This window comes from Macrotis lagotis, chromosome 8 (assembly GCF_037893015.1).
Source record: "Macrotis lagotis isolate mMagLag1 chromosome 8, bilby.v1.9.chrom.fasta, whole genome shotgun sequence".
Taxonomy (NCBI): Eukaryota; Metazoa; Chordata; class Mammalia; order Peramelemorphia; family Peramelidae; genus Macrotis; species Macrotis lagotis.
The window spans coordinates 25672606-25960963 of NC_133665.1; the positions used below are offsets into that span (position 1 = coordinate 25672606).

Consider the following 288358-nt stretch of genomic DNA (forward strand, 5'->3'; position numbering starts at 1 on the left):
TAAAACATTGAGGAAGACTCATACAATTGCTAAAGGAAGAAACAAAACTATGAAAAGTTTATTTATGAAATTCAGTTGAGGTTTCAGAAAGGCAATAATGCATCAGAGGCTAGGATACTGGACATGGATTCAGAAAGATCTGAATTCAAATCCTCCTTGAAATATTTCCTATTTCTGTGGTCCTGGGTAAGTCAATCAACTTCTTTGTGCCTTGCTTTTCTCATCTGTAAAGTGGGGGTAAAGATATAACTGACTTGATGACCTGTAAGATCTCTTCTAGATCTAAATTATTCTATTGAATTCATAAATATTTACAAATGAAATTGACTGAAGATACATTACAAAATTGAACTTATTTTTCAATATTTATATATCAATATATATTTTATAATTATTTGATCAAGTCACCATAACTGCATTTTAACACCTTAGATCCCAAGAAGAATATGTAGAAATGACACTGAAGATGATTTCTGAAACCAGATCAAATATGAAGTAATCTACTTGTGATATAATTGAGAAAGCACTGAGGAGTCATTTCATAAGTTTTAGAATAAAGGAGAAGATAACAAAAGATTAGATAAGAATCTCAGACAACATTGTTGCATTCAAAAATGTCCACTGGAAGGACAATGTTTACTATTGGTACATATGCATACATTTTAAACTTGAGAAAATATTTATAAGAATAAAATACAAATATAACTGTGGAGCTACTACATCAATGAAATCATAGCTCTATGTCTATCTCATCAAATCTTTAATGCTTCTAAAGAGTTCAACTAGTGTTGAAATTTTCTCTTTTTTAATGTCATATATGAAATTTATCACTAATTTAAGGTCTTTTGTATTCAGTCAAAATCTCTTCTCATTATTTGTTTTTTTGGGTTTTTTTTTTTTTTGTTTTTCGTTGGTTTTTTTTTTTTTTTGGCAAGGCAAATGGGGTTAAGTGGCTTGCCCAAGGCCACAAAGGTAGGTAATTATCAAGTGTCTGAGACTGGATCTGAACCCAGGTACTCCTAACTCCAGGGCCCGTGCTTTATCCACTGCACCACCTAGCCGCCCCTACACATTATTGTTTTTTGTTGTTTCTTTCTGCTGCTGAGGTCTTTTAGGAGCCTGGCCTGTTCGTGAAGGCTTTTTTCCCATTCCTAGGATTCCAAGGCTTGTTCCATAGCATAAATTCCTGTGTGCGATGCTTTCCTACATTTGCTGCATTAAGGAAATGAACTTTCAGAAAGAATATGCCACAGTCAATAGACAAATTTACAAAAACAAATGAATAAAAAAATTTGGATAATACAAAAATCCCATGAGTTGGTGATTCAAAATACCATTTCATTCAGTAGACCAAAGCCGGACTTAAGGGGCATCTTCTTTCAATAAGGAATCAGTCTGACAATAGATATTTATTAAGTGCATACTCTGTGCTAAACTCTGGGAACACAGAGAAAGACAGAAAACTCTGTGCCCTCAAATAGTTCACATTCTAATGGTCTTTAATGCAAATGCTAAGATCAAGTTACATTTCTTGACAAATACTAAAAAAAAACAAAAACAAAAACAAAAGAAGTTGTGATGATGTGATTTAAATAATTATCAGCCTTCCAGCCCATCTTTCAACTCATCTTTCTAGTGGTACTGATTATTTATGGATCTTAGAAGAAATCATATAAAATTCAAGTTATGGGTGACTGAAAAGATAATAGTGGATATCAGTAGGCATATCATATTTCCAATAAGGAATGATGAATATAAACTTTATAAAAATATATATATGTGTATATATATATATATATATATATATATATATATCTGAGGAGATATATGCTCAGAATAGGTCATTGAACAAGAAAAAAGGAGAATTAATGACATATCTAAAGGTGTCACTTAGTCCTCATAAAATGGAAAAAAGACCTCAAAAAGACCTCCAGAATATGACATTACTCCTCATTAGAGGATCTAAGGTAGAACATGAGTAAGAGAGATACAGAACACCAAGTGGAAATAAATTCAAATAGATGAGTTTACAGATTTACTGAAATATCCTTTTTAATATGTTAATTCAATTTAAAAACCACTTTAATAGTATTTTTCTAAAATATATTATGTTTTTAATCAATATCTTTTTATTCTTAATTCTACTTTGCAATCCTGTGGAGACTCAGAAAAATCAAATAATGCCAGAGGGTAATAGTTATCCACAGAATTTCAAAATGACAGAATATTAGAATTGAACAGCATCTTGGCAGCCTTTTAGTTCAATCTATTCCTAATGCAATGTGGGGGCAGCTTGATGACTCAGTGATTACAGTGCAGGCCCTGGAGTCAGGAAGGTCCATCTTCCTTAATTTAAATCTGATATTTATTAGCTATTTGATACTGGGCAAGTCACTTAACCCTGTTCACCTCATTTTCCTTGGTGGTAGAGAAGGAAGTGAATCACTTCAATATCTTTGCTAATAAAGTTCCAAATGTGATTATGAAGAGTCAGATATGGAGCAGCTAGATGGTTCAGTGGATAAAGCACTGGCCCGGGAGTCAGGAGTACCTGGGTTCAAATCTAGTCTCAGACACTTAATAATTACCTAGCTGTGTGGCCTTGGGCAAGCCACTTAACCCCATTGCCTTGCAAAAACCTAAACCCCCCCACAAAATGAAGAGTCAAATATGACTGAAAAAATGATTAAACAATAAAAGTAAAATATATCCAATAAACAGTTATCAAACTTTTGATTGAAAGAAGGGGAAATACCTCATTTCCTAAAGTACCCACTCCATTCATAAATGACTCTAATTGATACAAAGTTTTCCTGACATCAAACATATGTCTATTTGCTTAAAATTTCCATTGTTCTAGATTTTAGACTAACAAGTAGGTTCCCTTTCCTGCATAATAGTCTTTTACATGTTTGATGACAACTTTGAGGTGTCATGTGAGTCTTCTATTCTTTAAGCTAAGAATACCTTACTCTCATTTGCCTTACAAAAAAAAAAAAACAACTAAAAAAACCTAAAAACTAAAAATACCTTCCTTAAAATCATATTTATATGACTGACCTCCAGACTCAACTGATGTTGAAGTTGCTCTTCAAGTTACTATTCTGTCCTCATAGTTAACATCTCCAACATGACATACTGATTTCCAAAAACTTTTACATGGATATTACTTTCGTGATCTTTTACTTAGAAATTTTCAGTAATTCTTTCATTCATATTAACTCAGCAACAACCTGACATAGCAGATAATGAGCTTTGGAATCAGGAAACCCTGGATCCAGAAACAAGCTGTGTCTGATACTTGCTTCCTCTCTAATTTCCAGGCAAGACATTTAACTTTGCAGCACATCAAACAACTAAGATTGGAGAAGATAGAAGAATGGATTTTCTCATTAAGAGCTATGACACTAGTGAAATTACATATCTAGATCCATTTCATCAAATTTCTGATGGTTTTCAGGAGTACAAGTATTGCTGAAGATCTTACTCTTTTTATGTTACTTATGGGATTCGTACCAAAATATATTCTCTGACATTCATTAAGATGTCTTCTCCACCCAAAGACTTTTCCACATTATTGGAGCTTATCTCCACCAAGGTCTCTCAGGAGAGGAATAAAGCATGACTCATGCCTGAAGGTTTTCTCTTATTTCTACTATTTTGAGATTTACTGTCCAGGATAAATTCCTGTGTGTGGATGTTTTCCTACCTTATACTGACTTTCACTTCACTGTACCTAAGATCTCTAGTATGAATTCTTTAATTCTTTGGTGATTTCAAACTAAAGCTTTCCCCACAACCACATGATATTGGCTCATTCCATTATGAATTCTTTCATGTGCAAAAAGTTATGAGACTGCTTTTTTCCAGATTTTAGCTTTGAGAATTTCTCTCTAGAATGAATTCTTTGGTACAAGGTATTCCATTTATGTGGAGGATTCCCTCACAATGTTGTTATAAAGAAGGCATACAAAGGTAGACTGTTATTAGTCATATCCTCCAATAAGAATAGGTATTACAAAGCTAGAATTTTCATAGATAATCTTTACAAATTATTATTAAAATTCACACTTTTGACAACAGGGACACAAGATTGGGACAATGCTGGTATCTATGAAAATCAGGAAGGGGTGGGAAAGAAGTCAAGCTAATGGTGCCAGAACAAAGGATTTTCTCTCAGCAAATTATCAACAAACTTTTCAGACTGGCAGCTGGATGGAAGAGAAGAAAATACTTAGTGGTTTATTAATCATTATATTTGGTTTCCTTCAGGTATTCTTTTTAAAACATTGTCTTTTACTTATAAACTTGTAGATCCTATATTTAATCTACAACTGTGTCTTGAAAAATGACTATTGTGAACCTTAAGATTGTTTGCTTTTGAAAATTCAACATCCAGGATATTAATAGGTAGCAGCTAATAAATAAAAAGATATGAATTTAAAAATAATATTTAAAAATTGAATTTACAAGCAAAGGCCAGTTGGGGTATTTATTTTTAGATTTGTTTTTTCTAAAATTGAGACAATTTAGAGATAAAATGCAATATGCTTTAAAGGATAGAGAAGGCCTCAGAATTGGGAAGGGTTTAGTGCCATCTCTGACACACACACACACACACACACACACACACACACACACACACACACATGCTGAGTATCTCTAGATAAATCATACAAAAACACCCTTTTCCATGTTCAGTTCCCTAAGAGTAGATTACAAAGCAGTTATTGTATTGGTAGAGGAAGTTCCTATCAAAGAGCTCTCTATCTGAGTAAAATCACAGGTCAGATTACAAATAAAATAAATGCCAAGATGTATATTAAAACTTGAATAGACACAATGTAGCACTATTGAGTACTTGAATATAACAATATTTCCATCCATTCAGGTATGTAATTCAATTATAAAATTCCAACCAGACATCCAGTAGGGAAAAAATATTATATATCACATCCCAAGAAATGCAAAGAAATAATCCTTAAATCCAAGGAGTTCAAACATAGCTTTAAGGGAACTGATTACTGAAATTCTGTGCTTAGAGGCAACAATGAATAAAAAAGCTTTTAAGATTCTATGCTGAAAATAATATTGAGTGGGAGCCAATATTTCTTCAGATCACATTAGGTACAGCATGGGAGAGAAAGGAACAACAAAAACTATCCCTGGATCAGTAGGACCCAACTTCAAATCTGGTCTCAGATATTGACTAGCTTTGTGACCCTGAGCAAGTCACTTAACCCTATTATGAGCAACTAGGTGGTGCAGTGGATAGAGCACCAGTCCTGGGGTCCCTTGAGAAGCTTAGGCTCTCCTGGGGGTGGGGTGGGGTAGGATACACAGACAATAAAGTGGGACCTTGATAAAGGAGAATTTTAAAAGGTATTTGAGAATTTGAAGAAGGGAGGAAAGACTTGCAGTGAGGGAGAAGTACAGGCTTCTAGGGCGGGGTGGCACGAGAGGTAAGCTTTGAAAAGTTACCTCTGTCAGAGATTAAGGGAGGAAGGCACAAGAGCATGGGCAAAAAAAAATCTAAAAAAGTGAGTGATCTAGTCTGAGTGGGGTGTGAAGTTTGGGTGAAATTAGGGAACTGGGGCGCAATTATTGTGTTTTATCCTCAAGGCAATGGGGAGCATCAAGTTGTGTGGTCAGATCTGATTAGGAGGAAGCTGATGGTGACCATGAATAGTTGAGAGCTTGGAGGCTTCTGGCCATCTAGTGTCTTCACTTCCATGGAAAGAGGCCTGGGTTCAGACTCAGCTTCTCACTGCCCCTCTCTCTGTCCTCCCTCCCCACCTGACCAAGAACATCCGCTCTGAAAAAGCAATTGGTCTGAAGGGTTTCCTATCTCAGTTTTGTTGCTAATTATAGCTGTGGCTTGGGGCAAATTCCAATTTTCTCTTCTGTAAGAGGAAAAGAGGGTTTTGGACTTGGGCATTAGGAAAAACTAGATTGGAATATTGTTTCAGTGTGATGCTAGGCATGCCATTTAATTATTTTTGGCCTCAGTTTCCTCATCTGTAAAATGGCAGGGGACACTATTCCTTCTAGCTCTCCAGCTGTGATCCAATGGATTGTCTGGCTGTCCTCCACCACTCTTTCCAGAGATGGTAGCCCAGGGCTTGCCCTGCTGGGTGGGGGAAACCTAGCCAGTTGTGGGACCCGTGGGACCCAAGTCACCCCCAGAAAACATCTTCCTGCTTGGCCTGTTATTAACATCAACAGTAACAAGGCTAATGACCCCCTTCCAAGCCATCCAAACATAGGTGCCAGCCATGCTCATCTTGGTGGTCTTGTGCCATTCCTGAGCCAGGCCAAAGTCTGTGATCTTGAGGACAGTGTCTGATAGATCCCCATTCTCAAATGCATCCAAGATGAGGACTATTGGGGGAGGGAGAAAGAGAGGAGAGAGCTGGGGATGAGACAGTTCTCTCTCCTTGCTTCCTCCCTCCAGTAAAGCAGGACCAGTTACCATCTCCTCACTCACAGACTGAAGCCTAGCCTTCAAAGTTCAACAATCTGGGCACAGACACCACCTATCTTCCAGCCCTCACCCATTGTTCTTGCCAGACTGGAGGGCTTTCTGTCTCTACCCATACTAGGCAAGTTCCCACCTTGGGCACCTTTCCCTCAGGACAGTATCCTCTCCCCTTTCCCATTCTGCAGATACTTGTTCCCATTCCTAATTTTAAGACTGCTAACTCTTCTGCAAAATGCTTGATGGCATATATGTAGGACATTTATCGAACTGGATTGCAAAGACATCTGTCCCAGTTGCTGGGAAAAGCACTTCCACCCTCTCTCTCCCTTTGCCCTCTGAGGTGTTCAGCACACTGGGTGGCAAGCTAGGAGTTGGGTGGATTCTGTAGCCTATAGCCCCTTGGGACCTTCTGACCTTAGAACCCCAGAACTTATTCAAAACTTTCCTTTTACAGGCAGGGATGGACTGGAAGATCATGGAGCCAGTGAAATGAGGTTTTCAATTCACTCAATGTAGACATTAGGACAATAGACCAATGAACCACAGGTATTACCTCCATTTTACAGAGGGGGAATCTGAGGGCTCTAAGGGGTCAAGTCATTTGTCTGCATTGATACACTAAGTATCAGAGGTTTTCCTGACTCCATTCAAAACCTCTAGCTAGCTCCTCTACCATTGTGGCTCTTTAGTGCTTGACCTTTCTCCTTAAATTAGGATCATTCATCCCATCACTCATCTATCTATTTAACAAGCAACTAGCATGTATTAAGGGGCAGATAGGTGGCCCAGTGGATGGAGCACTGGCCTTAGAGTCAAGAGGAGTTCGAATCCAACCTCAGGCACGTGACTCTTGCTAGCTGGGTAAACTTGGGCAAGTCACTTAGCCCTGATTGCCTCATATCCAGGGTCATCTGCAGTCATCCTGATTCCTATCTGGCCACTGGACCCAGATGGCTCTGAAAGAGGAAGTGAGGCTGGTGACCTAACACAGTACCCCCACCCCTGCTCAAATTCAATTCATATGTTTGTCATGGCATCACCTCCTGATGTCATGATCATCTTCAAAAATGAAGGGCAACAAAAGCTCAGGAAGCACCCCTAAAAACAGGCTTAGGCTGGGAAAATGAGCAAGCAAGAAAAAAGAGGAACACCATTCAGAAATACATTATCTATGATCCCAAGAAGGATCAATATACTCAGTCTGAAGATGAGGAAACACAAACTCCTGCATCCAAAGACTCTAAGAAAAACAGAAATCGGGATCAGGCTATGACAGAGCTCAAAGAAGACTTTGAAAATTAAATGAGGGAGTTAGAAGAAAAACTGGGAAAAGAAATGAGAGAGATGCAGGGAAAACACGAAAATGAAGTCAGCAGCCTAGTCAAGGAAATCCAAAAAAAAAAAATGCTGAAGAAAAATAGCATGCTAAAAACCAGCTTTGGTCAAATGGATAAAACAGTTCAAAAGGTTACTGAGGAGAAGAATGCTTTAAAAAGCAAAATTGGCCAGATGGAAAAAGAGATAAAAAAAACTCTCTGAGGAAAACAAATCCTTCAGACAAAGAATAGAACTCAGAGAGATTTATGAATTTATGAGAAATCAGGACTCATTACTTCAAAACCAAAAAAATGAAAAATTAGAAGAAAATGTGAAACATCTCATTGAAAAATGAAGGGCAAGGGGCAATTAGGTGGCACAGTGGATAGAGCACCGGCCCTGGAATCAGGAGTACCTGAGTTCAAATTCAACCTCAGACACTTATTAATGACCTAGCTGTGTGGCCTTGGGCAAGCCACTGAACCCCATTTGCCTTGCAAAAACAAAAACAAAAAAAATGAAGGACAAACATTACATTAGCATATATTAAGCACCTACTATGTGTCAGACTAGCATGCACTAGTCACTAGAGATGGAGACAAAAATAAAAACAATCCCTATCAGCCTTACTCTCAGCCCTAAGGTAGGAAATGGCATTTGAGTCTTGGAGAAAGCAAGAGATCCAAGGAAGAAGAAGGATGTCAGAGGTAAAGGGGGAGAGGAGATCTGTCTATGGGGAGAGAGATGGACGTGGTGATCCATGCCATTCAGGGTGTATCACCACCATTCAAAGATAAGACTAGTTAGAGACAATAGAGCATGGAAGAAAGATCTTTGAATCCAAGACCTGGGTCCAAGTCTGGGTTCTGCCATAAAACACATAGGGGGAGGGGTGTTGGACTAGATGACATCTCCCCCTCCCTGGAAGACAGAGATTGTTTCCCTTTTGATTTTGTACTCTTTGGCACTTTTTTTTAGGTTCGATGGTACTTTAAAAAAACAGATCTATGATTTAACCTACCAAAAATTAAAAAATAGAAACTCATCCACATGCTCTGCAGGTTAAAGACTTGTGTGGGGTACCCAGAAGTGAAAAGATTCTACCCTGGACCAACCAGCCAGCAGGTGCCAAATAGAGGAGGATCTTCCTGACTCTCAGAATGATGACTCTCTACCTCCCACAAAAATAGGCTCTCCATGCCTGCGTGTTGACTGACTATAAACTGAGTGACCTTGTATAGGTCAGCTTACTTATTGGGATCTGAATTCCCTCAGCTGAGTGGGACTGGCTCCCCTCTCAGGTCCTGTCCTGCTCTGGTATGTATATATGTCAGAAAAGTGAATTTTTGGGGAAGGGGATTGGAATCCAAGACGAGGCTTTCTGGGCTCCTCCAAGCCATAACATTCCCCAGACTGAGCTGATCTTTGCCTTCCCATCAGCCCAGGGAATTTCCAGGGAAATGGATAAAGGATGAAGCTTCCATTTTCTATTGCAAAAAAAAAACAAAACTAAATACCCTTCCATTCCCAAGAGGTGACAAGGCCCTGCTAAATCTGAACAGTCCTTGGTATCTTAAAAGGGAACTTGGTGCAGGGGACAGAAGACTGTATTTGGGACCAGGATTCATATTTATTAGGAACTTTTTGACCCTTAGCCTTATCTGTAAAAGAAGGGAGCAGGATTTGAGGACCCCAAGGTCCTCCTGGCCCGAAATCCATAATTCCAGGGAGTGACCACAGCACTAATTTCAGAGCTCCAGACCTTGAGTTCAAATCCAGGTGAAGTTACTGATATCTCTGTGATTTTGGACAGATCCTTTCTTCAGTTTCTTTCTACAGAACAATACTAGTTTCTCTTCCAGCTCTAAATACTGAAAATCTGATCCCTTCCACTGACAATGGAAGATGCTGGGACCCAGGGAGGAGAGGGGACTGAGGGATGAAATGGCCTCATGGAGAGGGTAGAGGGTTGGAGGAAGGAAGTATCCTTCTATGGAAATAGAGGATCAGATTCTCATTCTCTCCCCTCTCTCTCTCTCTTTGATCCCTTCTCAATCCCAGGCCAGGGAAGAACACTGAATATAGCACCAGTTCAAGTCCCTGAGCTACTAGTCACTCCCTGTGGAGCCTTAGGCCAGTGACTTAAACTCTCTGGGTCTCAGCTGAACAGGCTGGTCTTCCAGGTGGAGATACAGAGTTCTCCCTCCCCCTTGGGAATGGCCTCCCTCCCCAGTCCACTTCTCCCCACAACCCTACCATCTCCCCACTCCCTGCTGCTCAGTCTCAATCTTCCCCAGTGGGGCTGGGCCTGTCCTGGAAGAGCAAGTGTCCTGAGCCCCAGGCCTTGGGACATGAGCCCCAGAGTTAGAAATAGAGGTTGTAGCAGGTTCAGATTCTGATCCTATTGCTCACTCCCTGACAAGTCCCCCACCCCCTTTAGTTTACTTCTCTGCAAAAGATTCCATTGCAAGAAGCCTTGGCACCCTGTGAGTCTAAACTCTAGAAGGCTGAAGGAGAAAGGGAGGGGACAGGGGGCCACTCATTGTTGATGGACTTGAGAACCCGATGGATGATGGGCACCGGTGCCCCACTGTGTAGGGACTCCATGCCCCGAGCCACCTGGACAGCCCAAGTGACCAGCACGTGAGGGGGCACCCAGTTGCCAGCCAGGGCGTGGCTCAGCTGCCCTCCTCTGGCATAGTCCATGAACAAGCAGAGATGGGGTGACCGCAAGCAGGCACCTCGCAGGGCCATGATGTTAGGATAGCACAGGGTGCCAAAGAGCCGGGCCTCCCTGGCCACCTGCTCCGCCTGGCCCCCGGTCCCACTCGGGGTCTAGCCTGGCGGCTGTCGCGGTCACCTCCTCACCGTGCCACCTGGCCCTGTAGACTTTGCCAAAGCCCCCAACGCCAAGATTTTTCCGAGCTGCAGTTTCCCGAAGGGAATGTCCCGGGGCAGAGACAGGCCAGTGAGGGCAGGGGCCGGCACCCGGGAGCCACCGCGTACCTGCTGGGGAAGACCCCCACGTGCCCACTGGGCAGCTGCCCCGTCCACCAGCCCTCATCAGCGGACCTGGCCCAGTCCTGGCACAGTGCCCGCACCCGGGCTCCCCTGCGGAGGGTGAGCTCCCCCTCTCCAGCGGCTTCGTAGTCACCCACAGCAGTCCGCAGGGGCCCCGCAGCCGCAGGGGGGCTGGCCCCAGGCCCCACTCCTCAGTGCCCCGCGGAGCTGGGCCCTCCCCACCGTCCTCCCCCTCCTCCATGGGACCCAGGGGAGGGGGGGATCAGGCGGCCCCCCAGCTGGCTGAGCCCCACGTGCTGGGGTGGGGGGCAGCCCCGGCTGCTCCTGGGGAGCTCCCGGGCCCGTGGCCGAGGGCAGGGAGCAGCAGGAGGAGGCGGGCCTAGAAGATGGCATGAGCAGCCCCCCGCTCCGCCGCACCTCGGGGTCCCGCTTTGGAGAAGGGCTGGCCAGCGTGGGGAGGGGGGCAGGACAAGGGGCACCTCCTCCCGGGAGCCCTCGGCCGCGTCTCCAAGCATCGGGGAGGGGAGGCCCGCGGCTCGGGGCCGGGGCCCTGCCCAGCTACCCTTACCCAGCCGCCGCGGCCCCCGCTCCCCGCGGCTTCCCGGCACCCCGGCTCCCCTGGCCGCCTGGGGCCGGGCCCGGCCTCCGTCCCAGGGGGGCCACCTACGCTGGCTGGAGGACCAGGCGGCTCGCAGAGACGCTCCCTCAGCCCGCGCACCTGCCCCGGCTCCGCCCCGCCCAGCTGGGCAGCCGCCCCGGGGCTGGTCAGCGGTGCCCGCCCGGGTGGCCCGAGCTGCCCCCGCTGCCGCTGCTGCCGCGGGCACCACAGCCACGGCGCTGGGGGCTGGACTTGTAGTCTACGCGGCTCCGGCTCCATCTCCCCCACCTAGGGGAGGGCCAGGGGCTTTCCGGAGCTGACCTTATCCTTGGATGGGCAGACCGGGGAGACTGAGGCGGCCCTGGCAGAGGAGAGGGCTCTACATGTCCTCGCTCTCGGCATCCCGAGGGTCCAGCCTCCTCCAAGAGTGGGTGAGGACGCATCGCCTGGCTGCCTGACTTGGGTCAGCCACTTAAACCCAATCATTACCTTGCCAAAAACAAAAAAACTAAAAAAAAAAAAACAGTGACCAAACACAGCACCAAAGAACTGACAATGAAACATGCTATCCATATAAAACCATTAAATTAAATTTAAAAAAAGAGTGGGCGCAGAAACTGAGGCCAAAAGACTGATGAGGTGGGGGAAGGGGCAGTGCTTCTCCTCCTTGGGAAACCTGAGAAGGATCCGCCTTCCTTCAACTAGGGCAGATGCGGGAACTGAAGTCAGGGAGATTAGAAAGAAGGGATGATTGGATGCCAGGTTTAGAGCAGAGCTGAAGGGCAACCAGAGAGTCCAGTCCTCTCATCTTACAAATAAAGAAATCGAGAAAGAGAGAGAGAGAGAGAGAGAGAGAGAGAGAGAGAGAGAGAGAGAGAGACAGAGAGAGGTTGAGAGACTGGCCCAGGGATACACAAATAGAAGTGTCTCAGGCAGGATTTGAATTCAAATCTCTCTGGCTCCTAGTGCAATTCCCCATCCCTTTCAGCGGGCTGACATGCAGCACTTGGGAATCAACTTGACCCAGTTTTCTTCTCTTTCACGTAAGGAAACTGAGGCTGAGGAAGAGAAGGTGGGGAAGAGTGACCAGTTCAACATCACTCATCATCCCCAAAGCATCTCAGGAAAGGAAACTCTGGGGGTGCCCTGAGGCCCCGGGGCTCCTCCTGCCCTTCAGGGCATTCTCTTGTCTTTTCCTGTGAAGGCAGCTTTTGGGGAGCTGGGGGGTTGGGGCAACCTAGGAGGAGGTTATAGGGGAGAGACTCACTGACAGCCCAGTCACTTGTCCCAGTGCTCACTCCACCTCTTATGCAGATGCCTTCTGGGAAATGTAGTCCTGTGTGTGGGGAGGTTGGGGGTGGGAAGGAGACTCCTGACTTGCCACAGAGGGCAGTTTGATCCTGGAGAAGAAGGAGAGCTTTGAGACCTGGATTACTCCCAGGTGGGCTGAGGGCTCAGGTCCTAGCTCCAGGGGTAGGTGGGGGAGATGGTGGTCAAGCAACTGCATGCAGCATCAAGTACAGGCAGGAGAGATGGGAAGGAATAGGAGAGGGAGACCCTTCCTCTGACAGAAGAACTGGGAAAGTCCTCTTATAGCAGAAAAGCTAAAGGCAGAAGTGGGGAGGAGATGGCCAGCCAGGTCAGAGGCTATCTTTTCTCCCTCCCCCATCTATGGAATGCCCAGGCCCCAGCTGGAAGTGAAGAACTCTCAACAATCACCCCCCTTTTAACATATTTTTCTCCTTCACCCATGCAGGCAAGCAATGGAATAGTGGGTCTGAAGTCAGGATGACCTATGAGCTGGGTGGCTGGGCAGGCCACAAAACTCAGTTTTCCCCATTGTAAAATGGGAATAAAATTACAAACCCTGCTTGTCTGGAGGTGGATGGGAAAAAAAGGGAAAAAATATACCATTTAATCAGGACCTACTATGTGCTTTATAGATGTGACTTTGATGGATCCTCACAACCCTGGGGGGAGTAGGTGGTATTATCATTTTATAGATGAAGAAACTGAGGTGGGCAGAGGTAAAATACCTTGCCAACTACCAAATGTCTAAGTCTGGATTTGAACTTATGTCTCCCTGACTCACCACACTGGATCACCTTGTTCCCTCATAGTGGGGATTCAAGAGAAATAATGTATGATTGTCAAATCTGCTGCTCTGGAGGAGAGAGTGAGACAGAGCTCTGCCTCATGCCATTCCAATTCTATCACAAATCACAGCACCCATTGGCTCCCTTGAAGAAGAAAGGGACAATAAACTATTACAACAGTCACATAGGGCACACTAAACAAGCAAGTTCCTATTAGGTGTCTGCTCTGTGTGAAGCCTGGAGATGGAAAGATGAGACCCAAACTGTCCCTGTCCTCAGAGACCCTGCATTCTAATAGGAGAGAATACTGAATGTGCAGATGTTGCCATTCTTTGCAACTGTTCCTCCCACCATTTTAGGAGGCATGCATATTCTCTGAGGACAAGGTCTAAGTCATTTGTCTTTGTTGTTTGACCTTCATTCTGGAGGATGAGCATGACACCAGGATAGTGATACCACTACAATTGAATTTGAATGAGGAAGTGCTGTGCTGTGGTAGTTTGCACCTAAAAGCATCGCCCCCATCTTTTATGGCTAGAAGTATCCCATCCCTTTTGCAGCTCATCCCCCTTGCCCCCTCAGTAGCTAGAAACACATCACCTCCAAGTATGTTGTGTGGTTAGTTAATCTCTGTTCCTTTCTTGTCCAGAGATGGCAGTCTAATCAATCACCCATAGTTTTTGTGGCCAAGGGATTGTGGCCAGCTCTCTATTCATTATATTCCATTACCTCCCACATATTCTAAGCAATCCGTAGGTGGCTTATACAAAGAAGAAAAGAGTATATGTACTTGTTTTGTTTTGTTTTTTTAAAGAGGCTATTACAATAGTCCATGTGTGCAGTATGTGTGTGGTATTAAAGGGAATAGAGAAAGGAGGCAGAAACGACCCTAGGCAGAAGTCAGATACCCAAGACTCCCTAAAGGGTTTACTTAATGTGGTGGAGAGAAAGGGACAGATCACTGTTTCTACTGAAAGTAAGAAATTATGTTTTATTTGGGGTGAGAAAGGTAAGCAGGGTGAAGGACACAACATGGACCATACCTCTCCTCAGGCAACACCGAGAAGCTTGGAGGCAGGTGTCTTATGGAGTACTTGGTATTTGGAGCTGTGGTGGGGATGGAGATGTGGGGCAACCTGTCAGCATGACCATTCTCAGGGTGGGTGAAGCTCTTCCACGTCAGCTCCATGATTCCATACTATGAACTGCCAATTGATAGAAAAGTATGTACTTGATTCTGCCCAGGCAGGGGCAGGACCATTTGGAATTTGGGTTGGTCTTCTGGTGTCTAGGGAGGCCTGCAGTGTATATTGTAGAGGAGGCGCTCCCAAAGCACCACATCTTCAACTTCCAGGGCCTGCTTACAGAGTATGTCCAGTGGCAGTTGTTGCTTTTTCCCCAAGAGTTCATTTAACAGTGTGTGGATCCTGGTGTGCCTGAAATGGTACAGGACCAGGAGCTGGATGAACTGTTCCTCCCAGGAGGAATGGTCTTGTTCACAGCGCTTCTGCAGGCTGACTAAGACATGGTACAGAGCCACAAATGTGTCCCATGAAAGCATATCCTGTGGAAGGATGGCAGAGGATTCCGTGGCCCTCTTCCCCAAATCCCTCTGTGGGGAACTGATCATCTTATTCCAAGCCTGGATGTTCCTTTTCAGTTGCCAGATCAAAGGTAACTTTTTCACATAGGCAGAAGCACTCTGGGGCATATCTTTCATGGATGACAGAGCTGCCACCCCCTTGCCCTTGAACTCCATTGAAAACCTCTTTGTCGAATTTCCAGGGGCCATAGGATCTGAGCCTTTTATAGTGGTGGAAGAGCTAGTGGAGACCCTGGTAGCCAAAGGGGTGGCCAGCACAATAGCAAGGATGGACACCACTGACTCTGACTCAGTTATAGTTTTGAGCTGAGGATTAGCCTCTTCTCTCTTGATGGAAGGGAAGATCTTTAAGTGCCCTGAGTCTATAGAGATTTTCCTCCTCTCAGCCTGGGAGAGTTGAGGCCCAATGTCAGCAAGCCCTCTCTGGGGTGAGGTGATGGCTTTCAGGGCTCCCAAGTGCAGCCATTATTTTTATGACTCTGAAAGGGCCTCAGCCAGCAGCTGGCACAGGCATTGGTAAGTATTTTGGGAAAGTTGCTTTTGGTCCTGGAGCTTCTGCAGAGTGACTTTCAGCCACTCCTGATCTTTCTCACTAAGTTCCAGGCTGTCATCAGTGAGGTTGACATCAGCCACCCTGATGGGTTGTCCTAGCATGATCTGCTGCAGTAGCTGAAACCACTTCTCATTGGCCTTGCTCTTTAGCTTCTCTTTTTTTTGGGCACATAAGAGGGAACTTTGAGCTTTTTGAGCTGGTGAAACTTCAGGGGGGACTCATTTTCTCTCTTTTTTTTTACCTTTGGCTTTATCTTCCAGAGCCCCTGCCTCCACAGGCTTCAGAAGCTTATCTTTAAATTGGGATAGAATGAGTTTCTTCTTGATAGCTGCCCATGAACTGGTGACCTCCCATGAACTGTTTACCCATGGCATTACATCTTCAAGTTTCTTAACAGTTTCTTGGTACATTTCCTTTTCCCCCACCAGAGGGAAAGAAACAGGCTTCATAACTTCTGGCCCTATGTCTTTCTTCTTAACTGCTATGCCTTTAAGTTTCCTCAAAATGCCTTTCTTTGAAATGAATGGACTCCTTTCCATAGCCATTTCAGTGATTCGAGATATGTCTTTCTCTTTTTCCTCTTCCTCCTCCTCCATCTCCTCTTCCTTTTCTACCTCCTCCTCTTTCTCCTCCTACTCCTCCTCCTCCTGTTCTTCCTCTTCCTCCTCCTCCTCTTCCTCCAAGAACATCTCCAAACCACGTTCCTTGAATCTCCTGACCGTCTCTTCTGTTCTCCATTTCCTTTCCTTCTTATATTTTTGAACCTTCATGTTAAGGCTCTTCAACCCTTCTTCAGCTCCCGAGTCTCCTTTATATCCTCTTTGGTCAACTTAGCCTCTTCAAAGAGCTTGTCTCTTTATTTCATGGCCAACTTCCATTCCTTCATGACGATTTTGAACTCCTTACTGAAAGACTGACTTTTCCAAATTGACCAGGTTGGTCTCCTTCTTTGCCAGCTTTCTTTCCACATCAACCATACTTTCTCTGTGGTGATCCAGATATTCCTCTCTCAGGGCTACTTCCCTCTCCTTCTGGAAAGGGTCTCTCTAGACCTTCAGAAACTCTAACCTTCCCCTCCTCTGTCAGAAGAGCTTCTTTTTCTATTTTATTACTCTCCTCCTTGACCAGCTGTTTCTCATCCTCCAGAAATCTCCTTTCTTTCTGCAGCTGCCTCCTCCATTTCAAGAGCTCCTGCATCATTGTTGCCTTTTTGTCATAGTCCTTATCTTCTATTATAGCTTTTGTTGTCCTGGAAAAATCCCTCTTCTTCTGAAGCTTCCATCTCTCCTGCTCTTCTGTTTTCTGCTTTCTCTTCTGTTCACTGTTCAACTGGTGCTCCCTTAGCTGTGCCCATTCCTCATCTTAGTTGGACTCCTCACTCAATTCTTCATTCTCAACAAGTTCACTTTCTTTCAAGATAGACAACTTCTCTCTCTCCTTAGAGGATTCACTCACTTCCCCAAATGAAGAAGGTTCTACTCTTCCAGTCTTTTGTAGCTGCCTCTTTTCTCTGTCTATTCTCTTTTCTTCTTGAAGCTTTTTCCTTTAATCCTTCAACAAAATCGCCTCAACAAAGAGCTCCTTTTTCTCCATGACCACTTCTTTCTCTTGCTCATCCAGTCTTCTCCTCTTGGCCCTAAGAATCCTTTGTTGTAAAACAAAGCTCTCTTCCCCCATGAACTCTTCAGGATGGCTCACCTCCATCTCCTTCTGCAACAACACTTGCTTCTGTTGGAGTAGCTCCTTTTCCTCCTTGATCACCTCTGCCATTTCTGCAGCAAGATGATTTTCTTCTAGCAACAGATTTATTTCTTTCCTGGGGATCTTAAATTCCTCCACCATGAATTTAACCATTTTCTGCCTGGTTGGTAATATCTGGTCAAGTGACAGCTTTCCTTGCTTTTGATGCAAATCCTACATTTTCTCTAACAGCTCCAGCTCTTTTGCCAGGAGCATCTGCTTATCAAGTGTCTCCTTCTCAGATGATCCCTCTTCAGAAGGCACTTCCTCAGATGGTCTCTCTTCTAACACTCTTTCCTCAGATATTTCCTCCTTAGGTGGTTTCTCCTTTGATGGCCTCTCTTCAGACAGTCCTTCCTCAGATGGTCCCTTTTCTGACATTTTCTCCTCAAATGTCTGCTCCTCAGATGGCCTCTTCTAAGGCAGCCACTCCTTATATGGCCTCTCCTCAGATGGCCTCTTTAGATACCTCCTTCTCAAATGTCACCTCCTTAAGTTGTCTCTTCTTGGGTCTTTTCTTCTTAGGCAGCCTCTCCTTAGATGGCTTCTCCATAGGCAGCTTCTCCTTAGATGGATTCTCTGTAGGTAGCCTCTCCTTAGATGGCCTCTCCTTAAATGACTTCTCCATAGGCAGCATCTCCTTAGGCAACTTCTCCTCTGGTGGTCTCTCCTTAAATGGTCTCTCCTTAAGCAGCCTCTCCTTAAATTGTCTCCCCTTAGATGGTTTCTCTTTAGGTGTCTTCTCCTCTGGCAGCTCCTCCTTAGATGGCTTCTTTTCAGACAATTGTTCTTTAGATGGCCTCTTCTTGGGCAGTCTCTCCTTGGATGGTCTCTGCTTAGGCAACTTCTCCTTAAATGGCTTCTCTTCAGGTACCCTCTCCTTAGAAGGTTTCTCCTTAGGTAACTTTTCCTCAGGCGGGCCCTCCTTGGATGTCATCTCTTCAAGCAGCCTCTCCTTATGCAACCTCTCCTTAGATGGCTTCTCCTCAAGTGCTTTCTCCTCAGGCAGTCCCTCTCTAGATGTCTTCTCTTTAGGCAGCTTCTCCTTAGATGGCCTCTCCATAGGCAGCCCCTCTTCAGAGGGCTTCTCCTCAGGCAGCCCCTCTTCAGAGGGCTTCTCCTCAGGTAGCCTTTCCTCAGACAGCTTCTCCTCAGGCAGTGCCTCTTCTCCTTAGGAGGCTTTTTCTTCAGCAGCTTCTCCTCAGAGGGCTTCTCCCCAGGCAGCCCCTCCTCAGGGGACTTCTCCACAGGTAGTCCCTCTTCAAAGGGCTTCTCCCAGGGGCGGCTAGGTGGTGTAGTGGATAAAGCACCAGCCTTGGAGTCAGGAGTACCTGGGTTCAAATCCGGTCTCAGACACTTAATAATTACCTAGCTGTGTGGCCTTGGGCAAGTCACTTAACCCCGTTTGCCTTAAACCTAAAAAACAAAAAACAAAACAAAACAAAGGGCTTCTCCCCAGGCAGCCTCTCCTTAGGAGGCCTCTCTGCAAGCAACCCCTCCTCAGGGGGCTTCTCTTCAGGTAGCCCCTCCTCAGAGGACTTCTCCTTTGGTGTGCCTTCCTCCACAATCCCTTTTGCCATAAGTATTTCTAGCGCTTCTTCCAAGGGCCTCTTCTCCCAAAGATGTTGTTTCTTCTTGTGTCTTTTCTTTCTCCCTTTCTAATCCCTTCTCTGGGATGCTTTCCATCTTGTCCTTTGCAGCTGCCTTCTTCAACCCAGTCAGTTCCTCCTGAGAGACAGAGATCTGGTCCTCTTCAGGGATGAGATCTTCATCCTTAGCTAACCTTCTCTCTTCCTTTTCCCTAATTCTGCCCTCCAAGTTCAGCATAAATTTAGCCTCTGACTCTTCCTGTCTATCCTTGAACAAGGCTGTGTCCTCTAAGACCCCAGATTCATCCCCTTTTCCCTTCCTTTTCATTTCCTCTCCCAGTTCTGCCTTTAACAGTGTCAATTCTCTTTCTTTTCTGGTCAGTTCTTCCTCTCTCCTGGCCAGGTCATCTTCTTCCTTGGCCAGGCTTTCCTCCTCCTCTAGTTGCTTCTGTCCCTCGAACACCTTCCTGAGTTTTTCCTCTTGTGAGTTTTTCCTCTTGTGAGGTTAAGCCTTTAATTTTGAAGGAAAACATTTTCCTTTTTTCTCAGCTTCTGAATTTCCAACTCCTCTGACTCAATCTCTGCCTCTCCCTCCATTTCCTCTAAGATCACATCTTCCTCTTTCTTCTCCTCTTCCTCCTCTTCTTCTTTCTGCTCTTCTTCCTCTTCCTCCTCTTCTTCTTCTTGCTCCACTTCCTTCTCCTTCTCTTCCTCCACTTCCTCCTCCATTTCCTCCTTCTCCTCCACTTCCTCCTCCTCCATTTCCTCCTCTACTTCCTCCACCACCTCTTCCTACTGGGAATATGATAGAAAAGGACAGATGGTCTGGAAGAGCTCCCAGCTTGGAGACTGCTTATCTAGCTTCTCCTCAGCCATGGTCACTATCTCTTGGCCCAGATTCTCAGCCAAGTCTTTGGGAGTCTGTCATTCTCATGTTCACTAGTTGGAAGATGTCATCCCTCAAAGTTTCCTCTTCTCCTTGTCCAATGGAGTGAGCTTTCCCCTTGGGAAACACCTTATCCTCCTTCTCCTTGTCCTCCAAAATTTCATCCCCTTCTTCAGATTCTCCCTTCTCTTCTCCCTTCACCTTCTCAGCTTTGTGCTTCTTAGTCCCCTTGACCCACTTCCTCTGGGGTATTTCCTTGGCCTCCTTTAAGCTTTTCTTTTGCCAAGCATTCCTTAGGACCTTCAGGCTCACATCATCATATTTAATTCAAGGCTTCTTGAGTCTGATAATCCAGTGATGTCTGCTTCTGGACACCCTGACTCCTCACTCTGGATTCTCTATGTGGAATTTGAGTGACTGACAACATTGATCGGAGGCTTACCTCTGCCTTGTTCTCAGCACTTTCCAACAATGTCTCAATAGAGGTAGCGGATGAGAAGCATTTTCCAACATCTTGGCTACTGCGATGTGAAGTATGAGAAAACCTGTCCCTGAATCTAGGGTAAACTGGGTAGAACCCCTAAAAGGACAAAGAAAGGGTCAAAGATGCAGCCCATCTCTGGCCTCTATTTCAAGTCCAAAGACAGGAAAACTGATGCCTGGTACTCTTCCTTTAGTTTTTTCTTCATTGAACAAATACTTATCAATAAGCTCCTACTGGACTGGAAATTTAATAGAATCAACCTGGATTCTTCCTTTATTCCCCAGCTTAATCAATTCTGTAAGAGTTTTAGCCCAATACATGTTCATAATGTAGACATAACAAAAGTGGCTAAGGGAGAAGATGTCTTTTGATGGATCATCATTTTGAGAAAGTCTTCATTCAGAAACTGTTGTACTTTATATATAGAAAATATATATTTAAAATTTTCCCATACATATTTTATATGTATGTAAATATTACATTATATAATCCCAATTTTCTTATATATATATATATATATATAAATACAGTGGCAGAGTGCTTTGTCTTGTTAAAATGTATATTGTTTATTCAAAATGGACAAAACTAAATAATTTTAAAATTTAAATAACTAAACTTCCAAATTATGTTTTTCAAAAATTTATAGCATTCATACTTCAAGTAATTAAAGCCTAAAATGTATCATGACTTTTGGAACACTCTATATTTTTGTATATATTCAGTGAGAAAATTTGTTTTCCTTGCCTATGCATATTTGTCATGAAGGATTACTCTTTTATTTTTCCAATGAGGTGAATAGGGATAAGGGGAGGAATAAAGGAAGGAGCTACAGATATAGAAATTTTGCATACACTATTATATATATATGTATATATATATATATATATATAATTTCAAGACAAAAATGTATTTGATTAAGTTTTAAAACAAAAATGTTTAAGTGCATTGTAGCCTAAAATAACTTAAATTTCAATTTAAAAAACAAATCTATAAATTTTACAGCACTGTTACAGATAAATTCAAATTCTGAGAGTAGAAAATAGCATCAATATATCAAAATAATTTTACCTAAATTTGCTAAATGCTTAGGCCAACATAAAATGATATTATATAGAAAACACAGTACAACTTTTAAAGATAGATAGATAGCTAAAGTATTATAAACAATGTAACAGATTCTAGACCACCTACAACTAATAATTTGGGACCAGTTTTACAGAAATAATGAAACAAAGCTTTTAATAAAGAATTATACAAATCTTTTTCAAATACATATTAAAACTTATGACAAAACACATTTCACAGTTATATATTTAATGGAAAGTCTAGTATTCATTTTCTTTAGATGTACATTATTTCTTCCTTTAAATCAAGTACTTTTTCTTTAAAATGTCTATGTATTCCTGAGTTGCTCTGGAAACTGGACCCTGCTTCAGATTTGGTAAGCTTGAGGATTCTTCAGTTGATCCTATTGGAGAAGCCCTACAAGATGTAGATTCAGTTCCAACATTAACTGGGGAAAAAGATGGAAAAAACAATTTATATTTTGTGTGTGTGTGTGTGTGTGATGTTTTTCCCCCTAGGTATTCAAAATTAATCATGTTAAATTATGGGTGTGAGAATCATAACAATGGTTATAGGTCCACCTTAGTCTTAAAGTTTCTTGGTCACTGAAGTTAAATGATTTGTCCATGGTTCCATATGCAATTTGTATCAAAAGGAGGACTCAAATTCAAGCTTTCCTGAAAGTCACATACCATGCAAGTTTGTTTTGAAGCTCAAATCAAAACCAATTCCACATTTCCCAAACCATCTACAAATATCAATTTAACTAGCGGTCTTAAATTACAATTTTGTCTAGTAATAAATAGTACCAAAAGAACAATATTTATATCAACAATTTAGTTATAAATTTAACAAAAAAATAAAAGAAGTAATGAACTAAAAGAAAGTGTTATTTACATTTTCTACAAATAGACAAATAAAATAATGAACATAAGAAAAAATAGAAATCAACTTGAGTGTAAAGAAACTGACCAGTATGAACAAAATTATAATTGTAGTTTATATACTTACTTCTACTCCAGAGGGCAAATAGAAATATTATAAAAATAATTTGATGAGCTGCTCTAAAATCAACCAATATCTTAAGGATAATAATAATGGCTGACATCTGTGGGAGTTTTTCCTGCATATAAAAAGTAATTGTAACATCAAACTAAGCATTTTATTTGTAAATAGTTTGGACATACCTGCCTTGGCTATACTCTCTTCTAATTCCTGCTGCAACTGAAATAACATTGAAATAAAATTCAGAACAATAAAGTGAATGAGGAATAATGAACTTAAGATAATACACAGAACTCAAAAAGGGTTTTAAACTGTTGCAAACAAGAAATTATTAATAAATTTAGATACTAGCTTAGATCATTAGTCATTAAATAGAAAATGTATTGGTCTAACAAAATAAGATTATTATCAGAATCATCAGCTTATCACAATTGATTATATGCAAAGAAACTTGAATTTTGTTAACATGGTATTCATGTCTCAGATTGTGAATATATTTTTCTACAAACAAATTTAGTATAGGATCATCACTACATAGGGTCTTCTAAAGATCATTTCAAAATATAAAATATCCTTAGCACTTAAAGAGACTACTATAATGATTACAAAGTAATTATAAAAATAGATATGAAATGATGATTTCTTATGAATGCATTATTATACCTACAACCCAAAAGAATGCAGTAACAAATTTAGCCAGCACCAGTATATTGTAATAGAGCTATAAGGTAACTTTACAGGTAAGCTAGTTCTAATCTTGTTTAACAGATGAGAACACTGAGGTCATGATAAAACAATCAATCCATAATTTATGAATGTCTACTGTGAATCTAGAGGAACAATGTTAGGAACTAGAGAATGTTAAAATAAAAGCCAAACAACTTAAATGATTCCTATTTGCACAGTATCTAGTACATTGTGAGCTAAGCATTTAATAAATGCTTGTGTCTGACAAATTCATATTGTAATAGGAAAACAATAAATGCATCTATATTTATCTATCTATAGACAGGTCTCTAACTATCTATGTAATATGCATAATTTAAAGAGACTAAATATAGTAAAGTACAGTTATCTCTGCCCTAGTGCAGGGGTTAGGAGGGCAACACCTCCCATGATCTGAAAATTTCTTGTAAAATATTTTGCCTTCATACCAGAAGAAAAGTCTGAATTTTTTTTCTTCCTTTCTTTTATGGGTACATGCAGTATATCTTATTTCACAATTTAGGTTAAGAAATCATAGGTTCTGTGTCATTGGCTGGCATCCATATATCTTCAATAACTTTTGAAAAATTCCTCCCCCCCCACATGCACATTCCCATTTAATTTCTAATACTGACCTGCAAAATATCAAAACTGTGTTGGGAAGTGTTTGGAGGATAATTGTATTTAAAATCAAGATACTAATCCAAGGTTACACAGTAATCAGTGACAGAGACCTAATTTTGATGTGTTTTCAACATCAGGGAATGCCCTTAACTGGTTTGGTTAATTTTTCATATACTTTAGGAATATGCTTCCAGATACTTTCAAACCTGGAAGATTAATATTTTGTTATCTCCCAGACACATCGGTTTATCTTGACTGACCTACATCTTCAATGGCCATTTGAGCTGCCATGTTTCAGTTTTTAGGAAAGAAGGAACCAATATGTATTGTCCTATATTGAACCATTTCCTGGAATAGTTAAGTAGATGAATCTCACCAGGTCTTACATCAAAAAAATATAAATAGAAGGTGGGGAGACTGTTCCACATTTTTTTTAAAAAAATTACAGTTTATGTGATCCTGTTTCCAATCTTCAATATGCAATATGTGATCAATTTAGGACAGATCGCACTGAAGAGATGAAGGTATCAAGGTCAAAGTTGGTGTAGTTTGTCACATGCTCCTTGGGTTCTGCTTAGCCTTGTGAGTATCCCTACTTCTGAACTCAAAGTCCTATACAGAGAGCTTCATAATGAGAGTTGGTATAAGAACTGGCTGAAGAAATTTTTTTTTAGGATTTTGTAAGGCAATGGGGTAAAGTGACTTGCCTAAGACTACAGAGCTAGGTAATTATTAAATGTCTGAGACCACATTTGAACTCAGGTCCTCCTGAATCCAGGGCTGGTGCACTATCTACTGAGCCACCTAGCTGCCTCATAGAGTCATCTCATTTTAAAGAAGAAACCAGGGGCAGCTAGGAGGCATATTGGATAAAGCACTGGCCCTGGAGTCAGGAGTACCTGAGTTCAAATCCGGTCTCAAACACTTAATAATTACCTAGCTGTGTGGCCTTGGGAAAGCCACTTAACCCCATTTGCCTTGCAAAAACCTAAAAAAAATAAAGAAGAAACCGAGTCAGATAGAGGGTGAGTGACTTCACCAGAGTCCCAGAGTCAGGGTGCCTATCCAAGGTGAGATTGAACTAGCCCCAAGACCAGTATTGTTAGCCTCTCTGCTCTGAGACAGTTAGACACCCTTCCCGCTACATCATACTTTTACCAGGTAAAAGTCATCTGGATTTTTTAGATGGACCAGATTAAATGCTACCTTTTTCAAGCAACTACCCCTGATCTTTCAGACAAACTTGGCCCTCCATTTCAACTTTCCTTTCCTAATACTCTATCCTAATTTGTGTCATATTTTTACCCATTTCATCTTTTCTTGAAGACATTGAAACTCTCCCCAACATAGACTTTGTACGGTTTCACCATCTTTCTATCTTCCTCAGTTAATAAACAGTCCAAGGAAGATGTTGTAATGGATACTCCATTTGGTGAACTGAGATTTTTTAAGAGATTCTAATCTATCCAAAGGGATGTTGAAAAAGTCAATTAACTATATATATAAATATATATATATATATATATATATATATATTATATAAAGAGAGAGAGAGAGAGAGAGAGAGAGAGAGAGAGAGAGAGAGAGAGAGAGTGAGAGAGAGTTAAGGTTTTTGCAAGACAAATGGAGTTATGTGGCTTACCCAAGGCCACACAGCTAGGTTATTAGTAAGTGTCTGAGGCCAGATTTGAATTCAGGTACTCCTGACCCCAGAGCCAGTGCTCTATCCATTGCACCACCTAGCCATCCCTGAAGACATTTTTGATGTTCCCCACATGCAGTGTGTGAAAATTGTTGCAATATTGTGCTGTGGAAAATGGGTCTGCTAGAAATGCCCCAAGTACCTATTGAATTTGTTGAATCTGGTCACATTACACAAAACTTCACAAAATGGAAGAATTAAATATCCATTTGCTAAGCATTTTCAGCTACAAGCTCTAGGATAGTGACCTTGGCCCTTCTATGGACATGGAAATGGGAATGGCTTTATTTTGGGGTCAGAGAATGGTATAAGTCTGAGTTATAGTTAGTAGTGGTTGTAGTGGGTAGTAGAAGTGGTTGAGAGGGCCTTCATAACACCACAGGTAAGAGGAGGATATAGATCTGTCTAACATTGTGGGAAGTCAGGAAGACTTTCAAAGACAAGAACTGAGGGCTACAAGGGGTCAAAGGTAATTAAGAGCTATAAGGAGTCATTTGCTGCATGACAGTTCATGACAGTGACTGTGTTTCCAACCTGTTAACAAAGAAATATTTTTCTGAGCTCTCACTGTGACAAGGAGCTGACTCTGTGGTATTGAAAGCTTATGCCCATGGAATACACAATCTAGTAGTTTCTACCAGAAGTAAAAAGTTTCATGTATTCTGGGGCAAAAAACTGCTCTTTTGCATCTCGTTTCAGCATACCTTTTCTGGCTTACTGTATATTATTTCTTTAAGTTCCAAACAAATTAGACTGTTGTTCCTTATAAAGACTTTCCATCTCCCATCTCCAGGAACTTACAATGGCATTCTCCCACGCTGGAGAGATAATGCTGACTTCCCTGGGTCTTTCAGAATCCCCAATTTCCTTTGACGTTTCAATTCAAGTATATACAAGTTGTATATACAACCAAATTACTTTGTATGCATTTGTAATCATTTTGCTTTTTCCTTAGATTTATATAGGTTGCTGTGTTTGCTTTGTTTTTAACCCAAAATGGAATGTAAGCTCTTTCAGAGTAGGGACTGTTTTATCCTTTTTTTCTCTCCCCAGAGCAAGTACAATGCCTACTAAAGTGTAAGTGCTTAAGAAAATCTTGTTCAATTAATGAATGACAAACTGAGTTAAATACATAGGGATCCCTTGTTAAATACCTTGACCACTGACAGTGGTCTAACCCATGAAAGGTAACCCATGAAATAAAGAAAATATAGCATCCCTCCTCTAGAAAATGAACATGGTGACAAGAGTCAAACATTGTTTTAGTTATTTTAGAAATATTAACTATTGACAATTTTAATATTAAATGAATGATAAAATGTCATGCGATTCTACGAAATCAATAACATCCATATTGATGCTACTGAAATAAGCAAATAGATAAAACAAGGTAGTAGTTAGACTGAAGGATGACTTAGAAGGACAGATTACAATTGCTTTCACTGTGTACCAAAGTAATAAGAAGCAGTGCTCTTCATGGTATTTGATCGTATCATTTTGCAATGTTTATTAGGTTTATTGAGACCACAACCATGAAGGTAATTGTAATCTCCATGCCTCTATCTATTGAAGAGAATGAAGTCATGAAAAGTCAAAACTTATTTTGATGTTTAGTGCTTAAAAACAAGATGGGAACAGGTGAGGATTCCAGAAAGTATTCTGGAAAATATAGACCACGTTTTCAAAAAAAATATTAGTTTATTGAGAATCTATGTTTGTCTGCTGTATGTCTCCCCTGAATATGTACTTCCTGGAGAGTTAGATGTTAAGTACCAAAGAAAAAAATGACAATAATTGAAATTGGTTATTTAAAGACAGAAATGGAAATAAGTATCAGAAAAAAAAATAAGAAATGGAAAACGGCAAAGACATTAACATTTTTGTGGGAAATGGTGATAATCAAGATCAAATGATAAAAACAAGCAGCTCAATGGGGTCAAAAGAGCCAAGAAACTACTTTAGCCACCATACACTTTTAAGTTCCCTACTAAAGCTAGGAGTCAAGGAAGACAACCTGATGCAGAACATAAGTTCAATTGTAAAATGCTGAGGAAGACTCATACAACTGTGAGAAGAAGAAAAAAACTATGAAAACTTTATTTATGAAATTCAGTTAAGGTTTCTGGAAAGGCAATAAGGCATCAGGGGGCTACGATATTGGACACTGATTCTGAACGAACTGAATTCAAATCCTGCTTGAAATACTTCCTATTTCTGTGGTCCTGAGTAAGTCAATCAATTTCTTTGTGCCTTGCTTTTCTCATCTGTAAAGTGGGGGTAAAGATATAACTGACTTGATGAACTGTAAGATCGCTTTTACATCTAAATGATTCCATTGAATTCATAAGTATTTACAAATGAAATTGACTGAAGATACATTATAAAATGGAACTTATTTTCAATATTTATACATCAATGTATATTTTATTATTATTTGATCAAGTCACCATAAGTGAAATTTAACACCTTAGATCCCAAGAAGAATATGTAGAAATGGCATTGAAGATGATTTCTGAAACCAGATCAAATATGAAGTAATCTGGTTGTGATACAATTAAGAAAGCACTGAGGAGTCATTTCATAAGTTTTGGAATAAAGGAGAAGATAATAAAAGATTAGATAAAAATCTCAGACAATATTGTTACATTCAAAAATATCCACTGGAAGGACAATGTTTACTGTTGATACATATGCATACATTTCAAACTTGAGAAAATCTTTATAAGAATAAAATATAAATATAACTGGGCAGCTACTACATCAATGAAATCATAGCTTTATGTCTCTCTCATCAAATCTCTAATGCTTCTAAAGAGTTCAACTACTTCAACTACTGTTGAAGATTTCCCTTTTTTAATGTCATCTATGAAATTTATCACTAATTTAAGGTCGCTTGTATTCAATCAAATTCTCTTCACATTATTGTTTTTTGTTGTTTCTTTCTGCTGCTGAGGTCTTTTAGGACAGAAGAAAGGCATGACCTGTTCCTGAAGGCTTTCTCCCATTCCTAGGATTCCAAGGCTTGCTCCGTAGCATAAATTCCTGTATGTGATGCTTTCCTGCCTTTGCTGCATTAAGGAAATGAACTTTCACAAAGAATATGCTACAGCCAATTGACAAATTTACAAAAGCAAATGAATAAAAAATTTGGATTATACAAAAATCCCATGAGTTGGTGATTCAAAATAGCATTTCATTCAGTAGACCAAAGCTGGTCTTAAGGGGCATCTTCTTTCAATAAAGAGTCAGTCTGACAATACATATTTATTAAGTGCATAGTCTGGGAACACAAAGAAAGAGAGACAGACAATGCTGTGTCCTGAAATAGTTCACATTCTAATGGTCTTTAATGCAAATGCAAAGATCAAGTTCCTTTTTTTGATAAATCCTAAAAAACAAAAGAAGTTGTGATGATGTGCTTTAAATAATTATCTGCCTTCCAGCCCATCTATCAACTCATCTTTCTAGTGATACTGATTATTTATGAATCTTAGAAGAAATCATATAAAATTCAAGTTATGGGTGACTGAAAAGATAATAGTGGGTATCAGTAGGTACATCACATTTCCAATAAGGAACGATGAGTATAAACTTTATAAAATATATATATACCTGAGGAGATACATATTCTCAGAATAGGTCATTGAACAATAAAAAAGGAGAATTAATGGCATATTTGAAGGTGTCACTTAGTCCTCATAAAATAGAAAAAGACAAAAAGACCTCCAGAATATAACATTACTCCTCATTAGAGGATCTAAGGCAGAACATGAATAAGAAATATACAGAAAACCAGATGGAAATAAATCCAAATAGATGAGGAGTTTACAGATATACTGAAATTTCCTTTTTTAAATATGTTAATTCAACTTAAAATAATTTAATAGTATTTTTTTCTAAAATGTATTATGTTTTTAATCAATATCTTTTTATTCTTAATTCTACTTTGTAGTTCTCTGGATACTCAGAAAAATCAAGTAACACCAGAGGGTAGTAGTTAACCATAGAATTTCAAAATTACAGAATATTAGAATTGAACAGCATCTTGGCAGCCTTTTAGTTTAACTTATTCCTAATGCAATGTGGGGCAGATAGATGACTCAGTGATTAGAGTGCAGGTCCTGGAGTCAGAAGGTCCATCTTCCTTAATTTAAATCTGATCTTTATTAGCTATTCGATACTGGGCAAGTCACTTAACCCTGCTCACCTCAGTTTCCTCGGCAGTAGAGAAGGAAATGAATCACTTCAATATCTTTGCTAATAAAACTCCAAATGCAATTATGAAGTCAGATATGACTGAAAAAATGATTCAACAGTAAAATTACAATATATCCAATAAATAGTTATCAAATCTTTGATTGAAACAAGGGGAAACACATCATTTCCTAAAGCACCCATTCCATTTATAAATGACTCTAATTGTTACAAAGATTTCATGACATCAAACCTATGTCTATTTGCTTAAAATTTCCATTGTTCCAGATTTTAGACTAACAAATAGGATCACTTTCGTGCATAATAGTCCTTCACATGTCTGGTAACAACTTTCAGGTGCCATGTGAGTCTTCTATTCATTAAGTGAAAAATACCTTACCCCCATTTCCCCCCCAAAAACTAAAAAAACCTAAAAATATTAAAAACTGAAAATACCTTCCTTAAAATTATAGTTATATGAATGACCTCCAGACTCAACTGATCTTCAAGTTGCTCTTCAAGTTACTATTCTGGCCTCACAGTTAACATCTCCAATATGACATACTGATTTCCAAAAAATTTTACATGGATATTACTTCATGATCTTTTTCTTAGAAATTTTCAGTAATTCTTTTATTTTTTTTTTAGGATTTTTATAAGGCAAATGGGGTTAAGTGGCTTGCCCAAGGCCACACAGCTAGGTAATTATTTAGTGTCTGAGGTTGGATTTGAACTCAGGTCCTCCTGACTCCAGGGCCTGTGCTCTATCCACTGTACCACCTAGCTGCCCCACTTAATGCCAATGCCTTGTCAAAAAAAGACTACATTTGAAGTGTTACGATGCTATTAGCAAGGGAAAATAAACCAGATGAGAGAAAGTTTATCTTTAAGTATTGGTTGGAGAAAAATATAGTATTCAATTTAAAGAATCCATATATGAATGCCACTTGTCAAGGATACATAAATTGTGGAAAATCAGATATGACTATATCTGAGAAGTTAACAGACTGGTACATATATGAGACATGGAGTTAAAAATGTTTTATTTTATTTATTTATTTTTTTGGAGAGAAAGTAGAGATTTATCAGAGGAAGTTACAGCATATTAAGAAAGTAATGGAAAAGTTAAAAAAGAGTTTAAAGAGACCATATGGATTGCTGATTGAATTGGCCAGGCCAGTTGGCCAGGGACAAGAGATTGGAAAGTAAAAGAGAACAAAACCCCTTCATGGATCTCCTTAAATTCTCTCCCAGAGTCCATGGGAATGACCAAGTCCCTCATTGTTTATTTTACCTTTTGAGGGTTCTCTTTTAGGTAGTCTTCTAGGGTCTGTGCTTCCTGGTTGCCCCCCCAGAAAACAATGCAATCCAAGTCAGGCTGAAGGTCAGGCCCTCAGGTGTGAAAGGACAAGGAAGATACTCTTTACACTGCAAACAAAGTTTGCCTCCAACTGATCTCACCACTCCTATGCCCAGGTTTCTCTGCAACAAAAGTATTTAGTAAGACATCATACAGGGCAGGAAAGAACTCAGAATTTTCACCTACTATGTACTACACAGTGGTAAGGACACAGATAGTATTTACTGATATTGTTTCATTCCATCCTGTCAATAGTCCTGTGAGTGGCTGTTGTTATTATTCCTGTTTCAAAAATGGATGAAACTAAGGCAAACAGATATTATATTTTTCATGATTTCCACCTTTCTCTTTAACTCAACTGTTTCTAGATAATTAATCACCCAGATATGTGACTAATTTTATTTGTTCAACAATGGCCAAGTTCCCACTAATTCCACCAGAGAAAAACAAGTCATATTAATGCAGGGGAAAGATGAAGAGAATTGTGAATGTAGAATTTGGGTGGAGATGTACATTGACTACCACCTACTCTTGAGATGTAAATTGGTTAGAAGTAGAGAATTATGATTGTAACAGGAACAATCTATAATCTTAAAGGCGGCCTTGGGTGGATACCCCCCATTCTTGATGTATCACTGATTGTTTAATGTAAAATTTGGCTTCACCCTCTCCCTAATTCCTGGTCCAGTATGTGAAAAGGGAGTTCACCTTTTGGGCTCTGGATGAGAGGCGAGACATAAAAACCTGCATTGGACTCCAGCTCTGGGTGGCCAGTCTTCTCTGACCTGTGGCCCAGCCACTGCTGCTTGGCTGTTCTTTATCTCTATCTCTATCTCCCCCTCTTTCCCTCTCCCTTCCTATGTCTTGTAACTTATTTAATAAATTTTTGTTTTATTTGTACCCTTGCTTTCCTGAATCTGAATGATTCCTCATAGGCAGAACTCAACTCAAGTAGCAGTGACTACAATGTTAAATGCCATGTTCTCCTGGTTCTGCTCACTTCACTTTATATCAGTTCATTTAAGTCCTTCTAGGTTTAATCTGAAAGCATTATGATCATTATAATTTGTTCAACTATTTCCCAATTGATGGGCTTTCCCTCAATTTCCAATTCTTTTTCCTTAGGCACTTTTTTTTGCAAGGCAATGGGGCCAAGTGGCTTGTCCAAGCCCACACAGCCTGGCAATTATCAAGTGTCTGAGGTCAGATCCGAACTCAGGTACTCCTGACTCCATGGCCCGTGCTCCATCCAGTTTACAATTTCGAATTCTTTTAAAAAAAACTTTTTTTTGTGGTGGCTAGGTGGTGCAGTGGATAAAGCACTGGCCCTGGAGTCAGGAGGTTCCCGGGTTCAAATCTGGCCTCAGACACTCAATAACTACCCCGCTGTGTGGCCCTGGGCAAGCCACCCAACCCCATTTGCCTTGCAAAAACCTAAAAAGAATTTTTTTTATGCATTTAGGGCAATGGGGTCAAGTGACTCGTCCAAGGCCACACAGGCAGGCAATTACAGTGTTTGGAGGTCACATTTGAACTCAGGTTCTCCTGACTCCAGGGTCAGTGCTCCATCCACTGTGCCCGTAGCTGCTCCAATCTCCAATTCTTTAAACAAACATGAGCTGCTTTCATGAGTACCACCAGGACGGTATCTTCTTTGAAGAGGTTTCCTGGGTGAGGTGGGATGAGGGCAAGGATCATAGTGGCCTTGTGGAATAAAGAGGGTCCTGGGGCTCAAGGAGCAAGGTTTGAACCCTGAGATACTTATTTTCCTTGTGAATCGGGCAGCATCTCTGTAGCTGTTTTCTCATTTTTACACTTTTCTTTTTGCAAGGCAATGGGTTTAAGTGGCTTGTCCAAGGCAACACAGTTAGGTAATTAGGAAGCGTCTGAGGTCACATTTGAACTCAAGTCCTCCTGAGTCCAGCTGCCCCTTTTCTCATCTTTTAAATGGCTTCTGCAGTGCAACAACCAGTCTCCACTCAAAATGTACCCATTGTACACTTTTAAGTTGAATCTTTAATCACTGACCTCTTCTCATTATTTTTTCGAGCCTGCTGGGCAGCTTTCGTCCACTCCCAAGCTGTGAGGAACTCCCCTTAAAAGCAGGAGGGGCGGGTAGTGAAAAAGGTCCAGGACAGCGGGTCAAAGTTCACCCGAAAGGGCTCTTGAATCTCGGACAGGAAGTTGCCTAGGACTACATTTCCCAGCATGCTTGGCGCGCAGGCCGGCAGCGCCGCGCACTGAAGCAGCCCTCCAGCGGGGCAGCAGGAGCCGTCTCCATTCCAACTTCTCGGGCGCCGCCCGGCTTCGAGGTCCAGCTCCCAGGAGTTCCAGTCGGCTAGGCGAGGGCAAATAAAACCATCCTTGTTATTTGTTATGTGTGGCTTGTTCTTTCGCGGCCGCCGCGTCTCCCTCACCCGCGCCCAGACTGGGCTCAGCCTGTGGTGCCGCGTCGTGCATGCCCAGTTGCGCCGTGGCTGGCGGGCCACGCCGAGGGCAGCCGGGCAATAGGAGCTGGCGAGCGCAGCCGAGCCGAGCCGAGCCGAGCCGAGCCGAGCCGAGCCGAGCCGAGCCGGCGTCGGGCGCGCGGTCCCCGGCTTGTGCTCAGCGCCGGGCGGCCAGCGGTGTGCCGGCGCGCGGCGCTCCTCGCTCCCGCCATGGCTGCCTTACGCTACGCGGGTCTGGACGACACGGGCAGTGAGGAATATTTTAACAGAATATTCTAGTATTTTTAATTATTAAGTAAAGAGATCACTTTCATCTTGACAGATTTCAAAAATCAGTAAGACATTCAAAAATTAAGCAGGAAATGTTACTAGAATGACTATTTTAAATTATATCTTTAAAAGAGAAAAAAAATTCTGAATAGCTAACCTTTGTCAAGAATTCCTCCATTCTATTTTTTAAAGACCCTGGGTTTCCAGTAGAATAGATGACATTTCATCTTGGAAAAAAAAAAAAAACTCCTATTTAGGACTATGTCATAATTTAGATTGATAGCATGAGGTGAGTCTGGAAATGGACTTGCAGAACTACTGATTAAAGTTTGTATTTTTTCATTTTTTTTGTTTTTCATATTAGGGTCTGATGCTCACCTGATCTAGCTTCTCATTAGTTCTGTGAATATTTTAAAGCAGATAAATGGTTAGAATTTTTCATAAATTGTTAAGTGTTTTTTTTATCAAAGCTCTCATAATCGTGACTTTTCCCTGAGTAGGTTCTTAACTTTGAAAACAATTAAAATTGTTGAAATTGTTAAAGTTTTTGTCTAAGTGAGTTATCCCACAAATGGTATAAAATTTGCCTAAAGTAAAAGGTTTTTCAGAATGTCCTGGGAAAACAGAACAAACCACAAAAGACACATGCAAATGTGGGGTTCCTTACTCATCAGAACTTTAGGGAATTCATGAGAAGGACTTGTATTCTATAAATATCATTACATCAGAAATTTATAGAGTTGTTTTTAAGGTTATCAGATTGGGTGATCATCCTAAGAAGGGCTTTTATTGCCTTTCTCTCAGTTCCCAGGTAGAAGTCAAATGACTCAGAGATGCAGTCTCTAATGGGGAAAATGAAGTCATTTAGTTGAGGTTTAAAATATCTTGAGACTCTCAAATGTAGAGCCAGTCCATAATATCTACTAACCAATGTCACCAAGCTATAGCAAGAAAGATTTCCCCATTTGTTTTGGCTAACTAAGACTCGTCTAAACCCTTATGTAATATTTCCTTTCCTTCTTTTGCCCTCCTTTACTTCAAGGAGCTTCCATCTGTATAGAAAATGAAAGGGATGGGACAGGAGGGCACTAAAGGGGCATGCTTTGACTTGCTTTAGGTCATTAGAGTGGTCTGGAGTCCTGCAGTCATGGATGGCAACTTTGGGAGATTATTTGCAATGTGTCATATATGACTATAATCCTGTTATACAGTATAAGAAGTACTTCAAACTTTTAGTGCTGTAATTTGGAGAAATGATAATAATGCTATTAGAATTTTCTCAATATCTAACTTCTTCCTGGAAGGAATAATCTGTAGCAGATACCAAAAAGAAATAATATAGCATATAAATAAGACACACTGAGAAACACATAATTTTCAAAGGGTCATAGATTGAGGCATAAGGAAGATAAGAAGCTTGCTTGAGTTTATACAGTAGTAAGCATCAGAGGTAAGATGTGAGCCAGATTCTCCACAGTCAAGACTATTGTCTTTCCAGTTTCCAAATGAATTCTTCTTTCCTTAGTTAATATTTTAAAAATATCTCTTTTACCAATATTTATAAAAGTACAATCTCTATAGTTAACTACCATTTCTCAATGAAATCATAGACATGTCCTTTAAGGATTTAAATTCAAAATGCAAAACTTAAAAGGTAAACTGTTGAGATTAAGTGTTCTTGTCCTAATGTCTGTATTTGGGCTTACCTCTCCAATTTGTTTAACAAATATTTTCTAATTTTTAATTCTTCAGAATAAAGTTGTTTGTGTCTTTCTAGTTCTGCTTTAGTAGAGTCTTCATGGGAATTTTTTTATTTTAGAACCTTCAGATTCCAGATCTCTAATTCGATGCTCCATCTGATTTCTTATTGAAGCGTTTCTATTCTCCCCTAGCTGTTCCAAGATCCCTTGGGATGCTGCTTGTGTCTAAAGCAAGGAAAGACAAAAAATGGTGTTAAAAACTTCCCAATTCAGTCCTGAAAAGTATGTTTCTTAACATATTCTGTTAGGTTTCATTTTAATTTTAATCACTGATTCAGAGAACAAGTCTGAATTTCTAAAAATAGATTCTACATGGAAAATACTATCAAAGTCAGATGATTTAAATTTCAACTTAAAAAAACACACTTTCCATTGGATACTAGTCACTGCTTCTTATCTCCGCGCTAATATAATTACATTGTTACAAAAGCAAAAGGTATAATTCTAAAAAAAAACTTTTAACTCAATCTTCCAAAATACCTTGTTACAATTAAAATATTATTTCTTGTATTAAAAAAACCCTTCAATTTTATTTTAATTATGCCAATTACTCTGAGAAACTGAAATTATGGTATATATAGTTATTTTTACTCAAGACCATAATTTTCTTTTTTTTTAAACCACAGAAAGGGTTGCAAAGGGAGAAATTAAAAAAGATATTCTGATTTATAAAAAGAAAAAATTCTAAACTTTCATTTAGATAGAAATATTTCAAGAAACATAGTAGTGATAAAAAAAAACAACCTGTAGAACTAGGTTGACTTGCTTTAGTTTTTCTACAATCTTGCTTGTTCTTCAGTCTCATGTTTATAACGTTCTGTTTGACTATGTTCCAATTTGGTAGTTTGTAAATGATGCTTAAGATTAACTATTTCTTCTCCTAGCTTTCTTTTATTTTTTTCCATCTTGTCAGATTTCTTTTGCAACATTTTCATAGAAATTAACTCTCCTTGAAGACTTTGATTTGCTGATTCCAACTGTGAACATTTTGAAGTTGCTGCTTCTAAATGTTGTGTAAGGTCTTCAACTTGTTTGTATAAAATATCAGGTTAGTAAATTACACAAGTAAAAGAAAAGTCTTTCAATTTAAATAATTTAAAAGTATTAAGATTAAATTAGTTTTAATTTAACTATAATAAAATATATCATTAACCTTACAATATAGCTACACAATGCATTTCCTAAAATGGTAATTTAGGTAAATTTAGAAATCAAAAACAAAGTTAAACCTGAAAGAAGAGATTATGAAATTTTATTACTAATTCTCAGTCTGCATCATCCACATATACTACTGGATTTTTTATCATTTTTTGTGTTCTCTAATTTTTTCAAGTGTCTTTTCCACCCAGAAATTTTAGCTTCCACCTCACTTGTAGACAGTGAGCAGATAAATCAATAAAACTGATACTAGATTTCATCAAATTTTTCTTAAGTCATGTTAGGCCTATAGCAAAACTAAAAGATTTCTTAAGAGGAATTTGGAAAAAAATGAGATTAGTTTTTATCATTCTAATGAGCACACTGATTCTATGGTGATAGACTTTACTGAAAAAAAAACAAATGAATTTATACTAATTTGAATGGTGAGGTGTTCGATTACAAAGCCAGAGAAAATAGTCTTTCTGATCTATAAAACTCTGGTGATAGTCCCCAAGGAATATATACAATATTTACCAAAGGTTCTATTGTGTAATGGCCCTCTTCCTGCTCCCCAACTGCTTCCTACCTGTTTTCTTTCAGCCCCAGGTGATAGATGACTGACTAAAAAAAAGAGTTGAGTTAAAAAGTGTGACAATCCTGAGTTCCAAAGGGTGAATAACTCGATAAATGTTAAGTAGTAAATTCTTTCGAATACATATTGATGAGAAATGCAGACACAGACCTCAACTAGCAAACTTAATGACAGTAAGATAGATGATTTTAAGCCACTTAGCATTATAGGAAAAGAAAATAATACTACTAGTGGCTAACACTTAACACTTTTAGGTTTAAAAAGTGCTTCATTTGTTTTTCACCTTCTTTACACATGTTTTTTGAAACCTCTTTAACATTTTCCATTGATGCATCATGGTATAAAATATTAAGAGTTGGGAAAATGCTTCAATATCATCAAATACTATTATCTTAAAAAAATAGTAACTTCAGATATGTATTAGTCAATCTAGTACTTACAATTCTACCAGCAAGGTGAAAAAAACTTTCTTTCCCTAAAATAGAAAAGCAAGGTATAGTAACCTACTGCATTGGAATGGTGGAATGAAAAAACACTAGTGACCTCAGTCAAACCAATTCAAATTCTGTTTTTAGAGAGAATGTACTAACCATTTAACTCTGGCTATATTATAAAATTTTGAAATATTAACAGTGATTACCTTGCACTAAACCTGTCACTGTATTTGTTTTTCATCATTTTCAACTCTCATAAAGAGTACTGCTCTTCAAATTATTTCCTGCTAATTAAGTCATTCATTTGGGAAGATTTTTTTTTTCATTTTTAGGATTACAGAAGTAGTCAGAGCTCAGAACTTCTAAGAGGCCTTGCGAATTATTGATGTTAAAAGACTTTCCAGAATTTAGTTTTTTGAATCAGCCTATTTTTGTTTGGAATCATTATAATTGTCAGAAAGTTTTTCTTTATATCAAATCTAAATTTGTGTCTTTGCAATTTTTTGTTCATGAGCAAAACAAGTCTAATATTTCTCCCACTTGACAATGGTTTCAAGTATTTGAAAAGCACTTTTAATACAATTTATTTAGAGATTTTCTGTGATATGAATTGTGTAATGTTAATAGAGAAAAAAAATTTAATATAAGAATCTGGACCCCAAAACATCAACTTCTCATGGATAGGCTGAGCTAATACAATAAAAATGACAGTTCCACTAAAAGTAAATTGCCCATTTAGTGTCCTACCAATCAAAATTCCCCAAAATGAATGAGTTAGAAAAAGTAAAGTAAGTAAATTCATATGGAGAAACTAAAAAGTCAAGAATTTCCAGGGATTCAATGGGGGGAAAAAGTGCAAAGGAAGGTGGCTTAACCTTGACAGATCTAGAGTTATATTATAAAAGCATGTCATCAAAACTGTCTGGTACTGGCTAAGAAATAGAGTGGTGGATCAGTGGAATAGACTAGGTACAATAGCAGGAAATGATTTTAATATTCTGCTGTTTGATATCCACAAAGGGTCCAGGTACTGGGATAAAAACTGTTAGGAAAATTGGAAGTTAGTATGGAAGAAACTTAGATCAGACCAACACCTCATGCCCTATATCAAGATAATATCAAAATGGATACAGAATTTAGACATTAAAAACAATATTACAAGCAAACTAGAAGATCAAGGAGTAGTTTACATGTGTGATCTATGGAAAAGGAAGCAGTTTATGACCAAGGGAGAGATGGAGAACATCATTAAAAAACAATCTAGATAATTTTGATTACATTAAATTAAAAAGCTTTTACACAGATAAAACCACTGTAACCAAGATGAAAAGAAATGTAGTAAATTGGGAAGCAATTTTTACAAATAGTATTTCTGACAAAGGACTCGTTTCTAAAATATACAAATAATTGAGCCAAATTTTCAAAAAACACCCCATTCCCCAATTGACAAATGGTATAAGCATATGAAAAGGCAATTTACAGATGAGGAAATCAAAGCAATCCTTGGTCATATGAAAAATTGCTCTAAATCATTACTTATTAGAGAAATGCGAATTAAAGCATCTCTGAGATATCACCTCATACTTCTCAGACTGGTCAATATGACTAGAAAGGACAATGATCAATGTTGGAAGGGATTTGGTAGAACTGTGAACTCATCCAACCTTTCTGGAGAGAAATTTGGAATTATGTTCAAAGGGCAATAAAAATGTACATACCCTTTGGTCCAGCAATACCACTACTGGGTCTGTACAAAGAAGAGATGATGAAAAAGGCTAAAAGCATCACTTGTACAAAAATTTTCGTAGCAGCCCTGTTTGTGGTGACAAAGAATTGGAAATTAAGTAAATGTCCTCCAATTGGGGGATGGCTTAACAAACTGTGGTAAATGTATGTTATGGAACACTATTGTTATATTATTAACCAGGAGGGATGGGAATTCAGGGAAGCCTGGAAGGATTTACATGAATTGCTGCTGAGTAAGATGAACAAAACCAACAAATCATTGTACACCGTAACAGCAACATGGGGGTGGATGACCCAGCTTGATGGACTGGCTCATTCCATCAGTGAAACTATCAGAGATAAATTTGGGTTATCTATGATGGAGAATACCATCTGTATCCAGAGAAAGAGTTGTGGAGTTTGAACAAAGACCAAAGACTATTACCTTTACTTTAGGAGGAAAAAATCCTGTCATCTTACTATGTAATTCTGCTATCCCTTACACTTTATTTTTCTTCCTTAAGGATATGATTTCACTCCCATCACATTCGACTTAGATCAATGTATACCATGGAAACATTGTAAAGACTAACAGACTGCCTTCTGGCAGGGAGGAAGATTGGGGGAAAATTGTAAAACTCAAAATATATAAAATCTTAAAGAAAAAAAAAAAGACAAAAAATCTGGAGCCCAGAATTTTGAGGGAGATATTAAGTCCTCAAGCTTGTCTACTGAGTTGTTGAGAACTGAAAGAACTGTGTGAATTTTCCCTACAAAGTCTTGCCTTCCAAACACGAGGACATTTTATCTTCCTCATGGGCACTGGTGTTCAATGACCTGCCATATATGCCACATCTATGTGAGAAGATGCTGATGGTTTGGTTTCCACAGGTTGTATTAGAACAATATAGAGTACAGAAACACATACCTCTGGGTGTTTGAAGAGATCTGTATGGAACACAATACAGGTAGGAAATTGAAAAACAGGTTGGAGGGGAAGAGGAGCAGAATTACCCTGCCCATTCAAATGACTACTTGAAATCTACATTCCTCTTGGAGGTCCAGGTCTAAAGGCCTTGTTCAAGGACTGGCCACTGAGTTTTTTTTTTTAATTAACACACATGCTTAATTAGCCTCAAACATATTAACTTCTCCACCCAATGAGTAGTATAAGGTTCATTATAATAAATTGCTATGTATATGAAAGCATGATCAGGGTAGGGGATCATAGCAAGGGCATATATATGAAAGAGTTTTATTCTAAAGGAACCTGGCTCTGATGGGAAAGGTAGGGTTGAACTAAGAGTATATAAGCTTATTCTTGCTTCTGTAAAGTGGTGGATGCTCTGAGGAAATCTCTACCCACTTCTTGGAAGAATAATACTAAAGATTTCCTTCTCTCTCTTTGGTTTCAGTTTTGTTTCTTAGGGGGAGTTGACTGATCCTCATTTCTCACAGCCTATAAACTCAAAAGGAATATAAAGATAAGCCATTTTACATTGTCCAATATTAAGAATTACCTTATTGTATAAACAATTAAGTGGTCTATCGACTTCAGAATGTGTTTGGTTTAGTACTCCCTGGTAAATATCATTTTTTCTTATTGTTTTAATTTCTTTTTTGCTGTTTTCAACAGCTTTCTAAATCTGTGAAAAGGAACAGAATAATTAAGTCAAACTCCATAATTTAAATATTATGCAATTGAAAAGCATTGTTTGTGACCCATTTCTTCAAATTATATTCAGTTATTGAGAATCAATAAAACTAAAAAGAGTATGTGAGTTCAACAAACTTAAATCTAACAATATTCTGTGAAAATAAAAACAAGAGAAACAGTAGCCTCACTAATAATTTCATCTCTTATTTTAAAATATGTACAATCTCTGTCAGTTCTTCATTTATACCACTGCATTGTAGAGTATTCCCCCAAATGATTATGGTCATTCTTCAATACCTAAGATACTTTCCAGTAATAAAACCAGAAATAAATTTTTTTAAAAAAATTTTATGCCATTTTCTGCTTTTATTATTTTAAATGTAGATATGTGTAAATTAGCTGAAGTAATTAAATGCTCTAGCCCACTAAACATAAATGATATCATTTAATGTGATTAAAATACATAGTTTCATGAAAATTTTTTTATGAATTTAGATCTAGGCAGTACTTAACTTGAAAAGTAAATTGGATTTCAAAAGATACTTTTTAAAATGACTCATTGGAACAGGGAATGCATTTTCCCCTTCTCTTTCCCCCCCACATTAGAACTAAATTTTTTAACAAGAATTACAGTATGAGCCCACAATAACCTACTTAAATAATAATAAAGCTGAATTAATGTCCTGGAAAATATATATGATAATTTGAGATTCTCTTCTGCCACTGAGGTAGTGAACTCTAACCTGTTAGAGGATCAGATATATTGAGGATGGTGGTCTCTTGCTATATTCAATTCATTTCATCAAGTTGAATTTGATTACAATTCAATTAAAAAGGATTAAGTGCTTACCCCTAATGGCTGTGACAGAATGCAAAATTTAGATAAGCCATGGTCAGTGTTCTTATACAACTGGAATATAAGAGCATTAGGAGACAGACAGAAAGTGCTTTGTGAAGTTTGATGGTCAAGGTCATTCATTATCAACAATAGTGTTCATAGTAGACTCCAGAGAAGATGAATACAGATGGCATAGGTGGACATTGCAGGCACAAGATGGAGGTGGCAAAGTACAGGAAATGTTTTGATGGACAGAGAATAGTTCAGCTGAACTAGAACCAAGGTCATAAAAGAGGGAATAATAAAATTGAAGGGTGGAAAGGCAGGATGCTGCCCCATTATGAACAATGTTAAATTTCAGGCCAAGAAACTAGGTAGCCCCAGAGTTCTGTCTTTAATGGAAGGAATCTTGCAGCTCCCCAGGAGATGTCTGGATTTTCATTATTAGAAGGCAGGCTCCCTAATACATGTGATTGGACTGCTTCTACCCTAGTTCTTGAGGGGGGAAATAGATGAATTAGCACAGGTTCAATTTTGTATGGAATTCAATTTAATTTCTATAGCCTTGTTCACCATCCCTGAAACTTTGAGGACCCAAGTATCCCAAGCCCTGGCCACCATTAGAATGTAAGTACTCCTTAAGAGCAGACACTTGCCTTTTGGCAATTTTATCCCCATTAATTTCCACAATACTTGGCTCCAAAATGCTTAGGAAATGGTTTTTCATTTATTCATTCAGTCATTCATTCATTCAGTCAGTCAGTCATTTATTCATCTCAAAACAAGCCAGAGCTAAGTAAATTATTCCTCTCTCCCACTGAACAAAAGAAACAACTTTTAGCTTTCTATCTTATATATGAATCCATTACAGCAATTTATAGATTTTTCTTTTGTGCTTGCTCTATAATTAGTAGGAACACTAAACTATTAACTCTTACTTTTGTATATGGTCTTCTAACTCATTAGTAGACTGTTGTGACTGTATGTTGTGTTCTTCAGATTTTTTCACCTATAAAAAATCCAAACCAAAATAAAATTACAATCTTGTACTTAAATCTGAAATAAGGATGCCTGTATTAAAATAAGTGCAAAAAGTCACCAAAGCTTTCACTGGTCCATCAAATAGTCAGACCCATAAGCAAAGCAATATTTTTTGTATTCTAAAGACCACTGTATTCAATCCATTTTCATTTCCTATGGCTACATGCACAATACATTAAATATGTGAAAGATTTATGATTTCAGTAGCATAAGAAAATTCATCAATGTAGATCATTGCTATGCATAACTATAAATCCTAGAGTATTACCCTGAGCCAAAGAGCTTTAAGAAACTCTCCTAGGGTCTTGTAGCTAGTCACAGTGGGTGAATTGGACTAAATTTTCCATACTCCAAGCCAATACACTATACCAAAGATGATAATATTAAAATGATTAATGTGGAACTTGGCCATTATGTAAAATGAAACTTCTTGCTTTAGCTTTTTAAAGAAATGCAGACTTTCAAAAAGCTACTATTCCGATGTGTTTTTAATCATTTATATTTATTCAATTATCTAAAATACAATTTTTAATGTAGTTGTATAAAACTTTGGGAAATTTGCACTAAGTATTGTTTTATGTTGGGAAGAGGACTTAAGTACTATCTCCAAACACAGTCATCTCTCCCTTTTTATAAATGCTTATCTTACAGAAGCTTAGACTTTGTCATCTTCTGAGTGTTTATTTTGATCCTCCATGGGACCAGAGTAATCTTTTATGGTAAGATTCTTCTTTTTCTTCTGTTTTTCTCACTTCCTCAGCTTATGACTGATTTACCACACTTCCAAGACTTTGGGGGTGTTAGGGACCCCCAACTCACAGGGACCTTAATTCCTCCAAGGTCTTATGAGAGGCTCTGTTTTCCTGGTCTGTGCTTTGGTCTGTGGATGACTACAAGCACATACCCTTCTGCCCTGTACCTGTGAGGAGGATCCCTGCTCCTCTATGATAGTAGGGACCCTAGAATGCCACCTGGATCTGAGTGTGGGCAAACAGCAGGGAGAGCAGCAAGACTACTGCAATTTCTCCCCACCCCCTTATGGTCTGTGGGTTGAGTGCTCTGGAAGTGTTGGATGACTTCACAGGTTTCTGCCACAGGTTCCCACTGCAGGTTGTCTCCAGGTGGCACTGTAAGACCCTGAGTGTCGAAAGCTATGAACTTTTGCCTAAATTCCTGTAAGACCCTGAATGTCGAAACCTGTGAACTTTTGCTTAAATTCCACTCCTAAGTTTCTGCCTGGTCAGCTCTCAGACCATGCAATGGGGGAACTTCCCCGAGGTGATGCATCCAATAAGGACACGCCTCACCATCTCAAGACAACCAGCAGATGCTTGGAACTCCCCGACTGAACCATACAAAGGGCTCTCCTCACTTTACTCGGGGTTCCAGAATCCTAGCCCTGTCCTAGGATGGAACCCTAGCTTGAGCTAGTGTAATAAAGCCTTGCTATTGCATCTCCATCATGTGGAGTGTCTCTGTTTGGAGATTAAGGATTTTCTCTGACCCTAATAGCACCAGCCAGGGCTTTACACTCACTCTGGTGAGGCAAAGTTCCCTCACTGCCCCTTCAAGCTGTACTCCTGGGCCAAGAGGTCTGGAAACTGTCCCCTCTGCTATGGACCCAGGTGCCCTGTGGGCTGTTCCTGGAAGGCTAGAATTGGTTTACTCTCGCTCCATTGGGCTACCACTTTTTCTAACACCCCACCCCCACCCAGTCATTAGTAAAGCAGACTTTATCTGTGGATTTTCTAAGTTTTCTTGGACTGGGAATTTGTATTGCTCAGTCTTTCTGGGGGTTCTGTCCCTCTAAATTTTGGCTAGTCATAATTTGATGACTTTTGGAGTTTTTTTGGAGTCAAGTTTTCAGAAATTCTTGCTCTCATGCCATCTTGGCTCCACCCCACTCTTCTCTGTTTATTTTGTTTCGACTTTAGTAAAGCATTTAACATGGTTGAGCAAAATGTAGCCTTGAACATTCTCCACAGACAAGGTATCTCTTATTCAGCTTTATAAGAGACTGCATGAGAAATGTGACTAGAGAACTGACTTTCTTCAACAGTCTGGTAAATAGTGATAGTTAGTTAGGTATCAAATATTAAGAAATATATTTTCTGGGGTCATTAACAGTGTCATGGAAAATGTCTTGTTTAAGCTTAAAATAAAGATAAGATTCCCATTGATAGTAAATGCTCCTATTGATAAATAACCATGTACTTTATTTTTTCATCCAATACTAGAATATGTTTTTAGCAAAATTATTTACTACTACCACCACCACCACCACCACCACCACTGTCACCACTTCTCCTACTACTACTATCTACTACTATTTTACTTACTACTTCTACTACTACTACTACCATTACTGCTACTGCTGCCACTGTTACTACTACAATTGGAATTTTACATTCTACTGGCAACATGGTGTAAGAAGGAAGTTTTATGGAAATGAAATATAAATAATCCTTGTATTCAAGTAATTACAATCTAGTTAGGGAACAAAGACACAGATACAGGAAACAATAGTTTGATAATAAATGTGAACACTATAAGACAATATACAGCTAAATACTAAATCATATGATATCAGATGAAACATGTAATTCAGAAGATTTGAAATTAATACAGATAAAAATCAAAAAGGTTTATGGCAAAAAATAATACTTTGGGGAAATGAAAAGGTTCTTTGAGGTGAAAGTGGAATTAGAGAAGCAAGGCAAGGAAGAATGGATAGATCTTGAATCCAAAGCACAGATAGGGAAATACAAGGAACTAAACAAGAAGAATAGCATGACCGTGTATGATGACATCAGGATGAATAAATTACAGGGTAATAATGAGATAATCCATCCTATTTCATTTTGCATGTACAATTTATTGTTATTATAATTTTCCTTTTATTTAAGGAGTAATTTGGATAGATAATTTCTACTTCACAAAATTGTTTTAGAAATTGTGAGGAATATGTGGGTGTTGGGGTTCCACAAGAATGTGAAGGGAGGAGTGGGAGGAGAGTATTTTATAAAAACTAGGGGTCTGCCTATATTGTTGCCTTATGGGCAGTTGACCTCAATCTGATCTAAAACAGATAAGATTGCCCCACTTGTTTTTAAGTTGAGCTATTCTTGACCTTCTTCTTTGGGCATGCTCAAGGAAATAGTTGTTCTTACTCATTAGTATAATAAGCAGGGCAGGGGAAATGTTAGGACCCAATGTATGAAAATCAGATTGTGACCCCAAGCTATGATTGGCATGAGGTAGCAGGAACATAGCCTTTCATAGATCATAAAAGACCTTGCAGTTTGGGATTTGGAGGTGTGCCATTTTATTAAGATATCTTTATAAAAACCATTTTAGTCACCCTGGACTAAGTATTCATGAGTCATTTATAACAGAGATCAAGTGAGGTAATGCATGTAAAGGGTTTTTTGACAATAAAGCTGATAGAAACGATTTAATCATTATTGTTACTTAGAAAACTACCTCATTCCTTCTTTTAGAACAAATAAACAAAATTATCTGAGTCCCATGATCATTCCAATTAGAAAGTACAAATGGTGGAAATTATTTTTCTTGTCCTAAGTCAGTTCAGATGACAGGCACAGTGTTCAGAAAATATATGATGATATTGGTTAAAAAAAAAGAAATGTTAAAAGTGAAAACATTTAATTATTGACAATTAATAACAAATTAATGATTTTTACATACATACTTTACTTTTGAATTGATCAGCTTCCTCCTGTAGCTGTTTTTTCTTTTCTTCTAAATCATTTTGATAATGTGATATAACCTCTAGAGAAGCATCTGTCATGGATTGCTTTTTTATGGAATCAGTAATTTCTTGCCGAAGTTTACTCATTATACCCTAAGAGAATATGTCCATATTGCTTTTAGTGATTTCATAAATCATTGTTAAAGTATACATTCAAAATTAATTGATATAAATATTTTCATATGCAACTTAAATTCATGAATTTATAGTTTCTATAGTCTATAGTTTCATAGATTTTTGAACTAGATGCCTCTGGCACATATGTAATCCAACCATCTCATTTTCCAGGTTAGAAAACTAAGCTTAAAAGAGTCTAAATGAGTTGCTCAAGGTAATAATAATAATAATAATAATAATAATAATAATAATAAAATAATAATTAATAATAGAGAAAAGAATTTAACTTAGTTTCTGAGACTACAGAGCTCTTTTAACTTTAGCACTTACCCTCCATTCAGCACAGATCAAATTCTATCTTTCTTCTTGCTCAGTGTTCTCCTTATAAAGCAATGCATTCAATTTGATTTCATACCATCTTTTTGAGAATTATAAAAAAATCCAGAACTATATAAGGGATGAAACATCCAATTTACAAAAGAGGCAAGAATATACAGCTTCCTACACTTGACAGAAAATGTTAGGGATTTTTCCCTTCCATTTTATTAGAAAAGTTAAACACCTTATTTCCTGGTACTGGGCCTTATAATGAAGACATCTATACAAAAATGTTGTGTTTTCCTTCCTCTCATAGAGACCCCTAGAAATGATCATTTACACTGATATACTTGTGAGGTGTGGTAAAAACTCTTGAAGAGATTGATGTGATGGTGGTGGGGGGAAGGGTTTACTAGCTACTAGTCACATCTACTATATTTGGCAAACCTTCAAAGCCATTCCTTTTTCTTTTAGGATAAAAATTATACTCTTGGTATAAGTCAATGGACGCAAAAAGGGGAACCTATAGAAAAATATGGTAGTTTTCTCATTTATGTATATAGACTATGGTGCAAAGTCACTGCTAAAGAGAAGTCATTTCATTCTCTTAACCTATCTAGAATATCTACACACACACACAACACACACACACACACACACACACACACAAATACATATTGCCATGTGTAAATATTCATACTTATAAAGACATCCTATAAAAATTCTCTTCATTTTCAGTATATAGCAAAGAAAATTATAGCACATGTTCCTAATAACAAATGAAGCTAAAAAGGCAAAAAAAACTTTTAAGACACAAATTAAGAGAAGGCAATGTATAATAGTTATAGGGGAAAAAATTGGTATAATTAATTGAATTACTATCCACAACTAAATCTCAGTATGAAATGACTAGATGCAAACACATGATCATATGCACTAAAAATAAATCTATTTTTTAATATACAGTTGCTTCATAGGAAATAGTTGGTAGTCTTGTCACCACCCACAGAATATATAAGAAATCACAGATAATGACAACTGTTATTAAGTTCACAAAAATTTATATATCTTCAATAAAGGAAATAGTTTTTCCAGAAACTGCAATTTTACTTGATATTAAGTAAAAAGTGCTAGGTAAAACAATGGAAAAAATAGTCAGATGAATAATAATTATGTAATGGGATGGCAAAAACCTTTTTATAAAATGTTACTATTACCACACACACACACACACAAACAAAAAAAATCAATGTTTAATGTAGAACAACATTCTATTGTCCTAAATTTTAAAGGAAAGCAGTTGCTAGTTTTTGGAATTTCATTGAAAATATAATGTAGTGTTTAAGATGTCTACATTAGTGCAAAATTGTTTGGCTCAAAACTAGTCACATTGATAAGCATGTTTAAATAGGTATGAAAAAGGTAACTATGTTTGATAGTATCTCAATTCAGATGTCTAATGTGAATTATATTATTTCTAACGTAACTTTTAGTTTATGTATTTCAAATAATTTATTCTATTGTAGTATTAAATTTAGTTTTAGTATAATTAAAATTCATCAGTATTTATTTACAAGTGATTGACTATCCACAATTATTAAGTTAAAATGCTACCCTCAAGGACTACACAACATTTTTAAGCAAAGTAAGTCATCTTATCTAAATGATGGGTATCAGGCTGATTTTTATCATGCTATTTTTCCAAGTCCTAGCAAATCAGAATTTATATAACAAAAGTTGACAACATCATTTGCCTGTTGAAAATTTAAATTTCTAATTATCTTTGTAAATTTACAAATGCTTATCAAATGATATTAAAGTCCTACCTCTCTTCTTTTTCATTTTCATATTTACACATTAGCTCTCTTAAGTGATTACATTCATGGATTAACTCTTTTTTTAGGTTTTTTTTTTGCAAGGCAAATGGGGTTAAGTGGCTTGCCCAAGGCCACACAGCTAGGTAATTATTAAGTGTCTGAGAGTGGATTTGAACCCAGGTACTCCTGACTCCAGGGCCGGTGCTTTATCCACTATGCCACCTAGCCACCCCGATTAACTCGGTATTTATCTTTTCTAGTATAAGAATTTTTTTTTTAATTATCAGCACGAACTTTTTTCAAAAGATGATTGAACTGTTCTTGTACATCACTTATTATCTTTCCTTTATTGATGCCGTGGTGTTGGACATCTTCAAGTTCTTGTTGAAGCAATATATTTTCACAGTGGATTTGGGCAGAACTTTCTTGGATGGATTCTTGTTTAACAAGATAGTGATACAATTTTTCTTTTTCCATTTGAACTGCATTTTGAAATTCCTTTACTCTATTTTGGGTCTGCTTTAATTCACTCTGGGGGCTTTCTAAAACTAGTGCCTTTTCTCTGAGAGAATTTTGTACAAAGGATAGTTAGTTGATTTTCTCAACTGTTCATCTTAATTTTAGCTTTACAAAGTTCTTGAGAAATGACACCATTATTATCTCTTAGACTAGATAACTCACAATTTAATCTGTCCAGTAAATGATGTGACTGTGCTCCTTCTTCTTGGAAGAATTTTTCGAGATCTAGTTTCGATGTTTCACTCTGTTCATGATCACGAATAGCAGAAGTCAGACGGGAATGGTATGATTTGACTTTTGTCTCTAGTTTATCTCTATTTTTGTTTTTCAGTCTCCAGTTTAGACGTCAACATTGCTTTTTCAGATGTTAGAACATTTATTTTTTCACTGTACTGGAATATTGTTTTTTTTAATGCTTCTTCATTCAGTTTTAAATCCTTTGTAAGCTCATCATTCGTTGCTTTTAAAAATTCGTTTTCGTTTGTACATAGATCCTCTTTTGCCTGATTCTTAAATTTTACTCCTTCTAGTTCCAGTTTGAGGGAGGTAACTTCTTCCTGTAGGGTATGAATTTTATCCAGCATAGCTAGTTCTTTTCCATGGCTATCAGAAATCTAAACACAATAAACAGAAAAAAAAATGCTACTCAAAATAAAATTGTGCATTCTAGTTTTTCCTTAGTAATTAAAAATAAACCAAGGTGTTGAGAAGCAAAGTATATTCAAAGAAAATGTAAATTGAAGGACTCTTGTTTAGTTCATCTTTCTGTCAGACTTAATTTTCCCAAAGAAGAGACTTTAAAAATGCTCCATCAATCAGAAGACTATGTAAGATACACAGTCTACAAAAGAGATGGGCATTTCACTATATGATACAAACTACAGTATATTTTGCAAATTGTGTTTGCCTTTCAGCATATTTTATTGCCTTTGCTGTATCCATTCTATGCCAAACTGGTTTTTTATACTTACCATAAAAATAACAATATCAACTATTTATAGAGGTCTTTTTAAAGTTTGCAAAATTCTTTTCCTATATTATTTCATTTAGGTCTTGCAACACCCTTATGAGAAAAATATTTATATTATCCTCATTTTACAGAAGAGGACATTGGTCAGGAGAAGGAAATAACCTGCTCATTGTCACACACCTAGTAAGTGTTGGAAACAGTATCTGAATTCAGGCTTCCTCAGATTCCAGATCTATATTCTTTTACAATAGATCATTTCCTCTTAGGTGTTGAAGAATTGCAGTTGTTCAACAATTAGAGTCACTGTCCTGGTACAATTATGTTAGCTACAGACTAATAAAGTTATAATAGTCTCTCAATCTGTTTTCTGATAACTCTGTAACATTGCTATAGAACCCCTTTTAGTTGTTATCAAGTCCATAACTCTCATTTTGGGGATGAGAAAAGTGAGACCCAGAGTGACATCTATAGATGGTAACCTAACTCAATCCATCAAATTGTAAAATAATAATAAAAGAATTATTGAAGACAAAGTATAAAAAGTTGTTGCTGCACTTCCATCATAGCAAAGCTGTTCCAGGAACATTTGGTCCCATTCAGGGCTGGTAGAGAAAAACTATATCACAAAGCTTAAAAGCCCAATTCTATGAGATCCCTTCAATAAAATCATGCGTTCTGATATTTCCTTAGTAATTAAAAATAAACTCCAAGGTGTCAAGAAGCAAAGTATATTAAAAGAAACAGTAGCTGAGATAAATGAAGCACTTTGATCCCCAGGCACCAAAGTTTTACTGAGGGCCAACAATCCTAATGATTTTCTTAAAATCACTGTTGGAAAAAAAAAGAAAGAAAATGAAAAATCCTGTATTTGGCAGTTGATGACCTTGTGTTTTTATCATGTTGACCAATGATGAATGTGAATGAATGAATCTTTGTATTGTGTATAATCTTATTTTAAAAATCTAAGTGAAATTTATTCTTTTTGCAATTATTTTATTTCTTCTCTTTCATAAAATAGAAATAAGACAACAAGGTGATACAGAACAATCTATTACCAAGTTTTGAAATCCTTAGTTTCTGTCCTGGAAAGGCAAAAAAGATGAAATCCCTTAAAAAAATGTTTTGTGCCTGAGGTGTCACCTTCTAGCTGGCTGCATTGCTTTCATTCCTTAAGGGTTAGTGAAACTGATAAGGCAGAGACTCTACTGAGAACCCGGGGCTCTTTTCACTAGTTCACTTGGGTCTCTGGAATCATTCAATCCAAAGAAAAGAATTGACAAAATCAAAACAACCAACTTGTATTGATTTTGTTAACAGGCATGTCATTGTTTGTCTGTTACAGTCAGATCAAATGAGGATGACAAATATATCCAAAAATGAAGAACACAAATTCCAACTTTTAGATTTGAAAACCACCAAAGTGAATACCTCCAAACTGAGTCATTTTGGAAGCAACTGTTTTTCTTTCCTTTTGCTTCCAAACATGATTATTAAGAATTCTGTCTTGCAAAGTTCTGGTACTCAGTTCCTTAGAAAGTTGTCTTTGAATGTCATTTCGCTCTTCTTCTACCTGGAGACAACAATTTCATAAAATTTTTAAACGTTTTTTCTTCAAAAGTCAGTAAAAACATTTAATTTTTTTTAGGTTTTTGCAAGGCAAATTGGGTTAAGTGGCTTGCACAAGGCCACGCAGCTAGGTAATTATTAAGTGTCTGAGACCGGATTTGAACCCAGGTACTCCTGACTCCAGGGCCGGTGCTTTATCTACTGAGCCATCTAGCTGCCCCCAAAACATTTCATTTTAAAGTAGAATGTAGAATCTAAAAAATTGCAAAGAAAATTGCTGAGCAAAAAAAAAAAATCTAAGAAAAATAGGTTATTGGAAACAAAAGATGGGGCGGCTAGGTGGCGCAGTGGATAAAGCACCGGCCCTGAAATCAGTAGTACCTGAGTTCAAATGCAGCCTCAGACACGTAATAATTACCTAGCTGCTTGGACTTGGGCAAGCCACTTAACCACTTTTGCCTGGCAAAAATCAAGACAAGAAAGGAAAGGAAAGGAAAGGAAAGGAAAGGAAAGGAAAGGAAAGGAAAGGAAAGGAAAGGAAAGGAAAGGAAAGGAAAGGAAAGGAAAGGAAAGGAAAGGAAAGGAAAGGAAAGGAAAGGCAACAGGGATAGAATTCTGAGTTCTAAAGAAACCTTAAATATTCAATTAAATCCATATCCACTGTTATCTACCTGACTCTTACTAAACTTTATCCAGCCTTAGCTTGAAGTTTTCACAAATCAAGGAAGCCACTGTCTTTCTAGGAAACTCCTTCTATTTATGGATGGTTCTATTAGTAAATTCTTCCTAATATAAACCCCCAAAATATATATTTTTGCATCTTCTATCCTTTTCTTTTAGTTCTAACCTAAAGGATGAAGAAGAGGCAAGCTTAATCTTTCTTCCATATGACTGTCTCCATCAAAACCTTGAAGACAAAAATTAGTGGGGCCCTCTTTTTGATCTCAAAGATAAATGTTTCCCATTCTTTTCACTGTTCCTCCTATTTCATGAGTTCGATTCCATTCTTCATCCTGTTTGGCATCCTGTCTATCTGTGGTAGCCACAAATGAACAAAATAGTAAAGATGAGATCTGATATGGTCAGAGTACAGAGGCATATTTTACCTCCGCATTGGAAGCAATGCTTATCTTAATGCAATCCAAAATTAAATTAGCTTTTTGGTTGCCAAATAACTGACTCAAATTAAGCTTAGAATTCATGAAAACTCCCACATCTTTTCAGATAAAGTGTTATATTTCCCCCAACTTATTTTTGTGAAACTAGGTTTTTGTACCTAAGCATAAGTCTTTATATTCATTCTTACTGATTATCATTCAATAGTAGATTCAGAACAGTTATCTGGCCTAGCAAGACATTACCTTTCTTCCATTTAGAATGGTTTAGATGATTTTAATTGTATACACATGGACTAAAGATGCTGGAGAACAATAAACTTTTCTGAAAGACTGATGTGAGGTATGGTGGAATAAAAGGCACAGGAAAGGGGTTTGAATCTCAACTTCATTGGCCAAGAGAAATTGCAAGGAAGGAAATTCCCTCTACTAATGAAGGTTGTCACCTTGTGTGGAACCTAAAGTCATGGAGAATTGCAAATATCCACCCACACACCCAAGTGCTGAGTTTTGTTGGACACCTTTTGGGAGTTTGACTCCTCTGGTCTAGGGTCAGGTGAAATGACTTGCCTAAGATCTCACAGTCAAGATGTCTCAGAGGAAACACTTAAACCAAAATCTTCCTGGATCTAAGTTTTATATATTACACTATAATGATTTCTCTTCTGTGAAACATATTTTGAAAAGTATTAGGCTCCATCATGGCTTTTTCATGGCTATTTACATTCCAATTTTACATTCCAATGCTAAGAAAAGAATTTTTTTTCTTTTTTATTTATGAATGTTTATGATTGATTGAACCTAACTTTCTTACACTATACTTAAATATTATAATACTTTTTTAAGATTAAAGGGCTTAACAGTATTTGTCTCTCCACACTTAGGGAAATATTGACTTTTAAATCCCACTTTACCTGTTTCAGATAACTTTTTATTGTTCTCAGTTCTAGATTAAGAGTTCTAACAGAGAGTTCAAGTTGCTGTTTTAGCTCCATTTCTTTATTATATTGTTCTTCTTTGCTTTTTGATTGTTTCCTTATTTTTTCAAACAGCATTTCTGCACTGAGTCGTTTTTCTTCCTCTTGTTTCACTGTAAACCTAGAAAAAATTTCTTGTTTTAAAATCATAGTTCAGTAGAAATAAGGATTATAATGCCATTTAAGTATATTGATCTGAATTCTAAAGGAAAAGGACATTAATTTGGGGGACTGAGCAATGTAAGGAATTCACTGTCAGTAAATTACCTCTGGTAATGCAGACTGGTCCTTGTTCTACAATTTTGAACCTTAGATGGTTACCTGAGGTCCCCACTCTCCAATTTTGAGGCTTAGATGTTACTTGAGGTCCTGAGGAATTGAGTAACTTAGGTTTGCACAGTAAGCATGCACCTAAAATGAGACATGAACCAACTTCTCCAAACAGGACATTCAAGGACTTTGAAATTCTAGCCAAAATGTTTCATATTTAGACATAAAGGGCCATGCTCTAACCCAATTAGGAGATAAGGAATAGTTTATCTGTCACATCTATAGAGAGGGGATGAGTTTATGACCAAGTAAGAGAGAACAGTATGAAATGAATAATGGATAAAGTTGAGTACGTTAAATTAGAAAGTTTTTTCATAAATAAAACAACTGCAATCATGATTAGGATGAACAAAAACAGCTGGGAAGCAAATTTCACAGCTAGTTTTCTGATAAAGATCTCCTTTCTAAAATATATAAAAACTGAGTCAAGTTTGTAAGAATACAAGCCATTTTGCAATTGATAAATGGTCAAATGATATGAATATAGGCAATTTTTTAAAATTAAAGTTATCCCAGGACATATAAAAAGGGCTCTAATTCATCATTGAGTAGAGAATTGCAAATTAAAACAACTTTGATGTATGTCTTCACAATTATCTGATGAGCTAAAATGATCTATGTTGGAGGGGACACAAATGTGCTGTGGGAGGAGTTATTCACTGCTCCAACCAAACTGGAGAGCAACTTGGATATATGGCTAAAAAGAATATAAAACTGTGCATACCCTTTTGAACCAGCAACACCATTAGGAGTTTTGTTTCCCAAAGAGATCATAAAAAAAGAAAAAGACTCACATGTAAAACATAGTTATAACAGCTCTTTATTGTAGTAGCAAAGAATTGGAAACTGAGGGGATGCACAACAACTTGGGAATGACTGAACAAATTGTGGTATATGAATATGATGGAGTCTTATGGTTCTGTAAGAAATCTTAAGAGGGTGAACTTCAAAAATCCTGAAAAGATTAACAGGAATTGATGCTGAGTGAATTGAGAACTATGAGAGCTCTTGTACACATTGAAAGTAATATGAACTTTACTCCTCTCAGCAATTCAATGAGAAAGGATAATCCTAAAAAACTTGTAAGCAAATATGCCATCCATCTCCAGAGGAAAAAAGTTATGGAGGTTGAATACAGATAATAGTATACAATATTCACTTTCTAAAACTTGTTTTTTTTTATTTCTTTCTCATATTTTTTGCTTCCCTTTAGTTCTTTCACAACATAACTAATATGAAAACATGTTAAGCATGATTGAGCATGTATAACTTATACAAGATTACTTGCTATTGTAGGGAGGGATGAGGGGAAGGAGAATGGAAGAAAAATGTGGAAGTCAAAAGGTCACAAAAAGACAAATGTTAAAAAACTAAGTTTGCATCCAATTGAAAAAAAAACAACACTAAAAAGTTTATACATAGAGTTCTTTCAGTGCCTTTGAAGTTTGTATTCAGTGGATAGAAATTCCACAAATTGAATACATATATCCATTTAATTACCCCCTCTAAAGCTAAAGCTTTAAATTGTTTACTGAACTGTACTACAGAAGATCAAGAGGAAATGATTTTCAAAATTCCTGATTTTTGTTATGTATGAATGACCCTAGTAAAAAGTTTAGAGAGGATGTTTATAAAATTCCTTTATCAAATTATAAAATATCTATATTTTCCTCATCCTTTTCCCCATTACAACTTATTATTCAGATTTGCCATGCTTCATTTTGAAAAAAAGTATTAAAATATTACAAAATAATTGTTATACTTTTGGAAATTCACTAAAAATGAATAAAACTTCAACATATTCAAGAGGAAATGTTGCAGTAAACTCTATGAGAAACTGAAAATTTAATTTTCAAGATTCTTTTTTACATTTTTCCGGTACTCATCAGTATTTTGAAGACCTACAATAGTCTATCCTACAAGTATGCTTTCACCATCTTCCTTAGTATTTGAAGAAAACATTTCTGATGCAGCCTGTCTTATTTGTAGGTGTCTGAACCACTGAGGAGTCAGCAGTCCTGTCCATACTAGTCATGCTCAAGGTGACAATTTTCTGAATTGATAATTACAACTTAAAGAGATTTACAGGAAAAAAATTATTTAGACCAAGGTTCATTAGACTTTGTCTCATTATTTTCAGTACTTTACAATCCTTCAAGATTAAAGTAATGAGGCAATGTTATCATAAACATCAATTAAGAATAAGAAAATGAAATAATTAAAGCTAAAGAATTAAGAGTATTAACTTTTAAATAATGTTGCATTTGAATCATACAAAAAGATTTTACTTTTGTAAATATAAAGGATAGGTTCCATAGGTTTAGACAGTGGTAGAGGACTCATACTCAAATGCTCGCATAGGAAAATCAAGAGATAATCTAAATGCCTTTTAAAACTATTTTTGTATATAGTATACCTCCCAATAAGCCAAACACTATTAATAAACAATCATTTATTAAGTGATTCTGATGTACCATATACTGGATCAAGTACTGAGGATATAAAAGCAAAAACACCAGTCTGTGATCTTAAGGTGTTTACTTTCTAAAAGAGGAAAAATGCAAATAAAGATGTATGCACAAGTTATATACAGATTAGATGGAAGCAATGTCAGAAAAAAAGGTCGTTGTTGCTAGGGGGACTGAGAAAAGACAAACAGATAAATTTTAGAAAATCTTAGAAAGATTTACATGAGGCAAAGTGAAGTGAGCAGAACCAGGAGAACATTGTCCGCAGTAACAGCTAAACTATGAAGTGGTCAACTATCAATAACTTTCCTCTTCTCTGCAATACAGTGATTCAAAACAATTCTAAAAGAGTTATGATGGAAATGCTATCCATCTCCAAAGAAAGAACAAACTACATAGAGTTTGAATGCAGATCAAAATAAACTATTTTCACTTTATTTTTTTCATGAACTTTTCCTTTAGATTTATTTTTTTCTCTCACAACAGAAGTAATATAGAAATATGTTTTATAGGATTGCACATGCATTACCTATATCAAATTGCTTACTGATTTTTAGGGAGAGGGGAAGTATAGGGGGAGGGTGAAAATTTGTTACTCAGTTTTTTAAAGATGAATGTTGAAAATTCTTTTTATGTAAGTAGAAAAAATAATGTTTAAAAAAAGAAAGATTAGCAAGGAGGCTAGTACAACTGAATTGTATATGAGGGGAGATGTGTAAAGTGTGAGAAACCTGAAAAGGCAGGAGGAACAGGTTATAAGGACTTATGAATGCCAAAGAGAAGTATTTATGTTTGATCTTGGAGGTGATAGAGAACATTACAGATTAATGAGCAGAAGGAATGACCAAGTAGGATTTATGCTTTAGGAAAATCACTTTGATAGCTATTGAAGTGAAGAATAAATTGGTGTGTGGAAGGTCTTGAGTCAGAGAAAGCAATTGAAAGGCCAGTGCCATAATATAAGCAAAAGGGGATGAATTATACTGGTGGTTTTGAGACAGAAATAGACATCTCTGAAAGATGCTATGAAGGTTAGAAAATTTATTATCAGATTGATTATGAGGAGTGAAAAGGAGTTAATTATGTTATCATGGTTGTATATCTGGGTGAATGTGAGGAAGGTGGTGTCCTTGACACTAATAGGGATATTCAGAAGGGAGAACTTGCTGATAAATGCTTATTGAATGAAAGATAACTATCTAGTCTTCAAAAAGTCCATCATGTAATAGCAGCTACTCTTTGGAAATTGTTCTATACAAGAGGAAAAAAAGGATTATTTTGATCTCTTATATTATTTTAAAGATACATCATTTTTCCCCTGCATAACCTCAAATCCTTTGTCACAATGCTTTAATGTAAGAGAAATGCTTTCATGTCTTTATTCAAATTCATCAGTTCCATACCTGAGATTACAGAGTTCTATATACCATTAATCTTTTTGATTCTCTAGCTGTAATTTCATTTCTCTTGTTTCTGATAATTCTTCTTGTAGTTTTGTAATTTTCATTTCTAAATTCTTAATTGTTCCTCTGAGTAGTGTACAACAGTCTTTCTTAAGTTCTGCTGTTTGTTCACATTTGACAACTATATCCTCAAGTTTCAAAAGGCTAATGGGACCTGTATAAAGAAAAACACAAGTAAATAAAAATATTAGTATTTTAAAATCTGTAGGATAGTAGCAATATTCTTAGAATTCAGAAACACTGGCAATGATAAAATAGTATCCCTATATAAAGCCAAAGTTATACACAAAAATATTATTTTTTCAATAAATTTGTGTTGAATTTGAAAATAATTTATCACTTTTTTCAATGCGGACATTTAAAATAATCTCAGTTACATATTTTTAAAATACTTTTATTATTTCTTCCAATTTCCATATAAAAAGTTTTCAGCATTCTTCCTTTTACAAGCTTCTGTGTTCCACATTTTTACCACCCTCCCTTCTTTCCCCCCTTCCCAAGGCACAAAATGAACTGATATAGGGTGTACATGAACAATCATGTTTAATTTATGTTATCCTGTGAAAGAAGAATTAGAACTAAGGGGTGAAATCATAAGGAAAAATAAAACATACATAAATGAAAATTTAAAAAGTAGACTAGTATGCTTTGTTCTGTTCAGAATTCAAAGTGTTTCTTTCTGGTTATGGATGGCATTTTCCATAAATAGTCTCCCATAATTGTCTTTGAAGTGCTGAGAGGAGTTTAATCCCTCATAGTGGATTATTTCACAATGATGTTGTTAGTGTTTACAATGCACTTTTGATTCTGTCCACTTCACTCAGTATCAGTTCAGGGAAGTTTTTTCAGGCCTTTCTGAAGACCAGTCACACATGATTTTACAGAACAATAATATTTCACAGTATTCATATACCATAGCTTGTTCAGTCATTCCCAAATGATGGACATCCTTTCAATTTTCAGTTCTTTGCCACTACAAAAAGAGTTGCTATAAATATTTTTGTACATGTTAGTCTTTTTTCCCTTTTGTATGATTTGTTTGGGATAAAGACCTAGTTTGAATTTTGCTGGATCAAAAAGTATGTAAAGTTTCATATTGCCCTTTGGTAAATGCTCTCCACAATACCTGGGACCAGTTCACAGCTACATCAACAATACATTAGTGTTCCAGTTTTCCTACAACCCCTCCAATGCTGATCATTTCTCTTTTTTCCCTTCTTAACCAATCTGATACTTGTTATATGGTACCTCATAATTGTTTTATCTAATCAATAAAGATTTAGAGCATTTTTTTCATAAGAGTATATTAGTTTTAATTTCTTCAACTGAAAATTACCTATTTATATCTTTTGTTCATTTATCAATTAGGGAAGGACTTGCATTCTCATAAATTTGACTCTGTTCATCTATATATTTTAGGAAGGAGTCCTTTAATTAGAAACCCTCACTGCAAAAATTTTTTCCCCATATTTGTGCATGCTTTCTAATCTTGGCTTTCTAATCTTTCTAATCTTGCATTTATTTGTGCAAAAATTTTAATTCAATGTAGTGGAAACTAGTCATTTTTTAATTTATTATGCTCTCTATCACTTCTCCCCATTCTCCTGAATGGCTTATGGTATTACCTTTTGTATTTAAATTCTCTACCCATTTCAAATTTATCTTGGTACAGGATGTACTTAGGTTTTAGCACATTACTTTCCAGTTTTCCCAGCAGTTTTTGTCAAATAGTAAGTTCTTATTCAGAAGTTAGAATCTTTGGGTTTATTAAATAATCTATTACTGTAATCATTTTCTATTGCTTTATTTTTACCAAATATGTTCCACTTATACATGCCTCTATTTCTTAACCAGTAACAGTCTATTTTTATGACTGCCACTTTATAACACAGTTTTAGATCTGGTATGAATAGGCCACCTTCCTTTACAATTTTTTTCTAATTTCATAGATATTATTGACCTTTTGCTCTTACAGATGAATTTTCTTACTATTTTTTTCTAGCTCTATAAAAGAATGTTTTGGTAGTTTGATCATATGGCACTGAATAACTAGTTTAATTAAGGCAGAATCATCATTTTTATTACTTTAGCTCAGTCAACTCATGAGTAATTTACTTTTCTTGTAACTGTTTAGGTCTGACTTTGTGTGAAAAGTGTTTTAAAACTGTGTTCATATAATTGCTGGATTGTCTTGCATGCTAGATATCCAAGCATTATATGTTATCTGCAATTACTTTAAATGGAATTTTTCTTTGTAGCTCTTGTTGTTGGGCTTTTTTGATAATATATGGAAATACTGATGATTTATGTGATTTTATTTTAGCAACTTTGCTAAAATTGCTAATTGTTTCAATAAGTTGTTTTTATTTGATTTTCTAGGGTTCTCTAAGTATAACATTGCAGTTTTTTGCAAATGGGAATTTTGTTTCCTCATTGCCTATTAAAATTCCTTAAATTTCTTTTTCTTGCTTTATTGTTAGTTATCATTTCTAATACAATATTGAATAATACAGTGATAATGGGCATATTTGTTTCATGGGAATACTTCTAATTTTTCCCCATTACATATAATGTTTGCTGATGTAAAAACACTGATACTGCTTATCATTTTAAGGAAAACTCCATTTATTCCTAGAATCACTAGTCTTTTTAATTGGAATGAGTGCTATATTGTGTCAAAGTCTTTTTCACCATCTATTGAGATAATTATATGATTTCTGTTATTTTTGTTATTAACATGATCAATTTTGCAGCTTGATTTTCTAATATTAAACCATTCCTGCACACCTGGTATAAATCCATCCTGATCATAGGGCATTATTTTAGTAATAACTTTTTCTAATCCCTTTGCTAAAATTATATTTAAAATTTTTACATTAATGACTTAAGGGTTGAACCAAGATGGCAGTGTGAAGCTAGCATCATCTCAGAGCTTTTCCCAGAAGGTCTAGGATATGTTATTCAGAAGGGCAAAAGGCCTTGAATTATGCAAGTATTAAGTACTCTGAAAAATTCAGCATATTTTTTCAGGTGCAAAAGATGGATTGTCAATGAAATACAGGACTTCCAACATTTTCTGATAAAAGACCAAAAACTAAACAGAAAATTCAGTCTCCAAATAGAAGACTCAAGAGATGTGTAAAAAAGGTAAACAAAAAAGAGGGGAAAATGCTTATTACACTGTATACATCTCATTTAAAAATTGTATTTCTCTTAGGACAGTTAGAGGGCATTAAAGGGCATAGCCACTATTACATGATGCACTTTTTGTAGACTAGATAGTTATCTTTCAATCAACAAGCATTTATTAGCAAGCTCTCCCTTCTGAATATCCCTATTAATGTCAAGAACATCACCTTCCTCACATTCAACCAGATATACAACCATGATAACATCATTAACTCCTTTTTACTCCTCATCATCAATCTGATAATAAATTTTCTAACCTTCATACCATCTCTCAGAGATGTCCATTTCTGTCTCAAAACCACCAGTGTAATTCATCTTTTGCTTATATTATTTTTTTAGGGGTTTTTTTTGCAAGGCAAACGGGGTTAAGTGGCTTGCCTGAGGCCACACAGCTAGGTAATTATTAAGTGTCTGAGATCAGATTTGAACCCAGGTACTCCTGACTCCAAGGCTGGTGCTTTATCCACTATGCCACCTAGCTGCTCCTTTTGCTTATATTATTGCACTGGCCTTTCAATTGCTTTCTCTGACTCAAGACCTTCTACACACCAATCTATTCTTCACTTCAATAGCTACCAAAGTGATTTTCCTAAAGCATAAATCCTACCTGGTCATTCTTTCTGCTCATTAATCTGTAGTGTGCTATATCATCTCCAAGATCAAATATAAACACTTCTCCTTGGCATCCAAAAGCCCTTATTACCTGGTTCCTCCTGCCTTTTCAGTTTTCTCACACTGTACTCCTCTCCCCTCATTTACCATCCAGTTGTACTGGCCTCCTTGCTAATCTTTCTTTTTAAATATTGTTTTTCTAATTATAGAAAAAGACAATTTTCAACATTCATGTTTAAAAGATTGAGGATTAAATTTTTGCCCTTTAACAGTTGAAGGGATTGTTCTTAAAGGATATATGATATAAATGAGACATGAAGCAATTGGATTACCTGGGTGAGATATTTCCTATTGAGAGAGAAGGGAGAAGACATAGAGGGTCTAAACATAAAGAAATCATGAAGTGACCTTATTCTATTAAACACTTTAGTTAAGGAGGTTTGTGGTACAATAGGGATAGAGGATGGGAATGTACTTTGAAAGGTTGAATTTAAAAAGATCATGAAATGATCTTACTTTATTTCATACTTTGGTAAGAAGGGTTATACTGTTAAAGTTAGAGTACTAGAGGAACAGAGGGAGAGAGTGAGCCCAATATTTTAGTTAAGGAGGAGTGCAGTACTATGGTTAGAGTACTAAAGGGACAGAGGAAGAGATATACCAAATACTTTGGTCTGACGGGGTAGAAGTATTAAGGCTGGAAAGTTTGAGGACAGGAGCAGAGATTGAATCATAAATTTTGGTTACAGTGGTTGTAGGGATATGGTTGGTGTACTATATATAGACACAGGGAGAGAGTGTACTTAGAGGGACTGGAAATGAAAAGATCATAAAGCAATTTTGCTTTACTTGATATTTTGACTACAACTGAAAGAAATGTGGGGAGTGGGGTACAAACGGTTCATGAAATTATTTATCTTTGTATGATGCTTTGGCTCATGAGGACTGTGTATCCATGAAGGGTACTTGAAAAGTGAGGGTGGAATAAGTTGATTATAATCTGGTGTGATTTCTGACTCTTGAGAAGTGTATCCCTAATGGGACAGAAGAGGTGATTTTAATTAATGACTAAGGTGATGCTGCTTATTAGTCAACCAATCAAGCAAGCAAACAAGCAATCAAACTTTGGGAAAAAACAAGACATACAAAAAGTAGTGTATTTTGCCAGAAGGGTGAGTAAGTAAAAGATGGGGTTAAAACAATAAAGACATAAGAAGAAGGACTCTAGTAGGAGAAAGCTAGGCATCAAAGGAAAAACAGCAATTAAAGATATGGAGACACATATTATACTAAAGGGAAAGAAGAGAGGGTATGAATACTGCATAAATTTTTCTCTCCAAGATTTGGCCCAATAAGGGAATAACATACATTCTCAATTGGATTTAAAAGTCTATCCTACCCTTCAGGGAAGTAGAGGGGGGGGAATGAAAGAAAGGGTGAGAAAGGATGACAAAAGGGTAGACAAAAGTAAAAATAAAAGCAAAGTTAAAGTTAAAATTTAAAAGAAAAGTTTAAGGGGAAAGGGAGTAAAACATTGGTGAGGAGGAGTAAGAGGAAAGGAAAGAGAAAGATAGCAAGGAAGGAAATACAGAATTAGTAATCCTAATTGTAAATGTGAGTGGGATGAACTCTTCCCAAAATAGAAGGAGAGAACAGAATTAAAAACCAGAATCTTACAATATGTTGTTTACAAGAAACACATTCAAAGCAGAGACATACACATAGAGTAAAGTAGAAGTCTGGAGCAAAATACATTATGCTTTAGCTGAAGTCAAACAAATAGAGAGTAGTGATTCTGATCACAGACAAAGCAAAAACAAAATTAGATATCATTAAAAGAAGGAAACAACATCTTCTTAAAAGGCACTATAGGCAATGAATTTATCTCATTATTAAACATATATGAACCAAGTGGAAGAGTCTTCAGATCCTTAGAGGAGAAGCTAAATGAATGACAGAGAGACGTGGACAACAAAACTAAAATAATGGAAGACCCTCAACCTTCCTCTTTCAGAATTAGATAAATATGACCAACAAAATAAACAAGAAAGAAGTTAAAAAGTTGAATAAAATCTTAGAAAACTTAGATTTAATAGACCTATGGAGAAAACTAAACAAGTACAGAAAAGAATGTAGCATTTTCTCTGCAATACAGAAACCTTACAATCAAATGCAGAAAGGCAGAAAAAAATGCATGTTTTTCAGAACATGAGGCTATAGAAAATACCTAACAACCATGGAAAGATAAACCAAATTTAATTGGAAAATAAATAACTGAGGACAGCTAGGTGGTGCAGTAGATAGAGCACTAGCCCTGGAGTCAGGAGGACCTTAGTTCAAATCTTGTTTCAGATACTTAATAATTGCCTAGCTGTGTGACCTTGGGCAAGTCACTTAACCCCATTGCCTTGACTAAATAAAATTAAAAAAATAAATAACCTGATTTTAAGGAATGAATGGATCAAACAAGAAATGATAGAAATAATCTACTATTCCATCCAAGAAAATAACAACAATGAGACATCAATACCAAAATTTATGGATTCAGTCAAGAAGTTTTTAGGAAATTATTTTGCTCTAAATGGTTATATGAATAAAATAGAAAAAGTAGAGATTAATGAATTGGAAATGTGACTAAAAGCTAGGAAAAAACATATTAAAAATCCCCAATTACATAACAAAGTCAAATATTCTGAAAATCAAAGGAGAGATAAAGAAAATGCCAATAAATTTGACTATCTGAATGAAACTTTTTTTGAAGTTTTTGCAAGACAATGGGGTTAAGTGGCTTGCCCAAGGCCATACAGCTAAGTAATTATTAAGTGTCTGAGGCCAGATTTGAACTTATGGACTCCTGACTCCAGGGCAGGTGCTCTATCCACTGTGCCACCTAGTTGCCCTGACTACCTGAATGAAATGGGTATAAGAACTACCCAGATTAACACAGGAGGAAATAAAATACTTAAATAATCCAATTTCTGAAAAAGAAGTTGAAGAAATAATCAATAAACTACCTAAGAAGAGAATTTCTAGAATTAGATGAATTTGCAGTTGAATTCTACCAAGCATTTAAGGATTGATTCCAAGTTCAAATGAATTATACTTAAAAATATAAGGAGATCTGCCCAATTCCTTTTATGACACTAATATGAAACTGATATCTAATTCAGGAAGAGTCAAATCAGACAAAGAACATTATAGACCAATCCCCCAATGGACATTGATGCAAAACTCTTAGAATTTTAGCAAAACAATTGCAATGAGTTATATTTAGAATAATAGACTATGATCTAGTAGCATTTATACAAGGTAGACAAGGATGGTTCAATATTAGGCAAATATTCATCATAATTGAATATATCAATAACAAAACCAACAGAAATCATAGAATTATCTCGAGATGTTAATAAACATCTTTCAAATAATGCAATACCTATTAAAACCCTAGGGAATATAGGAATAAATTCAGTTTTCCTCTAAATAATAACAGAATTGATCTAAAATCATCCACAAACATTACATGTAATGGAAATAAACTATGAGCACTTCCAGTAAGATCAAGGATGAAACTAGGATGCCCATTATCACCACCGCTATTCAATATAGGATTGGAAATGCTAGCTTTAGTAATAAGAGAAGAAAAAGAAACTGAAGGAATTAGAATTGGTAATGAGGAAGCAAAACTTTTACTGTTTATAGACAATAGGATGGTATCTTTGGAGAACCCTAGAAAATCAACTAAATCACTACTTGAAACAATTTACAACTTCAGCATGATAGCAGGATATAAAATAAACCCACATCAATCATCATGAACAAATGGACAAAAAAGCCCAAGGGTAAGAGATAGAGAAATTCCATTTAAAGTAATTGTAGACAACATAAAATACTTGAGAATCTGCATCCCAAGACAGAACCTCAGAAACTGTATGAACACAATTACAAAATACTTCTCATACAAATAATGTCAGATTGAAAAAATTAGAAATACACCAATTGTTCCCAGACAGGCTGAACCAAAATAATAAAATGACAATTCTATCCAAATTAAATTACTTATTCAGTGCCTTTTTAATCAACTACCAAAAAAAATTTTATAGAGCTAGGAAAAAAGCAACAAAAGTTCAAGAATATCAAGGAAATTGATTAAAAATATTGCAAAGGGACATGGGCCTAGCTGTACAGATTTAAAACTATATTATAAATAGTCATAAAAACTGCTTGCTAAGAAATAGCATAATAAATCAGTGGAATCAAAAAGAGACAAAAGAAACAGCAGCAAATGACTATAGTAATCTATTGTTTGACAAAGCTAAAGACATTAGTTTCTGTAACTAATCACTATTTGATTAAAAACTGATGGGAAAACTGGAAAATAGTATAACAAAAACTAGGTATAGAACCACATCTTGTTTAAGATTTAGTTATAAGGGCAATACCATAGACCAATTAAGAGCTCAAGCAATACTCTATCTGTCAGATCTTTGGAAAGGGGAAAAATTTATGTGCATTACAAAGTGAAAAATGAATGATTTCTACCATATTAAATTTAAAAATTTTTGTATTAATAAAACCAAAGTAACCAAGATTAGAAGGAAAACAGAAAGCTGGGAAACAATTTTCATGGCTAGTAGTTTTGATAACAGTCTCATTTCTAAAATATAAAGAGAATAGAATCTAATTTATAAGGTTACAAGTTATTCCTGAATTGAAAAATAGTTAAAGGAAATGATCAGGAAGTTTTCAAATGAATAAATAAAAAGTTATATATAGTCATATGAAAAAATGTTCCAAATCATTATTGATTAAAGAAATGCAAATTCAAACAACTATCACACCTAGAAGATTGACTAAGATGACAAAAAATGAAAATGATTAATGTCAGAGAGTCAATGTGAAGATTGGGACATGAATGCACTGTTGGTGGAGTTGTGAACTAATCCCATCTTCTGAAGATCAATCTGGAACTATGCTCAAAGAGAAATAAAATTCATCATATCCTTTGATTCAGCAATGCAAAACTAATTCAAAAACATTTATAAAAGATGGGACAAGTCCCACATGTTCAAAAAATATTCGTAGCAGCTCTTTTTGTAGTGGCAAACAATTTGAAATTGGAGAGATGCCCATCATTTGGGAAATGGCTAAATATGTTATGATATATAAATATCATTGGGTTTTATTTTTCTATAAGGATCAATGAATGATTTAACTTTAGAAAAGCATGGAAAAATTTACAGGAACTAATGCTAAATTAAGGGAAAAGAGCCGAGGAAACATTGGCCACCTTAATAACAACATTGTGATGTGATCAGTTATGATGGTTGCAGCTCCTCTTAGCAGTTCAGGGCTCTAACACAACCCTGGACAATGCCATCCACATCCAGAGGAAAAACAAAAAACAAAAGGAAACCCCCGACCAAACACCACATAATCTGAATGGGCAATATGTTCACTTCAAAATTTCTCTTCCTTTCACATATCACATGGATTTCTTTCTTTTTCCTTCATTCCTCAATCACAAAATGACTAATATGTAAATATGTTAAATACAAAACTACATGTACAACCTTTACCCAGACTGTCCATGACCAAGGGGAATGGGAAGTCAGGGTGGTAAAAAAAGGTGTAACTTTTAAATATGGAGAATGGATGAAAGTTGAAAACCATAAAGAGCAAAGATGGTGGAGTGGAAGCAGGAATTCCCAGAAGCTTTTCCCTGGACCACTCCAATTGCCTCAAAATTAAGAGACTAATCAAATACTAGAGTGGTAGAAGACACAGTAAGTTTGAGTACACTTTTGCAGCTCAAGATAACCTGGAAGATTTGCGGGAAGGGTCCATTCCAATTGGGTTGGAAAGGGCCAGAGTGCAGTCTGGGTCCCAGTGCTGAAACAGATCCTGGGGGGCACCTGGGTCCATGGCATCAGGGATGGTTTCCAGATCTCTCAACCCAGGGATCACCAAGGACAACATGGAAGATCAGCAGGAAAACTGCCACACTAGGAAACTGCAGAGGTACCCAGCAGCTACTTCCATAGCACTCACTCTACAGATCATAAGGGGATCCACAGAGACATCAAGAACTCTCTCTGTTATCCTTGAGACAGGACTCTGTTGCTTTGCCCATCCTCAGATCCAGTTTGCAGTCTGGGCCTAATTATGAGGGATTGAATGATGTTGAACTGCTTTTATTCCTACATAGGAAGATGATACAATAAACTCATATGAACCCTCTCATTTATTACAGCAATTTGTATGAGCATATTTAGACAAGATACAGGAGGGAGCTGTATATGAAATTATAATATATTATAAAGATGGAGTTAATGAACAAGAATGAAATGTACTGGAAGAAAGGGAAAAGAGAGGTAGAATGGGCTGTTATTTCATGTAAAAGAGGTAAGAAAAAGCTTTGCAATTGAGTGAAATGGAGGGAGGTGAGGGTGAATGAGTGAGCCTTCATTCTCATTAGAAATGTCTTAGAGAAGAAAAATGATACATAATAGGAAATAAAAATCTATCTTACACTGGAGGAAAATGGAGGGGACAGGGGAGGGAGGGGGAGAGTAGGAGATAGAGGAGAGGGAAGATCATTGGAGAGGGTAGTAGATCCAACCCACTTTTGAGGATAGACAGGAAGAAAGGACATAGAGAATACAACAAATGGGGAGCAATAGGAAGGAGGTAAATACAACTAGCAATAGCAACTGTGGGATAAATACTGAAGCAACTCCTCTGAAGGACTTATTATGAAGAATTCAATCCATTCCAGAGACAGATCTGAACATCGACTGAAATACCTTTTTTTTTTTCTCTCACTCTGTTTTTCTTGAGATTTCTCTGTTTTGTGGGGAGAGGATTGATTATGTCTACTTTTACATCAAGTTACAGATCTAACATACTTGTTGTCCAGTTTCCCTTGGCAATTTTCAATTCCTCATATAATTCAGTGCTGGCAGAACTGAAGCAGCAAGTATCTGAGCAAGAAAACAATTGCTAGAGTTAAATATACTGATTGCAGTAGATGGAGTAATTGACAGTAAGAAATGATAAGATCAAAAATTCAAAGCAAAAGGAGAATTGTGTTTCACACAGTAAATGCCTAGGGCAGAATTTGAAACTAGGAATCATGTCAAGTACACTCTCCTATATATCATACTGACAGAAGAATTACATAAAGCAGGCAGAAAATTTGCAGAATTATTGACATTTTTTATCAATTAGGGAAAGATTTTAATCTTGGGAGTTATTTTTTTCTATGAAAGACATCACAGCCAGATAACTTTACGCATCTACACAAATCATTTTCTTCACTGTTTTTTCTATTGTTGACAATGTAAAATTCATCTCTTTCAACTTAATATTCAATATTAATAACTCACATTTATTAATTTAGCAATACACTTTGGTTTCTGTTCAACTGATTTTTATTAGGAAATTTTAAAATATTCTTACCTTTCTAATCAACACTAAGTTTTTTTGATCAATAACATAATGTTATTATGATTTGAAGAAGTTAAATCATGATCTTCTATAGAAATGTCGAGTGACTGAGTGAAATCATCAGTATAATCTGTCTCTATCTGAACTTTGTCCTACAAAATGCTTAATAGTTTTATAAAATTTTGGTAGAACACTATATAATTGGTATGAGCTGAGTCATAAAGAAATATAAAATTATATCCATTATGTTTGACTACATTTTAAATTTTCAAAGATATTATATATATGGCAACTAATATAATCATACATGTGTGCTAATTAATATATTGTAAGCTTTAAGAGGTCAAGGACTTTCCTATTCATTTTACTATCTTTCTTAGGACTTGGCATAAGGCACTTCATATTACTTGGTATTGCTTTTTAAACTGGTTTACCAGTATATTATATGAATATATTATGGAAGAAATATGGTATGACATGGACATTATTCTGACAGGATGAGGAGTCACTTTCCCCTCTAGTGAAAGTACTTATGTTAATGAGACCATACACAGATCCTCTGCAGTACTAGATTCCAAACTTAAATGTGATTTAACAGTATAACAAAATTCAGAAACAGAAATTCTATTAAAAAAAGTTTGACTCTTTCCAGGTATATTTGAAAAATAGAACCACTTACATCAGTGACTTAATCAGGGAATAACCTCTAAATTAGAGGTAGAAAATGTAGTTAAAAGTAATAAATTCTGAGAGTAGGTGAAGAAAATAGGTTCTACTGCTTTCAGGGGCTTAATCAACTATTACATTCAAACAATTGTAAGTTAAACAGAGACTACTGTATGCATAGTCATATCCTCACATTTGTCTCTATAGTTTTTGCCTAGTAGTTCCTTAAGTATAATCTGTCTCAGAAAACACTATTGTAAGAATAAAAATTGTTTATTACTCTATACAGAATAGAGATACTATTTATTGAATGAAAAAGTATAGTTCACATTTCTATAGCATTTCAGAAAGAACTTTCCTTATAACAATTCTGTTAATAATGCAAGTATTCTTCAAACCCTGCTTCTGCTTCTTTTTGCTTGTGTGACTTCAGGCAAACCACTAATCTTGCCTGAGTACATTTTCCTCAACTCTAAAATAAGGATACTAGACTAAATGACAGTTAAAGTGTCTTCTAGAATTAAATCTATTCTACGAAAGCTGTAGAATGTAAATTTGAACCGTATTTTTCTGATTTCAAGTTTGATTTTCTTTCCACCAGTGCTTAGATATAGTGAAAACCACATTCCTATTAACTACTGTCTATGCAGCTGTGTTCTGATACCATAATAATCAAAGTGGAGTGCAGTATCACTGAGACTATTCCTCTTGCAGGAGAAAACAAGTTTCAAAGGTCAAAGAGAGGAAAGTTGTGTAATAATGTATACAAATGGAAGGCTGGACCTCCCACCTCTACCATCATAGAAGGTTTTTCTTGCATATGAAATACAGTGACCTGAAGTGAAAGTACTATTGTGCCTATGTCTATTCAGAAAGAATAGTCAACTCTTAGAAAAAAGAGTAACAGGACATTAGTCTTCCAGAACTACAGAAAAAATACACACTGCTAATATTTTTCCAAGAGAAAATACAGTAATATTTTAGTGTTCTTCATCATGATCTGCTTCGTTTACACTGCTCTATCAGGACTATGGAATAAGATACCAATTAAGGCATGCATGTTTTCAAAAGATGATGTGATACTAGGATCCTATTTATTTATTAATTTGAAGGGGTTCTTTTTGCAGCTTTCATATGCATGGCCGAATCATTGTAGGAAAAAACAACCATGGAAGGAAGTGTTCTTAAATTGTTATTTATTAAAAACTAAGAAAACAATGGGGAAATTAAGTGAAAAGAAAAAATAGGGAAATTATTTTTCCATCCCTAACTAAGATTTTGATCATTTAATTCCCCAGATCAGAACTTTTAATGGATACCCTCTTTTGCAATGCATCAACTATGAACTGCCTCTCTGTGAAGCCCCTTAATATTAATCCAATAATGCAATGTCTATTCTAATCATATTTATGTCTTCTCTAATCTTATCTCCAAATCTTCCTATTAACATGTTTTCTTTAGCTAAAATATTCCCCCTTTCCCTGCCTCTACTTAGGGTAAAAGACAATAACTTGACAAAACCTTAGAGTTGTGACTAGTCAAATTTTGTGTAAATATTTGGGAATCAGAGAGAAGCCAACCTTGTTATAAGCCAACAGTGCCAGGAACAAATAATGATATGCTGATTCTAAGATGCAAAGATTCCAGAAGTAGGGAGGTGATAGTTTTCTGATATCCCTTGAGCATAGCATATTTGAAGAGCTGTGTTTATTTTTGAGAGACATATTTTATGAAAGACATTTAGAACTCAGAATGTGTCCAGAGTAGAGAAATCAGGATAGCTTAAGGATGAAGACCATGTCAAATAAAAAGCAATTGGAAAAAAATTTTTTTAAATTAAAAAAAGCAATTGAAGCCATTACAGATGATTATTCTAGAGAGGAGAGGAAGAGTTGGGGGAATAAGGAGTGGTATATACACTCACACATATATATGAGTGTGTGTGTATGTGTGTGTATTAAAATATATGAAATACTATAATGTTTAATTGACTCTCAAAGGTAGGACTAGGAACAGAAGGTCATTTAGCATCAATCCAAGAAAAACAGCAAAACATCTCAACAATTAGACTTATTTGGAATTAGCATATTTTGTTGGGGAGAGGGTGGATTGTGTGTGTATGAGTTTGCACATAAACAAGTGAGAAATTAACAATAACAAAGGTGTGAAAGTTATTCTTTGATTCAAGTTATAATGGATCTCACAAGCTGCCTATTGCTCTGTTCACATAGGCTTTAGGTACCTTTACCTTCCCACTCAGTTAAACATCTGGAATATTTTTAACAGATATTTTATTTTTCCAAATACATGTTATGAAAGATTTTCAAAATATATTCATATGCTTTTGTATGTTTTTGAGTTTCAAAATTTCCTTCCACCCTCCCTTCCCACCTCCCTCCCCTCAGCATCATATTGTTCATACACATTTGTGTTAAACATGTTTACAGATTATTCATTTTTGTTATGAGGAATTAGGATTAAAGGAAAGAAATACATAAGATATTATTTAAACAGTGAATGTGGTGTTCATCAGATTTGAAGGATTTTCTTTTATTTTGTTTTGTTTTGGTTTGGTTTTCTTCCTCTGGATGGGGATATCATTGTCTATAGCCGGTCTGATAAACTTGTCCTAGTTCTCTGCTGCATACATCAGGGTTGTTCATCTCAGAGTGTTGGTATTATTGTGTGCATTGATCTCTTGGTTCTGCTCCCTTTGCTCAGCATCAGATCCTATAACTCATCGCATGTTTCTCTGGAGTATGACCATTTATGGTTTCTTACAGAACAATAGTATTCAATAATATTCATATACCATAACTTGTTTAATGATTCTTCAGTTGATGGGCATCCACATCTGGCATATTTTGTGATACTTGTTGATATCAATTTATTTCAACTATCCTTATTCACAGATTTCACAGAATTTCATTAGAATGTACCCTTGCTTCTATTAGCTTTTAGTCAAAACTTTTCAAAAGAATAGGCATTTCTCTGGTGCATTAGAATTATTTCTCTTTCCCAGTGCTAAACACAGACCACAATGAGATATTTTTACTTACTGACAAGAAATATCCTGTGGAGACAACAAAATATTCTTAGCAATATTTTTGTACTAGCAAATAACTTAAGAATATAATAGGTGCCCATTGACTGGAAAATGATTGAACAAACTGTGCTCTGTTTATAGAATGGAACATTAATCTCTCTCTCTCTCTCTCTCTCTCTCTCTCTCTCTCTCTCTCTCTGTGTGTGTGTGTGTGTAGAAATCATGACTATAGAGAAGCATGAAAATATTTATATAAATTAATGCAAAATGAGGCAGCTGGGTGGTGTAGTGGACAGAGCACTGGCCCTGAAGTCAGAAGGACCTGGGTTCAAATTCGGGCTCAGATATTTATTACCTAGCTGTGTGACCTTGGGCAAATCACTGAACCCCATTGCTTTGCCAAAAACTAACTAAATAAATGCAAAATGAAGGAAAAGCAAGACAACAATATGAATCCTAATTGTATTATGTAAATATTAAGGAAAATAAAACAACTGAAACTGAATACTGTGAAATTATAATGACCAAGTTTGGTCAAGATGAGATAGTACCCTCTTCTTCCTTTTATGCATGGTGGAAGACTATCAGTGTGAGCACCATATGCAATATTATTGTAATGTTTAGTTGTGCTGCAGTCTATTTTTTATTTTTTATTTAGTTTTTATAGGGTTTTTTTTGCAAGGCAAATGGGGTTAAGTGACTTGCCCAAGGCCACACAGCTAGGTAATTATTAAGTGTCTGAGGTTGGATTTGTACCCAGGTACTCCTGACTCCAGGGCTGGTGCTTTATCCACTGCACCACCTAGCCGCCCTTATTTTTTGTTTTAAAGGATGTTTGATTGGGAAATGAATCTGATGCAAAAACAAATAGATGGTAACAAAAACGATAGCTTCCTTTTCCTTTGTTCATGACAAAAGCATTCTTTCTCTCAAGTGCTCATGATTTTACTGTCCACTATAAATGATTCTTTTTTTTTTATTTTTAGGTTTTTGCAAGGCAAATGGGGTTAAGTGGCTTGCCCAAGACCACAAAGCTAAGTAATTGTTAAGTGTCTAAGACCATATTTGAACACAGGTACTCCTGACTCCAAGGTCGGTGCTTTATCCACTACGCCACCTAGCTGCCCCAACAAATGATTCTTAATATGACTAATCAGGGAAAAGTGGACAACTTTCTATGAGCCACTGAGGTCACAGTGAAGGAGTACCAGCATTGAGTCAGGGGAAAATGCTCTTTTCAGTGCCTACCAAATGTTATGCTTATATAAATACTGTTTTCTTGAACATAATTTTTATCCTTGAAATTAATCATTTGACAATATGATAAATTAAGGCTAATTTTAATTTATGTGTTAACACGTTAAGGGAAGTAAATTTGGGGTTGATTTTCCACATTTGCTATGGTTCAGATGTAGATGCTTACGATTTCAAACTTTAGAGGTCTATATTGCTATTAGGTTATCCTCTATCATCTTATGGTCCCATGATTTTTTGCAGGGGGGGTGAAGCTGCAAGTAGCAGTTATCTGCTTGTGCTCTTCCTCAGCCCATCCATAGGACTCCTAGAGGAACTGATAGAGCAAATGCTATCTAGGGCTTTCTTCTCTACCTTTATGCCAATTCCTGTTTTCTCCCCCCCCCATCCTGTAAGGACACTAAACCTTTCTTTTGATAGCCCCATTCCTGTAGGGCAGAACCAGAATTCTCTTCCACTTTTACCCTCACGCTGCCCCTGCCCCCCCCACCACATGGTTGTTAGTGAGTAGGTGGTTCTTTTTTATGTTTTGCATATCCTCAATTTAAAATGTGACCTTCTGGAAAGCTTAGGTTGTCTTTTTTATTTGTATCCTTAGTGATACATACAAATGTTAAGCACTTAAATTCATCCATTCTTATATCAGTGCTAATGGTGGAGGACTTTTTGTAGCAGTATATTTTAAGGTCTTAGGACTTATTTATACATGGCAAACTATCTTGCTTTGCTCCTTGTCACTAATAAATGATATTCTTTTGGACTAACAAAAGACTGCCTACCTTCCTTTTTCAGTAGATGCTGATGTGATAGTCCTAGAATAAAAGAACATATTGAAACCAAAAAAGAAATATATATTCATGGGGTTTTAATTTCTTTCTTGGCAAAAAAATAAAATGGAGTTTGATACAGGGTTAATCTGCATTCAGTTTTTTAGAGTAAAGTGAACTTACCATTAACTTGAATACTGGCTAATATTCCAGTTAAATATTTTCACAGTCTTACCCTTTTAAAAGATGGTGCACAGGTACTGAACTTTCCTTGGAACAAATAACGTTCATTATTGGAATTTCTTCCCCAGAGATTTTATTTTCCTTATCTTTACCATGCTCTTTGCTTTCCACAGAAATCAGCTCATGAACTTTACCAACTAATTGCAGCTATTGAACCGCCATCTTTTTCCTCCATTGTTAATATTTCTTTGTGTTGATGCTTTTCATTTTCTTCTTCAATCTAAAAAGATTACTTAATATATTATAATTATCACCTTATTAAACATATATATATATGCATATATATATATGTATTATTTGGGTTTTTCTGTTTATTTAGGGTCAAGTACTAGATCTGTGATTTAATGAGGAGTTCTTAGAGGAAACTCCCTCTACCAATGCTGATCTGCACTTTTTCAGAAACTTCTAACTCAGACTCTAGAAGTCTGAGATATCAGATGACTTGCCTATACATGTCAGAGGCAGGACCTTCAACTAGGTATTCTTGGCTCACTAACTATTATGCTATGCTGCCTTTCATGATCCTACATTTATTATCAAATATATAACTTTTTTGAAAACAAAAATTTTTTCAATAAATTTTTCATAGTTTGAAAGAAAAATTGGCTCAACTTTCAATATGATAGCTCCATTCCCATCTCATGTTTTTTCTACCTTTTTTTCCATGTTCCTCTCTCATTCCTCCTCTTTAACAAGAAGATAGAGGAAAAGAGATAGAAGGACACTCACACTGAGACTCCTTTTTTGCATTTGATCCTATAACAAACAGAAAGATGAAGCTGAGGTCAGAAATAATGACTTTTTCTTCTTTTCTACCATACATCAGGTGTTTCCCACCTCAATTTTCATTCCTTATTATAAAGTTTAGGGAATAAAAAAAATGAAGGAAATTATTGAAATATCAGATCAACACGCATAACAATATAGGAAATTGAGCACAGAGGGATTCAGGTGACTGTTACTTGCTAGAAAATTGATGTTGTACACTGTGTAGATTCACAGAAACATAATAATTTTTGATTTGGAAAAAAGACTTAGTCTAATGCTTTCACTTTATAAATGAGGATTCCGAAGTACAGAAACATGATGCAACTTGGCCAAAATCATACTGTTAAACCAGCAGCAGAATCCATTACATTGGGTGGAGATCCTCACATTCTATTCAGAAGACACTTTCAGAGAAGTTGGATTATTTTGTATTTTAAAAATATTTGAGTGGCAGCTAGGTGGCACAATGGATAGAGCACAGACCCTGGAGTCAGGAGTACTTGAGTTCAAATCTGGCATCAGATGCTTAATAATGACCTAGCTGTGTGGCCTTGGGCAAGCCACTTAACCCCATTGCCTTACAAAAACTAAAAAGAAAAAAATATTTGAGAGCTATCATTGATCTTGGAGTCAAAACCTAAATCCAACTTGACCCTTGCCTGAAATCATTTAAATTTTATGAGCTTCAGTTTCCTTGTCAGTAAATATGAGTCACACCTACTTTATAGGAATAGTAATGTTTATAAAGTATTTTTTTAATCTGATAGCTCTGTCAGAAGCAAATTAGTATTACTGGTTTTGTGTTTTTGGACAGAATTTGTGATTTCCTTGTGATAGGTAACTCCAAATGAGGAAACTCCCTCTACAAATACAGATCTTTCCCTGTTTCTAGTCTTTGTTGACCTTGTCCAGTTAATATATATTAGAAGAAACCAAGTCAAACTGAATGAGTTTGACTCTTTAGTCACTATCCTCTGCTTTTGTGAAAGCATAACTATAATGCAGACACATGAATGTACAGATAAGCCAAGTGTCCCTGGACATGTGATTTAAAATCCTTGATCCTAAACTTTCCTTATCCATAAGATAATGGGACTTGCTTGGATAATTGACAATGACTCTGCCAAAAAATAAGATTCAAAGACTAAAATTACCTATGCTAGTTTGATAGTAATGAAAGTTAACTTATTGTTCAACTATATCAAAGTCAGAGATTTGACATTTTTCCATCCTTTGTTGATATTTTATAATTCTCCCTATGTACTAAAATGTCAAATATCCGCAGCAAATAAAATATTTTAAAGTGAATAACTTCAAGAAGAAGAGTATTAAACTTGTAGGTTTAAATGCTATGTTTGAAAGTCTAACTTAAGTACCAATACTCTATTGATACCTTTTAAAAAATTGAATTAGCAAAAATGTGTTCCATTTGAAATGAAAAAATAAAGTCTAATGATTTTATTGTCAGTATAATTAGACAGATTATAGAAAGTTATATATTTCCTAATGTTACCTTATATTTTCACTATTTTAAGGCAGAACATTACAACTTGGCTAAGAAGATAAAAAAATGTCCATAGAAAGCAAAGTTAATTCAAATGTAAAATACTACAAGGTTCATTCCATTTCTTTTAGGCTTGTGCACTAAGTATAATTAGACTTATCCTTGTTCTAATCTATTATTCTAATTTGTCTGTCTGCTTTAGAAAATTTCTTGTTACATGCCAAATATTTTGGAATCTGATGGAGTAATTTGGATGACCAATAAGGCTTATAAAATGGCTTTCTGGATATTTTCTTTAATTTTATTTTAAATAAACTATTTAAAATAGCAAGTATTTAAATGCAGAATTTTCATGTGGAGAAAAGTCAATCACACAAGATGATTGATGAAGAGGAAAAATAGATTGTAGAGTGTAAGGAAATGAATCTCTTTATTGAGATTTTACTTTTTCTTTCTCCAAAGCCAGGAACTATACTTGCAATACTCAACTTATTGTTAACCTTTGCTCAAATCTTTAATTTTTTATGATTAATATCTTATTTTTTATTTTCACATACTTTGTTGAAGGGTCAATAAGTTCACACTAAATTTTAGTCATAACTGAGATGATCTTTTTTTAATTATGTATACAAATTAGCATAGCAGGCACAACAGAATCGATCTTCAGGTGGGTAGATCAAATAGTTGTACAGACTGAAATCCAATGGTGGCCACTGATAGAGTAATTAATGAAGCAGAGGTCTGGAAATATGACTTAGTCCAACTTGATGAAGTAAAAAATGAAAGTAATTAGAATAGACAATGAGGAAACAAAAACATCATTCTTTACAGATAATATGATGCTATACTTAGAGGATTCTAGAGAATCAACTAAAAATCACTTGAAACAATTAACAACTTTACAAGATGGCAGGATATGAGGTAAAAACCACATAAATCATCACCATTTCTATATATTGCCAACAAAGTCCAGCAGCAAGAGATCAAAAAAGAAATTCTATTCAAAATAAGTTATGTGACCCCCACCCCCACCCCCCAGGTGACCAAGCCCCAATTCTTATGATCAGACCATCAAGAGTCTGGTTTCGCTATACCTTGGTGTTACAATCTGCATTGTTGGAGCACCATAGTGCCTCACTGATGTGGGAGAGAAAGCCACATTCAAAAGGCCAAGGATACCCACAACATCCAGACCATCACCAAAAATTCTGTTTCATATCAAATTAGGCCATAGGGTGAAATGGTTCTGGCAAAAGAAGTGAAAAGGATGTCTTTACATAAGAATCTGCTCACTATAATAAATGTCATATGCAAGTCATCCTATCATATATATGATGTAATAGTCCTCTTCAATTATGAAGGACTACTACTACTCACACTACAACTATTTAAAATAACTATAGGGGAAGCTAGTTAGCATGGTGGACAGAGCACCAGCCCTAAAGTCAGGAGGACCTGAGTTCAAATTTGACCTCAGACAATAATTACCTAGCTATGTGACCTTCAGTAAGTCACTTAACACAATTGCCTTGACAAAATAAAAAATAAATAAATATAAAACAATATAAAATATTTGTTTTTGTCTGGCAAAAGACATTGTGTATAGATCAACTATGATCAACTAAATTCTCAAGTAATACAGTGATAAAAGATAATCCTAAAAGGCTTGCTATGGAAAGCCTTGCTATGGAGCCTGCATGCAGATTAAAGCAAATTATTTTTCACATTTTAAAATTTGTTATTTTTTTCTTTTTCTTGGTTTTTCCCTTTTGCTCTGATTCTTTTTTTAAGTTTTTGCAAGGCAATGGGGTTAAGCGGCTTGCCCAAGGTCTCACATCTAGGTAATTATTAAATGTCTGAGGTCATATTTGAACTCAGGTACTCCTGACTACAGGGCCGATGCTCTATCCACTGAGCCACTTAGAGGCCCCCTGCTCTGATTCTTCTTTTACAACATAACTAATATGGAAATATGTGTAATATAATTCGGCATAAGGGGTGGCTAGGGTTCAAATCCGGTCTCAGACACTTAATAATTAGCTAGCTGTGTGGCCTTGGGCAAGCCACTTAACCCCATTTGCCTTGCAAAAACCTAAATTATGTGTATATATATATATATATATATGTATATATATATATATATACATATATATATATATATATACACAGATTACTTACTATATTAGGGAGGGAGATGAAATGGTGAAAGGGAGAAAATTTTATAAAACTGAATGTTGAAAACTATCTTTACAGCTAATCAGAAAAATAAATAAATAAATAATTGGGGGAGGTGGGTGGCAATATCTTCTTTTCCCTTTTCCCTACCAAATTTATCTCCTCTTCCTAATCTTTCTATTTCTATTAACAAGACCAGATTCTTCCAGTTACATGAATTCTAAACCTCTACTTTCTCCTAATATCCATTTCTTCATGAAGTCATAAGTGACTCCATCTCAAAAAATGGGATATGTCTTTTTTTCTATTTCCATAAAGTTACAACTTTAATTCAGTCTGTGTTTTCCTTTGACCAAAGCTATTGCAATGGTCTCATAGATAGCTTCCTCTCTCTCCCTAGAATCCTCAAATTCAACCAGTATAATCTTCTTAAAGAACAGCTTAGATCAAGTTATTCTCTTGCTCAAAAACCCTCAATTCCTTTCCATTTACTTATTTGATAAATTCAATTTGAAATTCAGGCCCTTTTTGCTCAATTCGCAACTGATCCCTTTGATTTATGTTCCCCTCCTACTTGACAAATATCAGTCAAACTAAATAATCCACCATTTGTTAAACATAATATCTGCTTTTACTCTTTTTCCCCTGTCTTGAATGAATTCTGAATGCTTTACACTTAGCAGCAGTTTAATAAAATTTATTAAATTGAATTTTCTGATTGCTGGAATTATATCTATTCTCAAATGCCCAGATCAAATATTTTAACTTAAAGTCTCAGAGCTGGAAAGAATTTCAAAAGCAACTGTGTCTAAAGCATACCTAAACAGAATCTTTTTTATAAAATATTCCCAACAGTGATATGAAATTTCCACTTGTAAACCTGCAGTGTTAGGAAACTGAGCATTTTCATTATTAAGCAGTTCTAATAAGTTTTCTTTTTATCAAGTTGAAACATCTTACTTTGTATCCTATCCGTCTTGTTCCTAGTTTGGCCCTGCAGTTCTAAGTAAAACAAATCTAGTCCCTATTTCATGTGATATATCCTTATTCAACTTCAAATCATTGAAATCAGTATTCGTTCAACACTCTGTACATCTAACCCCACGCATTTTTATCAGTTCCATGCTAAATTTTTCCAGTTCTTTCAACCAGTCCTTATATGGAATGGTTAGTAGACTTCCAGTGTCCTAGCATTCTGGAAATGTTCGAACATCATTTTCTGACTAAATGTAATGTTCGGGACTGACAAAATTCTTCAGATGTGGTCTGACCAGCCAGAATGTTGTGGTACCATCACGTTCCTCACTCTGGACACTATGCTTCTAATTAATAATAATAATGATGATGATAAGAGTTAAACACTAAAATATAGTGTTTAAAGGTTTGCATAAGGTTTGCAAAGATCACCTCATTTTAACCTCACCAAATAGGTAAGAACTATTATTATTCTCCTCTTACAAATGAAGAAATTGAGATAGGTTAAGTGACTTGTCCACAGTCACATAGCTATTAAATCCCTGAGGCTGGATTTGGACTGAGATCTCCCCATCCAAAGGTCTATTTACTGTGACATCTAACTAACATTTAATGTAAGCTAAGCTAGAATAAAGTTTGTTGTCTGCCACTTCACATATTGAAGTATATTAAATATATGTACTGTCTACTATCTACTAAAAATATTCCGATAATTTTCATATGAATTGGTGCAGAATCCTTTCCCTCCGTCACCTTCCCTGTACTTTTACATTTGATTTTTTAAATCCAAGTTTTAGATTTAAATTTATTACCATTAAACCTTTTTCTTTTTAGAATCAATATATTTTCCTAGACTTTCAAGATTGTTTTGGATCCTGATTCTCTTGTCCTATATGTTTTCTATCTCTCTTGGTTTGGAACAGTTTTGGAATCCTGTATTAAAGGTTGAACAGTGGACAGTGTTGTAGAGTTAGTACAAATATGAACTCAGTCACTTAATAGCTGCGTAACCCTGGGCAAGTCACTATTGCCTCAGTTTCTTCAGCTATAAAATGAGCTGGACAAAAAGATGGCAAACCACTGCAGCATCTCTGCCAAGAAAACATCAAATGAGATCACAAAGAGTTGGACAAGACTGAAAAATGACTGAATGACAACAAACTACATCAGTGTCACTCTCATGTCCAGGTATCTCCTGACATGAAAACAAAGTGACAGTTCTGGGGATACTACTTAGAAAATCTCTCTGACTCTCTCCAACTCCAAAAAATCTAGAGAACTTTGATGTCTCATTTGTCTTTAAATCTCTGGTTTGTGCTGCAAGGAAACACTGAAGATGTCAGAAACTGGATCATTTTTCTTACCAAAGTAAGTCTTCAACATTTTGGCATGTACTTTGCCTTAAAAAATTTTAAATGCATAAAATGTTTTATTTACTCCACAAAAGAACTTTCGTAGACATAGAAAACAAACAAGAAAACCCTCAGGAAAAAAGAAAACAGATTTCTATCCAAGCCCATAAAAAAATCACAACAATTCTCACTTCTCAGAGAGACCTCTACAGCCCTTCAGACTTATACTCTATATGCCTTTGGTAAATTTTTTGGGGAAACTGAATATCCCAAAGACTCAACTAAAAATTTAATTGATACAATAATTTTATCAAGTAGCAGTAAATAAAATAAACCCACATAAAATCATCAGCTTTCCTTTTTATACAAAACCCTGTAAGAACAGACAGTAAAAGATAGCCTATGTAAAATAACATGAGACAATATACCTTGAAGTTAAGAGTCAACCTTTCTCCTTAAACCTGAAAAGTCCACCTGAGTCACCGTAGTAGTCCAGGTTTATCCCTGCAAATTGTGATTCTGGGCTTCATTGTCCCTTGTTTGTGGCCCCTCCTCTGCTTCTCTGTTCCATGGTTTCATGCTTGGTTGATCTTTCTCCCCACTGAGGCTCTCCATCCTTCCATTGCTGGTTCATCAGCCCTGTCTAACATTAGCTGCTTTTCTCCAGGACTCTGTGCAGATAATAGTTTCCTTCAGTACAGACTCTTGCTATCTAGGATCCATGATTGGCTGGTCTTACTTCCATCTTTTTTAACATGTCAATTCCTCTATGTCTGCATATGCTGTCCATGATCTACATGGTCTCTCTTATGTAGAAGCAGTCATTTTTCTTGTACAGGTATCCCTGAAATCTTCTGCACCTGGGGAGAAAGTCAGTTTCCAGAAGTTTCCAATACTTCTGCCTAGTCCTGTGTTTGTTTCTAACTTCTCTGACCTACCCCAAAGCACAAAATATTCACATATTTCTCCTGAGGAACCACCTTTTCCCACAACATTTCCCAAAAGGGAAATATACTACTTCCCTGTAAAAAAAAAAGTTCCCCACAAATATATTTCAATACAAAAGAAGAGCAAGACAATTAAGAAGCATAGGAGGGGGGAGAGGCTTTGTGAGTCTTAAACTGGACATTTTAGAATGTTAATGAACATTAGGAGAGAATGGGAAAGAAGGTCCCCAGGAAATGGCAATATCCCACCCAATCCAATTCAATTTAATTTGATAAACATTTATTAAGTGTCTACAAGGGTAGCTAGGTGATGCAGTGGATAGAGTGCTGACTAGGTCTGGAATTAGGAAGACTTACCTTCATGAGTTCAAATTGAGTCTCTGACACTTACTAGCTGTGTGAACCTAGGCAAGTCACTCAACTTTGTTGGCCTGTAAAATGAGCTGGAGAAGGAAATGAAAAATCACTCCAGTATTTTTGCCAAGAAAATTCCAAATGAGGTCATGAAAAGTCAAACACAATCAAAACAATTGAACAATAACAAAAAAGTGTCTGCTATGTGTTAAAAGCTGGGGATAAAATGTGTGAATAAAACTGATAAAAAGATAGTCCTTGCTCTCAAGGAGCCTACAATCTATGGGGGGGGGGCACACACAAAAAGCAGGCAGGAAAGTGGAGTTGGAGGGACACCAATGGATGGCTGGCATGAGGGCATCTTGTTCTGTAGAGTTGGAACTAGGTAGGAACGACAGATGCAGATAGATTGAGCTGGAAGTACAGTTTTGTCCCCCTGGAAAGGAGGTAAGTCCATCTTCTTGTCCTCCTGTCCGAAACCAGTGCAGAGAGGAGGCTGATTGAGTTAGCAATGTGGTGAGGATATTAGAAGTGATCAGCTTATCCTGGGAGGAATGCAATGTTCCTTCAATAGTGGCCTGACCTTGGGCAAGGTCCTAACTTCCAAGCAATGCTGGTATCTCCTGAGCTCCTGAATAGACCAAAAAGTCATACTGGCTTTTCTCTGTATACAAATAATTTTCAAGTTCATAATGGAATCTTGAAATAACTTTAGGGAGCTGATTATGGCCATCCTCTCCCCAAATAAATCTCACTTCAGACACAACTGACATTAAAATATAAGGCTCTAGAACAGAAGAGTGGGGCATGGTTGGGGGGTACGTTATACACTGAAGGTCTGGCATAAACTTGATCCAGAAGTTCAGAAGTGATGTGATATTTAAAAATCTCCATTTAAATGTCTTATTTATGAAGACAGGGGAAAAATGAGAAATTGGCTTGCCCACTGAGAACTTAATACTTGAAAGATAGATTGACACAGGCCTTTGTGAGGTTCCTAATTTAATGAACACTACTAGGCTTAGTTATCAAACAGAACTCAGAACTCAGTCAATTTGAAGTCCTCAAAACTGGGAGGAACCCTTTTGTGGGAATTGATTTTCTTATTTGATAATAGACATTCAAATGATACTGGCTTCCACTTAATATGAAATAGTAAGGACTCTCTCTTCTATTAGAAAAGGGTCATCATTATGATTTTAATAGCTGTATCCCAAGCAAAAAGTCATTTTCTTCTCTCCCTTACATCTTCATTAATTAAGACTTTCGTTGTTTAAAAAAAGTAGAGGAAATGACAAGCTCAACTACTAATTCTGGACCAGATTATATAAAGGAAGAATTGATTGCTGAAGTAGAAATGATAGAAATCACCTTTAAAGGGGAAATCTAAATGTAGTTTTTGTTTAGTTAAGACAGATGATTAACAAGATCTATTGCCCTAAAAGTCTTCACATGACATTAGGCTCAATTGGAAAAGCATACTCTCAAAAATGAAATTTTTATAATATAATGTGAGGAAGAAAATGAGAAGTTGTCTAAAGAGATTAATGTGGCTGCACAGGAAACTCATTAACAAACTTGGATTAAAAAAATACACCAAAGATGAATGCAAGAGAAAGTAAAGAAAAATGAACAAAGAAGTAGATAGATGCCATTTAAGAGGAGGGTTGAATAATGAATATGAATAATAATAATGAATTTTAAAGAAAACAAAAGATTTTTCAAAACTCTTTTGAGGGGTAGCTAGGTGATGCAGTAGACAGAGTACTGGGCCTGGAGTCAGGAGGACCTGAGTTCAAATATGGCCTCAAACATTTAATTATTATCTAGCTGTGTGACCTTGGGCAAGTCACTTAACACCATTGCCTTACCAAAAAAAACTAAACAAACAAACCATAAAACCTCTTTTGGGTAAAGCCAGATATGTTAGCCCTTGCTTGTAATCCCTAGAATGGTGGGGGTTGATGCTTGACTATCACAGGGCAGAAGAGTTCTGAGGGACAGTAAGGATAAAGCCAATGGATGTTCACTCCAAATAAACAAAAATATAGTGAGCTCCTGGAATTGTGGAGTTAGTAGGCTGCCTAAGATGGAGTAATCAGGTCTAGGGTGGAAACAGATCAAAAGAGTGGGATTGAGTCCATGGGTGACTGCTGTACTTCCAACCAGGGCAAGACTTTGAGATCCAGGCTCAAAAATGAAACAAAACAAAGCAAACCTATATTAGGAACATAAGGAATATCAAAGAAAATATCCGCACAGTAAGTGAGATAAGTGATAATTGATGAAGAAAATTAAGACTACTCAATTTTTATTTTAGTTCAGTTTTCTCTTCAAGAGAGAACAACCTTTTAATTGGGAAAGATGAAACAAAAGTGATGCATATTATATTGAAACCCAAGAGAGCGCCTAGATACTCTCAATAAGTGCATATCAAAAAATCAGAATGAATTACAAACTAGGATATCCAAAGATTTGCAATGTGATTACTTAGCTATTGCCACTCATATATGAAAAATTGTAGTAAATGGAAGACATATAAAGACTGGAAAAGGCAACTGTGATTTATGTTTTCAAAGGGAAGAGAAACTGAATTCTTTAAATTTTAGGTCAGTGTCTCCAAAACAGGTTAGGATAGAATAATTTTGTTTTCTTTTATGACAGAATTACTATCGTCTGGTAGAGAGAAAAATCAAATTAAAAACCATTCTAAGCATTTACTAGGCAGCAGGTGGCACAATAGATAGAGCTAGACTTTGAGACAGGAAGACTCCTCATTGTGAGTTCAAATCCACACTCAGACACTTACTAACCGTGTGATGGTGAGTAAGCAGGGCTTGATACCAAGGAAGTCAGTTCAGCCTGTTTGCCTCAGTTTTCTCATCTATAAAATGAGCATAGAGGAAATGGCAAACCATTGCAGTAACTTTGTGAAGAAAACCCCAAATGGGATCACAAAGACCTGACCAGGACTTAACTCATCAACAACAAAGTATTTACCTCTAGAGTTTTGTTTCAGCTTTGGACAACATATTTTAGGAAGGATATTAACAAACTGAAGCACTTCCAGAAGAAAATGATCATGATGTTGAAGGGGTCAGAAACCATGCTGTATGTTCATCAGTTGAAATTGGGGATAGCTAGTTTTAAGAGGAAAAACATGTCGGGAGGACATAAAAGTTGGGATATCATGGGAGAGGAGTAATCAAATTTGTTTAGCTTGACTTTAGTGTAAAAAGGAATGATAAGTAGAAATGTATAATGTAGGTTTTGGCTCAAAACATACACACACACAAACACACACACACACACACACAATCCAATTAATACTATTTCAGAAGGTAGGTGAGTTCTTATACCTGAACTCTTAAAGTGGAATCTGGACAAGCATTTGTTGGGGATGGGAATCTGGCTAAGAAATGAATTGGACTATGCTTCTCTGAGATTCCTTTTGATTCTGAGAGCTCTGCTTTCCCATGTTTCTAAATACATCATTTCTTTTTCTACTCCCCAGTTTACTGAAAAATGTTGAATAATCACTGAGTACTGATAGACATTCTCAACTTTGGTGTTACAAGCACAAATTTAATTAATCAGTTCTCTCTTACCATGTATGTTCTTAATTAGCAAAAAATGAAAACTCATAGATGCTGTAGACTCATTGAATGGATCAGAAGAACCTTAGGGATCCTGTTAAGACTGAAAAGACATGTTATCCTGAGACATCTTTATTTGCTTATTAAAAAGGAATTTGTACTCCCTGGGAGATTGATTCCATATGTTCCTGATGATCTTTTGAGCAAACCATACACAGAGTGCTTAAGTAGCTTTGACATCTTTTTCCTTGAAATTCAAGCATTTTAATCTCATTAGTTTTGAGTGAATGAAACAGAACATGAGTTTCATGTTCTGATTACAAGTCAGAGTAGAAAGAGTACTGAGTTTGGAATAGATAAGAACACAATTCCTGATTGTAGGGGATTTGTGAGCACTAAATAAATAGATTATAATATATGAATAAATGTGTATACATATATATTATATATATATATATATATATATATATATATATATATATATATATGTTATATTTTCATGAAGTGGATGCTAGAAATAGAGGCTTTGGGTCCAGCCCAACCCTTTGGAATTTACAAAAGTGCTTCAAGTTGGGTTTTTGTTTTTTAGGTTTTTTGTAATGCAAACAGGGTTAAGTGGCTTGCCCAAGGCCACACAGCTAGGTGTCTGAGACTGGATTTGAACCCAGGTATGCCTGATTCCAGGGCCAGTGCTTGATCCACTACGCCACCAAGCTGCCCCTTCAAGTTGTTTTCTAAGTATTCTGAATTTATTTAAGTCAAAAATTGACTTGCAATTTGGGTATATTTATACTTTATCAAAATGATTCTTAACCTCTCTTTGCTTCAGTTTCATTAACTATAAAATGAAGATAGATAATAACAGAATCTACCTCTCAGATTTATTGTGATGGTTAAATAGACTGATATTGGTTAAGCATTTTACAAATCTTAAAGTTCTATCAGTCAGTATAATTGGCCACAACAATAATAAAATTAACAGAAATCATATTGTATGTGATAAAATCACACTGAACAAAATCTTCAGGGACTGGTATGAGCAAAATAAAGTTTTTATTTGCTTTTCTTGAGAGAAGTCTCCAAGTCTCATAAAGGTAGTGAAGATCAAGGAGCTGTCCCAAATTGACAGTCAAGCAAGATTATATGGCCTAACGGGATCCCCTCCTCTTCCCTATTTTCTCTCTCTGTCAACTTATTGGTGAGTCTTCAGAGTTACATTCTACTTGTGAAAACCTACCTCAACAACAATGAAAAGATGAAAGGTTTTCATAAAATATTACCTCACCATCCAGATGGTGAGAATAACCTTTGGGATTATAACTATCTTATTGAAGTAATGTAACTTGTCTTGGAACACAAGGTCTAGGAACAGTGTATTATCCTCTCAGTTAGTAGAAATATCCTTATGAGAAAAGAAGCAGCATTATAAGTCTTATTTGGAATGCAGGGTCTTTATTCTAAGAATAATTTTTTAAATATTTTTTTTGTTTTTTAGATTTTGCATTTTGCATTTCGCAATTGGATTAAGTGACTTGCCCAAGGTCACACAGCTAGGTAATTATTAAGTATCTGAGGCCAGATTTGAATTCAGGTCCTCCTGACTCTAGGGCTGAGTGCTCTATCCACTGCACCACTTAGTTGCCTCCCCCGTTTAATATTTCTTAATCTTGAGAGGACTTCAATAGGAATGTTAATCCTAAGAAGGTTTAATTGGGAATATTCTACTCAATATGATTATCTCAATAGATGCTGAAAAAGCCTTTGACAAAATGCAGCACCCATTCCTATTAAAATTTCTAGATAGCATAGCAAATATTAAAGATTCACATAAATGCTGTTTGTTGTTATTGTAATGATTATTTTAATAATAATTTAATAATATTTTTGTTGTATTTTCTATCATTATTATAAGTAATCATTATTATCTCCTCCTAGGGTCATTTCTTGGAAAAGCCAACTCCATTTTCTTTCTCAGTCCTTTGGTTGAGGCAACTCTAAAGGAGAAGAGAAGAAAAGCTGACTTCAGCACTTGGGTATTTGTGAACAGGATAGAAGAATAAAAGCTTTGTGGGAAGAATTTATTGTTAAGAGAAGTATTTTATCTCCAGGAAATCTGGGAAAAGCTTGATTTTTCCAGATTCCTTCCAGCCTTCGCAACCTTCTTACAAATGATTATTTTTATAATTTTATGCGTCACATTAAAGAAGTCCTATTTTTAACAGGAAAATAAAAATTAATTCATGTCAACCCACTGAAGAAATATTTCCAATAAGAACACATTTTAAGCATTTTGCTACTCTTAAAATGGTGTGTGTGTTTACTGTCTTTGATGCCATCCATGAGCTAAGGGAGAGACCATTTTGAGTCTCCTTTTTCATTGGAGAAAACTAAAATTCAGACATATGAAATGACTTGTTAGAGGTAATATGGCTACTGGTAGCTTGTTAGGAGGTATAGTAAAGTGTACTTTGAGTACAGAAGATCTGTGTTTGAATCCTTTCTTTTTTGTGTTGTGTGATCCTGGAGTAGTCACTTCAACCTCTTTCAACTTCAATTTCCTCTTCTGTAAGGTTATGGTACAGATCAAATAAAATTATATATTTATACACACATGTGTATATTATATATATATATATATATATATATATATATATATATACATATACATATACATATACATATATATATAGTATGCATATATATGTCCTACCCAGGCACTGTGCTAAGTACTTTATGAATATTATCTCATTTGATCCTCATGATAATTTTGAGAGGTAGAGGTATATATCATCTGTATTCTCATTTTTACAGTTAGGAAAACTGAGTCAGATAGTGGTTAAGTAACTTTCCCAGGGTCATACAGCTAGTATCTAAGATCACATTTGAACTTAGCATCTCCTGACTCTATACCAAGAGCTCTATTCACTATGCCATCTAGCAGCATACAACTACATCTATCTATAGTTGATGATATTATCTATAGGTCTATGTCTCTTATCTATCTATACAACATTATACACGTGTGTGAGACAAATGGACAAAGATAAACAAAGAGATAATTTCAATACAATAGCATCACAGCTAAGAAATTGAGTCAGAGAGAAGTTAAGTGACCTACCCAGGATGACATAACTAATAAGCTCTGAAATTCGTGTCATAGGTAGAAGTCTATTTCAGAACCCCAAGCTAGTACTATTGCAATTGTCTCCTAATTGCTTTGTCTTCAACTAGGCTCTTCCTTTTTCAACTCATGCCCCCAATTCATATTCCTAAAGCATACAAAGACTTTTGGGACATCATGTGTCTTGTGTGTCTGTGCATGAACATGTGTATGTGGATACAGATATCTTCTATATGTAAAGCACATATAATCTGTGAAGACATTATAATCACCTGTAAAAATGTAAGCTTGTTTAGAGAAGGAATCTTACTTTGTAGCTGTATTCCTAGATCTTGAGCACAGTGCTTGGCTTATAGCAGGTGCTGAATAAAATCCTCATTGACTGATCAATTATTTGGTAGCTGTGGAGGATGCTTTCCCATAGTAATCAAAAATTCTTGTCTGAGCCTAAGGGATAATGCTAAGGAAGTTAGAAGCCAGGGGCTAGAGTTCTGTTCCATGAAGAAGATGGTGATAGTGTTTCGTGGTGATAGTTGTGACCACAGTAATGATGATAGAAGAGGAGACTTGGGGAAAATATGAGACTGTCCTTGCATTTCTAGGAGCCACAATGTAAAAATTGATCTAGATAGACTGGAACTCCACTGGTGATTTTTTTTTTTTGTATGATAGACTGGAACTCCACTGGTGATTTTTTTTGTATGATAGACTGGAACTGCACTGGTGATTTTTTTTTGTATTTCATATTAACCCCCTACACTCCAGGTTTTCCTAAAAATCCTAAAAATCATCCTAACCTGACTCTTCATAGGGCTCTGATTGAGCCTTTTCCCTGTCACATACAAGAACAAAAAGCATATCAATGCTACCGCCTGGTGGCTATCCTAAAGTATAGCTTTTGAATATTGTATTCTATTAAAAATAAGAGTACTCTGCATTCAGAGAAAGTTCAAGAGGTTGTATAAAGAGACCCTTTCCTAAGCGTGTTAAGTAAGGCCAGCCTCTGTGGGTGGGCAGTGTCATTCTGTGGAAATAGGACTCTTCTTATGGCACCTGTATTAGGCAATGCCCCACACTACAGACATTTTTTTGCCATTCACACAAAATAGCCATCTGTACTCCATTCCCTCAAGACCTTGCTAAGTGAAGAGAGGGCTAGTTGGATACATTAGTGTCAAAGTACAAATGTAGTCTAAGATTGGTTCTGGTGAGCAAGTTCAGGTAGGCTCTCCTCCTGCAATCACCATATATAGGATGCTGCAGAACCTGCTTCCAAAAAGGCATACTATGATGGCTGTGTCCTGCCAATTTGGACCATTTGCAGACATTCTGGAGTTGATTATGATCTGCTTTGCATGTGATGACAAGGTAAATTGGTGATTGACTGCTGAGAGGAATGTGGGTACATTTAAAAGACATGAACTGTTCAAATAGTGGAAGGCCTTAATTTCTGCCAGACTGTTTTAAGTGCGTCCTTACTAGAGCTAAGATTTCTTTGGAATTAAGAAAACCCTAGACTTTTGTCTTCCCATTGGGAGACGGCAGTTAACAATGGAGAGAGAGCATAACAGAATGGGGCCTAAATATTAGAGAAAGCCATCTCACATCTCTTCTGGAAGAGGAAATATTCATTTGGAAGATTCCATATTTGAGAACTGTCTGGAAACACAGTACATTCTTCTCCTACTTGTATCTGGAAACTTTTTATTGAGCTATGTGGTAAATCAGTTTTAAGATGTGAAGAACTCACTTCCAAAGCAGTTTTCAGGTTCTTTCTACATGATATGTGATATTTATAGATTTATTTCTGAAAGACATAGCAGGCATGCTTGTCTTAGTTCCCCCTCCCCCACCCTATCTGTGAAAAGATCTGTTTTAGCACTTTGGCTAAAAACTGGATTCAAAGTAACCTCAGCAGGCTGTTTCCTTCAGAGGTCCATACTCAAATTCTTTGAACAAATCATTACCCTTTTCCTTCAGTGACATTTGGTGAACTGAAAGCCACCTGTGAGATATCGTTTTCTTGAACCTTTATGATCTTAACTAAAATGAGTAGGTAACCTCAGGGAAAACAGTTTTGACCTATTTGCTTTTGATAAAGTGATCAACTAGAGGCACTACACAAGCCAACAGTTATAGGTTATTTTAATGATTTAGTACAAAATCACAAATTTATTTTCTGAAAAACTGTTATTGGATGTGAGCACTTCTTTCATTCTTTCGGCATTATTTTTATATTTTTGCTAATTAAGTCTACCTCTTCAACATTTCTTGAATGTACTTCTTTCTCCTACCTTACCAAACAACCAACGTAGTCCAAGCCCCCTTGCTTATATTATATTCTAATAGCCATTTTCTTCCCTCTCTGGTTTTCTTTTGTCATGCCCCACTCTCTGTGACCCTATCTTGGGTTTTTTTTAGGTAAAATGGTTTACCATTTCCTTCTCTGGTTCATTTTATACATGAGAAAACTGAAGTAAATATGGTCACACACATATATTAAGTGTTTGAAGTCAGATTCGAACTCAAAGATGAGTTTTAATTCCAAGCCTGGTGCTCTATTCATTGTGCCCCAGGTGCCCCTCTCCACATTCATCCAGTTATCTGCCTATCAGTCTGTTGTTCAAGAAGCTTCATGTTTCCTCTAGGATAAAAAGCCCTAAATTTGGCTCTTAGAGCCTCTCACAATCTGGTTCTAGCCAGTATTTTCAAGCTAATTATCTAATAGTGTTCCTCAGGCAAATTAGACGTATACCAACTAACTTGGTTTCTTGATATTCTTAGTATGATATTCTGTCTCCCACCTCTCAACTCTGCCTTTCCATTGTGTTCCACTTGCCCTTGCGTATATAGTTCAGTTGAATAAACCTACCAGGAAGCATGTGCCCCCAGCTTTTCTGGAAATTTCCATAGATTCCAAGGACATGATGACAATATTTAGGCCTTTGGGGGATGGTGAACGTCCCAGATGTTTCCAACCATGTGATTGCCCAGTGCTAAAAAGAAATGGAGTTTTAGGATGAATGGTCCCTTTGACCAAATAGCAGCAGGAGGGAGAGATACTGCATCTGTTAAAAGAAGAAACTTCTAACTCTAGTCCTCTCAGCTGAATTTCTATAGCTGACATCAGATGACTCCAGTGAAGGATAGAAACGGGCAGGTACTTTTCTACCCCAGGATTATGATGTCAATGACAGCTGGGACAGCATCCCACAATAGCAAGCAAGCTTGTACCCAGGTCACTGATAGCCCTTGCCTCTTTTGTGTTTTCTTCCTAAATAGGTAACATTATGAATTCAAATGACACAGCATTCTTCCCAGGTTATGGTGATATCTGGTGGTAACAGGATTGTGTGACTGTAGTTGAGACAGTTGCAGGGGATGATGGCAAGGAAAGCTTCTGCTTAAGAGATAAATGCAGACTGTTTAATTGGTCATCACTCAGATAAGAAGAAATTCTAAGTGCCTAATTAGAAGCCCTAAAAACTGTTTTTACATACTAGGGAGAGTTAAATATTAGCTTCTAGGTAATTGGAACCATAGTTGCAAGTTGTTATTGAATCTTGTTCATTTTGTTATTCCTGTTAATTCAAACTGTGATTCTTCTATGTCTAATATGCATTTCTGTGCAGGAATAGACTACCTGTCCCATGTGTAATACATAATGTAAACTGAGTAAAAGTGTTTCTCTTTATTTTGAGAGAGAAACCCTAGACTTGCATGTCTTAACATTTATTATAATTAAGAAGAGTAATCAGAATTCACAGGGCTATAGATAATTGCAAGAACGAATGTTTATCTAAACTACTTTTTTTAAAAACCAAAAAGAAAACCAAGATCCAAAAAGGTTAAGTGACTTGTCTTAGTTTACACAAAGAGTAAGTGGCAGAGGCTAGGATTCAAATCAATATCTTGTAACTCTGAGTTCAGCAGTATTTAGCCTTGGACAACAGAACTAGGAATTAGGTAAAGTGAAGCAAAGGCTTTGCTGTAAGGAAAAGCTTCCTAATGATGAGAGCTCTTCCGAAGCAAGGCAGACTGTCCTTTGAGCGTGTAATTTCTGTCTCCTTGGGGCTCTATAAGCAGAAAGGGTGGATGGCCATTTGTCAGTGTTGGATATTTGGGGTTGGAGAGGACCAGGATTGGACTAGATGGTTTTTGGAAAAATATAAACGGTTTTTCAAAAATGATCATATTTTGAATCATCCCTATTCCTCTCAGTACTGTAATAGAGACTGAGTGCTGACATTATTAGCTCCTTATAGAGCTATGTAAGTTACTTAGTACTTAATATTTTCTTTATAACAACAGCAAAAGATATTCATATCATACTTTAAAGATGGAAAATAACTTTGCATATATTTGATGCTCACAATTTTGTGAGATTAGTGCTATAGGGATTATCCTATTGATAGAGCAGCTAGGTGGCTCCATAGATAGAACTTCAGACCTGAAGTCAGGAAGACCCGAGTTCAAATTTGGTCTCAGATACTTAATATTTGTGTGACCTTGGGAAAGCCACTTAACCCATTTGTCTGTTTCCTCATCTGTAAATGATCTGGAAAAGGAAATGGCAAACCACTCCAGTATTTTTGCCAAGTAAACCCAAAAAAGGGTCATAAAGGGTCAGACACAAATGAAAAATGACTCAAAAACAATGAGGTATACAGGATCAATTGAACTACCCAGGGTTATTCTGCTACTAAATAATTTGAAACCAGGTCTTCCTGATAGTACTTTATATACCCTATGCCATTTTCTTTCTTGTGTTTGTCCTATATGTCTTCAGTGACAAAGAATCTCTTGATTTTTCCCCCTTACTATTCTAAGTATTTTATTTGTGTTTAGGAGATCAAATCTCTAAGAACATAGAATAAATTTTCTATTCAGAAGCTAGCTTATTTTGACTCATTTATAGTCAGGATTAGAATAGGGTTGGATTAGGTCAAGACTATTCTCTTACTATCTAATCATCATGAAGAAGAGGGGAAAACATCATCATGCTTTTTTTCCTTACTGAGGAAATATTTTCCCCAGGTTTGGCACCCATATATTTAACAAATTGCTCTCTGTTGATGATGTAGATGATAGAGCATGACTTATAGTCCCCTCTCAAGATCAGACTAAGCTCACAATTAAGTTAAATAAGTAAATTTAAGAAAGGAGCACAACTAGTGTTCCACTGCCTCACCAGTAATGTAGCTTCTGGGCTTTCCTGATTGAAGGCATATTTGGGGGTTCTAAATAAAAACCTATTACTTTCACAAATTGCCAACTTCACTCAAAAAAGGAGCATTAAAAATTTAATGCTAAAAAGAAAGCCTTTTTGTCAGTTTTCATCAAAGAAAGGATGCTATAGATGGATTAAAATCAAAATCAATGTCTCTCCCACACATGTCCACACACACACACACACACACACACACACACACACACTTTTACATTAAATTCACAATGCACCCCACAATCCTGCTAAAACACAAAATTCCTCTGCTGAGTTCAGCTTGAACAGTTTGAGAAAGGGGTAAAAGTGGGGAAATGCCTCCAGGAAACAACTTTTACTGGGGGTGAATGGATCTCACAGAATGTTCATAGAAATTGTATTGTTTCCCTTAATTGCATGATGATCCAATAGGAGTGATTGAAATGACCAAAGTGCAACTTTAAGGGATAAACCAGGTAATAGTTGGTAGTGACAATGAAGGTCACAGGTTGCATTTGGAGAAATGTTTCCACACACACAAGGCAACAAAGCATTGCACACTTTCTCAGCAGTGAATTCTATAACTTGGTTCAGGTTTTGCCAGAAATGAGCCTAATAAAAAAAAAAGACTTTCAAGACTCCTGAATGTTGTCCAAAACCTCCAATAGAAAACCTTCAAAATTGTAAATGTCTTAACTAAAGGAAGTCTCACGTTCATTTTTTCAATAAGATTAATCCATCAAATACACTCAATTCCTATACAAGGTTAGGGGAAATGCCTAGACATTCCAGGACAGTTCATGGAAGACTGGGGATATTCTGCTTCCTAGTAAGTATGATGAAATGACCCTCACTTCCTTTCCCTTCCCTCCTCCCCTTCAGATAATGCCAGGCCACCCCTTGACTTCTTGTCCTCCATGCTGACTCAATATGGTATGAAAAGTCGCTGTGAGAAGAGGGTACTTGCGTTTTCTATTTGAAGGTCAGATTCTCTGAATTGAACCTAAGCAAATGATAACAGAAGGTAAAAGAACTAGGATGAGAAAAAGTCATCAGCCTCTGTTATAGCAGAGCACTGCCTTAGGAAAAAAAGATCATAGATTTAGAGCTAGAAGAACCTCAGAGATCCTTTAGTCCAGCCTCATCAGTTTACTGATGAGGAAATAACCTTAGAGAGCTTGCAACTTGCCCAAGTGTCACATAGGAGTAAATGTAGCCAAGTGATACCGTCAAAAGTGACTATAAAGAAATATAGAGAACTTGGAGGGAAAACCAAAGAACTTGGGTCCATTGGTCTGTGTCACTATTGCACTTTGAGAATAGGGGCTTTAAAGGAAAGGGTTGGTTTGAGAAGTAGATAGTTAAAGATATATATCTGAGTAGAATTTAGTCCTCTAGACCATGATATAAACATTTGACTCTTCCTTGGCAAGGGATAGATTGCACCTAATGAGGACTGGCAAAGATATACATTAATAATCTGAGAGATATTTCAAATTGAAAAGTGAGATAAAGTGAGATGGGAGGGGAATGCCAGAAACCACAGAGAGGAGTAGTTACAATACAAGGAGAAGAAAAGATGTAGAAAAACCCAGTAAGTCACAGAAAAGAAGAAAAGAATCAGGAATAAATGTCTCCATACAAATACACAAGTATCTGAATTTCTTGACATTTCCCCCCCAAAGAATAGCTCTCAAAGGGTTCCAAGAGAAGTAATTAAGATAATGAACTAAAATTCAACTAAAGAGTTTAGAAGCTATAAAGGATGAAATTTAGAAAATAGATACAATTTTGATAAAGAAATAGTAATAGCTAGCATTTGTATAACACATTAATGTTGGCAAAAAGTTTAACTCATTTGATCCTTACAACAGCCTGTGGGGTTGATGCCATTATTATATATATTTTACAGATGAAAAAACTGAGGTTGAGAAGTTAGATGACTTACCCAGGTTCACGGAATTAAGAAAAGCAAGGCACAATTCAAACTAGGGCACTCCTGCCCCTCAAGTTCAAATTCCAAATCTGGGTGACTAACAGGGTATATTCTAAGTAAGAGATGTGTCAAACACCTTAGCAGGTGTTTGGGCCCACAACACTCCCAAGTGGGGCTGGACCAGATTAAATGTAATGGGAAATATTTAATAAAATAAAATACAACAAAACAAAACTACATTTCAAAACTAAGTAGGGATCCTTAGTTTAGTGGCACTATTTCTATTTGAGTTTGGCAATACTGGTCTAAAGAGACTAATTTGGATGCTCCAGGAACTCATCAACCAAGTTAGATTTTAGGAAGATAAGAAAATAGAAGGGCAAGTAGTGGAGGATGAATACAAATGATTCTTATTGATATGATTTTTTTTTCATTGGAAAATACATTAAAGAGAAATTGCTATCTCTGTCTTATCTCTCTTGGCTAGACTTCTTTCCTTCCTCACCTCTGCCTTGTGGTTTCCTTGGTTTTTTTCATGGCCTAGCTAAAAATTCATCTTCTGTGAAAAGTCTTTCCCAGGCTTCATCATGCTTTATCTTGTTTCCTGCATAGTTGCTTTAATGTTTTCTACACCCCCCCCCATTAGATTGTTAGTTTTTTTGTAAGCAGGGATTGCTTTTGCCTTTCTTTGAATCCCTAGCACCACTTACTACCTTGCTCCGTATAGATGCAAATTAGCAGTATAACTTCAATACTGAAATCAGTGAGTCAGAGAGATGGAAAAAAGCTTCACATTTGGATTGGTTCAAAGAAAATGGGGAGGGGCTAGACTCATAGGCTCAAAATTCATAGATTTAAAACTGGAACTTAGATGACTTTGTAGGTCATCAAGTTCAATTTACTTTAAACAGAGAAAATGAAGGTGAAAGGTGAAGTGACTTGCAAAAGGCTACAGAAATAGATGAATGAATATTAAACCATATCTACCAACTTCAAATACATTGTTCTTTCCTTTCTGCATCATGTTGCCTCTTTGGAATTGAGTTTGACCAAACAATGAATAAACATTTCATAAATATTTGCTATGTGTCAAGTCCTGTACTGGGTAGAACTTGCATGTTTTACCATCGCAGACTCTGTGTATCACATACATACACATACAAATCTACACAAATACACATATCTATAAATACATAATACAAATTCCAAATTGCTGCCATCCTTTGATCATTTTCTGAAATAAGAGAAATTGTAATTTCTTCTCTTTACAGTGCTTAAAGGAAAATTAATTTTGAAAAGTTTCCATGCACTTTTTGATTTCTGCTCAGAGTAAAGGCCAGTATTCTTTTTTTTTTGAGCATGGTTAAGTTTATATCAAGTATCTCTTCCCACTCTGTTAGACCTCTCATGACAATGCTTTCCATGATTTTTTTTTGTCTTGTCATTTTCCTAAGATTTTATCTTAATTATAAAAGGGAATCCTTAATTGCTTCAAGACATTTTTTTATCAAAGGAACTTAAATATCTGATATTTAGTTTTATACTCAGAGTATCTCAATCCACGAGAAATAGGGTTGTAACTAAGGTGCATTGCAGGGCAGCTAGGTGGTGCAGTACAGAGAGCACTGGTCTTGGAGTCAGGACAGGAGTCGAATCCAACCTCAGATACATTATACTAACTAGCTGTGTGACCTTGGGCAAGTCACTAAACCCCCACTGTTTCACATCTTGGACCCTCTTCAGTCATCCTGATTCATATCTGGCTCCTGGACCCAGATGGCCTGGAGGAGAAAGTGAGATTGGTGACTTAGCACAGCATCCCCTAAAACTCAAATTCAATTCACATGTTTACAATGGCATCACCTCCCTGGTGTCATTCTAGAAAGAAGGTCAAACATCACCTGTTTATCATATTTGCTGGTGACTAGAAGTTGAAAGATTATGGAATAGATCATGATGCTAATGAGGCCACAGGTTTTCATATTCTACAGAACTGCCCAACTTCTATTCCTCATTTTCTCTTAAGATCTCTTAGAATTCCAATTTTCCTCCAGAGCCCAGCTCAGAGATAAGGTCTTTTGTGATCCACCACCACCCTGGCCCCCACCTTCATTGCATGCTTCCCTTGAAAATGATTTTATATACCTTCTTAGCTATTTTGTATTTGTCTCTACAATTTATCTAGATAAATATATTGTATATTCTTGATAGCATATGCTCTCAAGGGCACATAATAAGACTTGGCACAGTGCCTTTTACATGATCAATATTTAATACATGTGCACTCAATTGAAGGAAAAATACTCTTCACACCAGAAAGGATAGAATAATTGATTAACAGGGGTTATGTAAACCCAGTCATTCTCACAGTACCCGGCTACCTCCTCCAAGAAAACATTCTTAATTCCACACCAGCTGGTGTTTTCCCATTAGCAAAAATTGCCTTGAAATTATTTTGTATACATTTTTGTGTAGATATGCAAGCTATTTCCTCAGCAGGATGTAAATATCTTGAAGGTAGGTACTTTATGTCTAGCAGTCTTGGCATTTAGCAGCATGCCTTACACTAATCAGTGCTTACAAAATACTTCTGGCTTGGTGAATTAATTGGAGTCAAGTGAGAGGTTGGTTAAACCCTATGAATTTAGGTCACCTGGTAAAGATGGATATGTTGAGCCACTGGCAGTGAAATTTGAAGAATTATGGAGAAATATAAGCAAAATTCAGCAAGAGCAACAAGGCAGATTTTTCAAATTGCAATCCTATGAGCTTGACATCAATTCTTGCCAAATTTTAGAATGCATTAGTAAAGGAATAGTTTGTGATCCCTTAAGATTCTAGTGTTCTGGACTAATTTCATTAAGAGAGAATCAAGCGGGGTGGCTAGGTGGTAGGGGTGGCTAGGTGGTAGGGGCGGCTAGGTGGTGCAGTGAATAGAGCACCAGCCTTGGAGTCAGGAGTACCTGGGTACAAATCCAACCTCAGACACTTAATAATTACCTAGCTATGTGGCCTTGGACAAGCCACTTAACCCCACTGCCTTGAAAAATCTAAAAAACAAAAGTGAATTAAGCCAGTCCAATACGATTTTTTTTTCCCCACTCTTGATTTTGACTAGTATATATCAGGCAAATCTACAGGTATAATAAATCTGGGTCTCAGAAAGGTAGTGACTAAAGATGTAAAAATATTGCATGAGAAACTTGAAGAGATGTATAGTATGAGTAAAATTAAATGAGGTTGAAATCAAATTGGCTCCAGCTAAAATGTTTTTGTTGTCAGAGCACTGGCCCTGGAGTCAGGAGGGCCTCAGTTCAAATCCAGCCTCAGTTAAATGCTTGAGCAAGTCACTTGACACCATTGCCTTGCAACCCCCCCCCCCCAAAAAAAATAGCTATACTTTAATGAATTCGTGATCCTGGTGTGAACTGCCTTCATTGGTACAGATCTCAATTGATTGACACCTTTTTTCAAATCTTGTTTCTGTCCTTCCATGAATATTCCATTGATGATTAACCCAGTGCCTAGGCAGGCTTTTTTCCTGATCTTTAATATTTCATGTATCAAATGAGAGATTGTGTTTTTCAAACAAACACTATCTGGGTCTTGGTAAATACTTCAGAAATGCTCCCATGAGAAAAATCTTTCATCTGTGAAAACAGGTTTTCCCTGATCTCCATGACTTTTTTGAGGCATCTATGATTTCATCTGTGGCAGCAACTCCTGGCAAGGAATTTCCAGTAACACTGGAGATCTGCCACTCTTAATTGCCAAGGGACACTAAGAAGTGACAGGACTTGTCCAGAGTCCACAATAACAATCAGAGGTATAATTTGAATCTGTCTTTACACAGAGTAGATAATAATTATTGAACTGAATGAATTTGTTTGGACAATTTATTGACTTTAACTCTCAAAAGTGAACAGTCTTCAGTTCCATGAGGCTTAATCTACTTGGTTCACCATGGATTCAGAATTCTGAGAATAGTCTTTTCACTATGAGGAACAGATACAAAAGAGATGACTGTAATATTATGGTTAGAGATCAGTAGCTTCAGCATCAGGAAGACAGATTCAAATTATATGTTATGAAAAGAAGCTCTTATTTATAACTTAATAGTATACTAATCCACAAATTGGAATACAAATTAGAATATAGATTGTGAGAAAAAAATAGAAGTTATGCAAGTTCTAAGGAGCAATGGATTACCTTTGATTAGGGATATCAAGACCTGGGAGCTCATGTTGTCCAATGTTGTATAAAACATGAATCCTATCTCCACAGTACCTAAAATAGTGCATTTGCCTTCAGATTTCCAGTAATGTGTAATCATAGCCATATTCTTAGGAAGCAGTCCTCTTCTAGAGCTCTCCAATGGCTGGGTGATTTTCTTTATCTGAAACCCAAATTTGCCACCTTGCAATGTCTACTCATTGTTTCTAGATTTACCTCTAGGTCCTCAGCAGAATGTGTCAGTGTAGTTGGGAAAATGCCAACTCTCAGGTCAGTGAACTTGGGTTCACATCCTGCTTTAAATCTTCTACTTGTTGGGACTACTTGGACAAGTACAAGACTTTCCTGGGTGTGTTGCTTCATCATTTAAAATGGAACAGACAGCTGGATGACAGTGATTAAAACACTGGGCCTCTGAGTCAGAGAGACTGGAGTTCAAATCTGGGCTCAAATCTAGCTTTGTTACCCTGGGCTTAACTTGTTTGTCTCAGTTTCCCCATCTGTAAAATGGAGGCAATAGCACTTCCCTCCCAGGGTTATCCTGAGGCTCAGATTAGACACTTGTAAAGCACTGAATGAAGGTCAGGGGCATAATAAAAAACTTTCTCAGCTGTTGTTCTTAAAAATGACAATGACTTTGGAGAGCTCATCTAACACTTGATTCAATGATCTCTTAAATTTAATCCCTTTTGATATGATGATCCTGAAAACAGTTGAAGATATATGGAGGTCTTATCACTTATAACTAGATTGTTTATCTGATTTTTTAAAAAGATTATAGAATAGAAATAGTAAACAAGGGAAATAGAGACCTTTATAGAGCACTGTGGATTAAATTGAGAGAGACCATTTAGTGCAGCAGCATACCTCTCAACCTCTATGACATAAGAGGCACTTTGAACAGGCCATTGTGGTGCTATGTTAATGCTCTAAGAAAATAGTTACAAGGATGGCCATTGAATAACAAGACAATATTTGTGGCTTTAGCATAGGAAAACACGATCATATATATTATATTTTAGAAAGATAATCAGTCCAAAAAACTAAAATAAAATTTTGTACAAAGCATTTTGCCACAAGGGCATAGATTAAGAACATTTACCAACTAGGTTTTGGGAAGTTTGAGTTGGGACCCTAAATAACTCATTACAAGACCATATCCCTCATAAGGTTACGAGTTCTTCTGGGGAATACTCCAGAGACTTAGACTGACACAATTTCTAAAAAAGTCCTCCTTGGAGCAGCTGGAAGAGAGCATTCCAAAACATTTAATCAACTAGAAAATTCCAAGACTGGTAGCCATACCATGCTAGAAGACTCTTTGGGAGAGTTATTGAATTCTTAAGTCCACCTTAAAATTCCAGTAGGGCTCAAGAAGTCTCAGAAGTTGTGAAGTCACTCTAGTGTTTCAGCTTAAAGATAAAGCCAGGTAGCCAAAGTCGCCGTCGTCATCATCATCAGCGTCAGAATGCTCAACTAGGTCATTTTATTACTGGGTTATTCATTCTTTCTAGCCCCAAAGTCCTTTGCTAACTTCAATTCCTTCCATTATTATCTTTTAGCTTTTAGAGAAATAAACACACATAGACACAAAGATGTCTGTTTTAACCTGAATTATTTCTTTGACTTGTATATTTGAATTGACCTTGGTGGGACATTTAATTTAAACCACAAGACATCTCAATCTGGATTTTCCCATTACAATACAAAAACCCCTCCTCCAAACCAAAACCAGAACCCCACATCAGCCTTATACAAGGTTGGAAGAAAGTGGAATCTAAATATTTACATATGTGGCAAAGAATAAGCTACAAAATTATTTACAAAAAATACATGAGCTTCTCAGCATATATATTTTACACCAGTTCACAAAAATATTAAAACAAAAATAAGAGATTATATAAATTAAAGTTAAAAGTACTCAGAAGTGTGATTCAAAACTTTCTAGGACACTTTTTTATCATGCTGGTCATGGTTGAAAAATCAAGTTTTCTACTACATAACATAAACTGCAAAACAACCTTATGTCATTCTTTGACCATAAAAATACCAACCAGCTATTGGAGGAGAGGGGAGTTCCCCCCCACACTCACTTTATGCACTGACATCTTCATGCACACAGTTAATATTTATCATACCTGACACTCCTGTAGCATTCAGGACTGAAAAAAATCAAATGCCTCTATCCTTTCTAAAATAACTTTCAAACTTTCTTTTACTTTCGTTATCATTTCCTTACATGTTTCTGAGAGAAAGCTTTGCCAACATATTTATGAGATGAGCAACAGATGGGGTGGAGATACAGAGGGAAGCAGAGGGTGGATCTACTTGTTCCTCCTATAACCAAAGAACAACAAATTTTAAGCAGAATGAACTATACCAAATTTCCACCCAAAAGATGAAAAGTCTTGCTCTTTCTTCCCCACTCTTTCAAGTCATACAAGTATTTCCTCTTCAAAGAAGCACATTTTCTATTTTCTGTGTATTTTCAACCTGACCCAGACTTTTTTTTCACAAAATACTTTGCTTTATCAGAAATATGGAGGGATATGGGGAGAGATGCATGGAGCATTCTCGGGACAATTTCAGGGAACTTGCATGCTTTAAAAGGAAACCAAACACAAGATGAAATTAGGCTCAGATGAGAGGAACTAAAAACAAATTGGCACCTTTGAGACTGAAAAATTTTGCAGTCTATTAGACCACAAATCTAGCCAAAAGGATAAAATGCTAGAGATTTTATTAAAATAATAAATGATGGCTTTAATCATAAGGCAGCTCCACTTTTTGTCGATGATGATGCTCCATGTCAAAATTAAAAATATTAACTACAATGCCATTTCTAGGTTTGTGAAGTCACTCCTACAGTGACTTATGCTGAGGTAACTTGGCTCACAGTGATTTGCCATCCAATTTCTACCCCATAGTATTAGCAAGAAAGAGACCAATGCAAAATTCTTCTTCAAATAACTGAATATATAATTAAGGCTGTGTCTGCATTAGAGAAAACAACTGGAGATTCTGTCCAGAGTTCATAGTTTTCACAAATTAATGATCCTTTGAGTCATTATCTTTATCACGTTCTTTAGCTGTGGGCTTCTAGTTAGGAATTTCTCCAGGGAAAAACTTTAGCAGTTTGTCTTTCCCAGCTTTATGATTCAAAGATGGAAAATATGCACATATAAAAAAATTGACTGAACAGGCTTTTCTTCAATCATCTTCTCCAGGGCAAACAATTACTATTAATCATGCAGACCTTCTTGGTGATAGTCCCCACACCCCACCCTTTCCCTTCCCTCCAATCTTCTAGCTATTGATGAAATATCAATTTGGTATTGCCAATGGTCAACTGAATTGCTCTATTGATCTGATGATGGTCAAGGGATAGCCAAGGTTAAGAAATGCTTGTGATGTAAACTAAAATCTAGCTGACTTGTAAATGTGTCAAAAGCTTCAAATCATGTGGGAGTATACCACTGGTTACTTGTTATTAGAATATACTTTGAGAGTAGGGATTGTTTCATTCTTTGAATGATTACCCTTTGGTGCCTGGGACATTGCTGGTACTTAATAAATGTTTATTGATAAATATGAAGGTAAAGATTTTTTCTATACTAGTTGGATCTGGACATTTTTTAAAACTACATGAACTTTCACAGGCCAATTACAAGCAAAAAAGTGTCAGCTGTTTCCCAATTTCTACTGTAGACACATCCCTAAATGAGTATTTGGAGTACTGCTGTTGAAGTAATTATGACCAAAGCTGGGAGATCAAAAAAGAAAACTTGGAATGGTTACCAAAAAAGAAAAAAATATATATTCTTTTCTGACATGATAGTTAAATCTCGTTTCTCTTTTTATTTAATCATTGAAAGGAGCAATAATGTGACATTCTGGTTCAAAGATGAAATGATGTGAGCTCTAGAATTTGTGGTTTCACAGCAATGATAGCAGCATGATTTTAGCCTCGTGAACACTTGTGTTTTTTCTTTTTTTCACTGAATGAAGCTCACTCTGAGTTTAAAAAAAAGCCAGAGAAATTCTCATCCACTAAATTGAGAGATGCTCCAACTGTCTTCACCAAATTGAGCATTTTTAAGATATCAATGCCTAAAACTCAGGCATTAGTAAGTCTTGAATAATGAAATGTCAAACTATATTCTCTTAGAAATAGACAACTACACCACTAATATTGGTATAGCTGTGAAGAACACAGAAAAAGAAAAGAAAACTGTCTGGCTGTAAAGAACTGTCATTCCTATTGTGGTAAGAAATTCATGTGAGTTATAATTAAAAACAAAGACTTGGGTATTAAATATATATAAGAGAGTTACAAAGTGATGTACCTGAAATGCTGGTGAGGGTATGACAATTACAATAAAACAGTGATCACACTAAATACACAGTGAATGAAGAACATGTCTTTACTCAGTACTCACATGGTAAATACACAGAGTTCCACTGGAAGATGATATGGTACAGTGTACTAAGTAGCTATCAGAGTAGCTTACATGTTCCCATAAATAACTGGTACCTACAATAAGAATTTCCAGGTAACCTGCACTCTGGTTTAGAAATAAAAAAATTAACACAAAGTAAATTTGTAAATTAGGGCATGTTCTCTGTTTAGCCAGCCAAACCATGCTGCTGTATTTTCTATGACAGTGGAATGAAATGTTTAAACTAGAAACTATAATTTACCGAGATCTTTTATAAAAACTTAATGGTAGTAAGCACATTTAAAAAAAACTAATAGCTTCTGATGCTAAGTCACAATAACAAAGATTTTTTTTCTTCTTTCATTTAGAAGCTTCTTTGTTACTCTAATGAAAAATCCTTTTGTATTTACACAAGTTTGAGAACTGAGAAAAAAGACAGACAGCTTTCATGGGATTCTGAGAATAATAATAATAATAATAATAATAATAATAATAATAATAATTTTTAAAATTTTCCCAGGCTGAAGGAACAAATAATTTTTCTTAAATGCTTAAATTAAATTCTTAATAATGACTGTTTCCTAATTAAAGTATTAATAATTTTCTGACTTTAATTTAGTATGCCTGACTCTTAGAAGAGAGGGGTGATTAGATGAGACTAAGCTGATATTCTTGGAATTTCACTCCATATTTATTGGGGGTAAGTTAAATAGGAACCCAAAATAGAAATAAAATTCTACCATACTATGTATACCAAGTACCAAGAAAAAAAAATGAGACAAGGTTAATTTTACTTAGATGAGAATGAGCTGATATTCTTGGAATGTCAACTCCATATTTATTGGGGGTAAGTTTAAGTAGGAACACAAAGTAGAAGTAAAATTCTACCATACTATATATAACAAGTACCAAGAAAAAAAAAGAGACAAGGTTAATTTTACTTAAAAGCAGCAGCAGCCACCAATCTCATTCCAAATTTCCTTTCTCTGGTGAATTTGGTCTATGACAAATTGAAGCTTTCCACAATCACTTGGATCTCCTTTAAATGAAACACACAACAGAGTTTGTGGATGGAGGATGTGGTGATAGGGAGGAGAAAAGATGATAATTTGTTTCCCTTTCTTATTGGGATATTTTGGTGGGTTTTTTTTAAAATTTTTTGTATATTTTTTAATCTTTTTGCTCATTGAAAAAATAAAACAATCCACTGTCCAGCAGAGGCTGCTTTAACTCTATTCTTCCCAGGGCTCATTCTGCATGGATCTGTGTTTCAGGATTCTGCAAGGACAGCTGTGGCATATGACCTATTTTGTGGATGGGGAAAACCAGGAGGTATGAATGTACCTATTCCTCCTCCTCCTCCTCCTCCTCCAAAACCTCCCCACTGGTGCTGTGGCATGGGGTGATAATCATCCAGATTCTCATACTGAGATAATACAGTCATATTGCTTTGGCGTTTGCCATGCGTTTGGTACTGGTACAGGAGATTGGGGTCCCTCTCCATACTTTGTGTATGATGGGAGTTTCAGACTGTGACTCTGTTCTGGCTTAGGTGGGGGAACCGACTGTGTGGGATGCTCATCTTCCTTATAGCAGTCTCTTGAGAGTTTCTCAGGGGCGGGGGGTTGCCACAAACACGACCGCTCCAGCTCTTCCGAGGGCCTCACTTCTTTGTGGTTCACTCTCAAAAGTGTCTTGGCCTACGGTACTATATTTTCCTCCAGCAGGATGATAGCTAATTGGTTCAGAAGTGTCTGGGATGCCTTTGTCCCCATATTCTAACTGACCAATTCCTGGGGGATAAGGAGGCCCATTTTTTGATTCGCATAACTGCCTATGGCTTACTTCCTGGTGCCCCCTATGCTCACAGGGCTTGGAGCTCATGTCATGAATTTTCCTGTTCCTGAGGCTGCTTTGCTTCAGAGGGAAAGAAGGCTTCTCTGACTGCCCACTGCCATAGCCACCATGGTAATGAGCTCTGTCTATCTCTGGCTCAGGATGCTTTTTACAGAAGCAGTCATCTCCCTCTGGGGTAACTGCCATGGTGGGATATCTTCCTTCCCTTCTGCCACTGAAAGTAGTCCTGTTTTCCCAGGATCTGATTTGCTCTGTAGATGGATGACATAAATCCCACCCATATCCCACACAGCTGGGGTCATGTTGTCATACTGGGACATCACCGGCCCTTTAACCTTTTGCCGTGCTCGGCTTTCCCTTCGAATGGACTGCATACGGTATTTTTCCATGTCTTCCAGGTCCCATGAAGTATACATATGCTTCACATCAGCTGCTGATGTCACATTGGTAAGATTATGTTCATTCCCTGAAAGGTAGCCCACTATGTTGCCCTGGGGATGAGGGGGCAAACCAGGGTACTGGTACAAATTCTTTCCCTGAAGCCTGGGATTGTAAAAATTGAAAGCACGGTTGGGTGGGCGATGTAGCGTCCTCAACTGCACTGTGCTATAAGCATCCACATCATAGAAGGCCCCGTCTGAGCTGTAATAGGGACCAGAAGAACTGGAGTAAGTACTGTACCGGTAGTGAACTTGGCCATTCTCAAAATAAGGCTGTAGCTGAGTTACATGGTAATCTGAACAGGCCTGGGAGGACTGATATGACTTATAATGGTAAAGGGGTCTTGGGCAATAGGATGGCTCATCATCTGGGGGTACTTCTGTCCGGGAAATGGGGACAGAGCGGATCATAGAAGATGGAGGGGCATGGAGGGACTATACTCTACGGATGGTGGGTTATAGAGGAATATCTTCAGGATAACAAGCACTCCGAAGAGATGGGCTGACAGAGGCCACATATTCAACCCAGCTGCATGGCTTGGTATGGTACCCAGATGAATTCTTGCCAGGGGGTATATATGTATTATAGCGGGGACCCATGTAACTTGGTGTCTCTGATCTGGAACCATAGACTTGGTGCTGCTCAGGTTTAAGGAGGTGTGGAGGAATACTCTGTGGACGGTACTGACAGGCAGAAGCCAAGCCAAGATGCAAGCAGTTTTCTGCCCCAAAAGAATCAGGTGTGATATCAGGCCTCATATAAGAAGGATAAGTTATTTTCTGAGAGGTATGCTTGGGCTGAGGGGCAGGTGGAGGTGGAAGCAAAGCCACGTCCATGGAAGCTGATGAAACAATGATGAAGGAATGATAATTTGAAGTACTGGCTGCATCTGTATTACTGGAGTATGTGGCTGTAGCAATCTTACTATCCATCGTCCTTGGTGGGACTGGCAGGGTGAAGCCTTGGGAGGTGTGCACAGGAAGAGACTCAGAACACAGATGCAGAGGGGGAGCCCTTGTACCCTCCCAGAGCTTTTCAGGAACAACTGGGGGTACAGCAGAAGCATAGGGGGCACATCAAGTGGCTGTACTATTATCACAGGGAAAGATGGAAGATGATTCTGCTCCTCTGGGCTCAGGTGGCTTCTCTGGAGCTGAAGCTACTCCACGAACCTAATGAGAGAGAACAGATATGATGTTATCTACTTTTGTTTTCTTTACTCCTTTTTGGGGGACAAAGCTATAGAGTCAATCACAATTACATGTTTACCTTAACTCCCTAGGTAGTAGCCCTAGATAACAGAAGTAGACTTTTCTGCAGTTGAGAAAAAGGAAGGTCTCCTGCTGCTATTTTAAGAGTGCTGTTCTTTTCCTACTTATAGAATGACTTTAACTTTGTTGATTTCCCACTAAATGTATGTGTGTTTATTTACATATATACATTTTCCCACACTATTACTAATCAATGTATAGTATACTTACCTATCTTAGTTGTCTTGAACACCAAGAACTTTCTGTCAGATATAATATAGTCAAACTATCAAGAAAAAATTGCAAATGGTGACTGACAGCTCTATATGCTGGACCAGTTCACAGGAAGGAAAAGCAAGTAGTTTCTAGGGTGAAATCTAAATCAAAGGCAGAGCTCTCCTCTACTCTAAGAGTTACTTTTGGCATCAGAAGGGATAACCATGGGGACACTATAGTAAGCCAGTGATGGAAATTCTGGAAATGGCACTTCCTCTGTGAACGAGAAATCTAGGTCCTTCTTGATCAATTCAAAGGACCACAGGATAATTAGCCTCAGAAGGAAGAAAATGTAAAGAGTATCTGATCCAATCTTCTCATTTTGTTGAAAAGGAAACTGAAGCCCAGAGAAGTAAAGGGACTTATCCAAGGACATACAAGTAGCAGGCAGCTAAAGGAGAACCTGATCCCATCACTTTTCCAACTGTCCCAGCTGATTGTAAGAAACCTATTACACTTACAATAAAAAATCTAGATTTTAACTTTATTATCCCTATACAGTATTCATTCTTTCAAGATCATACTTGACTGTGATCAAAGTTGCTAGTTAAAGTTTTAAAAATGTATCTAGTAGTGTTAATTCCATGAGATTTTTTTTTACATTTCTCTAGAGGTTGATAGCTAGATTACAAAATGTCATATTTACATACAAGAAATCTGTTATACTATTTTTTTGGTAGTTGTAATTGAGCCACAGAGGTTAAATGACTTGCCCAAAGTCACAGTCAATCAGTGGTGGACATGAAGAAAGAACTTGTAAACCCTGATACCTAAAGTCCAGTTTGACTCAATAGACCATGCTTCCTTTGAATTACTATTCAGTGAAGGACCTGAACAGCCTAGGAAGAAAAAGGAGAAGACAACAATCAACCCACAGTGATTTGGTATTAATGCTGTCTTTCTCCATTCCCAAAGAAAAACCACTCAATGCAGGAATTACCAAACAGATTCTAATCTGAAATATAAAATACTTTCAGGAGCATTCCATATACAGCCATATCTGAGTGGGATGACTCATCACATCTGTTAACAATAAACATACCTTCGGAAAAGGTACATTCCATATCATTTTCAGTCCCCCTCTTACCTTGTGGGAATTATTTAGTCCTATACTGGCTGCTGCTGGTACCTGTCCCACCACTAGTTGCTGCTCTGCTGGTCTCTGAGAAGAATGGGATAGAGGAGGACGGTTAGGTCTGTGGGTGCACTGAAGGGTGGTGACAAGGTCAGCAGAAGGTACAGGTTGGCCAAGCATATCTGAACTAATTTCCCTGGTATTTACTTCACTTGACACTGAAGTAATCGGCATGTAAGCTGTTGGAGCAGGAGTGGTTTTGTCTACAGGGGACCCAGGAGGAGGGTGGACTTTGTCCATAGGCAAAACGAAAGGTGGAGTTATCTTTTCTTCAGGTTCTGAAGGAAGCTGTGATTTATCTACAGATTTATCCAGAGGGGAAAGAAATTGGTCTTGATAGGAACAATGAATATGAGGTTCCTCTTGGTTCCCAAAGGAAACAGTTCAAATATTAGTCTTCCCTGTATTCTCATGCAAAACAAAATGACTATCAGTCTTGTCTGAATCTACAAATGTTGGCATGGGAATTTCGGCCTTTTCTGGTCATGTGATCCTGATTTACCTGTGAATCAATTGCGTGGTATGGCTTCTCACCAGATTCAACTGGAATTGCCTCCTAGTGGTCCTCAGCCACTGGTACACCCAGTTTAAGCTGGTCATAATTTCCAGAAGGTGTGTTTTGGAGGTGAAGTTGTTCTGATGACATACTAGAATGGAAACATGTTTTATCTAAAGGAAAACTAATTAAAAATTGGACTGTATTTGGACAACCACCATGAGAATTCCCTGGTCTCTTCAATGACTGAGTTAAAGCTTGCTGTGCAGATTCTGCCAATGCTAAGGCCAACATACGGGCAGCATTTTTCGGAGCTGGTGGTGGTGGGATAAGAGAGACTGAACTGACAGGGATGAGATCCTGAGAGGAGTCATGGGCAATTGCTCCTAGTAGGAAATTGGGAAGAAAAAAATGAGAGTGTAAAGGTAGTCTCTGTTATCCTGAATAGATAGCAAAATATTACCCCTCTGACCAATTAAAAAAAAGGTGCTTTCCACATCTCACAATGGCCATCCTTGATCTTCTGTCCCACATGCAAAAGCTGTAGAAAGTACAGCTGGTTCAGAAAGAAAACTAAAACAACTTGTCCAGAGGTTTCAATTTCCTCATGGGTGTCTACAGAGAAGGCAGGTACTCTCCCCTGATTTGAAAAAGAATAATCAGAAAACAAAGTCCCTTGAAGGTCAAGTCCCTTCAAGTACTGACAAATATTACTAAAAAGTCTTATACATAAATCAAAAGAGATAAAGTTGTGCAAAAATCATCCAGTTTCCCAATCACAGATCTTTAGGGATATACTGAATTTTTAAAAACCTTATCATGGAAAGGATAAATAACATTAATTTCAGGGTCTATTTTCCTCATCTATAACAAAAAATACCCTTAGGGTTTCGGACCATACAACCTCTGAAATCTTCAACTTCTAGATCTGTGATTAGAAACTGATTTGTTTTATGTAGAATCTTAATCATTTAATAGACAGCACCATCTCCATACAGTGAAACTTAATACACATACAGCTTTATAGCAAGTTTTAATCAGATATTGTTAATCAAGTGTAAAATACTTGAGTTGCATAAGTACAAACCCAAGAGCAAAGATTAAAGACTGGCAAAACACTGAACCATGAAACAACTTCATCAGGACAGGCAACAATAGATCAGAGACAAAGACTAATTAGACAAAGGCTAAATGTTTATCAATAGACTGTCTCAAAGGATATGAATGATATTTGAAAGTACAGAAATATTACTGTATTTTAAAAATTAAATACATTATAGATTATCTAGTGCTTTCATTCTTACCATCAACTGCATGAAGAGAAATGAGAGATTCTTCACTTTTAGCTGAGCGAAGGGTTCCTTCTGCCCGGCTCCCTAAAGAATCAAAACCAAAACATATATGTATTATTCACAATCTACATATTTGCTGGAACAGGAACACCATTTTTATATACATAATTTTAAGTTAATGAATATCAATATGTCCATCTAGTACTTTATCACATATTCAATTCAGTACCTTGTCTAATCCTGTCTTACAATGTGTTTTACACTTATACACTTTATCTATATGAAATCTTAAGGAGAGGGTTGAGGAAGGGAGTGTTGAATGACAGATGATGAATACAATGAAGAATACAGTGCTGCTGTGTTAGACCCAAGGTCATGATTTGCTGACATCAATATAAGGAAGGGAACTCATCTTGTAACATTTGAATTGGTTGATAAAAATACATCCTCTGGGAGATGCCATGTGTCCTTGTAATCAGGCCACAGTCTTGGCTCTGAAGAGTACTGAGCTTGAGTTTAAAAAAATTTTTTTCACGTGAACTCAAATGGAGGATACTCACCTTTCAGAGCCATTGCTTTGATCTCTGAAGGCTCACTCTCATTACGCTGAAATTTCTGCTTAGAAACATATGATGATTTCCCTAAATTGAAAAAGGAATGCCAACTGCCCACAGGAGATTTCTTTATTTTGTTTGGGGGTCTTTTCCTAAGAAAATGAAGAGAAGAAATCAATGCTAAGATACTCAAAGATGAAGTTATTACAAGAAAATGAGAAACATGGGAAAAGCCAAGAAATTTGGAAAATGTTAAACTGAAATAGTTTTAAATATTCCTTAGTCTACTTTGAAGTTAACATTCACCAAGCAAATCAGATATCTGAATAGTAATGAAGAACTCCAGGACAACACTAAAACTTTATAAAATTTAAAAATTATAAAATAAAAAATTTAAATCTACAAGGACTAATTTACCTGGCAGATCTATGGAAAGAGGAGCAGTGATTAAGGAAAAGATGGAGAACATCACCAAAAACAAACTAAATGATTTCGATTACATCAAATTAAAAGCTTTTGCACAGATAAAATCGCTGTAACCAAGATCAAAAGAAATGTAGTAAATTGGGGAACACAATCTTTACAGCTAATGATTCTGACAAAGGACTCATTTCTAAAATATACAGGGAACTGAGTCATATTTTTAAAACAAAAAGCCATTCCCCAATTGACAAATGGTTATGCAAAGGATATGCAAAGGCAATTTACAGATGAGGAGATCAAAGCAATCCATAGCCATATAAAAAATTGCTCTAAATCATTAATTATTAGAGAAATGCAAATTAAAGCTTCACCGAGGTACCACCTCACACCTCTCAAACTGGCCAACATGACCAGAAAGGATAATGATCATTGTTGGAAGGGATGTGGGAAATCTGGGACACTATTATACTGCTGGTAGAGCTGTGAACTCATCCAACCATTCTGGAGAGAAATTTGGAACTACACCCAAAGGGCAACAAAAATGAGCATACCCTTTGACCCAGGAATACCACTACTGGATCTATACCCTGAAGAGATGAGGAAAAAGGGTAAAAACATCACTTGTACAAAAATATTCATAGCAGCCCTCTCTGTGGTGGCAAAGAATTAGAAATCAAATAAATGTCCTTCAATTGGGGAATGGCTTAGCAAACTGTGGTATATGTATGTCATGGAACACTACTGTTCTATTAGAAACCAGGAGGGATGGAATTCAGGGAAGCCTGGAGGGATTTGCATGAACTAATGCTGAGTGAGATGAACAGAACCAAAAAACACTGTACATCCTAACAGCAACATGGGAGTGATGATAGATAGACTTGCTCATTCCATCAGTGCAACAATCAGGGACAATTTTGGGCTGTCTGCAATGAAGAATACCATTTGAATCCAGATAAAGAGCCATGGAGTTTGAACAAAGTTCAAGGACTATTCCCTTTAATTTAGAAGAGAAAACGAGATATCTTATTGTCTGATCTTGTTATCTCTAAGACTTTTTGTTTCTTCCTTAAGGAGATGATTTCTCTGTCATCACACTCAATTTGGATCAATGTACAACATGGAAACAAAGTAAAGACTGACAGATTGCTTTCCGTGGGGGAGGTGGGGAGGAGGGAAGAAAGATTGGGGGAAAAATTGTAAAACTCAAATAAAATTTAAAAAAAATAGATCGAGATGGGATCTTAGCATTATAATTTCAATCCATTCATTTTATAGATGAGGAAATTGGTTGAGAGAAGTAAAGAGACTTCATCATGATCTATTTCCTTCTCAATGTTGAAATCTGACAAAATCTAAAAAATGGAATAGTAAATTACATGGGTAAGAGAAAAATTTTAAGTTCCTAACACTATGATTTTTTAAAGAACCCACTAAGGTTTTTATGTGAGGGAAATTTTAGTGTATACAGGAAGAGAGATAAATATATACATAGGACAAGACAAACAACAAGTGATAAAGAACAATGTGGTTATCAAACAAAATTACCAATCAAAGGTACTTATGTATACATACAACTACATGAATATACACTTAAACATATATGTATATATGTGTATGTATAATAAAATAAACATATGTAGCTGAAAAATCGAAAGTGATGAGTTAACCAAACCTTTAATGTCTTTTTTTTTCTTATGGGTGAGGCAAAGCGATTAAGTGATTTGCCCAAGATCTCACAGCTAGTAAATATCAAGTGTCTGAGGCTGGATTTGAATTCACGTCCTCCTGACAGGTCTAGTGCTCTACCCACTGCATCACACCTAGTTGCCCTTGAAATGGCTTCTAAAATGGAAGGGTATTCAAAGAATGACGTGCTATTTTTCTTAAAGATAAAAAAAAATGAACCTCAATCCAGGCTGAAGATCACTAGTTTTCTTGGATGCCATACCACACTGAGGATTCATTATGAGTTGCTGGACCCTTCCCTGATTACAGGATTAAAAGCTGAACCTAAATAATATCAGTTACTTCATCTTTCAAGAGGGAACTCAATTATAGTGTGGAATTTTCCTTGAAGTGCAGCAGACCCTTCTCCCACTTCGATATATTTGTTGTCGGACACAGTTGGAGAACTGACCTGAGCTTGTGTGCTTGCCTGGGCTTCCTCTAAAGTCATTAGTTTGGTGGATGAAGAGGATACCGTCAAGGACTTGGGCCTTGAAAGAGAACCTGCAAGTAGAAAGGGAAAATGAAACTTGTTAAAATAGAAAAGGAGGATGTGTCATGCTTTAAAAAATGTTCAGAATACCAACTTCAGTCAATAAACATTTAAGCCCCAACAGTAGACCAAACTGTGTTAGGTCCTGGATGATCCAAAGCAGAAAACACCTAAGTCCTTGGTCTCAAGGAGAGTATATTCTGGTTGAAGAGTAGAATGACTCATATACACAAATAATTAAAATTCTTGTTTGAAAAAAACAATTAGTGCTAATCAAGGGAAAGATAATCATTTCTAGTTGAAAGGGGGAAAAGGGGAAGGTGTGAATGAATAAAAGTAAAAGCATTTATTTTACTATATGTAGAACACTAAGCACTGGAGTAAGACCACACTGAAGTAGTTATCAGAAGAGCTTCTTAAAAGAGACTAAGGAAATCTATTTGGAGGGACTTGGGGGTGGAGTCAAAATGGCAGCAAAAAGATAGGAAGCTCCAAGAGCTTTTCCTTAAACAATCTTGAATGAAGACTCTAAACAGATCCTAAAGCAACAGAACCCACCAAAAAACCCCAGTGAACCAAACAGCTTTTCAGCGAGATATCTTGGAGGAACTTCAGGAAAAGGTTTATTTCATGGGTCAAAGGGAAGTGAGTGTAGCTCAATGGATGTGGGAGAACTGGGAAGGCAGCAAGAGGCTTTTAGCCAGAGCACTACTAAGGTCTTGGCACAGTTCCTCCCACAATAAAGGTCCCAACTCCAGCTCAGAGAGCAAAGTTTCAAGTCCTGGGAAACTGATCCTTTATTGGGCTGCCCTCCTGAGGATCTCAGAAAAGGAAAGAAGTGACAAAATGCCTACATCTGAAGCCTCTAAAAGGCTAATGAATTGGTCTAGACTGCAAAAGACCTCATGAAAAAGGAGCTCAAAAAGCATTTTAAAAATCAAAAAAGAGGGGCAGCTAGGTGGCACAATGGATAAAGCCCTGGCCTTGGAGTCAGGAGTACCTGGCTTCAAATCCGGTCTCAGACACTTAATAATTACTTAGCTGTATGGCCTTGGGCAAGCCACTTAACCCCGTTTGCCTTGGGAAAAAAACCTAAAAAAAAGAAAAAAGGAAGTTTAATACAGCTGAGTTTAAAATGTAATCACAGGAAGCAGGCTTATATGTAAGACTGTGGGAAACTAAGGCTATATATCCTCCAGGAATTGTCTGTTGCAAGTGTCTACAGATTTCCTTTCTGATGTCATCTTTCCTAGAGAGAAAGCTAAATGAGTAGCATTAGTTGAAGGTCAGAAAGTGTGGAAGCTTTGTGTCTATCAGAGGTAGGGTCATTGGGTTAATACACACACAGACACACAGACACACACACACACACACACACACACACACACGACTTTCTTGCCTATCTTTCTGTTTTATCATTTGTCTCAGGGATGGTGTGATGTGTTGCTAAATAGAGCTTCTTTTCTGCTGAGAAACTTAGTGTTGATTCTTTCTAAACCTATATAAATAAAGAGCCAAATCTTTCAACTACTTCCTTTTGTGTGGTCTGTTTCTTGTGTCAGAGAATGCAGAAAACTTGGTGGCAGGAAGAATCAGGAGACCTGGGAAGGAATCAGACTAAACACTGCCACATTTTAATTACATAACATAAAAAGTCACTTAAACACTCTCTGTAAAATGAGGGGACAGTCTTGATGACCCACAAAGTCTTTCCAGTTCTAAATCTGTTCCCATGAAGCTGCTTCAGAAGGAAAGATTATCAGCATCTGGGAAGACTGGGAAAAGCCAACTAAAAAAGGTTGAATTCAATTAAGGATTTGTGAAGGAAACAGTAGTTGGAAAAAGAACATTCAAGGAATAGGACTTAAACTTCTAAAAAGGGCATGTAGGTGAGAATATATATATGAGCGATAGCAAGCTGCTTCCTACAGTTGGACTACTAAACCCATGGCAAGAAGAACTGTCTAAGAAGACTAGAAGACAGATTATACAGAGGAGTTTGCTTAACCCTAGAAGGAAGGAAATAAACATTTATATAGTCTCCCATAATGCTAGATATTGTGTTATGAATAGATCCTAGAGGTAATGAGAATCATTGGAATTTAATGAATAAGTAATGCAATGATCAGAAATATGTATTGGGAAAATACTATGGCAACTATGTGGAAGAGAGAGTAAAGAAAGACCCAAGACATGAAGATTAATTAAAAGACTATCAGTGAGACCCTGATGGAAACTATGTAGAGGTGGACAAAAAGAGACCTGTGTGACATATTACATGGCAAAAGAAACTAAAAGATTTGGCAACTGATTTGATATATGAGTGAGTGAGAGTGAAGAACTGAAGATGATAGTGATGTGAACCTGGCTGACTGGAAGGATGATGGGTGCCCTCGATAGTAATAATGAAGTCTGGGCAGTGAGGTGCCACAGTGAATAGACCACTAGCCTTGGAGTCAGAGCAGGAGTTCAAATTCAGTCTCAGATACTTGCCACTTACTAGCTGTGTGACCCTGGGCAAGTCATTTAATTCTGCTTGCCTCACATCCAGGGCCATCTCCAGTTGTCCTGATCCATATCTGGCCACTGGCCCCAGATGACTATGGAGGAAAATATGAAGCTGATGACCTAGCACAGTACCTCCTCACTCAAAACAATTCCTGGCATCACTTCCCTGTGTCATGGTCTTCAAAAATGAAGCATAAGCATTATTAATGAAGGCTGGAGGGAAAAGAAATAATTTTATTTTGGACATAAGAAGTTGGTGATATTCGACTGGAAGCTGGAGGAAAAAAGATTGATTATAGAGTTCTGGGAATCAGTTATATAGAGATCGAAATTAAATCCATAAGAGCTAATAAGGTCACTAAGAGAGTACAGAGAAAAAAGAGGAGGGGTCACTCACAGTCAATGGACATGGTATGGTTGAAGATTCAGTAAAGAAGACTAAGAAAGAATGGTCAGATATGGGGGGAAGAGGATGATGTCAGAAGGATGTGAGATAAGAAAATGGGAGAAGTTCCTGATGAATAACCCTGACTTTTTTGCTGAAATATGAGATACAGCACCTGAGAGAATAAGGAGACACATAGGAGATTTGAGGACAAAAGAGAAAGTCTAGAACAGCTGCTGGAGTAAATGGAAGAGAAAATCACTTTATATCCAAGGAAGTAAATTGAATAATTACATAAATATTTTCTAGAAAATGAACAATATTTATGTAAAATTAAAGTGATAAAACATTTAAAAGGAGACATTTCAAAAAAATCTGTGTTTTCTTCAAAATGCTGAGGTCAAACAACAAAAAAATCAATTTAACCATAAAAAAGCTTATTTATAATCAAGTCCAGAAAAAATTACTTTTGGACAATTTTTTTAAAAGTGAGCTAGTCAAAAAAGTTAATGTTAGATATCACTAGGCCTATTATTTGGTATTTTAAACTATTACTTGGTATTTTAAACACAAGGCAAGACCTGTAATGTGGAGGGGGTAGTTGTTGGATGACATCATGAATTTTTATTAGCCGTTTTTCATCTGTTGCTGCAGAAACTGCATCCTGTAACACAAAGACAGAGATATAAATACATCACTGAATTTTGCTGAAAGGAATTATTAATTGAAGCTCTTCAGACCCAGTTCAATTTTCAGATTGGGTTTCTTTACCCTCATAATACTGAATTGGAAACATACAACATGTTAATAAAAAAAGATTTATACTTATATGATCACTGAAACTGATAAAAATACAATCATAAAGGCTAGATGAAAAATTTTGTGGGACATTAGGTTAGATACCGAAAAACAGAGACTAAAAAAACAAACAAAAAAATAAAACCTGCTGAAACATCAAGGATTGTGAATGGCAATGAACATTAGTGGAAAAATAAGGAAAACCTTCAGCTAAGCCTCAAGTTTGGCTCTAAAATCATTACTTGCATTTGACCAAACCAATTAGTTTGTCTTCTGTCTTTTAAACAACCTATAATAAAGTTTCCAACTTAAAAAGACTTACTTCCAAATCAGCAAGGACTTACTGAGAATTTCTCATACAGCTGGTAAGTGAGAAGAGGGTTTGGGAGTTCTCAAAAATACAGCTTACAAAGGGAACCAACAGAATGTATATCTTGAACATAAGGTTCTTTCATCAGGTTGGGAATATGTTCACATGAAACAAACCTCTTAAAAGAAATCCAACTCAAAAAAACCCAGAAAGAAAAGCCAAGAGAAAGAACATCTACCTCAGGATTTGTCTCCAGCAGGAGCTGTGGCTGAATTTGGGTGGGTGAGTCTGGGCCCAGAGGGAGGATCAGCCCCGATCAACCAGACTAGCAGCTGAATTGGAACTGGGACTCTGAGGGCCTGAGAGCAGGACCTGCTGGATCAGAGGTGGGGCTGGACCTCGGGGGCATGAGTCTGTGGGGGAGCAGAGGCGCTGGTGCTGGAGCTGTCCCCCTGGAGATCCCGAACAGGGCTGGGGGGAGAATTCTGGAGCAGGGGAGCAGCAGACACCATCCCTGGGCTCCTCTGGCCTGAGTCCCATTACAACTCAGACTTCTCCCCTAACAAACAAATGCAAACAAATGCAAACAAAAGAGAAATCCTGAAATTGAAAGAGTTTAATAAAAACTGAAAAAAATAAAATAATAAATAAGAATAAGCTCTGTTTGAAAAAGCAATAAATTTGGGCAGCTAGGTGGCGCAGTGGATAAAGCATCAGCCCTGGAGTCAGGAGTACCTGGGTTCAAATCCAGTCTCAGACACTTAATAATTACCTAGCTGTGTGGCCTTGGGCAAGCCACTTAACCCCATTTGCCTTGCAAAAAAAGCCCTTAAAAAAAGCAATAAATTATATAAGCCATTACTAAACTGATTTAAACAGAAAATTACTAGTAACAAAAATGAAAAGTGTAAATTCAGAACCAATGATGATGAAGCAAAAGAAATTATTGGCCAAATTATATGTCATTAAAACTGAAAATCTAAATGCAATGATTTTTTTTATAAAAATATGAAATGTTCAGATTAATAGAATGAGAATAGAGGATTAAAAAATACTAAATCTTAGAAAAAGAAACTACTAGTCATAAAAGAACTCACAAAGCAGGGACAGCAAATAAAAGCCAGGACTAGATGGTATTTACAATCAAATTCTACCAAATATTTAAAAAACAATTTGAATATTATAAAAGCTGTTAAAAATAAGGAAAAGAAAGTATCCTACTAAATTACTTCCACTATACATATATAAACTCGATACCTAAACAAGAAAGAGTTCAAAAAGGGAAAAACATCAAAGTAAAAACCATAGGTCAAACCATAGGTCACCATCCCCAACAAATCTTAATGTAAAAATGTTAAATAAAATATTAGCAAATAGAATACAGTAACATGTCATAAAGATTATATACTATAATCAGTCTAGATTTATGGCAAGATTGTATAGTTATATCAACAGGCGTAAAACTATGAGCATAATTGACCATACTATTAACAAGCAACAAAATCTATATGATTGCTTTACTAGATGCAGAAAAAGTTTGATAAGTTATAATGCATATTACCATTTAAAACACTAGAAAGACAAGAATAAATAAATTTCTTTAATTTAAACATTATGCATGGGTTTTACTTTTCTTTCTTTCTCAATAGGAATCAAGGGAATATGGGGTGAGGGGTGAGGGTGCAAGAAGATGGGAGAGAACAAAGTCAGACCTCCAAGAAAATAAAATTTAATTTAAAAAATGAAGTTCTTCGCAAAACTGTCTGACATTTTAAAAGAACAGAGTCTCTTTCATATTATCACAAAACATAAATATTTTTTAAAAAGGCACTTATGGGGTAGCTAGGTGGCACAGTAGATAGAGCACTAGCCCTGGAGTCCGACCTCAGACACTTAGTAATTACCTAGCTGTGTGGCCTTGGGCAAGCTATTTAACCCTATTACCTTGCAAAAACTTTAAAAAAAAGCCACTTCCAAGGAAAAACTTTAATGGAGAACTTTTCTTTTGTTTTGCAAAGTATAAAAGACTGTAACCTGTGAATTGATATTATTATTAATTAAAATAGCACCATCCACTAATACAATGATTTGATATCAACACTGTTTTTCTTTCCATGACAGCAAACCACTGAACATTTTGGTAATGCCATGAAAAAGAGAATTTTCCATAGTTGGACAGCTACATAATATTATGGGGACCCTAAAATTTTCCATCAGTTCCAAACTTTAGGTGCTTCTTTTAGTTTTAGAATCTCACAGCAATATATACACACAAAGATGAAATGTCACTATGACCAGATAAGATTCCCACCAAGAATGTAGGACTGGTTAAATATTAAGAAAACTATCAGTATAAATGACTACATTAATAACAAGAACAAGATAAACCATATGATTACATCAATTGATGCAGAAGAGGCTTTTGACAAAATACAATGAGCATTCTTATTAAAATGCTAGAAAACAAAGGAATCAATGGATTTATTCTTAAAAGGATAATTATTGGATTTATTATTAAATTATTAGATTTATTATTAAAATGATAAGCAGTATATAATTAAACCAAGAACAAGCATTATCTGAACTGGCATAGACTGGAAGCCTCCCTGATCACAGAGGTGAAGAAATGTTGTCTATTATTACCATTACTATTCTGTACAGTACTAGAAATGCTAGCAAAAAGAACAAGAAATTAAAAGAATAAAAATAAGTCAAAAGGGAAATAAAACTATCACTATTTGAAAATGATATGATGGTATATGAAGAGAACCATAGAGAATCAACTAAAATACTAATCAAAATAATTAACAACTTTAGCAAAAAAAATGTAGGATATAAGATAAACCAACATAAAGTATCAGTACTTCTACTACCAACAAAACACAGCAGGAAGAGATAGAAACAGAAATTCCATTTAAAATAACTGAAAATAGTACAAAATATTTGTGAGTCTACCTGCCAAAAAACACACAGGATATATGCAAACATAATTACAAGAAAGTCCCCCAAAATAAAGCCAAATCTAAACAAGTGGAAATATATTCGTTGCTTCAGGATAGAACCATCTAATATTAATAAAAATGATAATGTTACCTAAGTTAATTTATTATCAGTAGGAGTATTAGCATTAGTATTATCTGTAAAACTACCAAAAAACTATTTTATAGAGTTAGGTAAAAAAAGACAATCTATCTCGAAGAACAAAAGGTCAAGAATATCAAGGGAATCAAAGGAAAAAAGTGAAGGATGGTGGTCCAATAGTACCAGATTTCAAATTATGTCAAAAGCGTTAATCATCAAAATAATCTGGCACTGTATAAGAAATACAGTGGTAGATCTCTGGAATAGCATGGCTATAATATACAGAAGTAAATGACCCAAATAATCTAATATTTGATAAACCCAAAGATCTTGGTTTGGTGGCAAGAATTCATTATTCACTAAATATTACTGGGAAAACTGGAACACAGTCTGGCAGAAATTAGACCAACATCCTCTACCATATCCCAACAGAAGATTAAAATCAGTATGTGATCTAGCTATAAAAGGTATCACCATAAGCAAATTAGCAGGACATAGGAATAAGTGCCTGTCAGACATATTAATAAGGGAAGAATTAAATTAATTAAATTAATTAATTAAATTAATTTCACAAAAGATGAAAGTATCATGAGGTAAAAGGGATTTTAATCACCTTAAAATGGATTTAATTTTATAACAATTTTACATAAACAAAACAAATGCAGATAAAATTAGAAGGAAAACAGGTAATTGAAAAAAAATCACTCTTTTTTGTATATAAATCTCAATTTAAAAAAGCAAGTTTCTCCTACAAGGACCTCATTTTTCAAATAAATAGGGAAATGAGCCAAATTTATGAAAATAGGAACCATTCCCCAATTGATAGTCGGAGTATATGAACAGGCAGTTTTCAAGATAGGAAATCAAATATCTACAATCAAATTTTAAAAAATGCTTTGAATCACTATTGATTAGACAAATGCAAATCAAAACTTTTAAGATAACATTTTATGCCTATGAGATTGGCTAATGTGACAGAAAAAGAAAATGACAAGTGACAAACAGTTTTGGAAAAATAGGGAAAATAATGTACTGTTGCTAAAGTCGAAAACTGATCCAATCATTCTGGAGAGCAATTTGGATTTATACTGAATGGGTGATAAAATCGGGTATACCCTTTGGCACAGGAATACCACTACTAGGTCTGTATGTTGTAGAGATCAAAGAAAATAAACCCACATTATAAAAATATTTGTAACAGCTCTGTAAAGAATTAGAAGTTGAAGGATACTGAACAAATTGTGATATATGACTGTGATAGAATGTTACTGAGCTATAAGAAATGATGACATAGATGGTTTCAGGAAACCTTCAGAAAATGCCTTTGTGAATTAAGCAGAACCAGGAGAACAAGATTTAATTATTCTGAATAATACAATGATCTGCAATAACTTCTGAGGATTCATGATGAAAACTACTATACATTCAGAGGACTGAAGAACTCACAAATAGACTGAATCACATTTTTTAGCTTCTATATTCTTAGGGGAATTTTGGCAACATATACATATTAGTCTTTGTAAAGTTTGTTTTTCACCTACTTTACATGTTTAATGGGTATCACATAATTCTTGGTTTCCCAATGGATGAAAAAGGAGCTGGAGTAAGAAAATTTGTAATTAAAAGTTTAAACTTTTTAAAGCAATTTTTGAAGAGTTCCTTTTAACAAATCATTTTACTATTAACACTATCATATAGACCTGTGAATAATAGTTTTTGATAGCAAAAAATCAACACAACTTTCAAAATTAATACTACCCCTTATCAACTATCTTCTCATCTTTTAAATCAACCTCTGGAGTAAAGAGTATTAGAACTCATACATTACAATCACTCTTTTTAATGCAAGCTCAATTTAGAAGAACCTTATTGATAAAGCCTATATAAACAATAGGTTTAGATTTTTTAAACACATGAATTTCTAATACTTGACTTTGGTAAAGCCAAAATACTTCTTTCAATAGAGAGGCTTCATTATAAAGGAACTGTTATTAGTGACAGACAATATGAAAGGAAGAGAAACTAAAATATGTTTTTAAAAGGAAGTTATAATAGTGAGGTTGGGGGGTTTCTCTAACAATTACCGTCCTAGAGAAAAAGACAATGTTTACTACTCTTGTGATACAAAAAAATAAAAAGTAATGTGATATAAACAATATGTTAACTAAACTTTGATTCAAACTCTGAAATCAGTGTAGTATGGGAAAAATATAGCTGGACAATTATCTAGATAGTAGCATATTTGTTTCAGGTTTTATTTTTCCATTCTTTCTCTTGGAAATGTCATCATTTTTCATGAACTTAAATATAACTTCTATGAATTGACTTGTATTCATGTATATGTACATGTACATATAAAATGTGTGTGTATATAAGTATATATCTAGTCTGGGTCTCACCCTTGAATTTTGGTCCCACAAAACCATTCTCCTAATGGACATTTTAAATGAAATGTCCCAAAGGTATAATAAGTTCAGCAACTTCAAAACAGAATTGATCTCTCTCTCCCTTCCAAATCTTCCTCTTTATAAAACTTCACTATTTCTGTTGAAGGCACCATCAATAACACTAGCCACCTAGATTTCTAACTTAGGCATTATCTCTGACTCTTCACTCTCCTTCACCCCATACATTAAGTTAGTTGCTAAATCTTGCCATTTCTACTGTCACATGTATGATACATGACCCTTTTCCTTCACTGATGCAGATACTACCAAGATCACTTCATGACTAGGTTGTTGCACCAGGTTCTTAATTGGTTCATATGTCCTATGTCTCTTATACCTCCAGATCCTATACATTGCTAATAAAGTAATTTTTCATTAGTTCATAAGATCTGACAACATGATTTACTTATCACTCCAATGAAATGGTTTTCTCAAGACTCTAGGAAAAGAATAGTAATAATATTAATGATAGTAGTAGTAGTAGTTTCTTAAGGATACTAGCAGCAGGAATAATATAGTAGAATGAGCTCTATACAAGGTTACCAATGATCTCTAATTTGACAAATCCAATGGCCTTTGGTCTCTCAGTCCTCATTTGTTTGGAACTTTCTTCAATCCTTAACATCTCTCAATCATCTTCTTCTGCATGCTAGTTTCTTCTATCTAGGTTTTCTGGACACTAGTGTCTTCTGATTTCCCTCCTATCTGTCAATTCCTTCTTTGCCTCCTTTGCTGTATCTTCATCCAGGTCACACCTGCTAACCCCCACAGCACTGCTGGATCCTGTTCTCTTCTCCATCTATATGATTTCACTTTGGTGATCTCCACAACTGACACAAAATTAATTACCATCTCTATGCTGATGGTTCTCAAATCCATTTATCTAGACCTAACTACTCCATTGAACTCCTGTCTCCAACTGCCTACTAGGTGCCACAAATTTGCTATCTTGTAGATATTTTAAATTCAACATGCCCCAAACTTAACTGATCTATTTCCATCTAAACTTTCCCTCCTTCCAAATTTCTTTATTATTCAATGGTGATTGAGGGCACCTACCATTCCTCCCAGTTTTCCAAAGCTCACAATGTGTCATTCTCAGTTCTTCACTATCTTGCACCACAATCCCTTACCCCCAAGACTGTTGGTTTTATCTCTATACTATTTCTCTCTTCCATCTCCTCTTCTTCTCTGGCACTACTCTGGCACAGATTACCATCTCACTACCAATGGATCTTGAGACCATGAATCTGTACCCAATCCAGTTCACCCTCTGTTCACAGCTGTCAGTGATGTTAGTACTATGCTCATCTGACCATGTCCCTCCCTTACTATATTGTGTCTAGAATCAAACAGAGAATTCTCTGTTGACATTCAAAGACAATCATGACCTAACCCGCCTCCTGCCCATAGTCTTTGCTTCTGGGGCCTGGTCTCAATGCTATTACTTGAACAAGGCTCTCCATCTGTCTGCTCTAGGCATTTTCCCCTGGATGGCCTCTAAGACTAGAATGCATTCTCTTCTCTCACTTTACCATGGCTTTGCTTTTTTCTTTCAAGTTCCAGATAAAATCCCACCTTCTAAAAGAAATTCAGGTACTTCAAAGAATTCTCAGTTTTGCAGCTAATTATTATCTATCAATATAGATGAAAATGGATAATATATATAAGCTTCATAAGATCTTGGTAGATAAAGTGAATAATACTGCTGTGATTATAAAGCAAGTATAGAATTTTGGGAAAGCCCACATTACTCTTTGATTGTAAGGGATTACATATGCCTGTCTTCTGAATGTTTTACCTCCTTCACTGGAACTGCAGATTAAACAACCAATCAGAAAACATTTATTAAGTATCTAACTATTTTTCAGTCATAAGTTGAGAGACTGAGGATATAAAGACAAAAATGTAAAAATTCCTGCCCTCAAGGCAAGGAACTGAAGGAAACAACATATATACACACATGTAAGTAAATATAAAATATTCCAATGGTATTCTCTGGCTTACTGAGGAAGCTTTCAAATGCGTTGAGTTTTGAAGAAAACTATGGGCAGAGGGTTGGCATAATGGGCAGACTTCCTGGCCTGGAATCAAGAAGACTCAGCTTCCCAAATTCAAATCTGGTCTAAGTGAATTAATAGTTTTGTGACAGTGAGTTACTTAACCCTTTAAACTCAGTTTCCTCATCTATAAAATGAACTGAGGAAGAATATGGAAAATGGTGCCATTATAATTTGCCAAGAAAACCCCAATTGAGATTACAAAGACTGAAACAAATGAAAAATGCAACAAAACATTCCTTCTACATGAAATACTAATTTCTTTCAGATACTAGTGCCCCCATCCCCAAAACACTTTCTGCGTGTATCTGTATCTATTCTATATAGATTTATATGTATACATTAACATATATAAATATATGAAAAAAATCTAAGCTCCTACCTACTAGGCATTCTTTGTACTTATACTCCCAGTGCCTAGACACAGTAGAGTGTAAACAGTAGGTTTTTAATAAAAACTTGTTGATTTACTAATAAAGGAAGGAGAGGGGAAAGGAGATGAGGAGAGTGATGAAAGAAGATCTGAGGACTAAAGAAGGGAAGAATAGAGGTAAGGAAGGAGAGAGAATAAAGGTGTTGGGAAAGAGAAAGGGTACAGGAGTACAGAGATTGAAGGGGGAGAGGAAGAAAAGAGAAAGGAGAGGAAGGAAGATGATTAAAGGAAGAGAGGGAGGGAATAATGAAGAAAAGCAAGAATGAAGGGAGGGAGGGATTATAATACTTGCTTTTGCATCTACTTTCCATTAAAATACTTAATTCAGTCAAATATATTTCCAAAAAAAGTTAAACAAGCAGTCCTATGTTTGCAAATTCCTTCACAGCAAGCTGCTTACACTTAGAGTACACAATGTTCTTAATGCTTTAAACACTGCTCTTCCACTACCACCCACAAAAGAACAAACAACAAGCAGCAAGGCATGTCAATCAATATACTGGTTAAGGCCACAACCAAAAAAGTACAGTCAACTCCAAATACACTGCTTTGCCTATTCAAAGATAAGAGATTACTTCTATGAGGTGCAGATGTCTTATTTTGAGCAACAGAAAAGAATTCACTTATTTGAGTATTTGAATAACAACAACAAAAAAAACAAACAGGTGGATCTAATGCTTATTAAAAACATTTTCAATAATCTGATCTGAAAAAATTACAAAAGAAATTCTTCTGGGGGCAGCTAGGTGGCACAGTGAATAAAGCACCAGCCCTGGAGTCAGGAGGACCTGAGTTCAAATGTGACCTCAGACACTTAATAATTACCTAGCTGTGTGGCCTTGGGCAAGTCACTTCACCACACTGCCTTGCAAAAAAAAGTTATTCTTCTGTGTTCCTGTTCGTGGACTACTGAAGCAGTTGTGAAACAGCAACAGGAGATTCAGAGATGGCCTTGGAATCAGGAAAATTTAGATTCTGGTCCCTACTGCTATATAGAGAGACTGTGTGACATTGGGCTAGTTGTTTAACCTCTCAATCCTCTAGGCTGCTCTAAAATAAGAAAGTACAAACTCTCATTGGAAGAGAAAGTCTGGAAATTCAATATATACAATGAAATCACAGGTGCAATAACTAAAATTATCCTCACTGAGGAAATAGGCATCACTGAGAAAATTATATAACATTTCTTAGAGTAGCACTATAGGCAGCAGCCCTCCCAGCACTTTCTGCCTTTTCACAATGAAAATATTATAAGTTGCTGCTTGATAAAGATTTCTGTCCCTTGAAAAATAGCTGGAGAAATTATAAAGAAACAATTCTCCTGGGTCAGGAATTCCCAAGGTTTCACTGTCACATACTTGAAAGTATATTTAGGGGGGTGGCTAGGTGGTGTAGTGGATAAAGCACTGGCCCTGGAGTCAGCAGTACCTGGGTTCAAATCCAGTGTTAGACACTTAATAATTACCTAGTTGTGTGGCCTTGGGCAAGCCACTTAACCCGATTTTCCTTGCAAAAAAAAGTATAGTTAGGCTTTTACTAATTGAGGCTTCTATTTAAGTCCTTTTGACTTTCAAACTAAGATAAATGAATTGCCTTAAAATACAAAGAACAAGATTTGTCATAAATGCCATATTAAGGGGTCATTCCTATTTAATATGTAGTTAAAATATGAATAAATGGCTACCTAACAGCTAACATTTATGAAGCAGTAAGCTTGTGCCGTCAAAAGCAAAATTAGAACATATTCTTGAAGATCTGAGACCAAAAGAGGAGGCAACATACAAGTTATTAAGTACAAACAAGATATGAAGAGAATATAATATACTAGGGGTAACTTCAGAAAGAAGAGAGAAATTGAAGTGAAATGCTTACAGAATATGGGGCTTTGGATATTTCCTTCACATATGAAGGAAAAAAAAGAAAAACAGAGAATCTAGAAGTCAGAGGAGGAAGAACATAGACTATTCCAGATATTGCAAATGATCAATGAAAAAAGACTTTCAAAATACAAATAATAACATGAAAACATACTTCAATAGTAGGAGAAATGAAAATATAAATAACTAAGCTCCTTCTCATACCCAGGAAATAAGAATACATGACAAATATATTCAATGATGGAAAGGGCTATAGGAAGATGGATATACTGATGAGAAAGCTGTTAAGTAGACCAAAAGTTCTAGACTGGGCAAGAAAAAGGAGGATACTGCCCATGCCCACTAGCCCTGGAATCTTACTATTAAATATATGTGCCAAAGAAGTCAAAGACAGAAACAAAGTTTATATACATACCTATACTCAAAATAGACATAATTGCAAAGCAACTGTGCATCAATTGGAGGATGGTTGAAAAATTTAAATAGAATATTACTGTGAAATAAGGCATTATAAACATGAGAAATTCAAAGAAACATGAAACTTTTTAAAATAGTATTCATACTTTTTGTTCTAAAATATATCCCTCCTTACCCCTTCCAAGAAAAACCAACATAAGAGAAGATTTTTAAAGAACTAGAGCAGAACAAAATTATATGAAACCAATAATGTACACAATAGCCACAATAATGTAAATGAAAAGATCATTAAAAGCAAGTTGATTTCAAAACAAATGAAAAAAACATTACAGAGAAGAGTTATCTAAATCCACCTAGTTCTTTAAGAGTAGGCAGCTAGGAAGAGATAGAGAACATCACTAAAATCAAACTAGATGAGTTCGATTACATTAAATTAAAAAGCTTTCACACAGACAAAACCATTGTAACCAAGATCAAAAGACAGTCATTGGGCTCACTGTTAGATAAAGGCTTAGTCCTAGCTCCTATTGCTATTAAACACCTAATTATTTCTGTCTACACAGATTGAACTCCATGAAAAAAAAATCCAATTGTTCAGATGCAACACATTCTTAGGAGAAATTAATAATAGAGTAACACCTACAAATGTGTTTGAGTTTATTGACCAGATAATGTGATAGAGGACTGATAATGTAACTATTTTCTAATTAATTTCCTAATTTTATAACAACGTTTTAAAATATATGTATTTTGTGATACCAATATGGTAAAACACCACACATTTTATACTGTTATTAGTCAAAGGGAACTTCCAACCAGAATGGTTAATTTGCTCTATTTCAAGAATTCACTATAACAATGAAAACTGTTCACTTTTTTCTTTATGGCCATTATCACCCCTGATGAATATTTATTAAATTAATAATAGTTAGCATTATCCCAGTGCTTTACAAATGTTACCTCATTATATCACAATCCCAGGAATTGGTGCTATTATTGTTCCCATCTGATAGGTGAGGAAACTGAGAGAGGCAGAGGTTAAGGAGTTAGCCCAGTATAAGCGTGTTATTAGTGTTTGCAGATAAATTTGAAATCAGTTCTTCCTGCATTAAGGTCAGGGGCTCAAAATTGAGCATACAAAAAAATATTTCAGAATTCTTTTCTAGGGAACATTTTTTTGAAAAGTGTTTGAAATGCTAACTTTGAAAAGTATAGAGCCATGAAGGTTCATAGAGGTTTATTTAGTCCTCATTCCTTATTTTAAAGATAAGGAAAACTGAACTGAAAGGGTTTCACTTGGGACATGTCTAATTGGAAAGCTGGTTAGTGATGCTGCTGATACTTCTATACTACACATACTGCCTACAAGATACATTCCCATTAGTTAATATCCCTAATGTTGGACATTTTTTAGTCATGTCTAACTCTCCATCCTATTTGGAGTTTTCTTGGTTTTGCCATTTCTTTTTCTAGTTCCTCCTTATAGATGAGGATCTGAGGCAAACAGAGTGAAGTGATTTGCCCAGGGTCACATACCAAAAGCTCAGTATTCTATCCACTGCATCATTTAGCTGCCCAACAACCTTAAAGGGTGTGGCTTGTTTCCTTTCAACCAATGTTGAAGCCTGGGGATTTACAATTTTCTGTATCAAAAGTACAAGTGGAGAAGGGACATGGGAAATCTGGGACACTGTTGCACTGTTGGTAGAGCTGTGAACTCATCCAACCCTTCTGGAGAGCTATTTGGAAATATGCCCAAAGGGCAACAAAAATGTGCATACCCTTTGACCCAGCAATACCACTCCTGGGTCTATACCCTGAAGAGATGAGGAAAAAGGGTAAAAACATTACTTGTACAAAAATATTTATAGCAGCCCTGTTTGTGGTGGCAAAGAATTGGAAATCCAGTAAATGTCCTTCAATTGGGGAATGGCTTAGCAAACTGTGGTATATGTATGTCATGGAACACTACTGTTCTATTAGAAATTAGGAGGGCCAGGATTTCAGGGAAACCTGGAGGGATTTGCATGAACTGATGCTTAGTGAGATGAGCAGAACCAGAAAAACACTGTACACCCTAACGGCAACATGGGAGGGATGTTCAACCTTGAAGGACTTGCTCATTCCATCAGTGCAACAATTGGGAACAATTTTGGGCTGTCTGCAAAGGACAGTACCATCTGTATCCAGATAAGGAGCTGTGGAGTTTGAACGAAGTACAAGGACTATTCCCTTTAATTTGGGGAAAAAAAAAAATAGATATCTTATTGTCTGATCTTGTTACCCCTGAGAATTCTGTTCTCTTTAAGGATATGATTTCTCTCTCATCACACCCAAATTGGATCAAGGTAAAACATGGAAACAAAGTAAAGACTGATGGAGTGCTATCTGTGGGGTGGGGGTGGGGGAGGGAAGCAAGATTGGGGGAAAATTGTAAAACTCAAATAATATCTTTAATAAAAAAATTAAAATAGCATCATGACCATCATTATTATTACTAGGTCCTAGAAATTCTTGGTGCTATATTAACATCATCTTCACCCATAAATATTGCAGTATGTTAGTATTGCTAATAGAACAAATATATTAATATACACCATAAAAACAAAAGAAAGGATTAAAAGGAAAAAACTATTCCCAGGCAATATTTACAGATGTTTCCTCAGATGTGCTCATAATTGGGCTGCTATGTAGCAGATGTTACTGCTGAAAGATTGGAAACCACATCCATTCGTGATTCCCTCTCTTGACAGACTCTGGGGAAGAATAGAAAAGGCTTCCAAGAATCTGATTCATCATGAAATTCTGAATTGCACATATTCTTTCAGTGTGGAATTACTTTCATATGTTTATTTATGGCATTCTTGCTTCAATTTGGAGATGTATACTTGAGGATCTATTGCAAACTTATGAGCACTGAAAAGTTTACTTTACATAATTAAATATTTGCCTGCTTTGTAAAAGAGCCTCCATGAATAACATTCTTAAATAATGTATCTTGAAAAATGTAGGTTCTCATTAAGCATTTACTAAATGCTTATACTTCTAAGCAGAAACAGAAGAAACAGATTTGTTTTCAATTTTTCTCTGTATCTCTGACAGCTAATGTATGGCTTAATAAATACTAGTTTTAAATGAAAGAAAATGAAGTTAGTCTGATCTGACCTGTTTTTGAGGAGCCCATGTTGATCCTTTGTAAATACTGCTTTCTCTCCTAAATATTTATTAATCATCTTTAGTAAAATAGTTCTTAGAATTTTTTCAGGATTCAAACACATAAACTACAGCTTAAGAATTCACCTTCCATTTTGTGCATATTTCCTTTTTCTAGTTCTGTGACATGTGCCTTATTCTCTATTTTTCAAAGATAATTGATAGTGACTCAGTGTACACTTTTACCAGACCTTTCATTACCATGCATGGGATAGAGCTCATGTGGGACTGTGACTTGGGACTTAGTTTTCACTATCTCCCCATTTTGGGAGGTGTCAATTTTCCATTACCTTTTTTTAAGTTGCTGATCTATTCCAAAACTTGTTTTAATTAGTAAAATAGCAGAAAAGAATGAATTGAAAAAACTCTATTGTTCATCTTCATCCATCCACCCAGCACTAATCCATTCCCTTCTTTGATCTTCATCCTTTCCTTAATTAAAAAAACAAAATAAAATCAAGTTGTTGTCCTTAGCATTCCTCCAGAGGAATAGCTCATTTTAAACTTTAGCACTTTTTACACAATTTGAATAGGATGATGCTACTTTAAGGAAGGTGGTCATCTTTTGTTCTAACTTGTTTCTGCTAGCTCAGTCAAAAGTTTGTATACCAAACAGAAGCCTTATTGTATCTATGAACAAGAAACTGTGTTAGCAGTATGAACAACAGATCATATGAAATAGACCTGAGGTTTTTACTGGAAAATAAGCCATGAACAAGAAACTGTGTTAGCACTATGAACAACAGATCATATGAAATAGACCTGAGGTTTTTACTGGAAAATAAGCCACTCCACTCCAATATGTACAAAACACAGTGCTCAACACTGTAAATATAAAAATAAAAATTTATACACAGATGAAGAATGAAAAACAAGAATAGATAGGGATGAAGGTAAAGGAGAGGTTGCGTAAAGTATATTAAGAAAAGAAGGAAAAATGGTACAAAATGAATACTTTTTCAGTGTAGTCCAAGCCATGTCAGTAAAAGCCTTGCCTGGCAAGGCAACAGCAGGCCTATGGCGTGACTAAGTGGATGGCAGAAGCTCCCAGGGCTCTCAGCCCACAGACTAAATAAGGAGGATAGAAGGAAATTAAAGGAGACCCTTTCCTGGCACTGGAAAAATGGTATGTTGCTCATAGGCAGTTCCAGATTGAAATCCTAGGGTAAACAATAAAGAAAAATCATAAGAATTCAATAAGGTTAAACTGTTACATTCATAAATGGTAAGAAGGTAGTTTTAGCTTCTAAGAAATATATCTTTATCAGGACAGTTAGAAATGTAAATGGAGGGCACAGGTGTGAGTAGACTATGATAGGATGCTATCCAGAAAAAATATAGGGGTGAGAAAAGGGATTCATTGAGCAAAAGATGGGTGAAATATTGGGGTAAATTATATCTCATGGAATGGAAGAGTAACAGACAACACTAGAACCTTATCAGAAGTGGCTCAAAGAGGAAATAACATACACTCTCAACAGGGTATACAAATCTGTCTTATGTACAGAAAAGTTGGAGGAATAGTGTATGGGGGGATGTTGGAAGGAGAATGAAGCTAATAAGGAAATGCAGATTGCAGCAGGTAGAAGTCAGAAACCAAATTCTTTTGAGGAGGAACAGAATGAAAGGAGAGAAAAATAAAGATGAAGAGGAAAAAGCAGTATAAAGGGAAATATAGTATTAGTAATCATGGCTATGACTGTGAGCAGGATGAATTCATCCACAAAACAGAAGCAGATAGTGAATCAAAAACCAGAATCCTACAATCTGTTGTTTACAAGAAAATCACTTGAAGTAGAGAGACAACACACAGAGTAAAGGTGAGGGGCTGGAGCAGGAGCTATTATGTTTTTGCACAAGTTAAAAAAAAACAAAAAGCAGGATTATCCCTCATGATTTCAGAACAAAGTAAAAGCAAAAAATTGATCTAAATAATAGAGATAAGCAGAGAAACTACATTTTGCTAAAAGGATCAAAAACAAATAAATAATCAATACTAAACAAATATGAACCAGATCATTTGACATCCAAATTCTTTTCTTAAGGAAAAGTTAAATGAGTTACAGGAGGATATATAGAGTAAAAATACACTAATGGGGGATTATCAACTTTCTCCTCTAGGGAACTAAGTAGATTTAACCAAAAAAAAAAAACCCAAGAAGTTAGAGGTGAAGAGAATTTTAGAAAAGTTAAAATATGAAAGACCTCTGAAGAATGAATGGGAAAATGTATTGTTCTAAGTGATACAATTTACCTACACAAAAATTGACCATGCATTAGAGCATAAAATCTGAGTTAAATGCATAAAAGTAAAATATTGAGCCCATCTTTTTAATATCATAATGGAACAAAAATTATATTCAATAAAGAGACAGGAAAACAGGCTAAAAATTAATTGAAACAGTCTAATTCTTACAATTAAGTCAGTCAAGAGAGAAATAGACACAATCAATAATTTCATCAAAGAAAATGACAACAATGTGAGATGCCATACAAAAATGTATGTGATACAACCAAAGTAGTTAAATTAGAGGAAAATTTATATTGCTAAATGCTTATATCAATAAATTAGAGAAAGAGCAAATCAATGAATTGAGATGGCAATAAAAACGATAGAAAGAGAGCAAATTAAAAATCCCTAATTTAGAAATCCTGAAAATCAAAGGGGAGATAACAAAAATTGAAATTAAGGAAATCTTTGAACTAATAAATAGAACTAGGAGCTGGTTTTATTTTTAAAAAATCAAGTAGGTAAACCATTGATTACTTTGATTTTTTTTAAAGAAGAAAACCAAATTATTAGTATCAGAAATGAAAAGGGTGAATGCACCACCAAATGAAGATGAAATTAAAGCAAACATTAGAAGCTACTTTGCCAAATTATATGCCAATAAATTGAAAAACCTAAGTGAAATGTATAAATAATTAGAAAAATTAAAATTGCAACAATTAATAGAAGAAATAAAATGTTTAAATATACCTATCTTAGAAAAAGAAACTGAACAAGCCATCATTGCGCTCCCTGAGAAAAAAATTCCCAGGACCAGGTGGAATCACAAATGAATTCTATCAAATAAAGAACAATTAATTTCAATGCTATATAAAGTATTTGGGAAAATAGTCAAAGAAGTCTGACAAATTCTACCACAAATATGGTTGAGATACCAGGACAAGCAAGAACAGAAAGAAAACTACAGATTAATTTCTCTAATGAATATTGATGCAAGAATTTTAAATACAATACAAGGAAAGTGTGTCAATATATCACAAAGATCATGCACTATGCAATTTACACCAAAAATGAAAACTTGGTTCAATATTAGAAATAACTATCAGTATAATTGAGCATATCAATAACAAAAACAACAAAAATCCTATGATTATGTCAGCAGATTCATAAAGACTGATAAAATATAATATTGATTCCTTATAAAAATATTAAAATATAAGTACTATCTATCTAAAACCATCAGTAAGCATTATCTATAATTGAGATAAGCTTCCTAGTAAATCAGGATTGTGAAGCAAGGATGTCCATTATCACCACTATTATTAAATATTGTATTAGAGATGCTAGTTATAGCAATAAGAGAAGAAAAAGAAATGGAAGGATTTAGAATGGGCAAAGAAACACTCACTCTTTGCAGGTGGCATGATGATGAATTTGGAGAACCCTGGAGAATAACCTAAAATTAACTAAAAACTATTAATAATATTAGCGAAGCTTCGCGATATTTTTACACAAAGTCCAACAGCAAAAGATAGAAAAATAATTTCCAAGTAAAAACTGAAGACAACATAAAACACTTAGGAGTTTGAACTAGAAAGACAAATCTAGGAACTACACTAACTGTGCTGACTGATATACTACAAATTCATTATCTTTTCCCAATTGCATCCACAGTAAGACAAGGTAATTCTTTCACACCTCTCTCTCTCAATATCCAATTCACCACAATAGCTTTTACAAATCTTTTAATCCTTCCTCAAACTTCCTAAAGCTCTCTCTCTATTCCCTACTATTAGTTTAACAACACTGATATTGCTTCATTTTCCACTGAGGGGGGACTTTCCACTAAAAGCTCCCTCTTTTCTCCTCTTTATTTCACATCATTCAGATACCTTCTGCCTCTATATCCTTTTTCATGCCTTTCCCATTAAAAGTTGACCTTCCTCGGTAAGGGCGGCACTAGAGATAGAGCACCAACCCAGAGTCAGGAGGACCTGAGTTCAAATCCAAGCTCAGACTTACTTAGCTGTGTGACCTTGGACAAGTCATTTAACCCCACTGCCTAGCAAAAATTTAAAAAAAAGAATTATCTTCCTCCTGGCCAAGGCAATTGCTATATGTCCAAGTACTTCCATTCTATCCCATCTCTCCCAGCAAACTGCATCCTTTCTTATCTTCAGTTTCTCTGCTTCCCTACTTCTCACAACCCCTCACTCCTCTTCGAAAAACACTCACACCTGGGAGTCTTGGAGCCAAGATGTTGGAGTAAGCAGTGTTGTCCTACAACCCTCCTTATTTCCCTTCAAACAGCCATAAAAGTGTTTCTGAACAAGTCCTGGAACACTAGACTTAGCAAAGGGATGGGAAGAAACAATCTTCTAGCCCAGAAAACTTAGAAGAACCATAAGGGGACAAAGAGAGTGCAGTACAGGATAGGAAACATCCTAGAGAGCCACATCAGCAAACCAGTGAGAGATCCCAAGCTGCAGCCCAGCGGGCTCTGAATGATGTGAAATTGTCCCCTCAGGACAAGCAGGGAGCCAGGCGACTTCAGATCTAAGGACTACCACTTGCTTCAGCACAGCTCTAGGCAAATAGGGATCCTCCAGTGGCCAGACCACCATATGCTTCAGTATAACCCCAGGGAAACACTAAATCACCCCCCCCACCCGGGCCTCAGCTCACACCAGACACCACCATGAAGATCTCAATTAAGCATCAATCAGGTAAGCTGAGAGACCCCTAAAGACACCAGAGGCAACCCACCCCAACATCTCAGTGCAGCACCAGCCAAAAGGGTCCTGAATGGACCTCAGGGACATATCAGCACAATATAAGGTAAACGGCAGGACCTGTAGTCACTGGTACAAGAAATGTGTGACAGTGCCCATTCCATCCTGAGAGCAGAGTTCAAATTTAAAAGAAAGGAAAAAGACACCGACCTCCAACCCCAGAAAAAAAAAAAGGATAAACATCCTCCAAATAAAACAAAAAAAAGAAAATGAGAAAAGAAAGTTACTTGTTGGCTGGCTGGTTCTTGTCCTTTGTTATCAAAGAAGACCAAAACGACATCACTATGTTTGAGACAAATTACAGCATGTTTGACTGTGACTGATCAGATCAAAATGAGCTCAGAATGCTCTACTACAGGTCGGACACAAATAGTCCACATCAACACTGGGAGGTCCTGTGCCAGTGTCTCCCATATTGTACAATCGATTCTAAGGTTCTTAAGAGAGATCTTCAGGGTGTCCTCTCCAAAGAATAGACTTTTTGACAAATGAATGTCTGGCATTCTAATATTATGCCTAGTCTCTGCAGTTGCCCTTTCTATAGTAATGCTGTAATACTAGGTAGTTTGGCTTGAGAACAGACCTCAGTGTCTGTATCTTCTCCTGTTAGGTGATCTTCAGAATCTTCCTGAGACAATTTAAATGAAAGTGATTCAGTTTCCTCACATGGTGCTGGTAGACTGTCCAGTTTCACAGGCATATAACAATGAGATCAGCACAACAGCTCTGTAGACCTTCAGTTTGGTAGTCACTCTAACACCTCTTCTCTCCCACACTTTTTTGGAGCCTCCTAAATATTAAGCCAATCCTGGCAGTGTGTCTGTGTCAGCCTCATGGTCAATGTGTACCTAACTCTGGAAAGAACACTGCCAAGGTAAGTGAACTTGTCCACAGTACTCAAAACTGCTCCATATGCTGTAATCCATTGGTTCCACATATGGTCTAAGTATTGGCTAATGGAGCACCTGGGTTTTCTTGGTGTTAATTGTTAGACCAGAGAATCCATCCATACTTTGTTCTGGTGACAGGGAAAACCAAGATACAAACAATGTCAAAACACCCATGGGAAAAACCCCAAAAGAAAAACAGGAAGCGGTCTCAAGACCAGAAAGAACTCATAAAGAGCTCAAAAAGAAGTTAAAATCATATAAAAGTGGTAAAAGAGAAATTATTTTAAAAAATAACTGTTTAAAAAATAGAGTTGGCCGAATGGCAAAGGAGATACATAAATCTGAGAAAAACAACTCTTTAAAATTTGAGAGTAAAATTAGCCTAATGAAAACAGAAAGTCATCAAACAAATTCAGAAGAATGAAAAACTGGAAGAAAATGTGTTAAATACCTCCTGGGGGAAAAACCCTCACTTAATTCATCTATTCTTCCTAGCTATCCTTACTTATCTCTCCCCCCTTTAGTGGTAAAATCCCATGAGGTCATCTATGTAAAACCTTCCACTTCCTTTCTTCTCACTCTTATTAACTCTCAGGAATAGGGTGCCTGACATTGTTCAAGTGAAACTGCTTTATCAAAAATTAGTCATCTCAACTGTTAAATTTAATGGCCTTTTCTCCATCATCTTTCTTGATCAATCTGGAGGCTTAGACACTATTAATCAATATCTTTTCTCTCTAAAATTTCATGACCCTATTTTTGTCTCTCCTATTATCTGACTGGTCCTTCTCAATCTTCTTTGCTATATCTTCAATCAAGTCAAACCTACTAATAGTAGACACTCAACATGGTTCTGTCTTGGTTCTCAACTTCTTTTATGATTTCATTGGAAGATGCCATCTGCTCCATGGATTTAATTATGAGCTCTTTGTTGATCATTTCTAAACCTAATTATGCAGCCCAAACCTCTCTCCTAAACTGCAGATATGCATCTCTAATTGCCTATCCAGTGGGCATCTTAAAATCAACATGTCCCAAACTGAAATCATTCTTTCTTTCCCCTCCAAACTATCCTCGTTTCCGAATTTCCCTTACTGCTGTTGAGGATACCACCATCCTCACAGTCACTTAGGCTCACAACCTAGGTATCATTCTCAATTCTTCAATTTGATATTCAAGTTGTTTCCCAAATCTATTGATTTTACCTTTACAGTTTATGGTGTTCCTTTCTATCCCCTGAAATTGCCATAACCCTGGTACTAGTCCTTATTTCTTCATGCTTAAAACTGTTGCAATAGCTTTCTGGTTGGCTTCCTGACCTCAAGTCTCTACACACTCTAGTCCATCCTCCAGCCAAATAGATGTTCCAAAAGCAAGGATCTGACCCCATCATACACCTATTCCATAAACTCCAGTGACTCCTTCTTAGCTCCAAGACTTGATATAAAATCCTAAGTTTGGCATTCAATGCCTTCAAGGCATTGGTGGTTCCTATCTTTTTCCTGATATTCTTTGATCCTAAGACACTAATGTTATTTGCTGTACCTCGCATAAAGCATTCCCTCTTCATCTCTACTTCCTGAGTTATATAACTTCAAATCTCAACAAAATCCTACCTTCTTTTGGTAGTCTTTCCTGATTCCCCTTAATGTTAGCACCATCCCTCTGCTGATAATGTCTTTTCTATATGTCATCATCTGCACATTGTCTTCCCCATTAGACTGTGAACTTGAGAGCAGAAACTACCTTCTGCCTTTTTCTGGATGCCCAACACTTAACACAGCATCTAGCAAATAGTAGGTTCTTACTAACTGTTTGTCTAGATAGGATGATTTCTCTCTGTCCTTTGCCTTCATCAAGTCTTATGAACGGTTATATTTAATTGTATATTATCACATATTTATATGTATATTAAAATTTCTTAATAGCATTCCTGTCTTATGCCAAGTTTCTTAGAACCTATCCAACTATTAGTGAGGGACCTCTCTTCCTCAATCTCTTGTATTAATAATTTTTTATTTATTCTATATGGGCTTATATGTATGCTCAACTCTCCTCTTAGAAAGTAAACTATAATAGAGAGTATTTTCTTCTGTATTTGCATCACCAGTTACTAGACACAAAGGAAATGCTAATCGAATAAGATGAATTTCATTAAACTCTTGTATTTATATTAAAAAAATCAATTCCATAATTGTAAAATGGCAGAGGCATAGATACCTTAAAGATGTTCTGATAAGAATCTGGGGATTTTAGAGTTTTAGAGGCTTGTAGACTCAGTGAACCAATGGTGAGTTGTATCATCCAAAAAACTTATGTAGTCTTGGGCCCGACTAAGTGAGCAACAGCTTCCAGAAATGGAAAAATAAGCAGCTGGATGGCTCAGAAGACAGAACCAGGGATTGTCAGAAAGACTCTTACGCCTGAGTTCAAATGACCTCGTACCCTTACTTAGCTAAATTACCCTGAGTCAATCACTTAACCCTGTTTACTTAAGTTTTCTCATCTGTAAAATGAGCTAGAGAAGGAAATGGCAAATCACTTCAATCTCATTGCCAAGAAAAACCCAAATAAGGCCATAAAAAATCAGAAATTCCTGGACAGCTAAGTGGCACAGTGGATAGAGCACTGACCCTGGAGTCAGGAGTATCTGGGTTCAAATCCGGCCTTGGACACTTAATAATTACCTAGCTGGGTGGCCTTTGGGCAAGCCACTTAACCCCATTGCCTTGCAAAAACCTGAAAAAAACCCCTCAGATGAAGAATCAGAAATTTCAGAAATGCCTGAAATCACCATCAACAAAAAAGCTTCCAGAAATACGGACATGACATTTCCATCACAATCTACCTTATCATATCTCATCTGGAGTACCGTATTCAATTCTGGACATCATGTTTTAAGAAGGATATTAATAAGTGGAGAGTATAAAGGAGGGGTAACCAAGATGAATGAAGGCCTAGGATTAATGATATATGACAACCAAGTGAAAAATTTGGGTAAGTCTTGCCTGAAAAAAGCAGATTCACAGGGAAGATGATAGTAGACAGGGAAACAATGATTGAAAATTCCAAAGTAGCAAAAAGGAAAAAAAAGTTTGCTAGTAAGGGGGAAAAAAACTAGCAATCATAACCTGTCCATAAGTGAGTAGCTGTTGTTGGTTTCCCTCTTTTAGAGATCTTCGTGTAAGGGGCTGGATTACTATAAGTCAAATAAGTTATAGTGAATATTGCTTTTTATATTATATAGTTTGAACTAGATAGAAGATGGGAAAACTTCCAACTTTCAAATTCTGTGAGATTTTTGTGGGAGCGTGTCTACCTGTGATCATTGTGAATACTGCAAAATTATATAAATAGCCAATTAAATTTTCTTTTGATCTTTAGTCACATAATAAAATCAACAGTATTATTTCACGTATGTGTCAATTTAAAGGAATTCTTCAACTCATTTTATTTAGCAGTAATGTCTTTATGTCTTCTAATTTAGAGCAAGAATGTCAATATAGATATGACTCAATTACTTCAGTAATGTTCCAATTGTCAAGTTCATTTTTATTGATGGTCTAATAGTTGTGTGGGATTCATAAGATCCACTGCTCTCTTTCTAGCTAATCTCTCACCATTACTGCCAAAACCAAAAAGGTCCAAAAAGAAATTAAGTATATCTTGAATTTTTGCCAATTTCATGGACTGCCTTAAGGCAAAAAACTCATGACCACGTGTCTAAATCTCTGATGATGAACCTCTCTATACTTCAGTGGAATGGTTCTCTTTTTGCCTAGCTTTCCAAATTAGTAGAAACCAGGAGCCTGTGATCAATTAACCATAGCTTTTGAGAATCTACACCAGAAGGAAGGAGGGGTTAAGTATTTTGCTGGAGAACTGTACAGAAATGCCTATATTTTCCTTTTTATAAAACCTGGGACTTATATGAAATTGAGTTTAGAAATCATTCATTGCAAGACATAGTTTTATAATAGTATATTCTAAATGGTAAATTTCATGCAACAGTTAGGAATGCTAAATAACATTAAATGAAACAGAACAAAAATGTTTTCATTACATAGAGTAGAGGTGTGGAAATCACTCTATAGATCACAAAATTACTATCCAAATATGATTTTGTGATGTATTACATAGGCTCCCTTTTCTTGCATATGCTCTAACTTTATAAATATATATATTATTACAATCTACATTTCCCATTTCCATGAATCATTTAATTGCAATTTATTTTGAATATCTGGAATATCAATTTTAGCATTCTAGATTCAACTATATATGCAGAACAATTAAAAATAAAGTTCAAAGACTTTTCTTTTTATTTATTTAAGGCAATGGGGTTAAATGATTTGCCCAAAGTCACAAAGCTAGGTACTTATTAAGTGGCTGAGACCACATTTGAACTCAGACCCTCCTGACACATTAAAATTTCAAAAGGGATAGGCTTCTTAGAATGAAAGCAAGATGGGACAATCTAATCCAGTTGTCTTATTTTTTAGATAAAGAGGACTGCAGAGAGATTAAATAATTTGCCCAAGGATACAGTGCTAGTTTGTAGCAGAACAATTTCTGTGTTCTTTCCATTCTACTATATTATGGCTCCTGGATGAAGTAGCTCTCTGAAAGTAGAGCCTTTGCGGAACTATGTTAAACACATGAAAAAAAGCAGAATTTTACTGCCCAAAGACCCTAACCCACAAAGGACTTTATGTTCATGTTATAAATAATTTAATTGCTGATTATTATAATTAAGAGAGTAAAAGAAGTCTTATAATAGACAATCTATGCGATATCTTCCTCCTTTCCCCAATATTCACCTAGTCAGAGACCCTAATAAAATGCCCCACCTTGCTAATTTCTCCTGCTTTATTCATGTAGCAGAAAGGAGGTTAAAGGAAGAATAGCAATAAGCAGATATTCCAGTTATAAGAATTTAAATAACAGAGGTGAGTATATAAAAAAATTATTTACATTTTCATTTACCTCCTATCTATAAACATAAAGAATTCAGAATTGTGACCTCAGAAGCATTTCTAGTGGATTAAGAATGTGCATATATATATATATATATATATATATATATATATATATATATATATATAATGATGTTTGTTCAATAATTCTAGAACTTTTTGGAAAAAATATTTTGAAACAATTAAAAAATGATAAAAGCCCAAAAATAAAGTTAATCTTTATATAGTCCCTAGGAACACAAGGAAGAGACTGGATTTCAGAGTAAAATGTTTATTTCTGTAGCTGAGTTCATGCTGCGCTTCACACTGACAAAACTTTTGGAAAAAGAAAAACATTCACGGAATTATTTTAAGTTGTATAGAGTCAACCAGGCCCTCTGCCTTCATGGATAAACCTCCTATTCATGGCAGAGCCTAAAGAAGTGTTGATGATCTATTTTAGACATTTGCTAATGCCAGAGTTGGATAGGAACAGTGATAAAAGTCAGAAAATACAGCTGATGGCAAGAAAAGAAATGAGGTAACTACTTAAATTCATGACATAAGTAAATTCAGGAAATATACCTATTCTTAGAGTGAATTTATCTCAGTTTATTAATTATGTTAATTTGGAATTCTTTTAACAGATTTTAAGATTTATTAAAGATAAAAGATATTGCTGTTAGCCATTTAAATCATCTATATTCCAAAAAAGGATTTTTTTCTTCTTAAAATTAAAGTTGCTAACAAGAACAAAATTTTAAAAGGCCCATTTAATTTTCATCTATTCCTTTTGAGGCCCAAATCTCTCACAAATTCATGAACTTCTAATACTAAAAATTTTTGTATAAATTGTGAAGTGAGATATTTCATGCATTTGAGAATTATATCTGAAAATATAATTCATAGAGAGAAGAGATAATAACCTTGTTTAGGAAAAAAATCTTTTCAACTCCTTCATTTTACAAAAGTGTAAATTAGGGTCTAACGAAATTAAATAACTTTCCTAAGATCAAAGAAACCAAGTTACATGATTAGAACTATCCAAATTCCTGTTTCCAATACCAACATTTTAAAAAGCAAAATAAATTTCCTTCATAAAAGGATTCACCATAGAATTTCCTGAAAGTTCTATATAATAATAATAATAATAATAATAACAACAATAAATTTAGATTTATAAGAACACTAATAATGTAGGTTTGGAATTTGTTAAATTAATTTCTAAATTTCTTCAAACCCATTTCAGTTATTTGAGTCGATTATAAACAAAAACACAATTCTTTTGTAAATCACTCATAATAAAATATCAAGATTCCAATATAGATTTCCAAATACTCTAGACAAATTGATCAATACACTGTTCTAGACCTGTAATCACCATCACACATAGAACTATTATCCTAAATTACTGAATATTAAAACTGATTCACAAAAACGTACTAACATTTTAAACAGATGCCTCTCCATCAAAAAGTCATAATTGCTATGATAAATGGATAAGAAGACTTCCAAAACAGAGACATTACAAAGGGAGTTCAAAATCAAGTGTCAACAACGTAAAACAAATAAAATTCCTTTTATCCTGTTTGCTCCTGGAATTGTACTGAAAATGTTTGTGGTAAGTCTATGCAGAGGGTATCTGAAGAACACAAACATTAAAAAAATAGCAAGGGAGCAGCTACGTCACACGGTGGATAGAGCACTAGCCCTGGCATCAGAAGGACCTGAGTTCAAATTCAGCCTCAGACACTTAATGGTCACCTGTGTGACCTTGGGAAAGTCACTTAACTCCATTGCCTTGCAAAACCTACCCCCTCCCAAAACAAAGATTACAGCAGGAAAGTGAATTGGCATTCAAAGATAATTTTTAACTAACACTAGTGAGGATGAAAATGAGATAATTATAACCATTGCAACAATGACAATGGAACATTTTGAATGTGATAAGTCAGTTTTATAAAATGGATAAAATGTTAGACTTGGAGTCAGAAAGACTAGAGTATAAATTCTATCTCATAAACTTGCTAACTATATGATTCTAGACAAGTCACTAAATCACCTTATAGTCCAGTTTCCTTATGTATAAAATGAGGGTAAACAAGAGTTATCACCCCACAAAGTTCTGATATGCTAATTAGATAAATGCATATCAAATAATGTGTAAAACTTAAGTGTTATGTAAATATGAGCTCTAACATCAACTATGCAAATATAACTACTTTCAGCAATTAAATTTATCTCTGTAACTTTTCAGAAATACCTACACTACCAAAAAAGAAGTAGATCTAAATGATGAAGACTGGATTTTATTGACATAGCATCCTTCATTCTAGCTTGCTTTAGACAAAAAAATGATGGTATAAAACAGTCTTTTAGATACATGGATAAATTATACTAGTATACATGACTGGTTGAAGGAGACCAAAATGACCTCACTGTGTTTAAGACAAATTACAGTGTGTTTGACTGTGACTGATCAGACCAATATGAGCTCGGAGTGCTCAATCACAAGTTGTCCATGTGACACATATTCCATGTGAACACCTCAGGTGGGTACTTTAAACTTATGAATGTTACATTTCCTTTGAGCTGCTTCCATTTGGCCTTCCACATAGCACCCTCACTGATGAGGGCACACCATGTTGGACAGTCCTGTGCCAGTGTCTCCCATGCTGCACAATCAATTCTGAAGTTCTTCAAAGAGACCTTGAGGGTATCATAGTATTACTTCTTCGGACCCCCTTGTGAGCACTTGCCCGGTGTGAGTTCTCCATAAAATAGCTTTTTGGCAAGTGTTCATCTAGCATTCTAACACTGTTTCCAGCCCATTGCAGCTGCACATGTATATTCACAAGTTTATATATGTATATATACATATATATATATGTATATATACAAACTTTCACAATATATGCATGCATGTTTACAAGTAACCAGTAATTTTGCTCTGCTGAGTACTCTTTTTTTTACTTTTTAGTAATTTGTGATTATGGTTATAATTTAATACAGTTGATATGACTAAACTAGAGTTCCTTCATAACATATACTCCATGATAAAAACATAAATAATAGTGCTTTCAGCAATGAATGTCAATATAATTTAGAACTCAAACCTTATTCATTTTCATAGCATTTCCAGGAAATACCAAAATATTGCAATTCTCTTTCTTAAAGTGTGAAAACAGCACTAAACGGAACTTAAATAGCTTGACTGAAACTGCATAAAAATAGATTTTATGCTTTATGAGCAGCATGGACATCATTTGTACAGAATGATTTAGCAGCACTGCATAGAATCAGAATGGTTAGATAACATATATTCCAAAGTTCTAACTCTAACTTTAGCATCCCCAAGATGTTATGGACTTCTGAGGTACTACTACCACCTTAACATCTATGTTTCTGTACCTTAAATGACTGGTTTATCTTTTTGGCACTGGTATGTCTCAATTCAAAGACAGGTACAAAACTAAATACATACCTAAAATATATAACTAAATCCAACTTACCTTCATGTGATTAATCTTTAGAAAATATAGGCATAGGGGCAGCTAGCTGGCGCAGTGGATAGAGCACCAGCCCTGGAGTCAGGAGTACCTGAGTTAAAATCTGGCCTCAGACACTTAATAATTAATTTCCTAGCTGTGTGGCCTTGGGCAAGCCACTTAACCCCATTGCCTTACAAAAAAAATTCTTAAAAAAAGAAAGAAGATATAGGTATAAAAATATTATTCATCCTAGTTTGGCATTTCCTTTGTCATCATCATAAAGTATTAACTGCCTCTTATCACCATTAGGAACTAATGCTTAAGTACATCAATAAGTGGGAAGATGTGTGATTGTTTCAGTGTAGAATCTCTGGGCATGGCAGATCCCAATCTTTGAGATTGACTTGTGGCTAAGGAATGTTCAATATCTTGGTCCTGGCCTCAGAGCTAATTAATTTAGATGGCCAGTCAATATACATCCATCACCAACTATGTGGCTGACACTGCTGGAGATACAAAGAAAGGTAATAGGCTGTCCATGCTCTCCAGGAGCTCACAATCTAATTAAGAAGATATCATGTAAATCAATAAGTACAAACAAGTTATTTACAAAATAAGGTGGAAAAAACCATCAAGAGAAGGAAGTCATCAGAATGTAGAAGGATCATGAAAAGTATGGTTTAGAAGGTGCAAGGTTAGTAAGAGAGGTAAAGGAAGTCAGTGAATTTAGGAAACTGACATGCAGAGACAGAAGATTTCAGAAATGGGGACAGCAAAAATATCCAAGAGGCTGGAGATGAAGTATCTTGTTCAAGGAACAAAAAAGAGGCCAATGTCACTAGGTATAAGAAAACTACTAGGCAACTGAGCTAAGTTATAAAGAGCTCTGAAGGCTAAAGAGAATTTCATAATTGATTCTGTAAACAGGGTGTCTTAGATTAGGGCTGCAGTTGACATGGTCATGCCTGTGCTTTAGGAAAATCACTTTGGCAGCTTAGGACAAGACAGACAGACTGAAAAGGGAAGAGATCTGTGGGAAGCAAAACATTCTGTTGGAAAAGTTCAAGCATTAAGTGATAAGGTACTGCAGCAGGATGAGGGCAGCATCAGAGGAGAGAAGGGGATCTATATGAGATATAATGCAGAGGTGCAATCAACTGACCTTGGCAGAATACTCAATTTGGAGGGTGAGAGATAATGAGAACTCAAGGAGGACACCTAGGATGGAAGTCTGAGGGACAGGGAAAATGGGAATGCTCTCCAGAGAAATAGTAAAATTTGGTAGAAAGGAAAGTTTGAAGAAGAAATATGAGATCAGTTTCAAACATGATGAGTGCAATAATTCCATGGGACATCCAGTTTGGAATGTCAAATAGAAGTAAGAGATATAAGGGTAGAAGTCAGCAGAGAGGCAACTTATGACTGGATAAGAAGATTTGAGAATCATTGGCATGGGAATGATAATTAAGTCCATGAGAGTTGGTGAGATTATCAAGTGAAATAGCATAAAAGAAGAGAACCCAAGAGAAGTCCTGTGGAACATCTGTGATTAGTAAGCATGAAACGGATGAAGATCTAGCAAAGGACACCAAGAGGGAGCAGTCATATGATAACAAAGAAAATTAGGAGAGAGCAATGTCATGGAAGCCTTAAAAGATGAGAGTTCAAAAGAGAATGAGTGACAGGGTAAAAGGCTGAAAGAGAAGTAAAAAAGAATAAGAACTGGAAGAGTTACATTAGATCTGGCAATTCATAATACATAAGTAACTTTGGAGAGAACAGTTTTGTTTGAATGATGAAGTTGGAAGACAGACTAGAGAGCTATGAAAAGAGTAAAGGAAGTTGAGGCACATCTATGAAGAAAGGCTTTTCAAGGATAAACATGGATATGTTTATAAGCAGTAAGGAAGTAGCCATTACAGATACGCAGACCATCAAGATCAGTAAAAATGAATATAATAGGGGGGGTTAATCTGCTGGAGAAGGTGATGGAATGAAATAGGATTACTCCTTTATGCAGAGAGTTTTTGTCTTGGCAAGGAGAAGAATCATCTCTTCATGTGAAACAGGTGAAAAAAGAAGAGAATGTCAGAGAATATGTACACACACACACACACACGTATATATGGGTATTATGAGATGACAAGGATGGAAAAGCAGTGCTTTTTGGCAAATGACTTCAATATTTTTAATAAAATATGAGGTAAAGTTCTCAGGTGAAAGGGAAAGAAAAAGGGGAGTCATAAGAGATTTGAGGAGGAAGAAAAAAATTCAGAAAAGCTACTTTGGAAAGTGAGTTGGTAAATGATATACAGAAGGACTGACAAACAGCAATGAAGGCCAAGTTAAAATGATGCAACATAAATCTGTAGTCGACCTATACGGAACAGTTTAATGATGTTCTGCACCGTCTATCAACAATTCATGTATAAGTGTAAAAGCAGCAGATGATTAAGAATATATATTTTATATAAGGTTTGGCAGCAACATATGGGACAGGGATGCAAGAGAAGAGGACAATGTCAAGTTAAACTAGTTTAAGGAGTGTTCAAGGCAGAGAAGGAGAGTGACTAGTTCAAGGGTATTAGATGGGGAGAGAAACAAGGGTTTGAAGGATTAGAGGTCATGCTGAAGAAGAGTATAATTTTGTATCAGAAAACAGTGGGAGAAGTGAAAAGTCAATAGACCACGATCAGATATAGGAGTTTCATAAATCTTAACCATGAAGGTGGTATGTTTGTGGGTGATGAAAAAATCAATAGTATAATCATCTTTGTGTGATACTCAGGTAATATGGAGGAATAAATCATAGGAAATTAGTAAAATTAGTGAATGGTGTGATGGAGAATCAACATATATATATATTTATATGTATATTACACTATATATATTATATATTATATATTACATATAATATATATTATATATGTATATGTATACAGGAGAATAAAATGAGGACAGAAGTTGGAAAGTTAAGACTGTGAGCTTTGAACTCACTGACAATGAACTCACTGAGAAAAAGGGGAAGCACCTGACTATTAGTAGATAAATTTTTACTGAGTGATATATAAAGTGAATGAAACTCAAAGAAGTAAAGGTCATTGAGTGATATTAGGAGAAGGAGTAACTTTCCCTTATCTCTCCTAGTGAATCCAAGGGGAGGAGTGAAAAAGCAGTCAATGCTGGGATGCTAGTGGTTAGCACAGAGGCATGTCTCAGTGACTGGCAGAAGATGAAAGGTGTGGGAAAGAAAAGGATTTAAGATGAAAGCAAACTTGTCATTGATGGAAAATTCCTGAAAGTATTGTGGAGTAAATGAGTATCTTTGGAGTAGAACATGGTGGAGACAGGGGATGTTGAGATGAGAGGAATAAGATGGGAAGGGGACTTGAAGAGGAAGGGGAATGGCTAATAAGGGTTCAAAATTACTGGATGGGTAGAGTATAACTGGAGGATGGGTTTGTTCATAATTAAGGTTAGATTTTTAATGTCCATAGAGCTTTGGTGTCAAAGTTTGGTGGGGAGAGATCCAGGAAGTTCAGATTAGAGAGAGCAAGTATTTGGAGTTGAAGGAAGGGTGGTGAAGTTAGGTCTTCCTGAATGCCAAGTTTAATATTCTACCCATTATGCCATGGAGCCTCTCTAGGATGCACATATTCTCATATTAAGCTAATAACAGACAATTAGTAAAGTAAATCTATTTGAAAACAAAAATCACAGCAAAAGACTACGTTATAGTCAAGCCACAAATTGTATATTATGATGAAGAAGTCTCCATACTGGGAATTCTGTACATATATGAAAACACAAGTTGGAATCCCCACCAAAGTTCAAATTCAACAGTATAATCAGAATAGTTATAACTACCAGTTATAAATTTTTTTAAAAATCAGTAAATTTATATCACTTTCTTAGAAAAATTTTATAATTAAATCAAAAAGCTGATTTTATAATTAAGTCACAAAGGCTCAAAAGTTCAAAATAATGGGGTTTCACAGGGTTTTTAGAGAATCCTCTATAGGTATTTAAATAATGATATCATTAAGCCATTATGTCATATAATACTACGGGCTCAAGTGGTAGGTTCTGATGCTTAAAAGCAGTTTTTTAGATACTCCTAAAAACCCAGTTTTTAAATATTTTCTTTATCTCTCTGAAATGATAATGTGCTTATTCATACTGTCAGTAAATGGTGATAGGAGATAACAAAACCTAATTAGTCTATTATTCTGAAAACTGCAAACATTGATATTTAGGCTATATAAAATAACAAAAATTCCCTTTTGTGTTTCCAAGCAAAAGTAAACAAACAAATTAAACCAGCCTTCCAGAAATGGATTCCAAAAGGGGAAATGTACTCCCATCATGTATTAATGAGAACTATTAACATAAAGAAGGGAAGGAAAACAATTTATTGTTAAATAAGTAATCTCAAGTGCATTCACAAGATGTAAAGGACTGAGTAAAATTCACTTCAAGAAATGCTTGCACAGTATTAGTCTAACACTGTATCCCAGGTTAATTCAAAATCTATGATACAGAAATATAGAATACATGATAAGACAGTTATGAAATGGATGAATAAGCAGACCCAAAGAAAATTTCAATGAATTATCAACATGGAGATAGAACTCTAATGGCTGTCACAGGAATCTGTTCTCTGTCCATTACTATTCATTATTTTTTATCAATGATTTGGATGGAGACATGCTCCTAAATAGGCACATGACACAAAACTGGGAATGACAGTGAACACTTTAGGTGGCAATCAGAATCATTTGAAACCTAGGAAGAATAACTGAATCTAATTAAGTAATGGGAACAAATGTAAAGTTGTTTTACTATCCCTCTTAAAAGACTAATAATATGTGTAAATGAAGCATACCAACTGACAGGACAATAATATATACCTGATTGTGCAAGATACTAAGTTAGTGTATCTATCTATCTTTCTCTAGATGTATCTACTTCTCAGAGAAATAGATAGATATGTCTAGATAGATAGATAGATAGATAGATAGATAGATAGATAGATATAGATATATATCTTGGACAGGAACTGCAGAAATACTGAGTTGAGTCTAGAACTGAATGGGATAAAGAGATTGAACAAAAGGCATCGAGCAGATGCATACTACTTTAGATGATCTCAAGTTGCTTTTGGAAAGAAAAATATGTTAACAAAAAAGGCAGCTCATATCACTGCAAATTATAAACTCTAAGATATAAAAATTATGAGTAATCCAAAGAGCAAAGGAGACATGCATAGGGGAGAAATGTAGGTTATAGGAAACTGCCAAAGTGTACTACCTCTACACATGAAGAAATATAAAGAATTGGGGGAAATTTCATTTGAAAAGGAAATAGGCTACTCATAGAATAAGAACAAAAGAAAACAGATAGACAACCAAATATTTCACAGATACTCAAAAAAGATCTTGAAGAAAATCTCCAATGCTAAATATCAGTCTTTTATGCAGGATTTAAAAGAGCATGGAAAAGAATTTCAAAGGGCAAGGCTAGCATGGATTATGGTCTGAACCTCTGGAGTTGGTGCCCAAATTGATAGGGTCATGAATTCACTGAAGGATATAAAAAGACTGAGGAGGACATGATAGTTAACATTAAATACCTGATAATTATCACACACACAAAAAGAGTATAAACTTTTCCTCTTGCCCTCTGAATGTAGGACAAAGGCCATATTTGAATTTTAAAAAGACTAGGTTTGTACTCAGGAAAATCTGGGTTTGAATCTTACCTTAGAAAACTAGTAATAACCTGACAACTGGGCAAGTCACTTGCTCTCTCTGAGTCTCAGTTTTCTCATTGTCAAATTAAGAATTGAGCTTTATGATCTTAATATCTTTTCCTTAATTTCCTTAAAATTTAGGTTCTTATATTACCATCTAAGAAAGATAAGTGTGGTTTCAATGCAAAGTGAATTAAAAAAGTTTTCCAGAAATTTCCAGAAGTTAAGTGGCTGCTGTGGGAGATGTCAAATTCATGCTCCCATCTGAGGTTTTTCAAATAGCAGGTGGATGCCTATTTTTAAAGAATATTGAACCAGATGACCAAATATGAAGTTTCTTCCAATGCAAAGTCTGTGATAGTTTTCAATCATACCACAATTCTAGCCAAATAGTCACTTATGGACCCTTCACAACTAGGCAGGGCAGAAAAAAACCAAGATGGACCAAAAGGAACAAGATGTCATAGCTTGTCTCCCTTAGAAAAACTTAGAAGGCAAGAGTACCATAGAAAGCTTTTCAAGTCCTGGATCATATCTCTGTAGCTTCTAAATTATTTCTACTGATTGTTAAGAAAATTTCAGATACACAAAGCATGGTGTTCAAGGATATTTGATTTGCTAATAGAAGCACACTATACAATCAATAATGTTATGATTGTGAACCCCCTCCTTCTCAAGTACTTCAAAGAAGAAACTTTTCTTGAACTTTTCCACACCTACCTGAAATCCATGTTTTCCTCTCCACCATGTGCTCAATACTTTTGGTGGCATGTCAATAACTGATACAATGTCTCCCACCTATGAAATAAAAATTGGAGGAAATCAAATGCATAACTACTGCTGTGGTTAGAATTTGAAGCTAAGCACTGGAATGGAGATAAGTATCATTCCCTACTCTGACAACTATGCTTTTTAAAGGATCCCAACATTTACTGAAGTTCTGTTTCATACAAAATGCATGTTTGTACTGGCTGCTTAAAAAGATGGGAACAATTAGCTAAATGGACTGAATAAATTTTACTCAATTTGTGCTATAATCAAATGATCAAAGAAGGTCACATTCAAGAGTTATTCTGAATATCAGATACTGTGTCCAGCCTATAGTCATCTTTTGTTTTCAAAAGATGGTTCAAGAAAAGGTGACAAATGAGGTACCAAGATCATATTAATTTTCTCTAATAGCAGGTTAACAGTTTGCATTCAGATGATGTTTGGGGTTAGTCAATATTTAAAGATCTATCTTATTTAATCATTTTCACCATCCCCATTTTAGTGATAAGCAAAATGACCTGTTCAAGGCTGCACAGCTAGTAAGGTGGAGTGAGGACTTTGGACTCAAAATCAGAGCTCTTTTCAAGTCAATAAGTAGTAAATACAATATTTATTGTTTAATCTTTTAATATGATGAGATTCCAATTGGTCAATCAATTGACAAACCAAGCATAATTTACTATGACTTAGTTCTTCTCTAAATGGATGGTTCAAAACACACTGAAACATCTGACATCTCCCAATGATGAATAACAGAATTCACTTCAATTTTTATAGTGATAGAAAAACTAAGAATTCCACATACTACTGTATACCATTTATTTTAATAGCATCACATTTACCATTTAAATTAAAAGATGAACTTATTCCATGATATAAACAACACAACTGAATAAAATATAATCTAAAATACTAGATTCCTAGATTTAAAACTAAAGGACACACTGAAGGTCTAGTTTTATCATTTCATTTTACAAATCAACATCATCTTTTAGAAATGAAGAAACTGAGGACCAAAGAGATTAAGTGTCTTTCCCAAGATCATACAGACCCTAAGTAACAGAGTCAGACTTTAAATTGATATATTGTGTTTCTACATAGACATAATTACACAAAAATACACCCCTGTGTGTATGTGTATATGTATGTATGTATTAGTACATCTCTCTCTCTCTCTCTCTTTCTCTGTGCATGTGTGTGTCTGTATATATATATATATATATATATATACACACATATATATACAGAAACACATACATATACATATATGCTGATAAGAATCATGTTTTATTTATGCAAAACTGCATAGAAAAGAAACACACCAGCTAACACTTGGAATTTTTATAATATTAGTATTTATATCCACCTAGTTCTAAAACTTTTACTGACAGGTACATATTTCAAAGAGAGCTTAAATTGCACAAAGTGAAAGTTCTGATTATGTTATATCACTCAAAACTAAGTTACAAACAAAAAATCAAAATAATTATCATTAACAATATTGTGGGGCAGCTAGGTGGCGCAATGAAATGAGCACCAGCCCTGAAGTCAGGAGGACCTGAGTTCAAATTCCACCTCAGATACTTAATAATTACATGACTGTGTGACTTTGGGCAAGTCACTTAATCTCATTGTCTTGCAAAAAGCAAAAAAAAATTTTGGAGAAAAATAAAATTTTTCCTACTTCAGTATGTGAGCATTTTGCTTGTACATCTATATTCAAATATTACCTCTAAGGACAAATCATCAGGAGCACAACCAGTGTATCTCTTGATAACATGGGCAGCACCAACAACAGGTGTGTTAATTGATGATTCTTCATGAACTAACAGGTGATTTCCCTTGTTATCAATCTGTTTAAGAAAAGAAACCAAAGTAATTGAGGGCATGTGAAATATTATTTATAGCTGATGGAAATCTTCAAGTTGATTCAAAGAGAACACAACTCAGAAGACTTGAAGGACAAAAAGGGATTAAATTAATAATAAATATTAAATTCATCAAAGAAAGCAACAAGAAGCAGTGAATAAATAAAAAATTAAGGTCAAATATATCATTAATTTATGAGAAGATTTAATTTTTAAATAACTATAATTTATTATATATGTGCTAGGCACACTGAAATGAATATTGATTAGATTCTTTTTCTTTCATATTATTAAAATTTATTGAGTTCCTAAGTTAGACAAGGCTATAAACTATAACTATTTTCCAATCAATTGCCTTTTCAAGGCAATCAACATTCCTTATGAACAGTAACCTATATTAAAATGTTTATGTTTACAACATTGTCAGATGATTAATTATGGCAAGTGCAGCTCATCTCAGCAGTTCAGAGGCAAGGACAACCATGAACTTTTTTGAGATAGAAAAAATATCCCTAAGATATTTCACATAAAAGTCAAGAAAATGTTTTTACAATGGAGTGGAATGGGGGAAGGTAAGGGGAATGAGTGAGCCTTCATTCTCATCAGAGGCTCAGAGAGGAAATACCATACACATTTAATATGGTATAGAAATCTATCTTACCCTAGAGAAAAATGAGAGGAAAGGGATGGGATAAGGGGAAATGGGGAGGGAAGTAGGGAATAGGCAATAGAAGAAAGGGAAGATCATGGGAGAAGTACTCCAATACAATACACTTCTAAATAGGGACAGGATGAAAGGAGAGAGAGAGAGAACAGAATAGATGAGAATGGAGATAATAGAGTGGGAAAAATATTGAAGCAATCTCTGGTGGCTATGATAGGAAGGCAACTCATCTCAGAGACAGAGGCAGTGGCATCTGAACACAGACTGTAGCACACATTTTTTCTCTCACTATTCTTTAGGTTTCTCATCTTTTTTTGGGGGGGGTTACAATTACTCTCACAACAAGATTATTGCATTAATATAAATTAAATAAATAAACAAAAAAGGATAGTAAAGACAAGTTTTTTGTTCTCTTCCCCAACATAAAAAATGAAGACAAGGAAGTATTATAAGAGAACTGAAGATGAGGAATTGAAGAATTTTCCTATTTCAGCAAATGCACCAACTTTGGAATGAAACATTGCTCTGACTTAAATGATTTTAAATGGAATTTCTCTTTCTATCCCTTGCTGTTGGGTTTTGTTGGTCATATATAGAAATGTTGATGTTTTAAATGGATTTATTTTATATCCTGCTATATTACTAAAATTGCTAATTGTTTCAAGTACTTTTTTAGTTGATTTTCTAGGGTTAAGTATACATCTAGAAAGAATGAGAGTTATGTTTCTTCATTACCTGGGATCCTTCGATTTCTTTCTTATTGCTAAAGCGAACATTTCTAATATAATATTGAATAACAATCATAATAATGGACATTCGTGTTTCAACCCTAATCTTACTGAGAATCTTGCTTATGCCGATTACATATAATGTTTTAGATAGATACTGTGTATCATTTTAAGGAAAATTCTGTTTATTCCTATGTCAGTGTTTTTAATAGGAACAGGTGTTGTATTTTGTCAAAAGTTTTTTCAGCATCTATTGAGGTAATCATATGTTTACTGTTAATTTTACTACTGATATGATCAATTATGCTGAATGTTTTTCTAATACTGAACTATTCCAAGCATAACTTGTATAAATCCGACCTGATCATAGTTTATTACCCTAGTGATAAACTGCTGCAATGACTCTGCTAAAATTTTATTTAAAATTTTTGCATCAATATTCATTAGGGACATTGGTCTGTAATTTCCTTTATCTGTTTTGGCTCTTCCTGATTTTGGTATCAGCACCCCATTGTTGTCATAAAAGTAATTTGGCAGAATTCTTAACCTATTTTCTCAAATAATTTATATAGAATTGGAATTAATTATTCTTTAAATGTTTGATAGATTTCATTTATACATCCACCTCTTCCTGGAGATTTTTTTCTTAGAGAACTTTACTGATGGCTTGTTCAATTTCTTTTTCTGAAAAGAAGTTATTTAAGTATTTTATTTCCTCTTCTGTTAATCTGGGCAGTTTATACTTATGTTATCAGATTTGTTAGTAAAATTTCTATAATTTCCTCCTCATTTAACCCTTTTCATTTTTGATACTGAGAATTTGGTTTTCTTATTTCTTTCTTTCAATCCCATTACCAAAGGTTATTTTTCCATAAAAACCAACTCTTAATTCTATTTATTAAATAGTTTTCCTATGTTACTAAGTTCTTCTTTGATTTTCAAAATTTCTAATATGGTATTTAATTTGAAATGCTTAATGTCCCCTTTTTTTTAGTTTGTTTAGTCACATGCCCAATTCACTGATCTCTTCTTTCTCGAATTTAAGCATTTAGAGATTTAAAAATTTACCCTAATAATTGCTTTGGCTACTTCCTGCAAAGGTTTCTATGATGTCTCATTACTGTCATTGCATTGGTTGAGACTGTTGATTATTTCTATGATATGCTGTTTGATCCACTCATAAAAACTTAAAATTAGATTATTCAGTTTCAAATCAATTTTCAGTTATCCTTCCTTGGTCCTTTATTGCATGTAATTTTTTGCTGCTTCATGATCTAAAAAGGATACATTTAAAATTTCTGCTTTTTTGCAACTGATTGAGATTTTTTTATGCCCTAATACAAGGTCAATTGTTTTGTAGGTGCCATGTACCACTATATTCCATTTTATCCCATTCAATTTTTTCCATAAGTCCAATAACTTTCCTAAAATCCAATTTGCCTTCTTAACTTTCTTCCTGTTTATTTTTGTTAGATTTATTTAATTCCGGCTATGTATACTGGGCAACTCACTTAATTTCTCAGGCCCTACACCTTTCAGGAAACTTGTCTCATCTGCTCTGGTAGAAGTTATTTCTTTCCTAGGAATTCCCTGTCTCAATAAAATCACAGGACTAGATCAAAAAGAAAAAAATCAAGTAGCTGTTCTAATTGGAAATAATCATGTAAGACAGTTACAGCTTTAGTGTGAAATTTAGGAAACTGAAAAAATAAATTAAATATACATGGAAAGACAAACTGAATCCTGCAAGTTGAAATATGTATCAAAATATGATCAAAATGTGTATAAGACTTAAACAGAAAGCATGGCATCATAAGTAAATTAAGGGAGCATGGAAAAATGTATCCATCAGATCTATGAATGAGGGAAGAATTTATGATCGAACAAGAGCTAGAAAGATTCACAAAGTAAAGTGGATATTAATTATATAAAATTCAAAAGATTTGGCTGAAACTAAACGGGGATACAGATACACTACTGATGGAGTTATATGAACTGGTTCAATCATTCTGAAGAAAAAGTCGGAACTACGTCCAAAAAATTATATAATTTTTCATATCATTTACCAACAATACCACTGCTAAGTCTGTATTACAAAGAAATAAAAAAGAAAAAAGGAATGGTGAGAAAACAAAGATTTTTTTTTCCAGGAAAACTTAAAGGAACCAGGCATATTTACCTTGCCTGAAGCAGATAATTAAGAGGGCAATGTGATACTACTATCTGTAAATATCTGAAGGTCTGGGATCAGAAAGGGTTATATTTCATTTGCCTGGCTTCAGGGAACAAAACTAGGTAGCAATAGAAAAGAAGCAGATCGAAGCTCTCTATAAAGAAACATTTTTAAAAGCCTGGGCTGTCCAAGAAATGAAATGTGGTACCTGAGAACTAAATATCCTAATCCTGGAAATCTTTATAAAGAAGCTTAAAGGTCTAAGAGATTGTAATACATAAGAGATTTGGAACTGGAAGGTTTGTAGGTTACAGGTCACTATCCAGCCTACTCAGTTACACACGAGGATGATGAGAGGCTGGAATATGTTCCCATGGTCATACAAGACAAGACTAAGTTCAAATCCAGTTTCTCTGACTCTAAATCCAGAACTCTTTCTACTAAGGATGGACTGGGGATATAAAAAGGAATCCAACTAAGCCTTAGAATGGATTAAACCAATCTCTACGAGTATCTTTAGTACATTATCTAAATCAACCTTCAGATTGTATTTAATCAATCTAAGACGTGGTAATTCTGTGTGCAGTAAAGATAGGAGTCTATGAACCATAGCATATTAGAAATTGTTGAAGAAATTAGGAAGTGAGGTGATAAAATAGGGATTTATTCTGTGGTTTTTTTTTTACATTAGGTAAAATAAAACCCAAAGGTAGCAGTTTAACATGAGGAATGTTTGGAAACAGAACAGATTGCAAATCAGTGATTTTTCTAGGTCACCAGAGGACAGACAGCTAGGTAGCTGAGTGAACAGAGCATCTGGTCTGGAGTAAGAAAGACTCATCTTCTTGAGTTCAACTCTGGTCTTAGATACTTACTAGTTGAGTGATTCTGAGCAAGTCACTTAACTCTGCTTGCCTCAGTTTCCTCATCTATAAAATGAGCTGGAGAAGAAAATGGCAAACTACTCCAGTATCTCTGCCAGGAAAATTACTGAACAACAATAAAAGGTCACCAGAAATTTTCTCAAACTAGGTGATGTCAGGGATACTGTGGAAGAAATTTCTGAATTGTATAGGAAGTTCTCTTCTGATTCTTGAGATTTTGTGCTTCTCCGATTCAACAAAAGTCCCAATTTAGTTAATTTATTACTTGTTCTTTCCTGCAGAATGTTTAATTCTATAAGCTTTACTTACCTGAGGCAGTCATCTGTGCTAGAAACAACAAAAATAAGGAAGTAGCATCAACTTGTAAATGTCCCCATTGGTCATCACCAAGCACCGTGCCACAGGTGGCAGGACTGTACTTGGCATGCAAACTGTCCTTGGAGCTCTGAGAGTTTTTAAACTTCTCAACTTTATCCACCTAAGAAAAGATAAAGTATAGTTCAAAGTGAATCGCTCTCCGAAACCCAGTTAGAAGCACTGAATTGACACTTTATTTAATAACCTCTATTTAATGTGTTCTGGGGACCAAAAGGTAGGGCATTTGACATTTAAGAGCAAACTGTTCTGAATGAATTACTTCATGGAAGGAAGAACTATTGTTATTTCAGTTGTGTCCCACTCTTTGTGATCCCATTTGTCATTTTCTTGGTTTGTCATTTTTTTTTCCTTCGGCTCATTTTACAGATGAAGAACTGAGGAGAACAGGATTAAGTAACTTGCCCAGAATCACCCATCTAATAAGTTAGTTCTAAGGTCAGATTTTAACTCAGGAAGATGAGTCTTTCTTACTGCCAACTAATTGTCCCAGAAGGAGAAACATACCACAGCTATTATTCTTGGTCACTGTTAAGAATTTTTCAAGTATATCACCAAATCCAGATATTGACTAAACAAACACTAATTGAGTACTTATAAGAAAACGGGAAAGATTTCATTAGCGTGGATAGAGAACATTGGCTATTTTTAATAATTAAAAATTCAAGTGGGTTCTTTAAAGGTATATATCAAGGTGAAAAATTACATGCCCAATTTCCCACAACAACAAAAACAACAGAGGAGGAACTGAAGCTAGCGGTTCTTCACTATACACTCAGTTTTCTATCTATTAGAACATAGTTGCCTCTGACTGAATATTCTATTTTTCTAGGAATAATGTCCAAAATATTTTGGCTTCTTGTGCTAAACCCATACGTGAAAGGAGTCTAATCAATAATATTTTTTTACACCTAAATGTTAAGTTTTGGTGGGGGGCAGGAATGGAGTCAGATGTTCTTTTCAGTGCTTATCCTAGTATCTTTTGCGGAGGTCATGGGGAATGGGAGGTGGGGGAGGGCAGGTCCAGACTTGTGATTTCAGAGAATTTTTTGACATGAAAACTGATTCAAACTAGGGACTTTTGAGGACATTGAAAAATTAATTTGTTCATGGTCACATAGATAGAATGTGTAAAAAAGTAGGACTTGACCCAGTTCTTTCTAACTTTCTACCCAATATGCCAGATTATCTTATACTTAAAAAATATTTGCTGAATGAATGAAAATTACATTTGCTGGTACACTGAAAACTGTTTATTAGTTGAAGCACCTCCTCTAAGTGAAGCAGTTACTCATAAATATTATCTATCAAATATTCAAGTTTATTGTTGAGACTATACCATACACAGGGTAGAAGTAATATACCAACCAAAGGCTTGAGTTAAATCAACAACAATAAAAATGTTATTTCAAGCTAAAAGAAATTATTTCAATAAAGAGTCACAAGTGACTATGTTTTACTTGTTTTAGAAATAGCATGTTTATAAGGTGTCAGAGTAAAACATACTTTCTCTTTTTCAAAGCTAAAACAACTTATTAATGAAATGTTTCACCCTAGATATGATTTGACCTTTGGAAAAGGTTTTTAAACAAAAACCTCTTTTTACTTTTGTATAACAAATTATTAAGAAAAGCATCATGAAGGTCCCAAGAAAAATTCAAAGTGTCTCAAGAAGTTTCAGCTTCCAGTGATAACAATATGAAATTTCAGATAAAAAAGCTTATAAAAACAAATGTTTTCCAATTACCTGTCTCATCATACGCTGAAGAAGATCCCGCATCAGTTTCACTACATTCTGAAAAAAATGAGAAATAGGATCATATCAATCAATCAACATTTATTAAATATGTCAAATCATATCATCTACTTGTTTTATTCATTATAAAATATCATCCTTTCAAACATTTCTTCAGGTACTATCAAATTTATGTGGCTAGTCATTCCCATACATTTTCCCCTATATGGTCACAGGTCAATTCCAATCCACAAACATTCATTAAGTGCTCATTCTGTGGAAGGTGTTAGAGATACAAAGTCAAATCACCCTACCCTCAAGGAGCATTCTGTGGGGGAAACAACACCCACACATAAACCTATACAAAGGAAAATAAAATAAATATAAGGTACCATTAGAGAGGGAGTATGGAGGAGAAGGTTAACCATCATGAAAAGTTAAATGTTCTGGTGCTCATTTTTTTAAATTCTACATTGCTTCATAAAAATATTTTCAGATTCCTTCATACTTCTTCTTTAGGATTTTGTAAGGCAAATGGGGTTCAGTGGCTTGCCCAAGGACTCACAGTTAGGTAATTATTAAAGTGTCTGCGACCCCATTGGAACCCAGGTACTCCTGACTCCAAGGGCCAGTGCTTTATCCACTGTGCCACCTAGCCACCCCTTCTTCATACTTTTTTTTATCTTAATAGTATCATAGTATTACATTGCATTAGTGTGCTAGAATTTATTTAGCAATTTGCATTACTCAACAACTGGATTACTTCCAATGTTTTACAATTAAAAATAACATGGAAAATTGTAAAATAATATTCCCCTCTCCCCCCAAAAAGGCCAATATTTTCAAAGTATAGGCAGTTGGTGTTTTATACAAACTCAATTTTACATAAAGAATTCTGAAAGAAATCTACATTCCAAAAAAAAGTCCCAAAACAAGCAAACCAACTATGTTCACTTTACTGTATAGTACTGTGCTTTTATCTCTCTTCTCATGCCCCTCTGGCTCAAGGCTTCCAACCTTCCCCACAAAAACCTCTTTAAAAATGCTCCAAGTGAAGACAGAAGAATGAATACTATTATCAGTGTAGGATACTTGGCTTAAGACATCTGGCCCTAAGAAAAAAGATCTCTGTCCCACTCTACTCACCTGCCCATGAATATGAATATGGTTCCACTGTGTCTTTTTTTTTTTTTCCATCTGCACTCAGATGTCCAGCGTTTGTCTCAGAACCCTGCGTGTCAATCACACATTCTCTATCTGTAGCATCACCTTCTGATATCATGGTCCTCGTTGAGAATGAAGGACAAAAAAATACCAACTTCTTTCCGCAACTCTACAACACTTAGATAGCTGGTAGTAAAGAAAGATCTCATGATTGTCTCATGTTCAGACTCTCTGAGATCTCTGTCATTCAATTTTAAGACAAAATTATGAAATTATAATAAACTATATAAGAAAGGTGAAAAGAATATTAAGGAATTTTCTCTTTACTGAGATTTTCCATAGCCAAGAGAACCTGCCTTGAGGCCTGCTTCATGGGGAAGAACAGAAGAGCCTTTGTTTCAAGGAATTACAACTTTCTCTTGATACAGTAATTCCTAGCAAGAAATAAATGTCATTTTCTAGAAGAACATCTGTAGTATTTTAAAAGTCTTAAAAAACAGACATGCCCTTATGCACATTATGACCCAGGTTACAGGAAAATCAAAACCAGGGATTATGGCATACACAGAACCAATCAGGGTTTTCTTGGGTCTTCAGTGAGTAATAATATTTATAAAGCAGCAAGATGCAACCTTAAGTTCAGCTTTCCTAATTTTTAACAGCTAGCTTTACTTAAAAAAATGATAATATTTTATGAAAAGGGACAAGTATAAAGATACTATCAAGACAGATCTGACAGGACATGAGAGTAAATCAAAGATAAACTAAGTTTATAAACCAAGTAGAGAGGCTGATTTATCATCAACAAAAATGAAAAGCTTTCAAAAAGACGTGGGATGAAGTGGGAATATAGGCTTATTTATTTTGGATATGCAACATGCAAATCGAGATAACCAATTAGTAATTTGAAACTACAGCCGAGAAAAGAAAATGGGACTTGGGAAGGACAACTGAAATTTACCTTCATATAGATAATAACAACACCTATGTGAGATGAAGAGAACATCAAGGGAGACTATTTCACAAGAAGAGACTGACCTGGACAGTCTTAGAAGAATAAAATTTCAGGCAATTGATGATAATCCCATTAAATAGATAGTAAGGGGGAAAATCAGAAGAATGTCAAAGAAGTGAGTGTTCAGGAGGAAGAGGTGCTCAACAGGGTTTGAGTGAATGATGGGGCAAGCTACAGGAAAAAACAAACAGGGGTAGAAACAAGGATAGAAGTAGAGGAACTGATCTTGACAAGATTTACCTCTTTTTAAGTGGTCATAGCAGAGAAGTGGTGGTCAAATGAAGATGAAAACTGTTTCTGAGTTGTGAAATACGGAAAGAATTAGAACTTCCTCTGTGAAATGGAAGGTGATGGGGACATGGGAGGTGGTATAAAGAACTGAGAAAAAAGTTGAGCACTATAAATAAAAGGAATATGATCGGTATTTGATCAGAGAAATATAAATGCAGTGAGGGCCCATCTGAAATTAGATAACATGAATTTGTTTGTGGACCTTGTTGTTATGATGGTGTGATTTACTCCAGTAGTATTCAGAGGTTTGGAGATATGAGAGATGGAAAATATGGAGCTAGTAGCAAGTACAAAGGCAAGTAGATAATGGAATAAGATATTTTGATTCCCTAAGAGAATTTGAACTTTCCATAAGAACACAGAATTCTCCCAGGAGGCCATGGGCTCTCTCCCTATCAATGGAAGCCTTCAAATGGAATGGAAGACCACTGGATATTAGGGAGGGGATCCCAGGTCAGATACAAATTGTAGCAGATCACTTCTGGGATCTGTTCAAGTTTACTTAAAATTACTCTTACATTTTCTCTAATTCTCAGGAGTTTATGTTTACCATAATTCTTTGCAAATCTTGTCTAAAAGTAAGTTCTGGCATTTTAAAAAAGTCTTTATTAGGAAGATATCTAGAAGATTTGTTTGCACCTTCTATTTGAAGTTTTATATACACTGGGAAAAAGAATCTCCAAAAGAATAAAACAAGAACAATTGAACTCCCTAAGCACTGGTCAAAGGAGAAGTACAGTAGAGAACAGAGAAAAAATGGTCAGAGTAAAATGATGAATTCGTTGGAGATTTTCAGAGTAAAAATCAATTATGGAGCTAACATAAATTTTTATCCCAAATCTAAATTCTAGACTCACAGTAATCTAACTACTGCCAATCATTACCTGTTGTAATTCATATGCCTTTGCCTTATCTTCATCTCAATCTGCATTTTTCAGATATGCCATTCCCAGGCCCCACACTGCCAGGATACTGTAGATGTGTAGTCTCTAACCCAAGCATATTTTTGATCATGGCTGGCCGAAAGTAGTCCTCTTACTGGACTCTAGAAAAAGAGAGGAAGAGAATAATACTTTATTAAACTGCAACTCAGTTTATTCTCAAATATGGGACATCAGGGCATCTTATATACAGACAAAGTACAATGGTTGCCTGTAAGACAAATAAAGTCTATAAACAAGATGCTACTAGAAGCCAGTGGCTTTTGTATAAAACAAGAAGACTACAATATACCAATTATCTTGTAAATGATTGAGAAATTTTCCTTTAGTTAAGCCAAAGTATCAACTTTATACTTTAACTTACTGCTCCCAGTTCTGATGTAGAGCCAAGAAAAGGGTTTCATCCCAATTTTACAAGACAGTTCTCAAACATTTGAACACCAAATTCATGCTCTTCCTTTCTCCAAGCTAAACAGTCTTATCCTTATCCTTATCAACTGACACTTTTCAGATAAGATGAGATTCCCACATCATTTTAATGATTGTTCTCTAGATGTTTGATTATCTAATGTACTTTATATATATATATGTATGTGTGTGTGTGTATATATCCCTAACATGCACTATATGCTTAGAAGAGAATTCAGTATGTCATCTGCTGGTACAGTGGGGACCATCACATCCCTAATCCTGGAAAATCTGATGAATGTGGGCTAAAAGTTGCCTTAGAAGTTTTGGCTTGTAGTTCATACTAGTGACTCATCCTGTTGAGTCCTTTCCTTTCCTTGGGGACTCCCACAATAACAACTATGATGATAAGAGGCACACGGTTCTAGAGTATTGTGTTTTCCCTTGGGAAAATAACATTTAAATGGAAATAGTATAGAACTACTTATATACTCAAGTGATTTTCATACTGTCTCCTATATTATTCCTTTTAGAAATGTTGGCTGGCAACTAGTTTGCTCTTTCAGTGTACCCTTACTGCTTAGCATAGTTGCCTGGCAAGTAGTAATGAACTAATCAGCGTGTGTGTTTTAGTAACTCTGGGGTGACTCCTATGATCACAAACTTATTGATCAATCAACAAGTACCCACCAGTCCAAAAGAATCGTTGACTCCCTACTTATTGTGTAGGAGCTGGGAATACAAGTCCAAAGAATGAAACGATATTTGCTTCCAAGGAGGTGATGGGGCAATGGGGGATGTGTGTATGTGTGTCTATATAGACATATAGAGTATAAAGTTAATAAATATATGTGTGTGTGTATAATGTAGACACAAAGGAGAGGGAAGGGAGGTTTTGGGGAAAGAGAGAAGAGGGGAGAGAAAGAAGGGGAGAAGAAAGGAATAGCGAAACCCAGAAGAAGGCAGGCAAAGTGAGAAGAAAGGGCATTAGACAGCTGTGTGGCTTTGGGCAAGCCATTTAACCCCGTTTGCCTTGCAAAAAAACCTTTAAAAAAGGGCATGAGAAAGGGGGAGGGAGAGGTTGGGGAGGAGGAAGGGAAAGAAAGAGTGAGGGCGAGAGGGAGGGAGAGGAGGAAGAAGAGGAAGAAGAGCAGGGAAGGGGAGGGGCAGGCAGAACCCTTACCTATGGGGCTGCCCCGGCTCACCCCCACGGCGGCCCCCCAGGAGCCGCTCAGGCCAAGCTGCCCGTCTCCAAACAGGCCCCCGGCCCCGGGGCCGCGCACCCACTCCCGGGAGGGCTGGGGCCCGCCCAAGCTTCCCGCCCAGGCCCTGAGGGGCTCTCCCGGGCGCCGGGTCCCTGCCCGCGCCCCGGCCCCTTCTCCGAGCCCGAGCGGAGCCGGCTGAGCCCCCCCGGGCGTGGGCACCCGCCTGATGACACAGAATGGTCCGTTGGACCAGCCGGGCGTAGCCGTCCAGACGGAGTCCCGAGTTGCTCCTGCTCCTCATTTCTGGGGTCTCCCCCACCCCGACCCCCAGGCCTCCGGCTGCAAGCCCCGGCCGGAGAGAGGCCGGAAGGGCCCCGGCGCCGCGGCCGAGAAGGAGCCCGCGCGCGCGCCCACGGCTCCAGCGGCCCTCGGGGGGCGTGGCCTCTCGCGGCCGGCGAGCGCGCGCGCTGTGTCCTTAGCCCTGGTTGGTTCGGGAATAAAGAGCCGCCGTCAGCCGGCGCACCATTGGTGAGTTGCTGCCTCCGCAGGCGAGGGCCGCTAGGAAGTAGCTTTTCTCGGAGCCCCGGAAGGCCCGACTTGCGCTCAGCCTCTGCCGCCGCGCCAGCCCGGAGACGGCCGTCCTCGTTCCCACCTTAGGGACGGAGAACAACCGAGGCCGGGAGAAGCCTCCCTTCGTCCGCACCTGAACCGGAGTGCCTTCCGACCCCCAAGTGCAGCCCTCCAGCCACTGCGCCTCAGCAGGATCCTTTTATTATCATCATGGCAAATGTCCTTGGACGTGGCCCTGGCGCAGACGTTTGTTTCCTTTTTCTTCCTCGGTGGCAGAGGAAGACACAATAAATGCTGGTTAACTAAAAATAAGGTGGTGAGTTTTTTTTAAGTGGGAAAAAAATATTGTGAATGGCAGAACTTGACCTTCACCCCCAGGTAAAATGCAGCACTCTGGGGTGGGCGCGAGGCAGGCAGGCGCTGGCTGGGAACCCCGCCGCGGGGGGCAGCCCCCCCCGAAGCCCCCCAGCCCCCGTCCCTCCACCTGCTTCGGAACCGAGTGATTATAAACAAGCCCCAAAGCTCTCCCACAAAAGCTCTTCTTCCCCTTCGCTCCCTCCCCACTTCCCGCCCCCAAGGCGGAAAAGCAGCCTTTGAAAGCTTGGGCAGGGAGGCCCACCGAAGGCGGAGAAAGGGGCAACACAGAATTCTTGACCACTCATTACCCAGAATCTGACCCCCCACCCAAAAGGTGGCCGATGGCAGCCCGAGGCTCCACACCTTAGTTGGGGTAGAGGAGGAAAAGTGGCTGAGCCCGGGGAGCCAAGCGTAGCACCCGCGGTCTTCCTCCACTGCGGCTCCCAGCCGTCCCCAGCGTGGCAAGCTTGGTGGCAGACCAGGTCTCCCCTTAAGGGTGAAAGGGAGAAGCGAGGGGGGACAGTTCTCACTGCCCAGCCTAGGCAATCTGCTGGGGAACGGAGAGGGTGCTGCATCCTGGGAGGGCTCTGGGATTTCTTACAAGAGAGCAAGATCGGTTTAACAACACTGGAAGCCCTGTAAAACCTGACAAACAAGAGGAGGATATGCTAGAGTCCAAGAAATCACTAAATGTTGCACTTGCATGGCCTGCTCTCATCTAAAAATCAGGATTCCTCCACGTGCACCCCCCTCCACCACTAACCTGACGAAGAATTCCACTCCTGAGTTTCTATTTTCCGGTAATTAGCTGACCAATATCCTAGCTATTCAAAGTCTAAACATGGAAGACACTTTACACCCCTCCTCCACCCTTCACAAACTTTTTCACTCATTTATGTATGTCTTTGTCTGTGTGTCTTTGTGTGTCTGTGTGTGTGTGTGTGTGTGTGTGTGTGTGTGTGTGTGTGTGTTTGTGTGTGTGTTTTCATTGTGGGAAAAGAAGGATGGATCTGTGTCTCAGAAGTAAAGAAAAATCAAAATTAAATTGGGAAATGTTTAAACAGCCTTAAAAGCATACTTAATATTGACTGAACAATTCATTACAAAAAACAATATAAGGGTAGGTAGGTGGCCCAGTGCTTAGAGCATCAGCCCTGGAGTCAGGGCAACTTGAGTTCAAATTTTACCTCAGACACTTGATAATTAACTAGCTGTGTGACCTTGGTCTAGTCACTGAACCCCGTTGCCTTGTCAAAAAAAAACAAAAGAAAAAAACAATATAATTGCAAAAAACCCACCCAAAAGCACATAATTTTATATGTAATTGAAAAAAAAACCTTGGAAAAATACATAACATTTATGCTAAAACCTGGAGGCCTAGTGCCTGTTAGATTTCAGGGGGGTGTCCATAAACTTAGATAAGAATATAGGACTCAATATTCTGGTTTTCTTTACTATCTTATTTTAGTAGATGCATTTAAGACCGTTCTGAAGAAAATATAAACTTCGTCAGATTACCAAAAGGATACATAGCACCAAAAAAGAACTGTCCCCGTCCCCTGCCTCATAGAAGGAAATTTATAAAAATTATAAAATAAATATGTAGGGTGAAATAGAGAACAGGGACCATGCTTTTGCCTTTCTTAGCACTGTTTTTGCCAGTTAATAAACACTACATGATCAATAAAACTAAAAACAAACACATGCAGTGGAAAAACCCTGAATTTCTCAATAAACACTATACTCTGCTCTAAATCTATGATGCATGAGTTCAAAAGGAAATTAAAAAAACCCAACAACTTTCAAAATAATATATTGAATTTTTGTTTTTCTATTTTTCTTTTGGCAAGGCAATGGGGTGAAGTGACTTGCCTAAGATCACACATCTAAGTCTTCAGTGTTTGAGGCTAGATTTGAGTTCAGGTCCTCCTAACTGCAGGGCATCTAGCTGCCCCCCAGGTTGAATTGTCTTTAAAAAAACAGCTGTCCATAATAAAGTTTTGTTATTTCACATATACTCCTGTATTTCTGTTCTATTTTGTTCATCAAAATGCTATCCTTTTTGTTGTTTCTTCACTTCTAAATTTAAAAACCTTGAAATTAAATAAATTCATGAATAAATTAGGATACCTATTTTTTTCTGCAATTATCTGACACATTTTAGAAATACCAGATTTAGTTTTAAGATGGAAGGAAATAAACATCAAAAACATCAACCTTCCAGAACCAATAAAGAATGAGTAAAGTAGAACTTACAAAGAAAAACATAAAAATCAGTAACATTTCTTTTCTAACATTTCCTAACAAAGCAAAATTTAGAAGGAAATAGAAGAGGAAGTCATCAAAGCGAAAGTTAACTGGTAAAATCTTTGCAACGAATTTCCCTGATAAAGATCTGATTTCCAAAAAGTATAAGTAATATATAGAGAATTCCTTCCTTAATTATCTCCTATTCCATATTGTTTGTTGTTACATACTGTTTGTCTACTCCATAAGACTACTGCATTAGATCGGGAACTGTTTGAGGGCAGGAACAGTCTTTCGACTCTTTTTTTATCCCTACAGTTTAGCCAAGGACCTGGCTCAATACCTAGTGCTTATTGAATATTTATTAACAAATTTATAAACAAGGATTTTAATAAATGGTCAAAGGTTCAAAGTAGGAAATTCTCAAAAGTAAAAATGGCAGATTGTCAAAACGACATATGAATAAATGCTCCAAATCTCCAATTAAAACAATTCAACCTGACTACCTCACATTCTTCAGATTGAGAAAGTTGATAAAACTGGGAAATGATTATTTTTGGAAGAGAGAAGTATGGAAAGAAGTAATAATGGTGGAGCCATAAAATAGTGCAATCATTCTGAAAAGCAATTGGGTTGGGCGGCTAGGTGGCGCAGTGGATAGAGCACCGCCTCCGGAGGCAGGAGTACCTGGGTTCAAAGCCGACCTCAGACACTTAATAATTTCCCAGCCATGTGGCCTTGGGCAAACCACTTAACCCTGTTGCCTTGAAAAATCTAAACAAACAAACAAACAAACAAACAAAGGAATTTGGTACTATACTCTGGGGAAAAAAAAATGATTATGCTGTATATACCTCAAAGAAACCAAAGAAAGAGGGAAAAGATCCCTATGCACAAACATATTTATATGTGCTTAGATTGTCACAAAGAACTTAAACAAGCCTATCAATCGAGAAATGGCTGTACAAAGTATAATGTATGCACGCATTAGAATATTTTAAAAAGTATTTTATTTATTTTGAGTTTTACAATTTTTCCCCTAATCTTACTTCCCTCCCCCAAACCCCCACAGAAGACAATCTGCCAGTCTTTTACATCGTTTCCATGGCATACATTGATCCAAATTGGGTGTGATGAGAAGGAAATCATATCCTTAAGGAAGAATCATAAAGTATAAGAGATAGCAAGATCAGACCATACGATATCAGGGGTTTAGTTTTTCTAAATTTAAGGTACTACTCCTTGTTCTTTGTTCAAACTCCACAGTTGTTTCTCTAGATACAGATGGGATTCTCCATTGCAGAGAGCCCCAAATTGTCCCTTATTGTTGCACTGATGGAATGTGCGAGTCCATCAAGGTTAATCATCGCCCCCGTGTTGCTGTTAGGGTGTACAGTGTATTTCTGATTCTGCTCATCTCACTTAGCATCAGCTCATCATGCAATAGAATATTTGTATGTTGTAAAAAATGAAACAGTTTGAGAGAAATCTGGGAAGATTTGTGCATATAAATTGATCTAGAGTGATTTGAGGAGAATTCATAGAGCAATTTGCATTATAGCAACATTGTAAAGAATTGAACCAAGATTACTTTGTAAAATTGAGTAAAATAATGTTATGAGACTTAGGGATTTAGGGTAGAGGCAGTGGAACAAACTTTTAAAAGAATGACTAATTTTCAAGCATTCTTGTTGCTATGGTGAATTAGGTATACTAATGCACTATCGGTGGAACTATGAATTCGTCCAACCATTCTTGAAATAGCAATTTTAGTAGAAAAAAAGCACTAAATCCTCTGTATCACTACTTAAATATGAGCCAAGGTTAAGTACATCAAAAATTGTATAAGAACATGTTTTGTTAGTGAAAAACTTGAGAAAGGACTGTCTATAAATTAGGAGGTGACTGAACAATTTATGGCATCTGAATGTAATGTGATATTATTGCACTCTAAAAAATGTTGAATTATATATGAATTCATACAAAGTCAAATTAGTAAAAACAAGAAAAAATTATACAATGTCATAATAATCTATAGTTACACAACACTGGATAAGATTAGAACTCTGATCTATGAAATAAACATTACTAATGTTGAAACATTCTTCTTTCCTCTTGGCCCAACAATGACAGGTAATAGCTATGGAGGAATCTTTATTGTTATAGTGGACATGTAGGATATATTGTCCTGATGAATGGATAGCAGATATGGTCATATTAGATGAAAACACACTGTCATAGATAATGTCAGCCATGGCCAATGGATTGTTTTGTTTGGCTTCCATACATTTGCTTTCAATGTTTTGTTGTAAGGGAGGATTTTTTTTTTTGAGATTGGTTCCCCGGGAAATGACAAGGTAAGCAGTAATACTTAAAATATATGAGACATATGATCTAGATGATAACATGTAGGTGGAAGAATAGATTATTTAATTAGTTCATAAATATCTTGGAAAAGAACTGCAGGTGGACAGTGAATTAGGGCAGATACTGATCAGGAAGGAGATAGTATAATGGTTTCCATGTTCCTATTTTTTCAAAAGTTATTTTTTAACAAAGCCGACCTCAGACACTCAATAATTACCCAGCCGTGTGGCCTTGGGCAAACCACTTAACCCTGTTGCCTTGAAAAATCTAAACAGACAAACAAACAAACAAACAAAGGAATTTGGTACTATACTCCAGAAAAAATGATTATGCTGTATATACCTCAAAGAAACCAAAGAAAGAGGGAAAAGATCCCTATGCACATACATATTTATATATTATATTCTCCCAGTAGTAATATAGATGTCTTAGTTGCCAATCATGGAATACAATTAGAATTGTAGTTAATTGTAGTTAACTATTAACTATTAATCAAAGGGCAATAAACTGCAACATTGTGTACCACAGTAATTCTTTTCTCTCCTCGTAACTGCTAGTATCGTCCTGTCTGTGGCTATCTTCTATTTTCTAAGTATGAGATATATATATCAGATTACATATATGTTGTCTCCTATATAAGAAAAGTAAACTCCTATGAGACAGAAAAATCTTATAGTTTTTTTCTTTTTATTCTAAGTGATTAGCACAGTGTCTGACACTTGTTAAAGACTCATACATGCTTGTGGATCAGTTGATTGATGTAAGAAGACGATAGCATGTAAGCAGGGATTATTGGTACCAAGGAAATGACATGACAGATGCCTTCAAGGATGTGTATGACTGGAATGGGAATAGCCACACAGCTAATATGGAAAACAACAGAAAGGCAGCTCAGATGAAAGCTATGGTAGTACGTTGGTTTTATGATTTATGGAAGGATGGGGATGGGTCGTGATTTGTATTAGCAAATAGTGTCCACACTGATGGGGATTTGAATTCCATTTAAGATATAGGTAAAGTGAGCATGACATATCTCTACAATTCAACTCTAAAAGCCCTGAGGGACCACTTTAATCTTTTTTTTTATCCTCACCCAGTGAATATTTGTGGAATGAATGAATTTTGTTCAACTGGATCCAGTTTCAGCATATGGTGCATGTTTTCGGCTAAGCATAGCTCAACTATGTTGCACTCCGTGAGAATTCCTAGCGTAGTAGATCCAGGTCTATATCTGGCATATGTCCCTTTTGTTTCCATGTTTCACTTCTCAAGTCCTTGTAATTAACTCTGGTTATATTTGTCTTCATGTTTACAATCTAGGCTCTGCATGAAAAAGTACTGAATGAAACGCTGCTATTTTTAACTTCATCTGGGAATTAAATCACTTAATTTTAACTCTATGGATAACTGTATTCAGATTCTCACTAGGATCCAATGAAAAGATAAGAAAGCTCCTTTATTAACTCCCTTTAAGCAAATATGTTATATTTGGGGGAAGGGGCTTGCAGAAGAAAAATAAGATGAGAAATATTTATTATTTAATATTCCCATTGTGCTTTGGAATTTTTCAAATGATTGATTTCCTTTTGGTTGATTCCAGTTTTTTGTCTCTTTCCAAGAATATGAAAATATTCTACAATTGCAGACTCCATTTTCTACACTCTGTGCTTAGGATTAACTTCATAGTAGCCCCATGTTTTAGTAAGACTGAATTTCAAAAAAGCATAAAAAAATGAGAAGGGATATTGAACCTATTAACCTTAATTAAGATCCCTTAAGACTAATTTACCAGTATAATTTTTTGACTTTTTTTTTATAAGACAGTGGGGTTAAGTGCCTTGCCCAAGGCCACCCAGTGTAGTTATTAAGTGGCAATTACCAAACTATTCATTTTGAATTATTTTCTCTTGCTCAGTTTTGCTAATTCTACCTTTATCCAATCTCCTACATTAAGCACGTGCTGTCTATTCCCATAGCCACCAGCTTAGTCAGTTTATCATTCAAACGCCATTCTTGTCAACGTACTGAAGTTCGACCCTTGACTTCATGGAGTTGATTCTCCTTGAAATCAGACATATACCCCCGAAAAATTGTTTTCAGTGATTTTAGTTGCAGTTTGAGACAAGAAGAAAACAAATAGCACTTCATGCCCAGATAACACCAGGAATATCCACACATATAAAATATTTCTCCTTTGGTTTTCTTACACTTTAGAGATTGCACCAGATATAGGATTTATGGAGACTTAAGTATTCTAGATAACATTAGGGTTTGGGTTAGGGTTAGGCCCAGGGTTAGGGTTGGGATTCTTGTCTGTTTGAATGTCAGGGGTAGGTCCTTGGTCTGCTTAGGGTTAGGGTTAGGGTTAGAGTTAGGCTTAGGGTTATGGTTAGGGTTTGGGTTAGGTTTGGGGTACTCACCCCTTACTTAGTCTGCATCTCTCTTGTTTTATTTATAGATCTAGTAGATCCCGAAGACATAATAATCTATTACAGAACACAGAGCTGTAGATAATTTGTAAAAAGAATCCTATTGCCATTCTAGACTTTCACCACTTTTATACTCTATCACAGGTAGAGTATACTATACCACAGGTGCTTGTTGCTGTATAGTCTAGTCACCCTTGTTATCTCAACTTTGATGCCAGAATTAGAAATTCCCTCTTCAGTTTCAGTTAGTTAGGGTTAGGTTTGGGGTTAGATTTGAGGATAGGGCTAGGATGAGGTTTAGGTTTAATGTTTGGCTTAGGGTTAGGGTTAGGGTTAGAGTGAGGGTTAGGGTTAGGGATAGGGAAAGGGTTAGGGTTTGGGTTAGGGTTTGATTTGGCCTTAAGCTTAGGGTTGCTATTAGGGTTAGGTTTTTGGTTAGGGTTGATTTAGGTTTGGGGTTGGGGTGAGGCTTGATGTTATTGTCAGGGTTAGTTTTAGGGTTAGGTTTGAGGTTATGGTTAGGGTTAGTATCAGGCTTGGGTTATCTTTAGAGTCAGATTTAGGGTTAGGGTTAGAGTTAAGAGGTGGTTTTGGTTTAGTTTTAGGGATAGGGTCAGGATTAGGCTCAGTGCTAGGTTTATAGTCAGTTTAAATTCGCCCACCCATAGAAGCTTTTAGTTACAATTGCCATGGTTTATTCAACTCTTACTTTACTGAGGACTGGATGCTGCAGAAACTCTCAAAAGTCAGTGTTTTCCCTTACTCATGATACCGTAACATAGGAAGTTGAATTCAGTGAGGAAAACTTAGCACAAATATCAGCAATGGCAACAGTGGAAAAATATGGAAGTAACTTTTGTCATGACTTATCATAAAGAATGTGATCTACCTGAGACAGAGCTGGTAGTGGAACAAAGAGTGATGCACATTTTTATTATCGTTATTATTATTATTATTTTATTTGGTTTTGGTTTTTGCAGGGCAAGGGGTTGGGGTGGCTTGCCCAGGGTCACACAGCTGGGTGATTGTGGGGTATCTGGGGCCGGATTCGAACTCGGGTGCTCCTGACTCCAGGGCAGGTGTTCTGTCCACTATGACACCTAGCTGCCCCTATTATTATTTTTTTAATTTTAATTTTTTCCTCTTTACTTTATTTCTCATGAGGGTCTATTTTGGGGGTAGGGGGTATCATGTTTACTCTTAAACAAGAATATTTTAGTAATGTATAAAAAAAATCATTTGCACAAAAATAAAAACAAATATAATAATTTTTTTTTAAAAAGAAAGAAACCAGGAAGGGTGAGAATTCAGGGAAGCCTGGAAGGATTTGCATGAACTTATGATGAGCAGAACCAGAAGAACAATGTACAACAGCAACATGGGGGTGATGAACAATCTTAATGGACTTGCTCATTCCATCAGTGCAACAATCAGGCACAATTTTGGGGTATCTATGATGGAGAATACCATCTGTATCAAGAGAAAGAATTGTGGAGTTTGAACAAAAACCAAGGACTATTACCTTTAATTAAAAAAAACCATTACCTTATTATGTAATTTTTCTATCTTATATTTTATTTTTCATCCTTAAGGATATGATTTCTCTCTTATCACATTCAACTTAGATCAATGGATACCATGGAAACACAACATAAAAACTAACAGACCGCTTTCTGGCGGGGCAGGGGAAGCAAGATTAGGGGGAAAATTGTAAAATTCAAAATAAATAAAATCATTCTTTAAAAAAATCAAAAAAGCGCAAAAGAAGGTGCTCTAGCCCTACCAGATCAAAAATTATATTATGAGGCATCAGTCATCAAAATTGTCTGGTATTGGCTAAGAAATAGAGGGGTGGATCAGTAGAATAGACTAGGTGCAATAGCAGGAAATGATTAAAGTAATATGCTGTTTGATAAACCCAAAGAGTCCAGCTATTGGGATAAAAACCTCTCTCTTTGATAAAAACTATTGGGAAAATAGGATTAGACCAACACCTCACACCCTATCCCAAGATAAGATCAAAATGAATACAGAATTTAGACATGAAAAACAATATTTTAAGCATAATAGAAGATCAAGGAATAGTTTACCTATCAGATCGATGGAAAGGGAAGCAGTTTATGGCCAAGGAAGAGATGGAGAATATCATTACAAACAAACTAGATAATTTTGAATACATTAAATTAAAAAGCTTTTGCACAGACAAAACTCACTGTAACCAAGATCAAAAGAAATGTAGTAACTTGGGAAACAATTTTTACAACTAGTATTTCTCACAAATGATTCATTTCTAAAAATATAAAAAGAACTGAATCAAATTAAAAAAAACAAGCCATTCCCCAATTGACAAATGGTCAAAGGATATGCAAAGACAATTTATAGATGAGGAAATTGAAGCGATCCATAGTCATCTGAAAAATTGTATTAAATCACTACTTATTAGAGAAATGCAAATTAAAGCATCTATGAGGTACCACCTCATAGCCCTCAGACTGGCCAATATGACCAGAAAGGACAATGATCAATGTTGGAAGGGATGTGGGAAATCTAGAACACTAATACATTGTTGGTGGAGCTGTGAACTCATCCAACCTTTCTGGAGAGCAATTTGGAATTACGCCCAAAGGGCAACAAAAAATGTGCATACCCTTTGATCTAGCAATACCACTATGGAGTCTATACACTGAAGAGATCATGAAAAAGGGTAAAAACATCACTTGCACAAAAATATTCATAGCAGCCCTGTTTGTGGTGGCAAAAATTGGAAATTGAATGAATGTCCATCCATTGGGGAATGGCTTAATAAACTGTGGTATATGTGTATGATGGAACACTACTAGAAACCAGGGAGGGTGAGAATTCAGGGAAGCCTGGATAGATTTCCATGAATTGATGCTGAGTGAGATGAGCAGAACCAGAAGAACATTGTACACCATAACAACACCATGGGGGTGATGATTAATCTTAATGGACTTGCTTATTCCATCAGTGCATCAATCAGGAACAATTTTGGAGTATCTACAATGGAGAATACTATCTGTATCCAGAGAAAGAATGGTGGAGTTTGAACAAAGACCAAAGATTATTAACTTTAATTTTTTTAAAAAAAAGTTATCTTATTATATAATTTTGCTATCTCTTATACTTTATTTTTCTTCCTTACAGATATGATTTCTCTCTTATCACATTCAACTTAGATCAATGTATACCATGGAAACAATGTAAAGACTAACAGACTGCCTTCTATGGGGGGGGGAGAAGCGAGATTAGAGGAAAAATTATAAAATTCAAAATAAATAAATAACTTTTTAAAAATCCTTTTTTTATATACTGTTGTGACTTTGGTAAAGTCACTTTTTTATTGATATTTTATTTTAGTTTTCCAATTACATGTCATAAAAATTTTCAACTTTCTTTCACTTGCATATTAATAAATTGCACATTTTTCTGTCACCTTCCCTTCCCACCCTGCTACCGTCAGCAACAAACAATCTGGTAAAAGTTGTATACATACCTTTATTTAATGTATTTACAATGTTGGTCATTTTTTTATGAGGAATTAGATTTAAGAGAAAAGAAAGAAAACCATGGAATAGGAAGGAAAAAATAAGAGAAATTTTTAATAAGTACACATAGCATCCATTCAGATTCTGTTTTTTATTGTTTTGTTGCTTTTTCCCTCTGGATGTAGATGGCATTGTCCATAATAGATTTCCCAGGGTGGCCCTAAAACTGAATTGCTAGCTAGAAGATTACAACAATATATTACAAAGATTATACATTATAACCAAGTGGGATTTTTTTACCAGGAATGTAGGGATGGTTAAATATATGGCCAACTATTAACACTGATTGATTATGTCAACCATAAAAGCAACAAAAAAAACATCAAATGATTATATCAATATAGAAAAAGCTTTTGATAAAATACAATACTTATTTCTATTAAAACTCTTAAAGATAGAGATAATGGATTTTTCCTTAAATTGATAAAAATCATCTACCTAAAACAATTAACAAGTATTATTTGTAATGGGGATAAGTTAGAAGTCTTCCCAGTTAGGTCAGAGATGTGAAACATGTCTACTGTCATCAGTATTAGTCAATATTATATTGGAAATCCTAGCAGCAGCAAAGAGAAGAAAAAGAAGTAGAAGAAATCAGAATAAGTAATATGATAATATACTTGGGAAATTCCAAAAATTCAACTAAAAAGTTAGTTAAAACAATATCTTTAGCAAAATAGCAGGATATAAAGTAAACCTACATAAGTCATCAATTTTTCTATATATCATAAACAAAAACCTATAAGAAGAGATAGTAAGAGATACCCCACTTAAAATAACTCTAGACAGTATAAAATACCTGGGATTATACTTGCCAAAACAAATCCAGGTTTGTTATGAATTATGAACAATATCAAAAAACTTTTTATACAAATAAAATCATATTTAAATAATTGGAGAAATATTAATTGTTCATGAGTAGGTAAATATAATAAAAACTTTACCTAAATTTATATATGCAATGCTACTCAATTAAACTACCAAAAAATTATTTTACTGAGTTAGAAAAAATAATAATAATAAAATTTATATGGAAGAACAAAAGGCACAGAGTATCAAAAGAACTAATAAAAAATCCGGTCTCAGACACTTAATAATTACCTAGCTGTGTGGCCGTGGGCAAGCCACTTAACCCCATTTGCCTTGCAAAAAAAATAAAAAAAATTAAAAAAAAAAGAACTAATAAAAAAAATGTAAAGAAAGGAGTGCTAGCAGTACCAGATATTGAATTGTATTATAAGGTAGTAATTACCAAAACTATCTAATATAAACTAAAAAATAGAAAGGTAGATCAATGGAACAGAGTAGACAAAGTATGCAGCAGCAAATGACTATACTAATGTTGTTTTGACAAGTATAAAGATTTAAGAATTCATTATTTGGTAAAAAAAAATTGTTGGAGGGGTGGCTAGGTGGCGCAGTGGAGAGAGCACTGGCCCTGGAGTCAGGAATCCCTGAGTTGAAATCCAGCCTCAGACACTTAATAATTACCTAGCTGTGTGGCCTTGGGCAAGCCACTTAATCCCATTTGCCTTGCAAAAACCTAAAAAAAATATTGTTGGAAAAATTGGAAAGAAGTCTGACAGAAAATGAGCAAAGTTCAATGAACAACTTACACATTTATCAAGACAAGATCAAAATGGATACATGATCTAAAAAAATGATATAAGAAAATTCAAAGAACTTGAAACATATTCCCTATCAGATTTATAGATAGGTGAATAATTTATGAATAAACAATAGAGAGTAGTGATAGGCGTAAAATATATAATTTTTATTATATTCAAGATTTTGTACAAATAAAGCAAATATAGCCAAGATCAATCAAAAGAAAAGCAGAAATTTGAGAAGGGAATTTATAAGACAGGCTCTTAGATAAATATCTCATAACTAAAATACATAAATAGCTTTTTCAAACCTATAAGATTCAAGTCATTTTCTTTTTTTAAAATTTTATTTATTTCAGGCAATGGGGCTAAGTGATTTGCCAAGGTCACACAGCTAGGCAATTATTAAGTGTCTGAGGTTGAATTCGAACTCAGGTCCTCCTGACTCCAGAGCCGGTGCTCTATCCACTGAGCACCTAGCTGCTCCAAAACAAGTCATTTTCATGTGATAACTGGTCAAAGGATATGAATGGCAGCCTGTAGATAAATAAATCAAAAGAATTTATAGTCATATAAAAATTTTGTAAATCATTATTGAATACAGAAACACAAATTAAAACACTGATATCATTTCACACCCATTGGATTGGCTAAAATAATTGAAATAAAAAGCAAAAAATGATGGGTATTAAGGTACCTTTGATCCAGCAATACCAATTTTATACCAATCTAATGATTAGGAAGTTTTTTTCTTAAATCAAAGGAAAATTTGCCTCTGTCCAACTTTGACTCACTATGTCAAGAGGAATAAGTTTTAGTCTTTTTTCATATGATCTACCTTCAAAAATTTAACAACTCCAAATCCCAATCCTAAATTCCAATTCTTGTCTTCTCTAGACCAAAAATCACAGTTACTTTAATTGTTCCTTCATTAGTTTTGTCATCCAACTCTGGATGTTTTCCAATTTGCTGATGTCTTTTCTATAACGAGAACTATCTCCATGTTTAAACTAATTATAAAGACAACTACCACGATCGATACTGAAAAAAATTCTCTATAATCCCACTGGACTAGGATAAGGTAAAAACATGATTTGGAACTTGGGTCACTGGTATTAGGGGAGTTGGGCTTTGAGCTAAGCAAAAAAGAGAAATATAACTTGTGAGTAAGGTAAAATCATGTAATAAATATCATTTTACACTGGGAATCAGGAGTCTTTGGCTCTAGTTCTGTTTTGCAAATAACAAAATTGTATCATAATTTCTCTGGCCCTCCTTTAATTATCTTTAAAATGCAGGATAAGTTCTAAGATCCCCTCCAGCTCTGCAATGTTTAGATTCCATGATCCAGGAAGAGGTACATATAAGCAATACAACTGCTCAGTCACTTCCAGAAACCACAGTGTATATAGTAAGCCCCCTTCATCTGGCTGCTCCAGATATTTGGCTAAATGATGGACCAAATTCAGTCTAGAGAAATAATGACCCTTCTTGAGCTAGAAACACTGAATGTACATATTCTCAAGGGCACTAGATTCCAACATCATTGGGTTGATCTAATCTAATACACTGCTATCAGGGGTTAAATGGTGGCAAGGAAGATTGATTACATGAGAAATATTCATAAATAATTAAAGTTTCACAGCTTACTTCTGCCTTCTAGCTGAACTTTCAAATGATTAGACTATTTGCATGCTGCCTCACACATGTATTCTGTTATAAATTAAAAAGTAAAGTTACCAAGAGGGCAAAGAGAGAACTAAGTCCTAGACTGATTTTCATCACCTCTAATTGTAAGTAGGCAAATACTCAGGGTAATTCACTATTATAAATAATGGCAATATTTTATTAACTCTTTTTCCAAGACTCTCAAGATGTTTTTACTCCAAACTCCTATACCTCTGTAGTAGGAAGGAAACTGAATTTTTTGCCAGCTATTTTACAGACAAGTGATTTGTTTTCAAGATTAACTAAAAGATTCAAAGGATACAACTAGCAATGGAAAAGTAGTGCTCAAATCTCATGAAAACCTGTCCAGAAAAACAATAAATTAAAATAATAACTTTCAATTATTGACAGAGCATCCTATTAGAACAAAGAACTCCAAGGTATAGCAAAATAATGCTATGTAACATAGATTGTTATTAACCAAGATAGATTTGGGACTATGGCCTCATACCTCAAGAGTGCTAGTCCTTTCCTAGCTCAGAAGATCCATTATCCATAACAATTTGCCCTTCATAATAATTGAGACAAATGAGTACTAAGCTTAAAAGAACAGACCATCCAAAATTACTTATTTAGAGGCAAAAATGGAATTGAAACCTATATAGTAAACGGTTTTGAAAAATATTCAACTCATCAATTCAGTAAACATCTTTTAGATGCCTAATGTGTACAGAGCCCTGTCCAGGGCATTGAAAACAAAAGAAAAGTGTGAGAAGATAATACCTAACCTCATGGACTTTATTGTTGGTAAGGGGGAAAGAAGACATAATGAAAAATCATATGTAAACACATTCATGAGAGAAGTTCCAACATTTCTTTAGTTAAAGTATTATTTTCCACATCTTACAGATAATGAAGCAGACTAATTATTTGCCGATGGCAAGATTCAAACTAAGGTCTTTTGACTATGTGTGTTTATCCTTGAGTTTCTACTTAATGATCTAAAAGACTTTCCAAGGCACTCTGAAATGGACATTCCATAGGGTTTTAATGTATATTTCATGCATATAATATCATACTCACTTCATATATGCACACATACATTTATGCTATGTATCTTTATATAGACCCGAACAAGGAGTCTCAATAAGTTTCTTATAAAACTATTTAAAATAATTTAACTTTAATTTAGATGCAATTTAAAACTAATTATCATTATTAAGTTTATTAACGTTTGCAAAACCATCTAGGATACAAAGTACATATATTATTGATAGGATGGGAAGTTAAAAAAAACAAACAAACATCTTTTAACAAGTCAAACAACATGGCAAAGAATTTCACCATGAGAAATGTGTCAACTATTTTTCTTTCTAAAGATTTCAAATAATCAATTAGCTATTTCCAAGGGAAATAATAGACACAAATGCATTTTTTCTCCAGTGTATACAGCTCTTAACACATTGACCAAAGCATTATAAGCTTTCTCACCCATACATAACAGAGATAAAATAAAAAGAAATTATATACTCAAAACTTTTAAGTTCCCCAGTGCATCCAATACTGATATGTGATAATCTTGCTATGGTACTTCTAACCTACTCATCTCATTATTGAGTTAATGAACAGCATTCAATCCCTTAAGAAACGACATTGTAGATCAAGAGAAACATAGTGAAGATAGATGATGGTAGAATCTCTTCTGAAAACAATAAATGTTAATTTTCTCCTGCACTCACCTAACACAAAACAAAAACAAACACAACCCACCGCTGAGCTCTATATATGCATGGGTACCCTTGATTTTAACTCAACTCAATCACTTTAACTTAATATTTATCAGAATAATCCCTTGCAAAATAATTTTAAGTAGAACATTCCCCCATTAAAGAACATTTCTCCTCTATATGACAGGTTCTTAAATACAACCCAAGGATTCTGGGAAAGAAGAAAAAGTCTCTTTAATACAATAGCAATTGTCTTCATCTTAGTTTTCTGTTTCCACTAGATAGCCTGAAAAAAATTTTTCTATTAATGCTTCAGTTTAACAAACAACAGCAAAAACTCTATTCAAATTTAAGAATCAAATCTGGTAAAGATCCCTGATTGTTAGGGGGCAGCTAGGTGGCTCAAAGGATAGATCACCAGTCCTGGAGTTAGGAGGACCTGAGTTCATATTCAGCCTCAGACACTTAATATTTACCTAGTTGTATGAACCTGGACAAGACACTTAACCCTACTGCCTTGCAAAAAAAAAAAAGATCCTTATTATTGGTGAATTTGGGGAGTGTTGCTGTTGGATATTTTTTAAGAACTTTTCAAAAATTGGGTTTTTTAGTCCAGTTATGTTTCACTTTCTGGTTAACTATATCCAAAACTTAAAGGAAAAATTCTGATTTAGCTGAAGATTTAGTCTGTCTTCTTTCAATCTAAAGTAAGCCTCAGTCTCAGGTATGGATTACTTCAACAGGAGACAAAATAAATTGGTCTTACAGTAAGAGTAGAAAAACAATTCGCTATTGTATAAAACACCTTCACATCAAACAAGTAATCTCACAAGATGTTCTGGGGAATATCAAAAATCAAATCAGAGACTTTCTTCTATTCTCTTGTCTTTCGGTGATAATAGACCTGTATTTCCTATCTGTGAAAGACCCACAATAAGTCAAGTAATTCATTAAGGAATGAGTTACAAGGGATTCAAATTGCTTAACATTTTCTTACATCAAATATTACAACAAAATCATTATAACTATGGTTTTCTATGCACCAAATATTTCATATACATAGAAATTTATCCAATAAAATGGTATAAAATGTAACATCTATAAATATCTACATATTAAAAAAATGAAAGAAAACTTTCACTAAGAACAAATCTCCATCTTTCAACAGTCCTGTACTAAAATCACAAAAAGATAGCTTGACAGATAAGTAAAGTAAGCTCTCAGGTATATATGCTAAATAGTTTAGAATTAAGCAGGAGAGGTTCAATTTAAAAATCACAAGATTTAAAAAATGGCAGTCCAACCCATCCACAAAAGAATCCCCATTATAACATACCACCAAGTGCACATCTAACTTCTAGTTGAACATCTCCAAGGAGGGAGTCTCTTCCATCTTTGGTCAGCTCTAATTACTAGGAAGTTTTTCCTCACATTAGTCCTAAATTTGCTTCCTTGTAAATAACATTTCCTTTCACTGTCACAGAAAGGGGAAAAAAACCTTTCCTTCCATTAGCTTGTTTAATATAAAGTTAAGGGGCGGCTAGGTGACGTAGTGGATAAAGCACTGGCCCTGGAGTCAGGAGTACCTAGGTTCAAATCTGGTCTCAGACGCTTAATAATTACCTAGCTGTGCGGCCTTGGGCAAGCCACTTAACCCCATTTGCCTTGCAAAAACCTAAAGAAAAAAAAAAGAATTCTGACTTGAAAAGTGACCCCCTAGAGCATCATGACAAGGAATAGCTCCCAGGTGAAGTAGGTAGACCTGTAAGGGAATGAAGGCATCTTCATGTAGAGAAATTAATAAATATCTACTTTGCTATCGTGTGATACCTAAAGAAAATACTACAAAAAACATCATCTATCTAATGCTGGTAAAACTTTAAAAAATACAGTCTCCTCACAAATACCTCTTTGACTCAGAAAAATGACTGAGCAAATTCATCAGGCTTGAATTTTGGGGGTCTATGAGAATTATATGGTTGGGAACCTTCCATCTCTTACTGGTCAAAAAGGGCCATGTTTCAGCATCCAAAAATTGTCAGGGGCCAATACTCAGCTGAATGGGACATTTTGTGAGAAAGTCTAAAAATGCTAGATAGAAGTCACAGATAGATGTCACACTCAGAGATTAGGAACAAAGCTTATACATATTTGGCCCAACTACCTCTTAATGACCTAGCAAAAGAAGAGCTGAAATGATTTTAACAAATACCCTATCCACCCCAAAAAGAATCAAAAGCATACTACCTTTGACTAGGTATACAACTTCACAAAGCTATAATTTACTCTAAGGGTGTATCTAACATTTCAAAGAATCTGATTTCACCTCATCAAATGGCAAGCAGTTTATAAAAAACAATTCTAAATTCATCTATTTGCTGCCTACCAAAGTAAAAGGAACCAGAGGTTAAAAATAAAAAGATCATCCCAGCTTTTTCAGAGATTAGGTAATGGGATCTCTATTATAATAGCCTTCTCCTAATGGACCTCTAAGAACTGTTAGAACCCTTTTAAAGATATGTTAATAAGCTTGAAAAGTAATAGGGTAAAAACAAAGATAACAAATTCCTGAAAAAACCTGTGCAGCATTAAAAGAGATCAAGAAAAATAAAATCAGAACTGTAAAGAAATTGGCAGATTCAATCATCAATTGTATTGAAGGGTGCAAGTCTGGAAAAGGGTTGACCACTTTCATTATGAAAACCTGAAACTGAAGATGCTGTCATCCATTTTTAGTGTTTTTCTTCAGAAGACTTGCTAGAACTGAACTTCTAAGAATAATAAAATTAGTGGAATCTTCTTTTTGTCTACTTATCTTTATTTATTTATATTTATATTTATTTACTTATCATATTTATATATTTATTATATAACTTAAGCTTTTCAACTTCAGGATCAAGGTGTGTAATAAGTAAACAGATTTAATAAATTAAATACTTCTTTATGATGATGAAAGTCCCTCAAAATGTTTTTCAGTCCTTAACCCTATTAAAAGCAGAAGAAATGTGTTTTAAGTAAAAATTAGCTAACCTAATCTGCACCTCCAGTCTCCAACAAAAAAAGAATTTAACAAGAAACTTCTTAAACTCTGCCAATAATCTTTGAGGATTTTTTATTTGTTTATTTTATCAATAGCAATCAGTCTTCAAAAAAAAAGTCACAAAGAAGCCAATAAAACAGCAGGTACACTATTCTTTCATTCTATCACTGCCACTATGATGTCTACAACCAAAGAAAACAAATGCTTTCTTGCTCTTTGGCATCTCTGTATATTCCTTACTACAGGAGAATTTCATTTCCTAAGTCACCTCAATGTTTGAATTACATTGCCATGCAACAAGCAAATCTTCACTAGCAATCAAAATCCATCCTTCCTACAAAGGCTGAGAAAAAAAAAGCATCCATTAAATAAGTCTTATTGACAAGCAAAGCTGTTTTTCTTATTCGTGTGTTCTAGATCAACAAATAAAAACTTTAAAGTTGACTATTTTTACAACCCCACCATAAAAAACGAAAAAGGGAAAAAAGAAAAGAAAGAAGTTTTGGCATTAATATTTGCATAAATATTCATAAATAGTCTTATATGCAATATTGACATTTATAATTAGTTGAGCATCTCTTTTCAAGTAAAACAAAATGTCTATCCTTTTTAGGTAAGCCAATTTATTATTTTTATTGGTAATAAGAATATCAGCATACAAAAACATTTTCTATGCATACTTGCTATCTATATTTTTATCAGTAAATATTCGGGAAATACTAATATTTATTCATTAGAAACTGAAATTAGGAACAACTGACCATGTCAAAAGGAAACCATAGAAAATAAAAACCTACTGCTCCCCCTACCGGTTCTTTGATCAGATTTCTTATACCAAGTCAACACTTGTTTCCACTTCAGATCACAAAATAAAAATATGCACTCTAATTTTTTTTCTAAAGTAAAGACAAAACACTTCTGAAAGACTTAAGAACTCTAATAAAGACAATGTCCAGGATTTCAAAGATTCAAAACAGAGCATGATACCCACCCTCCTAAAAGAGAGGAGATAAAGTCAAGTGCAAATTGATACATATTCTTTGAAAATAACTAATGAAAAAAAAAATGGGAGGCTAGGTGGCGTAGTGGATAAAGCACCGGCCTTGGAGTCAGGAGTACCTGGGTTCAAATCCGGTCTCAGACACTTAATAATTACCTAGCTGTGTGGCCTTGGCCAAGCCACTTAATCCTGTTTGCCTTGCAAAAACCTAAAAAAAAAAGAAAAAAAGAAAATGACTAATGAAGGAATTTGCTTTACTATGTATATTTGTTATGAGGATTTTATTTTTTCTCTTCTTTCCCCCCAATTTGAGAGAATGAGAAAAATGGGTTTTTGATCATTAAAAACAAACTTTTATTTTGAAAAAAAAATTTAAATAGCAAAAAATTAGGAATGAATTTCAAGAGAACCAGAAGTTAGAATATGAGGACCATACACATGCACATAACATTAAGATACATCTTTTTTTTTTAAGTTGAAAAATTATGATTTTGCTGCCCATCTATCCTACATACAGGCAAGTGTGATATTATAGCAGAGACTCTCTGCTCATTTATTTAGATATATGTTTGGATTTTTATATCCATTCATTACCCATCTATAGGCCTACATCAATCAAAACTAAAAAGAACTGTAGAATTTTTTTAATTATATGGGAGTTTTCCACCACTGCAGATGACAACCTTTCCAGGTCATAAGAAATAGGTTGGATCAATCATTGTGGCCACAAATTCATGAAATAGAAAATTTTGACAATTAAACCATCCCTACTTAGTTATTATTCCTCAGATGCCAGAACAAGCTCATGCTTTCCAAAACATATAGTATCATGTCCTTTGAAAGTAAGCAGCCATACAAGGAGGCCATATTTTTTACTCCAAAAATTATACCAATGTTTAAAGTGTTATGAAAGCATCATATGCTGTCAAATATGAATTATGGTGTGGTTGATTTTCCTTAATTATTTTTCTGTAGAAGGGAAGTACCATGAGTATACCTGAAAAGTGATATTAGTAGAAGATATACATTTATTTAGCTCTAGTAAGTTTGCTGACTTCCTTCTGTTTACTACAAAAAATTATATGTAAATATTTTAGTTTATAAATTAAATTTCAAAAAATAATATGCAAAAACATAAAGGTTGATAGATTTTATGAGCATCAATAAACAAGATTATGGGGTATGTACCCTCATCCCTTTGCTGAAAAGGCATGGGGAGCTGCTCTGATGGGGGGGCAGGATTTGCTCAATGGGAGAGTAGGGGAGGATTTTCACAAAGGATTTTCTCAAATTTCTCAAAGTGGTTCATAAAAGTGAGCTATCTTCAACCTCCAAACAAAGATGAGGGAAAAGAACTCCCACTAACTAAAATAAATAGCTTTCCACCTTAGGAAATCACACTGCAAAGATGCTGACCAACCAATTCAGCATCCTGAAAAATATGTATATTTTTTGTATATATATACATATATATGTGTGTGTGTTGTGTATGTATGTATATTCCAGGAACATAACCTGGAAGTGAGCATCTCTGAATCTAGAGAGAGCTTTGGCTACAGATAGTTGATCAATCTATAATAGGCCTGAACTGAAAGCTTTTCCAGTTTGGCAGGATCCTAGCAGAGCTCGTACTCAGCAGGCACAATCTTCAAAGACTTCAAGGTCATCAACATGCTACAAAGAGGGTGGGATTTTATTGGAGAATTTTAACACTATCTGGAGAAAAATCTTAGTTTGTTCAATTTCTATATTTGTCCATAGCAAGAAATAAAGTAATTTATTATTTTCTAATCAATGAGATACAACAATACATGACCCTAAAATAGAGACCACAGAGAAATAGGACTGATTTCAAACAAATGCATGCAAATTTATCAACACAAATGAGCACCAAACTACTTTAAAGTTAGTAATCATCCTTGGGAGACATATCTTTAGACCAAAAATCATGCCAATGCTCAACATGTTATGAGTTGTATATGCTAGTAAATGTGAATTTTGTAGTGGTTGATTTTTGTTTATTATTGTTGCATATGTATATTGTTTGCATATGTATATAATGGGACAATAATAACAGTGCCTATTAAAAGAAAAAATCACATTTCCATGAGATTGAAACTACACTGATTCCCAAATAAATGCACATACCAATGGAACTCCTATACCTAGTACAAAGGAGTTCTAAATCCGGACAAAAACTGAATATTCATGAGCTACCACAAAGAGGGAAGTCTAATGGCACCAAAGGAGTAGAGGGCAATCTCCTCCAAAGGGGAGCAGCATGGGAGAAGGAAGGGAGCAGAAAGAGAGAGGGAACAGGAGTCAGTAGGATGGCAAAAACAGCATTCTTTCTCCTTGGGAACAGCTAGACTATGAAGATAGGAGAGGAGGGTCTGCTTGGCTGCACTAATGGTTTATCAACCTGGTGCAGGTTGACTGGTGACTGTCTTGTGGCTGGTTCTGCCTTCAAGGACACAATGAAAGTTGAGCTAAAGGTGCAAATAAGGTCAGCTAAAGGGGGTGGTGGAAGAGGCAATTTTTATCTTTGACTGCTCAAGGACTCCTAGCATATACCAGGTCCAGTGCAACACATCTTCAGAGCAACACACCTACCTCTAGGGCTATTATGTTAATAAAGAGATATTTTTAAAGCATTTTGCAAGCCTTAAAGCACCATATAAGTATCAGCTCTGAGCTATTAAAATCAAAAGCAACAAAGAAGGGGTTTCTAAGAGAGGAGGGAAAGGAGCCAGCTAACTGACCTTGTCACTTACAATGCAATTATATGTGCATAAAGAAACTAAACCTCAGGATTGTTATAGTTTCAGGAAACCTGGTTACTTATTAATTAAAGAATTTAGAGAAGTAACCTTGAGTGCATCTACCTAACATTTAGCACTCTTAAGAAACGCTGAAAATATCTATCAGAATAGATCAGATAGATCAACTCCTCTCTGTTGGATGGTTCTGTGGTTGCTGCAAGTGAGTTTTAGTCTAAAGTGAAATTTCATGTGCTTTACATACTGGGTGAGATTCAAATGTGAATTTGGATCATTCTCAGGCCACATCAGACACACTAATCGATCTCCTTTTATTTTTATCTCATGTGGCACAGGAAGTAAATGTGGGAAATTAAGCCAAAATCATCTGTACTCAAAAGTTCTAAGAATCTGAATCTCAGCAAACACATTTTATTCTTAAGGATGTGAGGTACAGATAGCCACCATTCATAAAGGTCTCATTTAACACCAGTGCTTTATAAATTTACCTTGTCAAATCATACAACATGCAAGTTCAGAGTAAGGCAAGGATGGACTGACATTTTACTTTAGACACTGGAGAAAAATCTAGATATTTAGGTACTTGTCAAAGACAACAACTTAAAATAAATTTATACTTTTAGGAAACTGTAAAAGAAAGTAGAAAAAACATCCAAGTCTGACCCTAGGGACATCAGACTGTCAGGAAACCATTCTAAAATGAACTGCATAAACCAGGGTCATCATTATTTTCAAAACCAAGAAGGCTGTGACTATATACTGAAACAGCTATTTAGGGAAAGAAGAGGAAAATATTCTTACTTTGTGTATGCAAAATAAGGGCATTATATTGTTCAAGGATCCCAGTCCACCATCTCCCTTCACAATCTTTGTCTAATGTTTGAGCTCTGCATTTATTAAAATTATTAAATGACAAAGCAATATGTGACAGTTAAATGAAACAGTCCTACAGTTATCTCAAAGGAAATAAATCCAAAATGCATGATTAATCAAAAAATCCCAAACCTATTCTGAAATATGTGTGTCAGACCCCTGTTACCTAGCTCAGGTCAGAGGGATCCCTGTTGGGGATGAGTTCCCAGGTGCGGCTCCTGCCAGGATAGCACAGGTATTCTCAAGAACCCAGACTATCAGACCCAGTAAGACAGAGTAAAGATAAGATCACAAAAAGACATCTAGAACCTAGACTTTGTTCACCTGACTTCCTCAAATGAGCTCCTCCAATTCAATGGATTTCTAATCTCTCTAAAGTCTAAGAGATAAGTAACTTGAGTTTGAGTCTTGGCTTCATGGCTTAATAACTTTACAACCTTGGGCTAATACATTTGTCCTTAGGAGCCCCAATTTATTCAAGTGTAAAATGAAAAGTTATTCCTTCCACATCATAGGAGGTAAGGCACATGGTGCCCCTGTGATCTGAAAAATTCATGTAAAAAATTTTGGCCCTCTTTTCATATAAGAGAAGAAGTCTAAATTATTATGGCATTAAAAATAAATATAGGGGCTGCTAGGTGGCGCAGTGGATAGAGCACCGGCCCTGGAGTCAGGAGTACCTGAATTCAAATCCGGCCTCAGACACTTAATAATTACCTAGCTGTATGGCCTTGGGCAAGCCACTTAACCCCATTGCCTTGCAAAAACTAAAATAAATAAATAAATGAATGAATAAATTAATAAATAAGTTGATATTCTATAATATTATATATATATATATATATATATATATATATATATATATGTACGTATTATGCATTACTAAGTTTCTAAAGTTTTTCTGGGTCATCTGTTGGTCTTCACATGTAAGTAAAAAACTCACAAAAAATTCTAATTTAATCTTTATGCCAAGCCACAATATATTGAAAATTTGATGGGGAAAGTTGCAATGTGAAAGGATATTAGGACTCCAAAGAACAAAACCCATTCTCTAGTTCCAGACAGTGATTCTCATAATTCCAAATCCTTCAACCCCATATGCTGTACTGATCCCCTCCCCGGCACTTTATATCTTCCAATATCTTCCCCTATGTCCCTAGGAATTCCCACTCTATAAGTAATAAACTTCCCTTTGTTTTAGGTATCTTCCTCTCATGTTCCTTCAAATTTCCCACTTTCACTGGAAATTGTCTCCTCCCGTGTGACCCTGCATCCTAGTCCTTCCTTTCCAGTTCAGGTGGAATCTATTCATTCTCATGCTATCAAATAACTAGGATAGAATTAGAATACTCCACTGCAACTTCCACATTCTCTACCACCATCACACTGAGGTTTCCTTCATCCAGATTTATAACCCAGATCCTAGTGATTATTACCTACCAGTCCTCAGGATAGTCTCCCTCATTTCTCAATGTGAAACTATTAGCTAAGGAATCTGAATTACAATCTCGTCCACACCTTAAATTGTACTCTCCTTTTATGTGACTTCAAAATATAGGTTCAACAGACATGCTCAATCAAATACTCAAATCTTCCAGTTTCTCAGTTTGCTAAACTCTCATGGCCTCCTCCACAACTGTCCCTCAACTATCTACAAACAAGAATGGTCATGCCATGATCTTTCCAGCACCCACACAGACATGACCACAATGAAGAAAATACTTTATCTGAACTCAATTTCCAGTCATCTCTCCAAGTGCCTCACTCTCTTCCCAGACCTAATCTTTATCCTCCCATGACTTAAAATCTCTGCACCTCTCTAGAACTTGCAAGGCCATCACCCTAGTTCTGGCTTCACCACTTCCCTTTCAAAATTTATACCTTAAAAGCGATACAAATTAAATAAATTAAAAGATATTCTCCAAGTAATAAAAGGTCAAAATGAAGACACAGGCAGTTTTTTAAGGATGCTATGAAAAAGTATCCCAAATCACTAATTGTATTGTTTAGTCATTTCAGTTGTGACCAAATCTTCATGACCCCATTTGGGGTTTTCTTTGCAAAAATACTGGAGTGGTTTGCCATTTCCTAATATTTAAAGAAATAAAAAAAATTAAAGCAACTGTGAGGTTCTACCCTTACATCCATTGTACTGGAAAAGTTGATGAAAATGACAAATGCTGGAGAAAGCTGTAGGATTAATGCACTATTGGTAGAACTTTGAATTCAGCTGTTCTGGAAAGCAATTTGGAACTGTGCCCAAAAAAGTTACAAAACTGTGTACACCCTCTAACTCAACATTACCACTACTAAGCCTATAATCCAAAGAAATCAAACCAAAAGGAAAAAAGCCCTTCTGTACAAAAATACAAGGTGTTCCAAAAGTCTTAGTGCTTTTTGTAAACTTAGAGTACCCTGTATTTATATTAGCTCTTTTTAGGGTGGCAAAGAAATGGAAACTAGAAGGTACTCATCAACTAGGGGATGTCTGAAGAAATTATGATACATGAATGTAATGGAATGCTATTATTCTATAAGACACTATAAAGACATCATTTGAAGAAGAACTGTTTCAGAGAAATCTGGGAAGACATATAAAAGTGATAAAGAATAAAGTGAATAGAAGCAGAAAAACAGTTTCTACATCAACAATGCAAAGACAAATAACCTTGAAAAACTTAAGAATATTCACTAACACAATGACAGGCTATGTTTTGAGAGGATGAATAATGAAATATGCCACCTATCTCCTGATAGGTGATAGAGTCAGGAGACAGATGAAGACATTATTTTTTTGGATACAGCCAATGTAGAAATCTGTTATGGTTGATTACTGCATATTTGTTACAAAGGTTTTGTTTTATTTTTTCCCAGTAGGGGGAGTAGAAGCAAGATAAAATATAATTCTGTTCATTGAAAAAATTAAATTAGATTTTTAAAAATACATATTGATACTGCTTCAAAGGGGGAAAAAAACCTTGCTAAACCTCAATCTGCTCCCTCCTCAGATCCTACATCTGCTAAGCTTAGTTTATGCTGCTAAAAAAAACTAGAAGTCACATATCTATGCTGATTGCATTTGCTACAAACTCATCTCAGTTGGAATCTCACTAAAGACAAACTATCCTCTCTTCAAGCATTCCACAGCATCCCCATCCCTGAACCCATGCATCTGAGATACTTGCCTCATACTTAACAAAGAACAGAAAGGAAATTTATGAAGAGCTGCCTACTTGTAAATGTTTCCTCTGCTGGGTGCCTCCCTGTTCCTTTCTTTCCTCTTCCTAACTACCTGTAAGCAGACTTTAAACCTCAAATGAAACGGATATGTCCAAAATTACATGTCATCTTTTTTTTAAGGTTTTTTTTTTGCAAGGCAAACGGGGTTAAGTGGTTTGCCCAAGGCCACAGCTAGGTAATTATTAAGTGTCTGAGACCGGATTTGAACCCAGGTACTCCTGACTCCAGGGCTGGTGCTTTATCCACTATGCCACCTAGCTGCCCCTATGTCATCTTTTTTTTAAAAACATCATTTTTTCTCAGTGGTCTTCCTACTTGACCTCTCTTCAGGATTTGAAATTGTTGACCATTCTTTTCTTCCCTGACACTCTTTCCTCTCTGGATCTTTTAGTGACCACTTTTCTCCTGGTTCTCCTTCAAACAGTCTAATGTGCTTTTCAATTTCCTTTGTTGATGACTCATCCATATCAGTGATGTTCCAAAGTTCTGTCTTGTCTCTTCTCTCTATATAACCTCACTTGTGGCCTCATCAGCTCTCCTTCTCTAAGCAGGTCATTCCCAGATATATTATATCTAACCAGTCTACTCCTAAGCTTCATCTTTGCAATACCAATTGACTATTAGATATTTCCAACTGGATGTCCTATGGATAATTCAACATGTCTAAAACAGCTTTCTCTTAAGTTCACCTGTCTTCCAAATTTCTCAGTCACTACACATCAATTCCAGTCTCTCAAGTTTACAACTTCAGTATTATCCTCCATTCTTTACTCTCACCCTATATATTCAAATATTTGTCAAATCTTGTCATTTCTATCTCCAAAACATTCTTCATATAGGGGCCCTATTCTCCACTCAGACAACTACCATATTAGCTCAAGCTCTACTCACTTCTCTTGTAACTTCTTTAATCTCTTCTCATCATTGCGCAGCAATGGCTACTCATTTAATCTCCATCTCAAACATTTCCTCTTCCCATTCCTTCTTCCTTAGAACCACCAAAATTTTCCTAAAGAACAATTTTGATCATGGCAACCCCTATTCCATAAATTGCATTGTTTCCTTATATACTATTAGGATAACTATCACCGCTAACATTTGACATTTAAAACTTCACAATCTGGGACAGCTGGATGGCAGGGCACTCTGATAGAGTATTAGTTCTGAAATCAGGAAGACCTGAGTTCAAATCTAGCCTCACACATGATATGCTAGCTGCATGACCTTGGGCAAGTCATTTAATTCCACTGCCCCACCAAAAAAAAACTTCCCAACCTATCCAGTCCTACCTTTCCTGTCTTTTTACATATTACTCCCCACCACACTTTCTGCAATTCAGACAATACTGTTCCACACAAAGACTCCACACTCTCATCCCCATGCCTTTCTTTGCATTAGCTATCACTTGAAACCTAGAATGCACTCCATTCTCCACTCGAACTTTTGAAATGGCTAGTTTCCTTAAGACTACATTCAAGTGCCACTTGCTCTCCTGATCCTGTCCTGCCTGAGAGCAAGTGACACTTGAATGTATTATGGCTATAGTTATGCATATGTTGTATCCCATATTGGAATGTAAATAAGCTCTTTGAGAACTAGAGCAGTTTCCCTTTTGCTTTTATATCCCAGCAATCAGCATAGGATCAAAATGTTTGTTGACTGAATGAATACACTTCATACTAAGTATGGAAACTCAGAAAAAAGTAGAAAAACAAGGCAATTTGGGAGGGACGACTAGGCTATGCATGTCCAAAAGAAATATATAATTCAATATAAATAATTCAAAAAATACTTACTAATTGTCATTGATTCTGGTGTGGAAGGTAAGAGGTTGCTTAAAGGACTCCCTTGGACAGGAGGACTGGCTTCCACACTAAATTTTTTTAAAAGAGAGAATAATGTTAAATTCAATACAAAATCTAGACCTTGAAAACTATTAAAAAGATGGAAGTCTATTCAAATACCAAGGGGCATATATTAGCTGAGGAGAAAGTTTCAGATATACAAAAATATTTAATGAAACCCACCTACCTAGTGTCGCATTAGTCAAAAAAATACAAACAAGTCTCTTGGTTCTAAACAAAATAATAATCTTTGGAATTAAGAATTAATGAAGGTAATCATAATACTTTAGAGTACAAAGTCTTTTCATCCATTTTACTTCATTTAATCACAAATAATAGAAAGATCACTAGACTTTTACATCAGATTACTACTGACATATATGGACTATACGACCCTGGAAACCTCAGTTCTGCCATTTAATAGCTATATAACTTTGAGCAAATCAACCTAACCCTGCTAAGTTTGTTTTCTCATCTGTACAATAGTGATAATATTATTTTCACTACATGCCACATTTTATGTGCACTATATCTCACATTGTGACATTAAAATGAGATAATGTTCTTAAAGTATATATGCTATGTAAATATTAGCTATTACCATCATTATTATTACTATTTTCTATTCCTACAGGGAAAAGCCTCAAAAAGTTTGTACTGATGGAGAAACTATGGACCAAAGGAGTTTGACAACTGAGGACCAAAAAAAAAATCTATCAATTAAAATTCAGGAATTAGAACCAACATTTATTTCCCAACACGCAATTCTGTATTCAACTGTTCAAATACACGGCCAACAGGCCATTTACTTAAGAGATGTCACTGCTGATTAATGTTCAAATTTATACTATTCTATAATAAGCCATTTACAGGTCTCACAAACTCCCTTCTGTCCCAAATCTACCCATCAGTCTACTGAACTTGTCTACAATGATATCCATCATACTACTCAGAGAGAAACTGGAAACAAAAGTGGGTTATATGAATAACATGTCTTTTTCATATAGACTTACAACAGAAAAAAAGGTTTATACATTCCTTGAATGAAGAAAATTTAAAAACCTTTAATAAGAGTAATCAAGACAGGGAAGGGTAAAAGTGCCAAGAGCGAGAGAATTGAGGGAAGAGAAATCCAGATATCCTTTCACTTACATAGAGGACAAATGAATATATAGTTTTTAAGCTCAGAAAAGTAAATCACCTTCAAATGATTACACTAAGATTCCAAAGAAGGAAAATTTTACATGAACCTGTATTGAAGTTCAGGCCCAGTAAGAATGTTGCTCTGGGGTCCATTGCCATTCTCCAGGTTATTTAAGGTAGAATCTGAAAAATATAAAACAGTCATGATGAGAAAATTCAAGAAAAGCACAGTAGTCAAATAATCAACTACTTTTTATTGAAATGTTGACTTATTTTTGTTTGGCTTATTTTTTGCTTAATTTCATTTTTATATTCATAGTATGATGGAAAATGAATTCTCCTGGGAGAAGAAGAGTTGTGTTCAAGTTTCACCTCTGATATATATGGACTGTGTGACCCTAAGCAAGTCACTCAAGCTTTCAGCACCCTAGATAATTCTCTAAAACTATAAATTACATAACAGTTAGAAATCTACATTGGCACTGGGAATTCCTTCATTGTAAATTCCCTATATCAGTGACTTAATCTTAGATTTGATCTTGTCCATTAAAGGAAGTAGCCAAGCACATCTCTAATCTTAAGCTGTGCATTGTTTCCATTCAAGAGACTTCTCATATCCCCATCAGGAATAAAAAATCATTTAAGGTCAATTGTGAGTATAGTGGAGTTCACAGATTGTAATCCAGCAACCAGCAAATATGGTCAGCAGATATCAAACCATACTATACTAGAACTTGATTCCCATCTGTAAGGATGCAAATGCACCACTGGAGGGCAGTACAGTCTAATTCATTAATGTTACCTGGCCTATATGTAAAACTCCTTTAAAGCAACAATGGCTTTGAGTTTTTATTTTTTTGTTGTTTGTTCATCTTTTTGTTAAATAAAGTGTACTTAAATTCATTTGCATTTTGAAAAGATATTCACAAGAAATACTGCCATACATAAATTCTAGATACAGCATTGAAAGTACATTAGTGGGGCAGCTAGGTGAAGCAGTGGATAAAGCACCAGCCCTGGAGTCAGGAGTACCTGGGTTCAAATCCAGTCTCAGACACTTAATAATTACCTAGCTGTGTGGCCTTGGGCAAGCCACTTAACCCCATTGCCTTGCTCAAAAAAACTGGTTCTCCACTGTGATACCACACTGACTCTGCTTAGAATCAAAAGCTTTACAGATAATAAAGAGACAGGAAATAACTCACCTGCTGAGGTATAAGATCCCACTCCACTGAGAGGAAAAAGGACATCAGAATCACCATGAAGCACCTGCAGGGGAGCCCAGCTGTGCATTTGTGAAAGGCAAGTATTACCATCCAGGGGCCTAGAACTGTGAAAGAATGCAAATGTAAAACAGATCTCCTAGCTCCAATGAAGGTTTGCATGACAACCACACTATCTATCAAGCTTCTTGGAAATCTCTGCAACATGAAGAGACAATTTCAAATGCAAAAAATGCATAATTATAAATGCCTATAGAACATGTTTTTTTTTAATAACTTCTAACTATGGTATTCATCAAAGCACATCATATAAGTGAGCAATTAAGAACTGCTAATAGTGATATAGCTTAGCAATTATTACTCTCTTTGGTCAACATAATCTTAGGGATGTGAACTCAAAAGACTATAATAGTAATAACAATAATGATAATATTAATAACCTGAGGAAGTATGAATCTCCATTTAAACAAATATTTTCTAACTTTGAATCTTTTGTTGCAGTGAGTTACAGGTAGACTCCTACCACTTATGAGGTAAGCCTGCACAGTAAACAATAAAGAAAAAAAATTCTCCAATGTTCTGGTAACCCACATATAAATTGGGAAGGGGTGACAGTGCCTGTATTCTGAATTATTGACCAACAACTTGCTTTCCTTTAGCAAAACAGTAATTTAAAGTCTTTAAAATGAATCTTAATAGCATTTCTACTTCACAGAAGGATTTCTCACATTCAAAGATGTTTTCTTCATTTAGGCTGTCTATGTATAGTCCTTTTACAAAAATCCATCTAGGTATGGCAACTAAACCACTAAACTTAGATTAGTATATCCACATTATGGGACCAATCCCTTGGTTGTTAGTTTATCAGAGGACCAAAAATCTTCTTGCTAAGCCATTACATTTTTTTCTCCTGCTCTTTTTCTAGATGGTTGTGAAGGACTTTTCAAATGGTCTACTTGTATTACTCTGGAGAAAGAGAGTTAACATTTCTTTCCTGATGAAGGACTACTGACACTATAGTCATCTCTGAGGTCATATAAAGTCACATTGGCTTGTTTGTTTTGTATTTCTACACATCATAATGCCAACTAGCTTGACTCAAGGCTCACCCTCTTCAATCCTTCAATGTCTCTCTTCTTAATATAATACTGAAGTAACAAAAGGAACTTCTAGGTCAAGGAAGGGAAAAAATTCAAATGATTGTGATGATATGCACAATTCTGTAGATAAAGCTATTTTTCTAGGCCATAGAATAGAAATGTTAGTACCAAAATCAACCAAATTAAGAACTACAAAAAGATCAAGGACTTTGAAATAAAACAGAAATATATCCTTAAATTTTGGGGAAAGGAGAATACAGTAAATTATCAGAGTACTAACTTGGTCAGAAGGACAAGGTTCAAATATCACCTTTAATACCATGTGACCTTCAGACAGCCTCTAAATCTCCCAAGACTTCAGTTTTCTGATTTATGAAATAAAGGGATCCCTTTCAACCCTAAATCCTGGGCTCCATGATTATTATGTGACATGTAAAGTCATGGGGCAATGTGCTTTGCAGTCCATTCTTTTTTTTATTTTTATTTTATTTTATTTTTAATAGTAAAAAAGAGAGATAGTATAGATTAATGAAGAGAAAAGCTAGCAGGGAGTCAGAAAGATCTGAGTTACAGTTTCAAATATGGCACTTTCTAGTTGTTTACACCTGGGCATTCATTTAACTCTCAGTGACCCCAAATAACTCTAAAACGATTAGTTTAAGAACAGTGGGCATAATCTCTTATAAGGACTGAGAGGTCTCTTCATAAAAGACTTCAATTAAATCAATTAAATAACCCATTTAAATAACAATGGAAATAATAACAGCAATGTACATTTGCATAACTCTTTACAGTAAAAGAAGTATTTTTTTATATATTATCTTTTTTTGTTTGTTTTTTGCAAGGCAATGGGGTTAAGTGACTTGCCCAAGGTCACACAGCTAGATAATTATTAAGTGCCTGAGGTCAGATTTGAACTCGGGTCCTCCTGATCCCTGGGTCGGTGCTCTATCCACTGCACCACCTAGCTGCCCTGCTCTTATATATTATTGTGAGGTACTTAAGTTCAGGTATTTTCATCTCCATGTTACAAATGTTAAAACTAAGGCTCAGAAATGTTAAGTGATATTAAGGGTCACAAAGCTAAAAAGTACTAGACTGAAGAATTGAAACCAGATCTCTGAACTCCACAGAAAGTGCACTCTTATGGGATTCTGCTGTGTTAGGGATGTGATGTGCTATGATGTTCTAGTTTATACAGTGAAAAGGATGATGTACATTATCTTAAAATAGTAACTAACCAAATGGGGGGAAAAAAAGGGAGGTTACTCCTACCAGGACTCAAAGTTACATCTGATTCCTAAGCCTTCAGCATTTTGCACCAAAACAAAAAAGGTATGTTAGCAACAAAGCCCATGCCAAAATACCACTGCTCATGCATTCCTAGAAGAGAAATTACAAATGTACTAGTCCATACACTTTTCTTAATACAAGTCTAACCTCTCCTTGAGTTTCTTTCCTAGCCTATAAAGCAGTGACAGCAAATTAAGCTATTAAATAGTAATAATTAGCATTTATAAAGTTCTTTACTAATGGAAAAAATGCTTTCCAAACACAGAATCATTTTATAATCAAAAATGACTCTGTCATGTTTTGTCCTTCACTCTTGAAGACCATGACATCAGAGAAGTGATGTCATGAAATGCACATGAATTATATTTGAGTGAGGGGATGCTGTGCTAAGTCACCAGCCTTACTTTCTCCTCCAAAACCATCTTTAGTACACCATGGATAGTATACTAGGCTTGGAGTCAGAAAGACAGGAGTTTCAAATCCAGTCTCAGACACTAGACACTTATTAGCTGTGTGACGTTAGGCATGTCACTTAACTCTGACTGCCTCATATCCAGAGCATCTCCAGTTGTCCTCATTTATATCTGGCCACTGGACCCAAATGGCTCTGGAGGAGAAAATGAGGCTGGTGACTTAGCACAACAACCCCTCACACAAATCTAATTCATAAAAATGGCCCTATCATCTAGATAGACAAGAAAGGTATTTTTCCTCATTTTACTAATTAGGAAATAGAAGCATAAAGCAATTATAAATGATTTGTTCAAAATCATATAGCTAAGAAGTGACAAAAACAGGATATGAACACAACTCTCCTGACTCCAAAATTAATGCTCTTTCCATTATATCACATCTGCTTCTAAAGAAATCTGACCCAAATAAGACAGCAAAAAATGACACATTTCCCAAGAATGTCAAAGTACCCATCCTTAATTTTTTAATAATAACCCAAGAATATGTTCTTTTCATTTTATTAATGTCTCAGGCAAGAGAATTCCTGGCCTCTAAATCAAACTCTACTTGAGATGAATTGAGAAGCAGTCAAAGAAAAGAAAGTGCTTGATTCTCATCTCTACCAAATGCTTTGGAGAATGAAGACTGACTCTAAAGTACCTACTCAACATGAAACTCCTTTCATTAAAAAATTAAGTTAGGGGTGGATAGGTGGCATAGTGGATAAAGCACCGGCCCTGGAGTCAGGAGTATCTGGGTTCAAATCCAGTCTCAGACACTTAATAATTACCTAGCTGTGTGGCCTTGGGCAAGCCACTTAACCCCGTTTGTCTTACAAAAAAAAATTAAGTTAAAAAAAATTAAATTAAATTAAATTAAGCTTACTTCTCAGAAACCTCTGTATGATCTTCCAATTTTTTTTGCCCAAGTGTTTTCCATAAACTTCATCTTCATTTTCATCAATATCTTCATCATCAATACTCTTCACATCCAGTTTCTGATATCCAAATTCCCCATTAAAAGACACAGAGTCAATTTTCCAAGAGTTGCTACTCTGGCTTCCATTAGAATTTTGTCCAAAGGAACTTTCAAAAGTAGACATGATATTAACTGATGATCGATCTGAATTCTCTTCTGAGCTTTCTCCTGTTCCACTTGTCTTCTTAAAAATGTCCCCAAAGTTTTGCTCTTCTTCCTCATCATCAAATGAAATTATATTGGTCACCTTCTTCTTCTTTTTCCTATCCTTTTTACATTTTACATCTGTCAAAAGAAAAAAATATATTAGAAGAAGAAGTCTTTAAGACAACTGAAATACTACCCTATCTTATCCATGGTTTTGGCAATTCCCTAAATGTTCTAAAAAATATATTTAAAAACAATTTTTAAAAATCTATGATTCAGAACCAAAAAGTCTCTTAAAAGATTAATTTATCAGCTCGACAAGGCTGAATTGTGGCATAATTATTTAAAAATAAGATATTTTTAATAGTATACATCCAATGAGTATTGTCTTCTAAAATGATCATCCTATGAAACTGCATACGTATCAAAAGAATATTTTGGGGGGCGGCTAGGTGGCGTGGTGGATAAAACACTGGCCTTGGAGTCAGGAGCATCTGGGTTCAAATCCAGTCTCAGACACTTAATAATTACATAGCTGTGTGGCCTTGGGCAAGCCACTTAACCCCATTTGCCTTGCAAAAACTTAAAAAAAAAGACAAGGAAAAAAAAGAATATTTTTATTACTTAAAAGATTTGTGAAACCCATCCTTTTAGATTACCTTCTGGACTAGATTATGAGCTTTGCATGAAAAATAAATGTTCATTATATTATCATCACAGCATGCTCTCATTCTTGTTTTTACCAAAAATCAGATCTTCCAGATTTATGACCCACCTTATTCACTAGATTTAGCTACAAATGATACATGATCTAGTCCAAAAACCAAAGGGCAAAGATGTGTTATTCCTAAAACATTTTTAAAAATATGTCAACGGCTCTTAAGGCAATTCCCAAATAATTGTTCCCCAAACATTTTAAGGGAAAAAAACATTTTGAATAAGGGAAGTACCTCCAAAAGGGACTATTAGAGCAAATCTCAATTGTATATATAAATTCTAGTGTGCTTCTTTAAAAAAAATCAGTCACATTGCTTTGTGTTTCATGCAATATTCAAAAAGATGATGATGATACTTTAAAATCTTCAGTAAAGAAAATTCTATCTTCTGACTTTTAACATCAAATCTAAGTCAAAAAGACCAGAGAATAAATTACACTTTAAAAAAGGCAACGTTATATATTTCCAACATCAGAAAATAGGGGTTTAGTCATCAGAAAGATTATCACATTATGTGGTCCATAGGTCATGATTTGAATACACTACTGAAAATTCTAATCTGGCTACAGTTAAGTTTTAAGAATCACAGAATGCCAGGAATAGGACTCAACATACATGCAGGTTTGGAATTCCTAATCATGTGATATCCTAGATTGTCACCCTATCCAATAATCTAATGGAAGAACATAAAATTTTCAAAGAAAAAAACTTAAAGCATAATTATAATATCTATAGAAGGGGAAGTTTGAAGGGGCAGAGATATATCTGAAAATTATTGATGCAAAAATAAAAAGTATCAATTTTTTTAAAAGTAACATGTATGCATATTTAACATACATACACATTATAGGACTTTTAGGAGAAAGTCTAGACAATATCAAGTAAGCAAAAAGTTAATGGCACAATTCCAACAAATGGGAGTTACTGCTCATGCATTCCACTAAGATTTTTTTTTTACAAATATTGATTTTCGAAACAATATTTCTAAAATAAACCCAATGGTTAACACAGCTTTTTACAAGGATATCCTAATACAATTTATGCCCTTGATTTTCACTACAAAGAAGAACAATTATCGCATTTAAACCCTCTATTGTAACCTCATAAGTAAGTCTCTGATAACCATTCTCACCACTTACCAACACTGACATTCCTGGAAACAACCGGTAAAGGGTCAGATTCCTGGTCTGGTTTGATTAGGATGGAGACAGCAGAGGATGCTGTGATCTCTTGAAGAAGACTGCTCACACCTTGGGTAGATTCCTTCAGCAAAGAGGTCATATTTTGAGTAGACTCCTTTAAGAGGTCAGAGACAGTTGGTGTGTACTTACTCTGTCCATTCAGGTCCTTGTTGTCGATGTTGATTGCAAAAAGTATAGAATTCAGACCTGGGAGTGAGGAAAAAAGGTCCACTAACTGAAGCATTCATTCCTAAGCATACATCTCTAAATATAACAATACAGAAAAGCAAAAACCTCTATCCAGGCCACCACCTGCACTATAATTATAGGACATAGACTTACCTTTAAAAGTTATTTTTTTAAAATCTTCCCCTAAAGAGGAATTAATATAAACTGAGCAATTCAAGAGACTAAAGTCCGATACTATTTCTGCAGTTATAGGCAGCCCACTTCAGGTCTTACCTCCATCAGTATACTGTTAAAATAGCTGTAAATTAAGAAGCAAGAAGGGGAGAACACTTGGGCTGAAACGACTTCCATTCATATGACCTATGAGTGCAGGCAAATACTGATTAATACTGAAATTTTCTGACTTATATCATGGTCTGTCTTAGACTCCATAATATGTGAAATCTGCAAAATTTCTGAAGCATTATAAAAAATATCAGTAATTAAAGAACTTGAAGCTCTCTATTTTAATTGCATTAACTTCTGACTTTTTTTTAAAGGACAATTAATTAGAGCCACAAAAAAAATGAGAGAAAGATAGCATTTTATGTCTACTACATTATTTATATTACTGAATTCTTGTTAAGAGTTATATTTCATTATAGAAAGATCAGTAACAAAAGTATCACTGAAGAACTGGGAAAAGTCTCAATAACCCTTCTAATTAAAAAAAAGAAGACATTAACTACACTTTCACAGTCAAACTGCCACCTTTTAATGCAAATAATTACAAGTCCAGAAAGCCTTTAAATCCAGATCTATTCACTATTGGCTTTAAGACTAAGGCTTACCAGCTGCCATGGTAGGAAACATACTAGACCGTTCTTCATCCATCACAAAGGCCCAGTCCTCATAGAAAATGCTGCCAAACAAAAGAGAAATGCAAAACAATCTATGGTAGATTACCTGTTTTGGAAGGACTCTGAGAAATAGCTATTTTTTTTCTATGAACGAAATGAATAAATTAAAAGAACACCTAGAAGTTGTGATTATCATATTTCTTACTAAAGTGAATATTATACATATAGAGCTATCTGATGGGTAGTAGATACTACAAATTCAACAAAGAATAATTATAGAATCTGTAATCCAAATAACTTCCTGGATGTTCTCTTGGGAGGCCAAGTCATAAAAATCTAAAGAATACAATATATGTAAATGCAGTACATAATAGAGCTTTAGACGGAGAGTCCAGATATTAAGGGTAACTACCATGCAAAAATTCTCTGAAAAACAGACCAAGATGCTGAAACCCAGAGTAGAACTATTGTTTGTGTAGTAGAACTACAAAATGGGCCTACTAATTCTACTAATTGAAGAGTAAATAAAGTTGCCAGAGACTTCTACAGACTCTTTAAGATTTCTTATAAACAGTTCTAGACGGAAGGAGAAGAGAGCAGACCTGTGAATTTATCAGTGCTGGAAGTCACTTGAGGAACTCCCTCTACCGATGAGTACGAAAACTTCTCTGCAATTTGTTTTCTACAATAATATAGTAATAGAGATGGGCCTGGGCCACTGAGAAAGGACTTGTCCAGAGTCACATAGCCAGTAAGTGTCAGAGGTGTAACCTGAACCCAGGGAGGTCCTTACACCACAGTCAGCTCTAATTTCACCACATCAATCTGAAATGCTCTTGTATGCAAATATTCTCGCTCTCTCACTGTATGCAAATATTTGCACATACATAATATAACAAATGTATATTCACAGAAATACTTAAAGCAAAATTTGAGCACAAAAAAACAAACACTAGAAGAATCTATGAGGCATGTATAGTTCTCAGGAGGATATGATTATCCCTAAGGGATATAATAAGATTAGATAAAACATGGTCCCTACTCTTCTGGAGTTTTCAGCCAAATATCAAGCTACAAATACAGATAACTATACTATACAATATTTCACACTAAGGATATTGTTGTTGTTGCTACTGTTCAGTTGTTTCAATCGTGTACAACTCTTTGTGACCCTATTTGGGAATTTCTTTGACAAAGATACATGAATGCTTTGCCATTTCCTTCTCCAGCACATTTTACAGAACGGGAAACTGAGGCAAACAGGGTCAAGTGACTTGACCAGGATCATCGAGGTGGTAAGTATCTGAGATCTGATCTGAATTCAAAAAGGTGAGTCTTTCTGACTCCAGGCCTGGTATTCTGTCTACTGGACCACCTAAAAGATTCCAGAAGTACAAAACAAAGTGTTTTGAAAGATCCACACAAGGTTGTTACTGGATTGTAAGGTCATAGTGGTGTCAGTTATAAAAGGTTTAGAGATTAAAGATAGAAGGTTTAATGCCACTGAAAAGGTAAAGGAATTTACAGGCTCTCTAGAAATTTAAAAACTGCTCAGGATTTTATTATAGCAAATTACTTCAAATATAGGTTAAAACTCCTAGAAAAGCAGTAACCACTTTAAGAATAGACTAGGTGAAGTTTGAGTGAAAGTGAGAGATTGAGAGGGAAAGAGAAAGAGAAAGAAAAAAGAGATAAAGAGAGAGAGAGAGAAGGGCAGGCAGCCATGAGAATTGGCTTAATCTGGCCACATGACTCAGGGGAGGTCCACAGAGAATGAGAAAAACCCATCCTGCTAGAATCAAAGAAGAAGGAAGAAATAGCAGAAACAGCTGAGTTTCCTATTAAATACGCTTCTGTGGTTGGTTGGGCAAGGGCCGGTGCCCTTGGTCTTACATCTTAGACCAGGCATCTTCCAGTGGCAAACTATGTACTGATCTTTCCTGTCCCAAGGTGCTTAACCCCCAAGTTCAAAGTGTCACTTCCTGTCACACCAGCATCTGAGGCCAAGGTTAGGTGAAGGGGGAAATGGGGGACAAAATACAAAACAACAGGGTAAAAAGTGACAGGATACAATCAACAATAAGGTCAGTTTACATCTCAGGAACAAACAGCCTTCCATAATTAACAAGATTTTTACATCATTAAAGCTACAGAATTTTGTTTCTGCTACATCCATAATTCTCTCATAATTTTCTGTATCAGTAGAAGACTTCAGGGAAGAGGTAGAATCTGAGTTGAACTTTAAAGGATAAGTAGTAAGTAGTTAGTTGGTTGGTTGGTTCTTGCCCTTCATTACTGAAGAAGACAAACTGACATCACTATAATGGAGACAAATTACACTGTGTCCTATTGGGCCTGAGCAGGATGCTCTACCACAGGCTGTGCACATATAGTCCATGTGCACACCTGGGGTGTCTACTCTAAACTTATAGGTGACATGTTTCCTTTGAGCCGCTTCAAGTGTGCCTTCCCCATAGAAAGTAGCACCCTCACAGATAAGGGCACACCACGCTGGGCAGTCCTGTGCCAATAGCTCCCATGCTGTGAAATCAATTCCAAAGTTTTTTTGGGTTTTTTTCCCTTTGGTTTTTGCAAGGCAAATGGAGTTAAGTGGATTGCCCAGGGCCACAGAGCTAGGTAATTATTAAGTGTCTGAGGCCGAATTTGAACTCAGGTACTCCTGACTCCAGGGCTGGTGCTCTGTCCACTGTGCCACTTAGACGCCCCAATTCCAGAGTTCTTAAGAGAAACCTTCAGAGTGTCCCAGGATCACTTCTTGTGACCCCTTTTTGAGAGTTTACCCTGTGTGAGCTCTCCATAAAATAATTTTTTGGCCAACTGTAGGTCTTCATCCTAACAACATGCCAGCCCATCATAGTTATACTCTCTATAGTAATGTTGAATGCGAAGCAGTTTAGTGCAAGAATGTCTGGCATCTTCTCCTGCAGGTGACCTTCAGAATCTTCCTAGGACAATGTAAATGGAAGCAATTTCCTGACATGGCACTGGTAGACTGTCTAAGTTTCACAAGCAGATAGCAGTGAGGTCAGTACAATGATTCTGTAGACTTTCAATTTGGTAGTTAGTCTAATACCTCTTCTCTCCCACACTTTCTTTCCAAGTCACCCAACTGAGTTAGCTCTGTCAATGCCTGTATCAACCTCATTATCAATGATTTAGTAGAGCTTTAAACCTCAAAAGAGAAGTTTCTTCATTACTAAATATGCAACATAGAGACAATGAAGCTTTATTTTGTTTTTTAAACAGTGGGATGATATAAGTTATTGGATTTGTGAGGACAAATTAAAAGAGGTTAGGCATTTTCTTCTTGGTCCCTCTTGCAATTTTGATCTCATCTTCTCCATTGGCTATTTCCCTTTTATCTACACACATGCTCTTATCTACTGTTTCCTTTAAAAAAAAGGCTCTTTGTGTCTGCTGTCCACTCACTAATCTCTACTTCCTTTCACTACTGAAGTTTTATAAAGAGAATCTTATGAAGTACTGAGTTTCACCCCCACTAGAACTGGAAATATTCATAAATCTTCATAAACAAAGTGATTTGGGGGATATTGTTGAGGCAGTATTATTAAACCAAAGAGGATTGGACTAATGTACCTAGAAGATCCCTTCCCAATCGAAGATATATCATAGGTATTCTATGTTTGTTGTTTTTACTTCACTAGCCATTTCATCTTCAAACTTTACAATATGACTGCTATCTCAACTATCATACTACTCTCTCAAAAGAAAATGGCTTTTCCATTCCCCAACTGACAAATGGTCAAAGGATATGCAAAGACAATTTACAGATGAGGAGATCAAAGCAATCCTTAGTCATATGATAAATTGCTCTAAATCATTGCTTATTAGAGAAATGCAAATTAGAGCTTCTCTGAGGTACTACCTCACACCTCTCAGACTGGTCAATATGATCAAAAAGGATAATGATCGCTGTTGAAAGGGTTGTGGGAAATCTGGGACATTATTACATTGTTGGTGGAACTGTGAACTCATCCAACCTTTCTGGAAAGAAATTTGGAACTATGCCCAAAGGGAAGAGATGAAAAAGGGTAAAAACATCACTTGTACAAAAATATTCATAGCAGCTCTGTTTGTGGTGGGCAAAGAATTGGAAATCAAGTAAATGTCCTTCAATTGGGGAATGGCTTAGCAAACTGTGGTATATGTATGTCATGGAACACTATTACATTGTTGGTGGAGGTGTGAACCAATAGTGGTATTGCAGGATCAAAGGGTATGCATATTTTTGTTGCCTTTTGGGTCTATACCATGAAGAGTTGATTAAAAAGGGCAAAAACATCACTTCTACAAAAATATTATAGCAGCCCTGTTTGTGGTGGCAAAGAATTGGAAATTAAGTAAATGTCCTTCAACTGGACAATGGCTTATCAAACTGTGGTATATGTATGTCATGGAACACTATTGTTCTATTAGAAACCAGGAGGGATGGGAATTCAGGGAAGACTGGAGGGATTTGCATGAACTGATGCTGAGTGAGATTTGGAGAACCAGAAAAACATTGTATACCATAACAGCAACATGGGGGCGATGATCAACCTTGCTCATTCGATCAGTGCAACAATCAGGGACAATTTGGGGCTCTCTGCAGTAGAGAATACCATCTGTATCCAGAGAAACAACTGTGAAGTTGGACTAAGGACTATTACCTTAAATTTAGAAAAAAAAAACTGGAGCGGTTAGGTGGCATAGTGGATACAGCACCAGCCCTGGAGTCAGGAGTACCAGAGTTCAAATAAAGCCTCAGACACTTAATTACCTAGCTGTGTGGCCTTCGGCAAGTCACTTAACCCCATTGCCTAGCAAAAACCTATAAAAACAAAAAAAAGACCAAAAAAAAACAAATTTAGGAAAAAACTGATATCTTATTGTCTGATCTTGCTATCTCTTATACTTTATGTTTCTTCCCTAAGGATATGATTTCTCTCTCATTACACTCAATTTGGATCAATGTATACCATGGAAACAATGTAAAGACTGACAAATTGCCTTCTGTTGTGGTGGGGGGAGGGAAGTAATATTAGGGGAAAGATTGTAAAACTCAAAATAAATAAAATCTTTAATAAAAAAAAAGAAAATGGCTTTTTATCAGTTCACATCTACCTTTTCATTTTTGTAACACTTGATCCTACTAACAACTTCCTTTTTCCCTAGTATTTTCTCTGCTCCTAGCATCCAAGACAGGGGACTCTCCTAATTCTTTCATCTCTTTTCTCTCCTCCAGCTGCTCTTCTTCCTCCTTGCTGCCTAACCAAAGTCCTGTCTTCAGTCCTCTTCTCAGAGATCTCCTTTCAATGTCTACTCACAAGGCCTAGTCTAAGAGAATGTCTCAAAATTGCTACTTCTAGCACCAATATCTCTCCTGAACCCTAGATCTATATTTCCAGCTGCTTATTTGATATCTCCACTAAGAAAATGGTTTCAGAAGTTGAAAAGTCCTTGGAGATAATCTTATCCAACCTCCTCATCTCAAAGGTGAAAAAAAAACTGAGACCCAAGGGAGATTAAGTGACTTGACCAAAGTCACAAAGATTGTAAAAACCAGAGGTAGGATCCAAGCCTAAATTCTCTGCTTCTAAATCTAATGCTGCTCTTTATACCCATACCACACTGCCTCTTAACAGCATCTAAAACTTAACATGTCGAGGCCAAACACCATAATTTTCACTTAAAAAAACACCAATCCTCCTGAAAATTCTTTGTTTCTGATAATGGTAAAGCCATTTATATTCAATTACTCATGCTCAGCACCTCCATCATTGATCTTTAATCTCTGTCTCTTCCTCTCCACATCTAATCAGTAGCAAATCCTGTTGAATCTCCTTTCAAAATCTCTCCCTTTCATTGTCTTCATTCCATTCTGCTACCTCTCACTTTGGGCCTTGGTTAACCCCTCAACAGAGATATTATAACCTCTTCAGGCTTCCTAGCTTCAATTTCTCCTATAAATTATACAGAGATTAATCTTCCTAAAGCTTATCTCTGCTCATTCAATTCCTCCCCAACCCCATCAACTTGAAAACTTTCAGTCACATTCCACTGTCTAATAAATAAATTCTAAATTCCAAAACCTGGCTTAAAAATAATTATTTTTAGGAAATCATTCCAGTATATCACATTGAAGTTAGGTTCCAGAATGTTGCCAATTTGTTATAGCAAAAGAGGGGTAGTAAAAGATTAGGATATTCCACTTTGTGAGAGGAATAGATGGGAACTTGATGACTCTTCACCAATCTTAAATCCAAGTCATTTATTAAACTGTCTTATATTTAACTTCTGAAATAAAAATTCAAATAATGGAAAGAGCCTTGGACTTGTAACCAAAAGGGCTGAATTTGAATCCTAGGTTAATCGTTTACTCTATTGTATAACCTTGGATAATTTAACTTCTCTGGAACCTCACTTTCCACCTCTGCAAAACTGGGATAAAAATGTCAGGACAGCTTAGGCTCAGGACATTTAAAGGGCTTTAAGAAAATTATGTATTAAGTCCAGTTGAATGATAAAACATAAGTTAGCTATTATTGCCAGGAATATTAATAGGGACATTAATAAAGCATACAATCTATAAAGAAAGGCAGAACATGAGATCATATACAAGTCTCTTCTTAATTTCTAAGAATAAGACATTTCAAAATAGCTCAAATTAAATTCTCAAGGAAATAGAATTTACATTTACTTCTAAAGAAAATGGTTTCCCCATCTAAAAATCCTTGGATTGTATACAAGAGCAGGCCTCCAGGGCATCCCCTACAGCACCCCTCACTCAAATCCAATTCATGTGTGCTTCTCATGGCATCACCTCCCTGATGTCATGATCTTCTTTGAGAATGAAGGTCAACCATTATTATTATTATTATTATTATTATTATTTTTATTATTATTATTATTATTAGTAGTAGTAGTAGTAGTAGTAGTAGTATATCTAAGGAGCTGCTTCAAGCCCCTAGACACCCAGTTACCTCAATCTAATTCTGTCTGCTAGGAGCATGTGGATGTAGCGCTCCAAGGAGTGTTCATTGAGGGCACAACGCAGCCAAGCTCTCCCTCTTCCCACATCTGTGCTGATGTTTCTCAGGGAGTAGAAGGGTTGTAGTTCATGTTTATTCAGGACTTCCTTCACATAGTACCAAAATACTCTTCATAAATTTAAAGAAAAGGAGCTTGCCAAGTTCTAAGTGGCCCAGAAAGAATGGTGGGGAAGTAATACAAGGAACCTAGTGGGTAGGAAAAGTAATTTGGGGAAACTCTGGTTGGGGGAGGGAACAGAGCATATCCTAGGCAGTGGGCAACTCTCAAATTTGTCTAAATATAAATCCATCAACAAATCACCTGCCCCTTTATAGCTGCCTTTTCCCTTGTGTTCCCATAGCACTCCTATGAACACAGGTTCAAAAGAATGGGTTGAGCATGCTGGCACCTGATCAATACCCTTCTATGAAATGTCATATGGTAGAAAGAGCACTAGTTAGTCAAGACCTGACTTCAATTTATGACTCTCTCACTCACTAGCTATGAGACCTGGAAACAAGTTCCTTAATATCTGAGTCTCAATTTTCTTATCTGTAAAATGGAAATAATACCTGATCTGCTCTGCTTCATAAAGTCTTAACACAATGAATAAATATAACACTTATTAGTATATAAAGCACATTGTATATAAATATAAACTGGCATATATTACTTTTTTAAATTATTAATTATTATGAAAAAAATCAGAAAACAAAAGTGAAATGGAAAGAAAACCAGATTTTGAGTCAGAAAATTGGATTCAAATTCCAGCTGCATGCATGACCTTGAGCAAGTCATTGGTCCTCCATAAGCCTGTTTCCTTAAATTGGAAAATGAGGGTATTGGGTTTAAGATGCCTTCTAGACCTAAATCCTATGAAGTGTTTCCCTGGAAAGATTATCTCTGGTGATAGAAAAGAAGATGGGGAGTGAAAACAATCCTATCCTATAACTACAAGTTTGACATTTCGTCCAAGGATATCACTATGTGTAGTAGGCCATCATTCTCCAAGAGAATCAGATGATACAGAATCTTTTTTTATGTTTTGGAAATGCTTGTCTTATTCCATAAATAAAAATTAATTTTTAAAATGCAGCAACTCAAAGCTATTTAAAAAAAACCTGGGATGCTTTCCAAGCCTTCTCTAAGGGTCAGATCAATCTGTAAACACAATTGTAACACAGAGAGGCCTTGCCTAACCTTGCAAATAAGTCTTTAAAAAGTTTTAAGCCAAGAGAAACAATCTACAGGGACTTCCAAATTTGCATTGGGCTTGACCACATTTACAAATGACAATATCCAGGGTGAAAGTCAAATCTTGGCTTCCACACCCTACCTCTTCCATTGCCATCTCTTTGATTCTGCCTAATGGCTCCAAGTGTCCAGTGCTCACCTGCACCCTATACAAGCACTAAGTAAGTACCTTATTTAGGTAGCCTTCCCTATGCTCCAAAACTGTTCTCTCTTCCATCTCTGCCCACTCAAAACTACATTATCTCAGGTCCCCAATTTCAGGGAGCTATCTGAGCAATGAAGCAGGAACCCTGCCTTCATCACTTAGCAGTTGTGTGATCCTGGACAATCCATCAGAACTCTCTGAGACTGTCTATATAATAGAGATAATATCTACCTCCCTGTCTTCACAATGGTTATTCAAAGATCAAAGGAGATATATAAAATTCATTTGGAAGCTAAAAAGCTGGACACACAAATGTTTTGGTTTTTTAAATCAATTCAACAAATGTATATGGATGTCTATTATGTACAAGAACTTGTGCCTAGACCTATGGGAGCCACAACAACTAACATCAGTCCCTTCCCTCTAGATCTAGTAGTGGGGAAATAAGATCTAAAATCAGAGAAACAGGAAAGACATGAAGGTTAAAGAACTCAAAGAAATGGGAATTGCTCAGTGAATTTAGAAGATGGGAGAAATAATACTTTAATCAAAAGCATGAGGTGTAAAATGATATCTCAAAGTTGTTTTAAAATCCTTAGTTTTCTACAATATGGCGCATAAGTGAGATTTGGGGGGGGGCAGAGGGAGATGGGAAGAACAAAGGGACCTTCCCTCCACGTAACCCCTGAATGTTCTACCATGCCAGAAGGAAAATCATGTCAGCAACTAATATGGCTTTTTTCTAATCATCTACTTCCCTCATCCCAAATCATTAAAATAAAAGAATATGAATCTCTATTTGAAAAAGATTCACCTAGAGTTTCCTCCGAATTCTCTAAATCCAGATCAGTACAGAACGAATTAAATAATGAATAGAATTTAAACACTTAGGTTTACAACTGATGAGCTAAGGTGATCTAATTTTCCAACTAATTTATCTTTCTTTTCTACCACCTTTTTCTGTGTTTTAAATGGAAATTATAACCTTGCCCTACTTATTTCAGAAGGCTGGTACATAGACATTTAGGGATGTAAGGGTGTTTAAAGAGGCCTGGTACCTCTGGTGTATGGGATTGTTGAGCCCTTTTTCAGGGCTGCTCATCTACCTTTGGTGTCCACCTGGCACTCAACTCTCATTTGTGGCTTCAAGAATGCATAGAGGCTACTCCCTGATTAGCTGTCTAGACAGACAGGCTAAACCAGGTTGAGAGTAGCCAACAAGCCTCAATCCATCAGTGAGTTAGGGAGATGTCTACCCAAAGTTTGTGAAGACTTCTCCTAATATAATGGAAAGGTGAAAACAATTTGTTCTAATGGTGGCTAAACTGGATGCTTTGGAGTGCGTCAAAGATGCCAAAGTCATCTATTGCATTCCCTAGGTCTTTGTTGATTGTCCTGACTTCTGTCTTGCTACTGGACTGTGATGACTCTGGAAGAGAGAAGGAGCAATGATTTGTGCAACTCTGTCTCAATTAAATCCAATACATGCACAAGTCGAGACATGATATCATTAGTCTTCTTGGAAAACAAAAGACCATTAACAACATAAGATGGTATAAAGACTGACAGACAGCAACTTTGGTGGTTACCCAAACCAGTGATTTTTACATTTCAATATGGATGGAAGTCTTATGATCAAAAGGAAAAAGCTCTGGTACTAAAATTCTAAAACTGAGCTGGCAGCTGGAGAACAGAGAAAGAGAAATAAATTCCTTTAAAGCCAGACCAGTCATTAGAAAATATTTCTTCAGTTTCTAATATGTACAAGCTACTAAACTAATCTGGTGGACTGCTGCCTTTCCCATCTATGAGTAAGGTCAATTCTGTGACCTGGTCAGAGTCCCCAGGCAGGGGTTTTGCTAGCTAGGGAAGCTCCCTGGGTGCTGTGGATTTGAAGAGTTTGGTTTGGTTTGGTTTTATTCTCAAAATGTGTCCCACGGGTGAGAACAGACTATTCTTTGTTTAAACCCCTCCAAGAGTCGCAAAAATCTGTTTAAGAAACTGTGAAAAACTCAGTCCAGGAAACATTAAACAAGAGACAATGAAAGCACACATCTTTGTGATTCACCCTATTGCTCAAAGGAAAATGGTAATTCCTGCAATGTCTTTGGCTTCACCTTCCTTCACTGTGGCATTAAACTCTAGGACAGTTAATACCATTCTACAAAGAGTGGTTAGGACTATTTGCTTAGACTTTTAAACCTGGAAGAGATCTTTAAAATCTTCACCTTAAAGATGAAAAACTTGAGACCCAAAGAGAATAAGTGATTTGGTTTAAGTCAGAAAAGAAATAGCAAACCCATGAGTCAAACCCAGGTGTTCCAGCTCTAGTATTATTGATCTTTCTACTGAGACAATATTTGTAGAGAACTTTGAAACCCTTAAAGCCCCATGTAATGCTATCCATCATCATCATCATAATCATCATCATCATCATTGCAGGCCACCATAGCATAGAACTTTGATTAGCAATCAAGAACAAAACCACTAAGAGAACCAAGGGGAAGTAGTTGAAAAGCAGTCTCAATTTATTTTTCTAAACATGTTTGATTATGAGGAAGGAGAAAAATCTCAGATTGTGGGACAAAGGATACCACAAGCTAACTATTAAGGAGGCTGCCAATAAAGGCAGGAAGGAGACAGGAACAGGATGGGAGGTGATCACCCTATGTATGACAACTAGAAGCCTACTATCTGGTAGCTTCCTATTTTGATGAATATAACCCAAGTTCCAAAGCTCATTCTTATGGGACTCTCTCCTCATTGGTGGAGATCAATGTCACCTACCTGTGTGAGGGACAGGGCAAAGTGGGTAACAGTAGAAAGGAGAGCTCCAGTCTCTTAAAATCTCTTAAGATGGAAAGAAATGATTATTAATAATCAATATCCTAATTACCAGTATTCAGAGCTCTCCCATTCTTCCAAAGTCTCTGATTTTAATTACAGTCTCTGAAAGAACAGTACAGATAATGAGATTGAATTAACTCTCCTGCATCTTAGTCAGGCCCCACCCAGTTTTACAAGTAATTTAATCTAAGGTGAAGAAGCCCTTTGTATTCTATCCAACCTTGGGTGGAGACAGATACTTTTGTCTAGATGACCCAAGGTTGTAGGATGGTATGTCTAGAGATATATTCCTCATTCCAAGGGTAAAAAAAATCACTCTCAGTTACACATTGAACACCTGTGGTTCCACATAATCCTTGTTAACTAGGTTCTAGGTTTAGTTGGTTCTGCTTGATCTGTCGCTTCTTAAGTGTTCTCCACAAACTTCCAGCTTTCTATTTCCTAGGACCAACCTCCATTTGTCCTGAACTTGCTATGGTTCTGATCTGCTATTATTAGAATTGCCAAGGAAGGAGTATGTCAGGCCTTTGGGACCTTTGTTGAGTGATTCAAAAAATGAAATAGAGTTAGAAGAAGCTAGAAGAGGGGTAGCTAGATGGTACAGTGGAAAGAACACTGACTTTGAAATCAGGAGGATCTGGATTCAAATCCAGCCTCAGACACTAATAATTACCTACTTGTATGACCATGGGCACTTAATCCCATTGCCTTGCCAAAAAAATAAGACTTTGACTAAGAAGAAGGTAGAGATGAACTAATGTAATACCTTCATTTTATGAAGATTCAGAAAGGGCAAGTAAGTTGACCCAAGAACACAAACCTGGTATAAGACAGAAGTGTATAGGGTGTTCAGGAAGAACTAGCACCTCTGGTGTGATAGCTTGCTGAACCCTTTTCAAGACTGCTCATCCACTTTTAGTGTGTAGTGGCTCCAAGAAGTAGTGGCATGCAAATTGACCACACTCTTGTAAAACCATCTAGAAAGATGAGTAAAACCAGGTGGAAGAAAATTGACAGCCTTCAAACTGGTCAGTGAGTTAGGGGATGTCTATCCCAATCTTGTGAAGACTTTCCCCTCTCTCCTGCCTCCCCTTCCCTCCTGGAAGGATAGGTAGATGAAAACAATTTGTTCCAAAGGTCTAAATTGGCTAAATTCAATTGACTGAAGCAGGTGTTGTGGAGACTTAGAATTTGGTCAGACATTGAGTAAATCACAGTCATCCACTGTACCCCCCAGGCCATCACCAGTTGTCCTAACTTTTGATTTGCCATTAGATTGTGATGACTCTGGAAGAGAGAGTAAGGGAACGATTTTGTGCAGCTCTGACTCTCCTAAAACCAATTCACTTGCGAGTCAAGACATCACCCCATGTTGTTACTGGTCCTCTTCCAAAATGAAGGTTCAACAACTAGAACCCATGACTCTTACCCTTCCCAGTGCACTGATAAATGGCTTCTCTGATTGGTCGCTTACAATTAAAAGATGTCCTGACAGTAGCATTCATTTCTTCCAAAAGAAATTTCTAAAAAAAGAACTTATTTCATTATTGATTAAAAGACAGAAAAGAGTAAGGTCAAGCCTCCAGTTCATAAATGTGGATGACAGTTAGAACAAAATTCCAACAGGTTTTATGACCTTGAGACAGATACCTTCAAACACAGGAAAACATGTGTGATTTCTTACCCAGGAACTCCTGGATATCTCAGGCACAAAGATTTAGATGGGGGATTTGAACTGTGGTCTTCTCAGGTCCAAGCCAAGCATTTAATTTATTAGAGTCACTACACCAAACCATTCTTTATGACAAGAAGAATTGAAAGAATTTAATGAGTAGTCATTTAAACTGCTTGACTTCAAAAAGTTAAACCACATTTTACCTGTTTTGATATTTTCAAGCCATGAGATGGCTTCCTAGTACCTAAAGAATGATGTCTAGTCTCAAGCCTGGCTTTCAAATCTCTCCACATTGTAGTTCTCACACTCTTTCTTTATCCGGTGTTCCAAATGTTTCAGTGCAGTTTTAAACTTTGGGGACACCCCTTTATTAATCCTTCATTCACTCCAAACTGGTCATCTTATGCTTCAGGTATTTTCCAAGTTGATGATTTTTGTTTGATGCTTAAATTTTGAGTCTATCCAAATTTTATTTGGAATTTTCTTGGCAAAAATACTGGAGTGGTTTGCCATCTCCTTTTCCTGCTCATTTTATAGTTGAAGAAACTGAGGTTTAGGTGACTTGTTCAGGGCCACATAGCTAGTATATGTTTGAAGTCAGATTTGAATGTGGGGACATGAGTTTTCCTCCCTTCAGGCACAACATTCTAAGGAAAATGAAATGAATAAGTTACAACTTCTCCCTGCTTCCTCTACCCCATTTCCAGTCTTACTCAGGGATCAGAGTTGCCTTCAGGGCTGCTAAAATCCTGCCTATTCTTTAAGGTCTAGTTCAGGTCCCAATTCTCCATGAAACTCTTCCTGATCCTCCTGGTCAGAATTGATCTCTCCTCTCCTTTAAACTCCCTTACATTGCCCTTTGTTTGTACCTCTCTGATGTACTTGTCATAATTCCATTTTGTACTGTAGTTATTTATAGACTTGTTTCATCTTACCTGCCAGAATGGAAGTTTGCTGAGCACAAGGACCCTATTTTATTCAATTTGGTATCTCCTCTAGACTGGCACATTTTCATTTCTCCTTCTGGACAGTGTCTCTTTCTCTCAATCCCCTGCTCTGCCCCACTCCAACCCCTTTCTATCCTAAAAACTGCCCGTCTCAAATACCAAATCTCTATGAAGCCTGCCCACCCCATTTAGAAGCACTCCTCTCCTCTGAACTCCTGTAGTACTTACATGACACTGCCACACATTATGGTTAGGGGAAGGTGCGGGGATGCCATCGCTTCCCAACTCTTTTGTGAGCTCCAAGAGCCCAGTATCCATATCTTGTGTTTATGCCTTTATCTCTCACAGCACTCTTAGCAGATGCTCAATGAATTTTATTGAATGAATATAAGGCAGGAAGGAAAGTAAAATGTTCCTTGGGAAATTAGGAAAATGCAAAATGGTGCTTAGAATACCTACTTATACAGATGTTAAGGTTGAAAGATTGTCTGAGCTGAGTCTTGAGCTCTAGTGGGCCAAGATCTACTGCCAGACACTGTGTTCAGCACTTTATAAATATCTCATTTTATCCTCACATATATCCCTAGGAGGTATGTGCTATTGAGGTGAAAGTGATTTACCCAGGATCACAGGGCTAATAAGTATCTGAAGATAAATTGCATTTAGATCTTCCTGATTCCAGATCCTGTACTCTATCTACACGAATCAACCTGCTGACCTACCTATGAGGGGAGGAGAGCTCCAAGTTGCCTAGAGCGAAGTCCAGGTTGGAAATAGAGCCGTCAAAGATCCCAGTAGGATCAGGCTCTTGAGAGGTCACTAAACTACCAGCCCTGGGAAGGTTGGGGGGACTCAATCCTTAAAAGAATAAAAAGAAAAACATCACAGTGCTTTTTAATGATTCTAAGTTATTTATCTCTGTCTCCATCTCTCTTTCATGCACACACACACACACACACAAACACACACAAACAGATTTTTCTCACATTGTATGAAATGGAATCTTAGAGCACTACAGATTCCAAAGAATCAAAGCTTCTGCTAACCCCAAACCAATGCAAAGATATAGATTGCCTGCAGAATAATTCCATTGAGGCAAGAACTGGGTTTAAGATATTTTCCCTGGGAAATAAATGTAAAATTGGAGAAAGAGATGGGCCTGCCCTGCCCAAGAGGGAAGAATAACAAATGTACAACAGAGTGTTATGCTTTCATCCATAAAATATAGAAAAAAAAATCTTAGAGGAAGGTCTCCAGTATGTTGGGGTGCATCATCTTAGGAGGACACATTAGAGGACAAAGATGAAAATTGCCCAGGACCCAGAAAGCATGGATGGGTGACAATCTGTACTGAAGCATAGAATGTCCTGCTAGATAAACTTATATATTTACTGAGTAAAACAAACAAAAAATAAATAAATGGAGTAGTTCTTCCCCCTTTCATCCCATTATATCCACAAACTTAGATGCTTAGATGAGAAGACATATAAATGGAACAGTTATATTCATAACCATAATATTCAATAAGTTTGTAATTAAACCCTCTGCAAAGTTTCCCTGATTCAAGATAGCAGACTTTCTAATAACTCATTGTACTTGCCTTATCATATTATAGGAACAAGCCCCTTCCTACAGTTGAGATAGTTCTAGATAGCTGCCGAAATGAGCAGAGAGGACTGGGAAATTGGTACCATGAAGTCATATAGCCTCTTTCCAGGTCAGAACAGTAAACCACTCTGGTCTTCATCTGTCTTGATCCAAGGACTAATTTCTGACATCTTATTTATTTTAATGTTATTAGGTCTGACTTCCACTTTATGTTAAAACTGAGGAGGTATAATCATGCTATTTGAGAGAATCATAATTTTCTCATGGTCCTAGATTATTGACAATTTTATACCAAATAGCATGTAGAACTGATATACTTGGAAAGCAGTGATTCATACTATCTTCTAATTAGCTAGAATAAGATACAGGCAGAAAAAGAAGAAAATGTAAAAGAATTGTTGGCTGTGGCATCAAATTGTAATCTTCAATTTTGTAAATGTCTCAAATAAAATAATAATAATAATAATAATAATAATAATAATAATAAACAGAAGATAGCAGATCAGGAAGAGAATCATACCCTTAATAATGTGGCCCAAAAAAAGTTAGATTGAAATATGTGTAAGCTTAGAGTTGAGAAGAAAGTACATGAAATTTTTAAAATTTTCCTCCATAAAGTAATTGACATTTAGATACCTCTGATTCATTTATCAGATGTTATTTGTATGAGACCCCACATGGAACCAGATTATAACCCATACATCATTTATTGAGGGTTGCCTGAATCTCAGAGGAATTACATTATCTACTTATGTTCACATAGCTAATAAGTGTCAGAGATAGGACTTGAACTCAGCTCTTCCTAATGTATTACCATCTAATTTGAAATTGTATTGTATTCTCTCTCTTATTTGATAAAATATCAGCTGCTTGATATCAGGGACCATGTTTTTACCTTTCTTTTGCTATATTAATGAATTAGCACAATATCCAGCATATAATAATTGCTTAATAAATACTTGTTCACTGATTGACTATCCACAAAAATAATGCTGCCTCTTTCTTGGTTCATAGTTACTGAAAATATTTCATGTCCTTTAATCCAAATACAACAACTTACTAGCTGTGTCAGACTCATTTTTTTGCATGCTCCAGTTGAACAAGCATCTCATTTTAATAGTACCAACATGCCAAACTTTATAGAACCAAAAAACTATCTTTGTTCCCTTTTCTGAAATTTTGACATTACTGAAGTAGAAGGGGATGACATAGGAATGAAGACCATTGTCCTCATATGTTGCCATAGCTAAAGAACTTATCACCAAATATGGAGCCTCCTGGCAATGAGCCTCTCCATACTTCATTAGGAAAATTCTCAGAAAGCTGACAATCTATTGCAAGAATTATATGATTTTTAGATATTACATTAATGTATTGTTCCACTCTCCCATCATTGAATATCTAATTTTTTGATATTAAAATTGAGCAACTATAAATATTTATGTGTGTATATGTATGCTTATTTATACACATATGTATCATTTTTTCCTTCTTTTTTATTAAGGATATAGTCCTAACAATGGAAATGCTCGGTGAATAGATGTAATTTGTTTTATGTCTTATACCTATTTTCTTTGGCGTTCTCAAAGGTTTAGGCTATCTTTAATCTCCTCAAAATGGATCTGAATGCCTCCCTCTCTGCAGCCTCTTGATAGAATATTACTCTTCTGATAGAGGGACATTGAAAATCTGCCATTATTATTTACTTTTTAAATCTCTTTCTTCCTACAAAATTCTATGGTTTCTCCATAAATTTTAAAGCATAATTATTGGGTCTACAGATGTAAACATAGATATAGACAGATTAAAGATATAGACAAATATAGCTAGAGACATAGACAATAAATCTTCAATTAAGGGACACAGTGGAGCAAAAGTCTGAGCATAATCTATTGACAAGGCTAGATATTACTTGTTGGTAATTCCTCAGTGATCAAAGACCCTTGTTACAATTACAATTAGAGCAATTCAGTGGTTATATCAGGTCTAGTGATGAAAACTAAATTGAATCTGTAGTTGATCTTTATTAGAAATAATGGTAGGCTTACATTTGGCATAATGATGGTGACTTGCATGAAATTCACTTCCAGAATCTAAAACAATAGGGAAAAGACAAAATTGACTAACGCCCTCTGGAAAGACCTGAACCAAATTAGCCCCCTCCCCACCCTCTACTAGAGAAACTCAATGCTAGGAAAAATATTTCTTGACTAGATTGAATCATCCTTCATCCATCTTCCTTATTGTCTTCAAAAGGCAGAATGAGTTTCAATTGGGTGCACTGTCTGTCTAACTTTCTCTAGTGAAGAGTGAAAAGGGAGGGAAGGTTCTATCACCCTTTATTGAACTAGAGCCATATGGACACAAATACAACAGTCCCTAAGTGATCATGAATGTGGACAGATTCCTACTCAGCCAGTCTGGAGAATTATTGGATAGTATGTAGTTTTGAGAGATTGCCCATAAAAAACAAACAAACAGGAACCATGGTAGCCAAATCTATCCATTCTTTTATTGGGTGCTTTAGTGAAATTAGAGACCCTAAATAAGAAGGCTATTCATATTATTAACAGGGAATGAGGTAAACTTACAGGTTGAGATTTTTCTCATGAGGAAATTTTGGATGAAATTGAAGTACTGATCAGATAGGCTGTGTCCCACAAGAATCTCCTCTATGGTCTTCTTTTTTGTTAATGGAGACCCAAGATGCCCATGATTCTTCTCTGTACTACAAATTTGTACTACAAATTCCTACTTCCATAAAACAAAACCATGGCCAGATAGATTTGTCAGATATTTTACAATGTAAATGAAGAGAATTACTTTATCTTAAAGGTTAGTTTGAGCCATCTATAGAGCTGCTGTTGAAAAATATACATTATCAGAAACATGAGATTGACTTGGTTACCAGAAAAGTGAAGAGGGATATAGAAATACTTAGACAAAGCACTTGCTCTTTGGGGTCGGATGTCCATAGCTTTAGAAATACAAGTTTTGGCTTAAATCACAAAGAAACTTAATTGAAACACTTGACGGTAAAAGAATCCTGTCACCCTGATGATCTTCACAGCAGCAGCAGCAGCAGCAGCAGCAGCAGCAGCAGCAGCAGCAGCAGCAGCAGCAGCAGCAGCAGCAGCAGCAGCACATGCAGCATAACTTGATGCTGCAGGTCATTTACATGGGTGTGAGGTCTGAAGCAGGCATAGTAGACAATTGAGAAGCTACTCTGCCTCTACTAGGGAAAGCACAACAGATTTGGGGTGAAATCCTCCTGTCCCTTTCCCTCCTGACTTAATTACAGATTGAGATTCTGAATCAGTGAGTGAGAACTGAGTGTTCTGTGGTCAGAGAAGGAATTTCATAAAGAACGTGGCATGCCATGAGATGTTGATGGATGTCAAATAAAGAAGGAAAGTTCCCTGGCAAAGAGAAAATTGTCAATAACTATAGGAGGAAGTGCACAATTATAGCTATGTCTAGATGTCATAATATAATTGAACAAAAAACTTTGTGCGAAGAAACAACAAGATACTATAAGTAAATTTAAAAAAAAAAAAACCCACATACTGCATATTGGGCATCTCGAACTGGATAATCTTCTATCGATATCTTAAACTTAAATCATGTTCAAATAGAATTCGTTACCTTTTTTCCCCAAACTATCCCTCTTTCAAACTTTCCCATCTCTGTTGAATGTGACAATATTCTTCTACTGATTAAGGTACTCAACCTTAGTGTCATCCTTGTCTTCTCTTTTCCTCACTCTTCCCCTCAAATTAGTCTGTCTGTCTATCTCTAGTCTTTACCCATTCCTATCTATCTCTACAATGCTACCCGACTGAACTTTCTTAAGTGCTCGTGTGACCAGTTCACTTCCCTACTCAACAGATTCTACTCTAGGGTCAGGTTTTATTTCATGTTTATCTCGTTCTTTTAAAAGTTTCAATTTTGTCTAAATTTTACAATGCATATTAGTAGAAATATAGTAATACTTATACATATGTATAAAATAAAATATACATATATTTGGGGTGTAGGTACAATATTAAAAACTCATGATAAAAAAATTGGATTACTGTGTTAACTACCCTTACATATATAAAAATACATCTGATATTGTCTATGAAATTATCCTATCATGATACAACTATTCAATTCCATCAAGCCCCAATGTATTCATCAAGAGATCTTCTTCCAAGATGACATTGGTCCATTATGACCACTTTTCGGTTCTGACCATTCATCCAATTTCAAGTCATGATGGTGATTCAATCGAAGATCAGCCCTTCAAAAATTATTTGAATAATATTCAGTCTAAAAAAGAGAAGACTTGGGGGGGGTACAAGATATCTTGGTTCAAGGATTTGAAATATCTAGTCTTCTTATTAGGGATTATGCTGATTCTCCTTGGTTTTGTAGGGTTCTTCTAGAGCTACTGGTAAAATTTGCAGAAGGTAAATTCTTGCCTGAATAGCAGAAAGGAAAAACTTATGAATAAGTGCTGTTTCCAGCATTGAATAACTGCCTTTAGTAGTAGAGAGTTACAGGACACTGTAAGTATTCTAGCAATTCTTGGCAACCAGTTTTTAGGCATGTTGTAGAGGAAATTAATACTTCAGTTATCGTTTGTACAAGACTTCATTTGAAGCTATTTCCTATTATATTATTCTGATTATATTTTTAAAGTTATCCCCCAATATTTTTATGATGAGAGTTAATTTTATTGGTGGCTTGTACTAAAACTGCTAACACTTCAGGGTAATACCACTGGTTATTTTCCCCTCCCCAGTGGAAATCTTTATGAGCCAATGATAGGAAGAACATGGCACATAAAGACTGGGAGATCAATCAAAAGATTTTAATTTAAGGCTTGTATTTAGCCTAACTGCAAAAGATTGATTGAATCATAGATTTAGAGCTGGAAAGAACCACAGAATCTGAGTGCTTCCTCTTGACCTTATGATGCATTTCACCATGTTGATCATCTTCCCTTTTGAAGATCTCTTCTTTGGGTTTTCAAAACACTACTCTATTGGTACTCCTTCGATTTCTTTGATTGCTCTTTCTCAGTTGGTTTTACTGGATTTTCATCTGTGTCATAGCCACTGATGCAGCACAAGGCTCTATCCTTTTATTTTCCATCCTATCTTTCTTTTCTATCTTTAATCTTAGGGTCCAGGAATTTGTCTTTTAAAAATATTTTCATAACTGAGTTTCAACATAGTATTAATTAACTTGTTTAATGCTAAAGAGAAATTTCTGATTGGATTAGTGATCGCTATAGGGTTCAGCTGAAATTAATTTAGTTAAAACTATTTGGGGGTAATTATGCCTGAGTGTTCTATTCTGATATATTGACCTAGCTTTCCTACTCTCCCTAAAGACCTGATGAATAACTCTTTTTTGAGACCTATTCATGCCTACTCATCTTATGCTACTCACTATTTGCTTCCAAAAATTGAAAAATGTGCGAGGGGACTTTTCCCCTGCCACTGCCCTAAGTGCTGAGGTAAGCCTCCTGATGCTGTGATGATAGATCAAGATATGGAGATACTAATAGTAGAAGAGGTGGAAATTTTCCTCTGAAACTGCTGTGGATGATTAGTTTACAGTCTTCCTGATGGATCTGTGCAGCTATGGGAACAGCAGGAGTAAGAAGAATTGAAGTGGAGGATATGATTGTATTGCAGCCAAGCCCACAATTGGTTGGGGGAAGGAGAACATTTATTAAGCTCCTTCAGACTTCTCTTGGGTTCAATGACCCCATGAGGTCATTCTATAGCCACCCACTTTGGAAATTGCATTAATAGATGACAGTTAAACTCCAAAAACAGCTTAGTAGCCTATAACTGAATCTAAGGAAGTTAAAATTTAATCAGAATACACACACACACACACACATATACATATATATATATATATATATATATATATATATATATATATATATATACATTAGTTTAAATAATTGCCCTCCCCTGGGGAGAGGGAGCCGGTCCACACGGGCAGCCAAAATGCCCAAGAGGAAGGTCAACTCCGCAGAAGGGGATGTAAGGGAGGAGCCCAAGAGGAAGTCAACCAGATTGTGAGCTAAACCAGCCCTTGCAAAGGTGGAACTAAAGCCCAAAAAGACAGCTGGGAAGGCTAAATCTGAGGACAAAAAAGTTCACACAAAAGGGGAAAAAGGAGCCAAAGGAAAACAAGCAGAAGCTACCAACCAAGAAGAGGATAAAGATGATTTGCCTGCAGAAAATGGAGAAACTAAAAATGAAGAGGTTCCAGCCTCTGATTCAGCAGGAGAGAAAGAAACCAAATCTGAATAACATCTTATAAAAATCTTAACAATTTTCCCTGTAACCTCCCTTCTTGTACAATTCAGAGGAATAGTTTTATCAACTATTTTGTAAATGTCAGTTTTTTAGTATCTCTCTAGAAACATTTGTAAGAAGGAGGCAGTCCCACCTCATCACATTAATTTTTTAAAACATTTACATAAGTGAAGCCAATCTAAAGTGGCTTTATTTAGAGTCCTATTTAAAAAGGCAACATCATGTGCTGATTGTCAGTTTGGTTTTTTGTTTGTTTGTTTTAATACAACCAGAAATTAATAGTCTGTTGTTTAGGAAAGTGTTTCATGTCTTGTGCATAGACTTAACATTCCATAGGCAATTCTTACATCAAATTAACTGAAGCAGAGATAGTAATTTGGAGTTGTGACTATGAATTTTAAAGATCTTATCTTGATTAATCTATATCCATCTTGTCTTTCAGTACAATTGTTTCCTACATAAAAAGGCTCCCTGGTGTTGGATCTCCCTTTCAAAATTGTGTGCTATCAGTGACATTGTCATCTTTGGTAATAGTGGCACAATTTTTTTTCTGTTAACTTTGTTAATGTGTTGTAAGGGAGTGGAAAATGTTCATAATGAGTGTAATTCTATTAAATATAGAATTAGTGGAACCTTGCTTTGTAAAAGATCAAATACCTTATCTATATTCAGGATACTGGTATTTGATAACTTCTTTTTAGGGAGAATTGCCTCCAAACAAAGTAAGAAAAGTTACTGGAATAACAGTTTAGAAAAAGATTACAACTGCATAATTTTTTGACTTTTCTAGCATTTTTAAAATTTACAATTTATTCATAGTGTTTATGTACTGAAGACCAAATGAACTAATAAAATCTTGATTGGTTGTAAGTGACTTTATTGGTTGTCTGGGATGGGTTGGTGAATTGTCTAAGGGAAATGAAGGCTAACATAAAAAGATAAGAAGATCTGTTTCTTAACATAAAAACAATTTAATAGGAATAAGTGTAAAGTATTCCCTCATAATTTAAAACCCTCTACTTCATAAGAATAGGATGAGTAGGTATGTTTCTAGATAGTAGCATTCTAGACAGGACATGACAGACAGTAACATACTAGACAAAAAAAGATCTAGAGTTCTTAATGGACCATAAGCGCAGTATGAGTCAACAGTATGATAAAGCAGCCAAGATTCTCATTTTAAATTTTGGCTGGACTAAAGGTCAGAAGTACAAAACTAGGGATAAATGGAGAGGCTGGCAACCAGATTGGTAAAAGAGCTTAAAGTCATGGCATCCCGTTTAGGGGGCTCTTATTTGGCTCCTGAAAAAAGTCTTTCATGAACTTATCCCAACCTTTCTTTCCAATCATATTTTATATATATATATATATATATATATATATATATGTATATAAATATTCATATAAAACTCATTTTTCTTTACTCAAATTGGCCTTATTTCTATTCTTCATATATGTCATTCCATCATCCATCTTTGTCTTTTAAACTAACTTACTTCACTCATTATTAAAATCAATACTACCTTTTATATGCAGTCTTTCCTCATCTTTGCAGCTGCAAGTGTCCTCCCTTAACTTCTGTCAGCCTCAGTTTTTTCATCTATACAATAAAGATTACAATAACACTCACCTTCTCCTTACTTTTCAATTCTTCCTTATCTGTCTTAATTCATTTATTTTATTTGCTTGTTTCACGTCAAATTTGACTTGTAGTGGACTGTGGTGACAATCCATGAGCAGCTTCAACCAAAAATAGGTTTGGTGGTGACTCTGCTGGGAATCTGAGCTTTTCATCCATCTCTGACATTGGGAATGAATGGAAGAGGGAACTGCCACATGCTTCTTCCCTTAGCTCTAAGTCAGAAATTGAAAGAAAATATGAAATATACAGATAAATAACAATGATGCTTTTTCCTCACCTTCTTCTCACGCTCTTTCTTACTCCACCACAAAATCTACTTTCCCTTTGTCACTTTCTCAAATAGTCTAATTATTTGTCCTTTTTGGCCATAAGTAATGTTTCTCAAAAATACACTCAGATAAAGGAAGGGATTTAACTATATTAACTATATTAATTATATATTAATTAACTATACTGCTGATAGCTCTTTAAGATTCTGACACACACTTCTTGGGTTCTCTTTTTAGCTCATGGATCATTAGACACAGGAATTCTTCTCCGTGGGGAACAACTTGGTGAATTGAGTAGTTGCAAATAAAGGAGCAGACTTCATCTTAACAGTAAATATGATATTCTCCATACTCCTACTTTTCACAACAGTTTAAGGCCTTCTGGTTAGCACAAAATATAGAGTTCTGAGCCTAGAGTTAGTATCAGATCTGACTTCAAATACAGATACTTACTAAAATGTGATCTTGGGCAAGTCATTTCATTTCTGTTTGCTTTAGATTCCTCTTCTATAAAATGAAAACAATAATAGCACTTACTTCCCAGGGTTGTTGTGAGGATCAAATGAGATAATATTTATAAAGTACTTAGCACAATGCCTAGAAGTAGCAAGCACTACATAAATATTAGCTATTACATGGAAAATTCTTCTTGATGATAAATTCTCTTCAATTCCATTTAAAGCAGGGATTCTTAACTTTTCCTGTGTCATGAATTCCCCTTTGGTAGTCTGGTAAAGACCATGGATCCCTTCTCAAACATAAACAAACAAACAAACAAATGATAAATAAGTAAAAATATAGAGGATCATGAAAGGAACAAATTATGTTGAAACAGGAAACTATTTTAAAAATCTGAATGTGAACAATCTTTTGAAATACCATGCATAAAACCTGTTTTTATTAGTGACAAAGTCATAGGTACTGCTAATTCTACTACAGTTTATACAAAGAAATGCTAGATTTCAGTTAGAGGTTAGTGAAAATAAAATATAATTTTTTTCTTTCAACATAGGACCTCTTGAAATGAATCTTTTTTGGGATCACAGTTAAGCCCCTTGGTTTAAAAGAAAAGAGAAAAATAAAGATATTCCAAGATAGGGTTATCCTTGTTTACCCACGGTGTGGTAGGAGGACATTATGGGAATGGTGGAGGTAAAGTGTCATTAACATTATCTAGCTAACACTTGTTTGGATCTGACAGTCTCCTTTCTCTTACATTTTTGAATGAATAAAGTTTTGCCACTTCAATATTAGTAGAAAGGAAATTTTTCCAAATGACTGTAGAAATAATTGGAAAACTGGTAAACTATGATAGCTATTCATTTAGGGCTTCACTATCCCAGATTGTAGATTTGGCTAAGGTTTCAGTTTAATATGATTGAGCAAAGGTACTGAAGTAATTTATTAAAAGATCCTTCTTCAAAAGGGAATGGACCTTTATACCCAAAAATATTTATACTTATTCTTTTTTGGAGGAGGAAAGAATTGGAAAATCAGCGTATACCCATCAATTGGGAAAAAGCTGAACAAGTAGATGGTATCTGGGGGACAGTTTCAGAAAAACGTGGGAAACATCTATGAACTGATACAAAGTGAAGTAAGCAGAACCAGGAGAGCACTGTTAAACATTAACCACAATATTGTAAGGGTGATCAATTGTGAAAGATTTAGTTATTCTGGTCAATACAATGATTCATGACAATTCCAAAGGAGTCATGATGAAAAAATGCTATCCTCTTCCAGACTGAAGCATACCTTTTTCATTTTATTTTTTTTCTTTCTACATTATGGTAAATATGTTTCACATTTTTATGTATAGTTTATATCAGATTGCTTACCTTCTCAGTAGTTGAGGAAGGGAGAGAATCTGAAGCTCAAAAATTAATTTAAAATAATGTTTGAAATAACAAATTTTTAAAAGTAAAAATTCTTTCATTGTTTTATATCTAGTACAGTAGAGCTTTTCACTGCAAATCTTTATTAAACTCCACAGGCATTCTTATTCCAAAGGTCAAACTGTATCATTGGTTATAGCAAATTGAGAAATTCTCAATGATGGATAAAATCATTTACCTTGGCAGTAATACTTTTCATGGGGGGCGGAGCCAAGATGGCGACATGAAGAGATCGATTCTTAGGAGCTCTCTGATAAAAACTCATAAGCTAAGGACTCTAACTAAACTTTTGAGAGACAGAACCCACAAAGGGACCCAGTGAGGCAGTTCTCCTACTCGAGGTAACCTGGAAAAGAGCAGAAAGGCTCTGCTCCCTGGGATCAGAGAGGCAGCCTGCCAGAGGGGTGGCCCGCCAGAGCCAAAGAACTTCAGCCTCCCGGAGGCAGCCCCAGGGCGCTGGGAGTCACAGCTCACAGCAGTGAGGGAGTCTCCTGAGCTGCACCCTGGGGAGCACCCGGCACAAAGTGGGGGAACAGCAGGGAACCTCTGCCAGAGCCAGCAAGTGGAGCCCAGCCCTCAGGGCACACAGCAAGCAGCTTGGTCTTTCAGCAGCCTAGATCTGGAAACAGAAGCAGGCGGAGCCAGTAAGCAGGAGCCCCCAGGGCATGAGCCCATTGAGCTGAGGGAGGGGAATGAAGAGAGAGAGACTGCAGAGCTCTGGAACAGGACTCTGGGGCTCTGACCACATTCAGATCCTGATCCCAGTCTAGGCCCCCCCATAGAACAACAGGGCCCCCCACCTCGGCCCCGTGGCAGAGGGGGACACTTATGTTCATTCACAGACCAGGAGGGAGGACAGAACTTCACACACTGAAACCTTTGTGGGAGTGTCCCCAAAGCTCAGGAAGCACCCCAAAAAAACCGGCTTAGGCTGGGAAAATGAACAAGCAAAGAAACAAGAGGAAGACCATTGAGAAATATTTTGCAAATGAGCCCAAGAAGGATCAAAATACTCAGTCTGAAGATGAGGAAGCACAAGCTCCTGCATCTAAAGACTCCAAGAAAAACAGAAATTGGTCTCAGGCTATGATAGAGCTCAAAAAAGACTTTGAAAATCAAATGAGGGAGTTGGAAGAAAAACTGAGAAAAGAAAGGAGAGAGATGCAGGAAAAACATGAAAATGAAGTCAGCAGCTTAGTCAAGGAAATCCAAAAAAAACAAAATGCTGAAGAAAACAGCATGCTAAAAAACAGCTTAGGTCAAATGGATAAAACAGTTCAAAAAGTTATTGAGGAGAAGAATGCTTTAAAAAGCAAAATTGGCCAGATGGAAAAAGAGATAAGAAAACTCTCTGAGGAGAACAAATCCTTCAGACAAAGAATAGAATTCAGGGAGATTGATGAATTTACCAGAAATCAGGAATCAATACTTCAAAACCAAAAAAATGAAAAATTAGAAGAAAATGTGAAATATCTCATTGAAAAAACAACTGATATGGAAAACAGACTTAGGAAAGATAATTTGAAAATTATTGGAATACCTGAAAGTCATGATCAGGAAAAGAGCCTTGACATCATTTTCAAAGAATTACTACAGGAAAATTGCCCTGATGTTCTAGAAGCAGAGGGCAAAATAGAAATGGAGAGAATTCACCGATCCCCCCGAGAAAGAGATCCCAAAAAACCAACCCCCACGAATATTATAGCCAAGTTCCAGAACTCCCAAGTCAAAGAGAAAATATTACAAGCAGCCAGAAGGACACAGTTCAAATATCATGGAGCTGCAGTCAGGATCACACAGGACTTAGCAGCAGCTACATTGGAAGCTCGTAGGGCTTGGAATACAATATACTGGAAGGCAAAAGAGCTTAGAATGCAGCCAAGAATGAACTACCCAGCAAGGCTGAATGTCCTCTTCCAAGAAAAAAGGTGGACTTTCAATGAACCAGGGGAATTTCAAAGGTTCCTTTTGGAATGGCCATTGCTGAACAGAAGGTTTGATCTTCAGATACAGGACTCAAGTGAAGCATGGAGATTGGAGGAGAGGGGGGGAAATATGAGGGACTTAATGAGGATGAACTGCATGTATAGAAAAATGATACTGATAATATTCATATGAACCATCTCAGTTAATAGAGCAGGTAGAGGGAGCTTTTATAGTTGAAGCACAGGGGAAAGCTGAATTTGAAGATAAAATATGGTGTAAAAATGGAGTCAATGGGAAAAAAAGGGAAATGGAATGCGAGAAAGAAAAGGGAGAGGGGGAATAGTCCAAGATATTTCACATAATAAGATTTTTCTTTATTACAATGAACTATTGCAATGATATGGAAGGGGGGAGGCAAGGGGGAATGAGGGAACCTTTGCTCTCATCAGAGATGGCTAGGAGAGGAAACAGCAAATATACTCAATGGGGTATAGACAACTGGAGTAAGAAGGAGGGGGGAGCAGGGGGAAGGGGTGGGGTTATGAATAAAGGAGGAGAGGATGGACCATGGTGGGACAGTGGTCAGATATAACACATTTTCTTTTTTACTTCTTGCAAGGGGCTGGGATTGGATGGCCTGCCCAGGACCATAGGGCCAGGTGGATTCTGGGCCTAAGGGGTGGTATGGGGGCTCAGGGCTTCTTGGCCCCAGGACCAGGGATCTGTCTGCTGTGCCACTCAGCGACCCTACAGCAGAGTCAGTGAAAGGAGAGAGAAAATATAGTACATGGTAGTGGAGAAATAAGAAAGGAGGGAGTTGAGATCAGCATCAGCAATGGCAACGTTGGAAAAATATGGAAGTAACTTTTGTGATGGACTTATCATAAAGAATGTGATCCACTCACCACAGAGTTGATGGTGTTGGAACAAAGACTGAAGCACATTTTTTGTTATTATCATTTGGGGGGAGGGTGCAGGGCAAGTGGGGCTGGGTGACCTGCTTGGGGCCACATACCAGGGTGAAGGGCCAATGCTCTGTCTGCCACACTATTACTATTTTATTTTATTTTGGTCTTTTTTTTTCCTTCTTTTTGGTTTTTGCAGGGCAGTGGGGATCCGGTGGCTTGCATGTCACATGGCTGGGTGATTATTGGGTTTACGAGGCTGGATATGGACTTGGGTGCTCATGGCTCCAGGGCTGGTGCTTCATCCATTGCACCACCTGGCCATACCTACAATTATTACTATTATTTTTTTTAATTTTAATTTTTTTCTCTCCCCTTTACTTTTTCGCCCAAGCAAGTCTATCTATATTCATGGGGGGAGGGGTAATTTGTTTACTTGTAAACAAGTATATTTTATTAATGTAAAAAAAATTTGTTCAAAATGAGAATAAAAAATAAATTTAAAAAAATACTTTGCATGCACGTACATACAGGACTGCCTAGCATGGCAGGGCACATCAAAGGAAGTACTATACTCTTTGAGCAAAATTGCAATAGCACAAAAGAAATGTGAGATGAGCAAAATTAGAGATATTTCCATTCCAAATGTTCATATGAATTATTTATGCCCAACTGAGGTAGAGGCTTCCTAATTCATATTGGTCTGATTAACCACAGTCAGATATTGTTCCTTGATCCCAACATATTGATTGTCATTTTGGTCCTCTTTGAGCATCAAGGATAAAAACCAACAAACCTTTCTTTAGAGACAGCTAAGTGAACATAGCATGGAAAATAGGGTCAGATTTTATTCAGAGTTTAGTTTAATTTAGTAATTCTGCCTCAGACACTAGTTGTGAGATCCTGTGTGAGAGAATCTCTATGGGTTGCTCAACTATAAAATGGCATCTACCTCAAAAGCTGTTGTGAGTAACAAATGATTAAATTTATATTATATATGCTTTGTAAAATATAAAACTACTAAACAAATTAGCCATTATTATCTCAACTTAGCTGTGTTCTATTCACTGGTTTCAATAAGTCTGAATACAACAGTTTAAATTATGTTATATCATTATGTCTTTCCTGCACTGCTCCTCTGTTCAAAAGTCCCCATTAGATACAGCTCAAATGGCATATTCATTTCAAGCTCTCATTTACAGAGCATTGGAAATACTTAACAATACAATCTGTCTGACCTATTCATGCCTTCTGTTCCTGGTCATTTTCTGTCAATTACCCAATGCAGTTTCCTAGCAAATGGAGTCATTTTTTATGAGGTTTTACACTCTATTTCCCTGAATTCATATCAACTTACAGCTAGATTTGGAATATAGGTGGGAAAAAGAACATTGATTAAGGTAATATTTTTAAGAGAACAGAAAAATTCTGAATGATATTGTTCAGTCATTTCTCACTCTTTTAGACTCCCTTTGGTAATTTATTGCCCCCAAAAACTGGAGTGGTTTGTCATTTCCTTTTCTATTTTATATTATTTTATGGATAAGGAAACTGAGGTTAACAGGGTTAAGTGAGTTGCCAAGGGTTGCACAGCTAGTAAGTATCTGAAGATGGATTTGAACTCAGATCTTCCTGGTGCATGATATAATATCACTTCTCTGATATCTTGATATTGGAGATTAAAGGACAACTTATTTACTTTACTTACTGCTTACTTACCCAGCCCTCTAACCTCCATGCCACCTCACTCCATCTCACTAGTTTAGGGGAAAAGTAAGCAAATCTAAGCCAAAGTAGATCTGTTATAGAAATATTTCAGTGACTGTGAGGAATTAAATGATGCTCAAGAAAACCACTTCCCTTTGCATTGTGGGAACAAGGATACAAAATAGACAAAGTATAAGAAACTTGAGCTACAGTTCAGATGTGGGTTTTTTTTTTAATTTCTTGGGAAACTATCAGTTGATTTATAAACAATAAAGCAACCTTGGCAAGGCAACCTGAAAAATATAGTAGTTTTTCCTTGCTTCTACAATTTCTGACTTCCCATTCCACACTACTGTGATAACCTGATAAGAGCCAAAACTAGGGTGAGATGATCCATTTTATCCCATTTACCAAAATTCAATGGTAGCTAAATTTTGAGGCAGCTCACAATTTCCTCAGTTCAAATCTAGCCTCACATACTTACTGTGGGAACCTGGTCAAGTCAACTAACCTCAGTTTCTTCAACTTCAAAATGTAAGGATCAAATTAGATTATATTTGTAAAACATATTAGGCACATGGTTAATTGGTTATGCTTATTCCCACCCTTACATCTCCTATGTTCATTAAGACCTACATAAATGTAAAATTGGAACAATTTTTTTGTATTCTGGAAGTAGTCTGTTCCAAGTCAATATTTTAAATTTTCTTTCTAATATACACATATTCAGTGCACTCTGCATTTTTGATCATTCAAAGTGATTCTGACTCTTATCTGATGGATTCCTCTGACAGGAAAATGGTCTCACTGTAATAGTGACATTTTTTTAACTTGTGAAAAAATGATTAGGCCACAACTCCTTAATAAGACACAAACTACACAATAGCATCACAATCTGAGGATGAATAAGGTTACTTGGGATATTATGCAATTACTTGGTAAACTTCTGATTTTGCAGCTTCTTATTTTCTTCTTGAACCAAGTGGATTGTTTCCTTCCATCTGCTATTCCTCTAAGGTCTAGTCTAATTTGACCTCTACCATCCCAGTGATTCTCTAGAACTAATCCATACAAGATCATCTAGAATGATTATAATCTAACTCACCACAGGCCTTAGATGATCAATCATAGATGTCCGCCAGGACCCTGAGACTTAGGGGGTGTGAGGTAGGGTTCTTAATATTAAAAAAATTCACAGCATCATTTAGGCAGTTAATACATTTAAAGATATATGTCCTTCATGGAGAAAATCTCCAATTAGTGCCAGCCTCTTTAATGGGCATCCAAATATATCTCAAATGAAGCCCCCATGAGTTGAACCCATGATAGGGATTACTTGCCTGACTTATACTTAGAAGCTGAAGTCCCCAAAGCATAGCTGCTACCTTAGGTTCTCATGTAAGTTATTTATGTCTCATATAAAGATCACCCCATGTCAATCTATTCAGGGTTGTATTGACACGTGGAATGGTTTTGCTCCCTGCAACAAATATTGTTGGATTTAATAGAGGTTATTACATTGCAAGAAGATAAAGGGAAGTAGAGACAAGTAGGTGATTCAGTGGGCAGAATGCTAGGCTTGGAGTCAGGAAAACTCATCTCCTGAGTTCAAATTTGACCTCAGATAGATACTTCCTAGCTGTATGACCCTAGACTAGTCACTTAACTCCATTTGCCTTAGTTTTCTATTTATCCTGAATATAGCTTGTTGGTACATGTTGTTTTTTTTTTTTTCTCTCCCCAATTAGACTGTAATCTCCAAGAGGGGAAGACACTGTCTTTTGCCTTTTATTGTGTCCCCTGGGCTTAGCACAGGTCCTGGAACCCAGTGGGTGCTTAATGTTTATGAAATGATGAAAAGTCCAGATGGGCTGTATTGTTCTGGGTTGTTCTCCAGACCCTACTGGTATGCTTCTTTTTAACAATCCGTCTATCAGATTTAATTAGTTTTTAGAAAAAGCAATCCTTAAATAGCAAAGTAAGAAGAATTAGTATAATATACTTCCCCCAAAGTCTGGATCATGTTCTACCTCAAATAAATATAATATCCAGTGGAGAGTTCTAACAAATAGCATAATGAGTGAGGCGCACATGAATAGAACATGTAACAAAAGGATAACTTCTGACTGCATCATGGTTAGTCCTTTTCTTCCTTTGTAGAAATCTCATAAACTTCCCTTAAATATAGCTTTCAGTTAGATTCTGAGGGTTGACTCCTTTCTAGATTGCATACTGGCACTTCCGTCCACCTTGAGAGGTCCAATTCCTGAAGCAGCTGCTGTTCTCAGGTGACTGTGTTTCCATAACTGTTGCAGGTGCCTCCACTAAGGTCACCAAACTGTCTATCTAGGAGAAACTTCCTCCTCTGCTTCTAGGAGAGGCTGATATGACAGCCTTTCAACTCAATCAGTCAATGGGACTTTGGGATCTTTTGAGCTCATCAGGTTTACAAATATTCCATCTTGAAAGGCTCATTTGCCTAAGATCAGCAAAAAACAAGCACAAAATAAAAAACAATCCAGAGACAAATATGTGCTTATAGTAACTGACTGGGTGGAACACAGAGAGACAAGGCAGGCTGCTTTCCTACTTCAAAGACAAGAAAGAGGACATGGAGAAAGGGACAGGAGGGAGAGAGATGATAGAGAGGGGAGGGCGGGGGAGAGACCAGAGTCATTTTCTTTAACTACATATTAAGTTCAACTTGGAAACTCCAGACAACAGTTCTTAGTACCAGAAGATTTTTCTTCCCCTAATCAGGCAGAGCCAGAAGAGCCTTTTCTCCTTTTTCCACTTGGACTAGAACCAGGTAGGGAATATCTGTGCATGCACTAAGAACTGGATCCCTTTAGTTCAATACCCATGCTATATTGGTATTTAAAAAAAGGAATGAACTTTTGAAACATTTTAATGATTTTTCAATCTCAATTGCTCATTTTTGTCCAAAAGGAAATGTCAACCAAAAAAATTCTAAAATTCTCATCTATCTGTTCATTCTGTACTAAGGAGAAGTTAAAGTAACCAAAAATTCTCATTTTGGCAATACCCAGGCATAAATTTATGGGTTAAAAATAATCTATGCAGAAAAAGGACAATGAATTATTATAGAATAAGAGTTCAACTTTTATTAAATTAAATTTTATTAAAGATACTATTTGAGTTTTACAATTTTTCCCCCCCAATCTTATGTCCCTCCCCCCACCCCACCCCCATGGAAAGCACTCTGTCAGTCTTTGTTTCCATGTTGTACCTTGATCCAAATTGAGTGTGATGAGAGAGAAAACATATCCTTACAGAAGAGACAAGAAGTCTAAATGATAACAAGATCAGACAATAAGATATCTGTGTTTTTCTAAATTGAAGGGAATAGTCCTTGAACTTTGTTCAAACTCCACAGCTCCTTATCTGGATACAGATGGCACTCTCCTTTGCAGACAGTCCCAAATTGCTCCTGATTGTTGCACTGATGGAATGAGCAAGTCCTTCAAGCTTGAACATCCCTCCCATGTTGCTGTTAGGGTGTACAGTGTTTCTCTGGTTCTGCTCATCTCACTCAGCATCAGTTCATGCAAATCCCTCCAGGCTTCCCTGAATTCCCATCCCTCCTGGTTTCTAATAGAACAATAGTGTTCTATTATACTATACTATACTATACTATTATACTATTATACTATTATACTACAATTTGCTAAGCCAATCCCCAGGTAAAGGACATTTACTTGATTTCCAATTCTTTGCCACCACAAACAGGGCTGCTATAAATATTTTTGTACAACTAATGTTTTTACCCTTTTTTATCATCTCTTCAGGATATAGACCCATTAGTGGTATTGCTGGGTCAAAGGGTATGCACATTTTTGTTGCCCTTTGGGTGTAGTTCCAAATAGCTCTCCAGAAGGGTTGGATGAGTTAACAGTGTAATAGTGTCCCAGATTTCCCACAGCCCTTCCAACAATGATGATTATCCTTTCTGGTCATATTGGCCAATCTTAGAGGTGTGAGGTGGTACCTCAGAAAAGCTTTAATTTGCATTTCTCTAATAATTAATGATTTAGAGCATTTTTTATATGGCTATAAATTGCTTTGATCTCCTCATCTGTAAAATGCGTTTGCATATCCTTTGACCATTTGCCAATTGGGGAATGGCTTTTTGTTTTAAAAATATGACTCAGTTCTCTGTATATTTCAGAAATGAGTCCTTTGTCAGAATCATTAGTTGTAAAGATTGTTTCCCAATTTACTACATTTCTTTTGATTTTGGTTACAGTGGTTTTATCTGTGCAAAAAGCTTTTTAATTGAATGTAATCAAAATCATCTAATTCATTTGTGGTGATGTTCTCCAACTCTACCTTAGTCATAAACTACTCCCCTTTCCATAGATCAGACAGGTAAACTAGTCCTTGATCTTCTAATTTGCTTATAGTATTGTTTTTTATGTCTAAGTCCTGTAACCATTTGGATCTTATCTTGGTAAAACGGGTGTTAAGTGTTGGTCTAATCTAAGTTTCTTCCATACTAACTTCCAATTATCCCAGCAGTTTTTATCAAAGAGGGAGTTTTTATCCCAATGGCTGGACTCTTTGGGTTTATCAAAGAGCAGATTACTATAATCATCTCCTGCTTTTACACCTAGTGTATTCCACTGCTACACCACTCTATTTCTTAGCCAATACCAAACAGTTTTGATGACTGATTCTTTATAATATAATTTTAGATCAGGTAGGGCTAAGCCCTCTTCTTTTGCACTTTTTTTCATTAAGCTCCTGGCCATTCTTTTTATTTCTTTTTTATTTTTAAATATTTAAATATTTATGTTATTTATATTATTTATATTTATATTATATTTTTAAAAATGACTTTATTTCTCCATATGAATTTACTTTCAATTTTTTCTAACTCTTAAAGTAATTTTTTGGAATTTTGATTGGTAGGGCACTAAACAGATAGTTTATTTTTGGTAGAATGGTCATTTTTATTATTATTAGCTCTACCTACCCATGAGCAGTTGATATTTTCCCAGTTATTTAAATCTGATTTATTTTGTGTGAGAAGTGTTTTATAATTATTTTCAAAAAAGATTATGAGTCTGTCTTGGAAAATAGACTCCCAAGTATTTTATATTGTCTGAGGTTATTTTGAGTGAGATTTCTCTTTCTAGCTCTTCCTGCTATATCTTGCTAGACATATATAGAAAAGTTGAGGATTTATGAGGGTTTGTTTTATAACCTGCAACTTTGCTAAAATTGCTAATTGTTTCCAGTAGTTCTTTGGATGATTTCTTGGGATTCTCTAGGTAGACCATCATGTCATCTGCAAAGAGTGAGAGTTTTGTCTTTCCCTTCCCAATTCTAATTCCTTCAATTTCTTTTTCTTCTCTAATTGCTGATGCTAGCATTTCTAATACAATATTGAATAGTAGTGGTGATAATGGGCATGCTTGTTTCACTCCTGATCTTATTGGGAATGCCTCTAGCCTCTCCCCATTGAATATAATGGTTGTTGATGGTTTCAGATAGATATTGCTAATTATTTTAAGGAACAGCCCATTTATTCCTACACTCTAGTGTTTTGCAGAGGAATGGATGCTTTATTTTGTCAAAAGATTTTCAGCATCTATTGATATGATCATATGATTTCTGATAGGTTTGTTCTTGATATAATTGGGTATACTAACAGTTTTCCTAATATTGAACCAACCCTGCATTCCTGGAATAAATCCTACTTGATCATATCCTAGTGATAACTTGTTGTAATCATTTTGCTAAGATTTTATTTAAGATTTTTTGCATCTATATTCATCAGGGAAATAGGTCTATAATTTTCTTTCTCTGTTTAACTCTTCCTAGTTTAGGTAACAGCACCATATTGGTTTCATAGAAAGAGTTAGGCAGAGTTGCATCTTTCCCTATTTTTTCAAAGAGTTTATATAGAATTGGAACCAATTGTTCCATAAATGTTTGGTAGAATTCACTTGTGAATCCATCAGGCCCTGAAGATTTTTTTAGGGAGTTTAATGATTGTTTATTGAATTTCTTTTTCTGAGGTAGGCTTGTTTAGGTATTTAATCCCTTCTTCATTTAACCTGGGAAAATTATATTTTTGTAAATATTCATCCATTTCACTTAGATTATTAAATTTATTGGCATAGAGTTGGGCAAAATAATTTCAAATTATTACTTTAATTTCCTCCTCACTGGTAGTGAGTTCACCTTTTTCATTTAAGATACTAGCAATTTGCTTTTCTTCTTTCTTTTTTTTTAATCAAATTGACCAGAGGTTTATCAATTATATTGGTTTTTTCATAATACCAACTTTTGGTTTTATTTATTAATTCAATATTTTTTTGGTTTCAATTTCATTGATTTCTCCTTCAATTTTTGGAATTTCTAATTTGGTATTTAATTGGGGATTTTTGATTTGTTCTTTCTCTAATTTTTTTAGTTGCATAATTAGTTCATTGATTTCCTCTTTATCCAATTTATTCATGTAAGCATTTAGAGCTATAATATATCCCCTGAGAGTTGCTTTGAATGAATTCCATAGGTTTTGGTATGTTGTTTCATTATGATCATTATCTAGGATAAAATGGTTAATTCTTTCTATAATTTGTTTTTTGGTCCACTCATTTTTTAAAATGAGGTTATTCAGTTTCCAATTTGTTCTGGGACTATATCTCCTTGGCCCAATATTGCATATGACTTTTATTGCGTTGTGATCTGAGAAAGATGTATTCACAATTTCTGCCTTTCTGCAGCTGATAATTAGGTTTTTATGTCCTAGTACATGGTCAATTTTTGTATACGTTCCATGTACTGCAGAGAAAAAGGCATATTCCTTTCTATCCCCATTCAGTTTCCTCCAAAAGTCCACCATATCTAATTTTTCTAACAATCTATTTACCTCCTTAACTTCTTTCTTCATTTTATGAGTTGATTTATCTATATTTTATAGTGGGGGCTTGAGGTCTCCCACTAGTAGAGTTTTGCTGTCTATGTTTTCCTGCAGTTCTTTTAGCTTCTCCTCTAAGAATTTGGGTGCTGTCCCACTGGGTGCTTATATATTCAGTATTGAAATGACTTTATTGTCTATGGTACCTTTTAGGAGGATAAAGTTTCCTTCCTTATCTCTTTTAACGCTATTTTTGCTGCTGCTTTGTCTGAGACAACGATTGCTACCCCTGCTTTTTTTACTTCAGCTGAAGCAAAATATATTTTGCTCCAACCTTTTACCGTTACTCTATATGTATCTTTCTCCTTCAAATGAGTTTCTTGTAAGCAGCATATTGTAGGATTCTGGTTTTTAATCCACTCTGCTATTTGCTTATGTTTTAAGGGAGAGTTCATCCCATTCACATTGAAGGTTATTATTTCTAATTCTTTATTTCCCTCCTTGCCATCCCCCCTTTATCCATATTCCCGACTATTTTGTTTCTGAATACCACTCCCTTCAGTGTGTTTGCCCTCCTATATCACACCCTCCCCTTTCTTTCCCCTTTCCCTTTTTCCCTTTTCCCTTCCCTTCCTCTTGTTATTTTCCCCTTTTCCCCCCCTTCCCTTCCCCTTCTCCATCCCACCTCCCCTTTTCCCTTTTTAATACTTGAAATGTTAGATGTTTTATAAGTTAACTGGGTATGTGTAGGTTGACTTTAAGCCAAATCTGATGAGAAGAAGATTCAGGTGTTTCTCATCTTTCTTCCCCTCTATTACAATTGGTATTTTGTACCTCTTAGTGTAATGAGATTTACCCCATTCAATCCCCTCTCTCCTCCTGTCTCTTTCCTGTCCCCCTTTTTAAGGAGGTAGTATTTTTTTAAATCATTCTATCTAAGTCATAGAAAATTCTAAGTGTCTGTCACTTCTAGTTCAATATATTCTGTTGAATAGAGTCAAAATTCCTGACAGTTATTAGAGCCTTTCTCCCAAGTGGGGTTAATCCAATTACATGTCATTAGATAACAGTCTCATGGATAGGTCATGAATGTCCTTGATTTCATGCTAGGTATATTCTCTCTGTTAGAGTTACAGTTCTCCAGATTTGTGAGAATCTTTTTTCCCCATGCTGGGATATAGCCAGTTTCAACTTACTGTATATCATTTTTTTTCCTTTTACTGCCCCCCCTTTTTTATCCTTTTCATGTGTCTCTTGAACCTTCTGTTTGATGTCCAAATTTTCTGTTTAGCTCTGGTATTTTCATCAGAAATTTTTGGAATTCTTCCATTTCATTAAATATCCTTCTTTTTCCCTGGAAGAGAAGTCTCAGCTTTGTGGGAAAGTAGATTCTTGGCTGCATTCCAAGTTCCCTTGCTCTTCAAAATATCTTGTTCCAGGCCCTGTGATCCCTTAATATTGATGCAGCCAGGTCCTGTGTGATCCTTACTATGGCTCTTTGATATTTAAATTGTTTCTTTCTGGCTGCTTGCAGGATTTTCTCTTTTATTTGATAGTTCTGGAATTTGGCCGCAACATTTCCTTGGTGTTTTCATTTTAGGATTTTTTCTGGTGGGGATCCATGTACTCTTTCAATAACTACTTTACCCTCTGATTTCATGATATCAGGGCAATTTTCCATCACTAGAACCTGTAATATTAAGTCCAGGCTTTTTTTCTCTTCAATGATTTCAGGAAGTCCTATAATTTTCAGGTTGCCCCTCCTCGATCTATTCTCGAGGTCAGTGGTTTTGTTGATGAGGTATTTTACATTTTCTTCTATTTTTTCAATTTTTGATTTTGTTTAACTGACTCTTGCTGTCTCATGGAGTCATTAGTTTCTGTAGACTCCATTCTTTTTTGGGGGGAGGAGTTTTCTTCATTAACCTTTTGCAACTCCTTTTCCAATTGGTCAATTCTACTTTTGAAAGAGCTTTGCATTTGACCAATTGAAGTTTTGAGAGAATTATTTTCTTTTGGCATTTTCCTGAATGAGAAGGTGAGGAAATTATTCTCATTTTGTATTTGTCCAATTCATGATCTGAGAGATTTATTCTCCTTTTATATTTCTCCAATTGTACTTTCTAAAGTTTTGTTTTCTTGTTTCAAGGTATTAATTGTCTCTCCCAAATTTTTAAGCTCCTTCCTTATTTCTTCAAGTAAGCCTTTCAGCTGTTAATCTGGTTGATCTGGGGCTGATCCACCCTCTGAGCCCATTTGGCCAATGCTGCTGCCAGAGACAAATCCTGAGGTAGATATTCTTTCTCCTGGCTTTTCTTTCTGGGTTTTGTGGGTCATATTTCTTTTAAGAGGATTGTTTCATGTGATAGATGGGGAAAAGATCAGGAGACTTTAGAACTGTGCCTGTCTTCTTTCCGCCATCTTGGCCAGAAGTCCCCAAAAGTTCAACTTTTAATAGCATTGTGTATTTAGCGGACTAGGAGCTGGCCTTGGAGAAAAGAGTCCCTCTGAATTTGCCTTCTAATCTGTCAGCACCCCAAGTCACTAAGACAATAACTTACAAGCTAAAATATAAATATGAGCCAATCTATAAATTACAGAAAAGTTGATATGCATCAGTGGACTTCCCTCACTGATGAAATATCAGGTTCAGACTATCTCAAATAAAACATGGACAACAAGCCAGGAATAAGTCTTAGCAAAAGTAGAGAGAAATGAGATGAAAGGTGAGATAAGAAAAAGGGTGGGGGGAAATCCAGTGACAAACATTACAGAATAGAAAAATGGAAAATGCCAAATGTATTTTATTTATTCCCTAGTCATCTTCCACAGGTCTTATATTCAAACCATTACAGAAAACAGTCTGCAACTTTAGGACTTGCTGATGACAGTGAAGAAAAAAGAAGTCAAATGTCTTTTATGTCATTCATTTGCTTGGCCAGTCTTACAATCACCAATTACCTTTGATCTGCTGTTAGATGTAATTAAAGAAATTTCATAAGCTTCTATTATGGGTTTGAGTTGATTAATGATTTCCTTGTCTGGAATTTTGATGTTAAAAACCATCATCTTCATAACAGATTCTCTAAAATCTGAGAGCTACAAGAGGGAAAAGTCACACAAGAAAAGAAAAGAAAAATTGGAATCAGTGGCCACAGGATTTTTGATATTCATTTAAGACAACTCCACAAGAGAGACACTTTTTTATGAACAATGGTAACATAGAATATCAAACCAGCTTTTCAACAAGTTCCTCAGAAATATTCTTTCTGGAATTAAGTTTCCTTAAAATGATATTGTATATATATATATATATATATATATATATATATATTTCTTAATGTCTAATTCAAAATTCATTAGGCATCTTTACTCTATGCCCAATAGTAGAATTTTTACGATAGTAAATATAGTCTCTCCCAAAAATCTTATTGCAGTTTTAAGTTAAAATAATAAAAATAATATAAAAAGACTCATGTTTTAAAATGATATTTTTTCCTAGTTACATATAAGGGTAATATTTTATGTTCATTTTTTAAAATTTGACTTCCAAATTTTACCCCCACCCTTCTTCCCTTACCTCTTCCCTCCCTGAGATGATAAGCAACTTGATATATATGTTCATATATGTTCAATGAGGCAAAACATATTACCATATTAGTAATGTTGTAAATAAAAACACAGAGCTAAAGTGGGAAAAACCCATGAAAACAAGAAGGTGGAAAATAGTATGTGTTGATCTGCATTCAGATGCATAAAGTTCTTTCTCTGGAGGTAAATAGCATTTTTTGATCACAAGTCCTTTGGCATTGTCTTGCATTGCATTGCTGAGAATAAGTCGCAAAATCTCAAAGCTATTCAGACTTTTGGAAGCCCTGAATAGAACCTCCTCCTGGAGTGTACAATCTAGAAATAGCTATATGAAAAGCAAACAATTGAATTCTACTCCTTCGCCAAGTTTTGTTGAGTCTAGCCTCAAAATTTGTTTTGCATCCTCCTGTCTATATTCATTCAACCACTAACCTCATCATCTCCAATACTGTAAGAGTGTCTTAATTAGTTTCCTGGCTTCCATTTATTCCCTCTTCCAATCTATCCTTGACATAGTTCATAAAATAAGTCTTCCTATCTCTATCTCTATCACTCTTTTTCTCAAAAATCTTCAAGTTCCTTTTTGTATCTCTCTTACAAAACCCATTTGTTAATGCACACTTCCCCTTCAAATTGCCTTATATTTGCTCATCTATCTACATGCTATGCCCCACTGTTGTTCAGTCATTTTAGTCATATCCAACTCTTCATGACACCATCTGGGATTTCCATTTCCTACTCCAGCTTATTTTACAGATAAGGAATTGAGAGAAACAGGCTTAAGTGACTTGCTTAGCTAGCTAATAAGTATCTGGGGCCAGATTTGAGCTCAGGAGATAAGTCCTGACTTCACGCTCAGAACTCTCTCTGCCACCCAGCTGCCTTATATCCTCCTAGTAAAATGCAGTGTGACCATATGAGTAGTTGATTAATGTTTGTTGAATTGAATAATACTAGGCATAATGAGTGCATAGGAAGAGTACTGAGTATCATGAAATATTTTAATATAAAATGGACTTAATTTCATTGCTTTTGTATTTACTCAAGTAAAAACTATTGGTACAGACTATTGTCAGTAGATGTCTAATAAATATTGAATTAGATATTAAGGAATATATCTGAAGATACAACAATTTGTGGAGACTTTTTAAAACTAAGAAAGAACACTTTTTTATTAAACCATCATATGAGAGATAAAGAATCCTTGAAAAATAAAGATTTCCACAGCAATTGAATGAGACTATAATTCCCTAAGCAACAAATATGAGGAACTGATTTTTAATCAGAATGCTAAATTGTCACTAATCCTTTAGACATTCCTTTTATAGAAAGGCTCTTGTTTGAAAGTAGGGGGGGGAAAGTACCTGTTTTGCTCATTTTACTACTTCTTCAAGTGTTCTTTACTGTATATAGCTCATTAGTAACAGTTTCCAGCATCTGCTAGGCCCTTTCTTTGTCCTCTCCGGCTTCTGGCTCAGTGTAGTTTAATGTTGTTTTCAAATTGGTCACCTTTTTAGATGCCTTAATCTTTAATTGTTCCAATCTTTTGTAAATATTTCTTGAGTTTTTCAATGGTTTTGTCCTGAGGGGTAGGAAGAGAATGATAGTGATTCTGGTATTAATATTTAAAAAGCAAATATATAAAAGGGGAAGGGAACCAATATTTCTTAGTATTTACTAAGAGCAAGGCTCTGAGCTAAGTACATTGAAAAAATCATCTCATTCAGAAATGCAACTTAACACAACTATTAGGAACCACCTCACAATCAAATTGAATAAAATGACAAAAAAAGGAAAATGATCAATGTTGGAGAAATTGTGGGAAGATTAATACATTAATGCCCTGTTGATGAAGTTCTAAACCAATCCATTCATTCCAATGAGCAATATGGAACTATGCCCAAAGAACAATAAAATTGATCATAATGGCCCCTCTCTCCTATCTTGATAGGTGTGCTATTTTGTAAAGCTCTCTCTCCCTCTCTTTTTTTTTTGCAAGGCAATGGGGTTAAGTGGCTTGCCCAAGGCCACACAGCTAGGTAATTATTTAGCATCTGAGGTTGGATTTGAACTCAGGTACACCTGACTCCAGGACTGGTGGTCTATCCACTGTGCCACCTAGTTGCCCCAAGTTATCTTAATAAAAAAGAGCATTTTAATCACTCTGGACTAAGATTCATGAGCCATTTATAACAATTTGGGGGCTCGTCCTCAATATTAATGTAAATCTCTTTATCTGATATTGTCCATTAAGAACATATGAAAAGAATGCAGGCAAATGGCTTGATTTCAAGCCTACTTTCTTAGTGTTCTCTGCTGGGGAAATATCTCAAGGTATTCCTGGGAAGGTTGGCCTGGATTTGAGAGTGATTAACATGTTTGAGTGTAGAAGCTACATAAAGAAGTGATTTCAAGGGTGGCACCAGTGGCCAGAACCACCCTGGACTGGCTGGGAAGTCCTCAAGGAGAGAGATTTACCCTGAAGGAGAGTCCAGAGAATAATAGGATGCCCTGAAGGAGGGGCTTTTGGGTTCCCTCTCCAGGAATTTCTCCAAAATCTTAAATGGGGAAGGCTGCTTCCACACATGAGCAAGGAGACACTGGCTAGTAGCTGAAAGCCAAGGAAGGAAGCAGATTGGATCCAAATGCTGTGTGAGTAATTTTGAATGTTCCAGATGGAGTATATGTATTTGTTCTTTGTCCTGTCTTATGTAATTGTCTGTGTTAAGTATTTCTAGATCTGGGGACTCCATCTAAGTTATAAACTGGGACAGCTGTTTCAGAAGTTAGGGCAGGAAGAAGTAAGTCTGCAGTGTTCCCCTCTGGAGCTCAGCCCATCCCTCACTGAGGTGGTAGCTGTGCTGGTGCATTGAGTTAAAGAGAAAAAAACTGTTTTTTTGACAGTTTAGAAGAGACAATTAACTTTTAAGGGAAAGATTGAGAAGTTATATTAGGGAAGATTTATTATTCTTATGACTGTCAGGGACAAATTCCATATTTTCTCCCTGGGATGGAGGGAGAGGGTGGTAGGTTGGGGAAGGGGATGGTAGACTGAAGGCAAGGCAGTCTTGATTCCATCTGCCATCTTGTTAAGACCTGAACCATGGGGGTGGGCAAGAGACATCAAGTACTGAAGCCTTAAAAGGAAAGAGACACCACCACAGGCAAGATATGTGATTGGGAAAGGAAGAAAATATAAAATCCATGGGATAGGAGTCACATTTATAGAAGGGACATCATATTTAATGAATGTCTCTGCTCTGGTTATATGGCCTAAGAGTGATGACCTTCACCATGTTTCTGAACTGGAGTTTTGGTAATCACTGTGAGGGTTATAAAAGAAGGTTATTAGATTTGTTACATTCTGACAAAATTTGTACAGAATGGGAGGAATTAAATAAGAACCTAGATTGTTAAATTGGTTTGGGATTTTAAACTGTATTGAAACACCTTTGGGTTAAAGGAAAGTGGTATTAGGTTAACTAAGAAGAAAATATATGTATGTGTGTGTGTGTGTGTGTGTGTGTGTGTGTGTATGTGTGTGTAGGTACACACATATATATATGTATATACATACACACACACATAAAACTAAGAAGGATATTTACTGATTTCTTTTGGGACAAAACTCTAGTTCATTTTAATGCTAAGCCTAATGCTAACAATTACATTTTTATTTTTGGATGTAGTTTTTGGAATGTGAATGCTGGATTCTCTGTATAAAGTACTCAAACTAAATTGTTAGAAGTTTAGTTGTATTGCATTTGGATTTTAAATGTATCATATGTATGAGATTGGATCCTTAGAGGATCTGGGAAAAGTGGTCTAGAAGAGAAAAGTATAAAGATAGAAGGGTAAACATTTTGCTCTTGTTCTAAGGGAAATGAGATGTTTAAATAAGAATTTTATGTTTGATGTAAATTAACAATGTATGTTCAATTTTAAAGAAGTTAAGAATGTGAACTTTTCTCTTGGTAACTGCGTACAGCTGATGTTGGGGCTCTGAACAAATAGCAATTGTGTAGTCCCACTGTCAGATAATGTATTGATGAGTAAGGTGTATTTCTCAGTTATGTCATGTTCTTTTGTAATTGCAAAGGGATTCTACATGCAATGTTTTGTTAGCTCTTATGAATATATGATATTTAAATACTGCATTGTTTTAACTTGGGATTAACATGGCAATAAGGAAAATATGAATAAATTATGACCCCTTCTGGCATAGCTCTGTGGGTTCATGAATAATGTACTAATGGAAGTATTACTTGTACAAGGTAGTAATTTGTGTGCTATTCTTACTTCTGTTTTATTCTATTGGAAATAATAATACATATTGCAAATTTAAAGTCACCTAAGATGTTCTAATGCTTTTAAAGAATTCTAAAAAGTAATTTTGTTTGTTAGGGCCCAGGTTGGTGGTATAGTGAATAGAGCATTGGTCCTAGAGACAGGGGGGCCTGAGTTCAAATTAGACCTCAGACACTTAATGATTACCTGGCTGTGTGACCTTGGGCAAATCATTTAACCCCAGTTTCCGTGCCAAAACAAAAATAGTAATTTGTATGTTAAAGGTGCCTAGTAGCTAAACAAGTTTATGTATGGAAGTTTCTAGCTATATAGAAATGCGAATTAGGAATATTTTTGATATGTATATTTGTGTATACATATATATATATATATATGAATATATATATATATATATATATATATATATATATATATTTATATATATAGATATGTTCCAAAATTGGTGATTTACTTTGAAGTAAAAGCACCTATGTAATATGAGAAAGATAAATGCAAGAAAGATAATTTGAGGTTTTATGTGACAATATTTAGCTTAGGCAATCTCCTGATCAGGGGAGGCATTTATTTGTTGTAAAATACAACAGGATACAAGGCGGGTTCTCTAACCGAGGGGAATTTGACACAGCATCTTTTTATAAAGATAGAGTAAATATGATTTCAGACAAAGGGATGCCGTAAGAGGTAGCAAATGAGGCCTGTAGGACTAGTCATAGTTAGAATACCTGGGTTTAGCAAAGACCCAAGGAGAACACTCAGAGCTTTAAGGAGCGGTTTCATTGATTGGGACCACATTAAGGCTATAATTGGAATATGTGAAGTTCTATTTAGGTAAAACAACTGTTTTAGATCACAGGACTTTTAAAAAATTTTCTCTTTTTCTGTCAGATACCAGGATGGTCAGCAAAAGGAAATGCTACTGGGTCAATGTCATGTTCTTGGAGTCAAGGAAGCCAATGGGCTAAAGATGCCAGAAATATGTAGTCAAAGGGGCAGCTTCTCAGTATAGCCTGAGATTGGGCCCTTTTGACTTGATTTTCCCAAAATGACATTTGGATAATGTCTTACCTGGAAGAATAAATCGGCCTTAGGCATTCAACTACCCACATGACCTCTGCCTGGACACTAACATTCAATACTTATATCAATAAAGGAAGTTTCCTTTAATGTCCTGGATCTTTATAAAGTTACTAAGCAAATCAGAAAAAAGAAGTTTTAGGAGAATTGGCTATAATAGCCAGAGATAGGTTAGCTGTGTGGCTCTGACCCCTGCTATCAGCTACATGTTAAGATAGGAATTAAGTTTCCTTAATTTTTTATTTTGAGGGTATATTTAGGAAAGAAGAAGAATGGGTAATTCTTGGGATAATTTTGAAATTCTAGTTTGAGGAAAGGAATGTGAGTCAGATAAGTACACCAGGAAAAGGAAAATATGGGAAGATTTTTTGGGAAAAAATCATTTTGGTTAAGAATGTTTGAGTCATTACGGTAATGAGAGCAAAGGTTTGGCATGATTGTTGAATGTATATGTTACAAGCTTTAGGTGATGTGATAGTTCTCATTGGGTGTTTCCTCATGTAGTAAAACACTTAAGGAAGTTTACTGTGTTAAAGGGAAGTATGTGTTTTAATATGGCAGCAAGGCAAAATGTAAATTATAATAACCTCCAGAATCTACTTGTCTTGTGATGAAAGCATGTGTTTTGATCTGAGTAAAATGATAAGCAGTTTCTTTAACAGAAGACAAGATCTGAACAATACACCTGAGTTAGAGAGGACCATTTTCAAACAAATTCAGAAGATGCAGAAGGACTTTGGATATCTCCAGGGGAGAAGGGAAGGGAAGGGAAGGGAAGGGAAGGGAAGGGAAGGGAAGGGAAGGGAAGGGAAGGGAAGGGAAGGGAAGGGAAGGGAAGGGAAGGGAAGGGAAGGGAAGGGAAGGGAAGGGAAGGGAAAAGAGAAGATAATGGGCCATTTCATTTCCACCATCTCTCACCTACATGTACATTGTGTAGTCAGTATAGTCTATACCTGTAATTTCCCCTTGCTTCTAGAAGTGTGACACCTCTTCCTTATGGAAAGCAGAAAGAGAGGCAAGGTTAAGATGTTCTCCATTGAGAGAAAAGGAGGGAGATTATTGGGTGGCATGATTATATCCTACATTATAACCTATATCCTATCTAGGGAGAGTCCTATCTCTCATTTAGAGAATGGGGTATTAGTAATGGTGGGAGGAGAATCTAGCCAACAGAAGTCAATGCCCACTCTTTTGCTGTGGCTAACTGTTGCACTCACAGTAGCCCACAGCAGTTTGAGAATTGGCCTTGGGTGCCAGTTCCCCTTGGGTCCAGCCTAGATTCTCAGTTCCTGGTCAGAGGTGCACTGTGGCTCAGGATTCTCATCCAGAGGAGAGAAACACCAGTGGCATATGGCTGAGTCAGTTCAGGGTGACTATTGTTTATACCAGTCTGGCCAGGATATTTTCCTGGGGTTTAGCAAATATCTGTGGACATGTCCAGAAGCAGGGTACAAATATTCTGGACTGTACAACTAAAGAGACAGGTGGACTGAGACTCATGTGAGATGTAATGATGGTACCTGGATGCCTTATAAAGATGAGCAAACTGGGGGACTTGTTAAGGGAAACTTTGATCATGAGGACTTGCAAGGAAATGCAGAAATGCCCATTTGGAAGAAAAAAATAATTTAAGAAACATCACTAGATATATTAGCTGTTCTTGGGGTTGGTCTAATGGCACAAAATCAAGGATTTATTTTGATCTATTTTTGGAGCCAAGAAGATCTATCTAAAGACATTGGTATAAAAACTAGCCAGTGGAAGGAAGGTACAGCAACTTTGGAAATATATATATTATCATGATGATTACATGGCATATTTAGGAGGGCCCCTTGCAAGTAAGGATGGACAGGTATCTCCATTTGTTGCAAACAGGAAAGCTATATTCCTGGAAGGTCTACCAGCACTAAAGGAATATTATTGGATTTCTGGGACTATTGCTTATACCCATTTATCCATAGGGTTGGTCAGGAAGTTGTTATCTAGACTTGTGTCTACTATCTGGGTATAGGATGGGAGTTGGGGCTATGGAACACCAATTTATATCCTGATTAGATTGCAAATGATAGTGGAAAACTTACTAATTAGACAGGAAAATATGAGTGTTTGGGTTCCACAAAAAAGTAAAGGGAAGATTGTCAGTTTACATTACATATACCAGGGTCTCCATGTATTGTTGCCTACAGGCAGGTAATTAGTTAAGATAAAACTTTTAGCCTTCATTTGCTCAAAAACTGCCCCACCTGGTCTTGACCTTCTCCTTTACGCATAGTCAAGGATATCTAGTTGTTCTTACTCAATGGTAGGATGATGGGGGGGAGGTGTATAGGAACCAATGTATCAATTAGTTTTGTGCCCCCCCCGCCTATGTTGGCATGAGGGAGCAGAACAAAACCTTTCAAACTGTATAAAAGACCTTCCATTTCTGGAATTTCTTGCCCCTCTCTCCCATCTTGAGATGTATGCCATTTTGTTAAGATATCTTAATTTAAAAAACCCATTAAAAAAAAAAACCGATTGCACCTTTGATTCAGCAATACCAAAACTAGGCCTATAGCCAGAAGAAATCATAAAAAATGAGAAAAGTACCACATATCCGAAAATATTCATAGCTCTTTTTGTAGAGGCAAAGAATTGAACACTGAAGTGAAAGTCATCAATAGGGTAATGGCTGAGCAAGTTATGGTAAATGAATGTTATGGAGTAGTATTGTTCTATAAAAACCATGAATGGCCAAACTCTAGAGAAGCATGGAAAGAATTATAGGAACTTATGTTGAGTGAAAGGAGCAGAACCAAGAGAACATTTTACAAATTAACAATGTTGTGAATTGATCAACTTTGATGGACAGAGCTCCACTCATCAGTTAAGAGCTAAGACAACAATGTGAGACTTGTTATGGACAATACCATCCAAATCGGACAAAAAAAGCAAAACAGAACAAAAAACAACTACAGAATGTGAATGAACACTATGTTCACCTTTTAAAATTTTCTCTTATATTTTTCCTTCCTTTTCCATGGTTTTCTTTCTTTTCCCTCAGTCCTAATTCCTCATACAGAAAATGGCAAATGTTTCAAACTTGTTAAATACAAATTACATGTACAATGTTCACTTGACTGTTTGCTTCTGAGGGGAGGGTTTGGGAAGGGAGGATAAAAGAAAGTTGTGTAACTTATAAATATGTATGTGGATGAATGTTGAAAAATTTTCATAACATGTTATTGGAAAAATAAAAAAAGAATTAAAATAAAAATGTTCTCATTTGATTTTCACAGCCACCTTGGAAAGTATATTTGAATAATATTTCCCTTTTACCATTGAGGTGGAACAGAGGTTAGTTAGTGCCAGGGATCACACAGCTAGAAATTGTCTAAGGGTGAATTAGAACTCAGGTTTCCCTTACTCCAGGGTCAGAGTTTTATCCATTGGTCCATCCTAGTTGGGAACGTAACTGACATCATTCATTGGACAAATAACAAAAATCAGTCATTGAGTCTACTCTCAGTGAAAAAGAATATAGAGCATTGCTGTGTCATGACAAAAGTTCAATATAAAATATAAAATGAGGTTCCGGTTTCAAGGAGCTTATAATCTGTGCTAGCCACACATAGAGAAACCAGGGGGAAAATCTGACCAGTTACTGATCCATAAGTGTTTAATAGCAGCCACTATTCATATAGAACTTTATATTTGTTATCCACTTTAAATCTCACAACAAAACTTACTAGGCAAGTAGAGTACAGGTCTGGCTGCACCAATTTACAGATGAGGGAACTGATACAGGAGCCTTTCCCATGGTAATTCAAACACAATTCTGGTAACTCCAAGTCTAGCCCTCTATGGTGCTGCCTCTGAATAAAATGGCAATAATTGGCTTAATGTTGAAGTTGATTTGGGGGACCCTACAACTGGGATATTCAGGAGAGAACTTCAGCAGAGAAAAACAATAATTCAAAAATTTTCCCTTAAATTAAGAGATGAAAGGGAACCTGTTTGCTTAAATGAAATAGAGAGAATTTGAAATCATGAGACAAAGACCCTGCTTGAGTTTTTGAAATAACTTCACTTACTTTGAGGTAGTTTACTCTCGTTAAATGAGTTTTCATGTTTTGATTTGACAGTTTCATATCACTGAGATCTTTCTGAAGTTTCTGCACCTTTTCTTCCAGTCTTAGAGTTGTTGTGTTTGGCAAGCTCTTTTCAACTGCCAACAGAATCTGTTGTCTTTTTTCTTTCTCTGGCTTCCAGAACTTCTTGTCCAACTCTTCTGTCTGCAAATTTTACACTTTGTTTTTTTGTTTCCCTTTGAATTTCTCCGCACATCAACAAAGGAATTAGTCTTAAAATACTTCATGAGTCTGGTGTTACCCATACTAGAGCCACAGTTGATTAGTAAGTCAATTTTTTAAATCAAATTAAATTCATTAACAAATACAAGGAAACTATGTAAAGTACTAGAGAAGGAATAAAATGACCTGGATTTTTAATCCCAGATTTCTACCTTAGCCTCAGCTTCCTCAACACTGAAATGGAAATCAGAATCCTTGTACTCCCTAGCCCACAGGGTTATTGTGCAGATCAGATCAAACATGTATATTAAGTGCTTTTGAACAGGAAAGTCAAAGTTCTATCTAAGCCATAAGTTATTGTTGTTCATGTTTTTGGGTCCATTTATCAAAACTTATCTAAATATTAGGGTCATGGACATGAAAACATCCTTTAGCTTGATTGGGATGAAGTGTTAATTCCAATTACTTCATCTGACAAAAGAAGCAATGCATTTCTTACTTCTGTGTCAGTGGTCACTAAGACAGAGACAAAATCAAAGAGTCAAACTAGGTCCAGACTCATGAATCTGAGGCCCAGGCTTTGTCTGGACCTAAATAGACTAGATTCAATCTAGGGAATATCAAAAATCATTTTCTCATAGATTTATGTTCCTTTCTCTTAGACTCAGGTTGCTTGTCTTCCTCACATTGGTTCCAAGGAAATCTCAGCATGATATGTGAATATAACAAACATCTAGTTCTCCACAGATATGAATAAAAGCACTTAAGATAAGACATTTATACTTCAGACACAGGATAATCTTTGTACAACCTCTCAGAAAACACAGAAAGGACTCACAGCAGGCCAGAAATAAGCTCTACATTTTTTCTCCTCCTCTAATGAGTTCCACCTTTTCTCTAGGCTTATTATTATCCAGATTTATGCAAGTCCAACAGTTAGCCAAACCAAAAGAGTGGGCATTGACTTCTGTTGGCTAGATTCTCCTCCCACCATTACTAATACCCCATTCTCTAAATCAGAGATAGGACTCTCCCTAGATAGGATATGGGATATAATGTAGGATATAATCATGCCGCCTAATAATCTCCCTCCTTTTCTCTCAATGGAGAACATCTTCACCTTGCCTCTCTTCCTCCTTTCCATAAGGAAGAGGTGTCACACTTCTAGAATCAAGGAGAAATTACAGGTATAGCCTGTATACTGTCTACACAATGTGGATTAGACTCCATGAGGGAGAAAATTAACTTGGAACTATGGAGAGGGAAATATTCTAATATTCTTCTTTCAGCCGTAGAGACCCAGAATAAACTCCATAGTGAAGGTAATACTACAGGTTTGACTCTTGGAAGTAGATTCTAGACAACAGACCTACAATGACCACTTACACCAAATATTATTGGGGTCAAAGTTCAAGTTTTTATTCCCCTATGTTCTGGGGTAGATTCCACTGCTTCTATGCATTTGGCATTCTTCTCATATTAAGACAACCACAAAGCCAGGAAATCATCTTTTCTTGCTAAAAATCTGGATTGTGGGAATCATGATACCCAGATATTCCCTTCTCCTCTATTTTATCTTGGGATCTGAGACTTTCTTCTCAAGCAGTGCTTGTTAGCCTAAGGAACTCTTGTGCTTTTGCCTCAACAGAGACATAAATATATTCCTGGGGGAATCATATCCTGCCTCCCTCCCCAGCTTTACCTGCTCACCAGCAGGATTCAGATTCTCTCTATTAGACCAGGCTATACTATGTAAAGGAGGAAATAAAGGAACAGGTTAAACATAAGTTTGAAGATTCTCTTTAAAGTCCAACACAATGGTATTATACCAACCCTTGGAACTCTGACTCCTTATTGGTGAGAGTATCCAATCCCCTCAAATAGACCCTAGGAGAATCCAGACCACCAGATGGTGCTCTAGTGTTGCAAGTGAGCATATTCACACTCCATAAAGAAAATCATCCCCAAAGCTGTCATAACACTCTGTGCACTCCTCAAGTTGAGTAAGACATCTGACATTTATATAGTGTTTTAAGGTCTCCTAAAATGTCAGATGTCTTAATCAACTTGAGTATTGAGACTTTTTTACTCAAGGTCACCCAACAACCAAAGGATGGAACCAAAATCCAAATTCAGGTCTCCTCCTAAGTCCTGCATCATGCTGTCTCTCACCAATGGCATGAACAGTTACGCTGTAAAGTGGATGACCTGTAATGATGTGTGACTTCATTGAAAATGACTCTCTTGTAGTTATTTGCATGCCATGTCCCCTTTAGCCTGTAAGCTCAAGGAGAACTGACCAATGAGAGTCTTAGGGAGTCTGTGCAATGTGCTTGACCTGATGCAATCTCTCAGAGGTAAGCTGGGAGAACCTGATTCTAATAGAGGCCCCTACTCTCTTCTTTGGAGCTTGTCCAGGCTCAGCAAACAACCATGAAGGAAACTGCATCTGTCAGAGTATAATGTGCATCCTTCCAGTGATGGGCTCTCATTGGCCAATCCATCATTTCTCCAGTAATGCTCTCTACTCAGTAATACTCTTTACTATATACTCCCATATAGTTGTTATTATGGACTGAAATTCCACCATTAGCTAATCTATCTTATAGATCTTCTTTTAAAATTACATAAACATCAAATTATAAATTACAAAAACCAAAATTACATCTAAAAATCAAATATGTTTATAATGAGGAAGGTGGAATATGGGCTTTCTGCTAACATCTGCACAAAATCAGGAATATGGGAATTAATCAATTTGTTGTCATTCTCCCCCCTCCCAGTCTCTTAGAATGCGAATAATAATATTATTTTTATGAACATTGGTTAAAATTGAAGCCATTGATATAATTTATACAAAATTAATTTTTCCTTGCCATATATTTCTAGAACCCTTACTTTCTTTTTGTCTAAATTCCAATTTCCTTGAAATAAATAATCAGCTGCAGATTTCCCTTCTGAGATCTTTAGGGATTTCTTTTGTTCCAGAAACTTTTCTTCACTTTGTGATGAGTGGCATACAACCTCTTGATAAAGTTGATGAAGTTGCTCAACCTGCTGAGTTCGCAATTGAATCACTTGTTGAAGGACATCGGCTTTCTGCAGGTAAATTACAAAAGTGAGATACAAAAGTGTATCCCATGTTTTCCTTTAAAATTCTCACTTGCAAATCCAATTATTATAATTGAAATAAGGATTTCACTATGCTTGCAAGACTTTCCTGCAATGAAATCTGAGGTATATACAGATCAGTGGTTGAAATGAATAGGAGAAAAGGAAGGCTGAGTTGTGAAAATATAATACTTCAATTTCAACCTAATAATGAGACCATTTAATAAATGTTCAGGTCACCATAGAACACTCCCCAATGAAAGGACCTAGAATACTGAGCAAAAACAAGATTGTTTATGGAGGAACTCTGCAACACACATTCAATTCAAAATAAACAACAATATTTCTATGAAATGGAGGTGAAGAAAGAGAAGAAATACCTTTTTGCTATTACAATTTCAACAATTCTGATGAAATTGAACAATTGCTCTGACTTTTCTAAATTTTTTTGTTATATTTTTGGTTTTATATACAGTATCATCACATATTCACTAAAAATGCTTCCAAGTGACTTGTGGAGATGTCCTCAGAAGTGATATAAACAGAATTACTGGGTTTTAACAATTAGAACTATCCTGATATGAGAAATGTTAAACTGACTTTATAGATGTTTGTTCCTTTGTTTGCCTTACTGTTTTGAAAGCTCAACAACATAAATAGACATAATTTAAAATGAGGCACAAGTATTTACTAAATTAGGAATCAACATAGACTTTATGAATAGAATATTTTAAAATGACAACTTTTCTGTCAACATACATATTTCCAAGACTGTTCATTCATACTGAGTTCTTTTATCCTTTCTCTCACAGCTTCCTCTGTAGCTGGTACAGTAATAAAGGTGTTGCTTAGAAGAGTAGCAAGTTCATTAATGAAACTCTGGTGCTGTGTCTGGGTAGTTTGAGTTTCCCAGTTGAGGCTGACTGGGTTTTGTTCTTTTGTAGACATTTGCTTTCCATTGTGAAGCAAATCAGGTTGACATCTGTTCCAAACCATCAGTTTCTCTGAGAAAAAAATGCTTTCTCTTTCCAAGTTCTTGGCCAGGATAGCTTCCTCATTGTCCTAAAGATGACAATAACGTTAAATCTATGTCTTACAAATTGAGTGATTTCAGTTATTCTATTGTGCTCTAAGATCAAAGAAGAATATAAATATGATCACAGACTCTCATTTGAAAGAACAAGTACAGCAGAGTCTTCATTTTCAGAGCTGGAAATGACCTTAGATATCATCTAATGTAATCCCTAGATTTTAGAGAGGATGAATCAGAGGTCCAGAGCAAGTAAGTAGCAAAAATCAGTGGGTTGGTGAGCTAAGGGTCTTTGGTTCAGGTCCTATCTTACTTGCTTTGATTTTTTTGTTTTTTGTTATCACACTGTTCCTTATCTATAAAATAAGAATAAAAATACTCGTACTACCTTCCTCACAGCATTGCTGTAATGATAAAATGACATAATAAGTGTAAAACCATCTTGAACAGTTCAGTGTTTTCAAAGTACTATATAAATGGAAACTATTTTATTCTTTTATTGTTCTTGTCACTATTATTATTAATGAGGAGACCTAAAACCAGCAGAGTAGAGTAAAATATGTCCCAAATTAATTCTGTTTAATTTTTTTGGAAGGGTTACACAAAGATCTGTAGAAAAGCAAGCCAAAGTTCTCCAATTGCTTTTCTGTTGCTTAACATTTTTTTAATCAAATGACTTATATAAAGTTGGAATAAAATACTATCATACTAGATAGGAGTCTGTAGCCATAAAGATTTTTGTAAGTCAAAGCATTAGATTGAATCTCAGCAGATGTAATAAAATAGGGAAGAATGTAAAGTCCTGCCATGTGACCTGGAGTCATAGAGATAAGAATTGGTGGGTATGAGTGATCTGCAGCACATTGCAAACAAGGAATTGTGAAGCAGGTGATAGGCTCCAGTCTATCAAATCAGGTTTGGAACATTGTGCTCAATTCTTGAGGGTCACGTGATGTGATGAATAAACTGTAGAATATATAGAAGAAGTCAACCAGGACAATGAAGGAAGGTAAGATCATGATACATGAGGCTTTGGAGTATAAGATAATAATAATAATAATAATAAAATAAAAATAAAACTAAGTTTTACATATTCTCATTATGTGCGAGACACTGTCCTACATATTTTACAAACAATATCTCATTTTTTCCAGTGACAGAAGTTAAGTGATTTGTCCAGAGTCACACAGTAAGTATCTGAGGTGAAATTTGAACACAGGTTTTTCCTGACTCAGGCCTAGTACTCTATCGATTTCTCCATCTAACTGTCCCTAATTAAAGAGAATAGTCTAGAAAAGAGTGAGAGGGATATGACAGGGGCACTCATGGATGAAAATTTCAAAGGAGTCGATTTAGTCGTGATGTAAGGAAAAACTAGTTCTTGTTACTTAACTTTTCAATTATGTCTGACTCTTTGTAACCCTGTTTGGGTTTTGGGATTGTTTTTTGGCAAAGATACTCCAGTAATTTGTTGTTTCCTTCTCTAACTCATTTTACACATGAGGAAACAGAGACAAATAAGGTTAAATTACTTGCTCAAGGTCACACAACCCTTTAGGGTCTAAAGCTGAATATGAACTCAGGGAAATGAATCTTCCTGACTCTAGACCTAAACTCTATTCACTATGTCACTCGGCTTCTCTATTTTTGTTGTTAAATTGGTTCTCTAAGCTACTTCATAATAGTGATGATAATAATAATAATAATAATAATAGTAACACTGAAGAGAATAATAAAATATTTGAAGTATAAAAGTGATTTTTCACCTAATATTTATCTTTATAGCAAATTCTATAACAAAGAAGAAAGTGTATTTTAATTCTAATTTTCTAGATAAAAGTATAATGCAAATTAACTGATTTTACTAAGGCAGTTAATATTACTAGTTAAACACAGACTATAATTCAGATGTTCTGAATCTCAGAGCTTCTTCCACTAGCTCACTCCCTCCTTGAATTATGCAGTATACCACTAGTTTACTATTTCCAAAGGTGCCTGTGAGATGGGAGAATACCTAGGGAAGATTTTCAACAACCTTCTCCCAAAAGACCAGATTAATTCCTCTGGTGCCACAGAAGAAATTCTAAGGTTCCAAATTCCTGTGGTGCCACAGAAGAAATTCTAAGGTTCCAAATTATGGTAAGGAACATGTCAGATACTTGTTCTTCACTTGGAAAAGATAACTCATTGTCACTGGGCAATTGCTCAGTTTTCAACCAAATCAGTTCATGAGAAATATGACAGGAGTAAAAATATGGAATAAAATTATTACCTCTCCATAAATTCATCTTGAGTAGAATATTCTTACCTTCTTCACTAAAACCTCTGGGGAATCATTTTGCCCTTCCATATCAAGATTCATAAAAGAGGCTAATTTGCGTGTGGCATCCACCAACTTTTTTCCCATACCAGCTGCTTTTTGTTATGCCTTTTCTCTTTCAGTAAGATGTACTCTGTGGATGATATTAACAAGTCTTAATCTTATACATTTCTAACATGTTTAGTAGAATAATTTTTTTTCTTTAAAGTAGAACTTTCCATGAGAGAAATGTGGATTCTTTGCTATCTAAACAGTTGTGAAGTTAACCATTTGTGAGGAGAAGCTAGGAATAGCATAAGAAATGCTAAGAAAAAAAAATAAGATTTCTACCTTAGGGCATGTCTGTCTTCTCTTTAAAAATCTATTGACCAGAGTCTATTCTACAAGAACTTCTACTGGTCATTTTCTTTCCCATTTAAAGTGAGACTTCTCAAAGAATAGTAATTTGACATATAGACACAGAAACTGTTGAATACTTGGTGGAAAAAAAAGGTGAATAGTGACTCACCTTGTACATTTTTAAAAGGTTTTTGCAAGGCAATGGGGGTTAAGTGATTTGCCCAAGACCACACAGCTAGGTAATTATTAAGTGCCTGAGGCAGGATTTAAACTCAGGTACTCCTGACTCCAGTGCCAGTGCTCTAGCCACTGCACCACCTAGCTGCCCCTCTATTTTTTTTTTCATTTAGAATTTGTATGGAAGCCTTCAACATGCCACATAGAGGGACTGTCCAGTTCCAGACATTGTACTCAGGCAAAAGTTAAGCTGTTAGAAAATGTGGTTTACCTTCTAGAGATGATCTGCCACATAGGGGGTCATTCTAATGATTGTTGCCTTTAATCAGTCCTTTGCTACTCTCTTTTCACAGTATCTGGAGAAAGAGTCCTCATTTTCTCCCACGAACTGATCCTTAAATTTATATTGATCACTTGATTCTATTTTGGTTCCCAAATCAATTTTAGTTTCCTAAGTATTTTCTCTCCTAAAACAGTGTGGGGAAATTCGAATCTCAGAGGAATAATCAGACTGGTGGATGGTGGGACATTACCACCATATAATTAGAAATAGAAAGCTGAAACAATTCAAGTAACTGACTTGGACAGAATCATTTCTAGACTTCCTCCTCCTTAGCCTTACTGTGATTGTAATTCCTGGGATTTCCTCAGGTTTTTCTGTTATAAGTAACCTGGTCTGAAATCTACTCCCTTACCTCACCATACCTTCTACATATATACATACATACATACACACCAAGAAAAGGATAGTGGTACTTTTTTTTTTCCTAACAGCCTAGCCCAGGGTACAGTTTCAAATCTTTCATCTCTAATACTCATCAAGAAATGGAATAATCATTTTACATAATGCTGAATCCAAAACCATGCATAATTTGACTTAATTTAAATGCTATGATTGGTGATGATGTTTTGTTCTTGGAAAATACCATGACATCAGGGAGGTGATGCTCTGACAAGTACATGAATTGGATGTGAATGAGGGAGTGCTGTGCTAAGTCACTGGCCTCACTTTTTCCTCTAGAACCTTTGGGGGATCCAGTGGCTGGATATGGCTGTGGACAAATGAAGATGGACCTGGATGTGAGACAAGTTAATGTTAAGTGGACTTTTCCACCAATAGTAAGTATCAATTGTCCAAGGTCTGATTGGAATTCAGTTCCTCCTGACTCCAGGGCTGATGATGAAATGTCTGTAGAATCAAAGCAATTTTACAGACCTTTTAGACTTTACAAGTTCAATCTTTTATATTACAGGTGAGGAAACTGAGTCTCAGAGAGTTAAAGTGACTTGCCTAAGGTCATCAAGCAAGTCAGTAGCAGGACCAAGAGCACAGTCTCCTCCATCCTGTCAGTGAATTTTTCACCATATCACCCAATGTGGATAGCAATTAGAAAACACATCCTACCTTAGATGGCTTTCAAGTTCTGCCACTCTTTGACGTAAGTCCCAGTTGCCTTTTTCAAGGTTTTGAATACTGATATTTTTCAAAGAATTTATTCTGGAGGCTGAAGCATTGATCTCCTCTAGATCCCTGATATGATCTTTCAAGGTCAGATTCTGGGAGGACTGTCTGATATAATTTTCTTTGTACTTTTCTAGTTCAAATTTCATCTCTTTCAATGAGGATTCTTTCATGAGAAGCCTGTTTTGAAGATTCCTTACCTATTTTAGGAAAAGGAAAAATATAATGATGGTATTAACCTTCATACTAGAAATCTTTAAATAAACTTTAATGAGAACTTTAAAAAATTAATGACTAGAAAGTGGATATTGATATTTATAAACTAAATTGAAACCTCCCTGTATTAAAAAAATAATCAAATTATAAAAATAAAATCATGCCAACCAATGAGATACAAATTCATGAGTGAAGTTATTCATGTTACCATTTCTACTATCTATTTTGACCTACTATGGACTAAAAAGCTCTCAAAATTATAGCTTTAATTAACTGAACCACATAATCTCGGAATTGGGAAGTTCATATCTAGTTCAATCTATACTTGACCAAGAATTCTTTTCTCCAACTTCTTCCTCAAGTAATGATCCTGCCTCAGTTTTAAGACCTTCTTTAAGTTTATCATGCTTTGGGCTAACTCTACTTATTAAGAATTTGTTCTATATTTTTATATTAATGCTTTTTATATAAATGTAGTTTTATATTAGCATTAAGCCCAAATCTGCAATTTTTCACTTCTACCCATAGCTCCAAGTTTTATCTGTTTAGGTGCCAATCAGAACAATTTTAATCCAATGGTCACTCTTCAAAGGATTTAAGAGAATTATCATTTCCTCTATTCCCCTCCACCAAGTCACTTCCTTGTATAGCATGATCTTACCATCCTGATTGCCATCATCTAGAGGTACCTCGACCTCATCTATTCATTCCTAAAATGTGTCATCTCTGACTGAATATAATACTCCCGATTTGAACTGAACATGACTCTGTCCTTCTGGACCCTCCTAATGGATCCTACAAAAATTCTGATCTTTTAGGCTGTGATCACATATGTTAGGACATGCAAAATAAATAGTTCCAAATTTTAAGGCCATTTCCTTCTGTAATAGACAGGGGGAAAAAGGGCATATGTGCTTTTTTGCTCTAATAATAATTAAGATACCATTTATTATCCTCTTACTTTGTGGCTGTGCTAAACACTTTGTAGTTATTATCTCATTTGATGCTCACAAAACCCTGGGAAGCAGTTCAGTGTTGACAACTCTTTGAGACTGGGATTTTCTTGGGAAAGACACTGGAATAGTTTGTCATTTCTGTCTTGAGTGGATAAAGGCATATAGTGCCTTGCCCTGGGTCACACAGTTAATGAGTGTCTGAGGTCAGGCTTGAACTCAGGTCTTCCTGACTCCAAACCATTGCTCTATTCACTGAATCATCTAGCTGTCTCTTTCTCATTTGTAGGATGGTTTAATCCCAAGTTTTTGGGGCAGCTTCTGAAAAATAAATGGAAATAATAGAGCAAAGGAATCGATGTAGTGGACATTCCCTCATATCTGGGTTGTTCTACAACAGTAGCTACGATTAATATCAGATGCCACAGAGTATCTATCATCTGAAGCAAAGTACTTCCCTGCCCCACTCCAAGAAGTTCTCATTGTTTTCTTTCTCCTCTCCCTTTCAATTTTTTCCCCTTTTCTTTTTTCCTCTCCCTATCCTGTGTCTCAGGACAGCTAGTGCTATCTTTTCAACATTACTTCATCACATTCAAAGTTATGGACTCCAATTCTAGAAGTTTTAAGTGCCGTTTAACATTAATTTTCTAAGTGGTGTTATTGTTGAGTCATATTTCCATCTTGTTACAACAGTGTGTGTGAGCCTATTTGGGGTTTTCTTAGCAAATATCGAAGTTTGTCATTTCCTTTTCCAACTCATTTTACAGATAAGAAACTGAAGTAAATAGAAGAAAGAAAAGGGAAGGGAAAGGGAAAAGGAAGAGGAAAAGGAAAGGAAAGGAAGAAACCAAAAAACCCGGAAAAGACTGGAAAGTAAAAGGAAAGGGAAGGAAAGGGAAAGGAGAAAGGAAAGGGAAAGGAAAGAGAAGGAAGAATGAAGAAACACACTTGCAAAAATACTTATGAGGTTCTTAAGGGTCCAAAAAGGAAAGAGGAAGTACTGACATTGTCTGGATCAAATCCCTTCTCAGGAATTTAAGGAAGGATATTTCCCATCTCCAAAAACATTCTTCCCTTGACTATTAGTGTCCAGTTATAGATAGGGCAGAAAAATGAGGATGAAAAAGAGGGAATATATTTCAAGAGATATCTAATCCAATCTAGGAAGTGCTTCATTCAAGATAACAGACAGCCAGTTCTTTAGCTATACCCTGCTTTGAAAATTCTAGAAAAGATTCCATTTCTATGATGAGGGTAGTTAATATATATCTAGGAGATTATCACTTAGATTCTTTTTTTTGCCAGAACTCTGAGTTCATTGGTATAAGGAACTCACAGCAAGAAATCTCATCTTTCAATGAAGATCAATACCTTCTTTTCCTGTTCAGTCTTAGAGAGGGACACCCAAGGTCACACGACTGGTTGATTTCAAAGTAGGGACGACACAGGGATCTTTTTTTTTTTTTTACTTTATGGCCAAGAAATCAATCAAAAAGTATTTACTAAGAACCAGGCTCTTGGTTATGGATACAAAGATTAAAGAAATCCCTAAATATAGTGAGTTTACATCCATGTACACTATGTCATGATCTCTATTTATAGAGAAAAGAATATTGATAGTATACTTACAGATGACTTCCACAATGGAAACTTTATAAATTAAGCCAGTCATGCTATCACCTGCTATGGTCACAAGTTATGGATTTACTTTCATTCTGGGTAACGATAACTATGAGCTTTGAACCCAACAATTAAGGAAATAGTCACATTCCTAAATCTGACATGATTGGGTTCATGTTCATCATTATTAACCAGCCCTGAATTTCCTGTACCTCTCTCCTCAGACGCATCTTTCTTTTCCTTCATTCTTTACTTTTCTTTTCTTCCCCTCTTTCTCTTGCTCAATAAATGTTATTTTTCCTTTCTTTCTTAAAAAATATGATTTAGTATTTTCAGAGATAAGTACCCCAACCTCTCCCAATTAATTTCCTCTTCTATGGCTACCCCCATAACTCCCGCCCTTTTTAGATTTGTTTTCTAATCTCACCCTACAGTAAATAGCAAAGGATGTTCCTTCCTACTGCACTGTCCTCTCTTCCCATAGCCCCTAGTGCAAGATTCACCAAGTTCACTATGAACGACATTAAAATATCTTGAGAATTGGTCATCTTGAAAGTAATATGTTATTAGAACTCATCCCTGGGGAAAATTTTGAAATCTCTGCTTCCTTGTGTCTGAGCAAGCAAAGAAAGTCCTCTAAATGAAGGAAAATTGAGCTACCACTGCATTTAGTTGGCTCTTAACTATGAAACCTTAATCTAATTTTTCAGTTCAAATTTCTTTATTAGACTGAGTGTGATCTTGAGAACGAGTTACAGGAAGAGAAAGACAAATTTGCTTTTACTTTTAATTTAAAAATTGTAAAAGAACATTTTCTTTATAACAAGTAAAAGTTCAGTAACACTTTGTTACTGGAAGAAATTGCATCAATTAAAAGCATTGTAATACCTAACAAGAAAAGTGACCTAAGGACTAGGTTCTTTGAGCCACAGATTTTTTATTCTTTAGATGTATTCAGGGAAAAAAAAAGGAGGATATCTTATTCCATCTTAAGAAGTCTAGTAGAGAGGGGCAGGGACAAGATGTGACAAGAGCGGAACTTGTCTTAGGTGCTCTCTCATAAATTTTCGAAACCAAGGACTTTAACTAAATTTTTGAGAGACAGAAGCCACAGAGGTGCCCAGTGAGGCAGTTCTCCTACTTAAGGTAACCTGGAAAAGAGCAGAAAGGCTCTGCTCCTTGGGTTGGAGGGGCATCCCCCCAAAGGGGTGGCCCACCAGAACAAAAGAACTTCAGACTCCTGGAGGCCGCCCCAGTGTGCTGAAAGCCATGGCTCCCAGCAGTGGGGGAGTTTCCTGACCTATGCCCTGGGGAGTACCAGCACAAATTGGGGGAATGGGGAGGGGGGACCACTGCCAGAACAAGCACTTGAAGCCCAACCCTCAGGGCACACAGCAAGCAAAGTGGACTCCACTGACCAGATCCAATAAACAGAAGCAGGTGGAGCTAGTAAGCAGGAGCCCCCAGGCCATGAGCGCATTGAACCTAGGGAGGGGAGTGAAGAGAGAGAGAAACTACAGAGCTCTGCCCCTGGAACAGGACTCTGGGGCTCTGAACACATTCAGATCCTGATCACAGTCTAGGTCCCCCCATAGAACAGCAGGCCCCCCCCACACCTCAGCCCCATAGCAGAGGGGGGCGCATATGGTCATTCACAGACCATGAGGGAGGACAGAGCCTCACACACTGAGACCCTTGTGGGAGTGTCCCAAAAGCTAAGGAAGCACCCCCCAAACAGGCTTAGGCTGGGAAAATGAGCAAGCAGAGGAAAAAGAGGAACACCATTAAGAAATACATTATCTATGATCCTGAGAAGGATTAAAATACTTAGTCTGAAGATAAGGAAGCACAAGCTCCTGCATCTAAGGACTCCAAGCAAAACAGAAATTGGGCTCAGGCTATGACAGAGCTCAAAGAAGACTTTGAAAATCAAATGAGAGAGTTAGGAGAAAAACGGAGAAAATAAATGAGAGAGATGCAGGAAAAACATGAAAATGAAGTCAGCACCTTAGTTAAGAAAATCCAAAAAAAAAAATGCTGAAGAAAATAGCATGCTAAAAACCAGCTTAGGTCAAATGGATAAAACACTTCAAAAAGTTATTGAGGAGAATGCTTTAAAAAGCAAAATTGGCCAGATGGAAAACGACATGAGAAATCTCTCTGAGGAAAACAAATCCTTCAGACAAAGAATGGAACTCAGGAAGATTGATGAATTTACGAGAAATCAGGACTCATTACTTCAAAACCAAAAAAAAAATGAAAAAATTAGAAGAAAATGTGAAACATCTCATTGAAAAAAAACAACTGATATGGAAAACAGATTGAGGAAAGATAATTTAAAAATTATTGGAATACCTGAAAGTCATGATCAGGAAAAGAGCCTTGACATCATTTTCAAAGAATTACAACAAAAAAATTGCACCGATATCCTAGAAGTAGAGGGCAAAATAGAAATGGAGAGAATCCACCGATCCCCCCGAGAAAAAGATCCCAAAAAACCAACCCCTAGGAATATTATAGCCAAGTTCCAGAACTCCCAAGTCAAAGAGAAAATATCACAAGCAGCCAGAAGGACACAATTCAAATATTGTGGAGCTGCAGTCAGGATCACACAGGACTTAGCAGCAACTAGATTAAAAGCTCATAGTGGGGGAGGCTAAGTGGCACAATGGATAAAGCATTGGCCCTGGAGTCAGGAGTACCTGGATTCAAATCCCATCTCAAACACTTAATAATGACCTAGCCATGTGGCCTTGGGAAGCCACTTAATCCCATTTGCCTTGCAAAAACCTAAAAGAAAAAAAAAACTCATAGTGCTTGGAATATAATATACTGGAAGGCAAAAGAGCTTGGAATGCAACCAAGAATCAACTACTCAGCAAAAATGAATGTCATCTTCCAGGGAAAAACATGGACTTTCAATGGAATTTCAAGGGGAAGAGGAATTTCAAAGGGAGGAGGAATTTCAAGTGTTCCTGTTGGAATGGCCAGAGTTGAACAGAAGGTTTGGTCTTCAAATACAGGACACAGGTGAAGCACAGAAATTGGAGGAGAAGGGGAAAATATGAGGGACTTAATGATGATTAAACTGCATGTATTCCTGCATAGAAAAATGACACTGATAATACTCATATGAACCTTCTCAGTTAATAGAGCAGGCAGAAGGAGCTTTTATAGTTGAAGTACAAGAGAAAGCTGAATTTGAAGATAAAATATGCTATAAAAATGGAGTCAATAGAAAAAAGGGAAATGCAATGGGAGAAAGAAAAAGGAGAGGGGGAATAGGCCAAGATATTTCATATAATAAGATTTTTCTTTATTACAATGAGCTAATGCAATTATATGGAAGGGGGGGAAGGCAAGGTGGAATGAGGGAATCTTCGCTCTTATCAGAGGTGGCTAGGAAAGGAAACAGCATATATACTCACTGGGGTATAGGCATCTGGATTAAGAAGGAGAGGGGTAGGATGGGGGAAGGGGGGGATGTGAGTGATGGAGGAGAGGATAGACCATGGGGGGAGAGTGGTCGGTTATAACACATTTTCTTTTTTACTGGGATTGGATGGCCTGTCCGGGAACACAGGGCCAGGTGGATGCTGGGCCTAAGGGGTGGTAGGGGGGCTTGGGCCTCTTGGCCCCAGGACCAGGGATCTGTCCGCTGTGCCACTCAGCTACCCTACAGCAGAGTCAGAGTGAAAGGAGAGAGAAAATGTAGTATATGGTAGTGGAGAAATACTAAAGGAGGGAGTTGCAATCAGCAATGGCAATAGTGGAAAAATATGGAATTAACTTTTGTGATTGACTTATCATAAAGAATGTGATAGGGGTGGCTAGGTGGCATAGTGGATAAAGCACTGGCCCCTGGAGTCAGGAATACCTGGGTTCAAATGCGGTCTCAGACACTTAATAATTACCTAACTGTATGACCTTGGGCAAGCCACCTAACCCCATTTGCCTTGCAAAAAAAAAAAACATAAAATAAAAAAAGATGTGATCCACCTGCGACAGAGTTGTTGGTGTTGGAACAAAGACTGAAGCACATTTTTTATTATTATTACTATTTTGGGGGCGGTGCAGGGCAAATGTGGCTGGGTGGCCTGCCTGGGGCCACATAGCAGGGTGATTGTTGAGTGTCTGAGGCCAGATTAGGACCCGGGTGCTCCTGGCTCAAGAGCCAATGTTCTGTCTGCCACCCAGCCATGCCTACTATTATTACTATTTTATTTTATTTTATTTTATTTTATTTTGGGTCTTTTTTTTTCTTTTTTTGGTTTTTGCAGGGCAGTGGGGTTGGGGTAGCTTGCATGTCACATGGCTGGGTTATTGTTGGGTATATTGGGCCGGATATGAGTTCAGGTGCTCCTGGCTCCAGAGCTGGTGCTCTGTCCATTGAGCCACCTGGCCATACCTACAATTATTTAATTTTTTTCATTTTAATTTTTTTCTCTCCCCTTTACTTTTTTGCTCAAGTGAGTCTATATTTTGGGGGGGAGGGGGTATTTTGTTTACTCTTAAACAAGAATATTTTATTAATGTGTAATCAGAAAAACTTGAAAAAACTATGAACTGATGCTAAGTGAAGTGAGAAGAAGAAAGAGAGCATTTTACACATTGCTGTCATTACAGGAGCATTGTGTAGTGACCAGTTATGATACAGTTAGCTCTTTTCAGCAATACAGTGATCATAGTCAATTTGCTTTTTTTTTTTGTTAGGTTTTTGCAAGCTAAACAGAGTTAAGTAGCTTGCCCAAGGCCACACAGCTAGGTAATTGTTAAGTGTCTGAGACTGGATTTGAACCCAGGTACTCCTGACTCCAGGACCCGTGCTTTATCCACTATGCCACCTAGCTGCCCCTGATCACAGACAATTCTAAAAGACATGATATACATATAACAAGAATAATGTGGAAACAGGTTGAATACAATTGTACATGTATAACCTGTATCAGATTATTGGTTGAAGAGGGGAAAAGTGAGAGAAGGCAGAGAGAAGAAAAATATGGAAGTCAAAAGCTTATGAAAAGATGAATGTTGGAAACTATCTTGGCATGTAATTGGAAAAAATAAAATAACATGAAAAAAATGCCATCGATATTGAGAGAAAAAAACTATGGAGTCCAAACGCATATTAAAAATATTTTCAGGGTTTTCAATTTGTTTTTTACTTCTCATGGTTTTCCTTTTGTTCTGATTGTTCTTTCATAGCATGACTAATATGGAAATATGTGTAACATGATTGTGCATGTAATACCTATATCAGATTACTTCCCATGTTAGGGTGGGGAGGGAAAAAACTTTACAAAAATGAATGTTGAAAACTATCTTTTCATAAATTTGGAAAAATATTTTTTTAAAAAAAGAGAGAGACCTTTGAGATAAGTCCAAATTCATCATTTTGCTTATAAGAAAATTGAGGCTCAGAAACTCTTTTGCCTATTTTTGCATTCCCAGCACTTAACAGCATGCCAAATATATAGGTGTTTAATCAATGTTGACTGCTCCATTGATTTGCCCAAGAGTACACAACTCATCATCTCCTCAAGGCTTCTTTTGTTGTCAATCATGAAATGTCCTACATATTAGCTGGCACTTAAGTGGCAATTAAATTTATTTCCAAAAAGATATTCAATTAGTACATTTATGTCAAGATTGCAACGTTGGGGTAGAGGAGGTTTTGTTGTAACATTTTTCCCCTATGTAATATAAAATTTTGACCAATATAGAATTAATGTTAGAGAAAATCAATTTGAATTATGCAGTATTTTTAAGTTACTCATAGAAGCTAAATCTCTTTAGTGGACCTGCTTTAATAAAAAGATAAGTATGATGTTGCAATTAGCATATTAATTCTTATATAAATGTGCCTTAAAGAACATCAGAACACATGAAAACTGTTCTAGTAATTTGATTAATCCCATTCCCAATATTCCCCTCCACAGATACATAATTAAGTTGTTTAATAATTCCTTTCTTCATAGACAATACAAAGGTAAACATCCCAACTCATGTCCAAATTTAGACAAATCCTAAAATAAATATAACCCATACTGCTAAGTTTTACTATATAATTCTCCCTATCAGAGTTAGAAATCAAAAGGATTAATATCATGATTTCCAGAAATGCCATCAATGATTTTTAAAGAAGAATTTTCATGTAACAATCACTTCTCTCTTACATAAGGGGTCCATTGTACTTAGTGTCCTTTTTCTTTTCTTTTTTTGGTTTTTGCAAGGCAGTGGGGTTGAGTGACTTGCCCAATGTCCCACAGAGAGGTAATTATTAACTGTCTAAGGCTGGATTTGAACTCTTGTCCTCCTGACTTCAGGGTCAGTGCTCTATCCACTGGACCACCTAGCTGTCCAATTACTGTCCTTTTTCAAGTTATATTTAAATGGAATTGGATAAATTAATACAATGAAACAATATAATCAATTATTACCTATCCAAGCTGATAGAGTAATATTTTTAAAGGTAAATAGCATAAAGATACAAAGAGAATTGCTTATTACTACTGATTTTGGATTGGTGAGAAGGGAAAAGTAGGATCACATGCATGTGCCTGGTAAGATGAGATCCTAGGAAGAGTTGGGCAATAATATCTCAAGAATTTGCCATCTGGTTGACAGCTGAAAGTGGCAGCAATAGTAGCTAATATTATGTATAGCATTTAAGGTTTGCAAAGAGTTTTACTATGTTATCTCATTTGATCTTCCCCAAAACCCTGTGAAGTAAGGACTATTATTACCCGTATTTTTATAGACTAAGAAACTGAAAGAGAGAAAAGATTAAGAACCTTGCCCAAGGTCACACAGCTAGATAAGTGTCTAAGGCAGGATTTAAATTTAGATCTCCCTGGAAACAGACCAAAAATAAAAATGGCCAAATACACTTTTAAGGTATTAAAGTATTTCTATGAATACCTGTATATTGCAGACCTTGGTTGCTTCATTCATCATCATTCTTTTGAGTCTCAAAAAGATGTCTTAAAACTTTTAAAATTATAAAAGAAAAAATAAAAAGGGTAGCTAGGTGGCGCAGTGGATAGAGCACCTGCCCTGGAGTCAGGAGTACTTGAATTCAAATTTGGCCTCAGACATTTAATAATTACCTAGCTGTGTGGCCTTGGGAAAGCCCATTTAACTCCATTTCCTTGCAAAAATAAAATAAAAAAATAAAATAAAATCTTTTAAGATTAATTGTTAATTTACTATCTTTTCCTACCCTCATTGAACATTTCCTAGTAGCAACTATTAAAAAAAGAAAAAGAAAAGCAGTTCCACAAAACAAATAATCTTATCAACCAGGTCTGAAAAATTGTACCCCCATAGTCCTCCACCCCCTGCAAAGAAGGAAAGGAAGGACATTTTCTCAATTTTTATTTGAGGTTCAACTGTGTCATTGTAATTATAAAACTTTCAATTTTATTGTTCTTTATGTTGTTCTAAGTCATCATGCACATTATTTTCCTAAATATGTTTCCTTTATATTGTAACAGTTCATTTAAGTCTTCCCATGTGGATATGGAAATCTTCATATTTGTTGTTTCTTTCTAATCTATTGAGCCATTCTCCAATTGTCAGATATCTGTTTTATTTCCTGCTCTATATTACCATAAAAAAGTTCCACAATGCATATTTTTACATTTATTGTTTTTGTTTGTTCTTGTTCTAACATTTAGCTATTGAATTGATGTTATCTCAGACAAAGTTTAAAAAGATCAAGGTCTCCTCCAGTCCTGACCTATGTCTTGCCCCCTGATCTGTGATGACTCTGGAGTTAATGACTTTGTATTGCTCTGCCTCACTTAAAATCAATTCACTAGCAAGTCAAGACATCACCCTCCTGATGTCTTTGGTCTTCTTCAAAGGAATGAAGGATGAACAACAACAGCATCAACAAGCAATCAGTCATGTCTGACTCCTCAAGACTCCATCTGGAATTTTCCTGGGAAATATACTGGAATAGTTTGCCATTTCCTTCTCCAATTCATTTTACAGATGAAGCAAATAGAGTTGTGACACAGAGTTACACAGTTACTAAATATTTGAGGCCAGATTTGAACTAGGGGAAGATGAGTTTTCCTCTAGGTTCAGAACTCTAAGGAATAGGAGTAAGGTTTTAGACTGTGTTGATCTCAAAGGTCTCTTTTTTAATTAAATATTTTTTTTCCAATGATATATAAACACATTCATTTTGTATGTCTTGTTAAAATTAGCCTCAAGCACTTATTATTTGAACTCTAAGCCATGCAATCCATCCACTGCACCACATCACTGCTTTTTTCTGTCTTTGATCTCCTTGCAATATGAGCCCAGGTATCAGATTAGATTTTTGTAAATTGAACTTAATAATTAATTTCAACCCCCCTTTCTATAACATGAAACAAGAGGCACAATATTTCCTAGAAAAGCTTTCTTTGTTGTTTTTTCTATATGCTGATATTATTATTTCACCTAATAAATCATTCACTGATAGAAGTAGATGTTTGATATACAGTTAAAATTTAGAAGTGAGTATTCATACTTTCCAGTTCATGGGATTATCTCAAATTCAGTTGGTTATTTTCCTCAGGTTGGTGAGGAGAGACAGCCTAATATGATTGATTAGTGCTGGGTATGGGGTCAGAAAGTTAGTTCAATTGACATCTCTAACACACACCAATTGTGACATCGTGAGTCAGTCACTTACCTTAGTTTCCTAATGTTTCAAAGGGTGTTATAGTATTTACATGATAAAGTTGTAGTAGGCCTATATAATGTTCCACTCAGGATATTCCAAAAGTCTTAGTGCAGTTTTAGACCTTAAACGCTTTGGAACACCTAAAAAAATTAAAGCTCTACATAATTGTCAGTGTTTTTATTTGGTTCATGCCTGCCAAGAAGCTGCTTGTTCCTTTTTCAGGATATGTCATTCTACCTGAAGACCACCTCACTATTCACAAAATTCAAAGCTTCTCTTTGGAGAGATTTAGGTCTTATGAAAACCATGGTGAGAAGGTATACTGCCAACAGCATAGTACAAAAAATTGTTAGGAAATTGTAATCAGCTTGTTTTTCTTCCACATTTATTGAGGAATAATTTTCCCTGAAAATTCTGTTTGTAAATAATCCACACACCTCTGTTTGAAGAGTCTTGTTTTTCACCAGCAGGCCTGCAAAGTCAGTATGAACTGAGTTAGCTCCCCTTTTGAAGTACAGCATGGAGTTTGGAGAAGAGCCTGCTTCAAGGGGTGGGTCAAAAGGAGACTGAAAAGAGAAATTGCAAGTATGTGAGCCTTTAATACCAGCCTTATGGATAGAACTAAAAATTTACAATCCCACAATAGTTTTTCAAATATTCCCTGTTAAGGAAGTACACATTATTAAAGATCCCTCACAGAAACAGTCCTACCATTACTATCTGAGAAAAAAGATTGAATTTTGCCCATAATGGTTTGCTTGTTGCCTCCCACATTAGGATGTGAGCTCCTTGAGGGTAAGGACCTGTCTTTTGCCTTTCTTTAAGTTCCACATGTTAAGCATAGTGACTGACACATCATTAGCACAATAAATTCTGGTCAATTTGACTTACACATAAATGTGTCTACCCAGATAGATCTATGGAGCAGAGGGACCATGAAATTTTATGTAAAAGCCCTGAGAAAAATTTGCCTAACTTACAATAAACATTTTACAATGACTATAAGCCACAGTGGGTCACCCAAAGAATATTTCTTATTATGTTGGAACTAGGCAGATAATATTTAATTCCAGAGGATTATAGGATTTGAAACTAGGGAGGACTCAGGGGGTAGAGTAGAATGAGAGCATTATTTGAGAAGACTGAGGCCCAAAGATATTTAATTGGAAATTTATCCAAATCATAGTTCATGATTATTATTAATAACATTGTTATGACCTAGGTTTGCATTTGTCTGCTATCTTGCTAAGATATATTTTTTCCTTTATTACAAGGTCGCCCCCTAATACCAAATAAGGGGAAAAGCTGTCAATTGTATTACCTTTTTCTTAAGTCAAAGTTAATGAAACTAATACACATGGAAAAAGTCCTGCTATCATTTAAATAATCATTGGATAAAGATATATTTATCACATGATACTTAGAGAGAGTGAAAAATGTCAATCCTCAGATATTTCCCTAAATTGATCAGTTTTCAAGATTTTAAATTGTAATGACCACTAATTTTAGTAGAGAATAGATTATCAAATATTCCTGTCAGAGAGGTTGAGTATCACAAAATTAGAGTATATATATTAGGTTGAAGTTATTATTTATTTTCCTTAAATGCTTATTATCAATCAATCTGAAATGCTTTCTAGAGGCTCTTTGCTGCATTCTGATATGGGTTATTCCAGGTCCTTAGAAAATTCAGTGCTATTTTATATTGCTCCTGCTGCTTATGTAGTTGTCAATTAGTCATGTCCAAGACTATTTGACCTCATGGATTTTGTCCTTGGAGTTTTCTTGGCAAAAACACAGGAGTGGTTTGCCACTTCCTTCACCAGTATGTTCTGGGCATCAGTGGCACAGGATTTTTGACATTCATTTAAGATGACTCCAAAAGAGAGAGACACTTTTTTATAAACAATGGTAACATAGAACATCAAACCAGCTTTTAGAAAAGTTCCTCAAAAAAAAAGTGTTCTTTTATGGCATTAAGTCTCCTTAAAATGATATTGCACACATATATATATATATATATATATATATATATATACAATTTCTTAATATCTAATTCAAAATTCATTAGGCATCTTTACTCTATGCCCAATAGTAGAATTTTTACGATAGTAAATATAGTCTCTTCCAAAAGACTTATGGTAGGTTTAAGTTTTAATAATAAAAATAATATAAAAAGACTCATCTTTTAAAATTATATTTTTTCCTAGTTACATATAAGGGCAATATTTTACATTCATTTTAAAAAATTTGACTTCCAAATTTTACCCCCTCCCTTCTTCCCTCACCTCTTCCCTCCATGAGATAAGCAACTTGATATATATGTACATATTCAATGAGGCAAAACATTATTACCATATTAGTAATGTTGTAAAAAAAAAAAAACGCAGACCCAAAGGGAAAAAAAACCATGGAAAAAAAGTAGGTCGAAAATACTATGCTTCGATCTGCATTCAGATTCAATAAAGTTCTTTCTCTGGAGGTAAATAGCATTTTTTCATCACAAGTCCTTTGGCATTGTGTTGCATTGCAATGCTCAGAATATGTGGCAAAATCTCAAAGCTATTCAGACTTTTGGAAGCCCTGTATAGAACCTCCTCCTGGAGTTTACAATCTAGAAGGAGCTGTAGGAGACAGAAGCAATTGAATTCCAGGCCTTTGCCAAGTTTTGTTGAGTGTAGCCTCAAAATCTGTTTTGAATTCTCTGCTCTATATTCATGCAACCACTAACCTCATCATCTCCAATACTGTAAGAGTCTCTTAATTAGTTTCCTGGCTTCCATTACTTCCCTCTTCCCATCTATCCTTGACATAGTTCACAAAATAAGTCTTCCTCAGGCTATCACTATCTCTATCCCTCCTTTTCTCAAAAATCTTCAAGTTCCTTTTTGCACCTCTCTTACAAAACCCTTTGTCTAACAAAACCCATTTGTTAATGCACACCTCCCTTTCAAATTACCTTATATTTGCTCATCTATCTACATGCTATGCCCCACCTGTTATTCAGTCATTTTAGTCATGCCCAACTCTTCATGGCAACATCTGGGATTTCCATTTCCTACTCCAGCTTATTTCACAGATAAGGAATTGAGACAAACAGGCTTAAGAGACTTGCTCAGCTAGCTAATAAGTATCTGGGGCCAGATTTGAGCTCAGGAGATAAGTCCTGACTTCAGACACAGAACTCTCTCTGCCACCTAGCTGCCTTATATCCTCCTAGTAAAATTCCATGTGACCATGTAGAGTAGCTGATTACTATTTGTTCAATTGAATAATACTAGGCATAATGAGTGCATAGGAAGAGTACTGAGTATCATGACATTTTTTAATATAAAATGGACTTAATTTCATTGCTTTTGTGTTTGTTCAAGTAAAAACTATTGGTACAGACTATTGTCAGTAGATGTCTAATAAATATTGAATTAGATATTAAGGAACATATCTGAAGATACAATATTTTGTGGAGACTTTTTAAAATGAAGAAAGAACAGTTTTCTAGTAAACCATCATATGAGAGAAAATGAATCCTTGAAAAATAAGGATTTCCACAGTAATTGAATGAGACTATAATTCCCTAAGCAACAAATATGAGAAACTGATTATTAATCACAGTGCTAAATTGTGACTAATCATTTAGACATTCCTTTTATAGAAAGGTTCTTGTTAGAAAGTAGGGGAGAAAGGTATCTGTTTTCCTCATTTTACTACTTCAAGTGTTCTTTTTACTGTATATAGCTCATTAGTAACAGCTTTTAGCATCTGATAGACCCTTTCTTTGTCCTCTCTGGCTTCTGGCTCAGTGTAGTTTAATGTTGTTTTCAAATTGGTCACCTTTTTAGAAGTCTTCTCTTTAATTGTTTCAAGCTTTTGTAAAGATTTCTGGAGTTTTTCAATGGTTTTGTCCTGAGGGGTAGGAAGAAAATGATTATGATTCTGGCATTAATATTTAAAAAGCAAATAAAAAGGGGGGTAACAGTTATTTCTTAGTATTTACAAAGAGCAAGGCTCTGAGCTAAGTACTTTGCAAAAATCATCTCATTTAGAAATGCAAATTAAAACAACTATGAGGAACCACCTCACAATCAAATTGACTAAAATGACAAAATGGGAAAATGATCAATGTGGGAGAAGTTGTGGGAAGATTAGGACATTAATGCCCTGTAGGTGGAGTTGTAAACTAATCCATTCATTCTGAAGAGCAATAGAGAACTATGCCCAAAGATCAATAAAACTCATCATAATAGCCCCTTCACTCCTATCTTGAGAGGTGTGCCATTTTTGTAAAGCTCTCTCTTTCTCTCTCTCTGTCTCTCTCTCTGTCTCTCTCTCTGTCTCTCTCTCTCTCTCTCTCTCTCTCTCTCTCTCTCTCTCTCTCTCTCTCTCTCTCTCTCTCTTTACAAGGCAATTGGGTTAAGTGGCTTGCCCAAGGCCACACAGCTAGGTAATGATTTAGTATCTGAGGTTGGATTTGAACTCAGCTACTCCTGACTCTATGGCTGGTGCTCTATCTACTGTGCCACGTATTTGCCCTAATTTATCTTAATAAAAAAAGACCATTTTAATCACTTTGGATGAAGTATTCATGAGTCATTTATAATAATTTGGGGTCTCCCTCTAAATGTTAATGTAAATCTCTTTATCTGATATTGTCCATTAAGAACATATGAAAAGAATGCAGGCAAATGGCTTGATTTTAAGCCCATTTCTTAGTGTTCTTTGCTGGGGAAGTATCTCAAGGGATTCCTGGGAAGATTAGCCTGGAGTTGAGAGTGATTATAATGTCTTGGGGGTAGAAGCGACATAAAGGAGTGATTTCAAGGGTGGCATCAGTGGCCAGAACCACCCTGGATTGGCTGAGAAGTCTTCCAGGAGGGAGATTTATCCTGAAGGAGAGGCCAGAGAATAATAGGGTGCCCTGAAGGAGGGGGATTTCAGTTTGCTCTCCAGGAATTTTCCCAAAATCTTAAATGGGGAAGGCTGCCTCAACACTTCAGGAGCAAGGCAGCCACTGGCTCACTGAGGTGGTAGCTGTGCTGGTGGGTTGAGTTAAAGGGAAAAAAAAACTGTGGTTTGAGGACAGGTTAGAAGAGAGAAAGAACTTTTAAGGGAAAGATTGAGAAGTTATAGTAGGGAAGATTTCTTATTCTTATGACTATCTGGGCCAAATTCATTCTTTAAATTTACTATACTTTTAGCTAACTCTACTTATTAAGAATTTGTTCTATATTTTTATATTAATGCTTTTTATCTAAATGTAATTTTATCATAATATTAAGCCCAAATCTGCCAATCTATCACTTCTACCCATAGCTCCAAGTTTTTTCCTTTTAGGGGCCAAGCAGAACAAGACTAATCCAATCGTCACTCTTCAAATGCTTAAAGAGAATTATCATTTCTTCTATTCCCCTCCACCAAGTCACTTCCTTTTATAGCATGATCTTACCATCCTGATTGCGATCATCTAGAAGTTCCTCGACCTTGTCTATTCATTCCTAAAATGTGTCATCTCAGATTGAATATAATACTCCCGATTTAAACTGAACTTGACTCAGTCCTTCTGGACTCTCCTAATGGATTCTACAAAAATTCTGATCTTTTAGGCTGTGATCACATATGTTAGGACATGCCAAATAAATAGTTCCAAATTTTAAGGGCATTTCATTCTTCAATAGACAGGAAAGAAAAGCCATATGTGCTTTTTGCTCTAATAATAATTAAGATACCATTTCTTTTCCTCTTACTTTGTGGCTGTGCTAAACACTTTATAGTTATTATCTCATTTGATGCTCTCAAATCCTGAGAACCAGTTCAGTGTTGACAACTCTTTGAGACTGGGGTTTTCTTGGGAAAGACACTGGAGTAGTTTACCATTTCTTTCACCAGTGGATCAAGGCAAACAGTGCCTTGCCCTGGGTCACACAGTTAATGAGTGTCTGAGGTCAGGCTTGAACTCAGGTCTTCCTGACTCCACACCATTGCTCTATTCACTGAATCATCTAGCTGTCTCTTTCTCACTGGTAGGATGACTTAATTCCAAGGTATTTGGTTCAGCTTCTGCAAAATAAATGGAAATAATAGAGCAAAGGAATCGATGTAGTGGACATTCCCTCATCCCTGGGTAGTTCTACAACAGTAGCTACCATTTAAATTAGATGCCACAGAGTATCTATCATCTGAGGCAAAGTACTTCCCTGCCCCACTCCAAGAAGTTCTCATTGTTTTCTTTCTCCTCTCCCTTTCAATTTTTTCCTCTTTTCTTTATTCCTCTCCCTATCCTGTGTCTCAGAACAGCCAATGGTATCTTTGCAACATTACTTCATCACATTAGAAATTATGGACTTCCGGCGGAGCCAAGATGGTGACAAGAAGGGATCAAGTCTTAGGCGCTCTCTGATAAAACATGAAACTAAAGACTCTAACTACACTTTCGAAAGACAGAACCCACAAAGGGACCCAGTGAGGCAGTTCTCCTACTCATGGTAACCTGGAAAAGAGCAGAAAGGCTCTGCTCCCCGGGTTCGGAGGGGCGGCCTGCCAGAGGGGTGGCCCACCAGACCGAAAGAACTTCAGCCTCCCGGAGGCAGCCCCAGGGTGCTGGGAGCCGGGGCTCACAGCAGCAGGGGAGTCTCCTGAGCTGTACCCCGAGGAGCATCAGGCACAAAGTGGGGGTACAGTGGGGGACCTCTGCCAGAGCGAGCACGTGGAACCCAGTCCTCAGGGCACACAGCGAGCAACTTGTTCTTTCCACAGCCCGGATCCAGGAACAGAAGCAGGCGGAGCTGGTAAGCAGGAGCCTCCAGGGCATGCGCCAATTGAGCTGAGGGAGGGGAATGAAGAGAGACTGCAGAGCTCTGTTCTAAGACTCTGGAACAGGAATCTGGAGCTCTGACCACATTCAGATACTGATAGCAGTCTAGGCCCCCCATAGAACAGCAGGGCCCCCCCCCCTCAGCCCCGTGGCAGAGAGGGGAGCTTATGGTCATTCACAGACCAGGAGGGAGGACAGAGCCTCACATACTGAGACCCTTGTGGGAGTGTCCCAAAAGCTCAGGAAGCACCCTAAAACCAGACTCAGGCTGGGAAAATGAGCAAGCAGAGAAATAAGAGGAAGACCATTGAGAAATATTTTGCACATGAGCCCAAGAAGGATCAAAATACTCAGTCTGAAGATGAGGAAGCACAAGCTCCTGCATCTAAAGACTCCCAGAAAAACAGAAATTGGTTCAAGCTATGACAGAACTCAAAAAAGACTTTGAAAATCAAACAAGGGAGTTGGAAGAAAAACTGGGAAAAGAAAGGAGAGAGATGCAGGAAAAACATGAAAATGATTTCAGCAGCTTAGTCAAGGAAATCCAAAAAAAAAAATGCTGAAGAAAATGGCATGCTAAAAACCAGCTTAGGTCAAATGGATAAAAGAGTTCAAAAAGTTATTGAGGAGAAGAATACCTTAAAAAGCAGAATTGGCCAGATGGAAAAGGAGATAAGAAAACTCTCTGAGGAGAACAAATCTTTCAGACAAAGAATAGAATTCAGGGAGATTGATGAATTTAACAGAAATCAGGAATCAATACTTCAAAGCCAAAAAAATGAAAAATTAGAAGAAAATGTGAAATATCTCATTGAAAAAATGACTGATATGGAAAACAGACTTAGAAAAGATAATTTAAAAATTATTGGAATACCTGAAAGTCATGATCAGGAAAAGAGCCTTGATGTTATTTTCAAAGAATTGCTACAGGAAAATTGCCCTGATATTCTAGAAGCAGAGGGCAAAATAGAAATGGAGAGAATCCACCGATTCCCCCCGAGAAAGAGATCCCAAAAAACCAACCCCTAGGAATATTATAGCCAAGTTCCAGAACTCCCAAGTCAAAGAGAAAATATTACAAGCAGCCAGAAGGACACAGTTCAAAGATCATGGAGCTGCAATCAGGATCACACAAGACTTAGCAGCAACTACATTGGAAGCTCGTAGGGCTTGGAATATAATATGCCGGAAGGCAAAAGAGCTTAGAATGCAGCCAAGAATGAACTACCCAGCAAGGCTGAATGTCCTCTTCCAGGGAAAAAGATGGACTTTTGGACTTCCGGCCAAGATGGCAGAGGGAAGACAGGCACAGTTCTAAAGTCTCCTGATCTCTTCCCCATCTATCACATGAAACAAACCTCTTAAAAAGAAATCCAATCCCAGAAAGAAAAGCCAGAAGAACAGGTACCTCAGGATTTATCTCCCACAGCAGCCTTGGACGAATCCAGGTGGGTGAGTCTGAGCTCCAAGGGAGGATTTGCTCCTGATCAGCCAGATTAACAGCTGAAGGAACCGGGAGTCTGAGGGCCCGAGAGTGGACCTGCTGGATCAGCGGAGGGGCTGGATGAAAGGGGCTTGGGTCTGCAGGGAAGCAGAGGTGCTGGTGTTGGTGCTGTCCCCCTGGAGCTCCAGGACGAGGCTGGGGGAAGTATTCTGGTGCAGGAGAAGGGCAGACACCATCCCAAGGCTTCTCTGGTCTGAGAAACGCTGAGGGCATGTCTCCATTGCACAGAAGCTTCTCCTCAAACAAAGGCAAATTACTTCTGCCTCAGGCCCAGCTGTGTGAGCAAAAGAATCAGCCCAGCTGAGGAATGGCCTCAGGCCAGGGTAAAGCCCACCATTGATTGAAGGCAAAAAAATTCAATAGTTCCAACTCCTGCCTTGGGGCAAAGGGAGAAGGCCTCCCAACCAAGGTCACAGCCACTCCAGAGAGGACAACCAGCACCTCCTACTGGCCAGCCAGAGAAACTGCACTCAGTAAAGCTTTCAGCAATCTCAAGCCCAGGTGAACCAGCCCCCCCCCCCCCAACTCAAGGTCTTAGCATAATGAAGAAGGGTCAGCGGAAAGGTGGATCCATAGAAAAATTCCTGGAAGGGAAGGACCCCAACTCAGAGAGACCTGGAACCTCTGAGGAGAATATAATCTGGTCTCCAGCACAGAAAGACTTCCCTGAAGAAATAAGGAAGGAGCATAAAAATTGGGGGGAGACAATTAATACCTTAGAAAGTACAATTGGACAAACACAAAAGGAGAATAAATCTCTCAGATCATCAATTGGACAATTACAAAATGAGAATAATTCTCTCAGATCCTCAAATGAGCAAATGCAAAAAGAAATTAATTCTCTCAAAACCTCAATTGTTCAAATGGAAAGCTCTTTCAAAAGTAGAACTGACCAACTGGAAAAGGAGTTGCAAAAGGTTAATGAAGAAAACTCCTCCCCTCAAAAAAGAATGGAGTCTACAGAAACTAATGACTCCATGAGACAGCAAGACTCAGCTAAACAAAATCAAAAAATAGAAAAAATAGAAGCAAATGTAAAATACCTCATAAACAAAACCACTGACCTCGAGAATAGATCAAGGAGGGGCAACCTGAAAATTATAGGACTTCCTGAAAACACTGAAGAGAAAAAAAACCTGGACTTAATATTACAGGATCTAGTGATGGAAAACTGCCCTGATATCATGGAATCGGAGGGCAAAGTACTTATTGAAAGAGTACATTGATCCCCACCAGAAAAAGATCCTAAAATGAAAGCACCAAGGAATGTTGTGGCCAAACTCCAGAACTATCAGATAAAAGAGAAAATCCTGCAAGCAGCCAGAAAGAAACAATTTAAATATCAAGGAGCCACAGTATGGATCACGCAGGACATGGCTGCATCAACTCTAAGGGATCGAAGGGCCTGGAATGAGATATTTCAAAGAGCATGGGAGCTTGGAATGCAGCCAAGAATCTACTTTCCCACAAAGCTGAGCCTTCTCTTCCAGGGAAAAAGATGGACATTTAACAAAATGGAAGAATTCCAAAAATTTGTGATGAAAAGACCAGAACTAAATAGAAAATTTGGACATCAAAGAGGAGGTTCAAGAGACACATGAAAAGGTAAAAAAAAAGGGGGGGGTGGTGGTAAAAGAAAAAAATGCAATCCAGTAAGTTGAAATTGGCTAAACCCCAGCATGGGGGTAAAAAAAAAAAAGATTCTCATAAACCTTGAGAAATGTAACTCTAAAAGAGAGAATACACCTAGCCAGAAATGATGGACATCCATGACCTATGCATGAGATTGCTATCTAATGACATGTAACTGGCTTTAACCCCACTTGGGAGAAAGACTCTAATAACTCTCAGGAATTTTGACTCTATTCGATAGAATATACTGAACTAGAAGGGACAGACACTCAGAATTTTCTATGACTTAGATAGAATGATCTAAAAAAACACTACCTCCTTAAAAAGAGGGGACAGGAAAGAGACAGGAGGAGGGAGGGGATTGAATGGGACAAATCTCATTACACTAAGAGGTAAAAAAAACCTATGGTAATAGAGGGGAAGAAGGGAGTAGAGGAGAAACACCTGAATCTTCTTCTCATCAGACTTGGCTTAAAGTCAACCTACACATACTCAGTTAACTTATAAAACATCTAACCTTTCAAGTATTAAAAGAGGAAAAGGGAAGGAGGGATGGAGAAAGGAAAGGGGAGTGGGGGAAATAAGGGGAAATAACAAAAGGAAGGGAAGGGAAAAGGGAAAAAGGGAAAGGGGAAAGAAAGGGGAGGGTGTGATATAGGAGGACAAAAACACTGAAGGGGGTGGTTTTCAGAAACAAAAGACTGGGGAATATGGATAAAAGGGGGGAAAGGGGGGGAAAAATACAAACAGAGGGAAGATAGCACAGAGGGCAATAAAGAATTAGTAATCATAACCTTGAATGTGAATGGGATGAACTCTCCCTTAAAACGTAAGCAAATAGCAGAGTGGATTAAAAGCCAGAATCCTACAATATGCTGCTTACAAGAAACTCATTTGAAGCAGCGAGATACGTATAGAGTAAAGGTAAAAGGTTGGAGCAAAATATATTTTCCTTCAGCTGAAGTAAAAAAAGCAGGAGTAGCAATCCTTATCTCAGACAAAGCAGCAGCAAAAAATAGATAGCGTTAAAAGAGATAAGGAAGGAAACTTTATCCTCCTAAAAGGTACCATAGACAATAAAGTCATTTCAATATTGAATATATATATGCACCCAGTGGGACAGAACCCAAATTCTTAGAGGAGAAGCTGAAAGAATTACAGGAAGACATAGAGAGGAAAACTCTACTAGTGGGAGACCTCAACCTCCCGCTATCAGATCTAGATAAATGGAATCATAAAACAAATAAGAAAGAAACTAGGGAGGTAAATAGATTGTTAGAAAAATTAGATATGGTAGACTTATGGAGGAAACTGAATGGGGATAGTAAGGAATATACCTTTTTCTCTGCAGTACATGGAACTTATACAAAAATTGACCATATACAAGGACATAAAAACCTAATGATCAACTGCAGAAAGGCAGAAATAGTGAATACATCTTTCTCAGATCACAATGCAATAAAAGTTATATGCAATACAGGGCCAAGGAGATATAGACCCAGAACAAATTGGAAACTGAATAACCTCATTTTAAAAAATGAGTGGACCAAAAAACAAATTATAGAAAGAATTAACCATTTTATCC

General features: G+C 36.3%; 2 protein-coding genes, 3 long non-coding RNA genes and 3 pseudogenes across 5 annotated transcripts in view; 2 read left to right on the forward strand and 6 right to left on the reverse strand.

The window, feature by feature from the left end:
• LOC141494728 (uncharacterized) overlaps positions 1–11876 on the reverse strand; it is a 17579-nt gene extending 5703 nt beyond the window's left edge. Inside the window, exon 1 of the long non-coding RNA XR_012470550.1 lies at positions 11739–11876. This is a non-coding gene — a long non-coding RNA (uncharacterized LOC141494728). The remainder of the gene's footprint in view (positions 1–11738) is intronic.
• Positions 11877–34345: 22469 nt separating this feature from the next.
• LOC141495141 (ankyrin repeat domain-containing protein 26-like) lies at positions 34346–61863 on the reverse strand (annotated as a pseudogene).
• A 41368-nt stretch (positions 61864–103231) lies between these two features.
• LOC141495142 (rho GTPase-activating protein 32-like) lies at positions 103232–115873 on the reverse strand (annotated as a pseudogene).
• A 172-nt stretch (positions 115874–116045) lies between these two features.
• LOC141495340 (uncharacterized) lies at positions 116046–168180 on the reverse strand. Its single transcript, XR_012470741.1, has 8 exons — positions 167967–168180; positions 166319–166479; positions 162977–163024; positions 161164–161332; positions 156268–156390; positions 154487–154564; positions 119602–119684; positions 116046–116138 (listed from the first exon to the last, which is right to left on the reverse strand). It is a non-coding gene; the product is annotated as an uncharacterized LOC141495340 (long non-coding RNA).
• A 396-nt stretch (positions 168181–168576) lies between these two features.
• On the reverse strand, positions 168577–223338 carry LOC141495143 (sorting nexin-29-like). The gene is made up of 8 exons (XM_074196122.1): positions 223284–223338; positions 221209–221344; positions 213570–213746; positions 206557–206627; positions 205496–205744; positions 203401–203778; positions 199652–199776; positions 168577–168819 (listed from the first exon to the last, which is right to left on the reverse strand). Exons 1-8 carry the CDS (start codon positions 223336–223338, stop codon positions 168592–168594), a joined length of 1419 nt encoding a protein of 472 aa, XP_074052223.1. The 3' UTR covers positions 168577–168591.
• Positions 223339–228108: 4770 nt separating this feature from the next.
• LOC141494729 (non-histone chromosomal protein HMG-14 pseudogene) lies at positions 228109–228435 on the forward strand (annotated as a pseudogene).
• Positions 228436–259232: 30797 nt separating this feature from the next.
• On the reverse strand, positions 259233–263469 carry LOC141495144 (uncharacterized). Its single transcript, XM_074196123.1, has 4 exons — positions 263371–263469; positions 260792–261094; positions 259820–260020; positions 259233–259370 (listed from the first exon to the last, which is right to left on the reverse strand). The coding sequence occupies exons 1-4, from the start codon at positions 263467–263469 to the stop codon at positions 259233–259235; spliced, it is 741 nt and encodes a 246-aa protein (XP_074052224.1).
• A 1429-nt stretch (positions 263470–264898) lies between these two features.
• On the forward strand, positions 264899–265558 carry LOC141495341 (uncharacterized). Its single transcript, XR_012470742.1, has 3 exons — positions 264899–265017; positions 265152–265337; positions 265498–265558. It is a non-coding gene; the product is annotated as an uncharacterized LOC141495341 (long non-coding RNA).
• Positions 265559–288358: the final 22800 nt, after the last annotated feature.

What these genes read in the sequence shown, in the direction of transcription:
- LOC141495143 (XM_074196122.1), bottom strand. Translation starts at nt 223,338, where the DNA reads ATGGCAACATATGAGGACAATGGTCTTCATTCCTATGTCATCCCCTTC. An exon ending in TTCCAGGAATGTCAGTGTTG is followed by an intron (nt 203,779 to 205,495) that starts GTAAGTGGTGAG and finishes TTCTTTTGACAG; the next exon opens with ATGTAAAATGTAAAAAGGAT. An exon ending in GGGATCTTATACCTCAGCAG is followed by an intron (nt 168,820 to 199,651) that starts GTGAGTTATTTC and finishes CCACCGAGGAAG; the next exon opens with AAAAAGGAAACAAACGTCTG.
- LOC141495144 (XM_074196123.1), bottom strand. Translation starts at nt 263,469, where the DNA reads ATGGGAAAAAAGTTGGTGGATGCCACACGCAAATTAGCCTCTTTTATG. An exon ending in CAGAGGTTTTAGTGAAGAAG is followed by an intron (nt 261,095 to 263,370) that starts GTAAGAATATTC and finishes TGTCATCTTTAG; the next exon opens with GACAATGAGGAAGCTATCCT. An exon ending in GGAATTTAGACAAAAAGAAA is followed by an intron (nt 259,371 to 259,819) that starts GTAAGGGTTCTA and finishes ATACTCTGACAG; the next exon opens with ATGCAGTTTCCTTCATGGTT.